This window comes from Megalobrama amblycephala, linkage group LG9 (assembly GCF_018812025.1).
Source record: "Megalobrama amblycephala isolate DHTTF-2021 linkage group LG9, ASM1881202v1, whole genome shotgun sequence".
Classification (NCBI taxonomy): Eukaryota; Metazoa; Chordata; class Actinopteri; order Cypriniformes; family Xenocyprididae; genus Megalobrama; species Megalobrama amblycephala.
Genome location: NC_063052.1, coordinates 16,477,057 through 16,748,913, shown reverse-complemented (window position 1 = coordinate 16,748,913; position 271,857 = coordinate 16,477,057). Strand labels below are relative to the sequence as shown.

The window sequence follows — 271,857 nt, the reverse complement described above, 5'->3', positions numbered from 1 at the left end:
GGGGGTTGGTTTATATTGTCAAGCAGCCATTGGAGTATCATCACTGGTAGCTGCCAAGACACTCCCTAGCAACCAAACAGAGTACCCTAGCAACCGTTTGCAAAATCTATATCTCTGCATCAGAACATCGTAGAGACATGGCGGTTGGCTCTTTTGACTCATGCTAGCAATCTGGACTTCCAACATGCTAGCAGTGAATAGCTACATGCTAATAGTGATTAGCTAAGTGCTAAAGTGGGCTAAGAACATGTTAATAACTCTATAAAAACTCCATACTATCTATCTATCTATCTATCTATCTATCTATCTATCTATCTATCTATCTATCTATCTATCTATCTATCTATCTATCTATCTATCTATTAAACTTAAACTTTCAATCTGAAAACTTTTAAAACTACTTCAAACTTTCTGGACCGGCTTTTTCAAGCCAACTTAAAGTTTGTCTCGACAAACTTTTTTATCTAGTTGCTGTTGCTGCAGAGCAAGTACTGTACTGGGACTTGTACTGCCAATACATACACGACACGCTGCTGTGAGCAAGTAAGACATGCTGCTGCTGTACAATATAGCGTACATGAATTACCCATAGCAGATCTATGCAGGTGGAGCTGGGGAAGGTGGAGGGTTTAGCACGCAAGCTCATTGGTTCCTGCTGTATCAGTAGCCAGTCAGCTGTGCCCTATAGATAACAAAGTGATTACAAGCAGGTTCAGTTAAAGGACCTATTAGCCTGCGCCATCTAGAGTTTCATGACAGAACTTTGTATTTATTTATTATTTCAGATCAGTTATTTTTTTGCTTATTTAAAGCTGCAGTCTGTAACTTTTTTTGGTTAAAAATGATCCAAAATCAATTTTTGAGCAAGTACATAACCAGCCAGTGTTCAAAACTATCTCATTATCTTAGCTCGATTCACATGGTAAGCTTGTAATAATGTTTTATAATAAGAGCGACATGGTGGATTTCCGCGGGAAATTTGAGCATGCAGCCATTCGTCATTGCGTCATTACGTCACGTCTGTAAACAGAAAGGAAGGTGTCCCGTCCAGGCTAGTTGGTTTTATCATGTGAGGATGCTGCTTGTAGCGGATCATTTTTAGCCTTTTCTCACAGCAGCTGAAATAATTAAACTTCTCATTTTGATGACGGATTGTAATCGAGAAAGGTCCAAATGACAATCGTCAGTGACAACTGGAGATTCACCTGTAGTCAAAAATCAAAAGACTTTGGACTGTGGAGTGGCTACACAAATTGAAATCTACAGGTAACGCTAATATACACTAAATACACATAGTCACGTAATGCTGATGTTTTTAACATTAACAGTTTGAGAACAAAGTATAACAGTAATAATAATTTGCACGGTTTGGCATGATCTGAGCTAAGCGATCGTTAGATTTAATCATCATTGGAAGTGCAATTTATTGTAGGCCTAATGCTTTTTTCCTCAGTTGGACAGAACAAAAGTGGCAGACATGTTACTTACTTGTTCAGATGATATTTTCCAGTGAAAATTATTTTATTGGTCATACTTTCAAGATGTAGAATCTGTGATTCTGAAGTACAGTATCCACACCGGTGCGGTGATTGACAGCAAGCATTAGATTCATCCACGCTGACGAGCTGTGCCGAGGCACAACGCACATACAGATAACTATTCCGCATATGACTGCAATTGCAGGTTTCAAACAGAGATGGCGACAAAGAAGAAAAATCGCCGACTGCAGCTTTAAGATCTTAAGATGTTTTTCCGGCCAAACATTATCCATTGTCCATAATGTTTTTCCGGCCAAAAAACGGAAATGTAATTTTCGGACGAAATTTCGGTGCATCCCTAAAATGCTATTTGCAAATTCTATTTGCTTTTGACGTGACGCAATGCTCGCATCCTGTGTAGGCAAATGTCAACCGTTAAGCGACTAAACGCCAGTGGGCGGGGCTTATGGTGCGATGATGTAAAACTATTGTCTCGCTCTGGAGGTAGACATATGCAAATGTATTTGCCCATGTGATGTCACAAAATATCCAGGATGTTTTAATGTTACATAGATGTCTTTTATTTCAAAAGATCAAGTTTTTGATCAAGGATTTGATTTCTCATGTCATAACCCCTTTAAAGTGTTTTCAGTAAGTGAAATAAAGCTGAAATAAAATACAAATATTATATGAAAAACTAAAGTAAAAACTTAAATGAAAATTAGTAATAAAGCAATTAAAATAAAATAAAGTAACATCAATTAAAGCTAAATATACAATAAAAGTATATAACGATAAAACAACAAATTAACATAAAATCTCATTCAAACTATTAATAACACCTACTATAGTTAAAAAATACTGAAATGTCAATGTGATGGAGGGGTACTTGAGCCTTACACATAGGCCTGTAAGAAAAAAGGTTGGGAAACACTGCTATATAGAAACCTAATTCTACCACACAAGGTCATATGCAGATACTTTAATATTGCTGAGCTAGAAATATTCTTTTTGACTCGCAAGCATATTGCTGCATTTAAAAACTCAAGTCAGCTTGCAAAACAGCAACAAGTTTGGTTTATCACTGTCGATTGACTCAAGTGTTGGTGGAACAACTTTACAAACGTACAAACTCCATCTTTTGAGAAATCGCAAGGGTTATAATGTCAATAACACTATCATAAATTCAGTTGGATCAAAACAGACCTTGAATTGTAAATGACTACTTAAATCAAACGTCCTATCAGATGTTTACTTCTGCAGGAACTACAGTCGCTCTCTCCACTGCACGCATGACTCTGGTTAACCCTGAGATCAGCCATTCTTCTGCTGTCTGTGACAAATCCAGGTCTCTAGTGATAGAACATGTGAGGTTTAACATGAATTGGAAGTAAATATTGATACAAATAGTAATGATTTACTGCAAAAGTGCCATTATCTGTTGATGAATACGGTCTTATGTATGATAACCCTTGGGAAAATTTTAGAATCTATACAACCTCTCTGATGCTTTGTCCTTTTGACTAGATAACCATGAAAACTCACTTTACTGTCTGATTGGATTTGGGAAGGAGTTTTGAACAGATGAGTGTATGTATATATATATATATATATATATATATATATATATATAAAATAAATGTTTTATTTATTTTCAAAAGCACAAAGTCTTGTTGTTATTGCACACAAATAAAAGAAGACCCTTTACAGTTTCAAATGTTATCTTATCTTTATGACCAAAAATGAGTATCTTATAGGGGTGTACATATTACGATACTGAACTCACGATACAATATTATTGCGATACTCCAAGACATATGTGACCCTGGACCACAAAACCATACAAGTCACACGGGTATATTTGTAGCAATAGCCAACAATACATTGTATGGGTCAAAATGATACATTTTTCTTTTATGCCAAAAATCATAAGGATATTAAGTAAAGATCTTGTTCCATGAAGATATTTTGTAAATTTCCTACCATAAATATATCAAAAATGTATTTTTGTGAGTGGATTTTCTCAATATTTTCTCAATATTTTGATTTTTTTTTGCACCCTCAGATTCCAGATTTTTAAATAGTTGTATCTCGGCCAAACATTGTCCTGTCTTAACAAACCATACATCAATGGAAAGCTTATTTATTCAGCTTCCAGATGATATCAAATCCATTTCAAATATTGTTAAAGGTTAACAAAAAATGCTAAATTTGGTATTACATTGGGTATTTTCTGGCATAGAACCACATGAATCAGCATTTACTATCTGTCCGTCACAGACTGTGAGACTTCGCCACTTTCTGAGGAATATTTTTTCTGTGACTAACCGACTAATTCGCCTCTTCTCATCGACTAACTAGGGGCACCCCTAATAATGTCACAAACAATTTCAATTAAAGCTGTTCCTCTGAACTTTTTTTTTTATTAAAAAATCCTGAAAAACATGCCACGGTTTCTACAAAAACATTAAAAAGAAGATTTTTTTTTTTTTCTTTTCCCTAGCAATCGGAGTATTAAAATGAATTCTGAAGTATCATGTTGCACTGAAGACTGACATAATGGCTGATGAAAATTTAGCTTTGCCATAACAGGAATAAATTACATTTAAAGTATATTAAAATAGAAAACATTTACTTTAAATTAGATTTTTTCGTTCATTTTGTCACATCGCATTAAAGTAATAGCCTAACTCTCTTCACCAAGCTGCATGATTTGCAATATCATTCTTATCCATAGCCAAATGGCATACACCAAAATACTTTAAGTTATGGGTAAACATCTCAGACAAACATCTCTATCTAGGAGTCACTGTAGGTCAACCAAAGCCAGCCGTCTCCTGTCATTACAACTGAGTCAGCCGCCAACATGCTCACCATTGCTGTGTAACACAACAGACTCTTTAGCTACTGATCTGGTGTCTGTTTTGGGTTGTTTTTTTTTGTAAGTTAAACACTATCTAGTAGACGTCTGATCTGTTATCAGGGTAAAAGGACACATTAAAACCCACAGTGCTTGAAATGTTTGGGTAAAATGCTGAAACTAATCTAGTCTCATAAACACACAAGGGTGGAGGAAGCCATCAGACTTCTTGATCAGAGGTTACTGTAGTTCACCCTGGAGAAAAGAAGTGTACGCAGAGACGTCCTGTAGTAACCTCACAGTACACACAGCAAGCCAAACAATCTGACTAATCTGTCAGCTCACTTTGTGAGTGTGGCACACGTCATGTGTTTAGTCTCCATGGTGCTGTACTACATTATGATGACCCATCTACAAAAATGACAGTTTCAGATCTCTAATCTCATGTCCTGAATGTATAATTTTGGTTTGCCATAAATATGAGACTGAAACTATATTTTTTCATTATTTGGAGTGCTTGGTGCTTGCCTGTGCAAAAGCTCCTCATTTAACTAATAATTCTCTTTCCCTTTCCTTCTGATATTATTCTGTAGTTGCTGCTATTTTACCATGTTACAAGCATCTTTTACAAGCGTAGTAAAGAAGTGCTTTTGAAAACATGCTGTAAATGACCTTTGACGTTCACTTAAGACATAAAGTTTGCATAAAGTTTTCAAATTACTGATTTGATCTAACAATCTATGTTGTTTAATGCTCTCATTCAACCTACATCCTATAGTGAATAAATATTTGCAAGAATTACAAGCGCGGAACCTGCGGGAATTAGTAAAATTCTGCACAATACCCACAATCCAACCCAAAATTCAAGTCCTGCCCTACATAGGATGTTGATTGTCAGTCATTTTTGCAAGAGCTTTCATTTTTATTGCAAAATAAATTGGATTTTGAAAGGTTTCCTTGCAACAAAAACAAGGTGTTGACATGTGTGGGTTGCGGAGAGTTTGACGAGAGTGAGAGGCTGTGTGAAAGAAGCAGTTGCTGTTGATTTATTCCCAAGACTGACCTCAGGGTCACATGCGCGGTTGGATCAAAGTCATCATTTTCAATTCTCTGGAAACCTTTCCATTTCTGCTGACATGAAACGGCATTGCAGCGTTATAAACAAGTACTGGAAGTGGCACAATGTGACAGGATGTGTAGACCTATTTGTTGGAGTGTGTGTGTGTGTGTGTGTGTCTATAGGACATTTTTTCCATCCTTTTCCTTTAGTGCTGTAATGAACTGCCAAACACGTTAGAAACTGCAGACTCACCAGTTAAATTTTGACAGAGTTGAACCTTGTCAGAGTCATGCTCTTATTGATTGAACTGTCACTACTCTTGTATTAGCGCTGAGCAGTTTATTTGCAGTTTCTGTAATACTTGTAGTCTTGAATACTTGGAGAAACTGAAAGCTATCCATTAGCATTGCCATTTTTTAGTTACTTGACTCGTGGACGAACCCCTGGAAAATGCTGTCTTTCCCATACTGTTTTTCAATCAACTGATGCATAAATACCATGTGACTAATCACTTTAGAGCTGCAGGAAAAAGTCATGTTATATGCGTTTGTCATTTTGTATTTAAACGGTCTTTGTACATTTTGGTTAGGGGTGGCTGAAATGCAACTTTACACACAACTGCCAGCCTGCATGAAGAGTTTCTTGAGACTCCAGAGACAACAGCAGCTTCAAATATCTGTTTGCTGCTCAACAGTGACCCTTTTAATACAATTCATTTGTTAGACAGAAACTTCCCTTAATAATCCTTTATCTGACCATTTTCTTCTGTGCTCTAAATCACTCACAAACCTTTTGACAATCTCTATTCAGTTTTTGCAAAATATTAGTTGTTTTATGCCTTTTGCAAGAAATTGCACCATTTCATGCTTTTCATCTTCAGAAAGATCTTTCTTCCTCCCCATATTGCATGAGAACTGTGACTTGCTTAATAATGTGGAACAACCTCTTTAAGTAGGTTTCTCTGTAAGACCTGACAAACTACTTAACCTAAGCCCTGACAAACTACTTAACTAACCTGTCTGAGATTGATATCTATGGAAGCTTGTTTTCGCCACTGAATAAAAATTTATAATTGCAACTTTTTATCTCGCAATTCTGACTTTTTTCTCTGAATTGCGTTATATAAACAAGCTATTGCGAGCTATAAAGTCACAATTGCGAGCTATAAAGTCACAATTGTATAAAATGTATAATTGCGACTTTTTATCTCGCAATTCTGACTTTTTTCTCTGAATTGCGTTATATATACAAGCTATTGCGAGCTATAAAGTCAAAATTGCGAGCTAAAGTCACAATTGCGAGCTATAAAGTCACAATTGCAAACTATAAAGTCACAATTGCAAACTATAAAGTCACAATTGCGAGCCATAAAGTCACAATTGCGTGATATAAAGTCACAATTGCGTGATATAAAGTCACAATTGCGTGATATAAAGTCACAATTGCGAGCTATAAAGTCACAATTGCGAGCTATAAAGTCACAATTGCGAGCTATAAAGTCACAATTGCGAGCTAAAGTCACAATTGCAAGCTATAAAGTCACAATTGCGAGCTATAAAGTCACAATTGCGTGATATAAAGTCACAATTGCGTGATATAAAGTCACAATTGCGAGCTGTAAAGTCACAATTGCGAGCTATAAAGTCACAATTGTATAAAATGTATAATTGCGACTTTTTATCTCGCAATTCTGACTTTTTTCTCTGAATTGCGTTATATAAACAAGCTATTGCGAGCTATAAAGTCACAATTGCGAGCTATAAAGTCACAATTGAGTGATATAAAGTCACAATTGCGAGCTATAAAGTCACAATTGTATAAAATGTATAATTGCGACTTTTTATCTCGCAATTCTGACTTTTTTCTCTGAATTGCGTTATATAAACAAGCTATTGCGAGCTATAAAGTAAAAATTGCGAGCTAAAGTCACAATTGCGAGCTATAAAGTCACAATTGCGAGCTATAAAGTCACAATTGCAAACTATAAAGTCACAATTGCAAACTATAAAGTCACAATTGCGAGCCATAAAGTCACAATTGCGTGATATAAAGTCACAATTGCGTGATATAAAGTCACAATTGCGAGCTATAAAGTCACAATTGCGAGCTATAAAGTCACAATTGCGAGCTAAAGTCACAATTGCAAGCTATAAAGTCACAATTGCTAGCTATAAAGTCACAATTGCGTGATATAAAGTCACAATTGCGTGATATAAAGTCACAATTGCGAGCTGTAAAGTCACAATTGCGAGCTATAAAGTCACAATTGTATAAAATGTATAATTGCGACTTTTTATCTCGCAATTCTGACTTTTTTCTCTGAATTGCGTTATATAAACAAGCTATTGCGAGCTATAAAGTCACAATTGCGAGCTATAAAGTCACAATTGCTAGCTATAAAGTCACAATTGCGAACTATAAAGTCACAATTGCTAGCTATAAAGTCACAATTGCGAACTATAAAGTCACAATTGCGTGATATAAAGTCACAATTGCGAGCTATAAAGTCACAATTGCGAGCTATAAAGTCACAATTGCGAACTATAAAGTCACAATTGCGAGCCATAAAGTCACAATTGCGTGATATAAAGTCACAATTGCGAGCTATAAAGTCACAATTGCGTGATATAAAGTCACAATTGCGAGCTATAAAGTCACAATTGCGTGATTTAAAGTCACAATTGCGAACTATAAAGTCACAATTGCGAGCTATAAAGTCACAATTGCGAGCTATAAAGTCACAATTGCGAGCTATAAAGTCACAATTGCAAGCTATAAAGTCACAATTGCGAGCTATAAAGTCACAATTGCGTGATATAAAGTCACAATTGCGAGCTATAAAGTCACAATTGCGAGCTATAAAGTCACAATTGCGAACTATAAAGTCACAATTGCGAGCCATAAAGTCACAATTGCGTGATATAAAGTCACAATTGCGAGCTATAAAGTCACAATTGCGTGATATAAAGTCACAATTGCGAGCTATAAAGTCACAATTGCGTGATTTAAAGTCACAATTGCGAGCTATAAAGTCACAATTGCGTGATTTAAAGTCACAATTGCGAACTATAAAGTCACAATTGCGAGCTATAAAGTCACAATTGCGAGCTATAAAGTCACAATTGCGAGCTATAAAGTCACAATTGCGAGCTATAAAGTCACAATTGCGAGCTATAAAGTCACAATTGCGTGATATAAAGTCACAATTGCGTGATATAAAGTCACAATTGCGAGCTGTAAAGTCACAATTGCGAGCTATAAAGTCACAATTGTATAAAATGTATAATTGCGACTTTTTATCTCGCAATTCTGACTTTTTTCTCTGAATTGCGTTATATAAACAAGCTATTGCGAGCTATAAAGTCAAAATTGCGAGCTATAAAGTCACAATTGCGTGATATAAAGTCACAATTGCGTGATATAAAGTCACAATTGCGAGCTGTAAAGTCACAATTGCGAGCTATAAAGTCACAATTGTATAAAATGTATAATTGCGACTTTTTATCTCGCAATTCTGACTTTTTTCTCTGAATTGCGTTATATAAACAAGCTATTGCGAGCTATAAAGTCAAAATTGCGAGCTATAAAGTCACAATTGCGTGATATAAAGTCACAATTGCGTGATATAAAGTCACAATTGCGAGCTGTAAAGTCACAATTGCGAGCTATAAAGTCACAATTGTATAAAATGTATAATTGCGACTTTTTATCTCGCAATTCTGACTTTTTTCTCTGAATTGCGTTATATAAACAAGCTATTGCGAGCTATAAAGTCAAAATTGCGAGCTATAAAGTCACAATTGCGTGATATAAAGTCACAATTGCGTGATATAAAGTCACAATTGCGAGCTGTAAAGTCACAATTGCGAGCTATAAAGTCACAATTGTATAAAATGTATAATTGCGACTTTTTATCTCGCAATTCTGACTTTTTTCTCTGAATTGCGTTATATAAACAAGCTATTGCGAGCTATAAAGTCAAAATTGCGAGCTAAAGTCACAATTGCGAGCTATAAAGTCACAATTGCGAGCTATAAAGTCACAATTGCAAACTATAAAGTCACAATTGCAAACTATAAAGTCACAATTGCGAGCCATAAAGTCACAATTGCGTGATATAAAGTCACAATTGCGTGATTTAAAGTCACAATTGCGAACTATAATGTCACAATTGCGAGCCATAAAGTCACAATTGCGAGCCATAAAGTCACAATTGCGTGATATAAAGTCACAATTGCGAGCTATAAAGTCACAATTGCGAGCTATAAAGTCACAATTGCGAGCTATAAAGTCACAATTGCGAGCTATAAAGTCACAATTGCGAGCTAAAGTCACAATTGCAAGCTATAAAGTCACAATTGCGAGCTATAAAGTCATAATTGCGTGATATAAAGTCACAATTGTATAAAATGTATAATTGCGACTTTTTATCTCGCAATTCTGACTTTTTTCTCTGAATTGCGTTATATAAACAAGCTATTGCGAGCTATAAAGTCACAATTGCGAGCTATAAAGTCACAATTGCTAGCTATAAAGTCACAATTGCGAACTATAAAGTCACAATTGCTAGCTATAAAGTCACAATTGCGAACTATAAAGTCACAATTGCGTGATTTAAAGTCACAATTGCGAGCTATAAAGTCACAATTGCGAGCTATAAAGTCACAATTGCGAACTATAAAGTCACAATTGCGAGCCATAAAGTCACAATTGCGTGATATAAAGTCACAATTGCGTGATATAAAGTCACAATTGCGAGCTATAAAGTCACAATTGCGAGCTATAAAGTCACAATTGCGTGATATAAAGTCACAATTGCGAGCTATAAAGTCACAATTGCGTGATGTAAAGTCAAAATTGCGAGCTAAAGTCACAATTGCGTGATATAAAGTCACAACTGCGAGCTATAAAATCACAATTGCGAGCTATAAAGTCACAATTGCGTGATATAAAGTCACAGTTGCGAGCTATAAAGTCACAATTGCGAGCAATAAAGTCAAAATTGCGTGTTATAAAGTCAGAATTGTGAGATAAAAAGTCGCAATTATCTTTTTTTATTTTTTATTTAGTGGCGGAAACAAGCTTCCATAGATACCAGTTTTCTAAAGATATGAGAGAGAGAAAAAAGTTTTTGAAAAACTAAAATCTGAATGTTTATTGTACTAAAATCCTACAGATATGTTGCTTGCATAATAATTTGAAACACAGTGTATTTATATTTTATTTCAATTAACGAAAATGATTTTTAGTTTCATTTAGCAATAATGGCACCGTTCAGAACTGTGACTGCATCTACAATAGAAACTTCTTTTAATTTTTATTTAAATAAGAATCTAAGTAATTTTATTAAAAAAAACAAACAAACAAAAACACACACATCAGCTAAATTGAAGAACAGTGTTTTATTCTGCAAAGACAATTGAGTTTGATGAAATTATGCCGCCAAACCTCTCGTTGGATGTAATCACAATCACATCATGATGTCAAACAGTTTCAGGAGATTTTAGCCAGATAATGGAGAACATTGTGGTGTTGATTGGTGGATGACCTATAGTGTGTTTCACTGCAGAGGTCAAAGACCAGTGATTACTCCTCTGGTTAATTTGGGCTCTATTACTGTATGATAATTTACAGTATATTGTCTTTCTATGCCTGTTGAGTCATATCAAAGACTTTAGATATACAAAGACGGTGCACTCATATTACTATGAAAGGGCAAAAGTGAAGCATGCAATGGCAGTCCCGCCTTCTAAATAAAAGTGCCAATCGCTGATTGGTTAAGTCATTGCGTCACTGCAGCTGCTCTTATAAGCTCCGGTTTGCTTAGAAACAGTCAGTGTTCTGAGACAAACGTTTATAACTGCACATGCGCATTGGCTGGTCTAGCCTGAAAAATGCTTTTTTTTGGTCATGATTTAAGGTGTTTAGAAGATAAATTTATGAAACAGTTGTTTTCAGATTTCATTGCTGATTTCAAATATTAGTGAGGTTAGTGAACATTTTTGGAGAATTTGATGTCACCCTATTCAAAGAGATAGGAGCTATACTCACATGACTGAAATAGCTGCCAGAGAGACGTTTCAAAATGGCCGCCGGGTGAAATGACTTGCCTGTAATTAGGGCTGGGCGATATATCGCATGTGATTGTCACGCGCATTTCGTCAGTAAAGCCGGTTCCCTGATTACCGCTAAATCGCCATCACCTGCTTTCAAATGGAGCGGCATTTAATAGACAGAACCGTAGTTCACTGACAAGCTACGCAATATCGCGTTCATTATTGAAAGCAGGTGATGGCGATTTAGCGGTAATCAGGGAACTGGCTTTACTGACGAAATGCGCGTGACAATCGCATGCGATATATCGCCCAGCCCTACCTGTAATGGACTCGCATAATTCTTCATCTTGTTTGTGGTCTTGTTGCATATTTTGACATAAAATACTTTTCCTATTCAACAAGGAGAGTCAGAATTTCCAGTTTCCTACTTGGAAAAGTGCAATTGAGCACCACTTGGAAAACTTGTGTGGAAATCCATAGCTCCGATTTGAACGTTTATGACATCATGCGGATGCACAGTGGCACAAAAAGCAAGTTATACAGTTAATGGTAAACTATCCCTCTTAAGCAAATAAAATGTATCAATGAGTCGCAGTTCTTATGATAATAAAAGCTGTTTAACAAACATTTGCAGAGATAGATCTGTGTAAAACATTGTAAATGTTCTCTGTTGATATAATTGGTTACCTATAAAACAGAAGAATCCACAATCATTTGAGTTGCATATATTTATTTTTGTAACACTTTACAATAAGGTTCATTAGTTACCATGAACTAATAATGAACTGCACTTCTACAGCATTTATTAATCTTTGTTAATGTTAATCTCAATATTTACTAATACATTATTAAAATCTTGTTAACATTAGTTAATGCACTGTGAACTAACATGAACAAACAATGAACAACCATATTTTCATTAACTAATGTTAACGAAGATTAGTAAATACAGTAACAAATGTATTGCTCATGGTTACTTCATGTTAGTTAATACATTAACTAATGTTTAACTAATGAACCTTATTGTAAAGTGTTACCTTTATTTTTCTTAAATATTCTTCGGAATATCTTGTTTCAAAAGTTATTGGATTTCTGACAATACCTGTTTGCTGGCCAGAGACTTGGCCCATTCAATCAAAGTGAAGTAATAAGGAGGAAATTGGAAGCTCGATAAGCATTGTTCCTCTTTTCACAAATTCACATGCAAAGAAGGTGTTTACATAGAAGGCACAGAAGCAAAACACATTTAATTTAACTCAAAAGGTCAGTGAGCGGGTGGCACATGGTCATGTAAAACTAAATTATGACTGTTTTAGGTGAAAGGAACATTGCCATGTAAAAATTTTGTAATGATGTTCTATACATTATCTTTAGTTAAAGAATTAGTTCACAAGCTTTACTCACCCTCAAGCCATCCTAGGTGTATGATTTTCTTCTTTCTGATGAACACAATCAGAGTTATAATAATAACTATCCTGATGCATTTATAATGGTAGTAAGCGTTACCAAACGAGTAGGGCTGCACAATGATTAATCGTGATTAATCGTTTGCAAAATAAAAGTCTGTGTTTATGTAATATATGTTTTTGTTCTGTGTATAATAATTATGTATATATAAATACACACATACACGTATACATTTAAGAAACATATGCATGTATAAATAAATAAATAAATATATATATATATATATATATATATATATTATATTATATTATATTATATTATTATATTTAAATATAAATATTTTATATGTAAATATAAAATTTTTCTTAAATATATACATGTATGTGTGTGTATTTATATATACATAATTATTATACACAGAACAAACACATATTACATAAACGCAGACTTTTATTTTGCAAATCGCGATTAATCATTGTTCAGCCCTACAAACGAGTATGAGCTGAAGAAAGTGTTTCCATCCACATCTATCCATCATAAACATATTCCACAAGGCTCCGTAGGGTTAATAAAGTCCTTCTGAAGCAAAGCAATGCGTTTGTGTAAAAAAAAAAAAAAAAATCCATATTTAACAAGTTATGAAGTAAAATATCTAGCTTCTGCCAGACCGCCTTCCGTATTCAAATTATGAAAAAAAAAAAAAAAAAAAAGTTGAAAACTTGTAAGCTTTTTGAACTGCTAGAGTTTTACACCTTCTTCATAAGTAGAATATGGAAGGTGGTCTGGCGGAAGTTAGATATTTTACTTCATAACTTGTTAAATATGGATATTTTTTTCCTCTGATTGTGTTCATCAGAAAGAAGAAAGTCATATACACCTTAGATGGTTTAAGGGTGAGTAAATCTTGGGGTCATTTTCATTTAAAAGTGAACTAATCCTTTAATGCAATAGCTAACATCAACTAACAATAAACAATACCTTTACAATACTAATTAATTTTGGTTAATGCGCATTTATACATATGATAATACATTTTTAACATTTCAAGTTGTATAAAATTAAGTAATTTTACTAAATCAAAAATAAAATTAGAAAATAATTGAATGCATACTGTTGGCATTCATTCGCTCCTCAATCAGAGTTGTATAGACAGCAAAAAAAAAAACGTTGAAGCTGTTTATGCCTGTACACATGATGGTTCATGATCTTTGAAAATGTTGTCAAGGTTGGTTGTATAATCATTTTATTGTTTAATGTCCATTAATGTTTATGAGATTTTTTTTATTATTATTATTTTATGAGTGAGCAGCTGTTTGGTTTTCAGTGTTAAAGTTTATTGAGTTTTGATAACTGGTCAAGGTTTGAAAAGATCATAGAGTTTTTATAACACACATACCAAATAATCAAATAAACACACACACACACACCCCATGTGCTCACCTGTGAGGGAACAGGGTGTTGTCTAACTGTTTGTTCTCAAAACAGGATCTGTGTAATCGGCTCTAGCATTGGCCGGAAAATAAAGATGGATTATCTGTTTTTTCTATGTTTCTCTTTTTTGAATACTAGTCACTGCAACTGTACTTACGACCCAAGACCAGGACAATTTTAGGAGAATATTATCAGAGATAAAGTGAAGTGTGTAATTTACAGTGGTGGACAGTAAAGAAGTTTTTTTTGTCTTTGTTACTGTAGTACATTTTTCAAGTATCTGTACTTTATCAAAGTATTTTTATTTTGGAAAACTTTATTTCACTATATTCCAGAGCAATAATATTGTACTTTTTACTCAACTATACATTTTTGTTATTTTGAACTGATGAAATAATCACCCGTTGAGTGACCTGATAGTGATGTCCGCATAGTGAACGAGCTGATTCTTTTCAATCAACCTGTTAGATCGGTTCACAAATCGCACTGAATGAGTCGTTCGTGAATTGCATTGATCCGATTGCATCTGTTCTCGATTCAACAACTCACTGATTCAATGATCCGTTCAGAGCGAGTCTTCAGTTAACAATTCACTGAATTCCCAAGTCTGACTCAAACTGAGCCAAGAACAGGAGATCCTCCTAGCTTGAGTGTGCGCTACTGATGGCGTGAAAAGTAAGTAACTAATGCTGAATTTTAGAATTTATTTGTAAATGAAATTCATATTTAGGTCACAACTGTCAGTTGTTTGTGAACTAAATCTGCTGCAAGAGCGAGGTGGTTAAGCCCACTGTATGAAATGCTTAAATATGCACATTTGTGTATCACCGTCTGAACATGATTTTAGGTAAAACCTAAACATAACATTAGAATAACAAAAATGAATGGCCATGTCTATTTCACTAGATTGGATTATCAGTAATTAACAGTAGTTGTTATCAATGTATGACAAGTTTTGGTTATAAAATAAAACATTTTACCAGCAAAAGTTTGATTCTTACACGTTTTGTGAACACAACTTAATGCAAACTACACCGCAGTTGGATGACTTTAACATCACCATCAATAAACTTCCAACAACTCTTTTGGTCTTTATTTTTTATAAAAAAAAAAACAAAAAAAAACATTTTAAATAGTTTGCAAGCATGCAATTATAAACGGCGGGCTAATGAGTAGATGAGTTTATCTGTTTGTTTGGTGTGATGACGTTTAATGTCCCTGACAACCTCTGTATTCCCGTTTAGACACCTGTTAGCTACTGCCTTTTTAAAGACAAGCAAAAATCACAAGGTAGTATGACTGATGTATTTTATGCCATAGAATAAAATGTGAAAATATTTTAAACTTGTTAACCACAGTCGTTTTTAGGCTTTTAACCTAAAGCCCATTTAAAAAAAAAAAAAAAAAAATTGTGTTAGGGTTTTGGCCTAAAAAATTGTCTATATGCTAATATAGAAATATGTCTTATGCTGACTGCATAAGTTGCGACTGGAACAGTATTTAACATTGAAAAAATGAAACACTTCAGCTTTAGGATGGTATTTTACTATAATGAAGTGCAGTGAATGCAGTGAACTCTGGGGAAGCCTGCAGGAGTGTTCTGTGCCTCCTGACAGTACAGTATAATTGATCTGTGTTTATAGTTGGTCTCTGAGCTCTTCTAGTTCACGTCAACATTGTGGCTCCAATTTGAAGTTCTAAATAGCTCCAGTGTAGATGAACATCCCTGTAGAGACAGGGACCTCAGAAGAGGTCAAAATGAAGTCATACACTTCAGTAGTACCCATTGGAATATACAATGTATTTATGTTTTAAGTAGACAATGAATGTGTATGTCTTATACATTTGACCAGCATGTCATTCATGTTGTGAGTTGCGTGTCAATGGACCTGAATCGTGCGTGCGTGCCCGAATCCTGGGTATTTCCACCATGAGCCGAATTCCAGTCAGTCATGCCATCTGCTCATGAAAATTCATGAGTGGTATGCAAAGCAGTTAAAGTAAATACTGGAGTGGGAAAGATGGTATGGCAGGTCTTTCTAATGACTTCTATGAAGTGTGTCTCAAAATGATGGGAAAACTGCTTATGTTGTGCACCAGTGTGTTGTGGAAAGTGCTCTGTAATCCATATGGCATGAAACAAAAAAAATGTGTCTGGACAGAGACAGTTGGGTTCAGGGGACAGGGAGTTCTTGACTATGTCAAAGGTGTGTCCGGTAATAGAGCTGACCTTCCTGAATGTTTTGTGTTAGCATTGCTATGTGTACAATAACACTTCTGAGGGATGTAATCGCCATAGACATTAAGATCATATTGAGATTAGTGGTCATTCTGTGTGGCATTCGCACAATATTACATTAGGTCCCACCAATATGTCTTCATTTTTTTGTGTCATTTGACAGTCTATTATGCCTTCTTAACTTCCAATTAACTTCGCACAGCTTTGACATTTCTGCTTGAGTGTTTGAGTTTGAGTAATTATTACTGGAATATAGTCACAGAACCATCTGCTTTTTGCTGTATTATATTGTTTGAGCAATAACCAGGAGAATTACTTTTGAAAACAAACAGCTCATCATCAACACTGCTTCCAGAGCTTTTTTTTCCACTGTCATCACCTTGAGTTTGTTATTATGTTTGCAAGATATGTAATTTATGTTGAAGGGATCTGCCACACAGCAAGAGGTAAAAGTGCTGGCAAGCTTATTTAAATGATGCAGTTGAAGACAACAGGGAATGTGTTATTGATCTGTTTGTATGGTATGCACCACACCTTGAATTTATTGTTAATTTGGTTGATTAAATATCCAATTATTTTTATGTACTAGTGGGTATTATGATTTATGTACCACTAGTGGGTATATATATAAGTCTCACATGCCTTGTTTTTCTCTCCCTTTCTCCAGCATTAAGCTGCTAGCGGTTCAAGACTTGGCTGATCGGGAGGCTCTGGACAAGGTAGTGTTACAGTTCAACAGTCAACACACTTCTTTTCATCACAATATTCGGAAGTCAGTTATTCTCCGATAATAACCATTGTCAAAAGCAATGCTGTATTTTGACACTCATCTGGGTATTTAAAGGGGTAGTTCACCCAAAAATTATCCCATGATTTACTCACCCTCAAGCGATCCTAGGTGTATATGACTATCTTCTTTCAGGCAAACACAATCGGTGATATATTTAAACATATCCTTAAGCCGGGCGCACACTGTTCGATTTTGGCCACGATTTGGTCATCTGAGACAAATTTTGAGAATCCTAAAAGATTCCTATAATCCTAGGCTAAAATCTGTAGTCTTTGATCACTAGTTTGACATGTACACCGACAGCCGATTAATGACTGTTGCGATCAAATTTTACCTCCGACGAAATTCTGGCAGCGTCAGAAGATTTGGCACACAGTCCTGCAGTGTGACTTTTACGACAAACGTCAAATTGTCTTCGTTTTTCAAGATAAGCCGTGATCAAAATTAACGCTAGAGATGTCTTTGTTAGCCACCATTTCAGTCCCGCGTGTAATGCAGCTCACTTTCACCGAACGTGTGTGGGCAAAGTAATCCATATGGCTACAGAGGGTTAATAAAGATCTTTTGAAGCGAAGGGATGTGTTTTTGTAAGAAAATATTTAAAACTTTATAAATTCAAATAACTGCCACGCATACTGCGCAAGTCGACTTGCGCCCAATGAGTAATCCATTGACGCGATGTATGACACAGGATGTTGGAGTATTGTAAGCTTAGATGCCTCTCACCATTCAAACAAATAGGGCTGTGCAACAAACTCAAGTTCCTCTTCTCTTATATCTGAATCCTCTGACATTTCTCATTAAAATTTCTCGTTTTAGACTTCTAATTCGTGACTGGTGTTTTGTTTTGCTCTCTCCTCCGTGTTCATCATTGAGATCGGGTCAAAGGTTGCTCTTCTGCCCAAATGGACTTGCGCAGTATGTGTACAGTTGTCCACCGGAAGCTAGTTATTTGAATTTATCTATTTTTAAATATGGATATTTTTCTTACAAAAACACATCCCTTTACTTCAAAAGGCTTTTATTAACCCTCTGGAGCCGAATGGATTACTTTGATTATGGATGGATGCATTTTTTTTGTTTTTTTGTTTTAAAACGTTCACAACCATTATAAACCTTGAAGGACTAAGGCTATTTTAAATATATCTCCGGTTGTGTTCGTCTGAAAGAAGATTGTCATATACACCTAGGATGGCTTGAGGGTGAGTAAATCATGGGATAATTTTCATTTTTGGGTGAACTATCCCTTTAAGGCCGGCACTTGTCTCTCGTACCACACTGCGGACATGCCTTATCTTGTTTCATTCGAATGTAGCTGGGGTATTTTGTGGCCCAGTTATCGAATGGATTTACTGTAAAATATAACTAGAGGTTAACTTGTGTGCACTGTAATGGATTATAAGATAATGAATAGGTACTGTTTCTTCTCGAATCCATATTTTATGTCCCAATCATTATTTATACTTGTTCGTTTGTCTTGGCTCAAAGGTTCTTTGAACTGTTTTTCTTCATGGAATCTTGGCATTTAATGAGCTGATAAAATATTTTAACTTGGATCAATATTTTGTGTCCAATTATTTACTCATGTGGCAAGTAGTCATGTAGTAAGCGGGATAATGTACATCCAGCCGGATGTTATCGCAAAATAAACCCCTTCAGGGGGATTCAAGTACATTGCATAAACAATAGAAGTTCACACAGCTAATATAACTCTCAAAATGGATTTTTACAAAGTGTTCGTGATGCAGCATATCAGATCACGCAAGTATGGTAATTATTTTTATGGATATTTAATCCTAGATGTTTGATCCTGAATGAGTTTGATAGTAGCCTATCCGTGGCTAACGGGACTAATGCTTCACTGTTGGAGAGATTTATAAAGAATGAAGATGCGTTTGTGAATTATAAAAACTGCAAGCATTTAAAAATGAAAATATCGACTTGGCTCTGGTCACCGTGAATACAGTAAAAAACGATGGTAACTTTAACCACATTTAACAGTACATTAGCAACATGCTAACAAAACATTTAGAAAGACAATTTACAAATATCACTAAATATATCATGATATCATGGATCATGTCAGTTATTATGCATCCATCTGCCATTTTTGCTATTGTCATAACTTCTGATGATTCGGCTGTGCAGCTCCAGACGTTAATACTGGCTTGCCTTGAACATGGGCTGATATATGCAAATATTGGGGGCATACATATTAATGGTCCCGACTGTTGCGTCACAGTTGGTGTTATGTTGAGATTCGCATGTTTTTCCGTGGTGTTTTTCATGCACAAGATTTAAATATGAAGGCGGAAACAATGGTGTTTTAGGCTCACGGTATGACATTTCCATGTACAGAACCCTTATTATTCAACTATGCAATGATATTATTTAGCGTCTCTTACAAATGTCTCCATGGTTGCAAGACACACTCCCTGTGCAGACAGGGGGTCACAGGCAGTTCATAATATCATTGTGCCTGCTGCACCCATGGTACGGCAGCAAAGTTCCTTGATTATTACGCCAGAATGAGAGTATAGTTCCTAGCCATATCGGCCTAGAAAATCACAACTTTTGATTTTCCGTCGGTCTTAGTTACACGATGTAACTACAGAAGAGTCAAGTTTTAAATAGGAAAAATATCGAAACTCTTTGGTCATTTTTGAGCGAGATGCTAACGGTCTAATCAGATTCAATGAACTATGCTAAGCTATGCTAAAAGTGGTACCGCCAGACCCGGAGATCGGCTGAATGGATTCTAAAACGTTATAACTCAACTGTTTAACTCTAGGGGAGTTGGAAAATGAGCCTATTTTCAAAAAAAGTGGAGTGTTCCTTTAAAAGATTGCTTGCATAATATGCATATTGCACAATAATATGCACAAAATCCAATGTTTATATTTCTCAATTTGTTTGCTTCGTGAGATTGTAGTTCTTTCTCTCATTAAAGGAGTCAAGTACAGTCCTATACCTTTTATCTTTTTGTTCAATTTTTGAACAGACCAGCACGACCGTGTACACAAATAGCTATGTGTGTGTGTTGTAAGTGTTTTAGGTCTTCCCCACTATGTCTGATGCTGGAAATAGACTAGTAAAGTAGGTTAGCAGGGCAGCAGTTTGTCAGTGAGAGGACAAGGGCAGTCAACTAGGGCTGGACGATTATGGCCTAAAATAAAAACCTCGATTAAGTGAACATTTTACCTTGATTACGATTAATGAACGATTATTTTGTTTCTGTTTTTTTTTTTTTTCGACGAGGTTTGTACTGTAAATATGCTTGACTATTAAAAGTGGGAGATTTTTTTCTTTTTAAAGAGTGATCTGACATAACAGCTCACTTTCAGCAGTTATTTTATCTATGTTTTGTAACGTTTCTTACAGATTTCTGCTCGTTGTAAATCAGATAAAGATAAATGAGTACAGTGCCAGTACGAGTGATTGTGTGTGTGAATTAGTCATACCGTTTATAACAAATACAACTGACAAAGTTAAGTGAAGACGCAAGGCTCACCGTTCACGTGCCATGACTAGTTGAACCGGCGTTCACCTCCGTGTTGTTTTTATGTCACTGACTGGACGGGGCGGACTCACGTGGCTACACACGCGGTAGTATGTTTTTAAGGGGGAAGTATTAACAGGATTAAAAAAACGAATAACCGACATGGGAAAATTACGTCGGTTAGAGGTTCTGAATTTCGGTTTCGATTACTTTTTGATTAATCGTCCAGCCCTAGAGTCAACCAATATTTCTCCTCTCTCTTCTTTCGCTCTCACTCTCTTCCTGTTCTGTCTCTCTCACTACAGACTAGAGAGGTTCTTACTCTCCTACTTGTCTTTCTGGGACACATCATGTTGATTTGGTGTGGCATAATGGTAAAAGCTCTGGGCTGGTGATTGGAAGGTTGCTGGTTCAATCCCAGCTGTGTGCAAGCTATGAACCTGATCACCATTGCGCCCTTGAGGTCCAGGCCAATTATTCCTGTGAAGAGGTGTACACACTGACAGCAATTATCAATGACAAATGTAAACTGAAATCCTTATTTTTCAATAAGAGTGGGTGTTTTGAGATGACATGAGTGACTTTTAGCGATGTCTCAAAGCTGAGTTCAATTGTAAATGCGCAATAATTTAAATGCTGAGTGTGAACGGCCCATAATAAGTGTAAACTGTAAATAATGATCGGAATTTAACAGTAAGAGACTGTAACAATTGGTTAACGGTGAGTTCCTTTACTCTAAATGGAAAAACTGTGATAGATCTAATAGGACATTTCATGTAATTTTACAGTAAATCACTGTTGAATGTACAGTTTTTGAAAAATGAAGAACAAGTCATCTAATAATTTACAGTGACTAAAATGTAAACTGACAGTTCCAGAATTCTGTTACAATACATTTGGTGGTGGTTCTTTTTAATAATTGTTTCTTCTTAGCTTTTAGTTATCAGTTATGTGCATTAGGGTCTTATGTTGTTAAATTAATGTTTATTGCATTATTTTAGTGTTATATGTGTCTATGATAGTTGTTTGTATTTGTGTGCATGACAAAAAAGCTCCTTGTGATGAACTTTGAACTTTGATTTGTCGAGAAAAAAAAAGATTTGATCAAAAAACTGATTTTAGTCAATGGATATTAGCATCATTTTTAATTTTTTTTTTACTGTAAATTAAAGTTAAATATTTCTACCATTTTTAACAGTAAATTTTTGGCAACCTCAACTGATGTTTTTTTTTTTTTTTTTTTTTTCATGAAATTCATGGATTTTTTTTTTATAGTGTACTGTATAATGCTTTGGATAAAAGTGTCTGGTAATTAACTACTTACTTTATCTGTTTGCAGTCTTCGTGTTTGTTCCTTCTCCTTGCATTTCTTCTTGACGGCATTATTGTGTATAGTCATATGGGGCGTGAATGACTGATTTTAACAGCGCTACTGTCTGCTGGTGTTATGCCGCAGTGAACCCGAATTGCCGTTCTTTCCTCCAGACTGCTTTTGCAAGTGCTGACTGGATGGACAGAGATGGAAAGGCATGCTTCTTTGACTTTTGGCCCAGAATGAAATGACATAGTGTTCTGAATGTCTCTCTGGACTTAGTCTTTAGACAGCGTCTGGAATTCCATCATTGCCCAAATAATATCCATAGAATCCTGACACTTCTAATTAATATTATGACTTCAAAGACAGCAAATGATCTTAATTTTAATTGATTTGTCACTTTAAAAAAAAAAATGTTGAGCAGAGCATAAACTAGTAGATTAAAACCCCAATTTCCTGTGTTGACATTTCTTGTTGGAACAGGAAATTGGACTTATTTTAATAGCCAGTAGCTTAGGTTTAGGACACAGCTCAGCGAAACCATCATCTTGCTATGGCTATTGCTAGTCAGTTGTGGGTGGTATTATAGGGAGGGACATTCGCATTTTGAATCGTGTTTTATATGCGCGAGCAGTAAATATTTTTGGTCTGATTTCCTGGGAGGAAAAAACTTTAAAAGTTACAATGTATTGTATAAACTTCTGTATTGTGACGCTCATCTGAGTGTAACATATTATCCAAAAAGAGAAAAATGTAGGGCGTGACTTGGCTTTATTAAAATGATTCAATGACTCGCTCATAATTACTTTACTTGTGTCAATACTGGATGAATCAGTGTTTTTGAAGGAATCTCTTCAATGAATGATTAAATGATAAACACATATTTTTAAGTCACTTGTCCTCACCTAGTGGTGTAAAAATATAATCAATAGTCAAGTCACCTTTATTTGTATAATGTTTTATACAGTACAGATTGTACTAGTGTTGTCAAAAGTACCGACTTCGGTACCTATCGGTACTGAAATTTAAAAAATGTGACGCTTTGAGCACTGTTGAGCGGATTCGTAAACATCTTTGATTGGCCATTGTGTTGACGCGCTCATCGGATATGCCTGTGATTGGCTACAATGATCAACGCATGGGAGCATTTGAAAGCACACGGAAGTGTTTGAATTTGAAAGCGTTTTGAAAGTGGGAGCGCGAGCGATTGAAAGCAGGTGTCTAACAGTGGACCGATCCGCGATAGACGCCTGCTTTCAAACGCTCCCGTGTGTATCTGTGTAAGCGCTTAGTGAAGAGATTAATTGATGACTATTTACAACATTTTTACAGCGTTGATCATTGAAGCCTATCACAGACATATCTGATGAGCCATGAAAACAACGGCCAATCAGAGATGTTTACGAATCCACTCAACAGCGCTCAAGGCATCACATTTTTTAAATTTCAGTACCGACTAGGTACCGAAGTCGGTACTTTTGACAACACTAGATTGTACAATACAATCGTTATTTGAAGCACCAAGTTACTTTCAAACATATTATCCAAAAAGAAAAAAATGTAGGCCGGGACTTGGCTTTATGCATCGGTTGTTGATTGAATGGAGGCAGATCTGAATGCAAGCTTGCAGTCGATTGTAAGAAAAGGGCGGTGTTTAAGCAAACTACATGGTTGCAAAAGTCTGTCATAGATCACAAGAGAGAAGTCTGTCCTTTCATGTTATATTTTATATTTAAGTTTTTATTGCAAAGGTATATAATTCACATCTGTTTACATTTGTCACTTTAACAGCTTTAAGAGTTTACAAAAAAAAAGTCCATATTTGTGGTGGATTAGGTTTATACCATCATCTAGTTATGGCTATTTTGCTTAATGCAAGAATTATTCTAAACATGTATTTGTTCCTCCTTTCCCAGGAAACCATCGGCACAATGCCCAAATAAATTAACTCAAAACTGCAATCAATTAGAGTGCTGGAATATTTCTGTTAGGGCAATCCCAAAGTATGTGGAAGTGGTTGGCATCTTGACAACCAAACTGTCTCCAACAATTAACGCTACCTAAAAATGTATTTTTCTGTTTAGGAGTAATAAAAAAGCAAAATTCTTTCTAGTATAAGGAGAGGGAAGTTGCCCATTGTAGTTAACATATTTTTTCCAAATCTTCAATTGTTATTACCAAACTGGTTTCCTTTTCCCATCTCTCTTTAATTTATAGAGCGGAGTCTCCTTTTAAATCTGTCAATGCTATGGGGTTATATTTTAATTAAAAATTACAATAAAAAAAAAATGTAAAAAATGTCACATTCATAGAGAAATAAGATTAACGGGCCGTTAATAAAAAGTGGAAAACTTTTTATGCTTTTTGGCCATGCATTTACATGATGATGGCGTTTTGGAGGCTGAAAATGCAAACTTTTGAAATCAGGTCTACACAGTGCAAGTTTAAAAAAATAATAATGTTATCGCCTTCCGTCATGCGTATTACATGTTCAGGTTGCAGGCATGTAGTTTTTCTTTACAAAGTTACATCGCCAACTACTGGCCTGGCGTGTATAATACAGCATTTTTAATCGTTTTCATGGATCTGTGTTAGGGGTGCAACGGTTCTCGGTAAAAAATCAAACCGTACGGTTCTCCACTTACGGTTCGGTACGCACTTGTACCGCGGTCCATCTCGAATGACGACGCATCTATTGGTTAATATGGTTTGTTTAAAATAGCAACGTGGAAAACAGACTGACAGAGTTCAGATAATGTATGTTTCAGTCGATGGATGCGCAAAACGTTACAACAACAACGATAATCAAAAAGTGTGGACAAAACAGTCACTCTTTGTAAACTGTTCACTGCGAGTGGCGTATGCTCTGATGTCCAGTCATTTACGCCGTCATCACCCGGGTGTTGATAGCGCGCGAGCACGGGTGAGACCTGAACAGCACACGTTGCTATCTGTGTTTAAACTAAACTCATTTAAACCTTGCTAATTTAAACATTCAAGAGTAAGACGCGAAAGAGAACTCGCACGCGCTGTGAGAAGATTTTTGTGCGCTCATCTGAAGCGCGCACACGCTTATTTCAGTCAACGCGCAAATACTGAATTCTTTTTCAAGTCTTGCGCTTCAGTGGACAAATTCATACAAAAATTATGTCAGCATGCCCGTCTTGGCGAGTATCCTAGCAAACATAGTCGGTTATGTCTTAAGTAAACCTATATTAGTCGAGAAAGACAGCGCATGTGTAACAGTATATGTACTGAATCGTGCATATCTTAAAGGGAAAAAAACTATTCCTGCTGCCTGTTTTTAATGTTAAATCAAACAACAAATAACAAAGAAATCACTCACTGCTCTTGACTGAATAGTTTTTGTAACTTCAATAATGATTAATCTTTATTTATTTTATACAGTAAAGATAATATGCAGTGTTATTCTATATTTGATTACTTTATCCATTTTCTGTACCTGAAAACTACTGTTAGATACCTGAAAAACCTGAAAAGAACTGTTTATTTTATTTGAATATTTGCTTTATTGTACTTATTTGTGATGTTGCTTGTAGTTTGATTGTTTGTTCTTATTTTCTGTATTTTTATTTGACAGTAGTCCTATTTTCCCTAAACATAGCACATACCGAACCGTACCAAAACCGTGATACGAACCGAACCGTGAGCAATTTCAACCGTTGCACCCCTAATCTGTGTGATTGAGGATCATATTGACAGCGTTGTCGTCTATACACGAAAAAAGCAAAGAAAAAACTTTCCCGCTTTTAGTACATTGTTATAGTGTAAACGTGCCCTAATAACATGCATTTAGAAAATAGGGTGAATTTCAAATTTTTTATTGACTTAAAGCAAACATTCACCAGACCTACACATTTAGAGTACACTGGCATATAGATCTCCTCAAAGCTAATAGACATGGACAAAAAGCCATGACGCTTGGACTTAGATTTAAAGAATGCTGAGTGTGTTTTGGGCTGTTTGTTTATAGCTTGTCTTGGTTTCCATGGAGTTTGTGGTTTTGCTGTTGCTCTGCTATAACAGATATTTCCACTGAACTTCTCATAACTCAAGCGACTTCCCTCAGACTGAAGAGCTGTGCGTCACCATTGAGTTTATTAGCGGGCAAGAGAACCCAGACCTATCGTTAAAGAACTTCTCGAAAAGACAACGAAAGCACTCACTCTACAGTCTCTTTCTCCTCATCTTGCTAAATTTCTGTTTCTGTCTCTCTCAGATCACAATAATGCATTGCATGCTCTCATGGAATTTGTCAGTCATTCGCCTAGTGAAACTAACAGTAAAGTCTCTCCGTCAGTGTGAATCTGTTTGTGGTTTTTTGTCAATAATACATGTAGATCTCTCTCTCTCTCTCTCTCTCTCCTTCTCTCTCTCTCATATATATATATATATATATATATATATATATATATATATATATATATATAGACTGTAATTGCATGACCAGTCTCTCTGAGTAGTAGAGTAATTATTAATAAATAAATACATATTTTTAACACCTTGTCATCACTTGGTGACTCAACAATATAATCGATATTAGAAGCGCCAAGTTACTTTCAAAAGGTAATTTGCTCTTTTTTTTTATCGCTTCCGTAGACATGTAGAGTGTTTAAATCTGAAACCTTTATCCCAGTACTTCTTGAACAGAAATAATGATACTGTGTGGTTGAAAAGACTTTGAGAAGCTGTTTAATAACTATATGTGACAACTGCTTTCTCTGGGTCAGCAGCAGCACCAAAGCAGATTTGACAAAATCCGGTGTGATTTTGTCAAAGGTTTAATAGACACAGGCGATTCGTTGTCATTTAGGAATAAGATTGCGTGGATGTTTGAATCGAGAATGCTGTCTTTTAATGATTAATCGTATATAGTATTACAGTATATAGTATAAATAGCTATTACAATTTTTTTAATAGCTAGGACCATTATTTGTGCAGTGGGCAGAGTTGAAGTGTTGCAGATCAATAACTTATGAGGGTTAGGATGCCAGACAGCTGCCAGTGTAGACAGTGATGTCCATAATGGTGCATGTTCAACAGTTTAGTGCTCACCATCATCTCCGTCATCGTGTGGGAATCCCCTGCTCGACTTCCTCAGGTGGTTTGATCTTGTGCTAAATTAGATTGTACATGCCTTCGCGAATTCATTGACAAACACAATGCCAAAGCCCTCTTTGGCGTCATCACCTGTACTTAGTTGCAGTGACTACCGGCCGCCTGTCCCCCATTGTGCTTTCACATATTTAATGGAAAATAAGAACTCCAGCAGGACAAGACAACTACCCACAAGACAAGATGCAAAAGCAGATACATGTTTGGAACCTGGGTCTTGTTTTAGTTCTTAGTTTGTTTTGACGTCAGTGGAGACGGGTGTTGCATTAAATGTCTCCGTCCTGGCCACATTCCTCAAGCGTTCTTTACAGATCAGCTGATTATGGCACTGCTTCTGTTGAACTTCTGGCTCGGTCCCCTGGTACCCTGCAGGAAACTCTCCCCTTCTGCTCCTGGTTAATTATAGGACCTAAGTGGGGGGGGGTCTGAGGTAATGGGAATGTCAGATGTAGTTATCAGATTTCCCAGCACCAGTGAGTGTGCTCAGCACGTACTCTTTGGTAGGATAAGGCCAGGTTGTGTTTGCTAGAAGATTAAGATAAATAATTGCAAACTTACAGAGGCTTTGGTTTCTCTGTTTTGAGGTGATCAAAATGAAAAACGGAAAAACAGCATCAGAAAGTTGCATCTCCATCAAAGGCATTGGGTCTCATTCATGAAATTTTCATGAACATGCGAGTGAATTCGGAGTAATTTGCGCATTAAAATGGACATTGGAAAAAATACATTGGATTTACAAACGCTTCGTATACAATGTGCGTATAAATGAATTCCAAACATTCGTAAATATGGCGCAGGTGTAAATTTCTTTAGTACCAACTAACATTTTGAAAATACGAATATGCTCATGGATCCGAAAATTTACTTCAGAATGGCTTTATGAATGAATTACACACAAATTCATTCTGCTGTTGTTACATGAATGAGGCCCATTGTCTTCCAGTAGGAAAAATACCCTAAACTCTTCAAAAAGCACCCATTTCGTTGCATTTTACTGAGGTGGCAAGCAATAAAAGTACAGATCTAAATCCTACTGAAAGGATTAGTTCACCCAAAAATGAAAATTCTGATATCAATTACTCACCCTCATCTCATTGCTAACTCATAGGACTTTCATTCATCTTTGAAATAATGAACAGATTTAATTTAGACTTTTATTCATATATAAACATTGATCAACGCACATACAAGAAGCACATCAAATATGATGAACAGAAGTTTAAACATGTTTGTGTGACGCGCAAGGATAGACCTCATTTATTCTCACCCGTCAAGAAGGTATGATTGAATTTACATTTACCATATTTGATATGCTCTATGTTATGGTCTACGATAATCTCTGTATGTGCATTGCTTTATATAAGAATAAAAGCCTAAATTAATTCTAGTCATTATTTAAAGCGATCCTGACTTGAATTAAACTACTCGATTCATATGGATTACTTTTACGATTTCTACAACATTTGGTGGAATGGACTTTCAATGGGGGGACAGAAATCTCTCAGGTTTCATTAAAAGTGTCTTCATTTGTGTTTTGAGGATGAACAAAAGTCTTATGGGTTTGGAATGACATGAGCGTGAGGAAATGTTAATGACAATTTTCATCTTGCGTAGCTAGAGGATAATAACCAAAAGTACCTGCACTGGTGTTTGCAGCATATATGGTGTTTCTGGCATATATGAGAATTAGAGCAGTTTGCAAAAGAAGAGTGGGCATAGGAATACAAGTTTAATTTGGGAAAAACACACCCTGATATTATCATCTTCTAATATCTGTCAATTCAGACAGTTAAGCGATATATCATACATTTATAGTAGGAATTTCACTGATGGCTATAGGAAGCACGGAATTACAGTTATCTTTGACAATCTCTATGTTGTCAAATTGTCCATTTTAAGATTTCTGTGTGTACAGTAACTCTTTTACTGTATTAAGGTTTCATTTGTTAACATTAGTTAATACATTATTTAACATTTAACTAACCATTAGCAATATATTTTTTACAGCATTTATTAAACTTTCCTTCATTTTAGTTAATACAAATGCAATTGTTCATTGTTTGTTTGTGTTACAGTGCATTAACTAATGTTAATGGTCTGTCTAAACACTGGATTCTGATTGGCTGGAAGGTGTGCATTAAAACTTGTTTAATGCACAGGTAGTTCCAGTCATTTTAATCACTGTTCTATATTAATGCGCTGCTTTCATTAAAGCACACACACAGAGATCAGAGATCGCACTGCGCATGCACAGAAACATTCAGGAGCACAGAAACTTATAAATGCTGTTATTATAAAATAGCAAAGCTACTGAATTGCTTCATTATATGTCTTGGCCACGAGGGGTTAACATAGCTGTTTTTGAAGGAATTAAACTCACAGAAAGAGAGAGAGACTCTGCACAGATGCAGGTCTTTCACACGCATGTATCATCTCCTCTCTCTTTCTCTCTCTCACGATAAGTCAAATGAATGCTGTAATTCATTCATTTAAATAAATGTAATCTTAAGCACTACTTTATCTCTGTGTCTGATTTAAAGTGGGCAAAAGTGCTAGATCTAATGAGCTATAACCGACAAAAATAACCATCAATTTTATCCATGTTTGCGCTGCAAACATCATTAATGTGTCAATGCTGGCAAATGGCCAAGGTATAATTGGGGTTAATCCACAGCTACCTGTCCATTAAACAATTTAAATGCACTCCACTTCACTTCAGGTGGTTCTTTGCCTCCATGTCATGCATTAAAATAATTTATTCCACAGCTAGCAGTGGATTATCCCTTACTTAAATTTGACGGTAACGTTTCATTGGTTAAAATTAGTTAACTACATTAGTTAATATGAACTTGCAATGAAAAATACTTCTAAAGCATTTATTATTCTTTGTTAATGTTAATTTCAACAATTAGTAATACATATAAAAGTCGAATCTGTTAATATTATTTAATGGACCTCAGCTGAATACTGAACAGCTGTATTTTTCTTAACTAATGTTAACCAAGATTAATAAATACTGTAACAAATGTATTACTCATTGTTAGTTAATGTTAATGCATTAACTAACGTTAAATAATGGGACCTTGTTGTAAATTGTTGCCAATGTATTAGTAAATGTAGATTTACTAAGATTAATGAATGCTGAAGAAGTAATCTAACTAGTGTTAACAAATTAGTGTTACCATGTGTGTAATATTCCATTTTTTAATTGGCCAAAAACTAAAGAGATACATATGTGAATAAACAACAAAAAATTTATTTTCAGTAACATTTTGCAGATATGTTGAATCATGAAAGGGCATCCCCATAAGGGAGTTTAATACTTTTTTTTTTTTTTTTTTTTTTCACACTGCTAATCAACTATCCTTTGTGTTTGTTTGTGTCAGTTTTGTGCAGAGCTGAATCAGCCCACTCTCTGCAGCGTACGCAAGTGGAAGAGTGCCAGAGGCCTGTGGAAATGTGCCGTTTCAGAGAAACCCACTGGACAGTCCAGTAATGTAGGTTCCCTGTAGCACACATACACACACACACATATATATATACACATGATATGGGGTTGAAGGTCCAAAATGTTTATCAACAGCCTTAACTAGAAAATATCTGCTGCTGCAGCAGACAGAAACCTGTCCGCTGATTCAATCTCTTTTAAGGCAAGGCACTAAAGCTGAAATAACTGATGTCACCATACTTTCCCAGTTGATTAATCACAGTACTTTAAGAAAATTGTTTTGTATAACAAGTTTTCTAAAAAGTTATGTTTAGGGTTAGTTCACCTAAAAATGAAAATTAGTAGTAAAGACATCATAAAAGTAATCCATGTGACTCCAGTGGTTTAACCTCAATGTTATGAAGCAACAGGAGTGTTTTGTTTGCGCAAAAAAAAAAAAAAAAAAAAGCACATTTATTTAAAAAATCTTTAATGCAATCACAAGAGCACCACAACATGCTCATGGGTGTTGTGTTGACACAAGCAGTCATTGTGGCGTGCACATTGGAGATTAATATTTTGTAAACATAGTAGCAAATTTGTTTTGCGCAAACTAAGCGCCCGTGTCCCTTTATAAAATTGAGGTTAAAACACTGGAGTCAAATGGATTATTTTAATGATCTTTTTACTACCTTTCTTGGGCTTTAAATGGCTCATTTCCACTGAGCGGTACAGTTCGGTTCAGTACAGTACGGTACGCAATTTTTGCTGTTTCCATTGTCAGAAGCTGTGAATGGTACCGTAATTCTGAACCATACCGTACCACTTTTTTGGGACCCTTCCGTTGGGGTACCAAGCACAACAGTACCAATAGTACCGGTACCAAAATGGTGGAGCTACACTCTGCAGAATGTTGATTGGTTGATAGAGAATCGTCACTTGCGCGTGCTACAAGGGGAATGACAACACGAGGCGCCACACAAATGTGGTCCAGGCAACGCTTGCATTGATTATCTTCACTTCATGTAAGCTATATAACAAAACAAAATATAAAACACAACCCTGCCTCTTTTCGGTTTCATTTAAAAAATATGAAACCTATTAATGTGTGGTTCAGGCAATAGGCTGTCTGTTGTTCAAGAGTGGCTTGACACAAGGAATTCGACAGCTGAAACCCATGTCTTGCATACATCTGTGCGTAGTGGTTCTTGAAGCACTGACTCCAGCTGCAGTCAACTCTTTGTGAATCTCCCCCACATTTTTGAATGGGTTTTGTTTCACAATCCTCTCCAGGGTGCGGTTATACCTATTGCTTGTACACTTTTTTTTCTACCACATCTTTTCCTTCCCTTCGCCTCTCTATTAATGTGCTTGGACACAGAGCTCTGTGAACAGCCAGCCTCTTTTGCAATGACCTTTTGCGTCTTGCCCTCCTTGTGCAAGGTGTCAATGGTCGTCTTTGGACAACTGTCAAGTCAGCAGTCTTCCCCATGATTGTGTAGCCTACAGAACTAGACTGAGAGACCATTTAAAGGCCTTTGCAGGTGTTTTGAGTTAATTAGCTGATTAGAGTGTGGCACCAGGTGTCTTCAATATTGAACCTTTTCACAATATTCTAATTTTCTGAGATACTGAATTTGGGATTTTGCTTAGTTGTCAGTTATAATCATCAAAATTAAAAGAAATAAACATTTGAAATATATCAGTCTGTGTGTAATGAATGAATATAATATACAAGTTTCACTTTTTGAATGGAATTAGTGAAATAATCAACTTTTTGATGATATTCTAATTATATGACCAGCACCTGTAAACCACAGATTTGAGCTTTAAACAACTACATTCTCGCCTGAAAAACTTTTAAAACTAAATTTCATGACACAAAATTAATGTAGTTTTTAAATTATGTGGGTTTAGTCCTCCGTTATTGACGCTTGCTGGTAGTTGCTGCTGCATGGACGTCTGAACTTTGCGTACTTGGTATTGAGAAACAGCTAATATTGGCGTGCAGCAAGCAAAGCTTGTCTTTTTCTTGTGATAGACAGCCTCAAGCCGAGAAGCAAGAACAAGATCTGCTGTATCCAGTGTCGTTTACTGTGTCATTTTCTTCTTCTTTCTGGCTACACCACGCCTATCAAGTAAGGGTACTGTTGGCGGTGGAAACGCAAGCCTGATCAGGGTTTACCGTTCCGAATCGTACCGAACTGTACTGAACTGAACCGAACCGTACCGCTCAGTGGAAACGAGCCAAAAGTGGTAGTTGCATAGGCTGAAAATGGAGGGACAGAAAGCTCTCATATTTCATTAAAAATATCTTCATTTGTGTTCCGAAGATGAACGAAAGTCTTACAGGTTTGGAATGACATGAGGATGAGTAATTAATGACAGATTTTTCATTTTTGGGTGAACTATCCCTTTAAATAATTGAGGCACTAATCAAATATGCATGACTTTGCATATATTTCCTGAACAGAAATCTGAATATTGGATAAAGCCAGGTTTCAAATGTCTTGTTTTGTTTTATTGACATAATAGAGTTAAAGGGGATTTCGAATATCTCTCTTTTTATCACTCTATAAATCAGAAAATACTGTCAGCCAACAAAATCACCATGTTTTTAGAAAAAACATGTAACATAAATCAAGCAAATGTTATATGAACTTTCAGAATATAGATAGGAATAAAAGGGTTTGGTGTTTTTAAATGCTACTGAAGTGGAGATTTTGGACTCAGTGAATGAGAAAAAATCTTTAAATATATGTATTGTAATTGAAATAAAATAAAACTAGTCTGAAAAATTACATTATGGAAGCAAAGGAGCCCAAAATCTTAAAATTGACCATTGCATAAAAAACAATGTTCTTGTCTGTAAGGTCTTGGTTAATCATAAAAAAATAAATAAAAAATCTTGACCATGTCTAGAGGTGTCTGGCCAAACATAAGATGTTCCCTGGATAGCGCTGTTTACCCACACAGGAAACATCTTTGCAGTGACATGTGGCAGATATAAACTCCACAGAGACTGTGCTGTCATGTAGGATAAATGAATGAGATTACGCAGGAGAATGAAAGTTCTTGACTCACAGAGGTCTGCTTTCCATCAAGGAGCATTACTGTAAATTTTAATATTAATCAAGGTGCTCTAGGATGTATTGGACCAGATATTTGCCTGTAGTTGAGCTATGTGTGAAATCTGCAGTGTGTTTTTAGAGAGAGAAAGTGTCTATAAGCCCTCATGTGCTTTTACACGACACAGTAGTTTTCTAATAATTCAGGTTCCTGTTTTTAGAAGTATGTAGGCTGAATCCTGGTTCTCATTTGCACCTCAATAAACACAATCACCACTTTCAATACGAACTCTATTAAAGCCACACCTGAAGACACTTTAAATAGAGATGTGTTGTGATGCACACGAACGGTGTGTACTTTTCCCCTGATCTCTTAGCGGCGCTTTCTCTGTGCACTGCATTTAAATGGGACATCAGGCACAAAGGCTGTTAAACCAACCTGACGCACTCCAGTCATGATGATTCAGTGGCCTTTAGTTAAACACACACAGCTCACATGAACGATCCACAATTCATGCACTCTTTATCTATGCAAATATGGAGTTGCTGTCTTGTTGTGCTGCAAAGAAAGGCTTCACTTGTCCTATGCAGCAGCCATTGTCACGAAGGGTACTGGACCAGTGTTATTTTAGTATTATTATTTAAATTACTATTATAGTATTTATTCACAACTTGAATTGGCTTTATTTTTATATTTTCAGTATTCATTGTAATTTAAGTGTTTATTAGTTTTTTAATATTTTTATCTTGCTTTAATTTTTAGTTTTAATAATTTTAGTACTTATTTGTAATTTTGCTTAATTATTTTTTAAGTTTTTCATCTGTTATTTATATCTTATTTTATTTCACTTAATGAAAACGATTTTTAATAGTTTAACAATAACAATACTGTTTTAATTTAATTCAGAAAAATTAATTTACTTCTAACCTGTCTATTTTTTATTATTCTCTGGAAAACAAAAGAAGATATTTAGCAAAATGTCTTGGCTGTGGTTTTTCATACTTGCGTTCTTAGAGAAGTAATACTTACATTTTAGCTTTTCCTCACTCAAAGCTATCACATGACTTCAGAAAACTTATGAAAATAAAGTGTAGGAGTTGTACAGGCTCCTTATATGGTCATATTTATATATCTAGTTCAGTCATGAAACTCTAGATGGCACAGGCTGATTGGTCCTTTACATGCAATCTGTAAGCAATTGACTTTTCGCAAAGACCTGTCCCCCTTAGTTACTGTTGCTATGTCCGACAAGCTATGGCACTGTCACGCCACACACAGTGAAAAATACATCGCGGAGCAAAGAGGAAACTGACAACACGTCGATAGACAAGACAGAGCAGGTTACTTATGATATTAACCCTTTCGAGCGTGAGTTTAAAATATTCTAACTGTCCCCCCAGAGTGATTTTTTTTAAGGCGACCGTTATTTTAGAACGTTTGCCTTTAATGTTTCCATGGCAACGCGTCTTGCGTGTCACGAGCGCTGAACGCAGCAACAATAACACTGTATGACAGATGGATCGCTATTATTTAGTTTTTCCTTTATATTTAAAATATTCGCAAAATTGCTTACCATGTCATCAACTATATGATATTCCGATTCTCAAATATGTGTAAGTGAGTGTGCTTTGTCGTTTTAAAACCTTTATAAATGATCTTTATCTTGATCTATAATGCGAGATGGGCGCCGCCATCTTAGTTTGCGCTGCAGTTCACAGAGTCCTGTCAGTCGGATTTACAGCAGGTGAATTCATCAATTTCTCCCGAAATATATGCAAGTAAGTGGCTGGTGAACTGGAAGAATAATAGAGTAAACTTTATAGTTCCTTGGCCCATTATGTGCGTCTGATAAAATGTCGGCAAATTATATTTGTTATTGCTGCTTCCACTGATGTCGGACATCAGTGTGTATTTTATAAAACTCTTAATGTATTGTTGTAATGGTGCTTATGCATATTTAAATGTCTGAAACCTTAAAAGAAACATTATGTGGCTGAAAACGCTGCATAGCTGTGATATATGACAAGAGCTGCGCGCGTCCATCTCGCAGCCAGAGCGCGAAAGCACAGTTTGAATCTGGCAGTTATGTGACGTCGCTGAACGTTCGAAATCCCATATGTGGTACCGTACGCCCAGGGGCACAGAAATAAAAATCCCATATGTGGGACCGTACCGCTCAAAGGGTTAAACAAAGTCCCAGCTTTCAAATTGTGTCATTTTTTTAAGATATTAGAACAATAAAAACCGTTTTGTGGCTCTTTAATGTGTTGTGATTGCTGTAGCGCCTCAGCTCAAGCGGTTCGTAAACCGATAATCTCTTCCTACTAGTTAATTTATAGCATCAAATAAACATGAATGAACATCAGAAGGAATGTTGTTTCAAATGCGCAAAGACGTCAGTACACACCATTTTTCAAGTTCAATCCCACCGAGGTTAATCTTCTAACTCCTTTCGGATTCGCCATTATGATTGGTTAGATCGCTTGTCAATCAAACTCCCGGCGAATGGGTCAGTTGGCCTTTGCTAAACCTGCAGCCAATGAGTCTGGTTCATTGTTTGCTGTTAGCTAATCCTGCAGCTCGCTATCAGAGTTCCTCTGAAACCCTCCACCTTCCCCAGCTAAAGGATTTATGTATGTCTATTTAAGCAGCAGCAACAGCATATCTTACATGCTTACTGCAGCGTTTTGTGTATCTATTAGCATATTCAATAACATGCTAAAACTTTTCTGAGAGTTGTCATGATTAAAATGCTTGTTCTCTTTAATAGTAGGTACGTACAGTTGTTGGGTTATGAATGTTATTTGTCAGATCATAATCATTATGGTTTTGCTGTAATCCTGTAGGTTGCTGAGTACTCTGGTTTCCTGTGGGACAGCTCTTCTGGGATTGAAATGAAGGATGCCGCTGTCTTGGAAAGTTCTGCGACTAATGGTAATGGGAAGCATCCTCAGCCATACCTGGGACATTTTTATGTAAGTAAACCTGGAATACAGCTATTTATCTGTTAGTGTTACCAAGCAATTTGTTTTATGCAGATTTTCATGGTATGTATTAAATTGATCAAAATAATTTATAATTAAGGAAAATACATTTTCAAATAAATGCTGTTCTTTTGAACTTGGTATTCATAAAAGAATCCTGAAAAAAAAAAATGTATAATGGTTTCAGCAAAATTATTAAGAAGCACAACTGTTTTCAATGTTGAAAAAAATAAAGAAATGTTTCTTGTGCAAATCAGCATATTAGAATGATTTCTGAAGTATCATGTGATACTGAAGACTGGAGTAATGTAACTTGAAAATGTAACTTTGTCATCACAGGAATAAATTATATTTTAAAATATATTAAAATAGAAAATTTTGAATTGAAATTATATTTCATAATAATGTTTTTACTGTATTTTTGATCAAATAACTCTTTCAAAAACATTAAAAATGAATCTTTCTAACCCCAAATATTTCATCATAAATGTAACTGAACTAAATATGTTGTCTCTTTCATCTCAGCTAATTGTATAACAGATAATATGTACACTTTTGATCATTTCAATGATAAATCCCACCCAATTTTCTCTGTAACCAGATTGGATCGTCTGAGCTCACGCTGATCAATTTGCACCTGACAGCAGCACCATCGCCTGCAGAACATAAAGGAAAAAACACTTGTGACGAACTCAAGGCTTACAGACTGAGCTCTGGTATCCAGGAAACTCTCAAAGGTCTGTTTCAACATGATACTTCGTGCATCATTGCTGGAGTCACTCTTACACGAGCCTCTTATCTGTTCTGTGTCTGTGTCCGCAAGCTCCATGGTGCTATCAGGTGGAATCATAGTCTTTATGGTCGTATGTTTGTGCTGTGTATTGACTATTACTGTGTGTTCTAGTGCAAGGAGAGAAATTAACAAGGGTTGAGGACATAAATGCAACCAAAAATGACGCCAACACCCCCTCAATATTTCTCTGTTGGTGTTACTGTTGTAGGTGAGAGAGAGCTGCTGGTGCTGGGTCACTTTGGCATGGCTCCCGACAGCCCTGAGATGGAGTGCCTGAGGAAAGAAAAACTGTCCGCCCTCCTCGCACCGTCCGTCTTTACAAACATCAGCACTCGCACCCCGCAGGGTTCACACTGTCTGGACAACATCTGGGCCAGTCGCTCCCTCAAAAAGATCTACACAGGTGGGTGGTGTAGAATTTAATATTAGATAATATTTTAATATGATAAAAACAACAGACTCTTTAAACAAGTCAGCTCGGAGAGCATAAGAGACTTTTAAAATCATGTTTGATTCCACACTTTTGACTGTTATGTGTATGTGTTGTGCTGCCCCCTTCAGGTCATTGCTCGGTGGTGCGGGAGGGCCTGACCAATCCCTGGATTCCTGATAACTGGTCGTGGGGTGGGGTGGCATCCGAGCACTGTCCTATAGTGGCAGAGTTCTTCGTGGACATCATCCTGAAGGAGCACCTGTGCAGTGGGAACGGCGTGGCGGTGGTGGAGAGAGGAGACACCATGTCCAAACATGAGCGATGACCTTTTACATAGTCACTGTGGAAAAGGTCACAAACCTCTGGACTGACACAATGACTGACTGAATATAAATGAAAGAACGCGAGAAACGCACCATGATTGCCTTTTTGTTTTGTCTGTTCAATGTACAGTAGAGATTCTATAGCAGCAAACATTTAATTTTAATATAGAGCAATATAATGAGGTATTTAAACACAGATTTATTAAACATGTACATAAAATGAAGTGAAATGAAGAAACAAATGACAAGTGTGCCAAAACTTTTTAAGTGCAAACAATAAATCATTATTTACAACCTGAGTTTGTCTCATGCAGTGATTTAAGCACAGTAACACATAGGCTGTGTTAGAAATGGCATAATAAGTTTCAAAAGTTTGGGGGGTTTATTTATTTATTTATTTATGCTTTGAAAGAAATTAATACTTTTATTCAGAAAGAATGCATTAAATTGATCAAAAGTGACAGTAAAGACATTTATAATGTTACAAAAGATACAAAATATCTAATTCATATTTCAACCCTGCTAATAAGAAATGTTCTTTGAGCACCATATATACACTATATTGCCAAAAGTTTTGGGACGCCTGCCCTTACGTGCACACAAACTTTAATGACATCCCATTCTTAATCCGTAGGGTTTAATATGGAGTTGGCCCACCCTTTGCAGCTTTAACAGCCTAAACTCTTCTAGGAATGCTTTCCACAAGGTTTAGGAGTGTGTTTATGGGAATTTTTGACCATTCTTCTAGAAGCGCATTTGTGAGGTCAGGCACTGATGTTGGACAAGAAGGCCAGGCTCGCAGTCTCCGCTCTAATTCATCCCAAAGGTGTTCCAATCAGGTTGAGGTCAGGACTGTGCAGGCCGTTCAAGTTCCTCCACACCAAACTCGCTCATCCATGTCTTTATTGACCTTGCTTTGTGCACTGGTGCGCAGTCATGTTGGAACAGGAAGGGGCCATCCCCAAACTGTTCACACAAAGTTGGAGGCATGAAATTGTCCAAAATGTCTTGGTATGCTGAAGCATTAAGAGTTCCTTTCACTGGAACTAAGGGGTCAAAAACAACCCCACACCATAATCCCCCCTCCACCAAACTTTACACTTGGCACAATGCAGTCAGGCAAGTACTGTTCTCCTGGCAACTGACAAACACAAACTGATCCATCGGATTGCCAGACAGAGAAGTGTGATTCGTCACTCCAGAGAACATGTCTCCAGTGGTCCAGTGGTGGCGTGCTTTACACCACTGCATCCGACGCTTTGCATTGCACTTGGTGCATTGCTCTCTACGCTCTGTTCTTGAGCTAATCTTAAGGCCACACAAAGTTTGGAGGTCTGTAGCTATTGACTCTGCAGAAAGTTGGCGACTTCTGCACACTGTGCGCTTCAGCATGTGCTGACCCCGCTCTGTGATTTTATGTGGTCTACCACTTCGTGGCTGAGTTGCTGTTGTTCCCAATTGCTTCCACTTTATGATACCACTAACAGTTGACCGTGGAATATTTAGTAGTGAGGAAATTTCAGGAATGGACTTATTGCACAGGTGGCAACCTATCACAGTACCACGCTTGAATTCACTGAGCTCCTGAGAGCGACCCATTCTTTCACAAATGTTTGTAGAAGCAGTCTGCATGCCTAGGTGCTTGATTTATATGCCTGTGGCCATGGAAGTGATTGGAACACATTTAATACAAAACACATTTAATATAAAATAATTCTCTGATACAAAACTTTTTTTCCAGTCCAGTACTCAAGCGACTTCATATAGATTAAAATAGACTAGATAGACACTATTAAGAAAGTGGGAAGTATACATATTTTTGTATGTGTTATGTTTGAAAATTAAAAACATGCCTCTTTTATACGTTTTCACAGCTGTGTAGATGCTTCATGTCAACACTATCAGATATTTATTAAAAATCAGGAAAGTAAGCCACATAGATACTTATAAAAATCAGGCAGTATCAGAGTCAGCCTTCATCCCAAAGGTCCCCTGTTCATATTTCAGCAACAAGGTCACAGGTCTCAGGTGGGTGTTATGTTTTTTGCCATTTTAGTTAGTTGTGCTCATATTTTGTAATTTCCATCACACAAATTATCAACAAACTGTTCAGCATTTGTTATTATCAGCTAGCAGCACCAGACAAATAAAATGGCTTCTGACTTGCAAAACTGTCTGACGGAGACAATAATAGATGGAGCTGACAATCAGTCTGAACCATCTCAATTCATTCTGGCAGCAGTGAATGCTAGATTTGTCTGTATTGTCTAAATGTTTGACATGACAGTACACATTTTTTGCCCCATTACAGAGAACAGACAAAAACATTTCTAATTAGAGCTTGCTGTTTCAGTCTTTTTATTGTGAAATTCCGCTTATGCTCATGTTTTTCATCAGTCCATATGGTTAAAAAGTGCCTCTCTTTGAAAGAGTGTTGGAAAACAGAACACTAAAGGAAATGTAGGGAGAAACTCAACAGTCATCCAGAATAAAAAAGATTTCTTGAGGAAGGAAAGACAAACATGGAAAAAGAGGACAGAAGGAAGGAAAATAATAAGGGAGTTAAAAGAGTAAAAGAAAACGAAGGCAAAAGAAAAAGAACTGTCAGTGTAAGCAGATAGAATCCACAGAGAGAGAAGAAACAAAGGACTACAATCCCTTCTGATGCCGAAAGAGAGATGAAGCAGGACTCTAAATGTGCTGATATGGAAAATATACAGATACTGTAATATCTGGAGACTGGCTGTCAGTTTAAGACAACAACTGGTGGTTAGCAAAGGTGGGTTATTTTAATAAATACTTAACTGTACTTTTTGTGTGTCAGCATTTCAATAGTTTTGCCTGGTTTGAGGTAGTTTTAAATAGGTTTGAGGCTTGATTCAATATCAATTCATTTGAATATGCTGAATATCAGTTACAGTACGTCAATTTTTCTTAAGAGACTGAAATCGCATATTCTCTACTTCACGACCGCTAAGAAAGTACATTCTACTGTATATTGTAAGAGTGTGTGTAGTATGAATGTAATCTGGACATACTACATTCGCCATGTTGTCATTATCATTATCATTACCAGTGTCAGTTGCGTCACTTCACTGCCATTCACAAATCCTCTCCCATGGCTCCCATGGGAAAATAAAGTGTCCATTGTATATGCGTTTCAGAATGCGCATAGAAGTAGTAAGAAGTAGTTGGTCTACATTTTGCCTACTCTTTTATGAGTACTGTAAATGATTTTGTCACATACGGTTTTTCACCTTATCGCGAAACATAACTCCATCCATTAAGTGGAGCTGGAATAGGTCAAGCTCCACCTAATGTTTGGCTCTGCAGTGAGCACCACTTGCTTGCAAGTGATGTGGTTGCCGGTGTTTTGTGGGTGATATAGCTATTAGATTCTATTAGTTGCTATTAGCATTCAAGAGCAAGCTGACTGCCATCTGCAGCCGTAGTTAGACGCATGTATGAATATCTATATCTGCAATAGACTTGTGAGAGAACACTTACCAATGATTACAAGCTTCTGGTCAGTGTATTTGCATCTTGTTGGATAATGGAGTTGTGTAAACTGAATGCTTCCCCTTTTAATAGAATAAGTAACCTACTGGTTGTCATATCTGTTTCCTCTTTAGGGTGGTGAATTCACTCACATTAGTCACATCATAACTCACTTCATTAACTTTGAAGTAATGTATTTTTAGTGAAGATTAAGACACTTAGGCCTGGTTTCACTGACAGGGCTTAGACTAAGCCAGGATTAGGCCTTAGTTCAATTTGGGTATTTAAGTAGCTTTTGTAAACGTACCCTAGAAAAATACATACAGCACTCAGTGTAAATGAAAAGTAACATTTTAAACTATCACAGTGAACACAAAAACAATTTCCAAAATGTTGACAAGACTAAGTTTAATATAATATCTGTTTAACTTATAACATGAAAGTAAGGTTAATAATATAACTTAGATTACACATTTTTCAGTTTTACTCAAATTAGGGTGATGCAAAAATGAGTACACCCCACAACAAAAACTACTACATCTAGTACTTTGTATGGCCTCCATGATTTTTAATGACAGCACCAAGTCTTCTGGGCATGGAATGAACAAGTTGGCGACATTTTGCAACATCTTTCTTTTTCCATTCTTCAAGAATGTCCTCTTTTAGAGATTGGATGCTGGATGGAGAGTGATGCTCAACTTGTCTCTTCAGAATTCCCCTTAGGTGTTTGATTGGGTTCAGATCAGGAGCCAACGAATCACTTTCACCCTGTTCTTCTTCAGAAATCCAACAGTAGCCTTAGATTTGTGTTTAGGATCATTGTCATGTTGGAAAAGTGCACGACGACCAAGGGCACGAAGTGATGGTAGCATCTTCTCTTTCAGTATAGAGCAGTACATCTGTGAATTCATGATACCATCAATGAAACGCAGCTCCCCGACACCAGCAGCACTCATGCAGCCCCACATAAGGACACTGCCACCACCAGGTTTCACTGTAGGCACCATGCATTTTTCTTTGTATTCCTCACCTTTGTGACACCATACAGTTTTGAAGCCATCAGTTCCAAAAACATTTATCTCGGTCTCATCACTCCAGAGTATAGAGTCCCAGTAGTCTTCATCTTTTGTCAGCATGGGCCCTACAAATTCTAGGTGGGCTTTTTTTGTGCCTGGGCTTTAGGAAAGGCTTCTTTCGTGGACGGCATCCATGCACGCCTTTCCTCTGCAGCGTACGCCGTATTGTGTCATGGGAAATGGTCACCTCAGTTTGGCTTTCTACTTCTTTAGATACCTGCAGTGAACTTGCATGCCGATTTTCTTTAACCCTTCTCATCAGAAGACGCTCCTGTCGAGGTGTTAACTTCTGTGGACGACCTGGACATCTCTGTGAGATGGTTGCAGTTCCATCTTTTTAAAATTTTGCTACAGTATTCTGACTGATAAGTAAAGATTTGCTGATCTTCTTGTAACCTTCACCTTTCTGGTATAAAGAAATTATTTTCTTTCTCAGGTCATTTCTCTTCCATGTGGTGCCATTGCTGACAGCATGAAATGGGAAGGGGTTTAAACACCCTTTTATAGTCAACTGTCTGCTGGACACCTGTGTAATGAATAATTAGACTCACCTGTGGATGAATTCTTGTTAAATTAGACATTTGTAGTCTAAAATTTAGCTTTGCTCCAGAGACTTTCAGTGGCATGTTCTCATTTTTGCATCACCCTAATTTGAGTAAAACTGAAAATTTTATTCTTTAAGTTATATTATTAACCTTACTTTCATGTTATAAGTTAAACAGATGTTATATTAAACTTAGTCTTGTCAACATTTTGGAAATTGTTTTTGTGTTAATTGAGAAATTGTTTAAAATGTTACTTTTCAAAGGGGGTGTACTCATTTAAGCTGAGCACTGTAGCTTGGTGTGCATCTTGAGACAAAACAATGGCTCTGACATGTTTTAAGATATGTCAGTACAAGTTGCTTTCAGTTAAAACAGCTTAAACATGCATTTAAAGGCGGGTGCACACTGTGCGATTTTGGCCACGATTTGGTCGTCTGAGACAAATTTTGAGAATCCTAAAAAATTCCTGTAATCCTATGCTAAAATCTGTAGTCTTTGATCGCTAGTTTGACATGTTCAGCGACAGCCGATTAATGACCGTTGCGATCAAATTTTTCCTGCGATGAAATTGTGGCAGTCAGATTTGGCGCACAGTCCTGCAGTGTGACTTCTCCTACGACAAACGTCAAATTGTCTTCGCTTTTCAAGATAAGCCATGATCAAAATTAACGCTCGAGATGTCTTTGTTAGCCACCATTTCAGTCCCGTGTGTAATGCAGCTCACAGTCACCGAACGTGTGTGGGTTGATGATGTAAAACTCCGGACGAGTTTTCATGCGCACGTTCATTTTTAACGCGTCTTGACTGTCGTACAGTCTGACATTAATGACGGCTGAGATCCCACAGTGTGACATGAGGATCATGTTCGTACAGTCTGACAAGCAACAATCGTAAAGGACTGTTATAAATTACACAGAGTGCACCTGGTTTTAGTCTAGGACTAGCTTAAGCCTTGTCTGTGAAACCGGGGGTTAATCTTGAGTTGTAACAATTCTCCCTCTTTTATAAATGTTTTTATTGGTTAAAGTTTGGAATTGTGCAAAGGCAAACTTTTAAAAATAAAACTGGGGTAAGAACTGAGGCCAGGACCTACTGCAGCATGTAGAAGTAGAAAAAATGCCTAAAGATTAAAGTCCTACTTAGAGTCATGCTTCTGTCGATCTACTTTTAGACTTCCGCTATTTATCTAGCAAACATTCACCTGTTTGCTGAACGTCAGGTTCTGACACACATGATCAGTGAACTTTACACACTCAGAAGCAGCACAGTTTATTTTGTCTGTTGTAAAGCATGTAAAATGCAAGCCCATGATGTGTTGATCATATTTGAATTATTAGATAAAGGAAAGTAACAGCAAGTATATGTATTCTTTTTGCTAAATCTTATGAAGTGAGTCATGGTTTGACCAATGTGAGTGCATTCTAAAGAGAAACAGATCCTAAAAGATTCTTGTAATCCTAGGCTAAAATCTGTACACCGACAGCCGATTAATGACCATTGCGATTAAATTTTTCCTCCAACGAAATTCTGGCAGTGTCAGAAGATTTGGCAAACAGTCCTGCAGTGTGACTTCTCCTACGAAAAACATCAAATTGTCATTTTTCAAGGTAAGCCATCCATAAGTATTGGGGCAGTAAAGACAAAATTATTCTGTTTGCTGTGTAGTCAAGAAATCTAAATGATTAAAAGATGAATATGAGGCAAAAGTACAGGATGACGCACTATTATTGGCTGTTTCAACACATACGTTTTACCAATTAAGAAGAACAGCACTTTTAGAGTTTCATCCCTCTATTTAATGTGAGCACAAGTATTGGGACAATTGGCTCACATGTGTTTCTAAGTGGTCAGCTGTGTCCTGTTGAGTTAATTGTTCACATATTAAAAGCAGGGAATGTGTAGTATCAGTTATATCCATTGCTTCTGCATTCTGAGTCTTGTGTTTGGTGCCAATACATATTGTCTAAGCCAGAATGAAAACTAGGGAAATGATGCAATTTGTATGCTAAAACAAAAGGGGAACTCAATTAGAGCCAGAGCACAAACATTGGACATAGCCAAATTAACAGTTTGGAATGTCCTGAAAAAGAAAGAAACCACTGGCGACTTCAGCAACCAGCATCAACCAGGTCGGCAGAGAAAAACATGACAGACAAATAATAAAAGCTGTGAAAAAGAACCCTAAAATAAGTGTCGGTAAAATCACCAACAGCCTCCAGAAGGCTCACAATCTATTGTTCGCAGGAGACTTCGACAGCAGAATTACAGAGGCTGCACAGCAAGATGCAAACCTCTGATCAGCATCAAAAATAGAAAGGCCAGATGAGAGTTGGCAAAAAAGCACAGAGATGAGCCTGTAGAGTTCTAAAACAGAGCTGTTTGGACAGATGAGACAAAGATTAACTATTATCAATGTGATGGGAAAGCAAAAGTGTGGAATTGCAATGATACAAAGCATACAACCTTATTGGTAAAGTATAGTGGAGTTAGTGTCATGGCATGGGCATGCATGACTGCCTCTGGAACAGGCTCACTCCTCTTTATTGATCATTTAATGAACAATGGTGGCAGCAGAAAGAATTGAGAAGTGTACAAAACCATCTTGGCTACCAGTGTTCAAGAAAATGGCACGTAATGTTTTTTTAACACTCATTGAAGTATAAGCGCGAGACATCACTTTCGTTGTCAGAGTATTGGACATAGTGGTGTTTTAAAGGTAAAAAATTATATAAATACTGTTCGGTTTCTTGCACAAACCAATCGTTTCGTGTCTTACGACATCAATGTGTCGTCACGAGCCGCAGGGTTTAATTTGGATTTGCCTAAGCAAGTTTTATTTACTCTTATAGACGAAGTTCCCAATGGGATGCATTATACGGCTGACAGACGGCAACAGTTGGAGTTAAAAATCATCATTTGTGTTCTACTGAAGAAACAAAGTCACCTACATCTTGGATGCGCTGGGGGTAAGCAGATAAACATCAAATTTAAATTTTTGGGTGAACTATCCCTTTAAGGTTTCAGTGTATTCATTTAAATACACATAAGCACCAGTAAAACAGAACATTTAGAGTTTATAAAATACACACTGATGTCAGACATCAGTGGAAGCAGCAATAACAATCCATTCAAATATAATTTGCCGACATTCTTCCATACCAGACACACATAAAGGGCCTAAGTAACTATAAAGTTTACTCTGTTATTCTTCCAGTTCACCAACCACTTATGCCGCGTTCCAGGCAACCCGTAACCCGTGTTTTTCCAAACTTCTACGAGTGAAAATGCACCCGTGACCACTGTTGCCAACTATTTTCAAAGGAAAGTAGCTAAAGCCTGCCCAAAAAGTCGCTAAATGTCGCTAGATGACGTCATGCATAAATTAGCATATTCGTGACGTCATCAACTCGGTTGCATTCTGCCTGCCTAATGTGTTTCCTCTCCTAATCCGTGCTCACATACTGTATTTTAATACAATATAATATAGCCGAATGTCAAATAAAGCTGTTCTAATATATATATATATATATATATATATATATATATATATATATATATATTTTTTTTTTTTTTTTTTTTTTTTTTTTTTGGTCCAGCAACAAAACGCGTGTGATATAATGAACGACATTTTTATACATTTGTAAATTAAATGAATTCAGAGAGTTCGGAAACTGGATGAACTAAAGCTCTGTGATAGTGAGTAATAAAAGTGATAATAAGCACACGAGAAAAATGGAAATCAAAACCACCAAACTAAATTCTTTAAATATAAAACAAAGGAGAATCAGAAATAGTATTTGGTCCGTGGCAACACTGTGTGCTCGTGTGTACTCGCTCATTCACGTCTGTCAGATGCCGTGCACTCAACGGTGCTGCTGCTTCTCTCAGCCACTCAATGAACAGAGTAGACGCTAAGAGAGGTGTGACGGCAGCGGGAAAGCAAGACCTCGCGCTCACAGGACAGTGCTGGTGACATTTGAAAAGGTACTGAGGTTTGTCCAAAAAGTCGCTAGATTTGTCGCTAGGCGCTTTTTTGAAAAATTGTCGCCAAAGGGGTCTGAAAAGTCGCTAAATCTAGCGACAAAGTCGCTAAGTTGGCAACACTGCCCGTGACTTCCCACCTGTGAACTCGTACTTGATCGATGTACTCCCAGTTCCACGCTCTGACGTCACATACCCCGCGAAAAAACAATGGCAGCCCCTATGGATGCAGTGTTTATGCAAATGGACGGTAAAATAATGTAAAATAAAAGGTCTCTTGCCTTATGTGATGTTTTCCTCCTCCGTTTCCCTCAAATAAGTAAGGAGTAAGCACCTTTGGCGATAGAAATAATTGTGGATGAGCATAAGCCCCGTACAGTCCGCCATGCTGGTTTGTTTACACCAGGCAGTTTGGCGTGACTTGCCTGGAATGCTACGAAGTTGTTGTCTGGCTATCACCAGACCAAGCTCAATTTAAAATTGATTCTGACAACAACTGTCTCATAATTTTTTTTTTCCAAACGCTCGAATCATGACAAAAAAAACCTGTATTTTTTAGGCTGGATCAAGCTAATGCGCATGCGCAGACCTAAATGCGCGTCTCTTGTGCCTCATTTCGGAGGCGCGCGTCTGACTGTTTCTATAGAAACCGCTGCAGTGATGCGATGACTTTACCAGTCGGCGATTGGCTCTTATTTTGAAGGCAGGACTTATTCTGCCATATTGCGCGTTACACTTTTTTTTATTTATTTATTTTTTTTTTATTGACATATAAAGACAAAAATTACAGTTCAAAGAATTTAACAACAATAGAATTATAAGCAAACACAAAAACAGTAAGGAAACAAACGAGAAAATAAATAAATATATGAACAATGGAGAAAACAGACAAACAAACAATAAATAAATAAATAAATAAAAAATAATAATAATAAAAAAAAACCCTATGAGCCAGAGGTAATATAACTTAAATTATACTGAAAAAAGAAGAGAAGGGTCCTCTTTTTTTTTTTTTTTTTTTTTTTCCTTTTTTCCTTTCCCTTTCCTTCTTCTTTGAACATCATAAAAAGGCATAAATATTATACTTTGTGCACAACGAATTGGACTTTAGGGCTTTGACATTGCTGGAAGAGGAAATAGTGCCCAAATAACATTTCAAATCTTGACAAAAAATAATAAAAAGTGGTTTAAGAGACAAAAATTTACACTTATGTATAAAAAACTTGGCAAGAAAAATAAATAAATTTATAAGAAAGTACTTGTCGTTTAGATTTTTATCGGAGTTATATAATCCAAATAATACATCCTTAAATGTCAAAGAAAAATTTTCAAAAAAAGAAGCATGTATAAATAAACAAAATTTCTTCCAAAAAATAGCTACATGAACACACTCCCAGAAAAGGTGAGGGATAGACTCATCTTCCGCCCCACAAAAAGAGCATAGAGAATCCTTTTTGGATATAAAGATTGACAGGGTAGAAACGGTATAACAACTTAAATGAAACCTCTTTAACCTTATTAGTGATTAAATATTTGTTGGGTAAAGACCACACTTTCTTCCAAGGAATATTATTAAAACAATTACTCCAATAAGATATTACAGAAGGGACAGTGATGATATCATTCTGAAAGAGTTGTCTAATCCTTCTATTCCTGAGAGAAGGACTGGACAAAAAACAAACCTTCCCTATTGTTGTCTCAAAAGGATGAGCCCAAGAGGTAAAAAAAGGTGAAGAGTCTCCTGAGTTTTTTAAAAGAGCAATAGCTCCACTAGGGATAGCATCCATCGCTATGGCAAAGTCTCGTGGGGTGACAGGAATACAATATTTAGCTAAAAATTCAGAATAAGAAAACAAAAGACCATTTGAATTTAAAAGTTGAGAAACCAAAAGAATATTGTTAGTAAACCAATCTGGAAAAAAAAGAGTTTTATTTTTATATCGGATATCATGGTTATTCCAAATAAAATACCTGTGGGGACTAAAATTATGTTTGTAAATTAAATGCCAAGCCAAAAGCATCTGTTTATGGAAATTTGATAATTTGATGGGCAATTTAGAAATATTGTAGTTACATAGGCCTACTAAGAGAAAGGGAAGACCACCGACTTTAGAAAAGATATAGTTAGGAATAGTGTTCCATATGGAATCAGAATCAGTCAGAAATTGCCTCAACCAATTAATCTTAAACGTATTATTTAAAGAAGCAAAGTCAAGAAAGTTAAGACCTCCCTTATCAAAGCTATTTATGACAACAGATTTTTTTAAGTAATGTCTTTTGTGTTTCCATAAAAAGTCAAAGAGCATTCTATCAACCTTCACACAAATTGACTTATCTACATACAAGGAAAGAGCAGGGTAGGTCAATCGAGAAACACCTTCGGCTTTAGCGAGGACGCGTTACACTTTCTCCCATTCAAAACAATACGAGTGACATGTCTTGTGTTATTCTATAGTCTTTGGTTAAAAGGAATTGGATTGAAGGTCGTGCTTGCCGTCGCTTCTCTATCGTCATCGTGATATACCCGCCAATAGCGAGCAAGGTGGATAAGCCAGTCTGTGATTGGTTCCCGCAAAAGTGTAACAGGAGCAGTAGAAATGAATGTAACGTTACGGGTTTCCAGATTTAGTTGCCAGGCGAAATCAAATCGCTGGCATATCAGGCTGGGTTTACCCAGTCTAACGAAGTTGTGATTCGTGGTTGAAGTTATGACTTACAGGCTCACAAACCTGCCTGGAACGCAGCATTACTTGCATATATTTCGGGTGAAACTGATGAATTCATGTGCTGTAAATCCGACTGACAGGACTGTCTGAACTGTGGCGCAAACTAAGATGGCGGCACCCATCTCGCGTTATAGATCAAGTTAAAGTGGGGAAAAAAAGAAAAACATAATAGCAATCGGTGTGTTACGTGACACGCATGACGTGTCACCATGGAAACGTTCTAAAATAATGGCCGCCTTAAAAAAACTCACTCTGGGGGGTCAGCTCACGCTTGAAAGGCTTAAATACTACTGAACATGCATTTCACCAGCTGAAGAGGAGACTAAAGTCAGAAACTATCCAAAACAAGCAACAGTTGAAAATGGCAGCATTAAAGTCTTGGAAAAGCATTTCAAAGGATGAATGTTTTTATGGACATAAAAACATTTAAAACATGAATTTAAGGGTTTTTGTTTCTTGCAGGGCAGTGACACTGGTGTCCTCTAGTGGCCACCTTTACACTTCACCTTCACTGCCTAAACTTGCATTTCATAACTTAATGGCAAATAGATCAAAAAAAGCAGTTGTCAAAAGAAAAAGGAAGTAATTTATTAGTGTAGTATTGTAATCTTATAACATTTTAAACATTAGGAATTAAATAATTCGTAAAATGCTTAATTTATTCACATTTTTATTTCAAATTAATACATAATTATTTTTGAATTGGTATTCATCCTCCATTCAAGTTGAGTGCTTGTAATTTGCATGTTTATACAATATTAATTAATGCTGATATATCAAGGACAGGATGATTTTATAGTCTTATTATTATGTGATTATGAGGATAACCCATCTGCATGCACATCAGGAGTGGCAGATAAATATAAACCTTGGATTTCCACACACACCATCATTAAGTTCTTTTAAATCACAGTAAAAATATATTCCATTTCAACATTTATAATGGTGTTTATGTTCATATATCATGAGCATCATGAATGATGATTACCCACAATCCCAGTTTAATCCCACAAATTGCAGGAAGTGTGGAAGCTAAAACTTCAGAGAGATTAATGAGCCTTGACACATGTGTGTCGGTCGTGAAGCACAGCTGAAAACAGAAACCCTTTGTCCGTCCTTGTAGGTGTCAATCAGCAGGTGAGCGACAGCAGGCTCTGCTTACAAAGACATGCGAGAACAGACACCTGTGGAAAGAGTTTGCCAAAAGATCACTTACAGTGTGTTTGAGAGGGCATTGTGGGAATAGAGATTGATCATTGCTTACTTGTAAACAATGACCATTCTTTGGCAATATTGCATCCTGTAATTAAAGATCCAGTGTCCTGTGGTCAAATGCAGTATGATGTCACATCAAACTGATGATTTATAAGTAAAGAATGATCATGGACAATCAAGAAGACACAAAGTAAAAAAGAAAAATGATCTTTAACATGCTTAAAAATGAACATTCTGAATGCAAGGAGTACATTTATTTTATTCATTTAAATATAGTAAGATCATATTGAGAGGAAATTGTCATTGGCCATAAAGTGTTTTATAGGCAACTGTTAAAGTGCTTTTTGATCTATGGGAAAATGGCAGGAAAAGAGCAAGGTCGAAGGTCATACACATCAACAGTACAGTCAAATTAGAGCAGCTGTGCTAGTGAGAAGTTATTCATATATATTTGTATATTTAGTATGTGACATATATATAATTGTCTACTTCCATAAAGGACACTTTTAAACTAAGGTTAACATCTTGGCACCCAGATTTGTAATCAACTGTTTAAAATTGGATTATATTGTTAAAGGGGGGGTATAATGCTATTTCATGCATTCTGACTTATTTACACTATTAAAGAGTTGGATTCTCAAGCTAAACATGGCCAAAGTTATTTCTGTGCCAAAAATACTCTTCCAAATCCTCATAGACTTCGCAATCTTTTTTTTGAGTATGGGCCTGTGTGACGTCATAATGGTCGGAATTCCTTGTACGGGCACTTCTCCTGGAAGAGCGCACGCGCACACATCGACCAGAGCGAGAGAGCAAGAGCACGCCCATCAACGCGCTTCGTTCGGCTTTACGGAAGTCGTCGGCAGCGCTGCACAGGATGTGCTTGAGAAAGATTTATCACTTTTTTTTTAGACCACGAAATCAACAATGTCACCAAATAAGTGTTTTTGGTTGTGAGGGAAAGATAACCTTGCTTCCCAAAGAACCCAGCGTTAAGTGGAGCTGGGAGTTTTGTGCTCACGCATTACATTGATGCGCTCTCGATATTTGTCATTAAAATAACCATAGAAATTGATAGTTGCAATCACTTTTTATTGGTTAAAATGAACGGAGAATATCTCGTGTTTTTCCATGGCTGCTCGAGCCCTCCTTGTTTATAAAACCATAAGCGCCGATCGCTTATGGTTTTATAAACAAGGCCCAGTTCTGCGCTGGATTTACAGATAGTTTGAAACTGAAAGATGGAGTGGTCACAGCGATAATGATCCCGGTCATGAGTCGGTACCGCAGATGGTGAGTAAAACTGCTTCAAATGTTTTGTCGGCAATAGGCGCCTAAGTGCATATAATGTAAACAACATGAAAGTAGTGCATTTATAAATTCATTATTCATCATTCACTATACGCTATATTCATTATAGTGATTCAAAAGTTATCCATGGATAATGCAATGATGTATTGCGTGTTTAAATATATTTGTTTAGCTGACTATATGATAGCTTGTAGACGATCTACGCAAAAGCTGTGCGTGCTCGTCACTCTTTAGCTCCGCTCACACGGCACGCCTCATGGTGCTCGGATGTTTTCGGAAAGACTCGGTACAGTGTGTCTTTTATAAATATGATAAAACTAAAGACTTTTTGGAGATATGGAGATACTCTATAGGTACTCAAGATTAACATGAGATTGGCAGAAACTATGTGTGATACCCCCCCCTTTAAATACATGCCATCACAAAGATGTAAACATTTATGTCACACAAGGAGTTTATAACTCATACAAAAAAAAAATAAAAAAAATAGGAAATAGAGAACTTGTATTATATATAAACATATTTGGCATTTTTTAAAATTATGTAATTTGGCCTCTCTTTTCAGTATCCACTCAAAGGACAACACACACATCCTGAGAACCTTCAGAAGGGTCTTAATGCTCCCTAAAAAAAGTTTAACATTTACCAGAGAAAAGCAAATAAAGCTTCACAGGCCCTTATATAGACTGATATCTTTATTTTCCAATCCTCCCCAGGGTGAAACGCATGAAAACATGTCAGGGTCACATGACGCCCTAAAATCAAAATTAGTAAAAAAAAATCATTTTGCATTTAGAGAAAAAGTTAAGTGTACTATTCATATTTTTTTCATTGAAACATTAGTAATTTTGCCAATTATATATATATATGCTGATTTTTTTTTTTTTTTTTTTTTTTATATTTTGTAATATTGTTAATGGTAATTCTAATATAATATAATTAATCTTTACATTACAGTAATCAGAAAGGGCCATAAAAACAACTTAAAAATACAAAAATATTTAATTTGGTCTTTCTTTCTTTAGTTTTTTAAGTGAAATAGGACCTTGACAGGTTTGTGAGATTCACCCATTAACACACCAGCTCTTTCCTATCTAACAACACAGCCTTCCATCAAAGGTCACATGTTCAGGAATAATCGAACACAGCTCTTCATCGGTTAACTGATTGACCTCCATGATTTTATGAAGCTGCTCTGTGTAGCGCACTTGGTCCTGCAGGAAATGAGGAATCCGCACATGATCCATCAGAGCCACACCCTTCAGACGCTCCACATCCTCATAAGACACCTGGACAACCACACACACACACACACAAAAGTCTGACGATTTTATGCGTTCTGAAATACAGTGTGTTTTGGGCGTAACACTTTGTTTATCTTATAAAGGTTAGTTTTGAATGTTGACTTCAAACTAACCTTTCCCAGAGCCATTAGCAGCTGGAAGTCAATCTTGTCTCTGTGTCTGAGGATCTTCAAGATGCCATCTAGATAAACCTGGTCTTTACTGAAACAACCTTAAGAACAAACATTTTATTATTTACATGTATAAACACAATGATAGTTCTGTGAGACGTCATTAAGTCCATATTTCTGACAATCAGGATGTGGTACCTGGAAGTGCCGTGTCCGTCTGTCCTCGTTTGGCTCTGACACAGTAGTCCCAACGTGTATTGGGGTCATGGACGAATCGGCCCAGGTTGTGAAACAGCTGTGAGAAGGACATGCGGCTTGCCTGGTAGACGGTGTAGTAGAGCAGGGCGGCGCGCCACAGGGTGGGGTCCTTGCGGAAGAGCACGCTGTGGATACTTGCCAGACCCTCTTCAGTGGGGTTGATCGGCCGCAGACCATGTTTCTTTCTGCTCCCGCAGCTGCCCCACGGCTGGTGACTGTTGTTGATGCCGCGGAAGTAGTGCGTACCTGAGCCAAAGGTTTACTTTACCAATTAAATACCAGAATAATCTGGAACTTTATCAAAATTAAAGATCAAAAGAAGATCAAAATTAATAGTTTTATAATAAGTATTAATTATTAATAGTTACCAAGATCCTAGATTAAGCTCATTGCGGTCTACCCTTGTGAAAAAGAAGTGTGCTTAAAGGGTTAGTTCACCCAAAAATGAAAATTCTGTCATTTATTTTACCTTTGTTAATCTTCAGAACACAAATTAAGATATTTTAGTTGAAATCCGATTGCTCTGTGAGGCCTCCATAGGGAGCAATGGACACTTCCTCTCTCAAGATCCATAAAGGTACTAAAAACACATTTAAATCGGTTCATGTGAGTACAGTGGTTCAATATTAATATTATAAAGCGACAAAAATATTTATGGAGCACCAAAAAAACAAAATAACGACTTATTTAGTGATGGCCGATTTCAAAACACTGCTTCATGAAGCATCGGAGCAAAGATGAATCAGTGTATCGAATCATGATTCAGATCGCGTGTCAAACTGCCAACGGCTGAAATCACGTGACTTTGGCGCTCTGAACAGCAGATTCGATACACTGATTCATTTGTGCTCCGATGCTTCCTGAAGCATTGTTTTGAAATCGGCCATCACTAAATAAGTCGTTATTTAATTTTTTCTGGCGCTCCAAAAATATTCTCATCGCTTTATAATATTAATATTGAACCACTGTACTCACATGAACCGATTTAAATATGTTTTTAGTACCTTTATGGATCTTGAGAGAGGAAATGTCATTGCTCCCTATGCAGGCCTCACTGAGCCATCGGATTTCAACTAAAATATCTTAATTTGTGTTCTGAAGATTAACGAAGGTTTTATGGGTGTGGAACAGCATGAGGGTAAGTAATAAATGACAGAATTTTCATTTTTGGGTGAACTAACCCTTTAATTGCACTTGTAGTGTACTTCAACTTGTAAAAGTATATTTTTAACAAAGTGTACTTGCAGAAAATAATTAAAAGTCCACTTAAGGGTACTTAAAGAGAATACATTTTCATGACTGTTTCTTAACACGCTTATGTACACTTCGTAATAATTTCAAATTAAAAATATTACTTTAAAGTACTACTTTTACTAATACTACTTAAATTTTTAAATCATTGTGTTTTAAAAATCATTTGTCTTTAAAGAAGTACACTTATTTGGATGTGTCGACTAACATACTAAAGCACATGTAAAGTACTTTACCATTTTAGAGTGCTATTCAAAATTACATTTTGATTATTATTGCATTTGATGTATATTATTACATTCGGCAGTACACTTTAACCATAGTCAATAGAAGTAATGAGATTACAAATGAAAATGTATTTAAGTCCTATTTCAGTGGGTCAAAAAACTCTTCTAAAAACTTTTAGAAAGTTCTAAAAAGTTCAGCTTATTGCATGTACTATAATAATAGCTATAATACATTTTCATTTAATTGCTATTAACATGTAATTAAGAGTCTGAGAACAAAACATTCAGTTCACACTTATATATTGTATATATATTGTATATATTACTTCTGTTGTCTTTGATATATGGTTAAAGTGTACTGCCGAATTTACCGGCAAGCATTTATAGTAAACTGAATTTTGTGCAGAGAAAGTGAAGGAGACAGAGAACACACAGCGTGGGAGAGTAATTACTGTGGTCCTGACACTGAGCTCTGATACGCTCTGGGTGTAATAGTCCCTGACAGCAGGAACACAAGCTGTTGTCAACACGGATGGCTGATTTTCACGGGGTGACCGAGACACGATCCAAAGTACAGAACACAAGAGAGTGGAGCTGGTGGACCATGAAAGTCTTGAATGGGTCTCACTATTCTATTCAGTTATGTAATATGAGCCTCAACTGACTATCAGATGCTCATACAGAAAAACACACACCGATTTCATGCCTCAGCATCCCCTCCAGCCACTGCTCTCTAGCAGTAGAGATGTTAATGGTCAGTGTAGGTCTGCTGTTCACCACAGTCATAGACGCTCTGGACAGGAGGTCATCAGTAAGATGAACCACGATCTACAGAGAGAAATTTCTAGATTTAAACTTCATAATGCTCTCAAGATGAAAAAAAAACTACACCACCATTCAAAATATTAAGGTCAGTAAGATTTGTTTTGAAAGAAATTCATCATTTTATTTAGCAAGGATGCAATAAATTGATCCAAAAGTGACAGTAATGACATTTATAATGTTACAAAAGATTCTTTCAAATAAATGCTGTTCTTTTTTATTCATCAAAGAATCTTATAAAATCCAAAAAAATATAATAGTAACTGTTTTCAACTGTTTTGAGCAGCAAATCAGCATATTAGAATGATTTCTGAAGGATTGTGTGAAATCATGTAAAATAGAAAAGTTATTTTAAATTGTAATATTTGACAATATTACTGTTTTTACTGTATTTTGATCAAATGGTGAGCATAAGAACTTATTTCACAAACATAAAAATCTTATTGACCCCAAGCTTTTGAACGTCAGTGTACATTGTTTTGTATCTTTCTCTAATTTTTGGTTTAAATTAAAGGGTTAGTTCAACCAAAAATAAAATTTCTGTCATTATTTACTCACCCTCATGTTGGTAAGAGCTTCGTTAATGTTCAGAACACAAATTAAGATATTTTGTTTTTTTTTATCCCCCATAGAAAGCAATGTGATTACCATCATTCAAGGTCCAGAAAGGTATTAAAGACATTGGTAAAATAGTATTTTAAAGGTGCCCTAGAATCAAAAATTGAATTTACCTTAGCATAGTTGAATAACAAGAGTTCAGTACATGGAAAAGACATACAGTGAGTCTCAAACACCATTGCTTCCTCCTTCTTAGGTAAATCTCATTTGTTTAAAAACCTCTGAAAAACAGGCGAATCTCAACATAACACAGACTGTTTCGTAACAGTCGGGGTCATTAATATGTACGCCCCCAATATTTGCATATGCCAGCCCATGTTCAAGGCATTACACAAGCCAGTATTAATGTCTGGATGTGCACAGCTGAATCATCAGACTAGGTAAGCAAGCAAGAACAATAGCGAAAAATGGCAGATGGACCAATAATAACTGACATGATGCATGATAACATAATATTTTTAGTGATATTTGTAAATTGTCTTTCTAAATGTTTCGTTAGCATGTTGCTAATGTACTGTTAAATGTGGTTAAAGTTACCATCGTTTCTTACTGTATTCACGGAGACAAGAGAGCCGTCATTATTTTCATTATTAAACACTTGCAGTCTGTATAATTCATAAACACAACTTCATTCTTTATAAATCTCTCAACAGTGTGTAATGTTAGCTTTAGCCATGGAGCACCATCAAACTCATTCAGAATCAAATGTAAACATCCAAATAAATACTGTACTCACATGATCCGAAGCATGAATGCAGCATGCATGACGAACATGTTGTAAAGATCCATTTGAGGGTTATATTAGCTGTGTGAACTTTGATTATGCACTGTATTATAGTCGAGAGCTCGGGGGCGGGGGAGCGCGAGATTTAAAGGGGCCGCAGCCTGAATCGGTGCATAGTTAATGATGCCCCAAAATAGGCAGTTAAAAAAATGAATTAAAAAAAATCTATGGGGTATTTTGAGCTGAAACTTCACAGACACATTCAGGGGACACCTTAGACTTATATTACATCTTGTGAAAGAACGTTCTAGGGCACCTTTAGCAATGATTTTACTACTTTTCTGGACCTTGAATGTGGTAATTTTGTTGCTTTCTATTGAGGATAAAAAAACCTCTGGGATTTCATCAAAAATATCTTAATTTGTGTTCCGAAGATGTACAAAGGTCTTACAGGTGTGGAACGACATGAGGGTGAGTAATAAATGACAGAAATTACATTTTTGGATGAACCAACCCTTTAAAAGGGCAGTTAAAATCTTTGAATATCCATCTAAACATTTCTTTCTAATTATCACACTCTCTCACCTCTCCTATGCATCCTTCCTTCTCCATGTATTTTTTGACGTGGTACCAGATGCGGGTCTTGGTGAGGAGGTTTCCTCCTGTAGCCTGCTCAAACTTCTCATAGGAGCCGTACTTCTGTAGGGCCAACTCCATGATCCTCACAGCCTGAGACATCAGCAAGCACTCAGTGATAGGCAATAGGAGGCAACTTATAGAACATTTTAGAACAAAAATAAATTCAGCAAAGCAAGGGCTCATTGATGGTTTAGATGGTTCCCTGTCTATGCCAGAGGTCATTCTGTTGAAAAACAGGTACCCCCTTGTCAATTTGAGAAGTGATTCTAATGTAAATTTACCTTACAAAACTTTAAATAATTATTTTGGAAAAGTGTTAATATATTTAATTTATAGCTATAATGCTAATTAATGTGTATTTATACGTTAGGATAAAATGCTGCCTTCAGAAAGGTAGCAGGTGCCCACTAGGGAACCCTAGCAAACTTACAAGGGTCCGCAAGATAGTAGTATTTAAATGAATCAATTTTAAATACAACTTTAATCTAAATTAAAATACTAAAAATATAAAAACATAAAATCAAGATGTAAACTCTAAAATAATATTCCTTTTATTTGCCCTCAATAACTATTATTTTCACAGAAAAACATACAGTTCTGGGATACAGAACATAACCTCTGGAATCACAGAAAGAATCCTTGTTAATTTATTATTATTCATTTAATTAACCATTTTATATTAATACAGCATATGTAAAGGGGGCCTTAGAATATTGTGTTTGATAATGGGGGGGCCTTTGAGTCAAAAATGTTGAGAACCAATGAATTAGACACAGGGTTGCCAGGTTTTCACAACAAAACCTGCCCAATTGCTTCTCAAAACTAGCCCAATGGCATTTCAGGTTTTTTTTGGCGGGGCTCCCCTGGTAAAATCCACATTCCAGGGACTAAATAGCACATTATTTTGGGTCGATTCAACCCATGGACATGAAAAACAACCCGCAGCAACAGTGTAAAAGTAGCCCAATTCTGCGGGAAAAACCGCGGACTTGGCAACACTGATTAGACATTACCAGTCATGTGTTAAAAGGTTATGATATTTTTACTAAAATCCATTTTTCAACAAGCATAGTAACAAGGTATTTAAGATCACCTTTTGTAGCCAAAGTAAATAAGGTTGCCTTTTAGAATTTCCTTTTTAGCTTTAGAATTATAGTTGGACTGATATTTGGTACTCTTTGTGTTTGTTGTTGTCTTTGCTGTTTGTGCTTCGGGATGAAACACTGGCTGCACAAGTGAAATAAGACATGCTTGCAGAAGCATGACTCAATATAATGCTGAATTGTTATGTCATAAATGTATAGACCTCAGTAAATAACTAGGCCACAGTTGGGGCTCTGGGGCTGTGTGTGTGGATTTATGAGAACTGATTTGTGATCCATCAGGACATGCCTGAGGGTGATCCACAGTGAACTCAGCACTCTGAGATAATCAATATAATGGTCTGAAATGACTCCATTCATTCTCTGTTCCAGCACACAAAAGTCTAATACAGCCACTATACTTTCTTTTAAACATTATCTATAATCTGTTGGTAAAATATAACTTGCTATGTTGTTGTTATTGGATTTGGCAGCCAGTTGAGCCAGGAAAACTATCGTGGGATCTCTGACACCCTTTACAAAGTGCTCTGCAACCCCTTTCCAAACTCCCCTCCCTGTGTTGGCTATATTAATAGCTAGCGGGAAAATGAATTAAATTTCATTAATTAACTCTTTATCCTTCAAAGTGGTTTATTAGTCTGATTGTGTTGTTGGCAAAACATAGCACATTGCTTTAAGCTGCTGGATCTCGGTCTCATATGCAGCTATAAAGTTAATGCACCTGTTTCTAACTTAATCCAGGTTTATAGTACAGAACTAAAGAATCAGAAAGTTTCTTTTCAGGAGTAATTCAATTTAATTTCATTTAGAAGATGGTGACCTTGCGGGACGTGAATGAATAGCACAAAGCCTTGCAGTAGAGATCAGCATAAAAGGATGACGGGAAATAAACGCAAGTGCTAAATGTGGCAGAACGTGGGAGAGAATGAAATAAAGACCTTGATGGCAGATTTGCTGTGACTGTTGGCACACTACAGCACTTTAACCAAGTTCAGGCCAGGTCAGCTCAGTGATCTCAGACAAACATGGCAGAGTACTTATGTACATCTGCTAACTCTCTTCCAAATACTTCTTAAAGCAAAGCGAGCAATAAAAGACAATAAAGCCACTTGACATAATAGCATTTGTTAATTACTTAAAGGTTGCATCTCAACCTGAATACTAGCCATCTTAAATAGGGTAGCATTAGTGCATACCACAACACAAGAAAAGTATGCTAAAGGCCCTGCTAACTTCAAGTAAAATTGCAAAACAAAATAGTTTGATGTTATTTCAAACTAAATAAGGCCAAAATAAAGTTTATTTAGAGTTTGTTTCAGCAGTTGCCAAAGCAACATTTTCCAGAAAATTTAGCTCTGGCTGGTAAACGCCTTTGAACTACCACTGGTCAGTGGCCATTACGTAATAGGTAGGTGTGCTCTGAGGTACTCTCGTTGTCTTTAAAGTTGTAATTCTCATTGAAAGCGACACTGATACTGTTTTTTTCATGTTTAATACTGTATAAAGTGCAAAATAAACTTGATTTGACCATTCGAGTGCCAAATTGCAGAGTTCATGCAAACATATCCAAATTGCTACGATCAGATGCTTTCTGAACTGCTGTTTTCTTCCACTGTCATTGTCATTGACTCTGAATTGTTGTGTGTTTATTTTGTTATTGAGAGGAAAGTGCACAGCACATGTTTACATATTCATGTAAACGTCGCTCCCAGCAGCATGGGTGGTGTTGGGATGTTCGGTATCAGTATACTGCTGCAAAGGTACTTCAAATTTCTTTTTACCTCTAAGCGAACAACAAAAAACAACGCCCTGAGTATATTAGGGACTTAAAGTTGTCCAGATTAGAGACTGTCCTCCAAAAAAAAACAAAAAAACAAACAACTTATTACGACCTATATTTATGTTTTAAAGTCATGCGCCCTCTAGCTGGCATAAAAATAATGACAGTGTCGTGTTACGTCTGTCGTCATGAAATGACGTATGACTGTCGTTACCAATCAAAATGCAATGTGTGGACTTTTTACACCATTTGTCCTATTTCCATTTAGTAAAACTCTTTTTTTTTTATTAACAACTACACCCACCTCAACCCTAAAATTAACCTTAGTGATTTATAGTGCATTTACATTTTATGAGCACAAGCATTCCCTGGGATCGAACCCACGATCGCATGATTACATGATTGCATATTGTTATATATAGCAAAGCTCTGCCAATTGAGCTACACGAAACCCGAAATATGACGCAGATAAAAGGGAACAATGCATTAAAATGAAAGTGTCTTGTTGTCGATAGGAGCGCAACTTTAGCAAACGCTCCTATGGGTCATATTTCAGGGAAGTAAAAAATGACCTATATAGGCGTACTGGTTGGAGAACATGTTGCCAGATTACTATTTGGCTAGTTTTTGAAGTGTGCAACAGTGCATAATTTTCAATCTACTATTACCAAAGTCCCTTTAAGGGGGAAATACTAGTCATTTCACTCGGCGGCCATCTTTGAAACGCCTCTCGGGCATCCTGGGCATCATGCAATCACTTTGAATGGGGAAACATCAAATTCTCCAAAATCTAACAACAACCGGCTCATAAATTTAGTTTCTAAATGCACAAATCATGACAAAAAAAAAACTATTTTTCAGGCTGGATCAAGCTAATGCGCATGCGCAGACCTAAATTCTCTTTGGAGGCGCGCGTCTGACTGTTTCTATAGAAACCGGTGATTCTAACGGCCGCTGAAGTGACGCGATGACTTTACCAGTCGGCGATTGGCTCTTATTTAGAAGGCGGGACTTGTTCTGCCATATTGCGCGTTACACTTTCTCCCATTCAAAACAATACGAGTGACACGTCTTGTGTTATTCTATAGTCTTTGCTATTACCCATCCCTTGAACAATGGAAGATTATGTGGTTGGGATGGTTCTCCATTGACTTTATCCGTTGTAAAAAGTGGCAAAGAATACGAATCTTAGTCAAGTAATTATGAATTTTAGGGTAATGAAATTAGCTAGATGTTAACGCTTCCATGCAAATGCAAACATGTGCGAAAGTTGAAAATGCAATAAGTACTGTCCTAATAATGGCATGCTAGTGAAGTTTATACCTTTAGTGCATACTAGTATAAGGCCCAAAACATAATCTATGCAAGTTCATGAATGTAATCACTTCTAGTTAGCATGATCTAGTTAGCACGATTTTCACATGAAATATTTCAAAATGCAATCATAATGCAACACAAGTATGATTTACATTCTTGTTGGTCAACACAGAAGGAAAACATTTGAAGGAAATGCTATTGACCCCTAGAGTACTGGGGTTTGTTATCGCCACACAAATGCAGGAACACGTGTGAAGTATGTACAATGGGACTGTGCAATTGCAAGGCATTGGACAAGAATTTGTTTGCACACTTGTGGTGCAGTCACATAAGTGAAAATTAACCAAAATTTGTGGCCAAAAAAAAATCCATTCTGTTGGTCAGAGTGGCAAATTCGTGTGACTTACTTCAACCAGAATCTGCATGGGGAAATCATTCGTCCTCACATTGTGCATAATGCTAGATTATGATGGATACCACAAGTTACAGTAAACAAAAATGTCTTTATTGATATGAAATAAGCTCTTAATATGATATTTATGAGAGTTTGTGCACTTACCTGTGTGAGGAACCGGTCTGAAGCATTGCTGTGCTTTGCTAGTACTTGTGGAGGCAGAGGATTGCTGTATTCAAACTGAGGGTTGTATTTAAAGTCTGATTTGAAAAACCTGGCCTTCTCTTTCTCCACGTTGGATGGCTTTATGGCAGAGAGGATGCACAGCTTCTTGATTGAGTTCTCTCCATCACGTGCAGTAGGGAGCACTTTGGAAAGTTGCGGAAGTTTTGTGCCAGCCGGGCAGCCGTTTTTGGGCCTGGAGATGGGGCAGGGGGACAGACGGATGGCACTGCCCAGCACAGTGATGCTGTTTGTTTGCTTGGAACTGTTGGTGGAGAAACAGGAGAACACAGACTGAGCGTGCCTGGTGTCTCTGCAACCAAAAGCCAGCCCACTCATTGTGAGAGGCGCAAGGGTCGGTAGGGGTCTGTCACGATGCGTTGCCGTGGAGACTCTTTTGGGGCACTTGTAGGAGGAGCTTTTAGGGCTCTCCTGAGCATCTGACTCTTTCTGCAGCAGTGTGTTGTAGCTGCTGGTGGCCGTGTTAAACAAGTCCTTTAGAACACCAGAGGGTATGCGCTCCAGACGCAGCTGACTGGGGCTCACAGGCTTCTCCATGGGGCTCAGGACACAACTCTTAGATGTTTCCAGCCCTGGCCAATGGAGCAGTTCTGGAAGGAAATATCACAAGATGGAATTCTACAGTAGTCTATTCAATTCTCTAGTGGCTCTTTGACAATGAGGCATAACAGGACTATGGCTTGAAGAAAAAAAACTATGTGGGTCATGCTTCTTTGATATTTTTATTTTCTAGAAACCATTAAAAAAACAATATACATATACAATATATGCTCAAGGATGTGCTATAATATATTTCAGTGTTGTAGTTGAGACCAGCTCATTCGAGTCCAGGCAGAGATTAAGTTCGAGTCCATTCGAGTCTAAGTCAGAGCCAAGAGAGCGAGACCAGAAGAGGTCACATCCGAGTCATCACAGAGACCAGAAGAGGGTTGTGTCCAAATGAAGACTGAGACTAAAAGAGGGCTGCATCTGAGTCGAGTCTAAGACCAGAAGAGGGTCATGTCCGAGTCATGGATGAGACCGCAAGAGGGTCATGTCTAAATCAAGATCGAGACACAAATTGTATTTTCCATGTCAAGACCAAGACGAGGGCTACATTCAAGTCAAGTCCATAACCAAAAGAGGGTCATGTCAGAGTAAAGTTCGAGACCAGAAGAGGATCCCATCCGAGTCAAGTCCGAGAACAGAAGAGTGTCACATACGAGTCAAGACCAAATGCTCCAGTGTCCATGACAAGACCAAGAGCATGAAAATTTGGGGCCTCATTTATCAAACGTTTGACACACAGATTTGAACTTAGAGTGTGGGTATGCTAAAATCCACACAAACGTTCAAATTTATAAAAACGGTCTTTGACGTGGAAAAGTACTTAGCGCCATGTCAGGGTCTAAGCAGACGTACACACCTTTCCTTGTGGTAGAGAGTCAAAGCCTCAATTATAAAGCGTACCTACGCACAGATTTGATCTTAGAGCGTGCATACGCTTAAATCCACGCCAACGCTCATATTTATAAAAACGGTCTTTGATGTGGAAAAGTGCGTAGAGCTACGTCAGGGTCTGAGCAGACGTACACACTTTTCCTTGTCAGATTACTGCAGGTTTTTGGAAATCTAAGCTATTCTTGCAGCTGGTCATTCTAAATTAAAGGATTTGGACGATGACTGGTGATCTTTTATATGTAAATGACATTAATTAGGTGTCGTTTACAACGCGGAGAACTGATTTATAGATTTCACATCTGAAAGAGAGGCGTACGCTTGTTTTCTGTGTGTACGTTCATTCTTTGAATCACATGTACGCACATCTGAGAAATTATCGTAAGATCAAATTTAGGACGGTTTCTGCATAACATTTTTATAAATGAGGCCCTTGAAGTAATGCAGGTATTGGGAAATTCTTGCAATTTTTCCCACTCGTGATTCTCAAGTGAAGGATTTAGAGATTGACTGGTGCTTTTTATATGTTAAAGACATTAATTAATAGGCGGGTTTACAAGGTGGAGATCTGAAACCATTCAGCTGCGCACGATTTCAAGATCATTCGCGATTATAAATTTCATATCTGGAAGAGAGGCGTACGCATGTTTTTTGTGCGTACTCTGAATCACACGTACACACATTCGAGAAATGATCGTAAGATCAAATGTAGGATGGTTTCTATGCAACATTTTATAAATGAGGCCCCTGGTCTTGAGCACTATATGGCTTTAATTTGCGAATTAAGAATTAGGAAGGTGGTTGTCTGTGTTTTATGTATGACGAGGCCAATGCGAGACATTTCCGGCCACAGACTACAAGAGAAAGACTGTTTTAAGTTTGGTGCTGCAGTGACACGATTTTTCTTCAAACTCTGTTGTCTTCAAGAATGACTCTAAACAGTTGATAACCGGGTGAATGGTATGTCTCCAGGCTACGTGATCGGAGGCTAACGCAGACCATTGGTGGTGGTCAATTTGACACGTACCAAGGGTTTTCTTCAAAGAGTCTTTAAACCCCTTCATTAGTGCTCATTTGTCACGATGACTAGTAGCAAGTTCACCATAGAGCACGAGATTTGGACGATGATTTCACATATGAAAGAGAGGCGTACGCTCATTTTCTGTGTGTACATTCATTCTATGAATCACATGTACGCAAATCTGAGAAATGATCGTACGATTACGGTATTCACAACAAAATCAAACCAGTGACTGTTAAGGATGATTCGGAGAACGCACTTGTTCTTTTTACTCTTCAGGTGCTTGTTTTTCCGGTATGTTTTATGCGCTGTTGGCCTTTCCCAGCTTATTGTCAATTTCTTTATCGACCATGGCATCCATGGAAATGACGCTTCCCAAGTAGTTGAAGCGATGAACTGTTTTCAGTTCTGTCCCACCAATGGTGATGTGAGGAGGATGGTAGACTTCCTGTGGTGCGGGCTGACAGAGAACTCCAGTCTTTTTCGAGTACTAATACAACAATACTTATTTTGTGAATGTGCCTAGCAATGGTTTAGCTGTTACTATATTCACAGTATCATAGCCACTTGTACTGTGAAATATATTATGAGGGAAGAGCTGAGAGCACCAGGTGGAATTTCAAGTAAAGGAAATACAACTACTCTTAAATTTGAGACCAGTCCCGCCATTGTCAGTTCAGTGTTGCGTCCCCATTTCCCTGGAAACAAAATCTCCTTTGCCCACTTACCCTTGACTTCAACAGAAGACGAGAAACAGATCTGAACAGCATAGTGAAATCAAGCTTGTTGTAAGCAGCTCGTTCACTGTCTAGTCAGTGAGTTGATTTCATGGACCAGGTTAATCCTATTAATACTCAAAACAAATACTATTTCCCATTCAGCATATGTACTTCTGGACAATCATACCCTCCCTACATTCAATGATCCTGCAGGCTTTCATTTGTCGCTTTGGATAAAAGTATCTGCTAAATCATTGAATGTAATTGCTTAAATCTCAGGAGGACAGACTAAGGATACATTCAGTTATGTCAGGCAACTCAATGGCACATGCCTCTGCAAAATGATCCCACGCCTCATCATAGAGAACAGCTCTGACAGGTGCACTGAAGTAGAAGGACCACCGCCTCAGCATCTGAGAGCCAAACTAGTCAAGAAGCACATAAAACTGTCTGTGTAACGTTATGTTAATATCTTTGGGGCTTCATTGGTTGATGTAGCATGCAAAAATGAAATTGAAAATCACATTTGAACACACTAAACTAATGTTTGAATCTCAGTACATTAGACACAAACCTTTAACCCTTTTTCTCAGAACTAATTTTTCTTTTTGGAGCATTTTTTTTGCAATTATTAAGTTACTGGTGTCTCATTCATTTTAGTAAATAGCCTATAGTCTATGAAATCAGTTCCTTTCAAGTTCACACAGGTCTCCACGCAATTAATTCTAAGGAATCACATTTTAATTAAATATGCACTTCAGTTCCCTAAAGCAGTGGGTCATTATGCAATCCACTGAATAACATTGTGTTATCACACATTAGCATATACTGACGGACTCACCTGTAACTTCAATCGATTCAAGCATCATCTCGCTCGCGCTGTGAAGCCTCAACTTTTCACCGTAAAGCAAATGTTTTTATTTAAAATAATAAAGCGCCCAAACGACACGACGAATATCCAGTGATACTGTGATAATATCTTGCATACGTCCAGCACAGAGTAATGCTGTAGGTCGCAAATCTCCGCTTGTAAGGTCTGAGCGCGCGCAATCTCCGACAGAACAGCTGCTTCGGTGTACACTGAGCGAGCGCATAAGAGCGTTGCCATGGTGCGCTGTCAACGTCAGCCCCCAAAACGTCAGTTCCGTTTCGAAGAGGCTTCTGTCGTGATGTAGCCTATAATCTGTGAATTCATATTTTATTGAATTAATACTTTTAAATAAAAGATTAAATAGTATATTTAATAAAACAAGTCACAGTACTGACAACGCTGTAAATACATTAAGTTGAATAATTTTAATTTCAAATAATTAGGCTATACTTAATACAGAAGACAAAATGCCTTCCCTGATAGTTTAGTTTTTTCATACAGTATCTCTTAAATGTCATACATTTTCAAAAACATTTTTTATTACTATTATGACATTGTTTTATGTTTTAATTAATGATTTCTATTTAACACTTTGGTTAAGTTCTGTTCTCATGTTTTTTAAGGCTACAACACTCCTGTGTACTGTATATTGAAACAATATTTAATATAATTTGTGATATTCATAGACCACTGAACAGAATTAGACACTTGGACCAAGTCCTCAATTATTGTGCATGCACGCATCCATACTCCCCAGAAGCTTTAAATTATTAAAATATAAATTATGCTTTGAAAAAAAGTACAATTGGCAGCATTTTACCTCCATCTAGTGGAGATATTGAACATTTGAAAGTTGCAAGACACTTCCATAAAAGGCTCCATTATTTCAAAAAGGGGAGAAAAAAAGAAAAAGGAAATATTACTGATTTGAATATTAGAAAATGTCCAGAAATGTAATGTTGGTAATATTGTTTGGAAAGTCACTTCAAGCACAGATCTCTCATTGGCCAAGATTTATTTGAAGCCAAAAGAAAAGCAAAAAAAAAAAAAAAAAAAAAAAAAAAAAAAAAAAGGTTGTGGGTTACAATATACTTTTAAAACATCTTTTATGACATTGACAAAAAATGACATATCAAGATTGTATACCGAGTAAAAGTTCTACTTTTAAAACAATAAAAATACAATAATAAAAGGTAAATGACATTTGTAGAACATTACTGTAATTAATATCAGTTCATCCATATAAACCATGTTTTACCGCCAGATGATCAAATGTCACTGCTTAGAGTTCACAGTTCCTCATTCATTGCATCATTTTCAGAATTTCGGCCAATCTCAAGTACAATCTCTATTATTATAGTTCAATGGAAAAAAACATTTTTTCCTTCACTTCACGGCCAAAACTTTTCTAAGAGGACCTTTTAGAACCACAACTTGTTGCGAGGCTGTATGACGGTACAGTATTCAGTTTAGGAAATGTGAGTAGCAGTGACTCACAGATGTTTGAACATAACTAGGATGGATACATAACTTTGTACAAACTTCAAGTTTAAGTGTCTCATCAGGGAGTGTCCAAGAGCAACAGCTTCAATGGTTCTGTCTGTTGTCACTCAGTCTATTATCTGCAGATCTTTGGGGAGCTGCCCTCAGCTCAGTTGCAGTTACTCCATGCTCTCAGGGTCTGCCTGGGCCATATATGCATCCAACTCAGCATCCAGATGGCCCTTGGTCTTGGACATGTAAGCATCAAGCTGGTTATCCAACTGCTCACGTGTGACGATGGGACGACCTGCTCCTCGGCCTCTGCCGCGTCCACGACCTCTTCCAGCAAACCCTCCTCGACCTCTCAGACCTCCACGGCCTAAGAGAGAACCATTGAGACAAACATTTAAGCATGCAAGAGCAATACAGAAAACACTAACTGGCAAAAACTTCTATTTAACTTTTCTATGTTTAGGCAATCTAGCAGTATTATACATCAGCGGCGGCATTTCTTACCTCTTCCTCCAGCTGCTCCACGTGCTGCGCCTCGGCCACCCAAAGCTCCTCGTCCTGTAGCTCCTCCGCGCTGACGCATGCCTCGACGGAGACCGATACGTCCAGGACCACCCCTACCTCTCATTTGACCTGCGCCTAAGAAATAAACAATCATTTCACCAAAGGAAAATGAACGGGAAAAATACTTTCAGAATGCACAAGGCATAAGAATACAATCAGTGTTGGTTGGTTGGTGTTATAATGCCATGCCAGCTTCCATGCCTATATTCTTGGTATGTAACAAGTTGAAATACTATAAAAGAGTAATTTTAAAACTGATTTAAGGTATGGCTGCACAATTCATATTTTCAGTATCAACATTGTGATGTACGCATCCATGATGCTGGGCAATGAAATCACCGTTTTTTTCTAGAACAGTTTCGTAGATAAATTGAACTCCTTTCATATTTTATTGAATGGAACTTAACACTGAACTGACCTCCGCTGAACAATCACACTTTCTTTTTAGAGCTGCTTTACAATAGAATTGAACTCCATTTGCATCACTGAATCTTTATTTTCCTGTTTAGTACTGTGTAGCTGCTTTGAAACAATCTGAATTGTATAAAGCGCTATATAAATAAAGGCGACTTGACAGTCACATCGAAGGACCTGCAATGTCAAGTAAGTTGGGATCATAGCTGGCCCACGGTTCGGGACGCATGCAATTTGTGGATTAATTGCAATGTTTAACCATCATAGAGTGTCATGTCTACTACTGGTAACATAGACGCACTTCTCTCAATAGCTAAAAGAGAATTTAGGGGAGACAATGAGTCAAGCGGACAAAATTACAAGTAGATACTATTAATTTCATTATAGCTGAAAAACAATCTCTTAATCATCTACATTGCTTAGGGAAAAAGTAAAGTAGGCTCAGCTGTCTCCTTCTATTACCACCTAGAGGCTGCACAACAGGTGCAGGAACTACAAATCTAGCACCACACCAGGGGTTCTCCCAACAGCTATAAAATGACAGTTTGCCTCAATCAGCATGTCAAAGTTTAGAGGGAGGGTGACTAAACTACTGAAGAACATTACCATTTTAAAGCATCAGCTGTACTGCAATGATTGACAACTCCAAATGAAGAACAAATTTCCTTTGACATGTTAAGAAGCTGACACTACACCTACAGCAAAGGAAGCTTTATAGTGGAGAAAAAAAAAAAAAAAAATCAGTAGTGTCATAAAAAGAATAGGGATGCACTGAAATGAAAATTCTGGGCCGAAACTGAAAATTCTGGATGCACTTGGCCGAAAACAATAATGCTTTTTAAAAATGATTTCTAATTTTAAATCAGCTTGTTGTATAACTATTAATATTAGTCTTATTAATTAAATTCAATCATTTTATTGATACTAAATTTAAAAAAAAATGCAAGCCAATAAAATAAAATACCCACACTTTTATTTAAAGTAACACTAAAATTGGACAGAAAATATGTTAATATTAATATATACTTCTTTATTCGGTTGTATGCAACAGAATCAGATTTATTTTTTGACCAATTATACAAGTAATGTATACTCCTACAAAGCTATTAATATCAGAGCATGTGAGCAAAGAATAGCAGGGTGCAGATCAGTTAAGGAGAGGATAGAGTAATTTTACCAGCGTTGCCCAGCAAAGCTATTCCACACCATGTTACAGAACAGTAAGGCTATTGCAAACAGTAACAAATATACTATTACATAGAAATTATGTCAGCGCATTATTTGAGCAGACTTTGCTTTTCAGGTGAGCATGAGCGGTACACGAGTGTTTTCATGGGCCATGAGCAACTGAGCCAAGCGCACATGCATGAAACAGTGTCACACCACACAGTGATAACGGCTAGAGCGAGAGTGAAGCTTGAGAGCTGAACACTGAGGGGCTGCATATATTTTCAGCTCATATTTTTAGCCGTTTTTCTCTTTTGGCCAAAAACCAGAAATGCCATTTTTGATAACTTTAGGTGGCAGAAAATTTGGTGCATCCCTAGTAGGGCTGCCCCCTAATAATAAACTAATTGTTAAGTCAACTAGAAAAGGATTAGTCGACCAAAAATTTTATTGGTCAGTTAGTCACAGAAAAGAACCTCCTTATGGTAATTACAGTATGTCGAGCAGTAAATCATCACTCAATCTCAAATATGGCTTATTTGAAACATGTTAGCAGCAAATTTACATGGCTGCTTGCTCTAACATTAACATAGATAAATGTGTTAAGTGCATATCCAAGTGTTTGTGTGGACGCTTAAGTATAGCGCGCTTTACTGCACAAGGCGCTGGTGCGATCACTTGCATTTTTTTCCTGATAACAGTGGAAACAACTTTTTTTGGTTTTTGGTCATAAAGATAAGAGTAATACATCTACTTTTATTAACATCAACTACTGCGGAGATGACAAGTCAGCATTGCCGACAATCTCTGCAGCCGAAAACACAAAAAACATTATCAATTTATTCAAATGTTTAGACAGTCTCTCTGCTGTCTTTTCATGACACATTCATAATCATTACTTTTGCTGGTGCGCTGTGACAAGCTTTATGTGTGAGCTTTAGCGGTGGTTAGGCTAGGTGTTATATACAGGCAATTAAAGGCTCATTATTATGATTTAAATGGCTTATTAATATACACATGCGATTAATCATTTAATTAAACGACAACTAGTCGACTAGAAAAATCTTTAGTCGAGGGAAGCCCTAATCCCTAGTAAAGACTGTTTGTCACCTCTAAGAGAGAGTGATCCTCTCATGGGACCGCCTCTCACTCTTCCTCGCAGTCCTCGTCCAGCTCCACGCAATCCTCCGGGAAAACCTCGTCCTCTGCCACCGCCCGGCATCAATGAGCCGATGGGCCGACCCAGTCTGGCCTGGATGTTGCTCTTCCCAAGTCGCTGCTTCAGGCTCTACAGGTGGGTGATATAAAGAATTGTTCCTTTATTAGGAATATCACATTAACACATTTAAAGTCAACATTAAAGGTGCTAAAGAGGATCTTTTCGTCGACTGAGAAACCAAAGACTGTTACTGAGTTTTTGAAATGAGCGAATGCGTAACAATTTCGAGGGAACGCCTCCCAAAACTCGTGCATGAGTATTGGAACACGAGTGTTTACCACCGGCATTCGCTGTGTCGCGTTAGTGGATTCATTATGTCGGACTCACCGCAGGTAACTCATAATCTGCAGTTGTTACTCCTGTCTCCTGACAAAAACATTGCATGCGGCACCTGTGGAGTGTGGAAAGTTACTGGAGCACGCAGCTGCGCTTGTCTCTCACAAGGTACGTCACAGCAGTGATTGACAAGCCAGAGGGCCAATCGTTTACGCAATTGGCTGATGTTTTTAAGGCCCTACCTCGTGCACAGATGATGTATATTAATATTATTCCTTTCAGTGCACCTAATAAATAGTCTTTTATCAGTTAGTAAAGACAGTTTCAAGTAAGACTGCAAAAATGTATAAAGCAAAACATCCTATTTAGCACCTTTAAATGGCTTCCGTAACCTATCTGTATTGTATTAAAGAATACAGAAACATGAGCAAGAAAAAAAAAAAAAAGTGTTTCTACAATGAAGTCTGAACTGAACAAGCCTGCAGTTATGTGATTTCAGATTGTGATGATTAATGATGCAGCCATCAGTTGTTTTGTTCGTCTTTGTGCATTTCATTACTTACCTGTTTGTGTTGCAGGGCAGCCTGCACAGAGGGCCTGTTCTCCATCTGCTGAGCGAGCCGGCGGTTGCGTGCGCTGGCCATGTGCTGCTGCTGCATGGTCGCCCGGATGCTACTCACTGTCGGCTGCTTATTCTTCAGCATGTTTGTGAAGCTTTTGGGATACAACAGAAGAAGGAGGGTAGAGAGAGAGAGAGAAAGAGGGGGGAAAGGGGGATACGAGGAAAGGAGGGTTCCAAATCAAATCATTTCACACAGCATGGACGCAGCTACAGCGGATCGTGTAGCAATCTAGTGAATGCCCTTTTTAGACCACACGCGCTGTTATTTACTCTCTCTCTCCGTTACATATGGAGACACCCCAACAAATCAGTAGTTTGGTTTAAAATGAACGCCTATAATATGGTTTCGAGAACACAGGGATGGCAGAAGAGAAGACAGAGGCTACATCCACATTAATCCAGATACATTTGAGAACATCTTTTCCTTCTATGTTTTGGCCTTCCGTTCACACCGACACAACATCTGTCCCGCGAAAATGGGGCCTTTTGAAAACCAAATGTGTTAAATGTGTGGCCCGTGCTGGCCAAATGAGTCGGAATGCGCACAGGCCAATTTTGAGCTGCAGGCAAAACAATTGAAAAATGTCAATGTTGGTTGAAATTGAGGCCTTCATAAAAACATGTTCATTAAGCATTTGTCTAGAGAGCTTAATGCTCCAAATAGCAATAGAACATCTAAAAGTATCTTTATTTGTACATTTTCTGAAGTAGTACCTTTCCTTTGACCATGAAAAATGCAGTTTTTCTCTGCTCCCTTCTGGACGACTGGTGCTTCCCTCAGCACAAGACTGTATTCGTTGTAAAGCGCAGCATTCCAACTTTGTGAATATTCTCTATGGCATGAATTCTGAACCAATGAACTGATTTTCAAATTCATGCTGATGTAAACAAAACGATCTTACGCTGACTGACAGATCCGCGCGTGCGTACATACAAAGACGCGCGCAATCCCGATCTACGCGTATACAAAATTACAGCATTTCAAAAAATCTGTCTTGGCAAGTATTCACGCAAAAAATGATCTGTTATGTCTTAAGTGAACGTTTAGTTAAGTGTTAGGGAAAAACATCTGACGTGTAACATTATATTAGATATGCGTGATACAGTAGGTCTTAATATATAGGCTGTCCATTTCATTAATGTTAATCACGTGTGTGTGTATATATATATATATATATATATATATATATATATATATATATATATATATATATATATATATATATATATATATATATATATATATAGTTAATTTATGAAAACTTGCTCATTGTGACTCATTTTGCCAGCACGTGTCACTAACATTACTTTGTACAGTCTTCATACTACGTTCTTGTTAAGAAAGAAAATTGCTGTCCTGTGGCAAAAGATGAGGGCAACTGCATTTTAGACCATACACGGAATAGTGATTTTGAGTGCGACCTGAACACACCAGTAAATGTTGAGATATTGTGCTAGTAAAATGATTGTGCCAGAAGAATAGCATCTGAATAGGTTCTGTCGGTATCATCTCATTGAGCTTTTATTGAATTTTATGCAAATGCAATAAGACGATTTTAGCATTTCTCAACGGTTCAGTGTGGACAAGCAACTTTCGAAACACTAGTGTGAGTGGAGAGCATTTTGAAATAAAAACACCATGTATCTGGATTAATGTAGATGTAGCCGGAGACAGAAAAGAGGCAGGTAGATTTCTTTCAGAGTGATTGCCACTTACAGGCCACCATCAACCTACTGTGATGTCATCAGTCCGAGACACCACACGGTGAGTTGGCCCAGGGCTAGAGGGGTGTCCGGCCACCCAGCCACTTACAACCAAGACCGTGACCTGGTACATTGTTCTGTAGGACGCTTCTTCTGAGAAGAAGGGAAGGGGGTTGGGGGACAGGTCACGTCTAAGTATGGACTGGGCACCTTTATTCCATAGACAGAGAGAAATTGAGAAACGCAAAGGAGCAGAAAAAGGTCATCTAAGAGAGAGAGAGTGTGTTTTGTGTGAGAGAGGGCAAGAAATATGGATGGCACACATACCATCCTGCACTATCAACTCATTCCCATGGCCGAGGATGCTCTTCTGCAGTGAACTCGTGCAGTCGGCTTACCTCACCACCATTACCCTCTCACCTCCAGGTGTGCGCTGCTTACGCAAGTGACGCCTCGCCAAACATGGCACATTATTAGATCTTTTACATAGACTCAAGTTAACGCCGTCATGTTGGGTAAGCAGAGCACACCGTGCGGGCAGTCTAGCGTCCATGTCAGATCTGATGTCTCCCCCTCAATGACCTCCATAGTACACGTGTCTTGAGGCTTCATGCCTTAGTTATCTCTGTATGCTTTTCCCCCTGGCCTTGAGATAATGCTGTCAGGATGCGTAGCGCCTCACCGCTCATTCAGGGACACCTTGGTGGTGCTTTTCAGCACAACTTTTTGAGAAGAAGGGGCGCTCATGTTTCTTCAGACTTGCAGGGATCTCTCCTGTAGAGGAAACACAGCTGATGTAACATAACTTAACTGCATGAAACGAAAGTGAAAGTTTCAGACAGACATGAGGAGGTCAGATACAAATTGTAATAAATTGGCTGCATTTTAAAAACAATTTGACTTTCAGATGCCACAAACTCCCAAATGTGAATCCTCATTCTAAAATTTAAATGCCATCTATATAGATTCTTGTATAAAGACTAGTTTTGTAAAGTGAAAATTTATATTATGAATGGGTCTAAGAAGTTAATTGGAAAATATTTAGTTTCTATTAAGTCATTAGATTTATTTTTTTACCCTGTTTTAACAATACTTTTAAAAGAAAGAACTTTTGCAGAGTTTGTAGCATGCTGGAAGGCTGCCAGTACAAATGATGACCAAAAATGTATTTAGCAGAAAGGTTTTATAACACTTTGTTATTCATACCAGGCGTCAACATAATGGAAAAAAAACAACAACGAGTTTTACCGGTTTTATGTACTTGCATAACTGACTGTTCACCACCCTAGTAATATCACCGTAACTCACACAAAACTCTTTCGTGTTTACAAATTAACCAATTCAATACCATATTAATTAATGTTTAAGACATATTTAATATGTATTAATGATTAAAATATATTAACTTACCTTTTCTCTGGACGACTCGTGCAGTTGAGTCAGGGCAGATCTGTTAGCTGTGGAGCTAGCGCGTCGCTGAAGAAGCTGACTGACTCGACAAAATCCCCACTCAAAAATTCCCTATTTGACGCCCAAAAATTGTACAACTATCGTCACACTTCTAAATATATTTAAGAACTAAAAACAAAACTATATCCCACAGAATAGGTTACTTAACACCAATTCACTATAATCTGCAACTCTATCGGCCTACCCTCCCCTCATTCATCACAAAATGGTGCTAACAACTGCGCGAGCTCGGAAAATGGAGCACTACTTACTACGTCAGATATCGCGAGATTTTAGCGTGAAAGGGTGTGTGGCAAATAGCATACTTCCAACTAGTAGGCTAATAGGGTATAAATGTACAAGGAAAACGATATATTTTAGGTACTCTGAGCCTTTTTTAAAGTAAAGTAGAAGTCTTAACCATTTTAAATTACATTTTAGTTTTTCTGAGGTAAGACAATAATTTAAAAAATTTAAAATGACAGATATTGCATGTCGTATAACCCAATTTAAAGCATGTATTATATATATATATAAAGATAAAAACAAGTTTAAGATAGCTATCACATTATACGAGGCCAAGAACCCCCCAAAATAATCACCCTTGTGCATCCTAAAATTTATACTGTGGAAAATTAATATTAAAATATGAGTGTACGTGAGCGTATACAATATACATTTTACTGCTTGAAATTTTATGTCAGTTACCCAACTATTTCTACAGTATACATCACATGTATACTGCGTCAGTACAGCAGTACGCTAGTGTATTTGAACACAGCCATATGCGTGTGACGCAGAATGGACGCACACTTGGAGATTCGCTGATTTACAAATCATCACATAGTTCATGTACAGTCGCTGTTTTAATATATACATCATAATATGTGTAAAAGGCGCAGTGACTGTTGTATCAAATCAAAGCTCAGTAAAGATGGCGGCGTTAGCAGTGGTGGAAACCCCATCTGGGAAAGATGCTCTCGCGGAGGGTTTGCTGGACCTCTTGAGACCCGCGGTACAGCAACTTGACTTACATGTGCACTCAGTCAGGTAGTATATTTTGTGAAACATATGTGTTATTTTTTAAAACCCGAGAAATGTTTAATTTAGAATGGGCAGTTCTGTTTGCTACCATGCTAATTACTGTCAACATGACAGGTCTTGTGACTCAGAGATGCTTGTGACCATTTACTCCATGTAAAACAATGACGTTCAATTATTCGTTTGTTACTTTTAGGACTATCGCACGATTCATGCTTTTAAGATATGATTCACAGTCATGAATTTAGTGTTCAAAATATTGACGGCTATATCGTTTACAATATACTGTAAATTTATCTTCACAGAGAAAGCCAAGTGGAACTTAGGGAACACATTGATAATTTGGCATCTGGTAAGTTGGTATGACCTGATTATACATGGAAAGTTTTTTTATCAATCTCTTTGTTTTAATTCTCAAATTAGATTTTTTTTCCCTCTGAACAATTATTAAATATTAGTTCACAACAGATTTTAATTTCTTATCCGTTTAAGAAATTGCACGTTTTGACAGGTGTGCAAATTTTTCTTTATTTTACAATTTTTATACAATTTACACAATAACTAAATGCGCATGGAGTTCGTTCTCTTTGAAATTGTCATAATCTTAACAACTGCTAAACCTTTTTAGGTGTGTGAGCCATCACATGCAAAATGATCCTTTCCCTTATCAAAACTGGTCAAACATACATGTATGTTCTGTAAATATCTATAATACAGCATGATGTGATGTCTGCTTAATTGACAAATGACCTGCTTTGGTAATGAAATGTTAATCTCAATCTTACCAATGAAGGTTGGAAGCATTGTCTGGATGTCATTTTGTGGCATTTTGTTTTTATTCACTATATGAATTTACATCCAGGAAATGTGTAGAACTGGACATGCAAATCTGAATTTTCTGTTTACATTTAACACAATGCTACAAAAATAAATGTACAGTTACTGTATACATACAAATCTGCATGTTCTTTTTTTTTAAGTGTACTACAATATTGACTTTTCCCAGTAATTCTTTACTGGGAAATTTTATTAAAAGGATAAATAAAATTAACAGGATACATATTTAGCAATCCATCCACATTACAAAATATATACAATACAATTATCCTTCCCATTTCTGCAGAATTCATGAATATTGTGTCATCTCATGTATGCTATGTGTGCACATTTCTTCTGCAGAGTTGTGTAGGATCAACGAACACCAGAAGGTGGCACTAGACTTAGACCCATATGTTAAAAAACTTCTTAATGCCAGGAGAAGAGTGGTGCTTGTCAATAACATACTCCAGAATGCACAGGTAAAAGAGACAGAGTCTTTGAGTCATCATGCACAGTATTGTTTGGTATTTTCTACTTCATCTTCTCAACTCTTTATTCCAGGAACGTTTGCGGAGGTTGAACCATAATGTTGCTAAGGAGACAGCACGCAGAAAGACCATGCTTGAGGCATCTGGAGCATTTACCCCACGCTCTCCTAGCAAACCATGATGTCCTGAATCTCACATTTTGGGAATGCACCATTACACTGTGCTCAATGCCAAGGACCAACGCTGTAGATTTGCAGAATCTTCCTCACATTGTTAAAGGGCACTGGGCTATGCAAAGCACTGCTACAGCAGAATTAATGTCAGTTCATTTAAGAGTAGTCAGGGAGACAGCAGTGTAAATATGCACTCATTTCTTTGTTGAACATATGACTTTTTGAATAAAAGGATTTGTCTGTATGAGTGTAACTGATGCTGAAAAATGCTCTTATATTGCAGTGCTGTGGATTTGCTAATTATTTGCAAATGTATAAAATGATTAATCAGTACTGTCAGAGATAGTATCCAGTTTAATGTACCAGATAAGGAAATCTCCTGCCAGTCTTGATTTAGTCAGTGAGAGCAGATTATTGTAAATTTTTTGATGGAAATTATCCACACTTAGCAGTTTAGTGAATTATTTTATTACCATATTTTTTTTCTTGGTTTTATATGCAAGCTTGTTTCTGTCACATAATAATAATAATAATAATAAAAAATACAAAATGTAATTGTGACTTTTTATCTCAATTCTAACAATTTTTCTCGCAATTGCAAGCTTATATCTCAATTCTGACTATAACTTGCAATTGCGTGTTTATATCTCACAATTTTGACTTTATAACTTGCAATTGCGAGTTTATTTCTCGCAATATGGACTTCTATAACTCGCAATTGCGAGTTTATGTCTCACAATTTGGACAAAAAAGTCATAATTGTGAGATGTAAACACAATTGCAAGACAAAAAAGTCAGAATTGTGAGATAAAATGTCACAAATTGGGTGAACTATCCCTTTAAGAAAACAATGAAAACTTTTTAAACATTTGAAACGTAAAAAAGACTTTCTACAAATAAAATCTTCTGAAGACTGGATAATATTCATTGACATTGATGTTACTGTTCATTTAATTATAAGGTTACACTTTATTTTAAGGTGACGTATTTGCATTGTACTTACTCAAATAAGTACTGAGCAATATTGGGGGTAAGGCATTACAAGTAACTTGGGTTATGTAATCAGATTACTTTTTCAAGTAGCTAGTAAAGTAACATTACTTTTTTAATTTACAACAAAATATATAAGTTACTTTTTCACATTTATTGACTGACAGCTCTCCTGTCCCCATGTTGAGAGAAATAAAGTGCAGAGGTGTTGTGTGATTTAGAAATAATAGTTTTGAACTTCCTTCTCTTATATATCCTATTCTTTAATCCAGAATGGCAGCACAGGTGAAAGGTTTGTTTGAGCTGCGCTTTCTACTGTGCATATGTAAATATGCATTTCCTTCAGCCTGAGGCTTATTCACTTCACTTTTGATGTGAAAGGGCTTTAACATTTGCCAAAAATAGAACTTTTTTTGTTGTTATTAGAGCCCAGCCCAGGTGAGAAAAAGTAACGGTAAAGTAATGTAACACATTACTTTTCATAAAAAGTAACTAAGTAATGCAATTAGTTACTTTTATAAGGGAGTAACGCAATATTGTATTGCATTACTTTTAAAAGTAACTTTCCCCAACGCTGTCTGGTACTGAGTAATATTAATTAACTACTTGTACTTACTATAGACTTACGGTTAGCGTTTGGGTTAGTTACTTGTAATTACGCATACTTTACTGTTATTACTATAGTAAGTACATGTAGTAATGTGTATGTCACCTCAAAATAAAGTTTTACCAATTATAATAATAAATTGGAGTGTCATATATAGATTTAGGTCAGAATTCACAGATCAAGCCAATATAAATGTTTAAATAAAAAACAGGGGAAAATGAACTTCCCCAGAATCATTGCATTGCATTATAATTGAATCAGCAGTAAAATCTTAGGTATGCACATGTCTTATGTAAATAGTGGATGCTTTGTAAGAGGATATGAGAAAGGGCAGATGAAGGTGACCTCTTGTTTTAGCTGAAAGGGAGAGGGTTAGGAAAAGATTTCAGGACAGGTGAAAGGTCAAGGGAGGGAATCTATCAAGGAGGAAGTTGGAATTATATGAGGGGCCTCCTAAAAGTCGCTCTGTTGATGAGAGATTAAACACAGATTGCTGGAAATCACGTGACTACAAAAAGTAAAATGAAAGCCATTTGGAGTCTGTTTATATTTGATGGTGACTGCACATGCAAACTTGACTAAAAGATAATATGCTACTGTATGTTGCTCCTGTAAAACATAGATTTTTTGTGTCCAAAAGTTGTGAAAATGCTAGAACATCTGATCCTTTGTACTAGTGTCCTCACATGCTTAATGTTACAAATTTGTACATACATATTTATAATATTAATTTAGTCTCTATATATGAAAATATATAGCTGCCTTTTAAATGTTAAAGGGGGGGGGGGTCTTGCACAAGGATGATATGGGGGTCTGTGGCATCTAAAAGATTGAAAACCCCCAACTTAAAAGGTTAGTTCACCCAAAAATGAAAATAATGTCATTTATTACTCACCCTCATGTCGTTCTACACCTGTAATACCTTCGTTCATCTTTGGAACACAAATTAAGATTGGAACACAGATTAAGATATTTTTGATTAAATCCGATGGCTCAGTGAGGCCTGCATAGACAGCAATGGTACTTCCTCTCTCAAGATCCATAAAGGTACTAAAAACATATTTAAAACAGTTTATGTGTGTTCTATCATAATATTATAAAGCGAGGAGACTTTTTAACAATATCTAGTGATGGCCGATTTCAAAACACTGCTTCAGAGTGTTATGAATCTTTTGAGTCGAATCAGTGATTCGGATCGCATATCAAACCGCCAAACGGCTGAAATCACATGACTTTGGCGCTCCGAACCACTGATTTGATTCATAAAGCTCCGAAGCTTCAAGAAATTGGCCATCACTAAATAAGTCGTTATTTTGTTTTTTTGGCACACAAAAATATCCTCCTCGCTTTATAATATTAAGATAGAACCACTGTACTCACATGAACTGATTTAAATATGTTTTTAGTACCTTTATAGATCTTGAGAGAGGAAGTACCATTGCTGGCTATGCAGGCCTCACTGAGCCATCGGATTTCATCAAAAATATCTTAATTTGTGTACCGAAGATGAACGAAGGTCTTAGGGGTGTAGAACGACATGAGGGTGAGTAATTAATGACATTATTTTCATTTTTGGGTGAACTAACCCTTTAAGTCTTCTTTTGCATGTTTTTGTTTTATAATCCTACAATGTTTTGTTTATTTCCAGGTTTAAATGAACAAAATCACAGATTTTCAATGTGGTCTCAGACCATATTTTAGTCCTTTATTAAAGCCGTCCGTGGGCTTTTAAAAAGAATATGATACAAGTTTTCTACTGCCTATTGCATGCGGCACTGGGGTGCTAGTCTAAAAGTAGCCATCACTGGCTGTTGTAAATTTCAATCATCGATGGAAACTGAGCAGGGATGAATGGGGCGGGGTGAGTTGATATGGGGCGGAGTAATCTCAGCGGCGCCACCTTAAAAAAACAGTCGCGCCGATATGTCAATCCAGACGCGACCCAGACAGACCTCGGCCCGGGGGCCCAGCCGTGAGAGCCGCGCCGTGATTGGATGAGCGCCGCCGTCCTTTTGATACTCGGCCTCCTATTGGTTGGAGCCGAACGAGACGCTCACGCGCACAATGTCTACCCGCTTTTGTTATTGTAGCGAGCGCGAGGAGAGCGGCAGGATGCGCGGACGGAGACAGCGAGCCTGATAGTCCGGTATCGACTCCGATAGACTCAAATTAGATGTTGGAGGGGGAAGGGGACGCGGATTTCTACCTCTCCGTCCTTGTTCAGAAGACTGCTTTTGCTATTCTCTAACAATACGACCGATGTGTGAGTATTTTTACATGTATATGTTAATTTTATTAATTTTTAAACGCACGTTGCACCATTTGAGACCCTATGAGAAACTGATCAGGACTGTCGATTTGGCGATACATTTCGCTCGTTAAAAACACATTACGTCAAAGGTGTGCCTGCTCTAGTCGTAATAACTCATCTTTGCCCTTGTCTGAGCTTTGAAATATTTCGTAACTGTCTAGCATTTGAATACCGTCTCGAGACACTGACATGTCCACCTTCTCACTGCAAGTTCACGATCAAGAGGCTGTGCCTTCAGCAGTTCACCTTGATTTTACTCATCCGAATCCCGACTAGTTAAACGGAATGCATAAACGTTTTGCATGTCATCTCAACTGTGCTCATATCCAGCGGGAGCTCGTGAAATGTTTAGACGGCGGACTCGATGACGTCATGTGACCAAATATGGCATCTGCGCCGCTGCATTTGTTTGCCCGCAGAGCAGTCAACAGTTTGGCTTTAACTTTGCATGACATTTGTGAATACTAACTGTTATTCTACTGTAAGAGGGGATGTCTTGGGTAAGGTTTTGTATAGTTTAAGCATTAGGGCTCTGTTCATTTCCTGTAGAAGTAGGCCTACTATCATTGCTATTTCACGTAATACAGACATTATTGCATATTAAATCTATTAATCAGGGTCAGTATCTTATGATAGGATCATAAACCTTGGGGTTTCATCATTCTCTAGCTGATATCTAAAGCAGGGACTGGGTCTGAATGTCCTCTAGAATTGAGTACACTATACTATATGATGAAATAACAGAGTAATACACCCAGATAAGAAAAAAAAGGAATAATGCATGACTGTGTCAGTCAAAACTAAGAAGAAGCCCCTTTCTCAAATATTACAGTGTATGAAATCCGTTACTTCATCGAACAGTATTGTACATTCTGTCTTAATGTAAAGTTGTTCCTCTGGCACTCATGCCTCAAGGGCCACTTGCGCAGACATGAAGAGCATCACTGAGTCTGATAATAAGGGTCTCAGAGCAGCTCCCCCCAGATTAGAGTTGATGATGCTCAGAGATCTGAAGTGCCAGGATCCGTCAGCGCTCCACCAGCTCTCAATTACTGCACTTCAGAAATCTTGCACTTTTGCAACATGTTCACAGGGGTTTTTAGCAACTCCATGAAGTTCTGCTTCTTATGTACAAAATACGAATTTAAAGTCGCTTGTAGCATATGCATTTTTTGATATTAAAACACTTTCTCCTATCCCAGCTTAATGTGCAAAGAGAACTATAAGTAAGCTATTTGTTGGTTGGGTGGCTCCCCACTATAAATGGTGTTGCTTTTTGGCTCTTTCAAACATTGCCTGCTATTTTTGGACTTGCATACTAATCTACTACTCGTACTATTTCTGCTGTATACAGTATGTATACTGTGCAAAGTATGCTTTTTTCTGTATACATGGAGCAGATGACCTATTATGTTGTCAAAATGTGCAGTATATGACAAAGCACACTGCATTATGGAATAGTGTATCCAATACACACGACTTGTCCTGCCATAACAAATTATCCCTTTTTTGATCAGACTGCCAAAAGAGAAGGCATTTTTATACAAAATATAATTTAAAATGCAAAATTACAGAGCCCTGCATGACAAGCAGGTGAAAAAATAGGATTTAACTAAAATGAGGGAAAAAATTAGTAGGCCTACATCGTGGCCACAATTTAACAAAATGAAAACGAGGGAACAAATACAGTACAACGTGGCCACGGTTTAACTAAAATAATGTAACAAATTTATACAAGCTGATTTAATTAAAACGAGGGAACGAATCTGTACAAGGTGGCCATGATTTACCTAAAACGAGGGAACAGATTAGTACAACATAACCACGATTTAATTAAAACGAGGGAACAAATTTGTACAAGGTCACAGTTTAACCAAATGAAAAAGCAGGGGGCACAAATTCATAATTTATGGTCATGATATCTATTTTTTACCATCATGTGCTTATCTCCATATAAAATAACCTAATAATCTATTTCCAAGATGAAAACAGGATGCCACTTACATGCAAGGCACTGAATCACGTGACATAAATTATTTTTTTTGTGGTGCAATGCCTACTGTTTCGAAATCTATATTCATCAAATAGTAGGCAGTATAAAGTGTATAACGTAATTAGAAGTACTATATATTATAAAGGATATATTATAAGGTATTCTACCGCTAAAGCATTACTACAGTACTGACTGTGTGTTAGCATTCTACATGCAGTGTGTAAGAGTATTGTGTATTGATGCTGCTGTTCTGTTTTCCCATCTGTCAGAGCAGCAGGATGTCCGTGAACCCTCCCAACAGTAATGACGCCTGCCTCAGTATCGTGCACAGTCTCATGTGCCACAGGCAAGGCGGCGAAAACGAAGGCTTTGCCAAGCGTGCCATCGAGAGCCTGGTCAAGAAACTGAAGGAGAAGAAGGACGAGCTGGACTCCCTCATCACCGCCATCACCACCAACGGAGTCCATCCAAGCAAGTGCGTGACTATCCAGAGGACGCTGGACGGACGCCTACAGGTGAACCGCAGTTACAGTAATTGACGCTGAACCATTAACATTTGCTTTAATGCTCTTAGAAGTGAATTACAGGAATCCCTCCAAATGTTAATGCTGAATGGACTGAATGGATGAGTCATTTCTTCATTTGGAAAACATTTTTCTTGTCTGCATTACTAAGTGTTAGATAGGTTTATCAGACATGGACTTATAGCTGTTTAAGTTGTCATTCTGTCAATGTGTAGGTTTCATTGGATATGACACAGTGGTAAATGTGTTTATAGAGTTTCATGGGATCTGTAAATTGAGCATGTGTCTTTGTCACAAGGCAAAAAAACTAGCAATAGACTGATAGATTGTCCAAGCCGATTATTTGGTATATATTTGGCCATAGGCAGTAACCTTGCCCTCTTCCCTGCTTAAGAGAAGTGGTAGTTTCTGCTTGTGTTCACTTCTACTGAGTGCTGTCAATGAATAATGCACACTTTTGATTTTCAAAAATGTGAGTAAATATAGCATAATAATAATCACACATCCCCTGCACACCGAATGGTTTCAACCTTTCAAGAAATATAATATATATATATATAATATAATAATATTTGAAATTGAATAGCTGAATAAATAAGCTTTCCATTGATGTATGGTTTGTTAGAGTAGGAGAATATTTGGCCGAGATACAGCTATTTGAAAATTTGGAATCTGAGGGTGCAAAGAAATCAAAATATTGAGAAATGAAGTCCTTAGCAACGCATATCCACTCACAAAAATACATTTTTGATATATTTATGGTAGGAAATTTACAAAATATCTTCATGGAACATGATCTTTACTTAATATCTTAATGCGTTTTGGCATAAAAGAAATATGATAATTTTGACCCATACAGTGTATTGTTGGCTATTGCTACAAATATACCCGAGCGACTTATGACTGGTATTGTGGTCCAGGGACACATATAATAATATTTTATGGAAATAGAAATGTTTAGCACCTTTGTTTCATTAATTCTTAACAGTGGTCACATGAATAAATAAATAAATAAATAAATAAAATATTGAATTTCTGGAAATCTGTGGCAAATTGTTTAAAAATTTAATCTAATTTGGTATCAGTAAATTGTAGTGTATATATGCTACTGTTTGCGGTCGACAAGGCTGCATTTATTTGATTAAAAATACAGTAAATATTAAAATTTAAAATACCTGTTTTCTATTTGACTTTATTTTAATATATAATTTATTCCTATGATGGCAAAGCTAAAATGTCTTTGTCACAGTGTCACAAAATTCTTCAGAAATCTTTCTAATATGCTGATTTGCTGCTCAAGAGACATTTCTTATTATTAGCAATGTTGAAACCAATTGTGCTGCTTAATATTTTAGTGGAAACCATAATACATTTTTTTCAGGATTATTTGATTAATAGAAAGTTCAAAAGAACAGTGTTTATTTTAAATAGAAATCTATATTTATAATTGTATATGTATATATGTCTTTACTGTTACTTTTGATCAATATAATACATCACAGTATTAATTTCCTTCAAACAAACAAACAAAAAACAACAACCCACATCTAACCAACCCTGAATATTTGAATGGTAGTGTATGTTGGTATTATATTGGTCATCAGCAGCACACAGAACTTCACAGAACCACACGTAGAACTTATTTTGATAGATGATATGAATCCATACCACAGATTCCCCCTCAAAAAATGGCACAAAAATGCGAGAACGTTTGTAGATTCTGCGTGAGATTCATCGTCCGCCCTGCTCTCTAGATATCGGTTTTGGCATCGGCCGTTTAAAAAACCCATATCGGTCAACAACTGTATAAACTCTCTTCCCCCTGCCTAGAAAAACTTTCAAAGTTTTTCTACATTGTTCACACAATTGTGTTTCCCCTAATCTATTTGTGAATCCTGCGATAAATAAAGCTAGACAATGTAAATAATCAAGGCATTGTCCATTGAATAAACTTGGTGATTGGGTGTTGCTTTAGGGCCCAGCGCTAATCACATCCACACCACCCACATGTGAACATAAGGCTTTCATATGGGAGACGGATGCAGTCGAAGCTTCAGCCAATGCTAATAGCTTTCTGCCTGTAGCGTCGGTGTCCATGGATACTAGATGATTGACAGCAGCTACAAAGAGAGACGTTCATCACAAGGCCTTTTGACTGTAAACCTCAAAGTTAAAGCGGTGGTTTATATGGAGTAGAACGGTCTCTGCGCAGTTTCCCCACCCATTCGTATGGGCAGATTTAGAGGGAGGGGTGGAGGAGAGGTTGTGAAGGTTGTTTTGTCTAAAACACAGGAAAGGGGCCGGGTTAACTTAAGGCCGTCTATTTTTTCCTCTGTGTAGAAAGGCTGCTGGTAGATAGTACACTCTATTCTTTACACACAAGATGTGATGATATCCAGGCAACACAAGTGAAAAAAACATGTATGTACAGTAATGGAGAACCTGGTGCAATAACGTTGAACTACTGAGTGAGTAGTAATGCGTCACCTTTTTTGACCTTGCCAGAGACAGTGGGCCTCATTTATAAACTGCTCTACATTTGATCTTACGATCATTTCTCAAACGTGCGTACGTGTGATTCAGAGAACGTGCGTACGCCTTTCTTCCATATGTGAAATCTATAAATTGCAAATGATCTTAAAATTGTGCGCAGTTGAATGGTTTTAGATCTCCGCCTTGTAAACGCTGACTAATAAATGTCATTAACACCAGTCAACATCCAAATCCTTTACTTGAGAATGGCGAGCGTCAAGAATTGCCAATTACCTCGACTTTCTGCCACAAGGAAAAGTGCATACGTCTGAACCTGATGTGGCGCTAAGCACTTTTCCACGTCAAAGACCATTTTTATAAATATGAAAGCTGGTGTGGATTTTAGCATATGAACACTCTAAGTTCAAATCTGTGCATATGCATGTTTTATAAATGAGGCCCAGTGAGACCATGAGGAAAAAGAGACATTAATTTACAATTGTAAAATAGCTGTGCATGATTAGCGCTGGGCACATGCAAAGTTCTTGATTATAATTTTAACTGCAGTTTGTTATTTGATACTACATTTAAAGTTACTATATTTTAAATGTACTAAATTGCGACTTAATCTTTAAAAAAATGTGTAATTACAAATATATTTAAATCCATGACATACAAGTTTCATTAGAAATGACATTGAAGTATATTTTACTTTACCATAAATGCTTGTCATTACATTCGGCAGTACACTTTAACCATGTTTCAAAGACAATAAAAGTAATTATAAAATTACATATAAAGATGTACTTAATTCCTTCTTAAAGGGTTAGTTCACTCAAAAATAAAATTTCTTTCATTAATTACTCATGTTGTTCCACACCCGTAAGACCTTCGTTCATCTTCGGAACACAAATTAAGATATTTTTTTATGAAATCCAAGAGGTTTTTTTATCCTCAGTAGAAAGCAACGAAATGACCACATTCAAGGTCCAAAAAAAGTAAAATAGTACACGTGACTACAGTGGTTCAACTTTAATGTTATGAAGTGACAAGGATACTTTTTGTGCGTAAAAACAAAACAAAAATAATGACTTTATTCAACAAATTCGTCCCTCCCCTGTTATTCTCATACACTATTTACGTTCAGCGCTTCCGTGTTTACGTCAGAACGCTGGCTATCAGGTTATCTGGCTATTTAACTTTACTGTAAACTTAGATGTAGATTTTTCCCCCATACATATCAATGTCATTTTATCACCCAGTCCTATGTTAAGGGGATTTTAGGTACTCTGTAAAGCATCATGCCTAACAACAGCCCATAACCGCAGTAAAATCACTAACACAAAAACATGTTCACCAATGTTTGTCAGATGTGTTTTAATATGCAGGTTTTAAAAACACAAATAAGTTGTCTTTTATCATTTTTTAGTAATTAATAACTTCTGAAATTCTGTTGTGTAAAGGAGATATCCACCTGGTGTGACTGTAGTGTCTTGCTCAAGGTCACACCAGTGGGAACTCAGCAGCTTTGATGTCCACTCTGGGGTTTGAACCCTGGCTCTTTTGGTTACCAGCCCCACCACATTTCTGTCTTTGTTTCAGTCCGTCTTCAGTCCTAAATGGCACTGACAGCTGGATTTATCCCTCTGCTCAGCTCTAGTATCATGCTGCTAGTGCACAACTGCAGCGTCATGCCACTAGTGTTAATCTACAACGGATTATCATATCACACACACGTCCTCCCTGCTGTTCTACTACACTAAACAAGCACAGGCAGCTGTGATACGAACTCAAAACTCAACACATGACCTTACGCTCAGTGTGTTTTCAGGATCATGTGATGCTCTTTTGTCATTCTACTGCATACCTGTCAAATAGCTGCTGTGTTAAAACGTTTTGGTCATGTTGCTGTGTCTTTAGCAGAACTTGTGTTTGTCAGAGCAGTGGCATAGCAATAGTTCACGTCATCCAATGTCCAGTTCCTGATCTTGGTTCCCGTCTCTCTGACATACTGGCTAAAAATAAAATTTAAAACAATGCTTATGCTGATGAGTATGAGGAATCAATATTTAGCCAAAACTGCATTATATAAATCACATGTAGTTCACACAGTTCAAATATACACAGATTATACTGTTTTCTCTGAGTATTATTACACTATGTTTTACTCCTCATGAACATTTCTTTTACCCTTCTCTCTTTTTTTCTTATTTTTTCTTTTTGTAGGTTGCCGGTCGTAAAGGTTTTCCTCATGTAATCTACGCACGGTTGTGGCGCTGGCCTGACCTTCACAAGAATGAGCTCAAGCATGTGAAATTCTGCCAGTACGCATTTGACCTCAAATACGATAATGTCTGTGTCAACCCTTACCATTATGAGAGAGTGGTGTCACCAGGAATCGGTGAGTCTGCTATCTTTTTATTCATTACCATGAACAAAGACATTACTGAGCTGTGCGCAGCACATTCTGTGTCTCGAAAATACAGTGTTATGCATTTTTTAATCATTGCAGGAAAACTTTGTTTGGTCAGTTTATAAAATGATTTTCTTTTTTTCTTTTCTTTTGCTCTTCTCTAGTTGGGCTCAGTCTTCAAAACACGGGTAAGTTACACACATTTGTATGCATCTGTATGTCTCTATTTTGTTTGATTTTTTTTGTTGTTGTTGTAACAATATAAATGTCTTTTGAATGTTAGTATATATATAATACTTTTATAATAAACATTAAAAAATCTTTCCGACCCCAAACATTTAAACAGTAGTGTATGTAATATGATTTAATTTCGATTTTAATTTATTTTTAAAATAATTTGAAAATCTTAATTTGAATGAAAACATTAAAAGTGGGGTATGTATTTTTTCAGCAACACTGTTTAGAAGTTAGTTCACCAACAACAAAAGTCTAACCAATCAGCATTGATTGGCGGTTGTGGAGACAGAACGAGTATGCGGGAGATTTGAAAGAAAAAGAAAAAAACGCAGAAAGAGAGATGATGAGACACAATACAAAACAGCTCAAAAGAATATCACTGGAATGAAGGTTTATGACTGGGCAAGCACTTTAGGATCAGCGTTAATATTAGAAAAGCTTTCCAGCACTGGAGAGAGCTAAGTGGGAAGGCCTGAAAACAGACGCAGAGGCTGCTTTGATTCCGCTTCACGTGTGAGTAACACTGGGTTTGAGTGTCATTGATTGTCTGGAGCTCCTGTGCTGTTGCCGACTAACAATGAACACTTGTTTGTATTTACTTTTGTGTACTGTATGATAATTTTTTGTGCTTCCTTGTCGTGCGTTCATCATTTGCGCTTTATTTTTCGTGAAGCATTTTGTTGCGCGTCAGCTGTGATAAACAGACATCCACTCTCGCATTGCGTGTGTAACAGTGTCCAGACAGTGAGGATATTTTTTAATATAACTCCAATTGTGTTTGACTGAAAGAAAAAAGTCATATACATCTAGGATGGCTTGAGCGTGAGTAAACTATGGGATAATTTTCATTTTAGGGTGAACTAACCCTTTAAGTCCCAAATGAATCAGTAAATGATTCAGAAAAATGAACATAATTTGTCCCCTGGCTGGTATCTAGGTCCCACTGGCAGACTGATAAAGGAAGAGTACAGCCACGACTGCATTCAGATGGACGTTCCCCCAGGCCTTCCTCCCCAGCAGGACCACCAGGGGGCGATGAAACTCCCTCCTCCAGACCACTACGGCCAGCCACTGCCTCCTCTACAGTTGCCTTCAGAACCCACCCGCGCACCCCCACCGGTCACCCTTTACTCCAATATGCCCCTCTCCCCCACCGGTAAGTGCCGACCTTTGGCTATATTAGAGAACTCTAGGAGGTTAAATTGTGCAGTTGTAATAGTGTCGTTGTGTCATCTTCCAAAGTCTCATGTCTTTCAGCTTCAGGCTCTATGATGCCGATGCAGGGAGGTCATGGTGAAGGCTTACTACAGATTGCATCTCCTCAGGGTCAAGTCATGACCCCTACACCTCCCCCCTCCACCCCCACACATGGACCCCACAGACCCCTGTCCCACCCCAGCCTCCACCAAACCAGAATGGCTACAATAGCTCCAAACACTCCCAGACACAAGGCTCCTTTCACAGTAAGTATTACACTTTGTCCTCATAACCAGTCACAACGCGTCAAGTGATAAATCCTGTTTATGTTCATTTGAGTTTTTGACCAGTGTTATTTATATACTATTATAGCTTTTTTTTTTTTTTTTTCATTTTTCATTTTAATTTTAGTAGTTATGTGCTTTTGTCATTTGTATTAGTTTTTTAAATATTTTTATTTAATTTTTATTTTAGTTAGTAATTTCAACTTGAACTTACTAATTTCAGTTATTTGTCAAGGCAACACTTATAATTTTCGTTTAAAGGGGTCATGAACTGCATTGTTTTATTGTTTTATAATGTTTCCTGGGGTGCAATTATAAAGTTAGTATGTTTTTTAGATCAAGAATTGTCATAATTTAGAAATAAAAGGCATTTTTTCCTACCCTGATTTTAGCCCTCTTATTTGTTTTAAGTGGTGTGTCTGCTCTGAGACTTTAGTGTAAATGCCCACTGCTGTGATTGGCTAACATCTTTACATATGAAATAGCTAAGTATTACTCTCTCAAAAACGTTTAGCACATTATTACTATTACTACTACAGCTCTCAAGGTTAACTAATAAAAAAAATGTGTTAATTATAGCAATACATTTAGATCTGTTGCGTTATATTTAGATCATGGCATCAAAGGTTGCAGTGATAAACATTGTAGCCGATCACAGACCTGTTGTTGAGCGCATACAAGCAGTGATCTCATCATTGCAACTCAATTTCTGCACACTAATGAATGCTTTCATCATAACTAAAAGTTCAAACGTGACGTAACTAAGAGATTTGTTGAATAAAATGGGAGTTTTGGCGCAAGTCCAGAACTCCGTCACTGATAAACTCGCACTGTTTGATTGACAGCTCCAGTGAATATAAAGGGAGCGTTCTTTGATCGCTTTCTATATATAATTTAATCACCATTTAAATAGCAGATTATTTTCATCCTACTAAGAGAAACAATGTGAAGTTGACTGTTTAGTCACTGGTTTGATTTACTGACACATAGACAAAGAACATCTGACTGTACATGAATCATTCGGTTACATATCAGATCAGGCATTAGAATTAACACAGTTACTTACATGTTGTTGCATTACTGGCAAGTCTATATCCTAAAAGTCTGTTTGCAAAGTCTGCGTCAAAATGCGATTGATTTACCAAAGAATCCACAGTGAAATGTACCAAATACAAATAAATAATGCTCAATTGAGACATTCACATTGTTGAAAATAAATAGCCATATTCCTAGCATTAGGATCCTTTGAAAGGTAATGTTATTTTTAGTCCTGTATCGCTCTTCTCTTGTCATCTCACTAATATGCCAGTGGGCGGGGCTAACGTTGCAATGACGGAGTAGGTTTTGACTTCTTCTGCGGAGGTGGTGTTTCATCTGTGTCATAGATAGGCACATTCCGGGACAAGACGTTCGCTGGGCCTGGTGTCAATAAAAGCTTTTATTGGACTAACAAGGAAGTTTTCAGTTCTGAAACGTACAGGATATTCTTATTGTATGATGACCTCTTCAAAAGCTCAAGGAAAAGTTGATTTCTCAATTCATGACCCCTTTAAATTTAAATGTATTTTTCATTTAAATATAGATTTTCACCTAACATTTATATTTTATGTAAAATATTTATCTCAGCTTTATTTTAATTAAGGAAAATGTTTTAATAGTTTTAGTATTAGTTGATATCTGTTGATATTTGCTTTTGTAGCCATGCCCACAGTGAAATCTCATTGATCCAAATTCCACTCCACAAAGCTGTATATTAACCTTCAAATATATTACTAAGTTACTGTGGTTTTGGAATGTTGTATGGTGTTTTCTCTTTCGGTGAAGACGGATAAAATACTTGTCACTGGAAACTTGTCGTATCATGCCTGTTTGGCTGTTATGATCTCATTACTACCCATCAAGGGCCATTTTTACTGCTTCATATACTAAACATTTTTAATCTCTAAATTGCTGCAGCAACCTGGACAGGCAGCAGCACAGCCTCTTACACTCCTGTAGGACCCCAGCAAAATGGGCGTGGCCACCAACCTCCTCTCCACCACCCACACTTCTGTACGTTTGCCTTAAACATTACTACAAATGCTTTACTTAAAAGTGCATGTATACAAATATACCATTATTTTATATATAACTAATTTAATCCATTATAATATCTTCCTCTATCAGGGTCTCAACATCACAGTTCAGCGTCTTTCCCTCCTCCAGTCTCCAACCATCCAGGTTTCTACTTTATATAATCTCCACTTTATGTAAACACACACTGTTTAAAAGTTTGAGGTCAGTAAGAGTTTGCTTGAAAGAAATTAATACATCTATTCAGCAAGGATGCATTAAATTGATCAAAAGTAACAGTAAAGACATTTATAATGTTACAAAAGATTTCTGTTTTAAATAAATGAATTCCCTTTCGATACTTTACTTGTACTGCTTCACTAGTCGCGGCGGGGAAAACTACTTTTCTCCGATTACTGAAGCCTTTTTCCAATCACAGCTGCGCAAGCCTATGGCGAAGCAGCGCATCAGAGCCTGCCAAATTGGGCGGGGCATCTGGCTATAAAGCACATTCTGAATTACCTCGATGACTGGCTTGTGTTAGCCCAGTCAGAGGCCGAGCTAATATCCCACAGATTCTTCCTCCTCAGCCACTTAGAGTGCTTGGGGCTCATGGTCAATTATAACAAAAGCTCGATGATTCCCAGCCAACGAATCTCATTTTTGGGGGCTGTCTTCGACTCAACCCAAATTAGAGCTGTAGCCTTGCCAGAACGTGTCCTGGCTATACAGCAGCTGACGACCGCCTTCACAATTGGTGCGTCCCTTCCTCTCAGAATGTTTCAGAGGATGCTGGGCCTTATGGCCTCAGCATCGCCAGTATTGCAGTTAGGCCTCCTTCGCATCCGGCCCCTTCAGCACTGGCTGAAACCCCTGGTTCCATCCTGAGCTTGGCGTCACGGGCGCCTTCGCAGCAAGGTGGATCAAGCCTGCGTCGCAGCCCTTGCCCCTTGGAAGGACCCTTCGTGGTTCTAACAGGGTCTACCCCTGGGGCTGATACACAAAAGGAAGGTCATCTTCACAGATGCGCTAAACACGGGCTGGGGAGCCCTGTGTGACGGCAGGCCAGCCTTTGGCATGTGGTCGAGCAAAGAGACAAAACTGCACATCAACTGCCTGGAAATGCTGGCAGTATGGCAGGCCTTACAGTCCAACATGACGGAGGTATCCTACATAAATCGCCAGGGCGACCTTTCCTCCCCACACTTCTTCATGATGGCAAAGAGCCTTCTGGAGTGGGCACAATGTCACCTGCGCTCTCTGAAAGCAGCGCATGTGCCGGGCAAACTGAACTGGGGATCAGACATGCTATCTCAGAGCAACGTCCCCTCTGGCGAGTGGATGCTCCACTCCCAGATGGTTCGGAGAATATGGGAGATCTTTGGGGAGGCAGAGGTCAACCTCTTTGCCCCAGAAGACAACTCTCACTGCCCAATCTATTTTTCAAAGGAAAAGGATGCGCTGGCCCACAATTGGCCGAGCCTTCTCCTTTATGCTTTCCCCCCGATCGCCCTGATTCCTCAGGTTATCAGGCGAATCAGGGAACAGAAACACAAGGTTCTTCTAGTGGCCCCGCTCTGGAGAAACCAACTCACGGCAGCTCCGTGGCCCATTCCCCTGAGACGGGGCCTCCTCTGTCAGACGAACATGACAATATGGCACCCACAGCCCGAGCTGTGGGCCCTACACTTATGGCCTCTCGATGGTAGCCTATGAACCTCCCAGAGGGTGTCTTAAAACCATTTCTCAGAAATTTGTGCGGCAGCCGGCTGGTCTTCGCCATCCACTTTTTTCAGGTTTTACAACCTGGATGTTCCTGCTCTGCAGGCTCAGGTCCTTTCTGCTTAACTGTCTCTCTGAGCTCAAAGCTCCGGGAACCATATTCCCACCTTAAGGCTGGATTTAATTCTTGCTGGGTCTGACTCAAATCCGCTGAAATTCCCACGTCTGGGCTTAGCTTCCTGCACGCTCTCGGCCCTATCTAGTTCCGAGGCTGTGCGAAGCTCTAGAACGATTATATGCGGCTGATTATATAACGATTTTTTTTGCCTTCTCTTGACCCCGATAAAATCTGGGTTTCTTGACCTACGGGGCCCCCTTCTGGGTTCCCCGGACAATTACTTACAAGTCGTTCATCTATCATAGCACGGGGTGATTGAATAGGTTCCACGTCTAGCGATGCAGTACAAGTAAAGTATCGAAAGGGAACATACTCGGTTACTAACGTAACCTCAGTTCCCTGAGATACGGGAACGAGTACTGTGTAGCTAACCGTGCTATGACGCTGCACGATGCTGTTGTCGCTTCAGTCGATATGAACCAGTGATCCTATGCCGAGCTCCTGCTTATATAGCCAGATGCCCTTCTCAATTTGGCGGGCTCTGACGCACTGCTTACACACTGCTTCGCCATAGGCTCGCGCAGCTCTGCTGCGCCATCATTGGTTCATTTCTGTACATTTTTTGAACCAATGGCAGTGCAGATGCACTGCTGTGATTTAAAAAGGCTTCAGTAATCAGAGAAAAAGAGTTTTCCCTGCTGCGTCTAGTGACGCAGTACTCGTTCCCGTATCTTAGGGAACCGAGGTTACATTAGTAACCAAGTACGTTCTTTTGAATGTTCTATTCATGAAAGATTCCTGAAAAGAAATGTGTCATGGTTTCCACAAAAATATTAAGCAGCACAACTGTTTTCAACATCATTAATAATAAGAAGAAATGTTTGTTGAGCAGCAAATCAGTATATTAGAATGATTTCTGAAGGATCATGTGACACTGAAGACTGGAGTGATTTCTGCTGAAAATTCAGCTTTGTCATCACAGGAATAAATTACATTTTAAAATATATTCAAATAGAAAACTGTTCTTTTAAATTGTAATAATATTTCACAATTTTACTGTTTTCCTATATTTCGATCAAATAAATGCAGCCTTTTAGCATAAGTGTTTCAAAAGCATAAAAACATCTCTCTGACCCCAGAGTTTTGAACGGTTTTATACACTTTAAATTCAATTTATGCTCTCGGACTCACAGTTCAACATGCAATATATCAACAGGTCCTGAGTTTTGGTGTTCCATTTCGTACTTTGAGATGGACGTGCAGGTGGGGGAGATGTTTAAAGTCCTGTCCAGCTGTCCGGTGGTGACGATTGACGGATATGTGGACCCCTCAGGAGGTGACCGTTTCTGCCTGGGTCAGCTTAGTAATGTGCACCGCACAGACGCCAGTGAGCGGGCCAGGTATGCATGCCGTAATCCAACAAATGTTCCAGCCAGTGCTGTGAAAAAATATCTTGAATATTTATGATTCATTTGTGACCCTGGACCAGAAAACCAGTCATAAGGGTTAATTTTTGGAAATTGAGAGTTATACGTCATCTGAAAACTGAATAAATAAGTAGGAAATGTACAAAATATCTTCATGGAACATGTTCTTTAATTAATATGCTAATGATTTTTGGCATAAAAGAAAAATCGATAATTTTTACCCATACAATGTATTGTTGGCTATTGCTATAAATATACCCGTGCGACTTATGACTGGTTTTGTGGTCCAGGGTCACATTTATGATTATTTTGCTGTAGCATTGTGAATATCACAATGAGTTTTATGTACTTTTTATTTAGCTATTAAGTTTTCTAAGGCTACTAAGACCAGTGCCAGTATTAGTTTAGTTCCATATTTCTTCTTTTATCACAACTTGGGAGTGTGAATGTGCCAAAAATAGAGTTTTAATGGCATCAAAAAAAGGTAATTCTTGGTGTTATATTATACAGACAGTTTTCAGCTAGTAAAGAAAGACAGTTTTGGAGCAAGGAGGAGACATGTGCTGTGTCCGAAATAGCATACTGTTTGAGTTGGTACTAGAGGGCTGCATTGGGATTTGGGATCATATGGTTCCCGCGGGACCCAATGCAAATCTCACAGGAGTGGGCCGTTTTAACTTTGCTGCGGGCGGGAGTGGATGGTCAAAAAATACAGCGTGGGTCCAAGAAAGGATGCAGCGTAACAAGAAAGGATTCAACAAATGAAGTTCATCGCAGTCAATCAGTAACATTCAATACAATTACATATTGTGCCTTGTTAGGTTACCAGAGTTTAACTGTTATGGTTAGGTGTGTGTGTTGTTGTTACGCATACCTTTAAATATGTTTTTAGGCTCCACTAGTTGTGACCACTTTTGTTTTAGCAGTTGATAGAGTTTTGAAAAGCTAATAAAATGCTGGCTGAATGTGTTTGTCATTTGTGGTGCTAGCATTATCTTATGGTCAGTTTAATTAAATGCAATGTTTATCTCTGTTATTCTGAACGTTTAGCATAGCCCTAATGTTGGTTTAATTTTTTCACAATTTCTACAAGCTGTAACACAATGTTTGCGGGTGCGGGTAAGAGTGGAAATTCAGTGGGAGTGGGATTAAGAAAACAGTCCTGTGCAGGGCTCTAGTAGGTACTACATTTGAATTTGCGACCATTAAGAAAGTAAGTTCTATATAGTATGAATGCAGGTACTAGTATGAATGAAATTACTGTCATGTGACCTTCCAGCATCATGCGTCGCTTCACTGCCATTCATAAATTCTCTCCCGTGGCCCCATGGGATAGTAAAGTGTCCATTAAATGTGCACTTCAGAATCTCACAGGAAGTAGTAAGTTATCCGGGGACTTTTTGTCTACTGTTTTTTGAATACGATTCATTCTGACATACTACTCTGTTGGCGTACTGTTTTTCACATAGTAGGGAAGTGTTTGATTTCGGACACAGCGTCAAAAAAATCCCAAAAACAAAAAAAACATTTTACACACATTAAAATTGACTACATTTTGTAATTAATCATGCTCTGGTGTGTTGTTGTTAGATATAAATTCAGTGTTATTTTAGTATTATTTATTTACTTTAATAGTATTTATTCATATTTTGAATTATATATTTTATTTTCATATTTTCTATTTAGTTTTAGTTTTTGTTTTAGTAATTTTTTTAGTACTTATTCATTCACGTTATTTAAGGCAATATTTCTAAACATTTCATTTTCATCTAATATTTATATTTAATTTGATTTCAGCTTTATTTCAATTAATGATTTTAATAGTTTCAGTTTTATTTAATGACAAAACTGAATGCACAGTGGTGTTATTGTTTTCCAAAACTGTTAAAAATCATTTTCGTTAATTGAAATAAAGCTGAAATATAAACATTAGATGAAAAGGTAAAAAAAAATGTAAATGTAAATTAGAATTGTTGCTTTGGCAACTAACTGAAATTAGTTATTGAAATAAGTTATTTTATAATTGAAGTTCAATCCTCACAGTTTTACAGACAAAGCTAGTCCTAGACTAAAATGCAGGTTTGAGCTGTTTTAATTGAAAGCAACTTGTACTGACATATCTTAAAATATGTCACTGCCATTGTTTTGTCTCAAGATGCACACCGGTAATGTTTTTTTTTTTTCTAGTGTGTGTTTATAAAAGCTACTTAAATATCCTAATTGAACTAAGGCCTAATATTACTAAAACTAATAAAAATGATAAAAGCACACAGCAAAAATACTAAAGCTTAAAAAGCTTCAAAAAGCTTTTTCAAAATAAAAGTCTAAACTGGATATGAACCTTATTTAGAAAATGATGTGCATTTAAATATGGTATTGTCTTGGCAGCAATGGGCAAGGCTGAAATTTTGGTTCCTCTGTGGGAAAAGCATTATTATATATATATATATATATAAAATGCTTTTCCCACAGAGGAAACAAAATTTCAGCCTTGCCCATTGCTGCCAAGACAATACCATATTTAAATACCATATTATATATATATATATATATATATATATATATATATATATATATATATATATATATATATATATATATGTGTGTGTGTGTGTGAGTCTTTGTTTTGTGTATAGATGAATTTCACAGGTTTCGTGTTTGCCTTAACACACACGCTGCAAAAACTGCTTACTGTGCCAGAATGACACTGATGAACAATAATAAACAAACAGATTATGCAAGGATAAAAACTGGGAAATAACTGGTTTTAAAAACCTGAGAAAATGGAATGCAAGCATGTCGACAAAGGCGCATCTGGTTTTGGTTATGAAACTCGGTGGCATGTGTTCAGTTGTGTTATGTAAGTCTCTGATGGAACCAAAAATATTGGAAAGGCAATGGTTGTAGTCATTCATTCTGCTGCTGTCTTTTCATCCTGTCTGTAGGTTGCACATAGGTAAAGGCGTGCAGCTAGAGTGTCGTGGAGAGGGTGACGTATGGATGCGCTGCATGAGCGATCACGCCGTTTTTGTGCAGAGTTACTACCTGGACAGAGAAGCAGGCCGAGCACCAGGAGATGCAGTGCACAAAATCTACCCAGGGGCCTACATAAAGGTAAAAGCTCGTAAAATTTTCATCATCATATTTTATTAATTATTTATGGACAGAAATAGTGTGGTAGGTGAATAGAATTGACTTTTGTAGAAAATTAGATTGCGGGCAGTTAGGAATTTTTTAGATTTGTTTATAGCCCTGAAATGATTTAAAAAATGCTTATTTTATTGTTACATGTAACTACATTTTACATTTTAATTAAAAAAAGGGTAACACGTTATTTTACAGTGTCATTGTTCCTTATGTTACATGTAGGTACTGTAATAATAACTATAAATTATGACCAGTTACATGCTATTTACCCTAAACCAAACCAAACCAAACCCTAATCCTAACCCTATAGTAAGTACATGTAGTTACTTAATATTACTCAGTACTTAAAAGTATAATTACAGTGTAACAAAGACACCTTAAAATAAAGTGTAACCAAAATGTATAATAATTCAAAATGTAAATAAATCACTTTTCAAATTCAACTACAAAGAACCCCACTATATTTTAAATATTAAATAAGCAACTCTCTCTCTCTCTCTCTCTCTCTCTCTCTCTCTCTTTCCCTCTTTCTCTCTATATATGTGAATATTGAATAAATAAGATCCATTTTTATATTTTTTTTTTACATTTAAAAATGCTTGTTTTTTTTGTTACATATAACTATATTTTACATATTTACTACAAAAACAATTATTCAAAAATATATAAAAAATATTGATAAATAAATATATATTTATCTATTTTGCTTATTTATTTTTTTATTAAATAAAAAACAAGCAACTTGACTAAATACTGTACATGTGTCTACATATCAGTTTGACAAGTTTATTTTATTGTTACACTTGTTACATTTTATATACACAAAAACAATATTTCAAAAATTAAATAAGTAACTTGTCTAAATATATCTATTTGTCAGTTTGAAAAGTGATTTATTTACATTTTTGAATTATGTTTTTGTAGTTAAAATGTAAAATGTAGTTACATGTAACAAAATAAAAGCATTTTTAAATGTAAAAAAAAACAATAATTAAAATGTGAAAAAAATCATTTTTCAAATGGACAAATAAATGGATAAATTTAGTTGCTTTAATTTTTGAAATACCTCTTTTGTGCTGCAGTGTTTAATGAATTCATCCCAGTATGTTTTCATAATATATCAATTTATTAAAATATTATTATTATTATTATTATTATTAAATTAAAGATCAAGGAAAAGTCCTCATAATATGACCCCCTTAATGTCAGACTCGATGGGTTGTAAATACATTTGTACACTTGAGAGCTCTGTGTGTATTTTTGCTTCCTGTCACATTAGATTTGCTTGATCCAGAGCTTGACTTTTTTTAAGCCTGTCCAAATGACTTCTCATCAGCCATTGTTTTAGGACACGGCAGCAAGGTCTGTGTGCCTCAGTGCTGTGCTGAAAGCAGAAAGAGTTAGTGTGTTGTTTTGTTCCTGCAGGTCTTTGACCTCAGGCAGTGCCACAGGCAGATGCAGCAACAGGCAGCCACGGCGCAGGCGGCAGCTGCAGCGCAGGCCGCAGCAGTGGCAGGGAATATTCCAGGACCAGGAAGTGTTGGCGGAATCGCACCTGCAGTCAGTGAGTGTCTGCCTCATTCACAACAAACCCATGAAATCAAAATGAGGTGTTTGTTAGCTCTGAGGTCATTAATTAAGGGATAATGTCCATCCAGCAAAATAAACCCTAACAGGGTGATCAGGTCCCTGACGTAACCCTAAAGGGGTTTCATTTGCGATAACAACTGAGTGAATGTACATTATCCTTCTTATTACACGGACACTTGCCACATAAGTAAATAATCATGCACGGAATATTGATTTGACATTTGAGTTTAAATATTTTATTAGCTCATTAAACACAAAGCTTCCGCTAAGAAAAAACTTTCAAACTAGATGGATTTTAAGGGATAATATACAGTTGTATTACTTATTACACAGCTTTTCACCACATAAATAATGACTGGGACATGAAATATTGATTTGAGAAGAAGCCATTTTAAAATCTTACCTCTTTATTATATTATAATAGTAGGCCTACTATTAATACTGAAATCCTCCGGGTATATATTACAGAAAATACAGTTGATAACTGAGGCGCAAGATGCAGCAGCTGCATTTGAATGAAGTGAGAGAGAGCTCGAGAGCATGTGATACGAGAGACATGAAAGAAGCTCCCGCCTCAAATAACTGGATGACCGCCATTATACAGCGTTGCTTTTGATCATGGTCATTATCGGGCAATAACTGACCTCAGAATGTTGTGACTGACCAGTTAGAATCAAGCATTTCGGCGAGCCATGTAATAAACAAAGCCGCTTTAAGCCAAGCCTCCAAGGTTAGGACAAAAACCCAAACAAACAAAAAAACAACAACAACGTAACGCAGCGGTACACAGGCAAGCAGACCAGAGGCCGTTTTTTTTTAATGGATGTCAATGGAGGAGAGGATTCAGAACACTTAATAAACTGCTTTTGTGAGGAAAAAGCTTATCACTTAAAGGTGCCCTAGATTCAAAATTTGAATTTACCTTGGCATAGTTGAATAACAAGAGTTCAGTACATGGAAAAGACATACATTGAGTTTCAAACTCCATTGCTTTCTCTTTCTTATGTAAATCTCATTTGTTTAAAAGACTTCCGGAAAACACACGGATCTCAACATAACACCGACTGTTACGTAACAGTCGGGGTGTACGCCCCAATATTTGCATATGCCAGCCCATGTTCCCAACATTATGAAAGGCATTAGACAAGGGTAGCCAGTAACATCTGGATCTGCACAGGTGAATCAACAGACTAGGTAAGCAAGAACAACAGCGAAAATGGCAGATGGAGCAATAATAACGGACATGATCCATGATATCATGATATTTTTAGTGATATTTGTGAATTTTCTTTCTAAATGTTTCGTTAGCATGTTGCTAATGTACTGTTAAATGAGGTTAAAGTTACCATCGTTTCTTACTGTATTCGCGGAGACAAGAGAGCCGTCGCTATTTTCATTATTAAACACTTGCAGTCTGTATAATGTATAAACACAACTTCATTCTTTATAAATCTCTCCAACAGTGTAGCATTAGCCCGTTAGCCACGGAGCACAGCCTCAAACTCATAGAGAATCAAATATAAACATCAAAATAAATACTTTACTCACATAATTCGAAGCATGCATACAGCATGCATGACGAACATCTTGTAAAGATCCATTTGAGGGTTATATTAGCTGTGTGAACTTTGTAAATGTGCTGTAATATAATCGAGAGCTCGTGTGGCAGGGAGCACGCGAATTAAAGGGGCGGCGCGCTGATAAAATCAGTGCATAGTTAATGATGCCCCAAAATAGGCAGTTAAAAAAATTAATAAAAAAAAATCTATGGGGTATTTTGAGCTGAAACTTCACAGACACATTCAGGGGACACCTTAGACTTATATTACATCTTGTGAAAAAGCATTCTTGGGCACCTTTAATGAATTGACAGCATGTCTGCTAATCTTTAAAGGGATAGTTCACCCAAAAATGAAAATTACTCCATGATTTACTCACCCTTAAGCCATCCTAGGTGTATATGACTTTCTTCTTTCAGGCGAATACAATCGGAGTTATATTAGTCCTGGCTCTCCCAAGCTTTATAATGGCAGTGAATTGCTGTTCTAACAAATAGGGCTGGGCAACAAACTCAAGCTCCTCTTCTCTTTTATCGAAATCCTCTGACATTTCTCTTTAAAAATTCTAGTTTTAGACTTCTAATTCGTGACCGGTGTTTTGTTTTGCTCTCTCCTCTGCGCTTCCGCATTCGTCAATACGTCATGTGTCGGGTCAGAAGTTACTCTATATGGCTGTCTGTCGGAAGCTAATTATTTTAGTTTAGTTTTAAGTTTTAAATATGGATTATATGGATTTTCTTACACAAACGCCCACTGGAGCCATGTGGTTATCTTTTATGATGGATGGTTACGCTGTTTTGGGCTTCAAAATCTCATCCTCTATTTACTGCCATTATAAAGCTTGGGAGAGCCAGGACATTTTGTAATATATCTCCAATTGTATTCATCTGAAAGAAGAAAGTCATATACACCTGGGATGGCTTGAGGGTGAGTAAATCATGGGGTAATATTCATTTTTGGGTAAACCATTTCTAAATGCATCTAACGTACTGTTTCAACAGGAAATAAGTCATAGGATAGAAAAGTACTTTTGTCAATCAATTTTATTGAGGTATTATCAGATTACCTAATTCCTTTATAGAAAAAGATTTTGTAGAATCAGTGCAAATTCAAAAACTGAGTGGTTGGTGAATTTAAGAATGTTTTTTTTCCAGGCCTCTCAGCAGCAGCAGGGATTGGTGTGGATGACCTCCGGAGGCTGTGCATCCTGCGCCTGAGCTTCGTGAAGGGCTGGGGACCTGATTACCCCCGGCAGAGCATCAAGCACACCCCCTGCTGGGTGGAGGTGCATTTGCACCGGGCACTGCAGCTGCTAGATGAGGTGCTGCACACTATGCCACTGGCAGACCCTGGACCAGCTAACTGAGAGGGAACAATACACAGAAAACACTCACAACACAGATACTGGACTCACTACAGTAAGCGTGCGAACCACATTACAAGCTACAGTGTGGTTTGCGCTTTTATCAGTCATTAGAATCCCAATGGAAACCACAGAAATTCACTACTCTAAAATTCATGTTTTTGAAAGGTATTTCAGCGCATTTTATTGTTCTATAGTGTTGCATTTCTTTTTGGGTGAATCTCACAAAAACATATCTAGGTCATATTTCACTCCAATATTTTTTTAATTGTGACATTGTTTTTAATTAATTTCCCCACAAATTTACATTATTAAAATGTTTCCAAATGTATTATTTTTAAGTTTATGCAATGGTGATTCTGATGAGAGTACTGCATATTTTTATTTAAAAATACAGTGATTTTGTTTTATTAAAATCAGTGTAAATTAAATGCAGTCCAACAAATATGACAATGTAACTTGTTACAATGTAACTACAATGTACAAATACTTAATTTAAATAATACAAATAAATAAATATATATAAAATCATATATTATATATCATGATTTGTTTTATATATATATTTTTAATGATAATTAGAAGGGATATGCTTGATTATTATGAAAATAATGTCGTAATGAAGAAATCTAAAGTAGGTTTCACTTTAAACAAAATATCTGTTTCTATTTCTTTCTATTGATTTTATGGTGAAATATGATCTGGACGTGTTCTTGATGGGATTCGTGAGATTCATCCATTCAAATTAGATGTATATACCTTAGCGCTACAGGTCTACTAATGAATGCAAGTTTACACAGGGTTGATTGCAGATTAAGTTCAGGGAAATAGCTTTATTGTTCATATGCCTTTCTAGCTTTGCACATCATGCAGTTATACTAAGAATATTAGAGCCTAATAGTTTTGCAATACTGGTATAAAATGCTTACAATCTGTCTTTGCAAGAAATTAATTTATGGGTCAGGTTCTGAACATAAAACAAAGCACGAAAAACTGCCGTTTTTGCAATGGCCTTGGTTCCGAAAGTATTTTTGCCATTCACTTGCTCCAAGAGTTCTGAGCCTTGAACCAAACCAAATAGCTACAAAAAAGATGCATTGTGAATTTAAATCAGCTTGCATACTATATATTTGAAGTTTATTGCAAAATATTTGTTCAATATGTTCAAGTATTACTAGCTTGAGAGTGTAGCGAGATTGACTCGAATCTTTGTGGAGAAAATGAATGGTGATTTTACTTGCGGAACCATTGTGTTGTGCTCTATTAGACTCTGGTATCACACACATACACACAACATGATACAAGTGAGGAAGAGACTGTTCAACCTCCAACCATAAAAACTCAGAATATCTTGAGATCCACGGGTTTGGTAGCACTAAATGCCTCAGAGCAAATGTATATCGCTATGTTGGCGCTGGTCACTTCAGGAACCGTTCGAAAGGACCAGCTGATGTAGATGCAAACCTGCCTCTGAGAGACAAACTGTACCAGACAGATAACAGGACAAACTGTCAAAACAAAATGCTCATCATCTCTGTGCTTGTGCTGTGTTCCTCTACATGTGGACCTCAACTCAGCTATTACGCGGCTTACTATCCAGGCATCTTATTAGTTAGACTTGCAATAGCCTTCCAGCTCCTTTATTTTCATACCAAAAAAAAAAAAAGAAGAAGAAGAAAAAAAAAACAAGCCTGAATTGTTCAGCTTTAAAATGGTGGTATTAGTATTGTGACGCAGTTCGGTGTTTGTAACCAAATCATTTGCCATGTGGTGTAACTCACCAAAGCCAGAATACCTCATGATAATCAAGCATGAACCCAGTGGATTTTTCTTTATGCCAAAATGTGTCTGGAATCTTCTACTTTCCGGACGTCATGCTCACCTCATACTTTAACCAAATCAAAACAGGGCGTGTCTTGAACCGAATGTAGAGCCTTGATGCACCGACTGACCGATTTCAAACAACGGGTTTTTGCCAACACCAGTTACTCAGCTTTATCATTTATCTCGCCCAACAACTTTTGTCTGGATTGTGAGCAAAATTCAGTCAGTCAGCCCCATACTACTATAAACTTTTGCAAACGGGTAGAACATCTAAACTTCAAACTTTGAACATTAAACATTATTGTTTTGCTGGCTTCCCAAATTGAAATGTCTATATTTTACTGTACACTTACAGGAAATTATGCATTTATTGAAAGACCCTTTGTATTGGTTTATTTAGTATGAACATCCAATACAAATGCAAATCTAATAATAAAAGTGGAACCTCATTATAGTATGTTAAAGTCAACATGAAATCAACATTCATCCTGTTTACTTTTTCCTGAACTTTCCTTCTGTTCATCGAAGTATCCTGAAAATATGTGTTGATATTTTAAATTACAATATTTCACAAATGTTCTGTTTTTTTACGAAGCCCCAATGGGGACCTGGTGATGTAAAAAATATATATATATATTTCAATGCTTTTGCATTTGCTTGTAAATCTTTTGCACTTTTTTCATGAAAATATTGTTTCTCTGAGAAACTTTGTTCACTCACAAAAGCACTGAAGTATACACTGTAAAAAAATCCCTGTAAAATTTACAGTAAAAAAATGGCAGCTGTGGAACTTTACCGTAAAAAATACGGTAGCAACATTTTAGGTTTTACAGGACAGCGACAGCACTTAGTTTACTGTCTATTTTACAGTTAAAAAACGTATAATTTAAAGGTTTATACTGTAATAATTATGGTTCATAACTGTTTATTTTACACACTGTAAAAAAATGCTGTTAAATTTATGCTTAAAAACCCGGCAGCTGTGGTTGTTAGAAATTTACCATAAAAAATTATGGTAGCAACATTTTAGGTTTTACAGATTTAACTTAAATTTACAGTAAAAAAAAAACGCATTTCATTAACTGATATAATGTTAATTTACCAAACTATTGAAGTACTAATATCTGTTTTGTACTTTTGCAATACACTGACAACCACCAAACACAGTGGTGATGAAAGTCACATGATGAATCAAAGTTCATCTCAAGCATCTTTTCCAAAAGCTGAGAAGGACAATACTAATATATAGAAGGTGCACACAGTGTCATTCACACAAACACTAAACACCATTATGGTAATACACATAATATTTTAAAAATGCAATAAACATTAATTTAACAACAATTTAAAACCCTAATGTACATAACTGATTAGAAAAAACTAAGAAGAAACTACACAAATACATACATCAAATGTGAAGTGTCACGCAAGGAATTGTGGAAATGACAATTTACAGTTTTTCACTGTAAATTATACAATGACTTGTTATTTTTCACCTCCAAAAGCTGTAAATTTAACAGTATTTTACTGTAAAATTACATTAAATATACGGTTAGCTCTATTACAGTTATTCACTGTATATAGTATGTAAACTTTCTGTTAATCAATTTACTGTTTTTCACCGTAGCATTTTTACAGTCTTTTACCGTTAAAATCACAATCATTTTTTACGGTGTAGTTTTTCCTCTGACATATTATTTCCATCACAAAAGTTTTGCAAATGAATGCAGAGTTTCTCGGGGAAACCCAAAAGTTTTGCGAGAGAATGCCAAAGCATTTAAAATAATAAATCTTTCTTTATTTTTACCATCAAAGAAAGTTGTTGCGCTCTCAGTTGAAAAATTCTTTTTTCCTTCAGGTGCGTAGAACCAAAAAAGATAAACTTGAGCAAAACAGAAAAAAGTGGCTGGCCGCACACTGAATCCAAAAAAAAGACTGAAGTCTAGAAAAATACAAAATTTATTATATCAATTGCATGGTGCAATAAAGTGCAAGTGAGTTAAAAACAGAGGAACAGATATTTCAGCAGATTGCTATCCTCAGTGCTCCTTTTTTACCATCACCATGTCCCTTTAGGGGCTCTGTAGTTTTTACTGTATTTTTGATCGACTAAATGCATCCTTGGTGAGCATTTTTTTAACAAGACTTTAGTAACGCCCACTTTTTACAGTATTACAGTATTTGGCTGTGAAATATGTTATGTTACAGAAGTAAATGGGTTGCGAATGCCATTTTATGTTGACTTTAATCAGATCCTCACTATTTTTAGCGCTTGACAAGTGTTAGCTGTGTTTAGTCACAACTTAAAAGAAAATATTTATTAGAGGATTGTATGATATTCTGCGTTCCCAGTATAGTTTCCACAGTGATAATCTTTGTGCCTTTCCCTTTGTGCTCCTTTTGTTCATAGATTTTGAAATGACTAAAAAGCCCTTCCCAGTTATTCTCACGTCGATTATAAACTTAGCAAACCTTCTATTGGTCTGAAATATTCCAGTAGTTTTAAGCAATGAAATACGTCAGGGATGTTTTAGTCGTCTTACAGTCATAGAGTGTTTTCGGGTTTCAAACATGACGTTTGTAAATTGGGCGATGCAAAAGATGCAAATTCTTCATCTTCAGGGTTGTTCACATCGGCTCAGGTCACGTTAAGAATTATGAGCCTTTCGGGAAATTTATTGTAAAGCATAATGCCTTGTTTTCTTTCTTTTTCTTGAACGTCAGATGCTATAAAACATTGAATTTAGATGTCAGGTACACTCATTGTTTTGATGAGTGCCTTTGTGCTGTATTTCATTGGATATGTGTTACATATACATAAACTGCAAATTAAAGGCTGATTACAGTAAAGCTGTAGTTTTAATACAAATTTCAAAGGCACTTTGCAATGTACGCAATCAGTGTTGAGTTATCTTTAAACCGGTATGCTATCTTGAGGTCATTTTGGGTGAAATAGATTTAAGCTCTCGCATTACACATCCGATACACGTAATAACATATTTGTTGTATTTAAAGATAGAAACATTTATAATAATAGACTTAGACAGGTATCTAAATGTCATTAGCAACTTCAGTGCATAGATTGATTAGAATTACAGGTATGATTCGAAACATTTTGTTGGTTTAAAGAGTTTGCCAAAAATATCACCAGTGTTGGGTAAGTTACTCTAAAAAAGTAATTAATTACTAGCTACTAATTACATCTTTAACAGTGTAATTGGATTACTGTACTAATTACTCTCTCCCAAAAAGTATTGCGTTACTTATTATTAATTACTTTTTACTAATTACTTTCTAAATCACATATCAACCTTGACCAGTTGAACAATACAAGGATAGGCATGAAACTGCTTTTTTAATTCTTTTTAAATAAAGGGAGAAGGTTACATTAAAAACATACATTTTAAATCCACTATAGTTTTATATAGAATTGTTCTATAGTTTATACTGTATTTAATGCAATTACATCAGAAGTAATAAAAAATAAGAGTAATCCCTAATACTTTTTAAAGGGAAAAGTAATTAAATTACAGTAATTAATTACTTTGTAATGCATTACACCCAACACTGAATATCACATGGTCCTCAGTCATTGTATGGTTTATTTTGCCTTAAAAACAGAAAATATGTTACAGTCAACCCCAAATGTCGTTGTTACTATTTTCACTGAAGAGTAACTTCACTTTACTTCTCCTTCATTAGCTACTGTGTTCTGTACTGTAATTTAGACTTTCTTTCATTGTATCAAAGGTTTAGAAAATATTTTTGCTCAAGTCCTGCTTTTTTTTTTTCTCCTCAAAAATATGTGGCCTAGCCCCTTGTAACACTTTAACTTCTAGAATTTGTGTGTTTCCACTGATGGGCATACTGTATTGTGTAAGGTTACTACATGATGAAAGCCAACATGTATGTCAGTAACATGACAATCACCCAACTGGAAGTCAAATCAACAGCATTCCATATATGAAACCTATTTCTTACAAGTATTTATCAGTATGTTATCCAGTGTGAATATATTTGAATTGACTATTTTATTGATATTGTCATTTCAATTCTTGTTGTTATTATAATTATTCTATTGTTAAAGGACATTCTGCTCCTGTATGTTGACTGTACACCAAAGTAAAAAAAAATCATTTTGATACAGATATGTTTTGAGTTGTATTTCTTTGTGACATGTGGTCAAATTATGCTTATACAGAGTCTGCAGTTATATCATTTTAAATACATGGTTATAAAGTCATGGAAAATCTGGAAATATCGCTTTCACTTTATTTTGATGGTCCGTTTAACACATGACTGTAAGTAACATTGCACCTACATGTCTACTAACTCTCATTAGTGTGTTAGTAGGGTGTCAGTAGACTGGTAGGGTCATAAGTTGACATGTAGTTGCATAGTTACTTATAGTCAGTAGAAAGTCTGTTGAGGGACCATCACGATAAAGAGTTAGCAGATACTGAGCAGACAGTCTACTTATAGACTAATGAGAGTTAGTTGACATGTAGTTACAAAGTTAGTCAACTGAATGTTCAAAAGGGACCATCAAAATAAAGTGTTACCGAAATATCAGACGATTTTAAAATAGTGCTTTACGGGACTTGAATTAATAGAATCTTGAGTCATGTAATTCTATGCAAAATCCATAAAATGATTTTTAAAAATACTTATCCAGTAATCACAAACAGCTGAAAAAGACATGAAAATTCATTAATTAGTGAAAAAGTTAGTATTTTTATTTTTTACAATAAAATAATTAATTTTAATTATTAATATAAAAACAAATATTATATAATTCATATTTATTTTTAAAATTAAATATAATTGTGTACTGTAGTCTCTCACTTCCGTTAAAATGAATCACAGATTTTCCTGACATCACATCACACATCACACACACAGCTGCTCATCAAATCTTCTGTCCAATCAAATGCTCTCCAGAATCTGAAGTCCCGCCTCCTCCTACACTCGAAATCGGTCATTTGCTCACACATTTACTAGTTTCTACATGGTGAATGGCACATAGTGCACTATATAGAGAATAGGGAATGTGTGTATAGTGTGTCGTTTGGGACGCAACTTTTATAATAATAGGCTATAATGTAAGAAAGAAATGGGCAGTGCAACACTTCAGGTTCATAGTGTTGTCTGTTTTTTCCCCAGTATGTACTGTAGGGGACGCTGAAGGGCTTGTGTATAAATAAAAGTTGAGTCGGCGCTGCATCTCTCGCTCACACTCGCATCTGGAGCGGAGGAGGAGGAGGAGGAGGCGGGAGCGCGGGCGCGTCACCGAGCGCATCTTTGAGGAGCGCGCAGGCACAGAAGAAAACATCCTACAGCTCGGCCACCCATTCAGCTGGAGGATCGGCCTGAAGAAATTCATGGAAATAAAATAGAAATTAATTCCCTTTGCTTTTTATTTTTTGTTTTCTGATCACAGCCAAGCCATTGGACTTCAAAATGGCCGAGATTACTAATTTAAAACCAACCTATGGTAAGTGAATCTATCTATATTTACGTAATGATGAGCTTTTAGTGAATATGTATAGATACGCTATAGAAACGACGATGGTATTACTTGGCTAAATGATTCGACATAAGTATTATTTGGTTCTTAATTAATTTCGGAGTTAGATTTTAGATTTTTGTTTTATTTTTTAATACATATTCTGAGCAATGTTTTCTGGGCAGTATGTTTATTTACAGTAGCCTAGTATACACTGTTTTTATCTCTTTCTATTATATTGTATTATAGTCAGTTAGGGCAGGTTATTTTTAATAATAATAAATTATAATAAAATAGACACTGTAAATATTAATATTCACCAATCGACTGTAAAGCGTAAAGTGTAAAGTGCAGGACCGGAAATACGCACATGAAGACTACATGATTCACCTGAGACTCATGAAGAGTGTTTATGTCACACATGCTGTGTTATGTGATGGTTTATTTCATTTAAATCAGTCTCAAAGTAGAAATAAATTTAAGCCTCGTTATTTAAGGAAAGGCGCGTTTAGATAAACTAAAATTCTCGCATCCCTGATGACACTGCGTGCATGACGTCATGTCTGTTCACTGCGCGAGGCGTCAGCTGGATCAGTTTGTGCTCTGCTGCTTTATTCCTAATTTGCACACGGGTTACACTTTACTCGAAACCTCTATACATCATGTATTATAACAATATTTTATTAATAATCTGTATGATTGCGATTAGGCCTACATGTTTTCAGAAGGGATGGTGGTAACCACAGTCAAATTACACATTAGCCTACTAGCCTATTCTTGTTATGAATGTATAATAAACACATGATATTATCATATATTACTATTTAAAAGTATGTATATAAGTACTGAATAATACATATTTTCATAAGCTTTAAGTATACCAATAGTGTACATGCTATTCCCATTATTAATATAAAATTTTTGATATGCCACAAAGAAGTTATGACCACATTTTATTTGTCATCACTGTATATATGATATGAGCATATATGATTTTAACATGATTGAATAGATATTATGTGAGTCTTCTTAACTGTCAAAAACACCACTAATGTTTGAATAGCAAAAATGAATATTAAAAATTTCTGTATATTTTATATTGTTGTTATTGCCCTGGTAGCCCAACTTACTATACAATATAATATAAAAATAGTCAATGAACATACTGCCCAGAAAATAGCTCCTGCTCAGAATATTAATGAAAAATAAACATGATCCCAATCTAATATCTGAGTTCAAAATTAAATTTTAAGTTGTTCAATGGTTTTAAAATCGTTAAGGGTCAGATTCAGTTTTCTGTTAGTCTTTAGAGGATCATATCATACGCTTGGGGGAGGTGGACAGTTTTGACGCGTTTCCTGGTGAATGCGTGTGATGTAGTTTGGGTCAAGTATTTTAGGAACACGTCTGAGGCATCTTGGATCACAATCCACCACGTGGGAGTTGCTTGGAGACAGAATCAGCAGCAAGATGTGTGCTCGAAAAGAAAATAATCAGGACCAGTCCAACCAGATAAACAGAGATTTAGGATTTCTGAAGCCATGTAGGAATATAAATACAGGAATATACATATAGGAATATACTCTTTCAGTATTACAAGTTTCCAGTGATTTGTCTGTCTACTCTTAAAGAGAAAATTCTATATAATATGACAGAACAATAGAAAATCAGAACATGTTGGATGTATTCATGCATGGTTGTGAAGTGGGATTTTGGACAGATTAGACGGTGGGTGGGGCTATCCAGCACCACGCCACAGAAATAGAAACAAAGCAACTAAAAAATATCTTATTGTTTGGAAATCCTGATGATTACCTTTGTGGAAAAGAAATGTGCTTAATTGTATTGACTGTACACTTGTAATGTACTTTAAATCTTAAAAGTATATTCTTGTAGATAATATAGGCCTATATCAATAAAATAAAAGGCCACTTAAGTGTACTTAAAGAGTTCACTTTCATGACTCTTTCTTAAGACACTTAAAAAATTTTGATGTGTTGACTAACATACTTAAACCACATGTAAAATCTTTGATTATAATTTTAACTCTGTAATTCAATATTATATTGAAATGTAATATAATTTAAATGTATAAAATTGCAACTTCATTAGAAATGTGTAATTACAAATATAGTACATGACATACAATTAATATGCAATTAAGTGTCAAAAACATTACATTCAATTCACACTTAAAGGTAGAGTAGGCAATTTTCTAAAACACTTTTGTTATAGGCTACTGGTTGAAACTTTCTTTACATCCTAATAGCAATCAATAATAAAAGTGCTCTAAATATTAAAACATGCATATATCTTCTGTGGAAGTCACAGGACCAAAAAATGTAGTCTAATCTTTGAATTCGGTCCGAATGTAATGATACATGTCCGAGCTCTGTGAGTTGTTTACGTTCATTATTATTGTAATGTTACGTACTTTGAGACATGAGGCAATGTAACACCGTCTCTTGTGACACTTATTAGACTCTGCTGTGCGCGTTCATGTGTTTTGGAGAAGGCGTGGCTCTGGAGAGCGCTCTGAAGGGAGGTTGGGATCTTGTGCTTTCAAAGCTAGCTTGCAATTGCTAGCCTCTCTGAAATTGCCTAACTTACCTTTAATTATATTCTTTAAAAATATATTAATTCCGTAATGAGTACTTTTAAAAGTATGTATAAGTGTACTTTTCACAAGGATTGATATCTTTATAGAGATTGCTGATATATGACATCAAACAAGTTTGTATATCACTGTGTCTTATTCAGGTCTGACATGATAAATTGATAAGCAATAACAGATATTGACGACACAAACTACCAGATATATTGTCGGTGCTTGCCATCTATTTACACTGAGTAGCTTCACCCACATTGGAATATCATTGATCCAAAATCCCATTCCACATAACTGTTTATTAGAAACTGTTTATTAAAAACTATATTCTGATTTTGTTGCTTCATATAGCATTGTTTCTTTAAGTGTGAAAAGACAAATCACACCTGGTTAACAGGGTGTAAATGATTGAAAATGCTGAAACAAGAAACTGGTTTCTGAATTCAAACTGAATTCTGTCAGAATAAGGCTGTATCAATATTAATCAAATGTCAAGTCCTCTCAGATAATAACATTGCCTTCATTGATTAGGCAGAGAGTCGAATGACCTTGCAGGACATCATTTTCATGGGCAAAATAGGATCAAGAAAATGCTGGAAGGTGACCTGGTCAAGTCTCAAACGTCAATAGCATCTCTCTTTTGCTTTTTTTTTTTTGGAGATTCACAGTATAATTTGGATTATTAATATGGGCAGCAGAAGTAGATAGAGTGACGTCATGTTATTTGAATAAGTCTGATTAAAAATGATTTAATTTACTGGTAACATTCAGAAATGATTATCTGCGTAATATAGTATGTATTAATGTACACTGTAACCTACACTGGCATCCTGCAATTGTTACCTATAGTTTAAGTTTTTTTGGTCTATCCTAATGGCTTTAGATTTATTCTGTGATAATATTTTTGCCTTGAATTAAATTATTAAATATATTATTAAATTGTTTAATAATTAGAACATTATTAAATATAGAAATAATAATTTTGACATTATCACATAAACACATTTTAGGTTAACATTTTTTGTAGACAGGTTTCAGTAGTTTAGAGTTGCAGAATTTCTTATGTGCCCTTATTTTTTATTTTATTTTATTTTGTACTGTTATATAGCAATTAAATGGATCATGTTCCAACTCTTTTTACTCCAAAGTAAAAATCATTAATAATTCAATTCAAGAGTTGTTTTTGAAGACTAAGAGGCTTTGAAGTGATGTTCTAGCCTTGACTATATTTGATCACACATATCTGCAAAGTGTATATGTCTTGTTCTCTCTTTCTCTCTCTTGTGTGTGTAGAGGGTGTGTGAAGCTGCAGTGATTGAACAATGGGTTGATTTATGCATGTGACTGGTGTCAGAGTGACAAGTCTTCTCTGTCCCTGCTGAAATCCAGCACACAGTGTCTCTCTACAACACGACTGCTGGCGATACTCATTTTCACCCTGCTGGTACTGACATATTATCACTGACAGCAGATATAGAGAGGGAACCATCTTGACATGGCAGCTAACTAAACCTCTTTGTGATCCTGTTGAACAGAGAGCAAAACTGTGGGTGGCGCATGAGCGAAAACAAAAGAAAGGGTGAAAACTGAGAGTCTAGCAGTGCTGAGCATCATTATTCACACCTGTCTACTCCGTGACCAGCACATCCTCTTTTCTTAACCTCATCATTTTCCTATCCTGCTTTCTCTTAATTTCTGCTCATCACGAATCCCACCCTGCTGTACAGCTCAGTAGTGACTACAGACAATGGGATAATTTCTCATTTGTGGGCAGTTTTGTCCAGCTTATTAATTATGTGGGCCCACACGCATACACACTCATATTCAGCACACACTGTTGTGTGTACTTGTGCAACTCTGGCACATTGTAGAGTGTATCATAATCAGAGTTATGTGTTTGGCGCAGATAATGTATTGGTTTTTTGAAAAAAGATCTGTGCTGACGTACATTAATATCTGTTGAGATAAGTGCCGCACATTCTGGAGCATTTAAAAAATGTCTGATTTAAAATTCTAATTAATGCAAAAAACAAACAAATAAACAAAAAAAAACAAAATTCACCTTTTACATTTTTTTTTTTTTGAAAAAGTGATGTTTGCCTGTGAAAATGTTGCCATCACTATGTTATGTCATTGATAAGGTGTTCTGAGTTCTTTTATCATGTAGTTGCTAGGGTGTTCTGGGCATTGCCAGGGCATTATGTTTAGAGTTATATTAATGTTTTACTAAGTGGTTGTCTCTCCAGGAACCATCACCTTATTGTAGTGGAGAGGTTTGGGTGTCCCTATGAACCTGAAGGCTGAGTTGTCTGGAGCCAGGTGCTCCTGGTAGGGCCTCCCATGGCAAAGTGGTCTCAGGTGAGGGGCCAAACTAAAAATGGTTCATGGAACATCAAAGAAGAGGAGGAGTTACCCTGCCCGGAAGAAGCCCGGGGCCCCCGTCTGGAGCCAGCCCCATAGTTATCTCAACTGTTTAGGTTCACTTAAGACTTTATAACCAACTGCATACATAAATACTTGTCGAGACAAGGATTTTGAGATTATTTTGTGTGTATGTGTCCATTCAAGCTTAAGGAGTCGCAAAATAGAATGTGAGTGTTTTAAATTGTTCAGACTTTCAAACACATGCAAATAATAAACTTTTACTATATAATGGCTAAATGCAATTAATCCACGAATCCCATGCATTCTGAACCGTGAGGCCTAGTTCGTACAGATCAAGGATCAACTAAGATCCGTTGCACCCCTAGTGCCGAGTCCAGATGGAAAGGGACGCTACAGAGGCCACATCCTGCCCATAGGGAGGTAACATGTGGAAATACACATATGGACTGACCCGTTGGGCAGTGCTATATATGGAAGATCTCTGCGGTAGGTCCTACCTAGACAGGAATGGAACCATTACCGGCACAGAGATGGGGCAGAGTGGAATAAACTCAGGGAAAGACACAAGTTTGCCAACAGGGAGACTGTACTGTCGAAGAATACACATATGGGATTACCAAAGGGAATCACAACATATGGGCACCTAGCCCAGTACAGGGGCTGACCGACTGGGCATGCATCTCGAGTACTGGGCCTAGTGTCAGATGCCACCACCGCAACTGACTGCTGAAGGGTGCTTGGAGAAAACTCCATCCAGGGTTCGCCAAGTGGGGAACTCACCTAGAGAGTGAGAAGGTGCACATATCCCCTTCCTAGAGGGGAATGGTGCTGCAAGCGAAACACTGAGCCAGTCTTCCCACATATTACCTGTTTGTACCCAACACACAGGCAGAAACTGGCTCAACCTAGAGATTGTAGAACTTTGCAAAGGTTTTAGGTATCGCCCAGCCCGCAGCTCTGCAGATGTCTGCCAGAGAGGCGCCGTGGGCCAACGACTAGGAGAACGGAACACTCCAAGTGGCCCAAATTCCAGGTATGATTCACTGACCTCAAATGCCTGCAGGTCCCCCACCCTCTTGATAGAGGTGAGCACAGTCAGGAGACTGTCTTGAGAGACAGGATCTTAAGCTCGACTGATTGCAGTGGCTCAAAGGGTGCTCTCTGTAGGGCTATAAGTACCATAAAGAGGTCCCAAGAGGGAATGAGCCATGGCCGAGGAGGGTTTAGCGTCCTGACGCCTCTCAGGAATCTGATGACCTGGTTGTGTTTTCCCACAGACCTACCGTCTACTGCACCATGATGTGCTGAAATCACAGATTCACCTGCAGAGGAGCCAAAACTGGGAGATGTAGCGTCCCGGAGTAGAGGTAGTGAGTGTGGTGTGACTTACCTGGCTCTATGGTTCTCGCAAGGGAGTGGCTGGAGGTGCGTGAGGAGGCATTATATCCTTGAACCGCAAACTCCTGCACTGCGGCGAAAGAAGAGGAGGATGAGAGTGAGAAAGTGTAGCGTCACATTTGTAGCGACACGTATCGCACACAGTTTCTGCCTATCTCGTGTTAATCTTGAGTATATCTAGAATAACAATGCATCCTTCATATCTCAGAAAAGTCTTTAGTTTTATCATATTTATAAAAGATAGATACGCTAAACCGAGTCTTTCCAAAAAAAGCAGAGCTCCTGGAGGTGTGCCTGCCGTCAGTGCCGTGGGCGGAGCTAAAGAGTCACGAGCTTTTGCGTAGAGATCGTCTGCTAGCTGTGACATCATTATAAATACAAAGGGAACAAAAATGTTCACGGTGTTTACATTTTATGCACTTGCGTGCCAAATGCCAACTTTGGAGATCGCATTTGAAGGCTGAATACTTAATCAAGAATGTCATATTTAAGAAAAGTAACCATAGTAAAATTGACTGATATTCATTGTGAGGTGTAAAATATTGTAATTTTATTCTTACGTTGCAATCTAACACTTATTTTTCTTAAATGAGACTGCCTCGATGATGTATGCAGCCTTCAAAGGGTGTAGCCCCTGAATTGGGGGACAACCATTGTTGAAAAATCTCTCGGCTTCCGTATCCCGAACGAAATGCGTTGATGGGCGTGGGTGTGCTCTTGCTCTGGGTGATGTGTGTGTGCACACACACATCACCCAGTAATGAGTATAGGAGAAGTGCCTATACAAAGAATTCCGCTCTCTTTTGACGTCATACAGGCCATACTTGAAAAAACTCTCCGAAACCTGGTCCGAAACCGGAAGTAGTGTGTTTGGCACAGAAATACTCAGTCATACATCCAACTTGTGTTTTGAAACTTTGGCCATGTTTAGCATGAGAATGCAACTCTTTAACAGTGTAAATAAGTCAGAATGCATGAAATAGCATTACACCCACCTTTAACTGAAGATTCTCCACCTGGTCCTTCTCTGGTGGAAGGAGCAGTGCACTCACCACCTCCTAGGCAAGATCAGCTACCTCCGTCTCTGGTTCACCCATCACAGGGATGTTGTTTGGCCATCCGCTTGGAGGGTTTAGCAGCAGCTGACACTGGCTGTGTCACCTTCCTGCAGGTGGCTCAACGGTGCAGCCTGGATGGTATCTGCTGCTCAGCCCGCACTGTAGTGGATGTAGATGCCGCAGGGGGATGCCCTCGGTGACGGGCAGGCAGAACTGCTGGGCAAAGTCCTTGACAGTGTTGCCGAAGAGGCCAGCCTGGGAGGTGGGGGAGTCGAGAAAGCGAACTTTGTTGGCTTCCATCATCTCAGCCAGATTCAGCCAGAAATGGCATTCCTGGACCACCAAGGTGGACATCATCTGGCCGAATAATAAATGGACCGCAATTACAGGCTCCACCTGAAGAATGTCTGCGTATCCCTTGGCTGCCCCACCATTGAGGGTATTAAAGGCAGAGGAGGCAGCGAAGCAGCTTCTGGCAGTGAAAGTTGCCTTCCACAAATTCATGACCTCCTCATGCAATTTTGGGAAGAAAAGAAGCAGGGCTGGACAATGATGTGCAGCACGCCCCACTCTGAGAAACCAGTCGTCCAACCACAAGAGTCTGGGACAGGGTGGAGGGTTCCACTCGAGCCTGACGCTCAACTCAGGCAATCAAATGACAATCAACTCAGGGTCTGACTCGACCTGCGCTTCTCTCCCCGAAGGGGGCAGCGCTGCCGAGTTATAATCACGGAGGACTCAAGTCCATCTTCTGATGCAGCGATAGACATCTGGTCATCCGCGGGAGCTCCAAATGAGACGCTGGGTCTCCCATAAGAAGGACCTGCAGGCTCATTAGGAAACTCCACAGCTTGTGACAGAATGGGGAATAGCAGAAAGAAGGAATTTTAACGTCGTGATAGTCATAAACGAACGCTGCCTCAGCATGCTTTTGGCCAAGACACGTGAGGCAGTGAAATCCGGAAATGACCGCATCCAGAAACACAGAGGTGGAATACCATCCTTAAAAAGATGCAACATCTCCCGTGCTTGCTCTTTTGAGGAAATAGCTCTTTTAGCTGTTGAAGCGCCCAGGGGTGTGATCACTGCACTTATCCGTGCAAGGTTTGTTCTTGTATGGTGAAACACAGAACAACTCTCCGTTATATCCAACACAGGACAACTCTCTTTTCTAGTGAAGGCAGATAGTGGAAGCAGAAACAATCGTTTGGCTCCAAAGCAAAAAGCTGAATGAGTGAGTTGCCGGCAAGCTTATATACCCTTATGTCCTGGGGAGTGGCTTGCAATGCAGATCTCACTCACCAATATCCATCGGCTTGTTTTGTTACCACTCGAAGGTTATTGGGCTCTCAAGTGAGATCCCACAACATCAGTCAAATGTGGAAACCAGTGCTCGAATTGAGGGTGGGCTGGGGGGATCCGAGACCCCCTATAAGAACTGATTCAATTTGAGCACTGTAGGGAACCGTTAAAGTGACATTATTACAAGTAGTGTACTGAAGTGTGTTAAGAAACATAGTAATGAAAGTGTACTCTGTTTAAGTACACTTAATTGGCTTTTTATTTCATTAATATTATATTATGTGCGAGTACAGTTTTGAAAAATATACTTTTAAGATTTGAAGTACACTACAAAAGCCATTCAGTACAATTAAAGGTGCCCTAGAATTTAAAATTGAATTTACCTTGGCATAGTTGAAATGGAAATGACATACAGTGAGTCTCAAAACACCATTGTTTCCTCCTTCATATGTAAATCTCATGCGTGAAAAACACCACGGAAAAACAGGCAAATCTCAACATAACACCAACTGTGATGTAACAGTCAGGATCATAAATATGTACGCCCCCAGCTTTTGCATATACCAGCCAATGTTTTAAGCATTAGACAAGCCAGTATTAACGTCTGGAGCTGCACAGCCGAAATCATCAGAAGTTATGCAGGTATTGTGAAGCATGCAAGCAATGACAATAGCAAAAATGGCAGATGGATCGATAATAACTGTTCATGATACATGATATCATGATATATTTAGTGATATTTGTAAATTGTCTTTCTAAATGTTTTGTTAGCATGTTGCTAATGTACTGTTAAATGTGGTTAAAGTTCCCATTGTTTCTTACTTTATTTACGGAGATCAGAGCCATGTTGTTATTTTCATTTTTAACTCGCTTGTAGTCTGTATAATTCATAAACGCATCTGCATTCTTTATAAATCTTTCCAACAGTGTAGCTTTAGCCACGCAGCATTATCAAACTCATTCAGAATCAAATGTAAACATCCACAATATGGCATACTTACGTGATCTGATATGCTGCATCATGAACAGTTTGTAAAGATCAGTTTTGAGAGTTATATTGTGAACTTCAGTATTGTTTATGCAATGTTTAATGCAGTCGCAAGCTTGGGGGCGGGGAGCTCGAGCATTTAAAGGTGTACACACACCAAATCATAGCATTTTTAATCCCACCCCAAAATAGGCAGTTAAAACATGGAATAATAAAAAATCGATGGCGTATTTTGAGCTGAAACTTCACAGACACATTCTGGGGACACCAGAGACTTATATTACATCTTGTGAAATAGTGTTCTAGGGCACCTTTAAGTTTTTCACAAGGGATTATGGCTTGAGTCTCTCGTTTATTTTTGCAAACATTTTTTCATCTACCTGACAAATAATATAAGTTTGACGACATTACTATTAGTGAAAAGTAACAGCACACTTCTCAAAAATCTGCATGATTTGAGGTCTCATTCATGTCTGTAGCAGAAACGGTTTGGTGTTATACTTATGGTTAGGTGTTCGTTCAATCCATAACTAAAATATGAACAACAGTAATAGTATTAGCTTGGGCATCCACTGCTAATAGTTATTTAAGTCATTTAGATACTTATTACCTAGTATGTCAGATTTCAGCTAGAATAGTGACACTAATTTATCATTTATAAAGCAATTACCAGAGTGTATCAGCTGGCGAAATGAATATTTCCCTGTGCTTCTTCTCTCAGAGGGGTAGTTTCTAAGCAACAGAAGCAGCTGGCTTTTAAACATGCAGCCAAAAGTGACATCATCTGACTCTGAATCCCTCTGGGGGTGGTAGTGTCTAGCTGAAGCGATGAGGGGTACAGCCTTTGTGTGGACAGAAAAAGGGAGGGGTCGACTGAGGCTGGGGGTTGGTGGAAAAAAGACATAAAAGAGGGAAAGAGAAAGCAAGAATAATTTAGGTAAAATGTCAGGAAATATAAAGCCTGCAGGATAACATTACATAAAAATGACAGATAAAGTTTTGTATCAGAGATGCTGTTTTTAATCAGGAATTTCAAACACATACAGTGTTGGACAGTGGGAGACAGACCCTGTTTGTTTTACTCTAACTTACTCTCTTGCTCTTTCTTCTCTGTCTGTCTAACAGTATATTCATATAATGCTTTCCCTGAGGGCCTATGCAATTAAGAATCAGAAATCATTACATTCAGTCAGTACTTAAATATATTCTTTTAAAGTATATTATTTTGTATAATAATTAATATTCTTTTTAAAAGTATGCTAAAGTGTATTTCTTTTCCACAAGGCTATCTAGAGACCAGAATATAGAAACTTGAGGGTGGGCTTTTTTGACCCGGCCCAGTAAGTAAGTACCCAGAATACCTTAGCAACCTCCTTACAATACGCAATAGTGCCTGTCCCCTTTTTCAGCGGCACTGGTTCCTGTAGTATTTTTTCCATTCAGTTTTAGGGATTTTAAAATAGTATTCCTTAAAGAGGTATAAGCCATGAACCAAGCCCATCAGCTACAAGGTGAATCACAACACTACAAGCATTGATTTGAGGCAAAAAAAAGTGTTGTGTTTGTTCGAATAAAACAAATAAAAGTCAGGACAATGATGGGCAGTTCTTCTTTTAGTTTTTACTGTGGAATCATTGAATCACGAACTCCATTAACACAGGTGTCTCTTTGAACAATTCACTGGCCAACCAATATCTAACCCAGAGTGGCCAACAGTGCTTATTCCTGGGTTTATGTATTTAACTCAGTACACTACACTTCCTCCCACCCTAGATAAGAAAATCCAAAAAAAAAAAAAAAACAGTTTCACCTTTAACAAAACATTCCACATACAAAAGAAATAAACTTACTTTATGACTATAATGTCCCATTTAAGGTTTAAGGTTTAAGGTTAAGGTTAAGCTTCTTTTTTTTTTTTTTTTTTTCACTCTCTCTCTTTTATAAATCAAGACGGGTTGGCGGCTTCCGTATACGGGTAGGGTAACATTTCTCTTCACAGGTTGGAATTGGTGTTTGTGGTGTTTCACTGGAAGATACAGTGCCATCTTGAGGTGTTGTTGTGTCACTTCCACTGGTAACAGTATCAGCAGAGCTAAATGGAACACTGACAGAACCACTTTCCAGAGAAACATTTGATCTTCTCAACTGATCAATGTGCCATCTCCAGATGGTATCTGGTGCAATCTCAACTGTATATGAGAGCGGTCCTGTTCGTTCCTTGACCTTTGCAGGTGTCCATTTGTGATCTCCTCTGTAGTTTCTAGCGAGCACACTCTCTCCAACTTCTAACTCTCTCGTTTCTCCTCCCCCTTGTGATTGTTTCATCTGTCTGTCATGTACGGTTCTCCTCAAATTGGGTTTCAGCAAGTCCAGCCTTGAACGTAAGGGTCTACCAAGGAACAGCATGGCAGGTGTTCGATTTGTGGTGACATGAGTTGCATTTCGATATGCAAACAAGAAATTGTGAAGCTTCTGGCTTAGTGTGAGCTTCTCATGTGTCATGGCTCGCAGTGCATTCTTCAAGCTTTGCACAAATCTCTCAGCTAAGCCATTAGTAGATGGGTGGTAGGGCGCTGAGGTCACATGCCTGATTCCATTGTTCCTTAGGAAGATCTGGAACTCCTCAGATATAAACTGAGGACCATTGTCACTCACCATCTGTTCTGGTTCACCAGTCCTTGCGAAAAGTTCTCTCAGAACCATCACAGTTTGGGTGGCGGTTGTGGAGGTCATGCTGAACACTTCTGGCCACTTTGAACATGCATCAACAACAACCAGAAATGTAGTGCCCATGAAAGGACCCACAAAGTCAACATGGATCCTTTGCCACGGTAATGCAGGCCATTCCCAGGGATGTAGCGGTGCAGGTTTTGGCATCTTTTGCACATATTGACATCCTGAGCAGTGCATGGCGAGTTGCTCAATCTGCTGATCTATACCGGGCCACCATACAAAACTTCTTGCAAGTGACTTCATCTTTACCACTCCAAGATGTCCAACGTGGAGCTCCTCCAAGACTCGAGTTCGCAACTTAGGTGATACAACAACCCTTATACCCCACATGATGCAACTACCATCTAGAGTGAGCTCATCATGGTGCTGATAGAATTGTGTGAATCGAAGCTTCTGCTCTGCATTCCAGCCAGACTGTATAGCTGAATATACCTGGGACAATGCAGGATCTCTCCTGGTTTCTCTCCTAATCATTTCGTCTGTAACAGGAGAACTCTCAAGCTGAGCAATTGTGAAAACATCCAAAGGTGTGCTTACATTTGTGCATTCTTTTGAATTCAATCTGGTATCTATGTCCTCCCAGAAACAATGCCCACCTTTGCATCCGTGCTGCTGCTGTCAGTGGAACTCCTGAGGACTGAAGATGGAAACCAACGACTGATGGTCTGTAACCAAGGTGAATTTGTTTCCATACAGATACTGATTGAATCGTTTCACACCCCATACCAGGCTCAAAGCTTCCCTGTCGATCTGTGCGTAGTTCTTCTCTGCAGCAGTAAGGGAGCGTGATGCGAAAGCTATGGGGCGCTCCGTTCCATCAGCCATCACATGCGACAACACCGCTCCGATTCCGTATGGTGACGCGTCACATGCTAACCTTAATGGTTTGTGAGGGTCAAAATGAGTCAGAACTGTATCTGACATCACCAGTTTTTTTTGCTTCCTGAAAAGCTTGCATGCATTGCTTTGACCACATCCATTTCTTTCCTGCTTGCAACAAGGCATTTAAAGGATGGAGAACAGTGGCTAGATTTGGCAAAAATCTGTTGTAGTAATTGATAAATCCAAGGAAGGACCTTAATTGCGAGACATCTTTCGGCTGTGGAGCCTCTGCAACAGCTTTTAGCTTGTCATGACACTTGTGCAGACCATTTGCGTCGATTTTGTGCCCACAATATGTGATTGTTTCCTTGAAGAACTCACACTTATCGCGTCTTGGACGCAGTCCATACTCTTCCAATCTCTTTAAGACTCGTGCTAAGTTCTCCAAGTGACTACTGTCACTGTCACCTGTGACAATGATGTCATCAAGGTAGCATTGGGTACCAGGGCAACCCTGAAGTACCTGATCCATAGCCTTTTGCCATAAGGCCGGTGCTGAGGCGACACCGAAAACAAGCCTGTTATAGCGGTACAAGCCCTTGTGAGTATTGATAGTCAAGAACACTTTTGAGTCCTCCTCCATTTCCATTTGTAAATATGCTTCCGCCAAGTCTATTTTGCTAAAAAGCTGTCCTCCTGAAAGTGTAGCAAAAACATCCTCTATTCTTGGTAGTGGATATTGTTCTGCCTGCAATACATCGTTGACCAAGACTTTAAAATCCCTGCATAGTCGTACAGTTCCATCTTTATTCCTTCAGCTTCTAACCGATCCAGTTCAGTTTCCAATTTCTGGCGGAAGCATAGGGAACGGGCCTTGCTTTGTGAAACTTTGGAACAGCGTTTTCATCCAAAGTTATCTTCCCCTTGATATGTTTCAGACAGGGGCGCAGGAGACATTTTCAAAGTGGGGGTGACCAGACTGTGTTTGGGGTGGGAGAAATGGGAACGCAGGGCACCGCGATGTGACCACAAAGCAAAGGGCACTTTCACTTTCGATCAAAGTGCACACCACTGATAAGCATTGTAAATGCAGCATTACACTACATATACCAATTAAACGCACAGGTCTCCTCTCATGCGTCCTCCCCACTGCGTCGCTGGTCGAGGCAATAATCACTTTTGTTTCGCTTTCAGATATCTCTTTTATAGATGCCATCAATGCTTTTACCTTTCTAGATGTAATTACCGAAATCAAAACAGTCCATAAACTATAAATCCACACGAAAACTTCAGTCAAGCCAACTCACCCGTCAACCTGAGAGATCAGCCTCCTTACCTTAAAGTGTCAAATTTCTCGTTTCTGAATGGACGGTTTGGCTTGATTGACAAACGCTAATGTTCGGGCATGATTTATATACCATCCACCTGTCCTAAAACGTTAGCATGGTTTGATAGATGATTTGGTGACTGCGTGTTTCTCCATTTGAGAGCGCATTTCCTGTTCACATCCGCGACAAAACAGTTGATTATTTACGAACGAAAGCTCACAGAAATGTGAAAATGGTCTCATTTGAAAGAAAATATCCTAAGCTAAAAGATGATTAAGTGTGACTGATTGAAGCAGCCCTTATCAAAAGTGTGGAGGTCGATTTCTGTCTTTTCAAAACTGCGGGGGTCCTGACCCCCCTGTCCCCCGTGTCAACGGCGCGCCTGGTTTCAGAGTTCCTATTCCCAATTGAAACACTGCTGAAGCCCCATCCAGCACTTTTTCCAGTTTCTTTTGCGTGCTAGGTGATGCAGGAACTGTGATTTGCAGACTTTTTAAGGATTTCCAGTCCAACTGCAGCTTTCTCAACCAGTCACGTCCCCAAAGTGCTGGTCCCTCTTGGTTTGTACTATGTACAGATCCAATTCACTCTGTTGATTATTGTACTTTACAGTCACGGGTATCACTCCTAGAGGAATTATGGGCTCACCAGTATATGTTTTCAGTTTGACAGGCGATGGCTTTAACTTAGCCATCTTGAAATGTTTTTCAAACTCGCTCTGTGACATCACTGGAACGGCGGAACCTGTGTCCAATTCCATTCTAATTGGCTGTCCATTCACTTGAGGTGTAAGCCAGATTGCTTGTTTCAAGTCACTTTTCAGGCTGTAGATTTCTAAATTCGCCAAACCCTTATCAATTTTTTTCTTCTGAACAACATGCACATTCCTACTTTTCTTTTTCTGAACCTTGTACTGTCTCTCCTTTTCACTATATTGTACATCAGATCGACATGCTCTTTGTATGTGTCCAATTTTATTGCACTTTCTGCATATTTCGGTTTTGAATCTGCACTGATTTGCTCTGTGTCCACCCCGGTCACAACGGTAACACAGTTCAACTTTCTGCATTGTCTTCTTAGGTTTACCTGCAGTGGCCAGCTTATTTACAGACACTTTTACTCCTGATCGCAGTTCAACTGCGTCTCTGGCAGCCGTTTCCATGGCGACAGCAATTTCAACAGCACGTTTGAATGTTAGATCTGCCTCAGAGAGCAATCTCTTCTGTATACTCTCTTGTGAAATGCCACAGACTAGACGATCTCTCAGTGCGTCATTCAGTCCATTCCCAAACTGACAATGTTCTGACAACTTCATTAATTCGGCGACATAAACTGCGATTGACTCTCCGTCATTCTGATTCCGTTTATGAAATCTTAATCGTTCTGCAATTAGCAGCAGTTTTGGCGCTAGATGCTCTTGCATTACTTTCACAATGTTGTCAAAACTAAGATCGGCAGGCATTGTGGGAGCAGTGTGGCTTCTTAGCGGTGCATAAGCTTTCCCTCCTATCGCACTCAACAACACTGACACCTTCTTGTCATTATCAATGTCATTAGCTTTGAAATACTGCTCGGTTCCTTCACAGTACAAAGTCCAGTCGTCCGTAGCATTGTCAAATGCATCTATCTTTCCGATATATCCTGCCATCTTCTGTTTTCACTTACTATTTCACGCTGAATCTACCCCTCAGTCTTCGTGAGTAGTCAGTGCTTATTCCTGGGTTTATGTATTTAACTCAATATACTACAAAAAGATTCTGCAAAAAGAAAAAAAAAAAAGAAGAAGAAGAAAAAAAAACGTTTTAGTGAGGGAAAGAACTACAATACCATGAAGCACTGAAAACAGCATAATCGAAATTAAAAACGATGAAGAAATAAAAAAATATTATTTGACAAAATGTTGATTATAAAAACAATATATTTTAAGTTTACTGCAAGATATGCATATATATACAATATATATGCAAACATTTCAGAATTTTGAGAGCATAGGGAGATCGTCTCGATTACGTCATTCACAGTGCTTCATGGGAGTGGGCGGAGCTAAAGAGCTATTTTGGAGCATGTTGCTTATTTCAACTCTCTGATTGGTGTAATTTTCTGTACAGCATCATGGGTAATGCAGTTTTTAAAAAGGAATTCCACTGTTAAACACTGTTATTTTAAAAATAAGCTAAAATAATGCATGCTGACGGCTTCAGCAGAAGCAAATACCACAGATTCACAACCTTGTAGTAGATCACAGTAGGTCTGTTTTTAAGGGTTTATAAGTTATCATTCAAAATCAATTTCTTAATGGAGAAAATTAATAATTTTACTTCCAGAACCCAACTGTTGCACTATGCTTAGCAATGCCTTGGCAACCATGATGACAAGTTTTCATTCATTAACTAGAACAACCTAGATTTAATCTTTTATCACATTATTTTAATAGAGGTCTCAGGATTTCATCCCTCATTTTCAGGAAACCTGTAGAGTCTTGGATGAGTCACTCTTGAGTAGTCTGTGAGCTGCAGTAAAAGGCGAGTTCTTTAGGTGAGGTAATGCAGCACACCATCTTCCTCTCAGATTGAGGCCAGCAGAGCATTAGTGATGTTTTACATTAAAGCAACAAACTATGCTGTCTGTAATACTGTCAGAAATGTGGTGAATACTCTGTGGGTGAAGGAGTGTGTGAGTGTGTTTGTATATGTGTTTGCTATAGTTTATAAATGAGACTAGTGAGACATAATAAACTTTCTATTGTGATAAACAGACAAAAGTCTTGGTTATGGTGAAAAGAATATGAAAAGATATTTTGCTGAAATTGAGACAAATACAACTGAGGTCATTTGTGTTTGCATAAGTCTTAGGCCGTGTGTCCACCAAACCATTTTTTTTTTCTTGAGGCTAGCAGATTTTCCAGTTGTTTTCAATGAGAGTGCTGCTTTTATTAAAATGCCAGCAGCGTGACAAGGAGCTGAGCACTCTGCGTTTTTTTTTTTCTTTTTTCTGGTCACAGAGAGTTGAAGAATGTTCAACTTTGGGTAAAACGCAGAGCTCATCCCTCTCAAGTTGTTTCAAACTTGTATGAATTTATTTCTTCTGCTGAACACAAAAGAAGATATTTTGAAGATTGAGTAACCAAACAGTTGATGGGCCCCATTGACTTCCATAGTATGGATAAAAAAATACTTTGAAAGTCAATGGGGCCTATCAACTGTTTGGTTATCGACATTCTTCAAAATATCTTCTTTTGTGTTCAGCAGAAGAAAGAAATTCTTACAGGTTTGGAACAACTTGAGGGTGAGTAAATGACAGAATTTTTATTTTTGGGTGAACTATCCCTTTAAGGTTCAGTTACATTTACATCTGTTCAGTGAAATTTCAATAGGAAACCATGTGATCTGGAAGTATGCAAAAATTGCACAAGTTGGTCATACAAATTGGCCGTGTAGACTAACAGAAATCTGATTGGTTTGAAAGCGACTTCTGTGTGAGCTGTGCTTCATACATCGCTAAACTTTTGGCAAAAGGCAATGGACCTTTTTTGTTTGCAAAATTTCCCCAAAATTTTGATAAATTTTAGAATCTATCAGCCAACAGCAATTTTGTTTAAACTTCTAAAACAAGAATGGTAATTTAATTATTACTTTTTGTAATTTTGTCGTTTATTTTATCATTATTTTAAATTACAAACGACACATTTGACTGTGATATTTCATGACATACAGTATCTCACAAAAGTGAGTACATCCCTCACATTTCAGCAACCATTTTAATATATCTTCTCAAGGAACAATACTATAGAAATTAAACTTGGAAATATTTTACACTAGTCAGTGTGCTGCTGAAATGTGAGGGGTGTATTCACTTTTGTGAGATACTGTACACTTATAAAAATAAAGGTTCTAAAAGGGTTTTCAAAGCAATGCCACAGAAGAACCATTTTGGGTGAAGAACTGAAAGAACCTTTCAGTGAAGAGTTCTTAAAATAAACACTTTTTTCTTAGTGTGAAGAACATTTTAATAATCTAAAGAATGTTTTTTCACTATAAAGAACCTTTTTTTTTTTTTTACAATGGAAGTTCTATAGATGTTCTCCTTAGAACAAGTGATGCAAATAAAGAAACTTTATTATTTTATTTTTTTTGTGAAAATGACATTTTCAGCAGGTGGCTTGTCTCCCTAGACTTTATTGTTGTATTTTGTTGCTCGGGCATGTGGTTAGTTTCTGTGTTCCCATTGGCTGGCATTTTCTTAAGGAGGTTGTTGTGTGGGGCAGGAGAGCACATCCTGTTCTCATCAGCTCACTGAACTCGGGCCCAACTCAGAATTCCAATCAGCTCTGACTGGCATGACGAAAGAAAGGGACCTGTTGTTGCCACGGTGACCTGAACACTTCACCACCCAGGCCTTTGGAGTTTGGCAAGAGGAAAGATGAGATGAGAGAAGTGGAAGGGAGGAGAGAGGGGCAAAGAAAGAGTGGTGGAAGGCTGTGAAAGGAATATAACAAAAAGAGAATAGGGAAGAGTGTCAAGTAAGTAAATGGAGAAATGAAAGAGAATGAGACAGAGACAGAAAAAGCAGAGAATGGCAAAGAAAATGGAGCTTGTGGCAGCAAATCTATCAAAGAATGCGCCCTTAAAACTGACTGTGCTACACACAAAACGAACAAGTTTGTTTCCATAAGTTAACATGAAATGCTCCATCTCTAAAACAGCTTCAGTTTTCTGCTGATATCTGTGCAAGCTAATTGGTTTACAAGTGGCCAAATAGCTATTTTGGCATTGTTCTATTCTTTGGCAATAGTTCATGCAATAATTTAATAGTAGTTAATAGTGGTCAACTTTTATTTTGGCAGCATTGAGAACTCGGTGCCTGAGTGCAGACGCACATTAGCACCCATTATCCGTCTTCATTCAGTTACTGTCTTTGTTGAACAGTTCCGTCTTATAACAGAAAGACAAATGCTGTATTACTTTTTCATATGCTGTCGGCATTCAGCAAATATGCATTTCTATCGTATGAACAAGCCTTTGAAACTTCTGTGAATCCATCTATTATATCTTCAAATTTGCATCTATATTACAGATTCTTCAGATTATTGTTTTTTGAAATTGATTCACCTGCAAATCATTTACTTCTATTATTTCAGTAAGCATTATGTAAAATAAATATGAATTTAAAGGTGCAGAATGCGATTTCTGACAAACACACCCCTACCCCAAAAAACCCACACCCCTCCCTTCATTGCTCCGCCCCGAAAATAATGACCAAGCTTTGAAACACAGGCAACAACACTGGCGCAAGTATGGTTGAATCAGCTGTGATTCAACGACAGCAACAGCAGCATATCTTAGTTCTGTGAAACATAAGCAAAAAGCAATGTTATTCATCAAGCAGAAACAAAGCAACCTCGGCATCTGTTTTCAGGCCTTCCCACTCTCTAACGTCTCTCCAACGCTGTAAAGCTTTTTCAGTATTTACGCAGGTCCAAGCTCTTGTCTGATCGTAACCCTTTTTTTCCATTTATATTCCTTGGATCTTTTCCTCTTTGGTAGTGGCTCAGCCATCTCTTATTCTCAGTTTTTCTACAAATGTCCCGCTTGCTCACTTTCTCTCCTCCCCCATCATGAGTAGACACGCCCCCTATCGCTGATTGGCTACAAGAGTGTTTTGGTGCTCCATGGATTGGTCTGATCCACTGTTTACACACTCAGGACTATGTAAAAACACAATATTTTTTTCTGCACACACACAGAGCAGACATCTAGCAAATATTTACAAAATTGTTTGTTTGGGTATTGATTTCAATTTTCAACAGCATTTCTCAGAAATTACTTACTGCAAGAAATGTACAAGAAATGTACACAGCAAAATCAACTTCGGAGGACATATGGTCCCTCTCTAAATAGTGTTAAGGTAACACTGAAGCAAAGTTTAAGTTAATGAGATAATTAAGTAATTTAATTAAGTAATGAATGAGCATTAGTGATGAACACCTGCTGCTAACAAGGATCAGGAAAAGGTAATTCATAAATTAAATTAACCCTTTCACACATAAGTTTAAAATATTCTGGCTGACCTCCCAGAAAGGCCACCATTAGAATATTTCCTTTACTGTTTCCATGACGACCCGTCATGATTGTCACGTGACACACCGCAGCCACACTATATGACAGATGTATCGCTTTTCTCACCATGTCATCAACTATCTGATATTCTGATTCTCATTAATTTGCAAGTGATCTTAATCTATAACGCAAGATGGGCGCCGTCTTGTTTGTTTGCACTTTAGTTCAGAGAGTTCTGTCAGTTGGTTTTTTAGGCTACAGCATGTGAATTCATCAATTTGTACCGAAATACATGTGGCCGGTGTATATCTGATATGAATAAACGTCGGCAAATTATAGGCTATTTGAATGGACTGTTATTGCTGCTTCCATAGACATCAGTGTATATTTCATTAGCTGTTACACGACACGTGACACCACAGGATATCGAGTTGGCTGACAGCTCCAGATATTTTGCATGCTAGATATTTGTCTGGCATCAGTGAGGCGTCGGCGACGCGGCAGCGAGCCTCTTTGATGCGTCGTTGAGTAGTTCTTAAAATCTGGCTTAAAATCCTGTAGTGTAAACTTGGCATAAGACTGTGGCTGAAGTCAGTTGTAGTTCTTGTGTTTCTCTTTTCTTCATTGATTCTGCTTGTTAACAGCAGGTGTTCATCACTAATGCTTAATCATCACTTAATTAACTGCTTAATTATCTCATTAACATTAACTCTGCTTCAGTGTTACTTTAACATTATTTTGAGAGGGACCAAATGTACTCCAAGCAGAGTTGATTTAACTCTGGAGATTTTGCTGCATAATAATTTTACGTATCTGTATTTTATCTTAAATCTTGTTATTTCAAAGAAAAAACAATGTCCAAAACAATCAACCTACTAACAAGACACTGCACCAATACTGCAGTAATGACTGAAGTCTGTGCGTTAAAGTCCTGAGAAGTTCATATGTATGAGTTGGGAATTCGTAATTATAACGTCAGGCACATTCAAACAAATTTGGTTGAAGCAAAATGCCGATGTTTCTTTTCTGCATAAAATTAAAAAAATTTAATCTACAAAATTGTAAATAAAGTGTCTGCTCTATGTTTTTATTCAATTTAAAAAAAGGTGCTGTAAATTGACATTCTATATTCTATTGAGCTTTTACAATGCTCTGAAACTCTAGATGACAGACGACAGCGTAATATTTGACCTCTGAATGCCACGATTGACCTGACAGAATCAGAGTCGGCATTCGCAGGCCATGCCCCCACAAAATGAGATATTGCGAAACACAAACTTTTGTGGAACTAACCATTTCCCAATTACGGGTGGTAATTGTTTAATTTTGCCCTAAAGCCATGTGTAGAGCCCTCCGGACAATGGCGTGTTACCATGTCTGTTATGAAAGGTGTTTGGGCAGAGGGAACCCACTGTGTGATGTTTCCTAATTGAATGCCCTGCAGCTTGGGGCAAAAGTAGCACCTGCCAGCTCTGGTTAAGCTTGTTATAGTCTGTTTCTGACATTTGAAAGTTTCAGGGGAATTGTTTTAATGAGCCAGATATGACAGCCATATAAATGACCAGTTTCTATCAGCAGTGTCAATTTTGTCACCTTTAATGAAACAGAAGAGATGTCTGTGTGTTGAGATTAGGTCTGTGTGAATAACAGTAAATGCTCCAGCCAGGTGAATGTTACTGCTGGATCTTCTCATGGACTGTAATAAAGAATCCATGATCATAAATATAACTGCTGTGCTCAGCATCAGCCCCATTAGGTAGCAAATGGCTGTGAAACAAGCAAGAAACAAACAGTCATGAATTAAACAGGAAAGAATCTAAGCTGCAGCCAAGAGCAAGAATTATCCTGCAATATACCCAGAAAATAGTTTTTCATTACCATGGATAATTTCAATACCTAGAAAGCTATTTTTTTCTCTCTCTCACACAAATGTTTTTTTTTTAATGTTTAATGTTTTTTTTTTATTTTTTTTATTTCCATATTCATGTTTTTGCAATTGCCTAGACTGACCTGAAGCACTGCTGCTGTTTTTCTGAGTTCTCTTCCCTGTTACTCTCTGTTCTACATCTAACTGGGTCAGTCTCTTACCTCAATTTGAGGCCATCGGTGGCCATGTTTGTTGTTCTGTTTAATTCACTTTCAGACCAGATGTTTTTCTCTTGAAACACAATCCAAACTAGACTATTATGAGTTATGAAGAAAATGATTTGTGCACAGTATTTAGTTAGATGTAGTTACAGTCCTGCAGCAGTAATTATGCTTTTTGTATCCAAATTTTGAAGTTAATGTGTGATTTTGAAAAAATAATATGCAAAGATTTGTTGGTGATTTCTGCATGAAATGTTATTCTGCGTTTTGGTAATGTTATTCATTCTTGTTAAAATTGTTGATGTTCTCTGCACACTTAAAGGGTTAGTTCACTTAAGTACAGTTAAGTACTCACCCTCATGTCCAAGACCTTTGTTCATCTTTGGAACACAAATTAAGATATTTTTGATGTTTTTTCCTTTTTGTGTGCAAAACAAATTCCCCTGTCATTCTCCTATTCTATTTACGTCCAGCGCTTCTGTGTTCTACGTCAGAACGCCAGCTCAGTATTGGCCGGCTCCTGCATCAGCATCACACACTTGCATTGTGCTGCTCACGTGAACAGCTTCGGCCAATACCGAGCCGGCGTTCAGATGTAAACACAGAAGTGCTGAACGTAAATAGCATAGGCGAAAGACAGGGGAGAGACGAATTTGTTGAATAAGTCGTTATTTATTTTTTATTTATTTGCAGACAAAAAGATCCTTGTTGCTTCATAATATTAAGGTTGAACCACTGTAGTCACTCTTGACTATTTTAACAATGTTTTTACTACTTTTCTGGACCTTGAATGTTGTAATTTCATTGCTTTCAATGGAGGATAAAACAACCTCTCGGATTTCATCAAAATATCTTAATTTGTGTTCCAAAGATGAACGAAGGTCTTATGGATGAGGGTGAGTAACAACATGACAGTAATGACAGAAATTTCATTTTTGTGTGAACTAACCCTTTAATTTGTATATAAAGATTTATGAATAGACAAAAGACAACATTAGAAACAGTGGCTATAAATAATAACAAATTCACAATCATTTGTATATAACTGCATGTCTAAAATATGTATTAAAAGTACAAGCAACACATTACAGTATGCAAAGACAAAAAATAAAATGATGACCTTTTCAGTTCGAGTATATTTATTTAGTATGTCACTTGCTGTATGAATGTTTGCTTTGCTCTGTTTCTGAAATATTCTGGCATCTTAAATCTGCAGTCTGAGGGTAGAAACTGCCGTTTTTAAATGAGCAAGTGCCTGCAAACTGTGAAATGTTTCTGTGGTTTGCTTTTAAATCTAAACTTTATTTATTTATTCAAACTCACAGAAGATAGTTTGCTGTAGTATGGTGTAGAAGTATTTTTTATTACCGTGAATGTTCATAGCTCTCTGATATAGACTCCAAGTCTAGTCTCAAATTCCCTGTGGTAATAGTTTTATAAACCTTTTCACTGGACATTTTAGTAATTTCCTTGTTTCTGACATATATATTCCATCATTTATATTTAAAAGAAGGCATATAATGTTAAAAGATAATTTTATTTATTATCTAGGTGGAAAGTAAGGGACCATTCCCTTGAAAAAAGGAACAATGAACTTGTAGATGTTTTTTTATTCTATAAATCCTACTCAATAGGAGTTATATCAATAGGAAAGTTATCTTTTTTAAAAAAAAAATAGAGGCCGCATGCTTGTTGTGTGCTATTCTTGTCCAATCCTTCATCCTCCTTGACAGAGAGTATCAAGTGACTCTTTTGTTCTTGTTTGGTCTTTCTCACAAGTCTCCCAAAAACATTACATTCAGTTTGCGCTTAAGTATATATAAATATATATATAATTATACTTAGACATATTATATAAGTAAAAAAATATACCCTTTTTAAAAGTATGCAGAAGTGTACTTCTTTTCCACAAGGGGTGATCTAATTCTCAGTCTTTGTCTCTTTCAGATGTGTCCCCAGTGCTTGCAGGTTTTCTGGGTGCAGGGGTCTTGGTTGTCTCCGTGACAGTGGCCGTTTTCCTCTGGACGTGCTGTCAGCGGCGATATCGTCAAATGACAGGTGCGTACAAGCTGACCAGCGGCCCCTACGACCCACCCGTTGACCCCCCCTACAAGTTCATCCACATGCTCAAAGGCATCAGCATCTACCCTGAGACCCTCAGCAACAACAAGAAGATTGTACGGGTGGGTCAGCGCTCAGGATCGAGTTCCTTGTTAAGAGAATGGAGTCGTGGATCCCGAAACGGCGATGTGCTCCTTGTGGATGCAGATCCCGAAGGTGGTACTGCGCACCTACAGATGAACCACCTGGTCCCCCCTGTGGGTCCTCCCAGACTGGAGAGGGCGCTGCCCATCCGGGCGGACTACTGCTGTATGGAGAGCAGCTCAGGAAGCAGCAGTGAAGCACCCAGTAAAACCGCATCACCCTACAGTCTCAACTCACCCTCTCTGGGAACGCTCAGTCTGGCCATTGACTACAACTTCCCCAAGAAGGCCCTCGTTGTCACTATCGTAGGAGCACAGGGGCTCCCCGCAGTGGACGAACAGGCGGGCAGTTCTGACCCCTACGTGAAGATGACCATCCTACCCGAGAAGAAGCACCGAGTGAAGACACGTGTACTGAGGAAGACTCTGGAGCCTGTGTTTGACGAGACGTTCACCTTCTACGGCATCCCGTACAGCTCGCTGCCTGAGCTTACCCTGCACTTCCTGGTGCTCAGCTTTGATCGCTTTGCACGGGATGATGTCATTGGGGAGGCAGTCGTGCCATTGGCGGGCGTGGACCCAAGCACGGGACGGGCGCACATCACCCAGCAAATCAGCAAGAGGAACACACAGGTGAGTGTTTCTTGACCTTGCACAGGGATATCTTAGGCCACATACACACTGTAAAGTTCAACCGCTTTTAAATACAGAAGTGAATCACCTAAATTATTGTTCTGTGTGTGTACAGAACATGACTCGCTCCTTAAATTGCGATAATTGACCTTGTGGTATCCACAGCAAAGTTCTGGTGTCTTGTGTATTTGGTATCAGCTATTTTTGACGAAATTTAATATTCCAGCCACTAAAGACTGCAATTTTCGACAGAGACAATGTGTTTTGTTTATGCTTAAAAAGCTGCTTCACCAAGCACTCTCTTAAAGTGTTACCACGTCCATTTATTCTAAGAATTTTTAGAATTGTTGTTTTGGTTTTAATCATAAAGTGATAAAATTTATGGAGTTATTAAAGCGAGCAGGTGCAAGGTGCGATATTTTGGTCTTGTTTTCAATATAAAACATTTGGATATATTTCGGTTTATTTTGGGCTTCTTATTATTTGTTGTTTTTTCTAGCATAATCTCGGAATGAAAATGAGTCAAGTCTGTGCCTGTGCCCTGTGATTTTTATGCAGATTTTTTGTAGAATTCAATTGTCACTCCTGTAAATTACCAAACTTTGTGTGTTCAGAACAAACGAATTTAGCTGTATGTATTGGGTGCTGCTGGCCCTGCAAAAGGCATCATATTCCTCCGATGTTATTCGACGCAGCGATCGTTAAACTTAATCATTCCCATGAGATGGCTGCTCGAACCTTTTATGGATCTCCCAAGATGTTTTACGGTTAGCGGCAGTCATTGTGGGTGAAAGGCTTTCTCCAGCTTCTCGAGACATAAACCTGATATAGGAAATAGGGTAAAAGAAAAGATTTTGAGCTTTTTGCCCCAGGTTAAGCGTCTCTGTGATTGATACAAGCAGTTTCAGAGTGACAGCACTTCCATCAATTCCAGTTCATTGAAGCTATTATCCCACAGTTTTTTCTTGAGACCAAGTCACAGAGCTGCTGATTTTATTGTGTTGACATTTTGAACTTTATTTATTTATTTATTTTTGTATTTTAGATGATATATGAGCTTTCGACTTGTGATTTTTGTGACCTTTGCAGCTGCATTTGTAACCGTGAGAATACAAAGTAATTTTATTTATATATATATATATATATATATATATATATATATATATATATATATATATACAGTACAGTCCAAAAGTTTGGAACCACTAAGATTTTTAATGTTTTTAAAAGAAGTTTCGTCTGCTCACCAAGGCTACATTTATTTAATTAAAAATACAGTAAAAAACAGTAATATTGTGAAATATTACTACAATTTAAAATAACTGTGTACTATTTAAATATATTTGACAAAGTAATTTATTCCTGTGATGCAAAGCTGAATTTTCAGCATCATTACTCCAGTCTTCAGTGTCACATGATCCATCAGAAATCATTCTAATATGCTGATTTGCTGCTCAATAAACATTTATGATTATTTTCAATGTTGAAAAAAGTTGTGTACTTTTTTTTTTTCAGGATTCCTTGATGAATAGAAAGTTCAAAAGAACAGCATTTATCTGAAATACAAAGCTTCTGTAGCATTATACATACCGTTCAAAAGTTTGGGGTCAGTAAGAATTTTTATTTTTATTTTTTTGAAAAGAAATTAAAGAAATGAATACTTTTATTCAGCAAGGATGCATTAAATCAATCAAAAGTGGCAGTAAAGACATTTATAATGTTACAAAAGATTAGATTTCAGATAAACACTGTTCTTTTGAACTTTCTATTCATCAAATAATCCTGAAAAAAAATATTGTACACAAATATTTTGTACAATTGTACACATTAAATGTTTCTTGAGCAGCAGATCAGAATTTTAGAATGATTTCTGAAGGATCATGTGACACTGAAGACATGTGAAAATTCAGCTTTGCCATCACAGGAATAAATTACTTTGTGAAATATATTCAAATAGAAAACAGTTATTTTAAATTGTAATAATATTTCACAATATTACTGTTTTTTACTGTATTTTTAATTAAATAAATGTAGCCTTGGTGAGCAGACGAAACTTCTTTTAAAAACATTAAAAATCTTAGTGGTTCCAAACTTTTGGACTGTACTGTATATATATATACACACACACACACACACAATTTGTTGAAACTTGTGTCAGGTATTTGTCATCTCATGTTTTTTATTTATTTGTCACATTTATTTGACATATATTTGTAATTACATATTTGTAAAGATGAAGTTACAGTTTAGTTCATTTAAAATATATTAACTTGTATTATCGAATAACCCAGGGAAAATTATAATCAAGTACTTTACATATGCTATGGTATGTTAGTCAGCATATCAAAATAAGTGTACTTTAAAGAATGACACAATAGTATTAAAACATTTAAAGTGTACTTTAAAATAAGTTTTAATTTAACATTATTATAAAAATGCAAGAGTTACGAAGCAGTTTATATTAAGAAACAAGTTTATTATCTTTATGTACACTTATTTCATTGATATATTATCTACAAGTACAATATTTACAAATATATTTTTAAGATTTAAAGTACACTAAGTATAAATTCAGTACATTTCACACTTTTTTACAAGGTTTGTTAAGGAAATGTTCCGATTACTTTTTGTAAGTGATGATGGGAAGTTACCTGAGCCACATCTAGAGACCAGAATATCATAGAGATTCAGGGGTGGGGAATTAGAAACCACTTAAAAATCACTTAGAACACCTTAGCAACCACATAGCATTGCCCTTTTAACCACTTAGAACTTCTTAGCATTTTGGCAAAGAGTTTTGCATGGACAAACATCAATCATATTTTCTACTGAAATCATCCTGTGTTTCATACTATAGATGTTATATTATGTAGCTCTATACCATTTTGCTCCTTATGCATATGGGCTGGGCTTTATGGGTGGTGAGAGTGTCTATTGATCCATGGCCCATTAAAGTGGCATTATTGCAGACAGAGAGTGTAGCCATAAAGGTTACAGACTGCAAGGGGGGGCATCCATCAGTACAACCATGTGGAAACTATAGCGCTAATACTCACATCATTAGCAATGATACCCATACACAAAACAACTAGCATATTTACTTCATAAAAATTATTGATACTTTCTATGCTTCTGTAGTTTCTTATGCCTGTTTACAGATGGTATTGATGCCTGTTATTGATGGAAAATGTGTTTCCTGTAACCACTTGTGATTTTGTTTTGAAGGGAGGGTCTCTGGTGTTTTAACTATACTGTATATACACTACTAAGTTTGGGGTCGGTAAGATTACAAAAACTGTTAAAATAACTTAAAATGTAAAATAAATAACAGTAATAAATTAAAATTTATTACTGTTATGGCAAAACTGAGTTTTCAGCAGCCATTATGCCAGTCTTCATTGTCACATGATCCTTCAGAAACCATTCTAATATGCTGATTTGCTGCTCAAGAAACATTTAAATATCATCAACTTCAAAAGAACAGCATATATTTGAAATGGAAATATTTATGTTTTAATAATGGATGATTGAGAGGTGTCTAGGCAGTTAAAGGGATATTTAACCAAAAAATGAAAATTCTGTCATCATTTACTCCCCCTCAAGTTGTTCCAAACCTTTATACATTTCTTTGTTCTGCTGAACACAAAGGAAGATATTAGGAAGAATATTTGTAACCAAGCAGATATCTCCCCCCATTGACTACCATAGTAGGAAAAAAATACTATGGGGCGTGAGAGCTGCTTGGTTACAAAAATTCTTCCAAATATCTTCCTTTGCGTACAGCAGAACAAAGAAATTTATACAGAATTTTCATTTTTGGGTGAACTATCCCTTTAATTTCTGAGAGACATTAGAACAGATGAGTGTCTACACTCCACTGTGATCACTTGCATTTTTGACTACCTTGTAATGTACTATAGTTTGTGATCACAAAATGTTTTGAACCTCTTTTACACCTATATTTAGAACATCGATTGTCTGCTTATGAACGGGTCACACAAGACAGATAGCAGGTGTAAAAGAGACCTAAATGAACACCCATTGAAATAAAGAGAGAAAGCACGATTGAGTCATGATGAAGGCTTTGCATCCATTTTCACTCAAACACAAGCAGAACACTGTTAAAAGTTGTTGCATAACAAGTAATCATAGTCTAATACGCTGCTGTATTTCCATCAAAACAGGAACAATAGCATTATAAGCGATGTTCATAATCTCATTCTCTCTGGCGGCAGGAAATCTTTAGTGCTTGGTGGCAAATAAGTATTTGAGCTTGTGTTCCCGCTATGCAGAGTAAGCTTGTTCAAATCAGAGAACTTCCTGTCTGCTTTCTACTCTTCTATCCTTAAATTGAATCAGTGCCTATGGCTCCACAAGACAGGAGCATTAGGGTGTTGGCTGGGAGTGGTGGACAATCGATTCCGCCAAGAGAAAGACAGAGAGAGAGAGAGAGTGAGAGCGAGAGAGAGAGGATTATGGGAGAGAAGGAAGGAGAAAAAGCTCAGGAAACAGATGGGGTGCAGTTTGTGCAGTGAGAGAGAGTGGTGGAAAGAGAGATGGGTGATTATAAAGAGTGCGTGACATACTGCGGCAGCGCCATGCTCGTTACCCTCGCTTATAGTTTCATGGAAGATAAAGAAAATGAATGTGTGCAGAATAAGAGTAGCCTAATGACATTTAGCTGAGGTCAAACTAGGTTGACCTCAATCAAATCTGTAGGTATCTGTTTTAAAGTGTTCATGTATATAGTTGTATTTGAATAGACACTTAAATGTATCTAAAGTGTAATCCCTTTTATACAACTTTAGAGACATACAACAGATCCTGAAATTTACAGAAACCACCAAGTTCTCCTTAATTATTTGTCCAGTAATGTTTACGTCTAAGTTTATTTGGTTATGTTACAAGTTCATCTCCTGAGTGTTCTGTTTAAAATAATATCATAGATTAAAGATTCTTAATATTAAATTAATATTATTTTTTGTTCTTACTCTGTCATTGTGCGCTTCTCTACAGCCACCAACCGTGACAAAGACTTTTTAATAGCTAATATATGTACAAATTAAGTCCAGTTATTTGGACTCTTTGCATGGATAAATTGGATTATCATAAAAGTATGGCATATAAGTGAAACATGGTGTAACATTAACATGGGCACACTGTTAAATATCTCCACCCCCATTTAAGCATTTAACAAGCACAGTCACCCATAGAGACTGTGTCTCATTTTACAGCTAAAGAAAATCACAAACACTTACAGGCATTACACATTAAAATGAAGGCTGTTTTAAGTCCATGTTTAGCTCCAGGATGCCACCTAATGCAAGTTGCCATGGTGATAACCAGGAGCAGGACTGGAATCTTTACTCTAAAAGAAGAGAAAAACAAAGACAGGGATGGCAAGAGAAAAGCAAGCGAAAAGGCAATGTTTATATGTCTAGTTATAGAAGCAAAGTCTTTGCATATGATGTGGATGAAGGTTTTTGTCACAGAAAAAAAAAATGTAGCAGATGCTTGGGTACAAAGTGACTGAGGAAAGAAGCCAAAAATATTAGCAGTCACAATATCCTATTTAAAGAATAAAACAGAACAGGAATTTAAATCTGCATCATTTTCTTTTTCAGTCTAAATTTTTTTCTTGTTGTACAGTAAAAATATCTAAACATATATTTAGATATTATATTATAAACAACTTAAAAAAAAATAGCTTGAATTAAGTTAATTTTTCTTATCCCATTTAAACAGTTTAAAATCAATTTAAAATTGTTTTTATTTCTTGTTTTGAGCATAAATCTAACAGTAGGCACCAACTTATTGCTCGTCAACAATGTTGCTCATATTAATTTCGATATTTTTCCTGGAAAATAAGGCAACAATTATTTGTGTAGACCAGAAATTAATTTGAAGAACAGTTTAGAAAAGGATGTCCTTTTAAATGGTATTGAGTGGCTTTATTTATATCTTAAGCTGTTATCTTCCTTTGCTTCTTCTTCTTCTTCTTTTTTTTTTTTTTTTTTGTGGTCTCAGCAACCGAGTTGAGGCTGGATGCTTGTTCTGCCATTGAGGGGCAGTGAAAGTTCAGCACTGAAACTACACTCAGAAACTGTAAAAAGTACATGAACATTTAATGAGGAAAATATTAAGACAGTTTATATTTGGTTGCTTATTGCTAAACAACTTGCCAACTTGCTGTTTTACATTTAGAACTTGTTGTATACCTGTGTCATCACAATTTGCTGTTAACACTGCTTTTATGAGGCAGAGCTTCATAACTCATAATAATTAAAAAAAGAGTTAAAAGAGTTGGGTTAAAAGTCACCTTAAAGGTGCCCTAGATTCAAAAATTGAATTTACCTCGGCATAGTTAAATAACAAGAGTTCAGTACATGGAAAAGACATACAGTGAGTCTCAAACTCCATTGTTTCCTCCTTCTTATATAAATCTCATTTGTTTAAAAGACCTCCGAAGAACAGGCGAATCTCAACATAACACCGACTGTTACGTAACAGTTGGGGTGTACGCCCCCAATATTTGCATATGCCAGCCCATGTTCCCAACATTATGAAAGGCATTAGACAAGGGCAGAACGTCTGGATGTGCACAGCTGAATCAACAGACAGATGGAGCAATAATAACTGACATGATTCATGATAACATGATATTTTAGTGATATTTGTAAACTGTCTTTCTAAATGTTTCGTTAGCATTTTGCTAATGTACTGTTAAATGTCGTTAAAGTTACCATCGTTTCTTACTGTATTCACGGAGACAAGAGCCGTCGTTATTTTCATTTTTAAACACTTGCAGTCTGTATAATGCATAAACACAACTTCATTCTTTATAAATCTCTCCATCAGTGTAGCATTAGCCGTTAGCCACAGAGCACAGCCTCAAACTCATTCAGAATCAATGTAAACATCAAAATAAACACTGTACTTATGCGATTAGACATGCTACATGACGAACACTTTGTAAAGATCCATTTTGAGGGTTGTATTAGCTGATTGAACTTTTTTTATGTTGTTTAAGGCAAGCGCGAGCTCTTGGGGCGTGGAGCACGAGATTTAAAGGGCCACACACCCTGAATCGGCTCATTTCTAATTATGCCACAAAACAGGCAGTTAAAAAAATGAATTAAAAAAAAATCTATGGGGTATTTTGAGCTGAAAATTCACAAACACACTCAGGGGACACCTTAGACTTATATTACATCTTTTAAAAAAAGTTCTAGGGCACCTTTAAGATGTTTGTTGCTGGAGGTTTCAGTGCTCATAAGTGTCAGGTTGCGAGACTGTATTCGTAGAGATGGGGTTAGAAATGAATGTCCTGTGGGAGTTGAAGCATGGTTTGCAGAGACACCAATGTTCTTTTTGTCGTCTTCTCTTATGATAATGGACAGGTGCCTTTGATTATTTCACCTTGGTTACCCACCTGAACATATGATCACCATTGCCCAGGGAGAACTGACAGCTGCACAGATGGCTCACCATTGCAGTTCTCCCTCACACTTGTCCATCTAGAAAATAAGTGGCAATTTAATGAATCATGTGAGCAGGACATGCTCTGGTGAAATTGCAGCAAATGCCCTCTCCTCCTCTATGGTCCATTTCACTGTCCAGAAGATGAAGTAGTTTTTCCTTGTAGAACCCCAGGTGGATAATGACGTCATCTAGGTTGTCAGAGATATATCATATGGGACAGGTAGGGACCCCATGCATACTGAAAGGAAAGCCCCTATACCTCTCAATGCTCCTGGAGTGTTGAAGGGCCCTGACTTTGCTAATTGGCAGAAGGTACTTGTCAGTATTTCTGAAGACTTGACACCAGCAGTCCATCTTGCAGTCATCCTTTTGGCCAGTTGTATCCAAATCCTGTCCTAAGCAGCACAAAGATCCTGAAGAGTGTAGCTACAGTTTTTCCCAACGTACCTTCCTGGGAATTTCTAGTAAACGTTGATTACCTTGATTCAGGTGTGTTTAATTGTGGCTAAAGTCTGCAGGACAGTGGTCCTCTGTGAGCAAGATTTGAAACCCCTGCTGTTGGCAAGGGGACCCTCCAAAGACAATTTCCAAAAAACATCTTACTTTTAGTCTGGTTTTGTCCCAGAGGTCAGGAGTGCCAGGAGAACACAGTGTTCCTATATTGCAACACTTCCTTAGCTCTTAATCTTATAACTTTCAAACTCTACCTTGTCCCAGAATCAGGGGTACCAGGTCTCTCAACACTGACCTGGCTATGATGGCCATGGGCATTGCAAGCACTTGGACAAGGTTGATGGTCATGTTGTAGTACCCCAAAATGGCCTCTGTCTGAAGCCTGAGCTCCAAGACCAATCCAAGAGCATTTGACTCATTGCGGATTTGCACATATGATGCACTATATGATGTAACACTGATGCAAAACCAGGCTTTATTCACCCCAAACTTATTAACACTGCCTGAATCATTCACACCCTCTTCAGGTCTCTGTCTTGTCTCTGACTCAACCCTCTTCTAGTCTTGAGGCCAGAATTACTAAACAGGGCAAATTAGCGTGAGAGCGTACTTAAAAAAAAAAAGCGCAGATGGGAGTGGAAAGTTCTGTACGTGATCTACTGACGATGCACAAATTAAAGAACACAGACGCAGCCAGATCATTTCCATAATGACCAATGCAATCTACCAAGAGCAGCGCAAATTAGCATCTGGTTTGAGACATGCTTTTTTGGACGTTAAATAATGGTGCAAATACCAGTAAATTGACTAGCGCAAACCTTAGTAAATCACCTTGCATGATTAATTTAAATACTCTCCTCCCATAAATTTTGTGTCTGAAAGGGAAACTCCTACAAATGCATATGCAATAAGGTCAGCTGCAAAAATAATCCTGTCCACGCCCTTTCTGTGCTCATTTTTCACTGCGTGTCTTTAGTAAATCCTGACAGTAGTTTTTTATGCCAAAAGAGGGTTTGTGCTGATGGAATCTGTTAGTAAATCTGGCCCTTGGTCTTGGCATGGACTTGGACTCCAAAGAGCTGGTCTCGACTACAACACTGGGTGTTGGGCATTGTTCCCCTTGTTGGCACTGCTCTGGGAAGTATGGATAATTGCACCAGGCTTACCTTACTTTGGGACAGAGTCTGAAAGGGCTGAGTATCATGAGCCGTTGGGGCAATCCTTCTACTTCAGTGCTGTGATCACTGACAGGTCATCTAATAAACAATTGTTCAATTTCTTTTCTGTTTCTCCATAGTGTGAAAGTCGTGGAGAATTGCTGGTCTCACTGTCCTACCAGCCTGTTACTCACAGGCTAAATGTGGTGGTCCTCAAGGCCAAACACCTGCCAACCATGGACATCAGTGGTCTGTCAGGCAGTAAGTACACAGCATACATGTACACAACAATATATACTCTTAAAAATAAAGGTTTCAAAAGGTGGGTTTTGCAGCGATGCCATAGAAAACCAATTTTTTTTTTTCTTAGTATGAAGAACATTTTAATAATCTGAAGAACCTTTTTCCGCTATAAAGAAAAGATTGAATGGAAAGGTCCATGCATTTTAAAGGTTCTTCATAATCCTGTTTATGATGGCAAAAGCTTATCAGTATCTAACCTCTCACATCATTATTTCACTTCTCTTCCTACAGACCCTTATGTTAAAGTGAACGTCTTCTATGGCCGCAAGCGCATAGCCAAGAAGAAGACGCATGTCAAGAAATGCACACTCAATCCTGTTTTCAACGAATCATTTATCTACGATGTTCCCGCTGAGCTAATGCCGGACATCTCTGTGGAGTTTCTGGTCATCGATTTTGACCGCACCACGAAGAATGAGGTTGTGGGTCGCCTGGTTCTGGGTGGTCAGAGCCCCATTCCATCGGGGGTGACTCACTGGAGGGAAGTCTGTGACAACCCAAGGCGGCAGATTGCCAAGTGGCATAACCTTACAGAGTACTAGTATCTGGCTTAAACATGGGGAAAGCAAAGTGTATTATACCACTTTCTTCTTGTCAGGCCCTCTATAGAAAAAGCCCATTTAAAATCTCTCATTTTCCCTATACAGATAGGTGTATGAGTGAATGAGTACAAAGGACCAGGAGCAGTCTAACGGAACCACTTATAAAGTTCTCTAAGGAACTAATAGCAAAAAAGTCTTATTCGCCATAGCAAAAAAAAAAAAAAAGAAAAAAAAGAAAAGTTACTTATGGCTCTGAATTATACCTGTATGAGTACCACAGTATCCACAGAGCCTTTCACCAGTATACCGGCATATTCACAATATACATACACTACTTTCAGTTAGCCGCATGCTAATAATGAGATAATGAGACACTTTTATATTTAGGATAAAGGAGGGCTGTAAGAAAAAGTGAGCTTCAAGCCCACTTTTTAGTAAAATAATAGACTGAATTTTTCATAGTAAATACGGATGAATGGTGATATAAACTGGATGCCATCATGAACATTTTTGCTAACATGCTAATATTTACCACAGAAAGCAAGGTAGAAATATGGCTATTATTCATATCTAAAAAGTTTTTATTAATGCTTAGCCTGATGATGCTGAAATTGAGATGTAAATTCTCTGGAGGTTGCGAAAATAAATAAAACTCTAAATATCTGTTAAACAATACCTGGTTTTAAGGCCGAGTTTTCAGCCAACCACCAAATGAAAATTAGATCGTCAGCTCAGGATTAAAAAAGTATGAAAACACTCTAATGTTCCATACAGTGAAGCCAGTCTACACTGTCTCCATACTGTAGCTGCTTTATTTATTTGTAGCTGTACTTATACTTCATTGTTAATTTCTCCATCTTGATTTCTTAGCACTTCTATGACATATTGTCGCATATCTTAACATATCCACTATTCATTGACTGATTTTTTTTTTTTTTCCTTTAGGCATATCTATGCACATTTCCATTTAACTGCAAAGGAATTTTTGACCCAGTTGCTGTGCTACTGTAACACAGAGATCAGGGAAGGTTCGGTCAAAAAAGTTGGAGGGAAACAGAGAATAACAGTCAAAGCCAAATGTGACAGATATTAGCATATTTGCGTGTTGTCTGCAAATTTGTACATTTTAAGTGTACCTAACATCACAGTTTCTGTTACCATCAAACGTGTTTTTAAGGCCACACTTAATTCTTAAGGCCATGCAACTAATTCTTAATGTCTCAAGATGTACATAATGTATCATAGGGCGTAACACTAGTACTCTTCAATTTCTTTTTCTTTACAATTAAATTGAATATCGCCAAATATACATTCAAACTTTTGACACATAAATGGTGTCATGAAATAACAGAAACAAAATTTAGCCAGATCTCTAACCACCCCAACTTATGAAATCTTGATTACTTTAGTGACCTATTAAGCTAGTCTATTCTCTAGTCTATGAATTATAGCAGATATATGCAGATTCAAACCAATTTTTGCACTTTCGTAGAGTACTGTATTTATTTTTATGATTTGTTTTCAAAAGAAAGAATATATATATATATATGTATATGGTATATCAAAAACCTAACAATTATGATAGGACTAATAACTTACCATATCAAAGTTAGGATTTTGGCATGAGCCAGTAACCATTAGTCAGCGGCAGCTGTCGAAAACTAACCAAAGTAGATGGGCCACCATTTTGTGGTGTGGAAATCGCACCCCCTGAGATAATTGAGTGTTGGTGACCGCGATGAAACAGCTCACACTGCAGTCTCACACAGGCCCAGAGTCTATGTTTGAAGGCATGCGATGCGTGTGTGGATGTGTTCCTAATTATGTCATTCGGTGCCCACAGCCCCTGAGGCAGATTTAAATCACATATTCCCAGTGCGAATGAGCGCATATTAAGTTAGTAAAGCAGAAAGTGGGAGGGTGAGAGGAGGAAAAAGATATCAACTGGCTCATTAGAGATATTTCGTATTTAACATGTGAAATTAACATAGCAGTAAATTAGGCCCAAGCATTCTCTGCAGTCAAGCTCACTGTGAGTTTTAAAGACCACATAATGAGATTAGCCATTGTTTATTAGGAAACATGAATCACATTCCAATCACATTTTCATGAAGATCAAGAAACCATGTGCCCATCATCCTTGTCCAGACTTGCTATTACACTTCCAGGCTATACATTTACAATAGAAGAATGAACTCTTCCACCTTCTATGGTGTTTTTTTTTTAAACCCTGCATGCATTCACTATTCAAATTTCTGCTTCAAAACTGGTGTATATATTACAGTTTTTAGTGGTTTATATATGACAGCAAGACCCACTTTTGTAAAAACTGCAACCCAAATTACACAATGCAACCTAAGTGAAACGATACATGCGTGTTTTTCTTTATTTTAACCCTCAGCTCATTGTGTTACTTGGAACTTTTTTGATCTTTTGGGCATAAAAAGCTTGTTTTATATCAATAACTACATAAAGAAGAATATAACCAATTGTAAATGAGTGTTTGTTCCAATGCACTGGTGGGCAGTAGCACTTTCTGCTCTTCTTGTATCTAACTGTTTTACTTGGAATGGAAATGGTTTCTTTTTTGTGTAAACCAATCTTTTGAAGTACTATCTGCCCCTCGTTCTCTCTCTGCCACTCGTCCCTAAAAATCCCTCGATTTTTTTGCTGTTGTGTGTTGTACAAATACATCGAAAGCTGAACAAATATGAAAATGAACTGAGAAGAAAATTATTGTAATAAATATATTAGTCCATTTGGATAATGCAATGTCGATATGTGAAGGTGGAGTGAAGTTAGTGATTCAGCTTTATTTTAGGTGTCCCTAAAACGACCTAGATGATAAACAGTGTTAGTTCACCACAACTGTAGTGTGATTCATGTTGTTACCTGGCCTTTTCAATATTTGTAAGTACAAGCAAGTTGTCTATGTATAATGTAAGTACAGTGTAATAACATGTACTTTACATATCTAGCTTAATACTGCTCATTTCACTACATGAACTTCAGGGACATCTAACATAAAGTGTAAAGTGTAATGCTTTTGAGGGCAAATTTTCTGCATACTGCTGTGAGTTTATGCTAAATACAGTATGTTACACTAATGCTGACTTGTACTGTATGTTGAAGTTGTTAACACAATGGACGTGCAAATAAAATAAAAACTGATACACTAAATCAGATCTCCCTCAGATCTTTCTCTGCTCTAAAGATAAATTGTCAAAATCATTTCAAGTTGTAACCTGAGTTGTAATCTGTCTCCTAATCGCCCCTCAATATACAACTGCAAAGTTTCCATTATAAGCGGGTGGATCAAAAAAAATAGGTTTTTTTTTTTTTTTTTTTTTAAATTAGCAGCTACACTTGACAAAGAACTGTGGCTGGTTGCATAAACTGCTTTGACTAGTCTTACAAGTTAGTCAACTACGTCATAACCTCAGTTACATAAAAACATAGAGTAGTCTAATTTGAATCTAAAAAGTAAAACTGATTTCCCTTTGGTTAACTGCTAGTTGGTCAGACTAGTTTTGACAGTTCTACAGTCATCATGAAATCAAAATTGACCATTCTTTTTTTCTTTTTTCTTTTTTTTATTGAAAATTGCGGTATTTATTATAAACTTTTTATCCGTGCACATCATTTTTTTTTTTTTTAAATTAATGTACCCTCATAATCTTCAATCAAAATAACTTCCCCTCCCACTTGCACCATCATCTCTTCTCTGATGATGTATTTACTGGTGTGAGGGCGGGGCAACCTGTCAATCACATGAGATCACAACAATAGCAAACCACAACCATCCAATCAATTCCCGACTAATAAAAATTCAAGATCTGGCCAACATTTTTGTCTTGTTTGAGAACTGTTTAACTCAGATATACGTCACAATAAGGAAAAAAATGACTATCACAACTTTTGTTACAAGAAAACTGTTCACTACCAAGGTTTTTTGGACATGGTATTTATGAAATACATTTGAGCACCAATTAAATATAGGTACTTGAATACATGTGCTACATTACTGTACCATGGTACCAACACAGTATTTTTGCCACCGTTGTCATCCAAAACAATTTATACGCTTAAAAAAGATTCAGAAAGCACATATGTCTAAGTATGGAGATTATATACCATTCTTCTATATTTGTATCTTTACTTATACACTTTATTATAGTTTTAAACAGTAGCTAACAATAACGGTACTAGCTATATAGGGTTTAATTGATTAATCTACATGTACATTTATTTATGATATTTATATTTCATTCTATAACATTTTATGTTACACTTTGTCAATAGCCTGAATGTAATGATGCGGGCTTTAGGACCCATCCGCGCGCTGCTCCAGTCGTCCATGGCTTTGTATGTTTACAGTGAGAATTGTATGGCAGGAATTTTCTAACATCAAATATTTAAACATAATTTGCATCGATACAAAAGTCCCAATGGAGACAGAGATCCTGTGACACAGGTAAGCCACCAAGTAACTCATTCGGCTTCTTACGATAGTTTTATCATGTACAGAATCACACTTTTTGAAAGCAAAATGACTGTAACGGCGGCGGCTACTATGTTTCATTAGTTTATTTTATTTTAACGACTCAAGTGTTTGTTTTAATGCAATTCTGCCGCTGTAGTAAAGAAGCTTACATCGATGACTTGTGGGCTGTTCTTCACCAACTTCAAAAGAGTGTTAAAACTTTCGCTGCGTTTTTGATAAACACTAAAAGTTTATAAAATAAACGTTGTAAATATAACTAATGAAGTTATTTATATACACATATGATGCATTGAGGTTAACTCACTGAATTTTGGCGTTCTGTCTATTAATATCACAAACTATGATTTCATTGCAGTTAATCCAGTCTGTCGTGCTGTTCATTTCAAACTCGGTCATGAAATCATTACCAGCTATTCATTTTTTGATAGTTTAATACTTTTTTTTTCGTGGTCGTGTAAGTTTTCCTCTTAACATGGACATATTTAACGCGTTGGATTCAAGGTGCATTTGTGCCACTCAACGACAAAGGCCTTAATATTAAAGTTCCCTTTCAAACGTACTATAGTAACTGCCAACATAACACAGTTACTTCTACAGTAATTAAGTAGCTACAATAAAACTGTCAGCATATATAGACTAAACAATAAATAATGTCACAAACATTATGAAGGCTTCGGTCATTGAAAGGTCAGTAAAAGATTAGCCTGTTTGAAGCTCAAGAGGCCAAACTAAGTATTATATGCTTGATTTTCTGTTAATTTTCTGTTATGTTTATAATTTTTCAAGGTTGTTACCAAAATTTGCATCATGTGCAACAGTTTTTGTGTTTTTGCAATTTTCTAACAGCAAACATTAGATATACTATAATATAAATCAAGTTCAACATACGTGGTACTCCAAATGGTTACCATGGTAAATGAGAGGCGACAGAATGTCCAAAATTTGGACACAATTAGTTGAATTTATGATTCTCATGTCTTAGGAAAGTGACAATAATAGGGGCTGTAGAATAATGATTGTGTCAATTTAAATAATTTAAGCCGTTTTTAGTATTTATTTGATAATAAATTGCTGAGCCATTTATTACCAACTTACAATTTTCAATCCATTTAGTGGATAACACAAAACTTTTTTTTTTTTTTCATGAATAACATTTTCTATTGCTTTCCCATAAACAATGACAATTACAACAGCAACACAAATACTCAAACAAAATAATAACATTATATGGATATATAAAATGAGAGTGAGGGGAGCTGCATGTTGCTCAAAACTTTCTACTCAGGTCTAGTATTATTTCCATTGTTGGAAATCACATAGATGGGCTGTTAAACTAAAGTAACTAATGCAGCATCACAGTCAATGACAATGGAAAATGCATCAGACAGGGGTACACTGGCAGATAATCTATTATTGACCGTGGTTAATGTAACACCCACCCTGTGGATGCTTCGCTTTTGTCACATGAATAGCTCGACAGAATGACTCACTTCCTCTTCTCCATCAAACAGAAGCTCTGGTGTCAAATACAGCCTCGACAAGTGCTTTTTTTTCTGGGTGGTTTTTCTATGTTCTGCTATGGGCCCACATTCATGCGACAGTGCAGCTGTGGAATTACTGTGCTGAGTGTTTCATTGTTTATGATGATGGCTTGACAAATCACCAATGAGTATCTATGTATCCATCCAACCATCCATCCAATTAGATTTGAAGCTGAGAAACTGACCACTGATAATGCTCTCTCCAGATATTATGGACCACTTTGGTCAGACTGATTGAAATGCTCAAACAAATAGCAATTTTGAAAGTGCTGCAAAACCACAATTTTCACACCGTTTGGGGAAATCAGCCATTGAGTTGCTTGCTTATACATACTATATTACAATACTGACAATTTAACATGATCATAATTTATAATAATAGAAATTATGAAAAAAATTCAACATTTTGAATTTGACGTGAAATGATTTTGTGCGATTGACCCTTATGCCTAATTTCTTCTAATTGTTTATTATGATGAACTATTTTATGATAAAACTATTTTAAAGGTGCCCTAGAACTTCTTTTTAAAAGATGTAATATAAGTCTAAGGTGTCCCCTGAATGTGTCTATGAAGTTTCAGCTCAAAATACCCCATAGATTTTTTATTATTCATTTTTTAACTGCCTATTTTGGGGCATCATTAACTATGCACCGATATATAGGTTGCGGCCCCTTTAAATCTTGTGCTCCCCCACTCGCTCGCGTTTGCCTTAAACAGCAAACACAAAGTTCACACAGCTAATATAACCCTCAAAATGGATCTTTACAAGATGTTCATCATGCATGCTGCGTGCATGGATCGGATCATGTGAGTATAGTATTTATTTGGATGTTTACATTTGATTCTGAATGAGGCTGTTTGAGGCTATGCTCTGTGGCTAAAGCTAACACTACACACTGTTTGAGAGATTTATAAAGAATGAAGTTGTGTTTATGCATTATACAGACTGCAAGTGTTTAAAAATGAAAATAGCGACGGCTCTCTTGTCTCTGTGAATACAGTAAGAAACGATGGTAACTTTAACCACATTTAACAGTACATTAGCAACATGCTAACGAAACATTTAGAAAGACAATTCACAAATATCACTAAAAATATCATGATATCATGGATCATGTCAGTTATTATTGCTCCATCTGCCATTTTTCGCTATTGTTCTTGCTTGCTTACCTAGTCTGATGATTCTGCTGTGCACATCTAGACGTTCTGCCCTTGTGTAATGCCTCGATCATGGGCTGGCATATGCAAATATTGGGGGCGTACACCCCGACTGTTAGGTAACAGTCGGTGTTATGTTGAGATTCGCCTGTTCTTCGGAGGTCTTTTAAACAAATGAGATTTATATAAGAAGGAGGAAACAATGGAGTTTGAAACTCAGTGTATGTCTTTTCCATGTACTGAACTCTTGTTATTCAACTATGCCAATATAAATTCAATATTTAATTCTAGGGCACCTTTAAACAAGATTTTAGTTTGTTTTGTGTGGTGTGTGTTTCAGTTATTTGGATGGAGTCCTCGCGGAGCACAGGGGGTCACTCCCGCGAGTACAAATTGGTGATGTTAGGAGAGGGTGGTGTGGGAAAAAGTGGTAAGTAACGTAGTTCTCTCTCCATCTCTCTCTCACTTTTGTCTCTCTATTGTTTGTTACTTCTTTCTTTTTTTCAAATTCAAAGTGATATTTATCTCTACAGTGCTTTTCACACCACACAATACATGTTTATAAGCAGCTTTTTAGAAATTTATACTGTCATGTCTATGTTAATGCGTTAATGCTTAAACATTTTTAAATGATGATGTTGAGAAATATAAATAATGGTGTTAAAGGGTTTATGAATTGAGAAATCAAATTTCCCTTGATCTTTTGATACATAAGAGGTCATTGTACTATAAAAATATCCTGTAAGTTTCAGAACTCAGAACTTCCTCATTAGTCCAAAAACAGCTTTTATTGAAACTAAGCTCAGAAAACGACTCGTTTCGGATTTTGTCACATCAAAAGACCGCCTCTTCAGAAGAAGATCAACGCCTACTTCTACATCATTGTCTCTTTAGCCCCGTATGATTTGCGTATGTCATGTAGTAGTAAATACAAGACAGATGCAACACAGGATTACTCCAGCAACAAAACGATAGAGATGCCTCTGAGGATTACAAGACGTTTTGAAGAGCAATGTTGTGGAAAAACACAGTCTTTGCATTACATTCTTTGTGATCCTAACATTAAAGGTGGGGTAAGCGATATTTCAAAAATGCTGTTGGACATTGTTGATATTTGAAATAAACCCAAACAAAACACACCACTCTTATTGCTCCACCTCCAAAACTCACCCTCCAATCCCTGTACCCAGTCTCAAACCCCTTTCACCGAGTGCACTAACAATGATCCTAAACACCGCATTCTCTAGCGGTCATCAGTGCACCTCTAATATTCAGTTAGTCATAGCGCCACCTGCTGGCAACAGGAAATGGCATGCATTAAACTGTAATTCATTCCCAGAAACACATTTCAATATGCCACGAAGTACCAAACATACTAGAAACATGTTAAATCATGCAACATTTGGCTGAGTGCTAATATATGTGATTAACGCCACGAAACAGGAAGTTTTTGTAACTCAGGCATACAATGTCTGATCTGCTCCAAACTTCACGTTTGATAATAGTCCTGGCCTAAAGACATCTACATGGCAATATTCAGTTATAGTCAAAAGCGCCACCTGTTGGCAGCAGGAAGTGTGGCTTGTTGAAATGACTTTGCAATATTTCTCCTGTATTTACTCGCTTACATGCATGTCACCCACTATTCACTGTTTTCCTAAGGCCACTGGGTGGCGGTGAGCCCGGGTGCGAGGGCCCTTTCATCTCTGCTTGCAGCTTTAATCCGCTTGTTAAGTCGTGACGTAAAGAACGCTGTTTCCGGGTTCAAGCCTCGACTCGTTTCACTTGAGAATGCCATCGACGGCCGCTTATGAGCGCTATTTATTCATATTAAACATCAATCATTTTAAAAAGTTAAACATTTTAAATACAGACATTACTATTTTAATGATTTAAAAAAGATGAATCATTGTCTGGCCATCTGGAATTTTGGTATGGAGATAAAGGTTATGATTATAATTTTTTGTAGTATTAAACCACATCGTGTATGTATATTAGCACCATTTGTTGTTTTCTTGTGGTATGAGATAGAGCGTTAAGACCCGGAAGCGCTGCCGCGTGACGTCAGACTTAACAACCGAATAGGGTTTGGGACTGTATGTGTTCTTGTGGTGCCATCATCCAGTGTTTCCCATAAGCAAAGATGGCAGATTTGAAGCTGAGCAACTGACCATTGATAATGCTAATGCATAACTTTCTCCAGATATTATGGACCTCTTTGGTCAGACTGATTAAAATAGTAGTTGAAAGCGCTGCAAAACCACAATTTTTTTATACTTTTTGAGTGACTTGTTTATAATTGTCTATACATACTTTTGTTACAGTATTGACTGTTTAACATGATCTTACTTCAAAATAATGGAAATGATGAAAAAAATTCAACATTTTCTTCATTTGAATTTGACGTGAAATGTTTTTGTGCACATAATTTCTTCATGCTCTTTCATTGGGTTATTTTTGTGCATTCTCTTTCACTGCAGCCCATTATTGTGGTCAGACTGTGGGTTGGTTTACAGTTGTAGACATACAGTCCCAGGCAGGCAGACAATAAAAGTGTGGGTGTTGGCTCAGTGCTTCAGTCTGGTCGTTATGAAGGAGCAGGTGCCTAGCAACTTCCTTCCCCTCCAGGAGTCTGTTGCCTAGGAGATGAGAGGAGGTCACCTGGTGAGGATGCATGAGCTTTGCTCTCATTGTTTGAGAGTGCACTGCAGAAGGTTCTTTAGGGTGACTGATATTCTCTCTTTATATCGCTGTCTCCATGGGAACAGAGCAGAGATCGCATACAGAGCAAATACATGCCGACAGCAGGGTGTGTTTGCTCCGCATGAGGGAGAAGGGGGAGATGTTTACACTCCTCTTGTTAAATTTCATGATACCACAATTATGTAAGAACTCTGCTTGTCTTTTTCTCTTTGTCTCGTAGCCATCATCATGCAGTTTATAAGTCACAGATTTCCAGAGGATCATGACCCTACTATTGGTGAGGAAATAACTAACATGCCTTCTTAACTTAACGATTAATTATTTTACAATTCATATTGATATCTGTCTTAACTGAAAGCAGCTTGCACTGACATATCTTAAAATATGTCAGTGGCTTTGTTTTGTCTCAAGAATGTTTTTTTATAAGGCACGTTTATAAAAGCTATTTAAATGTACTAAATTAACTAAGGCCTACTCCAGGCTCAATCTAAGCCCTGTCTGTGAAACCAGGCCATAGTGTAACATTTTTGTGGCCCCACTGGTATAGATGACCAAAACATTTTCATAAAGAATTAGGATGAATTCATGATAACTGTCAAAAAGTGGCCAAGTGAATCTTAGTCTAGATGGACGACATATTTAATTTTATGTTGTAATACATTCTGCTATCCAAGTTGAATGTGCAACCTGTTTGAAAACATTTTTTTTGTAGTCACAGAAATTACACTTTTTATGTTTGAGTTGATGTCTAATTTATTTTTACAATGTAAATTGGGTTATTTTTACAAGCCATGTTTTTTATGTTTTTTGCTATGTTTAATCTGTTTTCAAATTCATTCATTTTTCTTAAGCCTGTTAGCTGCTGTTTCTGTCTCATACACCGTTCAAAAGTTTGGGGTTGGTAAGATTTTGTAACATTTTAGAAAGAAGTCTCTAATGTTCACCAAGGTTATTTGATCAAAACTACAATAAAATCAGTAATATTGTGAAATATTATTACAGTCTTTATAAAAACAGTTTTATATATATATATATATATTAATTTATTCCTGTGATGGCAAAACTAAATTTTCAGTGTCACATGATCCTTCAGAAATACCTATAATGCTTTTACAAGATGTAATATAAGTCTCTAGTGTCCCCAGAATGTGTCTGTGAAGTTTCAGCTCAAAATACCCCACAGATCATTTATTATAGCTTGTCAAATTTGCCCCTATTTGGGTGTGAGCAAAAACACGCTGTTTTTGTGTGTGTCCCTTTAAATACAAATGAGCTGCTTCTCCTGGCCCGCTCTCCAAAAGAGGGCGGAGCTTTAACAGCTCACGATTCCATTGCTCAACAACAGCAAAGCTAGATAATCTCACACAGCCAAAATGACGATTGTCAGTAACGGTGTTCAGCCTTAGGAGTCAGGCGCTGATGGAGAGACTCAGGAAGAAGTTACAACTTTTAGAATGCAACTGGACATTTCTGAATGGTTAGTAGATAAATTTATGTAGTTGCTGTGGAGTCGATTCAACTCATCGACTAGCATGTGCCGTCATGTTAATCTTTTGTGCAAATCCAGCATTGAATTGACCCTCGTTTGTGAAGCAGTTCGGCAAAAAAATGACGGCATGGCAGCAACACTCTACTACAATAACTCTTCCTTTTCTCTAAAGCAGCCCAACATTGCCACGCCCCCTTTGTTGTGTGTTCTTTGGGGTTTATGTAAATTTTAGGGTTAGTGATGTCACTAACCCAGGAAGAAGCTTGTTGTAATCCCTGCCAGCATCTGTTGTAGTCCTTAAACAGCGAATTCTTTAAAAGAAAATATCTCCCTTTGCATTGAACTTTGAGCGTCATAACTTTGCAGATGTTGTTAATGCTCAGATGTTGTTTATGCTCACATGAACTAAAATTAAAAAAGTGAAATCATAATTAACCACCCCTTTAATGCATCCTTGCTGAATAAAAGTGTTAAATTCTTTATATATAATTACTGACCCCAAACTTTTGAACAGCAGTGAATCTTCTGTCTTTACTAAATATACCCATTACAAATGTCCCTTCCCATTTGAGGGTTTTTCAGTTGAGCTGAAATGTTAATGTTGTTGTGATCTCTCATCAACCATTGCATTATGTTCATGCATGTGTTTTTACTGTTCTCAGAGGATGCCTATAAAACACAGATCCGCATTGATGATGAGCCAGCAAACCTGGACATCTTGGACACAGCGGGACAGGTAGGCGGGAGGGGTGTTGTGATAAAGATGAACACATGGAAATCAAAACAAGAATCAGACAGACACTGAAGTGCAAAATCCATCCTCTGTTGTAAGGTGTAGTGAAATCAAGTCAACTTAACACTCTATTTTGCAGACTATAAGAAGGTCATTTTCCTTTAACAATATTTCTCACTTCCCTCTTTCTGTCTTCGTCTTTGCGGTTGTCACTTCACACGACACAAACACTCCTGCACATGTTTCTCCCTCTGAGTCAGCCTTTTTTCCTCATTGGATAACTCAGCACTGTTATAAAATACATTAGTCATCTCATCACGAGTTAAATGAAAATTTGCCTACATAATAATTGAATGTTTATGGTTCAATTGGTAACATTGTTGAAACATTCAAGGAATGTTTCATAATGCATCTGTGGCATAATGTTGATTACGACAGAAATCTTAAACCTATACTTATAACTTGGTTTACGAAACAAGATGTTCATCTGCCTATAATAGTAGTTCCTGTTCAAGTAGCTGCTCTAATAATTAATATTTTTGTAAAGAAGAATTTACCCTATAAAGCCTACTCTATCAAATTAATTGTAAAAATGTCCACCTTTACATGTGAAATCTTTACTGATTTTATTTTAAGTAAGTAACATAAGAATGACTTTTATATTCTTAGTAATATTCCAAGATAAACATTTACTGGACTGAAGCAACTTAGTTTACTTGATCCATACATCATTTTTTAGACTAATCATGCTAAAATGAGAGTATCAAATATGATACATCAGACTTTTGAGGAGCATTGTTCATCTTTCAGTCATCATTGTATTGCATTTCACTATATGTTTTGCCCCCCACAATAACAACTACAGAGATCTGAGTATAAAACTAAGACACATTATTGGCAACTTGACAACTGATAATTGTATGTATTTTATGAAAGTAGTCTGTTATAACAATCTCACTGATTTAAATTACAAGCTCTCAGAATTTCATCTTACTTTTTGGCCATATAAATATCAGCAACTGCTGCAAATTTCATGTTAAAACCTCTAAATAAAATTGAGGTGTTTATTTTTCCTGAGCTCCATATTCTCACTATATATTTAAATATGATACTCAACAAAAAAACAATATGACCAAACTTTTCTTTTAAGATTTTTTTTTTTATATTATATTATTTGTCTAAAGGTTCAATAAACTGTCCCTTTTACATTTTTTTTTTTTTTTACTATTATTTCATATGTTAGTTTTACAGGGTTAATATGGGATTCATAAGCTCTAGAATGTCTTTGCCCAAAAGACTTCCATTATAATTGAATTACTGTACACATGATTTTTATTGGTTTACAAACTGCGGGAAGTGTTGAAACTGTCTGTGGTAAATGACAACATGCCATATATGCTCTTGACTGAGCTGCATTCAACTGTTTGGAATATTTCTATAATTTATCAACTGATATTGTCACATACATGGGTAGGTGAATGAACAAGACCTCATGTATTTGTCTTAAACCAGGCGGAGTTCACAGCAATGCGTGATCAGTACATGCGAGCAGGAGAAGGTTTCATCATCTCGTACTCCATCACGGATCGCCGCAGTTTCCAGGAGGCACGGCACTTTAAGCAGCTGATCTACCGTGTGCGACGCACCGTGGACACCCCCGTCGTACTGGTGGGAAACAAGTCTGACCTGGTCCATCTCAGACAGGTGAGAAACCTTACCTGAAACCCCTGTACCTATAGAAATAAAGTGTTTATACTGTATAAATATTCACCCCCTTCAGATTCTTATGTTACGGAACCATGATGTATCCCATCGACACAAAATATGATAGACTATAAAATGATAGATATGTTTGCCAGCAGTTACAGAGCACTGCAGTGATGACATATTTTTGTAGGCCAACCGAGTTTTTCAAGACAACTAAAATCACAAGGTGTCACAAAGGTATTTTATATTGTAGAATAAAACACGAAAATATCTTGCGCTTGTGTTATCCACAGACCTTATTTCAAGCATTTAACTAAAAACCCATTTTAAAAACCCATTGACTTTAGTTCAATGGAACTGGAAGTGCTCAAATGCAACCAATTTATGAGTTTTGGCCTACAACAAAACAAAACAAAACAAATGGGACTCATTTCTTTTCTTATCAAGCTGGAAGGGTACCGTTTATGAGGAGCAATTTAAACCGTTCCACCAGTGCCTGGTATTAGATTATTTTATTTTGACTAGGACTTTAATCTTTTTTAATTTTAAGTCATCTTTCTGAGTCATTGCCCTGAAGGTCATTTTTCTTTTCTCAGCTCCATCCATGTTCCTTCTGTCTTTATGATGTCTCCATTCCCTGCCAGAGGGAAGAATCCCTAATGCACAGTGCTGCCACCTCCATGCTTCACTGTAGGGATGATGTGTCATTGTGGTGTGCTCTGTTTGATATGCGCCAAACATAGTCTAACATTGTGCTGTCTGAGAAGAACACAGACTCTTCCTGGTCTTCACTTGCCTTTGGGCAAACTCAAGCCAAGATACCATGAGTTCTTCACTCTTTCATACAAGCCAGACAGTTTCTGTCTTGGAAGACTGTAACTCCTAAAGAGTTGCTGTATTCTTGATGGCCTCTCTTACTAAAGTTCTTATTGAATGTATACAGGATGTTTCAGTCTTTTCACATTCACAGTTACAAAGTTACTACATTTTCTCAGTTTTTTACAATAGGCTGCATTGTGCATTGGGATATATAAAGCCCTGGAAATATTCTTACATTCTTACTGTACCTTAACTGGTATTTCACCAATTCTAGAATCACCACAATTCTAGAGTGTTCTGAGTGGTTGTGAGGGCGTTGCTGTGTGGTTGCTAGATAGTGGTTGTGAAAATTAAATTAACCAAGATTAAAACATGCTGTGAAAGTATTTTATAGTACTCATATTATATATATATATATATATATATATATAATTTTTTTTTTTTTTTACTTTTGTATACAGTATATATACACACTGTATACTACCTTTCAAAATTTTAGGTCAGTGAGATTTTTTTAAATAAATAAAAACTTTTATTCAGCAAGGATGCAGTAAATTGATCAAAAGTGACAGTAAAGACATTTATAATGGTATAAAAGATTTCTGTTTTCAATTAAAGGGGTCATGAATTCAGAAATCAAATTTTCCTTGATCTTTTGACATGTAAGAGGTCACTGTACTATTAAAACATAACCTGTAAGTTTCAAAACTCAAAACTTTCTTGTTAGTCCAAAAACAGCTTTTATCGAATCCAAGCTCAGAAAATGACTCGTTTCTGATTTTGTCACATTATGACGTAAAAAGTGCAACAAAAGACCACAACAAAAGATCACCGCGTCTTAGTGAGATGAGAAAGAGACGAGGGGCCCTATTTTAATGATCTAAGTGCATGGTCTAAAGCGCATGGCGCAAATGCGGTTAGGGTGTGTGCGAAAAATGTTTGGCGCGCCCGGCGCATGGTCTAAAAAGGTTGTCCCTATTCTCTTAATGAGTAATGGGTATGTTTTGGGTGTAACGTGCAATAAACCAATCAGAGTCTCATCTCCCATTCCCTTTAAAAGGCAGTTGCGCACGCGCCAGGGCGGATTCGCTATTTACATGCCGGAATTTGCAAGCGGAAAAACTGAACGCTTCTCTAGTGAGGAAACGGATCTGCTCATGCACGAGGTTAAAGTGCGCGGGCAGACCATCTACGGGACAAGCCGCATTCCACTAAAGCATTTTTATCTTTATGCACACAATAATAATCCTTTACATTGTAATCCTTTTATTTTTAATATTTGGCATGTTTGTGTGCTCCTGCGTATGTAATAAGCAGAGTGTAATAGCGTTGTGCACCCTCCTATAGGCGCATATTTAAAGAGCGCGTAAGTAATAACAAAACAAATATTGCGTCAATGTTGGTCAATAGCGCAGTCTATTTCAGTTGCCTCAAAATAGTAACGTGCCAACAATGCGCCTGAACACACCTCGTTTTAAAACCAGAAAGCCCACTGGTGCACAAATGGGTGCAAATGCATTTGCTATTTGAACAACATGGCGCAAAACGTGAAAATGATAACTGCGTCGGGCTGAAACTAGCAAAAAACACGTGCGTCTGGCGCCGCATTGCTCCGGGTGTATGATAATCTGTGATCAGTGATTTCTGATATGTAATGGTTCATGTACAGTCAGACGTTCTTTGTCTCAAAATCATTTATTGCTGTTTATGTGTTAGAAATCAAGCCAGGGACTAAACTATCAACTTCACATTGTTTCTTTTAGTAGCATGAAAATCTAATGAAAATTAATCTGTTATTTAAATTGTGATTAAATCATATACAGAAAGCGATCGAAGAATGCTCCCTGTATAATCGCTGGAGCTGTCAATCACACTGATACAAGTTTATCAGTGACAGAGTTCTGGACTCTTGTTAAAACTCCCGTTATAATCAATGACGCTGTCTACACTGCACAATGAATTTCTTATTTACATCATGTTTGAACAGTTAGTTATGATGAAAGCATTCATGAGCAATGTTGTGGGTAACGCATTACAAGTAACTTGAGTTATGTAATCAGATTACTTTTTTCAAGTAACTAGTAAAGGAACATTACTTTTTTCAATTTACAACAAAATATCTAAGTTACTTTTTCAAATAAGTAACGCAAGTTACTTTTTCACATTTATTGACTGACAGGCATTCTTTCCCCATGTTGAGAGAAATAGGGTAACTACAGAGGCGTTGTTTGTAAACTTGATGGATATTGTAGTTCTAAATGTGAACATGCGTTTACTCGTCTCACTTGCACGAAAACATTCAGTATACCTCAAAATGAAAAAAAAAAAAAACAGTGAAATGCAATCATAGAATTTTAGGCAAACCTGTAATAATTAAATATATAAAATTACACAAATATACTTTATGTATTTAATCTCACTTTATTAACCAGTGCTGCTAAACTTCAATGATCTAATTCAAACATACTAATGAGCAAAAATGACTTTAGATTAGATTTAGAAATAAGAGCTTTGAACTTCTTTCTCCTGTATCCTATTCTTCTTTAATCCAGAGTGGCAGCACAGCTGAAAGGTTTGTTTGAACGGCGCCCTCTACTGTACAGGCATAAATATGCATTTCCTTCAACCTGAGGCTTATTCATTTCACTTTTGGTGTGAAAGGGCCTTAACATTTGCCAAAAATAGAACATTTTTTTGTTGTTATTAAAAAACAAACAAGCAAGCCCAGCCCAGGTGAGAAAAAGTAATGCACTTTTTTTTTTAAAGTAACTAAGTAATGCAATTAGTTACCTTTTTAGGGAGTAATGCAATATTGAAATACATTACTTTTAAAGGGATAGTTCACCCAAAAACAAAAATTTGATGTTTATCTGCTTACCCTCAGGGCATCCAAGATGTTGGTGACTTTGTTTCTTCAGTAGAACACAAATGATGATTTTTAACTCCAACCATTGCCGTCTGTCAGTCATATAATGCATTGAAACGTTAACACCATCTATGAGAATAAAAAAAAACATGCACAGACAAATCCAAATTAAACCCTGCGGCTCGTGACGACACATTGATGTCCTAAGACACGAAATGATCTGTTTGTGCGAAAAACCGAACAGTATTTATATCATTTTTTACCTCTAATACACCACTATGTCCAACTGCCTTGAGCATCCGGTTGGTGAGGTCTGAAAACGTGTTCTGATGCCGGAAATGATCTCTCGCGTGTATATGTCAATGAGTGCGAGACATCACTTCCGGCATCAGAGTGCATTCAGACCTCACACACCAGATGCTTGGACCCCAAACTTGTCTTCAAACTTCTTCAAACTTGTCTTCACACTTTTAGGTGTCTGTCGAGGAGGGCAAACAGTTGGCGAGAGAGTTCCAGTGCCCATTTTTTGAGACCTCCGCAGCATTCCGTTATTACATCGACGAGGTGTTTGCCGCACTGGTGCGTCAGATCCGTCAGCATGAGGCCGAGATGGTGCGGGGAAGCGAGAGGAAAACCCGACGCAGCCATTCTTTCTGGAGTCGCCTTAAAGCCCCCTTCCATAAGAAACAGCAGTCCGAGCACTGAGAGAGAAGGGTGTGTTGGGATACCCTGGCCTTCCAGATGATGGTTCTCTCACCTACAGCTGTATTAGTCCCAGCTCTCTCAGATGGTTTGAGAACTGTATTTATAGTTCCTATTTGATTGTTTGCAATGATGCACTCCTAATCATTTCAGTTAGACAACAACCCTCACTGTGCAGGACACACGCACTCGTCATATGGGACGTGGGCTGATTTACTGATATTAGAGATTAAGAAAGAAATATTAAACTTGACAGTAGTTATTATTTTTTCTTTTTTGGACAGCATTATACTTTGTGAAAGTGAATGTCAGGGGGAATGTTGTACCTCATTTTAACTGATGGGAATGTAGTAAACAGGGCATGGAAGGATTTGTTACATGTGTTTTGGAAAGAATGAAGCGAAGAGAGGAAAGGTCATGTCAGGCACTTGTCAGAGATTTGCTTGTGGGAAAATATGAAGGTCAGTTGAGTTTAAGAGAGCATGTTGTGCAGAGTAGAAGGAAAGAGCGAAGTGTGTGCGGAGGTGGGTAAATAGGCAAGGGTTTATGGTAGAAATATTAATCTACCAGTATAAAGAGTACTGTAAATCATTCCTTTAACATGGCTGTAGTTTTGTTAGATGCATTTAAAAACCATGCTGTAGTTTTAAAATGAAAATGAGCGTTTGATTTGCAACTCTTCTTTAATAAACTACGTGTCACAATAACATGTCCGGGTCATGAAAATAACGTCACAATGCAAAAATGCTCCTAAAAAGCCATAATCTTCTTGAATCAAAATATAATTTATTATATTTTGATCTGAAATATGACTTGGACATGTTCTTGAAGGTTTCGTGAGATTCAGTCAATCGGGGTGCGTTTGATGGAAACAGCTGTATGAAGTAGCTGCAAAATACACTGTATGAATGACTATGTGAAATCTTGCTGAGCAATATTCAGGTCCACCTTTAAGCATTTAAACACACTTACCAACTTGATTACGATGGAAAGCAAAATTGTTTCCTTTTTACACAAGGTAATTTTTATTCCAATGGTTTCTGTAGCCAATGTCGCTTAGGAAGGCGAGTCCTTATGTGGATTTCCTCGTACACATGCTGTGCACTTACTACGCATCAAATTTGAATGGTATGTCTGTTCATTTTGGCATTTCATGCAAATTCATGTCATTATTTTTCATGTGATTATTAGATTTTATTTTTTATTTTTAACCAGAATGGTTTTACTATATTTCCTTTATTTATTGTCATCTGAGATTGTCAAATAAAATTCACTTTACCAATCTATTGAATGGTCTGATTATTCTAATTAATATGAATATTTATTGTAGTTATAGTTATGAACTGTAATACTAAATCTATTCCTTTTCATGTTTGGCGACTCCTGGTGGATATTTTTTTATTGTTGGTCGCTAGATAAAGCTTTTGTTGCCGTTACATATTAAAGTTATCTAGTTTCATACAAAATAAACAGACAATTTCCCAGTTATCTTCTTGCCATCTCTGACATCTCAAACACATTTGTCAAAATATGACTCACCGTGTTATTCAAGGACAAGTGCATAATGCGATTTCGGTTTATCCAAACGCGAACGGCGTGTCCCTCTTCAGCTGCCGTTCACGGATGAACTGTCAAAGCGACAAAAACATCAAGTGCAACAGAGCAAGTATGCTACATAATTCCAGCACCAGACGACACGCAAGAGTACGTACTGTCTGAATAAATCAAGGGTCTTCACGGTCAGCTTGTTTAACCTGTATCTGGCGGCGTGAATATCAGTGGATAGGCGCGTGAAGGACGCACAGGCCCAGTGTGTGTATGATGGAGTCGTGGGTGAGATTCAGCGCGCAGAGTCAAGCCAAAGAACGCGTGTTCAGGTACATAAACACTCACTGCATGCATGTTTACAGCACTACTACTATAGGCACCACATGAAAGTGCTGCACTGAAAGTTAGAGCCATTATAGAAATAATACAGTTTTTTTCTCCCCTAATGTTAACTACCTCACAATTAGTAATACTAATAACAAAGCACAGTGATAATCGCATGCTTTTGGTGATGGTATTTATTGAAGTGCCTCTGAGTACTATGTAAATATGGTGTATGGATATAAAACTCATTCAGTATCATGTCAAAATTACCACTTTATATACTTTCATGTATATAATTATACTATAAAAGCAATGTTGACAAAGAACGAAAATATCACCAAGCATTTGAACGCAGATTCTACTTTTATGTTATCTAATGTTGTAAAAAAAACCTTACTAATAATAAAACCAAGCTATATTTTATTTTAGGTGTCCTTACAGTGTAATTATACATGTAAGTAGTGAGTAATATTTGTCAACATGTACTTATTATTGGGTTTGGTTTAGGGTTAGTTGCATGCAATTATGCAAAAGTGTGCAGGGTTCCCAGGGGTCATGGAATTTCTGGAATAGGTTGTTTGCACATGACGTCACAGCAGCAGCGCGAATGAGTCTGGAGGGCAGGGGGTGATTTTTCTATATAGGAATCCTATCAAAAACTCGAAATTCGTATGTTTTGCGTCGTTTATGGTTGCTCAAATCGATAAAATCGAGAACCCAGAAGGTGTTTATATCGTTTACATAACTTATACCGTTTTTTATAACTTATATCGTTTTTTTTAACTTTAAAAGTTGTCACCTTTAATAGCGTTTTGCGTCTGCTGATACTGAAATGAATATGGATACCTGCTTACCTTATTTGTTTTTGACTTGGTTAAATATTCACATTCTTCATGGTATCGTTTGCAGGGAAGAGAAGCTATTTTAAACCACTGAATGATAATTTGATGTTTTCACTTAAGTTTTGTAGTATTCCGTTCACAATGTTGATCTGGTTACCATGAGAACAGTGTCGCGCGCTGCGGCTTCAGCCATCTTATGGTAGAAATATCCAAATAAATAAATGTTTAACAAGCTGACAGAAGTCGATTCAACAACAAAGACAACACTTTCAAAAACACTCAACTATGTAATTATTTTGAGAAATAGGGAGTGGGTTAAATCAGTGACGTTATTAGATTTGATATACGGCGTCTCCCCGTCACCTCCTCAACCTGCTTCCCTTAGTGTGTTTTACACATATAAAAGGCAATGATGTGAGCTCCTGTTGCAATTCTCGATTCAGCATAAATGACCTACAATGGCGACATTTTTCACAATCACGACAGAAAATCAAAATACTGCCCTAACTTCACTAGTAGAAAGGCAGCGCGATATAAACAAACCCAGACTAGAACTGAACGCGGCGTGACGGCAGCTTCACATTCTCTATATCTACCTCCTCGATGGCAATCAAGTCTTTCAGTTCAGTGGAAAAGTAGCTCATCTTCATAACATAAAGATCACGTCCAACATATGTTGTGATTTTCTGTTTATACCTTTCTAAACCAGCACAGAAAGGACTCTTCTCCATCTCTTTCATTCTAATTTTCACGGCTTGCCCTCCACCGGTATTTCGCGCGTCACCAGAACCACGTGATTGCAAACAACATATATAATGGAATTTTAAATGGCCTATTCCAGACATTGAAAGTCAGGGAATTTTATTTATTTATACCATTTTTTTTAATCGCGTTGTTTCACGTGTTTTGTTATAGTTAGGCTATTTATTTTTTCACCGTGGTAGAATTAATAAATAAATTAAAATATGCACATTGGATAAACTACCAACATTACTTCTGAAGGTAAAATATTATGGGTTTTCCAGGACTTAAATAATTAATAATTATTAAATAATTATTTCAGACTTAAATAACCATTTTACAGAAATAGCCTAATGTCAAACAATCTAAGACGGTCTGCAAAAAAATAAATGTGAAGAAATAAAAAGACTGAATGATGAACTTGATGACAAACAGAAAATCCTGTTTACCCCTGAAAGAATAAAAACTATATATTAATTTCTGTAGAAATAGTACAGAATAATATCAAAGTGCATTTAACAGGGTGAAAGCGCAAAATAAATAAATAAAATTTAAAAAAGTAGTGTTTATGAGTGTTTAACTTAGCTTTGTACTAAAAACGTCTGTGAACAAGTAAATAAAGCTTGCAAATGGATGGATTGAAAAAAAAATACTGTCTGTGGCTGATTTTGTCTACTCTGTGTTTTTCTGTTCATTATAGGTCATGGAAATTCAGCTTTTTAGTTAGTGAAAGTCAGGAACAAATCAGGGAATTTGACATTCTGAGTGTGTGTAACATATGTAACAAGGAAGGACACTGTAAAGTAAAGTCTTACCTAAAACCAAATAATTATTACAAAATAAACAAATTACAGAATGTGACATTATTGCAGGTTTATTCAGATTTCCAATGACTGGTTCTACTCATAAGTTTAAATACCCCTTACTCCTTGGAGGTTGTAAACTTGAATTGGATGATCGGGATAAATATTGTAGGCATACTTATTTTGTCTTTGGGGTAACATCTTAGGTAGATTCTGAAGGGTAGACCTAAATGGAAAAAAAAAGATATTTAAATAAAATAAGAAAAATCTAAATCATACATTCAGTCCCTGTTGGGAAAGGGTCAAAATATGCAGAAGATGCTAGAAAGCCAATGAATGTGCAAGACCTGGAGGATTTTTCTGAAGAACAGTTCTCAGTTTAAAGGGTTAGTTCACCCAAAAATGAAAATTCTGTCATTAATTACTCTTCCTCATGTCGTTCCATGGCCGTAAGACTTTCGTTCATCTTCGGAATGCAAATTAAGTTATTTTTTAGGGCTGCACGATTAATCGCATGCTATTCTCACGCGCATTTCGTCAGTAAAGCCGGTTCCCTGATTACCGCTAAATCGCCATCACCTGTTTTTAAACGCAGCGCCTTTTAATAGACGGAGCCGTAGTTCACGGACAAGCCACGCAATATCGCGTTCATTATCGCAGGCGATTCATCTGCGATATGAACGCGATATTGCGTGGCTTTTCAGTGACCTACGGCTCTGTCTATTAAATGCCGCTTCATTTGAAAGCAGGTGATGGCGATTTAGCGGTAATCAGGGAACCGGCTTTACTGACGAAATGCGCGTGAGAATAGCATGCGATTAATCGTGCAGCCCTATTATTTTTGATGAAATCCGAGAGGTATATGACTCCTCCGTGATTGCAGTGGTTCAATCTTAATTTTATGAAGCGATGAAAATACTTTTTGTGTGCAATAACAAAACAAAAATAATGACTTTATTCAACAATATTTTCTCTTCTGTCATTCTTTTACGTCCAGCGCTTCGCCGGCTCAGTATTGGCAGACGCTGATAACGTGTGCAACACGACACATGCATATGAGTCGGCGTTCTGATGTAGAACCTGGAAGCGCTGATTGTAAGCAGCGTATGAGAATGACAGAAGAGAAGATATTGTTAAATAAAGTCGTTATTTTTGTTTTGTTTTTGCGCACAAAAAGTATTCTCATTGCTTCATAACATTAAGGTTAAACCACTGCAGTCACGTGGACAATTTTAATGATGTTTTTAATACTTTTCTGGACCTTGAATGACCAAAATATCTTAATTTGTGATCTGAAGATGAACAAAGGTCTTACAGGTGTGGAACGACATGAGAGCGAGTAATTAATGACAGAATTTTCATTTTAGGGTGAACACTTTAACTGCTCAGGACAAAAAAAAACCATGGATCATCCAGGTAACAACTAACAGTAATAAGATTCAAGGATATGTAAACTTGAACGGGATAATTTGTGTAAATTTAGCTAGTATTTTGTCTTGTGGACAACATCTGTTATGTAAAACAGCTTATTCAGAAAAGTACAAATAATAGAACATGCAATTTTTAATGATCTCTCTGCTTCTCTTTTTTTTTTTTTTTTTTTTTTTTTTTTTTAAGTATTATTAGCATCTTGGGGTGTGGAAACGTATGAGCAGAATTGTAAATTAATAGTTAATAATATGGTCCCTTGCAAAGGGAACATCATATTTAGGGGTCCATGGCATCATAAAGTTTGAAAACCCCTGATCTAATGCTAAAATATTCATGCATTTGTAAGGATGTAACTGTCCAAATACATGTTGGTGCAGTGTACATGCTCATTTTCAATAATTAATTGTGTCTGAACAGGGCTGCCCAGTACGCCTGCACACTGCTGGGTTACACGCTGCAGAGAGGAGGAGCGAGAGCAGAGCTGCTGAGCACCATTAAACAGCTGGAAGCTCACATGAGCCTGACCAGAAAATGTACGTTTAAGCTCTTCTGCCAAAGGCAATGGTCAGAAGACTCGAGGTTGGGCACAACTGGCTGTCTTTTGACTTATGGCTTTTGATAAGAGAATTTGAATTGGCAGGATGCGGATTGGAATGGCAGTATTAAAAATTTAAACTCAATCACATATTTTCATAAGAGAAAGTCCAATGCAAGTTTGCAGCAACATATAAATAATGACATAGTTAACCCTCAGAGTTGCAGCATAGCATTAAAGGGATAGTTCACCCAAAAATGAAAATTCTGTCATCATTTACTCACTCTAAAGTTGTTCCAAACCTGTATAAATTTCTTTGTTTTGTTGAACACAAAGGAAGATATTTTGAAGAACGTTTGTAACCAGGCTGCTTTGGGGCACTGTTGACTTCCATAGTAGAACAATACTATGGAAGTCAATGGTGCCCCAGAACTGTTCAGTTTCCCACATTCTTCAAAATATCTTCCTTTGTGTTCAACAGATCAAAGACATTTATACAGGTTTGGAACAACCTGAGGGTGAGTAAATGATGACAGAATTATCATTTTTGTGTGAACTATCCCTTTAAATTGTAAAAAAACAATAACAACAACGTGATAATCATTGCTTGGGTCTCTAAGGGTTAATTTAGACTGATTACGACTATTAATACTGATATTAATAAAGTGGTTCCATAAAGTGGCCCCTTTTGGCTAATCTCTTTTTACTCACAGAATCTATTTATGTTAATATGGCTCATTGTGTGATTGATACAGTCTGTCTGTGTGTTTGTCTCAGTGATGCGGTTAGGGAACTCAGCTGAAGCTCTGGAAGCAGCGAAACGCACTGTGCATCTGTCTGACTGTGTGCTGCGTCTCTGCATCACGGTGGCCCATTTGAACAAAGCAATGTATTTTGCCTGTGATAATGTACTCTGGGCCGGCAAAACGGGACTGCTGCCCGAACTGGACCAAAATAAATGGAGCCAGAGGTCATTTAGGTGAGTGCTAGTTTCGTTAGTTTTCTTTGCAAAATTAACTTTTTAAACAATTTCCAATTATGTGAATAAAATAAAAGTAAAAGTAAAAAAAAATGAAATCAGTCACTATAACTATAACATTATCTATACTAAAGTAACATTTATATATAACACTATATATATATTTTATTATATATATATATATATATATATATATATATATATATATATATATATATATATATACAAACCCGATTCCAAAAAAGTTGGGACACTGTACAAATTGTGAATAAAAAAGGAATGCAATAATTTACAAATCTCATAAACGTATAGTTTGTTCACAGTAGAATATAGATATTAGGGCTGCACGATTAATCGCATGAGATTGTCATGCGTGTCTCGTCAGTAAAGCCGGTTCTGTGATTAGTGGTAAATGTCCATCACCTGCTTTCAAATGGAGCGGCACTTAATATACAGAGCCGTAGTTCGCGGACAAGCTACGCAATATCGCGTTCATAATCGAAGGCGATTCATCTGCGATTATGAACGCGATATTGCGTAGCTTGTCCGCGAACTACGGCTCTGTATATTAAGTGCCGCTCCATTTGAAAGCAGGTGATGGACATTTACCACTAATCACAGAACCGGCTTTACTGACGAGACACGCATGACAATCTCATGCGATTAATCGTGCAGCCCTAATAGATATCATATCAAATGTTGAAAGTGAGACATTTTGAAATGTCATGCCAAATATTGGCTCATTTTGGATTTCATGAGAGCTACACATTCCAAAAAAGTTGGGACATGTAGCAATAAGAGACCGGAAAAGTTAAATGTACATATAAGGAACAGCTGGAGGATCAATTTGCAACTTATTAGGTCAATTGGCAACATGATTGGGTATAAAAAGAGCCTCTCAGAGTGGCAGTGTCTCTCAGAAGTCAAGATGGGCAGAGGATCACCAATTCCCCCAATGCTGTGGCGAAAAATAGTGGAGCAATATCAGAAAAGAGTTTCTCAGAGAAAAATTGCAAAGAGTTTGAAGTTATCATCATCTACAGTGCATAATATCATCCAAAGATTCAGAGAATCTGGAACAATCTCTGTGCGTAAGGGTCAAGGCCGGAAAACCATACTGGATGCCCGTGATCTTCGGGCCCTTAGACGGCACTGCATCACATACAGGAATGCTACTGTAATGGAAATCACAACATGGGCTCAGGAATACTTCCAGAAAACATTGTCGCCGTTGCCAGCTAAAACTCTATAGGTCAAAAAAGAAGCCATATCTAAACATGATCCAGAAGCGCAGGCATTTTCTCTGGGCCAAAGCTCATTTAAAATGGACTGTGGCAAAGTGGAAAACTGTTCTGTGGTCAGACGAATCAAAATTTGAAGTTCTTTTTGGAAAACTGGGACGCCATGTCATCCGGACTAAAGAGGACAAGGACAACTCAAGTTGTTATCAGCGCTCAGTTCAGAAGCCTGCATCTCTGATGGTATGGGGTTGCATGAGTGCGTGTGGCATGGGCAGCTTACACATCTGGAAAGGCACCATCAGTGCTGAAAGGTATATCCAAGTTCTAGAACAACATATGTTCCCATCCAGACATCGTCTCTTTCAGGGAAGACCTTGCATTTTCCAACATGACAATGCCAGACCACATACTGCATCAATTACAACATCATGGCTGCGTAGAAGGAGGATCCGGGTACTGAAATGGCCAGCCTGCAGTCCAGATCTTTCACCCATAGAAAACATTTGGCGCATCATAAAGAGGAAGATGCGACAAAGAAGACCTAAGACAGTTGAGCAACTAGAAGCCTGTATTAGACAAGAATGGGACAACATTCCTATTCCTAAACTTGAGCAACTTGTCTCCTCAGTCCCCAGATGTTTGCAGACTGTTATAAAAAGAAGAGGGGATGCCACACAGTGGTAAACATGGCCTTGTCCCAACTTTTTTGAGATGTGTTGATGCCATGAAATTTCACATCATTGCATTCTGTTTTTATTCACAATTTGTACAGTGTCCCAACTTTTTTGGAATCGGGTTTGTGTGTATATATATATATATATATATATATATATATATATATATATATATATATATATATATATATATATATATATATATATATATATATATATATCAAACACAGTCAAACCAAAAATTATTCAGACATTTTTGGATATTTTTGTTATATTTTTACTAGTGGGTGCAGGACACTATAGTTCATTTACATAAGTGAGGATAGCAAAATAAAGTAAACTATGACAAATTATACCCAAAAATTCTTCATACAGTTTACTACCAGTCAAACTGATAAAAGTTTGGAACCTAAAATTATTCAGACACTTTGACCTGACCATGTTTTGCTTAAGTGTTATCTGACATAATTAAGATTACTTTTTTCTGACATGGTTTAACTCTGAAATCTTGTCATATTTTAATTACCAATTTTTTTAAACTATAGCGAATAAACTGTATTAATGAATGAAATGTTCAAGGTGTCCGAATAAATTTTGGTTTGGCTGTGTGTGTGTGTGTGTATATAATATATATATATATATATATATATATATATATATATATATATATATATATATATATATATATATATATATATATATATATATATATATATATACACACAGACACACACACACAGCCAAACCAAAATTTATTCGGACACCTTGAACATTTCATTCATTTATATATATATATATATATATATATATATATATATATATATATATATATATATATATACACAGGCACATGCAAACTCACATTAAATATGATTTTACAGGTGAAAATTTGATTAACTTCTGTGAATGATTTTGCATCACCCATCAATTTATGTACTAAAATGTTTTACCAACAATATATGGAGATGGTTGCATATATTTTATTATTTTGAGCATAGTGTGAAAAGTACAATGTAATAATCTGACTTTCTCCCACTTCCTATAAACAGATACTATTTGTTTGCTCTCATCCTCAATTTAACCCGAGACGCGTATGAAATCCGTCTTCTGATGGAGAGAGAGTCCCGCAGCAGTTCAGCTAAAAGCTTTAACTCCAGTCCGTCCCCACTTACGCCGACCTCAGAGAACGGAGAGTTCCCTTTAACCCCGTCTCCTTCCTCAGCGATGTCTCCACTGCCGCCCCTCCCGATGCTCTCGGCCAAGCTCAACAAGCAGTTCCGTCTCTTGATCACGGTGCTGCGCAACAACCCTCCGCTGCTCCTGGACCTTCTGAAGAACCTGTGCGACGTGTTCATACCGCTGGACCGGCTGGGTCTGTACCCCACTGGGTCGGGCTTTGTGGGGGCCTGCGGCCTCACGTCCTCTATCCTGTCCATTCTCACTATAGTTCACCCCTGGCTCAAACTCAAGCCCTGAGTGACATATCAGAACAACATATCCTGTTGCTTTGTTTCTAAAGAGAACTTCTCTTGAGGTTTTGTAGATAGTGGAAAGAAGAATGTTTGCTCCTTCATTCCAGTTTAATTGCACATTCAAATTTTTCTATGTGTGGAAAGACTTAAAACAAGATCTGGCCTAATCTGATTAAAACAAGCAAAAAAACCTTGTTTAACAGTTATTCAAGTCTGTTTAAATTAATGTAAGTCTAAAAATGTCCTAGGCTGTCACTGTATAGTGGTGTAGTTTTCAGTATGGGATGTTCTAGTGAACAGCACAGAACTACAAATGGTACACTTACTATACTTACTCAGAATTATACCTTTCTCTTGAGATTGAACCACATAAAGAAATGTCATGTTTCATCCCAAAATTAATGAAAAATCTGCATAAATTAACTGTAGTACAATAAATACTACCATGAATTTTATAAATTTATAAAGCGCAAAAGAAACCTTGAGTAAGACCTTTAGGTTTCATTCTGTTTAAGCCATATATGTTTTTTTTTCTTTAGATTTTGGGGTTAAAAATCACACGCAGTTTTCATGAGATTCATCCTAAATTACATTTTGTGTCATAAACTGTGCTTATCAAACACTATTGTACAATGATACTTTTCAGTTCAGAAACAGTTACTGTTAAAAATTCAATTTTTGATTTATTATTTCTAAATTTATATCTCTGTTTGAAGCCGTTTCTTCCTGCAGTTGTGAACCTCTGCAATTTGTTACTAAACTCATTTCAAAACTAGGAGTTTACTTTTTTTTTTTTTTTTTCTCAGTGATTAATGAAATATCAACCAAAAATGTTTTGGGAAATTATCTAATAATTTAGGTTATTGCATAATTTATCTCATAACTGAATGAAAACTACATCACTGACACTTTTTTTTAATGTATGTATATGTGACCTATAGAGTTTTATGGTACTTAACCATATTTTGAAACTTCCTAAATGTTAATGCTATGCATCACTGGGATTACTGAATGTTGACATGATGGAGCTGTGAATCTAACTTTTGAAATAAATAATGCCTTTAATTTTATATTTGTGTGCTCTGATTTGTCCTTGTGAGATCCTTAGGATCTCAACCATTTTATACAACGTCAGTAAAAGATGAGTCGAATCAAAGTTCCTTGAACTTTCTGGCAAGAGTCAAGGCTGCCGTTTGAAGTTCATCAATGATTAATCTGTGCTTGTGTTGTGCAGCATTGCCATTTCTTGCCATGTTGCATCTGAACACTAGAGGGAAACAAAACTCAACATTTACTACCGGAAACATGAAATCCTTTCATTAAGGCAGCAGCTTTCTGTCAAGAAATTTAGATAAATACACAAAATAGCGGCAACCAAAGAGTTTAAATTCTCAAATACTTAGTTTAAGATGAGTGACTTATACGGTTTTGTTGATCAAATGATTAAGATAAACATTGCTAAGTGCGAAAATGTAGATTTTATGAAAACTGCTTCAAGTGTTTAATGTTGATCACATGCTTATGCATTGTCCTTATAGTAGTTTGTAATGTAGGCTATGTGTTTAATGGCACGGACTGAAAGTACATTCCCTCCTGCTGTGAAAGAGCTGCGGTGGGGGTCTGTTCTCTCCTCCTACTCTCTCATTAGCTACATCACACTGATTCAGATGCTCTGTGTCACTCCCACATGGCTGCATTTGTTTGCATTACCCCCCAGCCCTCTCGTTCTCTCTATCAGGATCAAAATCACTTTTAATTATCCAGTAGTCTACATATTTGCTATAGCGGACAGCATGCAGATTCTCAAGAGAGGGCGTTGGTGGATCAGTTCTATGAAATGCTAGGTACACGTGTCTGTTGGTTTTTGTATTGATTTTGAGTGTTTTCAGTAGGAAGCTTATGACATAAATGATGACCAGAATGGGAAGGGGGTAAGAGTGGTCATCAAAACCACCCACAGTCACCCACAGGCAGCAGATGCTTTCTCAACTCTTTCTCGCTCTTTAGGTTTCTGTTTATATCTCATACGACATCCTTTCTGATCAGAATATACTCTTTATAGTTTGTTTTTTTCTATTTTTACTGGTACATAAACAGACCCTCTTTATTTTAGGTGTCTTGACTATATATTAACATTTGAGTTAATCATATGATACAGTGAACTTATTGTCACTACAAACATGTCACTAACCTTCTCTTCTGAGGCCTCTCACCTCAAAAGCGGTAAAAGTGTTTTGCAATACAATTCCATACAGTACATAAAGTTAAAGACACCTAACATAAAGTGGGATCAAATAAACTATTATCTTGTTAGGCTCCCAAAATGTGGTAGTCATGGAGACACTTAATGTGATTAAGATCAGCAAAAAGACATCCAGTGAGGGTCATGTCTGAGTCAGACATTTGCACCCCACCAACAAAGATCTGGACACACACAGTGCCCCAGACAGTAACATTAAACCAGGACCCATACTACCTTTGATAAAGATAGAGAGAGGATGAGTAATGTTTGGCTCATGCCAACAGTGCATGTCTTTTCATGAATCTGTGCCAAGAGTCTAATACAGTGTTAATAGACAACCGATTGTCTCTGAACACCTTACATAAGCTCAAGTTTGACCTCTAAAACCAATCACATTATTGCCAAACAAGGTGGTCTACCAAAAAAAAAAAAAAAAAAAAAACTGTTTGTTTCAAATGGACATTAAAAAGATGTGTTTGACAGTGATTAGAAATGCAATAGCATGGACTTAAGGCTACAAAACTGCAGAGAAAACTTAGAAATTGCACTTTATCAGTGCTAAGTCTATAAAATAATATTTATTTACTTCAATACATACATACATACATACATACATACACATTTTACAAATCATAAATGACTACAATCATGGATAAGTCATGGAAATAACTAAGTCTAATGTTAAGATTCTAAGTTAAAAAGTTATGGAAATCAAATACGTTAGAGCTATATATATATTCAAGTTATGCTCAGTCTATCTATCTATCTACAAAACCCCTAGAGTTAGATCTACTCTGCATAGAGTACATTTGGTTCCACTCTATAAAAGTAACACTGAAGCAAAGTTAATGAGATAATTAAGAGATTAATTAAGTGATGATTGAGCATTAGTGATGAACACCTGCTGTTAACAAGCAGAATCACAGAAAAAATGAGAAACACAATAACTACAACTGACTTTAGCCATAACTGTCTGTCAATAATGAAAGACTAAAATCATGGAAATGTCTTAGTCAAAAAGAAAAGACAATATTATTTAACTTTTCTGGAAAGAATTTCAGAGTCACTGTCCTTCCCATGAGTATTCCCTACCAAAGATCATTTTATGATACAATTCTTTGACTGGACTTCCCCACAACGCACTGTATATTGTGCTATAAGGTCATATTATCTATCCCTCCTGAACAATAATCAGCCATGAGGTCTGTGGTTTATCTTTTGTCGAGAGTTGATTCATACAGAAAGTGTTTCAGTGTACGGATCATGTGTCTTTATTATGCACACAATCCTATCAGATGTGTGAGGTGATTAAGATCAACCCTCATGTCCTGCTTGTATATGAACCGGATACGTGCTGCAGGGGTGAGTGGGATATGGGGGGAGAGGGGAGGGCACGGGTTGTGCTTGACATTCTGTCATCTCAATGCAGAAGATAAACAGAGCACTGTGGCATTATCAGGACGGCATTGTGCAAAACTCTGTATGACAAAGGGGACATGAGGTGAAGCGATACCTGCCACATTCAGCTGATCTAGATATATCAACAGTATCACCATCCTGGAAATGTCAACATGTCATGTTTATGGTTTATATAATATAGTTTGTGCATAGGGTATATCTTGTTTATATACATTATATTCCATTATAAGTCATTCATTATATACTTAAGATTATAGTGTACAAGTTACACTATAGTTCAAAAGTTTGGGGTCAGTAGAAATTAATGCTTTTATTCAGCAAGGACACATTACATTGTTTAAAAGTGGCAATAAGTAACTGTCACAGTAAACATACATGTTTGTCAGGGGGTTTTCCGTTTTTTCTTTTTTATTCCTCTCCTTTCTGGTCTGTCTTTTTTTATAAAGCAGCATCAGTTGCCAGCTTCATCTCCATAGCAACACATTTTGGCCAGAAAAAGGGCATCAAGAAAGGGCATCTGTGCATGTGAAGGTACTGTATTTTTTGCGGACCAGAGTTCAGAATCACATCCAGATTCCACAGAGATTACAAGTACAGTATTTACACACTTTAAATGTGCAGTATGCATTTCAGTGCATGAGAAAAACTGGTGTAGGATTTACTTTGAAACAATTTACACTCAAACATCACTAGAAAATTTCACATATAATTACAAAGAAATGGCAAGTATTTAAAGGTGCCCTCAAATGAAAAATTTAATTTATCTTGGCATAGTCAAATAACAAGAGTTCAGTACATGGAAATGACATACAGTGAGTCTCAAACTCCATTGTTTCCTCCTTCTTATATAAATCTCATTTGTTTAAAAGACCTCCGAAGAACAGGCGAATCTCAACATAACTTGTTAAGTAACAGTCGGGGTGTACGCCCCAATATTTGCATATGCCAGCCCATGTTCCCAACATTATGAAAGGCATTAGACAAGGGCAGGACGTCTGGATCTGTGCAGAGCTGAATCAACAGACTAGGTAAGCAAGCAAGGACAATAGCAAAAAATGGCAGATGGAACAATAATAACTGACGTGATCCATGATATCATGATATTTTTAGTGATATTTGTAAACTGTCTTTCTAAATGTTTCGTTAGCATGTTGCTAATGTACTGTTAAATGTGGTTAAAGTTACCATCGTTTCTTACTGTATTCAGGGAGACAAGAGCCGTCGTTATTTTCATTATTAAACACTTGCAGTCTGTATAATGCATAAACACAACTTCATTCTTTATAAATCTCTCCAACAGTGTAGCATTAGCCGTTAGCCACGGAGCACAGCCTCAAACTCATTCAGAATCAAATGTAAACAATATAACAGTATACAATACTCACATAATCCGACGCATGCATGGCGCATGCATGATGAACACTTTGTAAAGATCCATTTGAGGGTTATATTAGCTGTGTAAACTTTGTTTATGCGCTGTTTAAGGCAAGCGCGAGCTCTGTGGGCGTGGAGCACGAGAATTAAAGGGCCAGTAGCCCTGAATCAGCTCATTTATAATGATGCCCCAAAATAGGCAGTTAAAAAAATGAATTTAAAAAAATCTATGGGGTATTTTGAGCTGAAACTTCACAGACACATTCAGGGGACACCTTAGACTTATATTACATCTTTTTTTAAAAAGTTCTAGGGCACCTTTAAACACATTTAATTAAATGTGAGATTTTGAATTACTGTAGAAAGACTGAAATAGTATTTTCTTGTAAAACATACTCAAGTAATCTTTGTTTTATTATAACTATGAAAAAGTGTAAGTACAATATGAAACCAAGTTGCATCTGCAAACAAAACATGCTACATGTTCCAAAGAAATTTGGGGTCACATTTGAATTGCATAACATGCAGGGTGACATGTTTAGACTGAAACGAGATGAACTTCTCAAGTTGTTTCCTATTTGAATGGATTCAACTACTAATGGTGTAAACCACTGCTTTTATCACCATAACAAGTGTCTCACTTCATTTCCTGTACTGAGTCACTATGCTGAATATTTTCATTTCTTTATTTCCCACGTAAAATGAACTGCAGCTGAAACATTCAAATACTAACAGTGATGTTGTGGGCTGTGGGTTTACGTGGGCAGCAGTTTATGAGACGTACGTAATAGCCTCAGGTCCCTGTGAAGGCCTGGCCAGTAGAAATCCCTCTGGGACTGAAGAAGGGGAGTGAAGACCAAATATGCCCAACCCTGCTTGTCCTTCTGTCACAGAGGAATAAAAATACTGCAGCTACGTGCCGCCCGCCAAGCCTCATTCTCCAATGCAGCGTGTCCCAGAATCCTCTGGGAGAGTCTGTGTATGGCTGGACACAGTGCCTGCACTTCATAGGGCAGAATATGGGGCATAAACAGTCATGGAAATCGACAAAGCAAAATAATTCGATAAAACGACAAAGCGATGCAATTACATGAAAAACGTATTCAAGAAAGTGTTTTTATTGTTTTATTTCAATTAATTTCAATTTCAATTAAAATTCATTTCAATTCAGTTTTTATTGTTTATTTTAATGGATTTAATTAATTTAATTAAATAAATTTTTGATACATAATAGTTTGGTATGAAAGACCCCAGATCCGGCCCACATCTGGTATATGTGGATTACATGCGGACCAGATGTGTGCCGGATCTGGGCTGACACTATGCTGCTGTCAGGACCATAATACAAAATATAAATACCTTATTTTTCATGTGCTTCACTGCAGATTTTAATAAAGACTTTATTTTTCAATGGATGTATTTTTCATGGTGTTCTGTGCATCCAGCTGGCCTTTGTCACTAATCTTGATAAACAACATAGCCTTCTTTGAGGTCTGTGTAGGGTGAAGAATGATCTACTGCTTGATATGAAAGCCTGGCTTTGCCTACGTGAGGTCTGAGGCTCAGCACTGTCGAACAGAGACTCAGAGATAAAGCAGAAGAGGAGAGATGTGGAGATAACAGACAGACTGCCAATGACACTCTGACTGCTGTTGCCAATAGTGCCACTGAGCTGAAACATTGTTTTGCTGATTAACTGTTGATTTATCAAAATATCAGCTTAGAGCTACTGTTCATATTCATTTTACATGTACACATTTGTGAACCTTAAACCTCACAACTCTCTGGATCATACTAGGAAAATACACATATAGTGTTTAGAGATGTCCACAGTAGAGCAAAGACAACTAAATAATGTACAGTCTCAAATAATGAGGATGTGGCCTAGAATACATTGTACATTTCCACAACATTTCTGTCTTCTCATTAGTGCACTTATAAATAAAAGTGGCCAAAACATAAAATGAAAGAGGTCAGATAATGAAAAATAAAACTTTCCTTGTGTTTGAGGCTATAAAACAAAACAACCTGTGTGAAAAAGAAGTTCACTTTAGAGTATAGAAAAAAGAATTTGTAAAGAATATGCTGATAAGTGCAAACTGAATTTAATGTTTTCAGACACTCATTTGCATGTTAATTTCAGTCTAATTAAAAATGTATAGTTTTAATTTGTATTGAATGCAATTAAAGAACTTTTGAGTGTCTTTTTTGACTCACTTAAAGGTGCAATATGTAAGAATTTTGCAGTAAAATATCCAAAAACCACAAGACCAATGTTATATATTTTGTTCACTAGAGTACTTACAATATCCCAAATGTTTACAACTATTTGTAAATCGTAACCAAGGCTCCGGGACGTGTGAGGGAGTCGTCTGTCAATTGCGTCATACCCGCTTTAATATTTACATGTTTTAATAGACAAGGGAACAACTGTTTGGTTATGTTTATAGACAGAAAACTAATTATTGTTATATAGCTCAACACGTTTAGTCTTATTGTTTAAATCTAATTTTCTTGATTTTTTGCGAGTACCATGCTTTACCATGCTTCAAAGAAAAACACTATAAGTAGCTAACATAGCATAATCAGATGCAACTTTATTTTTAGTAACAGTAATACAGAATTTTCTCCATCATACAATACATTTTAAAATTAATTGCATTCCATTTATCAACACAAGCCATCCAGCATTTAACATCATATTCTAAAATCGATCTATCTTACTGCAGTGTGCAACAAGTGTCTCACAGCAGCTGCCGAGCGAACGCAGAGTAAAGTTATAAACAGAGCTGTGTTACCTCATACTTATAACCGGAAAAGCGGAAGCAGCGCCGGCGACTGTGGCATAATAAAAGTCCCGCTGCTCTGCTCTGCTTCATACTACAATAATGTTAATAGTCGCATCCATGAACATGATTTCTGCCCGAGTCCTATTCCAGTTGTTTTCCACCGGCTGTGAGGTGAAGACCACATGTCCCAAGATTCAAACTTGGTGTCATCAAGCTACGCCTTTATTTTGAATAGGCCTCTAGCGACCTCTAGCGGACAGAAAATATTACATATTGCACCTTTAAAGGTGCCCTAGATTCAAAATTTTAATTTACCTTGGCAGTGGAATAACAAGAGTTCAGTACATGGAAAAGACATACATTGAGTTTCAAACTCCATTGCTTTCTCTTTCTTATATAAATCTCATTTGTTTAAAAGAATTCGAGAAAACACGCGATCTCAACATAACACCGACTGTTACGTAACAGTCGGGGTGTACGCCCCCAATATTTGCATATGCCAGCCCATGTTCCCAACATTATGAAAGGCATTAGACAAGGGCAGCCAGTAACCTCTGGATCTGCACAGGTGAATCAACAGACTAGGTAAGCAAGAACAACAGCGAAAATGGCAGATGGCGCAATAATAACGGACATGATCCATGATAGCATGATATTTTTAGTGATATTTGTAAATTGTCTTTCTAAATGTTTTGTTAGCATGTTGCTAATGTACTGTTAAATGTGTTTAAAGTTACCATCGTTTCTTACTGTATTCACGGAGACAAGAGCCGTCGCTATTTTCATTTTTAAACACTTGCAGTATGTATAATTCATAAACACAACTTCATTCTTTATAAATCTCTCCAACAGTGTAGCATTAGCCGTTAGCCACGGAGCACAGCCTCAAACTCATAGAGAATCAAATATAAACATCAAAATAAATACTTTACTCACATAATTCGAAGCATGCATACAGCATGCATGACGAACATCTTGTAAAGATCCATTTGAGGGTTATATTAGCTGTGTGATCTTTGTAAATGTGCTGAAATATAATCGAGAGTTTGTGTGGCAGGGAGCACGCGAATTAAAGGGGCGGCGCACTGAAAAAATCAGTAGGCAGTTCAAAATCAAAAATATCAAAATAGGCAGTTAAAAAAATTAATTTAAAAAGAATCTATGGGGTATTTTGAGCTGAAACTTCACAGACACATTCAGGGGACATCTTAGACTTATATTACATCTTGTGAAAAAGCATTCTTGGGCACCTTTAAGTAGGACATAAGTACATCTTTATTTGTAATTTAATAATTGCTTCTATTGAAATTTGGTTTACATTATTACAAAGTGCACTTTTTAAAAGTGTCCTTAAGTGTGTTAAAAACCAAAGTCATGAAAGTGTATTATCATGAAGTACAAAATGGCCTTTTATTTCATTAATATTACCTGCAAATACAGTTTAATAAAATATAATTTTAAGATTTGGAGGGCACTACAAGTGCACATTTAGTACAATTAAGTGCACTTCTTTTTCTCAAAGGGAGAACTCATGAGTAAGACTTGTTATTCATTTCACATGTGTAGAGAGTGTTTACACAAAAGTGTGAGGGCATAACAGGAAAAACTGGCTCATTTTAACCTCAGGGTCAAAGAGTGGGTGGAAAATCGTCATGCAAAACAAAATTATTACTGTTGTTGTTAAAAAAAAACATTGACTAACAATATCAGTGAAGCTTAAGGACAAAAAAGAAATGATTTAAAAACAGACAGTCCTGAAAAAAACATGAGATTTGATGATTTTAATTTTATTTGTCCATTTATTGAATTGATGTAAAGCTGCATGAGGCAGTGGAATTTCATTTTCTGTTCCTCATCCCTTGTTTCATAGCCGTTTTTTCTTGTCTGCTTAACTCAGCTCCACATGGTTCAGCCTCACCACCCCTGAATGCACAGATACTTTGGCATGGCTGGGCAGAATGCCCTAAAAGGACCAACAGCAAAGAAGTCTGGATCTCAACACACACACACACACACACACACACACACACACACACACACACACACACACACACACACACACACACACACACACACACACACACAGAGGTTTGTTTTTGTGAATTGTGGGGACATTCCATAGGCGTAATGGTTTATACTCTACAAACCGTATTTTTTATCACCCTACACTACCCCTACTCCTAAACCTACCCATCACAGGAAACTGTGCACATTTTTACTTTCTCACAAAAACTCATTATGTATGATTTATAAGCCTTTATAAGTCACCCTCTCCTTTATAAGTCTTTATAAGTCACCCTCTCCTTGTAATACCTATGTCATTATACAAATTTGTGTCCTGATATGTCACAAACACACACACACACACACACACACACACACACACACACACACACACACACACACACACACACACACACACATTCATATGTTATGAATTGTGGGGACATTCCATAGGCGTAATGGTTTATACTCTACAAACCGTATTTTCTATCACCCTACACTACCCCTACTCCTAAACCTACCCATCACAGGAAACTGTGCACATTTTTACTTTCTCACAAAAACTCATTCTGTATGATTTATAAGCCTTTATAAGTCACCCTCTCCTTGTAATACCTATGTCATTATACAAATTTGTGTCCTGATATGTCACAAAAACACACACACACACACACACACACACACACACACACACACACACACACACACACACACACACACACACACACACACACAGTATTGTACAAATCAAAGATCTCATGCAATCTGAGATTGTGCTGTTGTCTGCTGTTCTCCATGTTACACAGGGACACAGAAAAAGCCATTATTGTCTCGTTTTCCAGAGCTCAGCTCATAGAAAACAAGGACGGCAGCCACTGGACACCTGGGAGCAGTAATGAAAACTATGAAAAGCAGCCAAGAGATGCAGGTCAGGAGGCTGGTGGCTCTAATGAGTAACAGTGATTACATTATACAGGACTGCTCAGCTGAGGGTGGTCCAGCTATGGTGGTCATTCAAACTCTGTCTTAAAGGGACAGTTCATCCAAAAATGAAAGTTCTGTCATCATTTATTCATCCTCATGCATATCTTCATTTCTTTCTTCTGCAGAGCACAACAGAAGAATGTTTCAATTGGTTTTGCCCATGCAATTCGTTTGACGTTGTATGGACAAGACATTTTTCAAAACATCTTTTTTCAACATTCTTTCTAATAACAGCTCACTTCTGCAGGCAGCACAGTGGCAGCGTGCACGTACTTCATTCATAGTACACAAACAACACGCACATCTCCATTATATTTAGTAAGGAAACATTTCTCTTTCCTGGGAATGAGATGCCTTTTTTCCACTGTTCCAGACCGGGTTTCATTAACTCAAACCTAAACCCGTGTATATTTTAAGAGCTAGCATAAACCTAGTCTCTGATCACACTAAAGGGTGACCTCACACAAACTGTTCCTTTCCCATGATCCAGCCAACCTCAGCTGATGTACCAGTCCCCATTTCTATGTCAATACAATGCCAGATTATCCTGGAAAGTTTATTTGGGTGGTTTTGTACTCTAAGAGCTGTTTTTCTGTCTGTTTCTAGAGAGAGAGATTGGACAGTGGGATATACTGTATAATATGGTCATGTGCCGAGACTAAGGTGATTAGAATTCTTATTTTGAAATCCCTTTGAAATGTTTGTGAAATGACATCAAGAAGCTGGTGTTAATGTAGAGGTTATGCATATCTTTAGAAAGATTTGTATGCATTAATAACATAGCATTAGAATGCTGGTGCAGAAATGCTTTAGTGTACATTAAATTCCCATTTGTTTTTAAATGGAAAATTTTGAAAATAATGGAAAATACTGAAATGTATTAAAATCCAGGTACTGTTTTCAAGAAATAGCAACACTAATGTTTATGACTGCTATAATTTAATGATTTTGTTTATCATATAATTTTGATACTACGTCATAATGATGACACAAAAGTCTATATTATGACATAAAGGTCATAATTATTAGATTAAAAAGTGAAAAATAATGACATACTAAGTTTTAATTGTGAAATAAAAAGTCATAATTATGAAAACAAATGTTTTTTTTTGTAATTATATCTATTTGTGTGTGAATTTTAACCTTTTATCTCATAATTTTGACTTTTAATTTCATAATTATGATGTAGTGTATCATGATTTTGATTTTTGTATCTCATTATGACTTTTTAATCTCATAATTATGGGTTTTTTATCTCATAATTTTGACCTTTTCTCATAATTTAGATTTATTTTATTTCACAATAGACTTTTCTCATAAGTTTGTCTTTTTATGCCACAAGTTTTATCTCATAATTATGACAGATCACATAATTGACTATTTTATCTCATAATTATGACTTTTATCTCATAATTTTGTATTTTATATGATAAATGCTACTTTTATCTCATAATTTAGATTTTTTTGTCTTAATTTTAATTTATCTCAATCTTGACTTAAAGGTGCTACAGAGGATGTTTTGTTTTATACATTTTTGCAATATTACTTGAAACTGTCTTTACTAACTGATAAAAGAATAATTAATAAATTAATTGAAAATTAATTATATTAATATACATCATCTGTGCACGAGGTAGGGCCTTAAAAACATCAGCCAATCGTTTACGCGATCATCATGTGCCATCAACACATGTTGATGGCACATGAAAAAAAAATATTCCATATAATTTTTTGGTTAATTTGGGAACATTTTATTGATTAAAAAAAAAAATTTCCCCCCACCCTCCCCCAATCCCAAAATATTTTTTCGACAATGGTACAGAGTCATAGAGAAAATTATCATCAAAATCAATTAAAAAAAAAAAAAAAATCAAGAAATCATTAAGTAAAAAGGGAAAAACACTTGAAAGACATTGATATATTGAATTTGATACATGCATAGGTCTGTATCATGTAGTGTGCTATGCAATATAATGTACTTCATGTAATAAGATTTCACTCCGTACGAAACTTCAAAAAGCAGTTCTTCTCTGCTGTGACATAGTGGTGTATGTTACAATTTTTGCACATCACTTTGGGTGTTCCTGCACACCCAGGAATCTTGCATCTTCCCTTCTTATAATACATTGTTGCCAATGAGAGGTACTCTCTAAAACCTCCTCGAAAAGTACCCCTTATCGCACAACGTTGCCCTGAGGCAACGAAAAGAAAAACTGAATTTCTGAGCATGCAAAATAAAAAAAAAACTTCATAAAACCTGACAAAAGGCTTCTCTACACCTTCATACACACACATATTTTTTATGTACAGTTCATGTCGTTTTAAATATGATTACTAAAGCAAATAATATTGACTTCTTCTCACACCATGTGCTCCTGTGACCATGTGTCAGAACAGGACGTCCCACCTTTAAATGGTGCTTGATATTGACTCCAACACCTTACTGAACTGTTCTTTGGTACTTTCTCGACCTTTCTAATTGGTTGTTATCATTTAAAGAAAAATTTACTAAACATAGGGCTTAAGAAAACTTTCCGTTGCCTGAGGGCAACGCTGTGCTGTAGAGGGTTAAACATTTGAACTCATAATTTTGACTTTTTAATATTCATAATAATAATAATTTACCAAAATATTGTTTTTTCCTCCCTTATATGGCGGAAATTGGCTTTCATGATACGGAGAACAAATTATGGCTTTTGCTGAAGCCTTTTGCTTTTCCAATTTATTTTTCCTATGGGCGGCTTTGCAACATTCCCAATAATTCTCAATAAAATGTTTAGATCAGAGTCACGTTTCTCTCCTCAGCAGGCAGAGTTATTAATTCGGTTTAATATCTGAAACACTTAACCATCTAAGAGGATTACAAAAACTACTGCTTTATCCCTTTCTTTTCCCCTTTAACTTTTGCTGGGTTTTACAGCAGCAGGAATGTCTTTAATCTGGTTCCTACTTTAATATTTACTTATGGCTACTAATTCCTGCCATAAACTTTTTTTATTTTTATAGCAGCACGTGAGTGGCCACGTCAACACTAAGTTACCCCTCATTTGAGTTAAGTCAGAAGGGTCTGGGATCATATGGAAACAGATTTAGCATAAACTGGTTGACATTAGTCCCATGTTCAAGTTCAACATTAAAGCCCTGCTTTAGAAGCTTTCGTTCTGTAGACTCAACACTCTCTAGTCTTAGCCATGTCAGTTTTAGTTCACCACAGAATGAAGGCAAGGTAAACAATTGCGAGGAGCTTGATAATCACTGAATATATCTGTACCACTAATTAGGATGATGGATTAGAGGGCTCAGATTTAAGGAAAAGGTTTTGAAAGGTATTAAACATCAGGGTGGGTTATGATTCTGATGAAATAAGAAGTTATTTACAATTAAATGAAAACATGTAGTTTAAATGTACTGTATATGCAATCAGTTGAAAGGATTATGCAAAGGATTAGTTCAACCAAAAATGACATTTCTGTCATTAAATACTCACTCTCATGTTGTTCCAAACCCGTAAGACCTTTGTTCATCTTTGAAACAAAAATTAAGATATTTTAATGAAATCCAAGAGGTTTCTGAACCACAGCAACACCATTGCACCTTTCAAGGCTCAGAAAGGTAGTAAAGACAATGTTAAAATAGTCTGTGTGATTCGGAAATGCTGCACTGTGTTTACTATGTCAACAGCCCCCCTTTAGTTACTGTTGCTTTGTCTGACAAGCCATGGCGCTGTCACGCCACACACAGTGAAAAATACATTGCGGAGCAAAGAGGACACTGACAACACATCGACAGACATGACAGGTTACTTATATATATTAAACAAAATCCCAGCTTTCAAACTGTGTCATTTTTTAAGAAATTGGAACAATAAAAATCGTTTTGTGGCTCTTTAATGTGTCGTGACAAATTGCTGTAGCACCTCAGCCCAAGAGGTTCGTAAACCGATCATCTCTTCCTACTGGTTAATTTATAGCATCAAATAAACATGAATGAACATCAGAAGGAATGTTGTTTAAAACGTGGAAAGACGTCAATACACACCATTTTTCAAGTTCAAGTCCACCGAGGTTAATCTTCTAACTCCTGACTGCTTTGTCGGACAAAATGGCTGATTCGGCGTTATGATTGGTTAGATCGCTTGTCAATCAAACTCCTGGCGATGGGTCAATTAATTACAGAAATTTCATTTTTGGGTGAACTAACCCTTTAAAGTCCCCCTGAAATCAAAATTTAAGTTTTTTTAGCTTTTAGTATGAATATGTTAGCCTTAAAGTTATGAATAAGCTGGTGTGTTCCAAAACAATGACAAAATTCGCATTTAGGAGACATAAGCATTCAAATCTTACGGTCCGCTAAAATGGATCACGGATTTTCATGACATGACATCACATCGCATCACATCAGTTTCTCGTCAAATCTTCGGTCCAATCAAATGCTGTCTAGAATCTTAAGTCCCGCCTCCTCCTACACTCTTACAGACGCTGAAGCTGCGGCTGACATCGGTCATTTGCTCACACATTTACTAGTTTCTACATGGTGAATGGCACATAGTGCACTATATAGAGAATAGGGAACGATTCAGACGGTGTAAATATGCTTTCCTTTAATGCGAATGAAGTTCGTTTTCGCATTAGTGTCACATGAACCGCTGCAACGCGAGCAGTCTGCTCTGGTTCAGAGACACGAGAGCACAGTGCGGATCATATCCACGAGTTGGCACAGACCACAAAAAGTATCGGACCCATTTGAATTCTGCACCGAATGCTGTGTATTAAAGCGATTTAAAGGACATTAACATGGAGAAACGGTGAGATTAGAAGGAAACTGAGGTTTTACAGAGTCTAACGGCTCTGGCCGAGCTGTAACATAAATGAAACGCTATTGGCTATTTTTAAAAAGGGGCGGGGCTGTTCGATATATTGCCCTGTCTTCCTGTTTCAGTTGAAATTATGTCAACACATTGAATAATGCCAAAGACTATAGACCTTATGTAGCCCCGCCCCTTTTCTGCGCTGTCTTTTGACTTCCGGCTTGTATTTCCACAGCGATCTTATGTATTTATGAATGAACTGCTCATTTTAAAATCTTCCCGTTCTACTGACATTTGTTAAGACACCTGCTTTAAACATTACAATGCTCATGATAACTTTTGTTAACTCTACAACACGTAAATCCACTTCACCAGCTAATTATTCTTCAACAGCGATGCCATAGAAATATACAGGGCTACCGCGAAAACGGAAGTTCAAAGACAATATTCTAAAGATGGCGGCGCGCATGTTTCTCTGGAAAATAAGGTCTATAGAATAACACAAGACGTGTCACTCGTATTGTTTTGAATGGGAGAAAGTGTAACGCGCAATATGGCGGAATAAGTCCTGCCTTCTAAAGCCAAGAACCAATCGCCGACTGGTAAAGTCATCGCGTCACTTCAGCGGCCGTTAGAATCACCGGTTTCTATAGAAACAGTCAGACGCGCGCCTCCGAAGAGACGCGCATTAGGTCTGCGCATGCGCATTAGCTTGATCCAGCCTGAAAAAATAGTTTTTTTGTCATGATTCGAGCGTTTAGAGCAGGGGTCTCAAACTCAAATTGGCGGGGGGCGTTTCTGTGATTGACACCTCATAGGAGGGCCATATTAACATTCAAGCGCAAGAAAGCGCAACATTTCAGAAAATTTACTTTGTGTTATTTCTCATTTACATCAAATTTGCCTACTAAAATATCTTTATACCTATACTATAAATATTCTATTTACTATACTAAATGTAAACAGCAGTGTCTCTCTCATTGTTACAGAGTGTAATATAATCATATAATACTATTACTAATATAATACCACTAGGCCTAATATACTATTAATTGCAATAGTCTGGTGCAACTTCTCACATCCAACAAGGTACATGGAATAAAAAAAAAAACTATAGTAATTTAGGAACAAAACCATCAACACTTGTGGTGTGGAGGGGTCAGAAATAAACAAAAAACTGGAGCTATATATATATATATATCAACTTTATTTAGCCAAAAAATAAAAATCTCTCATTGTTACATACATTATTAGTTTTTAATATTTAGTGGAAGTATTTTCCCTTACTTTATGTTAGCTTAAATAACATTAAAATTTTGCACTGACCAACACTGTACTGAACAAATACAATCCCTGAATACATTTGTACACTCTTCTGTTTCTTGACAGACACCTGGCAGCGCATTTGTTCAAGATGCAGTTTGAGCATCGGTAACGTTTAATGGCTGCATCGGACGCGTTTCGGTGGTTTAAATCGACGTTCGTGACTTAAAGTCGAGTGCTTTTACTGTAATTTGGGCAAGAGCGCTCATAATAGAAGCGATGCGGTTGAGAGCGCGGCTCATGGTTGCATAGCAACGACAGACGTCACTGGAGCGAAAGCGCTTTGGAAAGAAGGAGAATGCGACGCAATATGTGAATGCCCCCATAGAACGGCGACTTTTTCTTTGCATATCAGACAGGTAGCAACTGGAGAATAATAATAATAATAATTTAGCGGGCCGGATTATGTTTTATTTTTGAGATCAGTTGCGGCCGGGTAGAGGGGGAGGGCGGGCCGTAAATGGCCCGCAGGCCGGCAGTTTGAGACCACTGGTTTAGAGACAAAATTTATGAGTCGGTTGTTGTTAGATTTCATTGGTGATTTCAAATATGAAATTTAATCGTAAGGTTGGCGAACAGTTTTGGAGAATCTGATGTTTCCCCATTCAAAGAGATAGGAGCTGCATGATGCCCAGGATGCCCGAGAGGCGTTTCAAAGATGGCCGCCGAGTGAAATGACTTGTCTTAAAGGGACTTTCATAATACTGCGCATTCCAAGACACATCAGCGGGCCTTTAAGGGATTTTTTATTATTATTTAATTTTTTTTTTTACTTTATTTGTGCTAAAGCTAAAGCAGTGTGAATGATGTCACCAACTGTAGCTGACCACTAGACTGCATTTGGCCAGATGTGTCTCTACATACAGAGATAGAAGAATCGATAAAGCAATGGCTGCCAGTTTTAACATTGCATTCTCACTCCAGATTGCCACCATTGGTTTTCTCAGCACGTCTTACACGTGCACTACGTTCAGTGCCTGGCAACATCAGAGCATTTTTCTCAGTCTGAAGAGCATTTCTTTTTAGTTCCTGCCTCTCTAGAGTGAAGTGTCATGATGTACAAAATGTGCTTGTTTTGTTCACCTAAGATCATTCAGAAAGTTTCTCAGCTGAACTCTCAGAGAAACATCAGATGTGATTCCAGCCAATTTGTGTTCCCCATCCATCTGAAATAAAACAATTTTATGTGCATTTTATGTAAACATCTTTCCTGTGGAAAATAAATAAATAAATTGTAATTCAAACAACATACACATGCAGAATGGTAATGGTTTAGTTCCCATGCTTGTGAAGGCAGAAAACATGCAGTTACAGTAGGTGTCTAAAAACATTACATTCTTCATTTTCACAAGGGTAGGCTCCATTCAAAGACAATTTGCTTGTTGCTCTGCCATGTACAAGCAGGCCTACAACATGCTGGACATTATGCTGCCTCAGTGTTCTATTAATATGCCGAATCAGTGAAGCATATGAACGTTTAGCTTCACTTGTCAACCTCTCCACGGGGCTGATATTGGCCTACTGCTTATGAATTACTACAGACTGAACTGTTACAGGTCACTCTCTATCAAATTAAATCAGACAGCAGGAGGACATCTCGCACGTGAGTTTAATTTAGCAATCAGCGGCAGCGATCAGCAGCACAGGTGCACTGAGGAGTGAGTCGTTGTGTTGAACAGGTGCACAGGCTGGTGAGAAGCCAGCTCTGTGCTGTGCTGCCTCACCCTGTATAGCATTTGGGCTAAAATGAATGGAATTCTACATCGGAGGGGGATAAGGTGCCCGCTGGAATGCCAGGAATGCCCGTCTCAAATACCATCTCGGCACACACGACACCTGCCTACAGTGCCTCAATGTGTGCACACTTACTATAGGCCTCGGGTGTGTTTTTATCTGCAATAAAATTACATCTCGGTTTCGGCGGACGCTGTGGAGGTCACAGCCTAGAGGAGAATGCTCTTTAATAGCTCAGGAGATGTAATCGGCTTACTACTAAAAGCTATGTTAAGAAAAATAAAATAAAGTTTCAATCCCAGATATAAGTGTATTTTTTCTGCTATTTTTTATATGACCCTGTAGTCTCTAATGCCCCCCAAAAAACATGACAGTTAAGGAAAATGTTTCCATTTAGACTTTGAGAGCCAATTTAGATAATGAGATACCATTTTATTTATTTTATTTTATTTGTTTTGTCGAATGGGAGCTCTTGTGAAAAATAAGTACACTTGAGGACATTTTTAAAAAGAGCTCTTATTATGGAAATAATATATTTTAAAATAAACTTTTGTGTGAACTGAATGTATCAGTTTCAGACACCTAATGCCATGTGAATAAATGCTTAAATACAATTAGCTTTAACTTTAGAGTGGGTTTTTTGGTACTTAGGACTTAAAGCTGCAGTCAGCAAGTACATAACCAGCCAGTGTTCAAAACTATCTCCTTACTTTAGCCCGATTCACAACGGTAACCTTGTAATAACGTTTTCTAATTCAAGTGGTTCTGGTAGGTTTCCGCTGGAAATTTGAGCATGCCGCCGTTCGTCTTGGCGTCATTACATCACTTCTGTTTACATAAAGAAGGAGTCCCAGCTAGTAGGCTATATAGCATGTAAGGATGCTGCAGGTGGTGGATCATTTATAGCCTTTTCTTATAGCAGCTGGAATAATTAAACTTCATTTTGATGGCAGATTGTATGGTATGACAAATTAAGAGACTGTACAGAAATTGAAATCTACAGGTAACGCTACTACACGCTAAATACACATAGTCACGCAATACTAATGTTGTTCACATTAACAATTTGAGAACAAAGTATAACAATAATAATATTTTGCAGGGTTTGATGTGATATGAGCTAAGTGATCATTAGATTTAATCACCATGGGTAGCTCGACAAGACTACAATCTGTGATTCCGATGTACAGTATCCACCGGTGCGGTGACTGACAGCCAAACATTCTTCTCAAAACATTAGATTCATCCATGCTGAGGAGCCATGCCGATGCACAACCCATGTAAAGATGACAGATCCGCAAATAACTGCAATTGTAGGATTTAAACAGAGATGACGACAAAGAGGCAAAACTCACAGACTGCAGCTTTAAAGGGTTAGTTCACCCAAAAATAATGTAATTTATTACTCACCCTCATGTCGTTCTACACCCGTAAGTCCTTCATTCATCTTCGGAACACAAATTAAGATATTTTTGATGAAATCTGATGGCCCAGTGAGGCCTCTATTACCCGCAATGTCACCAAACTTCTCAAGATCCAGAAAGGTACTAAACATTTCAAACAGTTCATGTTAGTACAGTGTTTCTACCTTAATATTATAAAGTGACAAGAATACTTTTTATGCTCCAAAAAACCCCCCAAAAAACGACTTTTCAACAATATCTAGTAATGGCCGTTTTCAAAACACTCAAATCGTTTTCAAATCTTTTGTTTCGAATCAGTGGTTCAGATCACATATCAAACTACCAAACTGCTGAAATCACATGACTTTGGTGCTCCGAATCATTGATTTGAAACAAAAGATTTGAAGCAGTGTTTTGAAATCGGCCATCACTAGATATTGTTGAAAATTTGTCATTTTCTCTCTTTTTTTGAAGAAACAAAACCACTGTACTCGCATGAACTGTTTTAAATATGTTTTGAGTACCTTTCTGGATCTTGAGAAATTCGGTGGCATTGCTGGCAATTGAGGCCTCACTGAGCCATTGGATTTCATCAAAAATATCTTAAAGGTGCCCTAGAACTTTTTTTAAAAAGATGTAATATAAGTCTAAGGTGTCCCCTGAATGTGTCTGTGAAGTTTCAGCTCAAAATACCCCACAGATTTTTTTAATTAATTTTTTTAACTGCCTATTTTGGGGCATAATTAGAGATGTGGCGATTCAGGGTGTGTGGCCGTTTAATTCTCGTGTTCCACGCCCCAAGAGCTCGCGCTTGCCTTGAACAACATAAAAACATTTCAAACAGCTAATATAACCCTCAAAATGGATCTTTACAAAGTGTTCGTCATGCAGCATGTCTAATCGCGTAAGTACAGTGTTTATTTTGATGTTTACATTGATTCTGAATGAGTTTGAGGCTGTGCTCCGTGGCTAACGGCTAATGCTACACTGTTGGAGAGATTGTGTTTATGCATTATACAGACTGCAAGTGTTTAAAAATGAAAATAGCGACGGCTCTTGTCTCCGTGAATACAGTAAGAAACGATGGTAACTTTAACCACATTTAACAGTACATTAGCAACATGCTAACGAAACATTTAGAAAGACAGTTTACAAATATCACTAAAAATATTATGTTATCATGGATCATGTCAGTTGTTATTGCTCCATCTGCCATTTTTTGCTTTTGTCCTTGTTTGCTTACCTAGTCTGTTGATTCAGCTCTACACATCCAGACGTTAAAGGATTAGTTCACTTTTAAATACACTTTTCCTGATAAATTTACTCACCCCCATGTCATCCAAGATGTTCATGTCTTTCTTTCGTCAGTCGAAAAGAAATTAAGGTTTTTGATGAAAACATTCCAGGATTTTTCTCCATATAGTGCATTTCAATGGCTACCAACAGATTGAAGGTCCAAACTGCAGTTTCAGTGCAGCTTCAAGGGCTTTAAACGATCCCAGATGAGGAATAAGGGTCTTATCTAGCGAAACGATCGGTCATTTTCGACAAAAATACAACCGTTTATGCTTTATAAACAAAATATCGCCTTGAACGTACTTTCCGCTTCCGCATTCTTCATAACGCTTACGCTGTATGTCCTACGCCTTCCCTATTCTACTTACGGAACGAACGTGGCGCCAGTTTCATTTTTTTCCGTAACTTGAATAGGGAAGACGTAGGATATTCAGCGTAAGCGTTATGAAGAATGTAGAAGCGGAAAGTACGTTCAAGGCGATATTTTGTTTATAAAGCATAAACGGTTGTATTTTTGTCGAAAATGACCGATCGATTCACTAGATAAGACCCTTATTCCTCATCTGGGATCGTTTAAAGCCTTTGAAGCTGCACTGAAACTGCAGTTTGGACCTTCAATCTGTTGGTAGCCATTGAAATCCACTATAAGGAGAATAATCCTGGAATGTTTTCATTAAAAACCTTAATTTCTTTTCAACTGACGAAAGAAAGACATGAACATCTTGGATGACATGGGGGTGAGTAAATTTATCAGGAAAGGTGTATTTAAAAGTGGACTAATCCTTTAATACTGGCTGCCCTTGTGTAATGCCTCAATCATGGGCTGGCATATGCAAATATTGGGGGCGTACACCCCGACTGTTACGTAACAGTCGGTGTTATGTTGAGATTCGCCTGTTCTTTTAAACAAATGAGATTTATATAAGAAGGAGGAAACAATGGAGTTTGAGACTCACTGTATGTCTTTTCCATGTACTGAACTCTTGTTATTTAACTATGCCGAGGTAAATTCAATTTTTGAATCTAGGGCACCTTTAATTTGTGTTCCGAAGATGAGCGAAGGTCTTACGTGTGTAGAACTACATTAAATGATATTTTCATTTTTGGGTGAACTAATCCTTTAAGTACATCTTTATACAGTATGTAATTTCAGAATTAATTCTATCCAGGAAATATGGTTAAAGTGCACTGCTAAATGTACTGACTGTATTTGTGATATAAAATGTACTTTAAAGTAAAACACTATTACAAATTGCACTTTTAAAAGTATACTTAATGTGTTAAAAATAGTCAGGAAACTGTACTCTCTTCAAGTACACTTGGGTTGCCTTTTATTTCGTTAAGATTATTTTATCTGCCAGTCGTTTTTTTTTTTTTAAATATACTTTTTTAAGATTTGAAGTAAACTACAAGTGCACATTCAGTACAATTCAGCACACTTCTTTTTCACAACAGAGCCTCTTGAATTTGTCGCAGTTCATGTTTTTCATGATTTCTTTGTTTTTCAGCAAGGAAATGTAGTTGAGGTTTGGTTTGTGGACTTTGATTTCATTGTGCAGGCTCAAGTTAATAATGTGGAGGTATCTGTAGTTTTAACTGTTTTATTTCTTGTTAGAGGGCTGTTGAGTTAAACCTTGACTGAGAGTCTGTTTTCGGTTGGTTAATTTCTTGGTCAAACTCTAAACATGAAATGTTTGGATCCCCTGCGTAGTTTGACAGGGGGCAAAGTGCAATAGTTCCGGCCAGTATGAATCTGCTTTAAAGGAAAGATAAAGGAATTTTGTCAGAATTGCAGCAGAGCATGGAATGAATGGAATGTTTTCTATTTTAAGTCAAATCATTATGACCTCACTGACGCCAAAAAAGTCACTCCTTTACAAAACACTTAAACACTTAAACAGTCAGCTGGAGCTTATCTACAACATAGACAACAAATGCCATCTTTAGGTGTTATTGGGAAGAAAATGACACTATTTGGTTCAACTTATAAGGGGGCACCAATGAATAAGCTAAATACGGACAGACATAGACATAATAAATGAAAATACACAACCCCCCTCTCAAAACGAGTTCAACTCAAGTTCATAGAAGTCTTCACATGCTGAGAATTGTTTAAAGGAATGGTTCACCCAAAAATGAAAAGAAGATTTTAAAGAATATGGGTAACCAAACAGTTGATGGGCCCCACTGACTTCCATAGTATGGAAAAAAAAAAAAAATACTATGGGAGTCAATGAGGCCCATCAACTGTTTGGTTACTGACATTCTTCAAAATATCTTCTTTTGTGTTCAGCAGAAGAAAGAAATTCATACAGGTATGGAACAAATTGAGTAAATGATGACAGAATTTCTTGGGTGAACTATCCCTTTAAGAGATCTCAGTAAACCAGCTCTTTCATGAAGTCTGCAGTTTGACATTATGAGTGATATTTACAAAGTCTGTATTTGAAATATATCAGACTTATAATATTGCTGTGCACAGTATGCATATTTTCTATATGCACAGAAAACCTAGATGACCTTCTTAATTTTAGTCATTTTGAACAGTAGAGCACAGTATCCCAGGATGCAATGTCCTATGATGAATGCCATGCCGTGGTTTGTAATATCTCATTCTTAACTGATTATGTGATCAGACTGCCAAAATAATAAAAGATTTTACACAAACTTAAATTAAAAAACTGTTTTTTTTTTATTATTATTTTATTATTGAAATAATAACTGGATGCCACATAGCAAATTGAAAATGTAGAATATGTGATGATTCTCAGTGAATATTGCGTTGGCAGAGGCAGTAGATCCCTATGCTGGTGAGAAGATGTGAGGGTATATTTAGTATTAAAAGATAAAGAAACCAAATCCCTCTTTTCATTCAGGCCTACCTCATTTCTCAGTGGAGTCCTGAAGAAAGGACACCACACTGATACAGACGATGGGTAAAATAGAAACCTTGAGACTTATGAGGACACCCGTAAATATTTCCTGGGTGACCCTGTGACAAGGAGACTGCGGCTTTAGCAATGCTGTATTTTCTTTCTGCACAGCCAGATTTGTTCAAATATGAATTTGCAAATAAATTTGGATGGCAAGGTTTAATTGCCTTTCTCCTTTTTACAACTAATGAATTTAGACCTTAAAAATGTTCCAGGTTCAATACATGTTAAGCTCCGTCAATAGCATTAATGTAAATGCAATTTAATTTTTTTTTATAAACCAAAGGATGAGTCAAAATAATTGTAGGTGATATTTAACAGCATGTTATATTGTTCTATATATTTTCTTTCCTTTTTTGTCTGATTTGTTTCTTGTTATTGTGCTGTATTTGCGTATTGACTGCTACATTCCTAAGGATTTAGCATGGAGTTTAATCATTAGTTCACGCTGCTTGAGGTCCATTACACTCTCGGGAGGGCAAGATTTATAGCTGAATCAACATTAACACAATGGGTTTCAGTGATTTACTATGGCTTTGAGTAGAATACTTCCTACTGTACATTCAGAAGCTTTATTATAGGACCTTAAATATATATATTTCCTGATCACCTCAGTCATGTTTTAAATGAACTTCAGTGATCTACATAGCAAACTTGAACAAGTTAATGCAGCCTCGATAACTGTAAATATTACTATATAACTCATAAAGCTCTGTATTCAAGAATCAATGTACTTTTTTTTTTTTTTTTAGCTTGCTTTACCAAGTTTTTCTTTTCCTCCAAAATTGATTCCAATGGTTCCTGAGCAATACCAGTCCATTGCACACTACCCTGGTGGATGTTAATGAGTTACACAGAAGTGTTTTGAGTAATTTTCCACTACAAAGCAAACACCCAAGCCCAAGTACATCCTGCTAATGGCACTCCAATGACGTGACTCATTACAGGAGCAACCTTTGATTTGGTCAGCTTTTGTCAAAATTCCTTTCACATTCCTGTGAGTCAATGTATGTAGGGGATAGGATGGCCATCAGGCTAAGGTGAAAAAGGTTTAAATGTATGCCTCCCACTTGGGGTCAAAGGTCAGGGCTAAATTCTCATAGCATCTTACAGAACTAGGATCAGGTTTCCACTCCACAAACATTATTTTGATAACATACATGAGTTCTAAATATCACTAATTTAGAAAAGGTGCTAATAAATGCGATCTGCAGTCTCCATTTTTTGTGAGTAAATATGATTGCCTTGAATATGGGAATAGAATCTTGAAATCACTACTAAAGCTTATTAAAGCACAAAGTTAAACCCAGCATCATAAAGCTATGTGTTTGTCAAAGGTTATAGGTCTACATCAGGGCAATGACCCTAAATACTTAAAAAAACACTCAGGAATGGTAGAAAACAAACACTTGACTCTGGCCAGCAATGAGTATCGGTCTAATTCCCATTGAATACCAGGGGCACTATGGAGTTATGGGTTATGTGTTTTACCCCCCTAATTAAAGCTTATTCTTGTGAAAAAAGGTATAGCATACTTTTAAGTAGCACTTAAGTGTGAACTGTTTTTCAGACACTGAATTCTATGTCAATTGCAATTGCAATTTTTTAAACTTTAAATTGCACTTAAGGACTTAAGTACATTTTTATCAGAATTACTTGAAATTTGAAATATGGTTAAAGTGTACTGCCATATGTACTGACAAGCATTTATGGATATTTTTTGTCTTGTTTGTCACATATTTAAATATATTTTTAATTACACATTATTAAAGTTGCAATTTAACACATTTAAAATACATTAACTTTAAATGTAATATTAAATTATACACTAGAGCTAAAATATATAGAGTATAATATATAGAGTTCATATATATATATATATATATATATATATATATATATATATATATTTAAACACATTAAAAAATATTAAGTACATTTTTTCACAAAAATGATGTATACCAAAAGATATGCTTAATTTCAGTTACATGTAAAACTTTTTTTTTTAATGCAAGGATGCCACTGTCTACATAAGAGCCAGTGGCAAATTCCAAAAGGACTGGCTGAGATGAAGCTGTTCTCTGCGGGTACATGAGTACTGAATGGCTGCTGGTGACCTGGAGCTCACATCAGCGAAAGCATCTAAAATTGCTAAATAGGTGCTATGTTGATATATGAGTCACATATTTCAGGTCTAAATAACTATATTCTAGCATAAAAAACTCTTAAAACTACATTCCGTGACACAACAAAAGTAGTATTTGTAAAAAATATGGTGGATTTGCTCAACAGCCATATCAGATTTGAATATATATATATATATATATATATATATATATATATATATATATATATATAAAGTTTTACAGATTTGCTCTCTCAATATATATATATATATATATATATATATATATATATATATATATATATTGAGAGAGCAAATCTGTAAAACTTTTTTTCTTAGAAGCACCCAAAAAGCAAAATGAATGTCACCCCCTCAGGCACCTCCAGGCAAGTTGACATTTAAAACACATCCTAATTTGCTTATTCATTAGCCTTTAAAGGAAATTATGCACACATTATTTCTAAATGTAGACGTAGACTAGACTTTCTCTCTTCAGCTCTTATGGACACAAACCACAATGAAGGATAATGTTGGGGCCCAACTGTGGGAGGCTTTATTGCAGACGTTCACAGGCCGAGGAACAAATACAGCAGAACAGTTTAAGATAAGGGAAAACCAATACTTAAATGGATGCAAAGACACAACGGAAGATGCAGATGAACAGAGGAGCACACAGGTGAGATCCAAGGTAGGTTATCCACAGGTTATACAGCACACAAAGTAGGATATACTTCCAACAGGATGAAGGTAAACAATATAAGGGAGCAGTGTAGTCACACTAGGCACTGGTCTTGTTTATAGCTGCGTTCGAAAGCTTAGACTTCGCAGGCAGCGTATGAGCATGAAGAAACCTTACTTAACTGATTTCGGACAGACTTCTGAGAAGGCGTAACAGTTTAATGATCTACAACAAAATAGAGCGATTTTTGCTGTCGTACGAGCTCGCAGGCCATTGTTTTCAGGTTAGTTCACCAAAAAATGAAATTTCTGTCATTAAGTACTTTCCCTCATGTCATTCCAAACCGATAAGACTTTCATTCATCTTTGGAAAAAAAGAAAGATATTTTTGATGAAATCCAATAGGTTTGTTTTATCCTTAAAGGTACTCTAAGCGATCCTGGGTGGATGTAACTTCCTGTTGACGTTCAAAGTGTTGTCAAACAAAACAGAGGCTAGCTAGATCCTCCCTCCTCCCCCTCCCCTCCATGCTTCCTGAAACAGTCATGAACGCTCATTTAAAATCATTCTTGTCGGTTATTGGCTGGAGCATGTTTATTATGTTTCGTGGTCCAGGCTGCACCAGGTAGTTTTTGTTGCCGTTTTTGGCGACTACAGAGACCACTTTTTTTTTTTACAGTGTGTTCAGGGGACAGGCAGCTAGCGGATAGTGAGGAGATGTTTGCTGTATGTGACAAAAAATGTTTTGGCCTAAAAACGCATGACATCACTTAGAGCACCTTTAATAGAAAGCAATGAAATTACAACATTCAAGTTCCAGAAAAGTAATAAAAACATTGTTAAAATAGGCAGTGTGACTACAGGCTCTACGTCAGAATGCCGACTCAGTATTGGCCGATGCCTCCTTCATGTGAGCAGCACGACGCATGCGTGTCATTTTTGTCCTGTGTTGGCCACCGTAGCTTCTCTATATTGCAAGTCGCAACCTTACCGCTAGATGCCGCTAAAATTTACACACCTTTAAGCAAATATTTGATTCAAGCCAAAGGTGAGAGCGGCAAGGAACCCAAACTCCAACAGGTGACATCAGGTGGCAAACCGGTGTTAAAAATGGAGAAAAAAACCTTGGGAGAAACCAGGCTTATAGTCGGGGGCCAGTTCTCTGGCGAACAGTGCTTTGTTATGATTCAGGTTGCTATCATAAGTCTGATGGGATCGCAACATTCAAAGTATTTATTCCAGTTCCATCGAGTTGAGAATCGTAAACACAGAAGCGCTGTACTGTGTTCACTACATGGTCAGTGTAGGAGACTGACAGGGAAGAGAAAAAGTTGTTCAATAAAAAAATGTTTGTTTTGTTTTTGCACACAAAAGTATTCTCGTCTGTTTTGAGCCAGTGTAGTCACGTAGACTATTTTAATAATGTCTTTAATACCTTCCTGGACCTGAGAAGGTTCAATGATGTTTCTGCCTTTGTGTGGTTCAGATAACTTTCGGATTTCATCAAAAATATCTTAATTTGTGTTCTGAAGATGAATGAAGATCTTTCGGTTTTGGGACGACATGAAGGTGAATAATTAATGACAGAAATATCATTTTTGGGTGAACTAACCCTTTAAGCTTTCGGAAGAAGCCAGAATCTAGTAGTCCATAATGAGCTGAAATGGGTTGCAGGTGTGTCTGATTAGATGGAAGAAGAGCAGGAGTGAAGAGTGGAATAAGATGGAGAGCCTGATGGAGCTCTGACATCAGCGTTAGTTAAGACATTTTATTGTGAAGCACAATATCCGGTAATCAGGCCTCATTCTAATGCAGTGGCTGGTCAAGAGCCATTGCCCAAATTACTCTCCCATCTCATCCCTCTTATTTAATCAAACCTTTCAAATCAAATATATGCACTGCACACATCTTTCTGCATCCTTCTGTTGTAGCTATATGAGCGTGACTATTTCTTCAGCCCATCTTCCCTGAAATCACTAAAAATTATAATCTTAATATAATCTCTGCTCATTGTGTCAGTGATATTCTAGGACAAGTTTGATGCAATTTATACAAACTATTCTACTATTCTACATTGTGTATTGAGTATTTGTTAATTTTTTTGTTAATGTTTTTTGTTAATTTAGCATTTTAGATGTTCATGCAATGATGTTTATTCAGATCGTACCATGATGAAGATCAGAGTGAGGGTGTGTTCGCACTTGACAGGTTTGGTTTGATTAAAGCATTTGTGCATATCTGATTCAAATCTGTTCAGATTTAGCAAGTGTGAATGGCAAAAAAAAAAAAAAAAAAAAAAAAAATCACATGCAGTTGCAATGGGCAGTTTGGCCTAATGGTTAGAGAGTTGGACTTGAGACGCATACCAGTATCACAAACCCGATTCCAAAAAAGTTGGGACACTGTACAAATTGTGAATAAAAACAGAATGCAATGATGTGGAAGTTTCAAATTTCAATATTTTATTCAAAATACAACATAGATGACATATCAAATGTTTAAACTGAGAAAATGTATCATTTTAAGGGAAAAATAAGTTGATTTTAAATTTCATGGCATCAACACATCTCAAAAAAGTTGGGACAAGGCCATGTTTACCACTGTGTGCCATCCCCTCTTCTTTTTATAACAGTCTGCAAACGTCTGGGGACTGAGGAGACAAGTTGCTCAAGTTTAGGAATAGGAATGTTGTCCCATTCTTGTCTAATACAGGCTTCTAGTTGCTCAACTGTCTTAGGTCTTCTTTGTCACATCTTCTTCTTTATGATGCGCCAAATGTTTTCTATGGGTGAAAGATCTAGACTGCAGGCTGGCCATTTCAGTACCCGGATCCTCCTTCTACGCAGCCATGATGTTCTAATTGATGCACTATGTGGTCTGGCATTGATGCACTTGATGCAATTGATGCACTATGTGGTCTGTTGGAAAATGTAAGGTCTTCTCTTAAAAAGACGACGTCTGGATGGGAGCATATGTTGTTCTAGAACTTGGATATACCTTTCAGCATTGATGGTGCCTTTCCAGATGTGTAAGCTGCCCATGCCACATGCACTCATGCAACCCCATACCATCAGAGATGCAGGCTTCTGAACTGAGCGCTGATAACAACTTGGGTTGTCCTTCCTTGTCCTCTTTAGTCCGGATGACATGGCGTCCCAGTTTTCCAAAAAGAACTTCAAATTTTGATTCGTCTGACCACAGGACAGTTTTCCACTTTGCCACAGTCCATTTTAAATGAGCCTTGTCCCAGAGAAAACACCTGCGCTTCTGTATCATGTTTAGATATGGCTTCTTGTTGTGATTTCCATTACAGTAGCATTCCTGTATGTGATGCAGTGCCATCTAAGGGCCTGAAGATCACGGGCATCCAGTATGGTTTTCCGGCCTTGACCCTTACACACACAGATTGTTCCAGATTCTCTGAATCTTTGGATGATATTATGCACTGTAGATGATGATAACTTCAAACTCTTTACAATTTTTCTCTGAGAAACTCCTTTCTGATTTTGCTCCACTATTTTTTGCTGCAGCATTGGGGGAATTGGTTCTGAGAGACACTGCCGCACTGAGAGGCTCTTTTTATACCAAATCATGTTGCCAGTTGACCTATAAGTTGCAGATTGGTCCTCCAGCTGTTCCTTATATGTACATTTAACTTTTCTTATTGCTACCTGTCCCAACTTTTTCGGAATGTGTAGCTCTCATGAAATCCAAAATGAGCCAATATTTGGCATGACATTTCAAAATGTCTCACTTTCAACATTTGATATGATATCTATATTCTATTGTGAATAAAATATAAGTTTATGAGATTTGTAACTTATTGCATTCCTTTTTTGTTCACAATTTGTACAGTGTCCCAACTTTTTTGGAATCGGGTTTGTATATACAATACTTTTTTGGTCCTGGCCAAAAGAACTTAGAGAACCAAACTACAAGTGTGAACACACTCTGAATCTTCTTCAAATACATGGTGAACAGTGTTGGGCACGTTACTTTAAAAAAGTAATTAGTTATAGTTACTAGTTACTTCTCACAAATAGTAACGGAGTTAGTAACTGAGATACATCATTATAAAATTAACTAATTACCAGGGAAAGTAACTATTGCGTTACTTTAAATAAAAATAAAAATATGCCAAATAAATTGAATGCCCCCAATATTACATATAAGTCTGAGAATAAATTATTCTTGATGCGACTCCTGACTCATGATCCGCTCTTGCTCACGACATGAAATTTCTCTGTACTGTGTTGGTAGCCATTAAAGAAAACGTAGTTTCATATTTATGTTTAAATAGTCCTATGTTATGTTTTAAATCCATTTATTCGATTATGAAAAGTGAACAGCATGAGTAAGATGCATCATAAGATGCGCAAATATATCGGGAGACATGGAGTGGGTCAGATATGATTTTGACCACTTCATTAAGTTTTGCTTTGTAGAAAGCCTTTCTTTAAAGTGAATTTCGTTTTGTAAAAATTGTATCTTAATTTTAATCAATGTTTCATCAACCAATTGCTTGGATTTAATATATAACAAGCAAATATAGCAGACAATAAAATCATGACATGGAGGTGCGGGCGCGATCACTGGCGCATGAACTGGAGCGCGTGTTATAGGCTAAATGAACCGAAACTCAGAGGCTGCTTGCCTCGCAGACATGAGAAATATATCTATAGAATGCTTGAAATATCTACTTTAATGAAAATGAAGTAATTAAAAACACCCTTGAGTGCTATATAGCCTATATTATGTAAACGCTCCTTATTATGGTTTATTCTCTCCAGTATTTAAGAAATTAAATTAATATAAATGTGATTAGTCAATTAATAGCTTAAATGAACAACTACTAGTCGACTAGAAAAAAAACTCATTTCACATATATTCGATCAAGCATCAAAAAGGGTATTCTGGTTCTAGCTCGCGCTTCGCGCGCATGCTCTGACAGACACACAAGCAGCACATCGTACATTATTATGAGTTTAAAATTATATTTGTGTATGACTAACCGCAGCACACACCAGAGAAAAAAACTTTGCAGGTCCTATGGCTGAGAGAGAGCTTACTCGGATGAAAACCGCTTCAGTGAGCTCAATTATAGTAACATTTACTATAATTGAGGCATTTTTTTTTGTCAGTAACGGTAACGGCGTTGTAACGGGAGAAAAAGTAATTCATTTGATTACTCGTTACTGAAAAAAGTAACGGCGTTAGTAACTCCATCACTGATGGTGAAAAACTCTAACTACACAGTACTCTACATACACAGTAGCAGTTGTGCTTGATTGAAGCACTCTTCCTTCCTGAAGAGCACTTGACTCAGTGTTCTACATCCGTACGTGCAGGATCCCATATGTACGCAGTGTTCAGAGCCTGTCTGTTCTCACAATCCCTCTTATCCCTGACTCACCTCACACAGAAGCCAGAAGGCACTCTTTATCTCTTAAAATGAAATTAGGAAGAGCAGCAAAAGGACAAAGAGAGCGAGAGACAGACAGATAGAGTTAAAGAGACGTCTTCATTGTTCCACTGCCTCCATGGTCGGGAACCTTGAGATGTTATCTTACATAAGTTCAAATAAGGATGCAGACATGGGCTTGATATCTGGGCTTTTCTACGTTAGAGAGAGATTTTCTTTTATCAGTTTAAAGGACAAAACATGAACATAGGCTGAAAGTGCACTAACAAAATACACAAAAGAGTAAATTAACTTTAAAACCATTTGAGCAATTCCATTTTATATTGTTGGTCATTCTTAGTAAACTGCAATAATAATTTGTTTTTCATTAGATTATCAGTCAATTTGTATAGTTCCATTTAAATGGGTTATTAATTAAAAAGTTTTAGATATTTCTCTTACAGTCTTTATTAGTTTTTCATCATTTTTACACTTAAAGTGGTTAGTTCACCCAAAAATGAAAATTCTGTCATTAATTACTGACCCTCATGTCGTTCCAAACCTGTAAGACCTTAGATTTATACATTTATACATTTATACATTTATACATTCATACATAGATAACCTGTAACCCTTCATTCCAAACCTGTAAGACCTTAGATTTATACATTTATACATTTATACATTCATACATAGATTTATACACTCACCCTATTGCCAGCAAGACAATTAACACTTTCAGGGCCCAGAAAGCTATTAAAGACGTATTTAAAATAGTTCATGTGAATACAGTGGTTCCACCTTAATGTTATGAAGCGACGAGAATACTTTTAAAAACAAATAACGACTTTATTCAACAATATCTAGTGATGGCCAATTTCAAATCACTGCTTCATGAAGCTTCGAAGCTTTACGAATCTTTTGTTTCGAATCAGTGGTTCGGAGCATGAATCAGACTGCCAAAGTCACACCCCCCAGTGGTGAACCATTGAAATTTCGAAACACTTATGATGTAACGAAGCCTTTTTTACTGAAATCACGTGACTTTGGCAGTTTGATACCTGTTTGATACACGCTCCGAAACACTGATTCGAAACAAAAGATTCATAAAGCTTTGAAGCTTCATGAAGCAGTGTTTTGAAATCGCCCATCACTAGATATTGTTGAATAAAGTCGTTATTTGTTTTTTTTTGGCGCACAAAAAGTATTCTCTTCGCTTTATAACATTAAGGTTGAATCACTGCAGGCACATGAACTATTTTAAATACATTTAGCTTTCTGGGCATTGAAAATGTTAATTGTCTTGCTGGCAATGCAGGCTTCACTGAGCCATCAGATTTCATCAAAAATATCTTAATTTATGTTCCGAAGATGAACGAAGGTCTTACGAGTGTAGAATGACATGAGGGTGAGTAATTAATGACAGATTTTTCATTTTTGGGTGAACTAGCGCTTTAAATTTGTCTTATCAAGCTCAAAAATAACTTATGAAAAGACTATATATACAGGTGCTGGTCATATAATTAGAATATCGTGAAAAAGTTTTTTTCATTTTTTTATTGTAAATTATTTTGAAAAATGAAACTTTCATTTATACTAGATTCCCTACTTGTAAAGTAAAACATTTCAAAAGTTTTTTTAAATTTGTTGATTAGAGCGTACAGCTCATGAAAGTCCAAAATCCAGTATCTCAAAATATTAGAATATTTACATTTGAGTTTCATTAAATGACCATCCCTACAGTATAAATTCCAGGTATCTCTTGTTCTTTGAAACCACACTAATGGGGAAGACTGCTGACATGACAATGGTCCAGGAGACAATCATTGACAGCCTCCACAAAGAGAGTAAGTCACAGATGGTCATTACTGAATGTGGTGGCTGTTTACAGAGTGATGTATCAAAGCATATTAAATGCAAAGAAATTGGGTAGGCAAAGGCAAAGGTGCACAAGCAACAGGGATGACCACAAGCTTGAGAATACTGTCAAGTAAAGCCGATTCAGACACTTGGGAGAGCTTCACAATGAGTCAAATGAAGCCGGAGTCAGCGCATCAAGAGTCACCACACTCAGACATCTTCAGGAAAAGGACTACCAAGCCACTTCTGAAACAGAAACAACATCAGAAGCATCTTACCTGGGCTAAGGAGAAAAAGAACTGGACAGTGAACAGTGGTCGAAAGTCCTCTTTTCAGATAAAAGTAAATTTTGCATTTCATGTTGAAATCATGGTCCCAGAGTCTGAAAGAAGACTGGAGAGGCACAGAATCCAAGATGCTTGAAGTCTAGTATGAAGTTTCTGATGTTAGTAATGATTTGGGGGGCCGTGACGTCTGCTGGTGTTGGTCCATTGTGTTTTATCAAGTGCAAAGTCAAGGCAGCCATCTTCCAGGAGATTTTGGAGCACTTTATGCTTCCATCTGCTGACAAGCTTTATGGAGATGCTGATTTCCTTTTCCAGCAGGACTTTAGCACCTGCCCACAATGCAAAAACCACTTCCAAGTGGTTTGCTGACCATGATATTACTGTGCTTTATTGGCCAGCCAACATGCCTGACCCCTGAATCTATGGGATATTTTCAAGAGAAAGATGAGAAACAGTCGATCCAACAATATACAGATGATCTGAAGGCTCAATAGTGCCTCAGCAGTGCCACAGGCTGATCACTTCCATGCCACACTTCACTGATGCTGTAATTTGTGCTAGGAGCAAGTCATTTGCTGTAATATGTGCTGCTGACCAAGTATTGAGTGTACAAATGAACATACTTTAAAGAACTTGAACTTTTCTGTTTTGAAAATCCATTTTTTGATTGATCTTAGGAAATATTCTAATATTTTGAGATACTGGATTTTGGACTTTCATGAGCTGTACGCTCTAATCATCAAAATTAAACAAAAAAAAAAAAAACTTTTGTGAAATGTTTTACTTTACATGTAGGGAATCTAGAATATATGAAAGTTTCATTTTTAAAAATAATTTACAAAAAAAATGAACTTTTTCACGATATTCTAATTATATGACAAGCACCTGTATAGTGAACTTTGTATTTTCAAATAAATATTGTTCTTGGAATAAAGCACAGCAATAGTGACTGTCAATATATGATTTGTGAGATGATATTTGCTGGATATACTTGTAAGTGTGTTATTAGATCGTCAACCCCATTACTTTCAACTCCAAAACATTTTAAATGTAAGATGATCGATGAAAAAAAATTGTCATGGGTTACAAACATTTTTGTCAGTTACAATGTGTGATTTAGTATAAGGCTAATACTATCAGTTAAATAGTCTAATTCTAAGCATGTGAATTCCATACTGGGATGGGGCTCAAATAATGGTGTTCTTTAAGGTTAGATAAAGATTTTAAAATTGCAATGAAATGGGAGTTTTCATGTGTTTTCTTCTTTTCTTTTGTATTGTGATGTACAACTGAGTGCAACAGATTACTGAAAATAATGTTGATGATTGAAATTATTTGTGGAGGGTTTAAGTGGACTAAATAACCACATATGTCACCAGAGAGAAGTCCATCGTTTCACCAGAAGATTGAGTAATAACATTTTGATTAAACATTAATTAAAAAATAATCAAAGGTTATTTGTTTTTAAAGGAAACATATGCATGGATGAATTATTAACAATAACATCTATAACATGCATTTAAAGATAATGTGAATTTTCATTTCTTGCCACATATTTTGGATCAGATATAGGCTAATAAGAATGCTGATGGGAAAAGATTCCCCAGATGTAGACTCCCAGTGTTTATGATGCTTATATCCCTGGCACTTTGTGCTTGAGATGGGAAAATATGATTTCCTGAAAGCTCAGAGGTAACCTTTTGAAATGAAATGATGAAATATCAAAAATGGCACCATTTCCTGAGAAAGACCCCCTTATTATTGCCTCTGCTGTGAAAGAGTGATAAAATATGCCAGAAAATGATACCCCATGGCACACTGTGAATATTCATGCGTAATGTTGTGTGTAAACGTTAGCGTACACATGGTTGTAGGAGGAATTCAGGCTGGTGTGTCACTGAGGCGTTCTCTGGATGGAGACACGTCTGCGTCAATGATGTCATTACACACTGACGAGGGTTATTGTGGTGCGCATAGCAACAGCTTTTACAGTCTCAGTCAGCTCCCCCGCAAAGCGCCCACTTGGCTGGAGGGGGGCACTGTCAGAAAGACCCAGCTGCCCCTTACTCTTTCTCAATCTTTTTATTTTCCCTTTTCTTTCTTTTCTGTACTGAAGAATAAGACAATTGTTGTACTCTCATTCACTTCTAAGAATTGTTTTTCTAAAGAGTGGACAAGCAAATTGGTTCTTTTTTACCTCCTTGAAACTTTTGAAATGTGGAAAACCTGTGTGAGTACTGTTTGCTTTAGGTTTCATATACGTCAATATGTTGGCCACAGTCTGGTATATATGATACACATTTTCATTGCACTAATTTTTGGTGTCATCAATGTGTATCACAATATATGTGATGATTAGTCTTTTTTTTTGTAGGAACAGTAAAGTCATGTACAGAAATCCCACATAGATCCCACTTAACTGGCAATGGGCCCTACATGTGATCTGATCCGCTCTGAGCTTGCTTATATGTGAATGAATGAACATGTGATGCTCAGGTGTCTGGACTTGGGACACAACAGCTTTACTTCCATTATAAGACCAGGAAGATTACCACTTTATTTACACATGGGAAAAATGGGTTGCTTTACAAAAGTGCTCAGTTGACAAGAGGAAGTGACTTTACACTAAGATTAAAGGGTTAGTTCACACAAAAATGAAATTTCTGTCATCAAGTACTCACCCTCATGTCGTCCCAAACCCGTAAGGTGTTTTTCTTCGGAACACAAATTAAGATATTTTCGATGAAATCCGAAGGTATGTGATCCACACATAGGCAGCAACGACATTGCACCTTTTGAGGTCCAGAAAGGTACTAAAGACACTGTAAAAACTGTCAACATGACTACAGTGGTTCAACCTTAAAGGGTTAGTTCACCCAAAAATGAAAATTCTGTCATTTATTACTTACCCTCATGCTGTTCCACACCCTTAAGACCTTCGTTAATCTTCGAAACACAAATTAAGATATTTTAGTTGAAATCTGATGGCTACGTGAGGCCTTCATAGGAGCAATGACATTTCCTCTCTCAAGATCCATTAATGCACTAAAAACATATTTAAATCGGTTCATGTGAGTACAGTGGTTCAATATTAATAAGCGACAAGAATATTTTTGGTGCGCCAAAAAAACCAAAATAACGACTTATTTAGTGACGGCCGATTTCAAAACACTGCTTCAGGAAGCATCGGAGCATAATGAATAAGCGTGTCGAATCTGCTGTTCAGAGCGCCAAAGTCATGTGATTTCAGCCGTTGGCAGTTTGACACCCGATCCGAATCATGATTCGATACACTGATTCATTATGCTTCGAAGCTTCCTGAAGCAGTGTTTTGAAATTGACCATCACTAAATAAGTCACTATTTTGTTTTTTTGGCGCACCAAAAATATTCTTGTTGCTTTATAATATTAATATTGAATCACTGTACTCACATGAACTGATTTAAAAATGTTTTAGTACCTTTATGGATCTTGAGAGAGGAAATGTCATTGCTCCCTATGCAGGCCTCACGGAGCCATCGGATTTTAACCAAAATATCTTAATTTGTGTTCCGAAGATGAACGAAGGTATGTGAATGGGTTAAATGACATAATTTTCATTTTTGGGTGAACTAACCCTTTAATATTATGAAGCGAGGAGAATACATTTGTGCACAAAAATAAAACAAAAATAATAATTCATCTGTCCCGTCGTACTGCTAAGCTATTTTCGTTGCAGAGCTTCAGTGTTTACGTCCGAACGACAGCTCATTATTGGCCAGCTCTGGTCACGTGAGTAGTACGACGCATGCGTGTGATGCTGACGCAGGAGTCGGGCAATACTGAGCCCGCATTCAGACATAAACACTGAAGCTCTACAATGAAAATAGCCTACCGTTATGACAGGGGACAGACGAATTAGTTCAATATAGTTGTTATTTTTGGTTTGTTTTTGCGCACAAAAAGTATTCTCGTCGCTTCATAATTTTAATGTTGAACCACTGCAGTCATGTCGCAATGACGATGTCTTTTTTACCTTTCTGGACCTCTGTGTGGATCAGATACCCTCGGATTTCATCAAAAATATCTTAATTTGTGTTCTGAAGATGAATGAAGGTTTGGGACGACATGAGGGTGAGTACTTAATGACAGAAATTTCATTTTTGGGTGATCTAACCCTTTAAGATTGACTGAGCTTTGTAATTTACTCATATTTAGGGATTAAGACTGAAGGGGTGCAAGGAAACAAAGGTAATAAATCGTTCAATTTAGGCTTTCAGTGTAATTGAATTTTTGTAGTTTCATTTCTTTAATCCGTTATACCCTAATGTCATACACATAATGTGTGATTATCTTGATCTTACAGGGACAAAAGGTCATTTTTCTGCTTAATGCTGAAATAGTGGTCTGGTCTTTCAAAATGTGTTAAAAACAAACAAAAAAACTCAATTTAACAGGTGAGAAAAATACAGTACACACAGGTCAGTAGTAAGTGTAAATATTAATATGAATAAAACAATAGGGTGTGGTCTTTGCAAGTAGATTGAGTGCCAGTCCTTAATTTTTTCTCTCTGTTAACAATTCAATTCTAAACACATTTCAATCAGAAGGTCAGTTTTCCAGGATTTTTCCTTGCCAACTTTGATACCAATGAATTCAGTAGCGTCTGAAATGTGCACACTGTTGGTGATCTTGAGTACAGACATTGCCCAGCACCACAATCTTGAATTCATAAATTAAGGATGTCATTGTCAGCAGTCTGAATAGTGATTAGAGTCAGAGCTATTAGGAAGCAAGGAGGCCAATCACCATTTTAAGACAAGCTGCAGATTATAAAGGATGCATTACTGCTATTAGTATTACATTTATGCATTTGGCTAGATATGGTCACATGATTATTTAATGGAACAGCACATTGTGCTGTAACTATACCTAAAAAAAGCAACAGAGAAATTTAAATCTTTAACATGTTTTATTATAAAACAATATTAACATATAGTTTTGCACTTGCAATATATACAAACATCTGTGTTTAACAGTTAGCAACACTAATGCATTGAATGAAACAGTTAGGACTTTAAAAATACATTATACTGAACAAAGTTAAGGATCAACCATGGTAAAAATGGGCATAATTTTGAAATAATGTCAATTTACATGACTGTAAAAAGAAAGTCTTCCACTTTTAGCACTTTATATGACCATTATGCATGGACTTCTTAGGAGCAAAACAAATAATCTGAATATTTTCACTGAAAAATGCTACATTGTCACAATATTCATGTATCATGTGTTGGAGGCCACATTTAGAACCTGTGTCATTTAATTGCATAGGGGCTAAGAAGCATTGACACAACAATTGCACTTATTAGCTACAGTAAAACTGGTAGAAGTACAAAGAGAGAACTGACAGTTTACAACATACAGTATATTAAAAAAAACCAGAGTGAGCAATGAGACAGTACTATTCTTAAACTTAAATCTAAATTGAACATTCTTAGAACATTCAGGAATATGGGGCCTTTCACACAGGACACATTTCTTTATTCAAAAACAGAACAAAGCAATAAAACAGAAGGGGGTCTAGAGACATTTTTAACTTGACAGACACCTTAAGTGATGCTCATGGTGTAAGGTGGCAAAAAACAGCGACATAATGGCCAAAGATGTCTGTCCATACATAGACCAACTAAAAATAGCACAGATGGAACACAGTGTGAACGGCCCCTAAGATTGTCAACTTGCAAAAATCCAGTTGAGATCAATAATCAGTCTTTTTTCCAATATGGATTTCATAAAGGGCTTATCCCCGATTCTTCCACCGCTTTAAAGGGGAAATGTAAAACTATTCAGTCCGCTTCCTTCCAAATACGGCCGACATGCTCCTCACGATACCTTTGAAGCCTGCGGTGCCCTTCTTGAGTGCCCTCGCCTCTCGGATGAGCTCAAACAGTTCATGAAACACCATCAGCACTCCGTGGTACGTCTCAGCAGCGGAGACCTCAAAAAACCCACAGTCCGCCGAGAGCGCCAGCAGCCGGCCCTCCTCACTTGACACTGTACGTCGGTGCTGGAGGTCTCTCTTATTCCCCACGATTATGATCTGAGCTGTGCTGGCCAGTTTTTGCTTGGCTTGTCGTATGCACTGCACTTGTTGCCGCACCACATTGAAGCTGGCGCGGTCACAGATGCTGTAAACAAGGATATAGCCGTCCGCCCACTGCAGCTGTCTGTCGCTGATGTATCCTGACTCCTCTCCGTTCTGAAACAAGATATTTATCCATTACTTCTATTCACTTATTTAGGCCTACTCCAATTTTTGCTGGTACTTATTACCAGAAACTATTCAATAGGTACTACTAGTTTATTAGTCGCTCACAACCATCCCAAAAGTTAGTATTAGTCATTTATTTGTAATTTTTTTAGATGTTAGTTCACATATCCCAACTGCTAGTTGTAACTGATTTATTTAATAAAACTAGTAGATCGTTTTAAGAAATATATTTATGTTAAATGTTAAAATGGCTTGCCATACTACTGCCATGCAAAACACTTCCAAGCATTCTTTTATCGTGGAATTTGCAAAACGATGCTTACCTGAGGGCAAAGCGAATCCCAGATGTTGAAGCAAATATCACGCCCGTCGATCTTGTCGGTGTGACTGTATATTGATTCTGTGAATTAAAAAAACAAAACAAATATTAAGCAAAACGAAGGTTATTTTACTGCAAATCACAATGGGCATCAAGACAAGCAAGTGATAATCAGTAGGCTAATCTGTTTACCTATATCTCCATATTCTCCAATGAATCGCCTCGTTAGAAAGCGCACGGTTAGGGCTGTGAAGAATAAAAATAGAGGTCGTTAGAGCTGTAATTCAGACTGTAAATTAAGATACAGGCAAGGTTGCTGCAGAACTTACCAGACTTTCCAACGTTCTCAGCTCCAAGTAACAAAATGTTGGCCTCCACTTTCTGCTGGTTGCCTTCCATGGTTTTGCTGCTGTAGCGAATGCGTGGTTTCACTTGAACAACCATTGGTGGGAATGCTGGAACAGGGTGTTGGTAGAGTCCCACAATGTGCAGGTGTTGAACATAGCGAAGCGCACTAGAATGCGTGTTTAAATAGTCTCAATATGCCTGGGCGGGGCTTCCTCCAGAGTGACCAATCAGAACGAAGAGCGTCTTGTTTTTTTGAGGTATAATTTATTACAATATTTTTCTCTACGCACAGAAAAATATTATTTTTGGAAATTCAGTATATAATATAAATAAACAGCAAAATATACATTTTTTTTTTTTTTAATTATCGAATGTGCCATTGTGAAGTAGGTCTATGAAATTTGGATGAAGTGGACAGCTAGTTATTTATTTTTTTATTTTTTAAAACGTCAACAATGTAATGTACATTGATTCGTGGATAACATAACTTTATTATTATTATTATTAGTATAACTCAAGGTTTATCACATTTCAGTAACGGCTCTTGTCAAGGCATGACACCCATCCAGCGATGGGCTATGAATTGCAAATGCTTCTAAATGAGATGTTGTCTTTAGCAACTAATTACGACTACATTAAATTAGCAAAACAACACAGGCATATAGCCCTTCTTGATCTGCCATGGCAAACGCTTTTAAAATCATGACAATACGCAATTCTCCAGCTTGCATTGAGGAGGGGGTCCTTACAGCTGCCACGGTCTTCATTAACCGTTAAATGACAATTTTCTTTAAATTACATTGTTCAGATTCTGCTCTAAATCTCATTGCTGTGAGCATATGATTGCTCTTATCGTTTATCTGCAATCTCTGAGTCCATTTTTTGACATCAACATACTCTGCTAATTATTAAAGAGCGACACCAAGTGGCATATGCGACAATTTCTACTTCCAAAAGAGTTAGAAGCAGCCAAGGCTCCGAGAGGTTTGAGACAACAGAGAATGAATGAATGAATGAATGAATGAATGAATTATCCAAAAACAACATTTCTCCTCTAAATGACAAGGTAGGCCTATAGATCAACATAGACCATAGACTAATTTACCTATTGTGCTCAGACAAATTTGGAAAATGAAACATCAGCCATTAATCGTCAGTATTTACACCTTTTTCATGGATTCCTGGATTTCTTTGTGATATATTTATTTTTTAAAGTTTTAAATTAACCAATTTATCCATATTTTAAGAATAAAAGTTGCGTCTCAAACGACGCACTATACACTATGCACTTATACACTCTGTGGAATGAAATCTTTCTCAACACTCGCGCTGCTCCTCCTGGTGGTCACATTAAGAAATGACGGGGAATCAAGAGATTTTATAACTAGCTGCAACAGAACAAATGGATAAATAAAAAAGCATACTAAATCTAAATTAGTCTAAAATACATGGTAAATAAACACTGCAAGGGAGTTTTTGAGATTTAATGAGAGGAAATTCACATTATGGTAATGGCGCCGTTATGGTAATATTGTCCATTGTTACCTTCAAATAGACCTTACGGTCACTTGTAGGTCCTACGTGCATTATGCGCTGTCAGTGATATGTACATGTTTTATCTCGTTTATTCAACAACTGCGGAAGAACACGATTCACAGAACTCTGCAGAAAACAGAAATAAACTAAAAAAAAAAAAGACTATCTGCATCAGATTGTTGGACCACGGTAATATGCCATGCATTGTTGCCTGTGTTATACAATAATAAAGTGTTTAAACTTTAAAGCAGCTTTACTGAAGATGTTGACCTGGGCAGAAAGAGAAGATAGTGGATGTTTTTATTATAATTTGAGGTAATTTGGAAATGCTCAATATCTGAGTGAGAAAGTAACAAACATGTTGCATCAGTCAATTGCTTTGTGAACTGAAGAACAAAATTAAGTAGGCTATATCATTTAAAGGGATAGTTCACCCAAAAATGAAAATATGATGTTTATCTGCTTACCCCCAGCACATCCAAGATGTAAGTGACTTTGTTTCTTCAGTAGAACACAAATGATGATTTTTAACTCCAACCGTTGCTGTCTGTCAGTCAAATAATGCGAGTGAATGGGAACTCTATCAATAAGAGTTGAAAAAACATGCATAGACAAATCCAAATTAAACCCTGCGGCTCGTGACGACACATTGATGTCCTTAGACACGAAACGATCAGTTTGTGTGAGAAACCGAACAGTATTTATATCATTTTTTACCTCTAAAAAATTAAAGGCAAAAAATGCACTAGTATAGTATAAGCACGAGACATCACTGCCGTTGTCAGAGCACGATCAGACCTTACTAAGCGAGTGCTGAATGCAGTTGGACATTGTGGTGTTTTAGAGGTAAAAAATGATATAAATATCATTGTTATATAAATGTCTTAGGACATCAATGTGTCGTCACGAGCTGCAGGGTTTAATTTGGATTTGTCTATGCAAGTTTTTTCGACTCTTATTGATAGAGTTCCCATTTACTCTCATTATTTGACTGATAGAAGGCAACGGTTGCAGTTAAAAATCATCATTTGTGTTCTACTTAAGAAACAAAGTCACCTACATCTTGGATGCGCTGGGGGTAAGCAGATAAACATCAAATTTTCATTTTTGGGTGAACTATCCCTGTAAGCCCTCATCTGAAAATTAAGTCGGCTTTATAGGCCAAAGATGACAGTGGCAATGAAAAATATTCCCTATAAGATGTTCACATTACCATTCAAAGTTTGGGGTTGCTAAGATGAATGTTTTTGAAATAAGTCTCTTGCTCACCAATACAGAATTTATTTGATCAAAACAGTAAAAACATTAATATTGTGAAATATCATTCTGATTTGGTGCTTAAGAAACATTTCTTAATTATTATCAATAAAAATAGTTGTATTATCAACAACATGATAATTGAATATTATCATATGAAAATAGTTGTGCTGCTTAATACTTTTGTAGATAAACAAAAAGTAAATAAATTGAAAAAAATAATAATAAAAGCATTTATTTTAAAAAATCTTTTGTAACAATGTAAAAGTACTTTTACTTTTGATCACCATTTAATGGGGAAAAAAAAAAAAAAAAAAAGTACTGACCCCAAACTACTGACAATGAATGCAAGTAGATGGGATAAAGAAGAGCTCAGCAGGGGGAGCCCATCAGTCTCTGGTCTGGGACATATTTAAATTAAATCAATGCCCATATGTAAAATATTAACTAGTTATAATTTCTGTAATACTAGTTAATTTTTATTTAATGAGTGTTATTGTTATTCTTCTATTAAGATAAATGAAAAGTATGATTAAAATCTTTGGAAGCCAACAACAGAAGGGATGTATCATGTATACTTAATTTTGGCCCATTCTTTGTTCATGGGTATGAAAGTATACAGTATAGACAGGGAAGAATAATGGAGTTGGATTTAAACGTGAATTCAAATTAGGCCTACTTCCCAAGTTCGTGTCAGTTCTTTTAGCTTTTAACTCTGTAATTTGGGCCTTTTTGTACACAGTCTAACTGCAATGCCACGAAGAAATTATTTGATCTGTATTAATGCATCCATTTACTAAACATTGCCCAGCACACACATTTTAGTAACCAAAGAGTTTTATTGAATTACGGCTTTCCAATTAAAATACCAATGTATTAAATTTCTATTAAACAATATTCTGTCAAAATATGAAAATGATGCTGATGTCTTCCATGTAGAATAAATAAGAGAATAAAACCATTAGATAATAATATAACAACAGAGACGTATCATGTTGAGCAGTTCAGTCAATAAACTCGCTGCTAAGCTGAAGCTGAAACCCCTCTAAATGTTCCTTCAGTCTCTCTCTGACATCTCCCCCCACTGCTGTGGGCCTCATGTCCGTCTGGTGTGTGAGCTGACCGTTTTCCCACCCCGTAGACGCCAGTGTCATGGAATCACACTTCACAGTCAGTCCATCCCTTTCTTCAGCGGCCTTTGACTGAAATCTATCCAATATTGCGTGAGGCTGCACTGTCTCAATCACAGTCTCAACATCGACTCTGTTCCTTTCCCCCGTTTCGGTAGCAACTGGCATCAGTAGGACATGATCATCAGCTTTGTCCTGTATCCAGTAGAACTGCTGTCCCTCTCCCTGCTCAATTTCCGTTTCACTCTTTTCCTTTGTGGTGAGGTCAGGGAGAAGAAGTTGTTGATGCGGCTGAAGCACCTGGATTTGCTGCAGATGGAATGGCGTAGACGTTTCCTGTAATGTTGCTGAGCATTGAATAGATCCAGACGCAGCGTGCATGTCAGTCTGTGGATGGAGTAGAGCGAGTTGCTGGATTGCTTCTGTATTATTGTGGAGCTCAAGAGATCCATCCTCCTCTGTGTTCAATTGGTGCGGTTGCAATTCCATGGTGACCACCTGCATTGTGTCCTCATTCTCTGTGCTCTCACAGTAATACAAGTAGTAGCTTTGTTGCTCGACATGTGCCACATCAGTCCTAGAGCTCTCTGGCTTTTGTTCTTTCAGCACCTTGGCTTTCCTTTTGACTTCCTGGATTCTCTTAGGTTTATGTCTTGCTTGGGATCCTTGAATCTCATCAGGTCCTACAGATGGCTCTTTGTACACACTTATTTTGTTTCCTTCATTGTCCCTTCCGCAATAAAAACAGCATCCTTCTTCTTCTTCCGCTGTGACTTTTCCCCTTTTCTGTCCCTGTCCGTTCCATCCCTCAGCGAGAAGATCTATTTCATCAGTTGTGCCTTCATTTGCACTCTCCTCCAATCCCTCAAGATTGCAACCTCTCTCCCCTTTCGTTCCCTGTCCCTTTTGAGCAGCCCAGCTTGAAAACCTACCTATCCGGGCCTCCTTTCCTTTCACCCCGTCTCGCGTGCGAGATAGGGTACTCCTAAGTCGGTTCTCTCTGAGGCGCAGCAGTGCATGGCGTAGCCGGTTCTCCCGCCGTCGGGCGGCACTCAGAAGACGCAGTGCTTTCTCCAAGCTGTCGATGGCTTTGTCGTAGCGCTTTCGCCACACTAGAGGGCACAGCTGAGCGTAGTTGTGTTCTTTCGGCAAGTAAAAGCCAGGAGGTGGGGGAAGGCGTTTCATATAGCAGGATGGAGAGGGTGGACGTGGAGAAGGTTGAGGAGAAGAGGGGTCAGGTGGTTGGTCATCTAATAATGTCTCTTCAGAGGTTTGAGGAGCCTGAGAAGAAGGCTGAGGCTGATCATGCTTATCCTCCCCTTCGCCTTTTTCACACTCATTATCTGCTACTTTTTGCACCACAGTCTCATTGTTGAAGATCTCTTGGCTTTCTGACTCTTCATTATTACTGGAGTTCTTGACACTGGAAAAAAAATAAGTACAGCTTTATATGTAATTTGATAATTACTTCTACTGTATTGTCTTTGAAATATGGTTACTGTCCAATAGTGTACTGCCGACTGTACTGATAAGCATTTATGGTACACATAAACAATGCAAATATTAGAAAATGTGACAATAAATAGAGTACAAGTCACTCGTTTTTCTGAAGGAACACTGTCCAACAGTGACAACCGCAGGTGAAGCAACAGCTGGAGTCTGAGTCTCTTGTGCCTCCCTTGAGCTCATAGAGAATGAATGGCCCCCTAAAGCAGGGCTCATCAACTGGCGGCCTGCCGGCCAAATCTGGCCCGCCAATCATCACCCCAATGTCCCTCCTCCTCTTTTCTTGGTGGTGTGGCTAAATTTGTTTAGATACGTGGCTGCAGTGGCGCCTGCAGCTGTACGGTTATATACGCACTGTTTGTACCATGCACGCTCCTCCGACTGACCTGAGAGACGTTTTCTGTGCGAATATTTCATCAGTTTTTATGTGTGTTCCGTATTTCTGTCAACAACCAGCGATACCTATCGTTCATGAATTTATCATTCTTTTGTCTCGATTCTTTCTTTCCGTGAATTGGCCAAACGCACTTGCATAACGATCTGAAAAGATTTGGATTAATTCAGGACTGCTCTGTCACTGAATCATCTGTAGATGTTTCTCGTCAGTAACAACAAATACAGAACACATAGCGCTGTTTTCAGGCGTTTCACTAGTTTACTTTGAACTACGCAGCACGGCCCAGTGGATAATGGAACGAAAGCTTAAAGGAGCCGCGCGTTCATTCCCAGTCACCATTATTAAACAGTGTTGCGGCATCTTGTGAGAAGCAAATCATTCAATGATTAAACTAGTTTTAAATCGGATGAAACAGCCTCAACATTCCCAACAAGACTGATGAGGAGAACAGGAGAAACATGTCATGAATGAAGATAGAAGACTTTTAAATCCCAAAATCACCACCCTTACAGATTTACCATTTACCATGAATGAACTGTAGTAAATTACTATGGTTTGTGGAAATGTGGAATGTTTATATTGAAAACAATGTTATAGTCATGTATATGTTTAGGCGTTTTTATAGGCCTATATAACATATCATAATATAATATCATTTGACAGTGGTAGTGAGTAGCCATGTATGGTTTTACCTGTGGTTACCATAGTCTCACTGTGAGAATATTTTCATTTAAGCCTAATAATTAATAAAATAATTTTTACCAATAAGACCCATCCCCCACCTCAACTTTTTTATTTTTTTTTATTTGATAATCCGGCCCTCGAATGAAACTACTTGAGCCCTGCTCAAGTCACGTGAGAGGAGGCAATGCCTCCATCGCGCTATGATTGGATATGATCGGTTATGATTGGATGTGATATGATAAATCCCAACTCTTGTTTACGTGAGCGTTCCGCGTGTCAGTCTGACTCTGCATGAACAAAATGATGACGTCAATGGGAAGACTAATTAAAAAGGAAGTAAACAGCTCACCCACTTTAGATATTACCACATTTTGTCACGTCATAAACTTAAAAAGTCCTAAAAACATCATGACATCATGGGGTTTTAGTGAGAAGTCAGCTTGGTGAAATTAAAGATACATCTTTGTGTCTGTGACAGAGTGTTTACCGAGCATGACTGATGATCCAAAATAAGTTGACTATTAAGAAGAACAGCTGAAAATCAATACACAATTAAAATATATTGTTTAAATTGTTACTACCTTTAGTTATTATTTTGGAATAAATGTAAAAATGCTTAAAACACTGACTTGATGAGATTGACTTGGTTTTAATAAATAGAACATTAATTACATTGTTAATGTAAACATACAAAATAGAATTGCATTTGGTTTCTTTTTTGATGTAATACAACGTAATGTTCATTTAACAAAGAAAATGTGACAACGTTAAAAGTAACAGACATTAATCATTTACATTAAACTTATAAAAATAAAAAATAAATAAAAACTGAGGTCATCGTTGGCCGCCTCATTTCAGAACACCACTGCACACAACTGATTATATATATATATATATATATATATATATATATATATACATACACAGGGCTTGACATTAACACCCGCCAACCCGCCAAATGCGGGTAGATTTCAGCTGTGGCGGGTAAGACAGCCACTCCCACTAGCCACTTTGGCGGGTTGAATATAATTTCAGCCTACAGCCAAATGAAAAATAGCCAAGATCGTCGTATCACAAAATTACAATTCAGTCACAATTCTTTATTGATTAACTTGCGGTTAGTGAAGGCGGGATAGGCGGAATCGCGCTGAATGACACAACAGAAGCGCTCGCGTGCGCGCTTTCTCTGTCGCGCGCGATCAGTTCTCCTTGCGCCTGAATACACGCACACACGGATGTCAAAATGCATCGTGTGGAGTATCTCGCGTGAGTACAGTCGGCTATGGCTTACGGCTAAGTGGGTAAAAACTGGATATGTGTCAGTTTATGACGTCCATGCATTCAGCAGCCCCCAAATAAATACCTGTCTGTCATTAATGTTAATCAAACATCAAAAATGTTAAATAAATGTATACATGTATGCTAAATAAACATATGTATCTGAAAGAAAAAATATATTTTTTAAATTACTATTTGTAATTTGCTTCTAAAATAACTATACATACCTGATAGGGGTGTGACGAGATCTCGTGGCACGAGATCTCGCGAGACTAAACTGTGACGAGATTTCTCGTCGAGGCGAAAAGTAGTCTCGTGATGTTGCCATGACAGAGTGTTAGGATGATTAGGAAAGAATATGCCACCGCTACGTTTACATTATGCCTCCACTGTCGTTTTGCTTTGTATTTAAATAAAAAAAAAACATTTAATTCAGTTGGATAACGGTCGCCGCCGCTCCATATTTACAGAGTACGCGCGACCGTTGAAAGTGAAAGTAAACGCGCGCGCGCATTCAAACGTGATTTCAATACCCCGCATTTGAAAGCGGCTCCCTGATGAATGCAAATATCTCTCAATATGAAACCTATTTTAGGCTGGGCAGTGTAGTTGTAACCATCTCCTAGCTCTGTATCAAAGAAAAATTTGGTCTTATTTGATCTTTGAATATTGAGAGAGTGCGATTATGGTTGCACTTATTGTAAAGTGTTACCATAAAAATGAATAACAGTTTTCTCTTCTTATTATTTACTAGTACAAACAATAAGGTTTCATTTGTTAACATTAGTTAATGCACTGTGAACTATCACGAACTAACAATGAATGACTATTTTTATCAACTAACAAACAAAGATTAATAAATACTGTAGCAAATATATTGCTCGTTGTTAGTTGATGTCGGTTAATACATTAATGTTAATAAATGAGACCTTATTGTAAAGTGTTACCATTTTTATTTATACTGTTTTTATTTCTGTGATCAGTTTGTGGAGAGGAGTTCAGTTAGGAGGTCAAAAGTTGTAGAAGTTCATAATTCATGTACAGTAAGATCTGAAGAGAAGCCAGTCAGTTGAGTTAGTGGCAAAACCTTTTACAGTGCTTGAGTATTGTTGTCTTTTACTGCATATGATAATTCAGTCTCAGAAAGTAGAACTGAAATGACATTGATTACAAAATGATTAGTTAAAACATTTCAAATACACCTGCAGAATATTTTTTCTAGTCATGTATTTCGCCATCTTGTCTCGTCTCGTGAACTCAATCTCGAGTCTCGTCTCGTCTCGTGAGATACTGGTCTCGTCACACCCCTAATACCTGATATATACAATGTATATAGTCTTGATTTGGGTGGTCAATCTGCATTTGTAAGTTTGAAAGGGTTTTAAATCTTGTAAATCAAGTAAAATGACTCAAAATCAAGTAATTTAAGCATGCCAGAGTCAACTTTAATCATATAAAATGTAATTTCCCAACAGCAAAATTGTGGCCAGTGAAAATGCTGAGTGGCTAGTAACTTTGGAAAACCACTAGCCACATTGGCTGGTGAGCAAAAAAGTTAATGTCAAGCCCTGTATATATATATATATATATATATATACACACACACACACACACACACATACTTAATTACACATTTGTAATGATGAAGTTGCAATTTAGTACATTTTAAATATATAAACTTTACATGTAATATCGAATAACACCTTACAGTTAAAATCAAGTACCTGTATTTTAGTATGTTAGTCAACAAATTAAAATGTGTATTTCTTTAAAGCATTACAAAGTTTTTTAAAACAATAATTTAAAATGTACAAACTAATGTAAAACTGTTAATTTGACAATATCACAAAGTGTACATTTTAAAAGTGTACTTAAGTGTGATAAGAAAGTCATGAAACTGTAATCTCTTCTTATATACAATAAAGTGGCCGTTTATTTCATTAATATTACATAACCTGCAAGTACAGTTAGAAGATTTAAAGTACATGTTCAATACAATTAAGTGCAATTCTTTTTTTCACATGAGAAAGCACAATAGATATAGGTGAATTTTTTCAGATACCTGATAAGTTTTTCCACATTTCGAGGTCTGCCTCTCCGTTTTGTTGCACATTTCCCAGCAGTGCCTCTTTCATGAGGCTGAATTTCGAATATAGTGGGAATTGCATCCTCCTTTAGTCTGCGATAGCCACTAAAAAAAAAAAAGTAGGTATCAACATTATTTATTTATTTGTACCTTCTAGGCCTGGTTTCACAGAAAGGGCTTAGATTAAGCCAGGATTAGGCTTTAGTTCAATTAGGACATTTAAGTATTTGAGACAAAACAATGGCACTGACATTTTATGTCAGTGCAGGTTGCTTTCAGTTAAAAAAAAGCTCAAACATGCATTTTCGTCTGGGACTAGGCTTAAGACATGTCTGTGACACCAGGTGCTAATATATATTGTATTTTAACAGCAGAATTAATTGTAAACTTTATTTTGGTAATTGCTTCTATGAAAAGTTAAGAGTCTAATAAGCAGCAGACCTGACTCCAGAGAGTTCAAAGCTATCAGGGGTGAAGTGTTTAGAACAGAAATAGATGAAACCACTCTGGGGGTCCCACTGGCCTTTTCCCTCAGGGCCTTTGCGATGAGAGTTGATAATCCAAGTTGTGCGACGAGGGTTTCCCTTTTTTGGCAACCTGTAACATGATAAACAATATTAACAAGTTAAGATCATTTAATTACCCTTGAGCAACTACTGCTGAGACATATTATATTCATTAACACTCTTTTTCAAAACACAAAACAAGAATATTGACAATAAAGTTGACAATTATTAGTAATCTCATGTAGTTCAGTGAATTGATCACTAGGAGGCAGATATGAATCGTTATAGTTTGTCTTGAGCTGACCAAAATTTTGGCCATATTTTGATTCATAGGGCATGGCAGTCTTCAAACTATTAGACTGTAAATCACAAATCCTTTCTATTGTAATTGTTCATTGCATTATTTTTAAATCAAGCTTTTTAATGCTTAATCAAAATGAAACCACCTGTGTCTGTGGAAATATAAACATGTTAGAGAGCAGCGGTTCTCCAGTTGTTGGCCATAGGTCTGTTCTCTGATAGGGTCATGGACAGAAGGAAGAAAAAGGCTGAATGCAAATATTAAAATATTAAGTCGGTTTCAACATGGCCACTACTGATTTGGAAACATATTTGTGCACCTGTGAAAAGTGATTCCAGATTTCCTAACGTCTTTTGTGTCTCGTGACTTGCAACCTACAGCAGAGCAGTGTCTGGGCATCTAGGAAAAAACAAAACAAAAGACAAATGTTAAATCAGATTTGTAATACAATAATAATAATAATAATAATAGAAAAACTAATGGCTTTTAATGATTTAATTAAATGAGATCAGACCTAACTTTTCATGTTACCTACTATTACCTGCCAATAAGATGCAGTTAAATGGAAATTGTAAAAATAAAAATAACAAAATAAGAACATAATAAGTTAAAAAATAATATACATAATAAATGAACATAATTATAATAAATAGAACATCAATAATAATAACAATAAATGAATAAATAAAAACTAAATAAATGTAATTTTATTATTTATTTTAGATTTTCAGAATTAACATATTTTCCTGTTTTAATTTGCTTCAAACTGCATGCCAGTTCTTTGCTGGCAGTTCATATGGTGATAAAAGGCCCTACATCGTAAATCTTTCTGTTTTAGCAGTTTTTCAAGCAGCCGACTATCGGCGATCGATCGCCCGTATCGATGCGACTTGCTGTCAGCTCATGTATGTGATGTGTTTGAGGCTGCAGTTTCGTCTTTAACTACATAGCAGGCTGCTAAAACAGACGATACTTAAGGCGGAAGCTAATATGTTGCTCATCTGGAAACAATATAAACCCAGACTACTGAATATAAATGCTGGCTGCTTTTCTGGTAAAGAACATTCTCATCAATTTCTGTCTTTAAGATCATCCTTTAAACTCACCACAAAGGCCTGCGACCTCACGAAAATGGCCGTCTTCTTCTTCCTAGGCGCTGTGGATTAGACCCGCCTTTCTGCAGCAGCCAATCGCAGCTATGCATTACTGTGACGTTGCGAATGGACGTAACTTTGCAATTTGAAGGGACAGCGCCTATGGACAGCGCACTGATGATGTTTTTATAACATCGCAGTCACTAAACAAACCCATGTATGTGATATGCTTAATGTCATGTTCATTTGGAATTGTTTTTAAATGTTCTTTAGGAACTTCAGACATAAGCTTATGCTTGCATTACCACAAGAAACCACCTGCCATGAAAAATAATTCCCTGTGGAACTTCTGTCATAATTTTGAAACAAAAGTCATTTGAGTTTATACTGATTTATTACATTTTAGATAAAAACTTTTACATGGAGAGAGTTGTAACGCCACCGATTCGACCAATCAGGGTTAAGCTAGGAGTCCTATGATGCGAGGCCATAAACAGAGGGGCGTTTGAATGGTTGTCAAGGCTGTACATGCAGATTTTATAAAGAAAAAACAGATATTTAGGTAAGAATTATTATTATTATTTTTTTTTGAATAAAACTATATTTTGTTTAGTACTTAAACTTTTGCAGATAAAATCATATAACTTATATTAGATTAAATTGTAGTTTCTCTGGCAAAACATGATGCAATTTTAACCTGCTAATTTCAAACCATTATGCTAATACAGCTAGCTAAACACTGGCTGAAAGGGTTAAATTGGGTTAAAACATCTTTAAAAAGTGTTACAACCATCTCCTTAAATACAACTAAGAACAGTTACTTTTTAATAATCTTACAGAATGCCTAGACAGTGGAAAAGAAAGACAGATAAGATAGGTTAAGTTGTATGCCGGCCAGGCGACCCCCCGCCCTTTTTTTAAAAGACCAAATTTTGTATTTTATAAAGAACATTTTTATAAAATAATTTTTTTTTGAAAATATGTCACACTCGTTTTACGCGTATTTGGCGCCACCTATTGTGGGTGTATTATTGACACGTAAAAGTCTAGACAAAGGTTGGCGAACGTCGGTCCTGGAGAGCTACAGTCCTGCAGAGTTTATCTCCAACCCAAACATTGTCTTGTATTCAAGTTTGCCAACCAAGCCTGCACTTCAGGGTTAAAAATACAGAATTTTGAAAATACTTAGACATTAACACATTAAGACATTATATTTAGACATTAACACACTAATTTGCACTATGTTTCTGTTTGTTAGATATACATGTTCTTTACACAGGTATGGTACTTTTTGCATCTGAAGTCTTCATATGTACTCTGACCTACATTGTGCTCCATGAATTACTAAATATACTGTAGCTTCATCACATTTCTTATTCATCAACAATACAAGAAAAACCAAATCACTATGCAATTAATATTATTGCTTATATGCTCATGTATTAAAACTACAGTATTTCCTGAGCATTTCCAAGTATGTATATTGACGTGAAGTGTTTGTGGTTTGTAACAAGGACATGCTTCTGAGCTTTAGCATTTCACACATCAGCTGAGCTGAGCTGAAATGCATGTAGCAATCTCATGCACAGCACTTTGAGACTTTTATATTTTTTTGCTACAGTGCATGTCACAATATCTGAAGACCAGGGTGTGCAGGCTGTGGGACAAACAGTGACATCTACAATATCTGCAACGTTAAAGTGCTGGCAATTGCAGATACATCAGAGACCAAAGGTATTTCACTGCAAATGTCCACGTTTATCCCCTGAACTACCATACATGTTTATCAATTACTCAAAGAGTTGTCTCTTTGAGGATGATAGTGGTGGTCACCCTAGTTGTACCCGAGTTTTTAATTTAACTGCTTACACAATGTGTTGGTTAAATATGTTTCAATTTGTTTTCATTACCTTTTTAAGCAAACTATTCTATTGTGGTACACAAGAAAACTAGATTGAAAAATGACTAAAATTGGTTAAAGTACTGGAATTTTGTATTCATAGTGTTAGGCTATTAAGTGTCAGGACTCTATGAAGTGCACTGTAACTGAAAAAGCCCAACAAAGAACAGAGTGCAAGAGATAAGGGGCCCTATTTTAACGATCTAAATGCAAAGTGTAAAGCGCACGGCGCTTTAATTAATTAGCCAATTGTTCAATTAATTAGCCAATTTCGTTCATCATTATAAGTAGTAATAGGCTGAATTGAAAATAGGTAGCCTAATTTTTATACACGCAATAACTATTCATCATTACATTTTTATATTTATGTAGCCTACACAATAATATTCTTTTACACTGTAATCCTTTTGTTTTTAATATTTGGCATGTTTGTGTGATGCGCATCCCTGTGTGTAATAAACACGCACTGTCAACAAGTCAACGCGTTGCGCCGGGTGTATTATAGGGCCCAAGGTGTTCCTTGCATATTGTGTATATAGTTTTGTGAATTGTGTAGAGTTTTGAATAATGCAACTGAGTTTTGAACATTGTTGCATTTTAGATTTGGAATTGTGGAAAACATTGAGCCGGAAGGTGTATGCCTCCAGAACCGTAGACCTGACCATGCTCAAGACGGGAAGACTTGAAAGTGCCTCAAAAAGAAAAGGCAAGTTTGATTTCAGGAATAAAAATGAACTATTATGAAGTAGAGGCCTGCCTTACCCCAGTGTGAGACCATATAAATAGCACTCATTATAAGTTGTCTGCATCATCACAGCTGTAGACTTAAGGCAGACTTTGCATGACGTTTTAGGCCTATTGCTATTTCTGCATGATTACACTGGTATTTTGAACCAATAATAGGAACAACTCTCTCATAACTTGAACTCTAACTCTACTAAAGTTATTATTATATAACACTTTAGTTGTTTAAAGGTAAAAGTATTTGTTAGAACTGATAAGAAAACATAAGATTTAACCTGAACGTTCAGATAACGTTGTGTTAAAGGTGCCCTAGAACTTTTTTTTAAAAGATGTAATATAAGTCTAAGGTGTCCCCTGAATGTGTCTGTGAAGTTTCAGCTCAAAATACCCCATAGATTTTTTTTAATTCATTTTTTTATCTGCCTATTTTGGGACATCATTATAAATGAGCAGATTCAGGGTGTGTGGCCCTTTAAATGCTGACGCTCCCCGCCCAATGAGCTCGCGCTTGCCTTAAACAACATAAAAAAAGTTCAAACAGCTAATATAACCCTCAAAATGGATCTTTACAAAGTGTTCGTCATGCAGCATGTCTAATCGCGTAAGTACAGTGTTTATTTGGAGGTTTACATTGGGTTATGAATGAGTTTGATAGTGCTCCGTGGCTAACGGCTAATGCTACACTGTTGGAGAGATTTATAAAGAATGAAGTTGTGTTTATGCATTATACAGACTGCAAGTGTTTAATAATGAAAATAACGACGGCTCTTGTCTCTGTGAATACAGTAAGAAACGATGGTAACTTTAACCACATTTAACAGTACATTAGCAACATGCTAACGAAACATTTAGAAAGACAATTTACAAATATCACTAAAAATATCATGTTATCATGGATCATGTCAGTTATTATTGCTTCATCTGCCATTTTTCGCTATTGTTCTTGCTTGCTTACCTAGTCTGATGATTCGGCTGTGCAGAGATCCAGACGTGTAATCCCTTTCATAATGTTGGGAACATGGGCTGGCATATGCAAATATTGGGGGCGTACACCCCGACTGTTACGTAACAGTCAGTGTTATGAGATTCGCCTGTTCTTCGGAGGTCTTTTAAACAAATGAGATTTATATAAGAAGGAGGAAACAATGGAGTTTGAGACTCACTGTATGTCTTTTCCATGTACTGAACTCTTGTTATTCAACTATGCCAAGATAAATTAAATTTTTGAATCTAGGGCACCTTTAAATAGAGAGCCAGAGCCTCTGTGACTTACCAGGCAGAGGATGACATTGGTTTTAACTCACTAATACAGTGATCAGTAATACAGTCGTGCAACAATACACTGTATAGTAAAACTAGTGTATAATGATTACCTGTATGTCTGTAACAGTAATGCACTAATGTGATCTCCCTGATCAGCAGTTACCACCTTTCCTTCTTAAACATAAACCCTAAGCAAAGCAATGTTAAATGTTTAGAATTCAAACACCAAAATAGGGTTGTGTCAATTGTTACGACCGTCTAGGCAAAACTGAAGGCAAAAGCAATAATGAAGATTATAACTCGAACTGAACAAAAGCAAATTTTACAAAGCACACACAAACACAGGAGAAATCAAGACAGAGCAACAAACAAAATGGCACAAAGTCGGCCTCCATAGGGTGTTTGGGGTGGTCCTTATCATCGCAGCAGGAATCAGCCAATCGGGGCCAGACCAATCAGGATCTCTGCGCAGGCCACACCCTCTCCTGCACAGATACACTCAAAACAACATATACTCCTAAAGACATTGGATGTAACACAATTCACAATAGTATTGTGAATTTACGATAGTTGGAAATATTGCCAATAGCTGATATGTTTGTCGATAGTCAAGACGATATTAGAGTTGTTTTCATATTAATATACTGTATCTCACAGAAGTGAGTACAGCCCTCACATTTTTGTAAATATTTTATTATATCTTTTCATGTGACAACATGACGCTTTGCTACAATGTAAAGTAGTGAGTGTACAGCTTGTATAATTTGATGCAGATGTGGTATTGGTCCATCCTGTGTGACCCTTGTGTGCAAAGCAGTCTTGACTTGCACTGGTATATGAAGTTATTTGGACACATTCCCTTCATAAATAAAATTACACCACTGTGTCCTTAGTGGCTTAAATGCAAGGAGTTTATGGAGATATCTCTTATGTTTACTATTATAACCATTAACAGATCGTGATAATGTTTACATAGCTGTGACATATCACAAGCTCAGGGACAGACGTTCTTGAGTGCTGCTGTCATGCAGAGTTTTGTTCCGACCCCACTCACCTTCCTTCATGTAGCTTTAGCAATCCTGAAGAAGTGTGTTTGATCAGGGTTGTACAGCTAAACTGTACAGGACAGCTGCATTCCAGGACCAGTGTTACTGGTACACTGTTGTTGTTTGTGAAAACAAAATGGCTGAGCTGTGGGTAGAAACTTACAGATTAAGGGGCAGTAATATTATAATAAGATCCCCTCCCTACGACAGGAGGGGAGTGAAATCTGATCGACTCATTTTTTCACATGCTTGCAGGGAAAGGCTTACCAAAACAGTTACTGTTTTGTCCTTTAGCATGTTTTCTGGTTTGTTAGATACACTGGGGACCCAATTATAGCACTTAAACACGGAAAAAGTCTGATTTTCATGATGTGTCCCCTTTAAAGGCCTTAAAGCGCTTGAACCCTGATAATTGCTGCTCGCAGCTATGTATTTTTATTATTTTTTGGGGCCGTTCACATATCGCGTCTATAAAACGCGTGGAAAGCGTGGCCGCGCCGCTTTCTCCTTCTTTCCAAAGCACTTACGCTCCCGTGGCGTCTGTCGTTGCTATATGCAACCATGAACTGCACTTTCCACAAGGAGTAGGAAGTTTCAGCAAAGATAAATTTCTAGCCCTTGCATTAGCTTTACTACTAGATATACCTGTACAGTTATGATCAGAGCTTTTGATGTTTTGTTACGGAAATGTGAACGGCCCCTTTTTCTGCCCTAAAAGTGTCTGGCCAGCCAAAACCATAAGTCCTAGAAACACCAAATTTGGCAGGATGCCAATTTTGACATTTATATATCCTAATAACGTTGAAAATATGTCATGTAAACAGACATTATCAATTTTATTGCTGTATATCCATTTTATTTGTTATATACATTGATCCATTCATCTATTCTTCAAACTTAATAACAAACGTTATTAGGATATTCAAGGATTATTATTAGGATTATTATTTCAACGTTATTAGGATATTCAAACCTAATATCCTAATAACGTTGAAAATATGTCATGTAAACAGACATTATTAATTTTATTGCTGTATATCCATTTTATTTGTTATATCCATTGATCCATTCATCTATTCTTCAAACGATTTATCCTCTGTAGTATCAAGTCCATCCCAACATCTCGGGCCACAGACAGAAATATATTAAAATATTAAAATATTTTTTGTAGGCTGAAATAAGTGATTTACTTTGTTCCTTTTGACACCAGCATGTATTGCTAACTTGCTTCATCAAACCCAAAATATCATCCACATGGGCCATTTATTCTTGGACCCCAATGATTGCCCCTTGTGGCTATATTTACATCCAAAATAATAATAATAATAATAATAATAATAATAAAAAGTTAACTTTTGTTTGATCCAACTGATTGGTCCCTCTGTCACGGAATGAAGGGAGGATGCAGATGCAAGTTAATCTCTTTATTAGAGCTTCACACACAAGGTTGTCAGTCACAAACACACAAAAACACATAACAGTCAGCAGGAGAGCGGTAACACAGGGACTTCGATGGGCGGTGAAGATCCGTGGTGAATGGTGATCGGAGAGCAGTGTCCGTGAGTCCGTGAAGTAATCCGTGAGTGAATCCAGAGAGTAATCCAACGAGAAACACGAGAACCAGGAAACAGCGACGAGAAGTCCAATCCAGGGAACCACACAAACACGAGCAACACGGGACACTAATACCAGGACTCCACACAACGGTCTGACAAACATGAGACGAAAGACAAGGCGTTAAATAGGCAGATGGTAAGTGCCCACAGCTGCCGCTGATCAACAATCAGCGGCGTCGCCCACACAAAACAATCAGGTGACACACCCACACCATCACACAGACACCAGAATGAGACAGCGGATTCATGAACCGTGACAGTACCCCCCTCCTAGGAACGCCTCACGGCGTTCCCAGAACTCCTTACCTGTCGATTGTAATCATCGATAAGGGAGTGATCCAGAATGTCCCTGGCAGGAACCCAACTTCTCTCCTCTGGACCGTAACCTTCCCAGTCCACCAAGTACTGGAATCCGCGTCCCCTCCGCCTAAAGTCCAGAATGCGATTAACCGAATAGGTCGGTTCCCCGTCTACGAGCCGCGGCGGTGGGGGAACCGGAGAGGGCGGATTAAGATGTGAGTGAAAAACAGGTTTCATTTTGGAAACATGGAAGGCGGGATGAATCCTCCTGTACGCCGGAGGCAATTTGAGTCGGACTGCCAATGGGCTAATAATTTTAGTGACAGGAAACGGGCCGATGAATTTGGGAGCTAACTTATTGGCAACGGAACGGAGCGGAATGTTCTTGGTAAAAAGCCACACTTTTTGACCCACGACGTATACGGGAGGCTTCGACCGGTGGCGATCAGTCTTAGCCTTGGTGCGCGCCCTCACTTGCAACAGAGTCTCACGGGCTCTGTTCCAAGTGCGGTGGCACCTCTGGACAAAGGCGTGAGCAGAGGGGACCGCGACTTCGGATTCCAGACTGGGAAACACAGGTGGCTGGTAACCTAAACTGCATTTGAACGGAGAGAGGCCCGTAGAAGACACTGGTAACGAATTGTGTGCGTACTCAATCATAGAGAGTTGTTGGCTCCAGGAGGAAGGATTCTTGGACGCCAAACATCGCAACATACGCTCTAAGTCTTGGTTGGCTCTCTCGGTCTGCCCATTGGTCTGGGGATGGAACCCAGAGGAAAGACTAACCGTCGCGCCCAGCAGTCTACAAAACTCTTGCCAAAATTTGGACACAAATTGGGGACCCCTGTCGGACACCACATCTACCGGGAGGCCATGTAACCGAAAGATGTGGTCTACGACAGTAACCGCTGTCTCCTTGGCAGAAGGCAATTTAGTCAAGGGAATGAAATGGGTCGCCTTCGAGAACCGGTCCACTACGGTCAAAACGACCGTGTACCCCTGGGAGGGTGGGAGGGCGGTGACAAAATCTAGAGCGATGTGGGACCAGGGTCTCGAAGGGACAGACAGCGGTTGGAGTAACCCATCTGGAGGGCGGTTGGAAGTCTTACCAGTGGCACAAACCGAGCAAGCCAAAACAAAACTGCGGATGTCCCGAGCAATAGCAGGCCACCAGAATCGTTGCTTTACCAAAAATCTGGTTCGATTAACCCCTGGATGACAAGCCACGTTGGAACAATGACCCCACTTGATGACGCAGGACCTTAACCCCTCCGGCACAAACAAACGGTTCGGTGGGCACCCGGGCGGAGGCGTTACCCCTTCTAAGGCTGCCAGGACCTTCGATTCGACCTCCCATGTAAGAGTGGAGACTACTAATGTCTCAGGAAGAATACACTCAGGAGTAGACGGGCGCTCGGACGGATCAAAAATACGAGATAATGAATCGGGCTTGATGTTCTTGGAGCCCGGGCAGTACGATAGTGAAAAATCTAAACGTCCGAAAAAAAGTGCCCACCGAGCCTGCCTGGAGTTGAGTCTTTTAGCCGATCGAATATATTCTAGGTTCTTGTGATCAGTCCAAACGATAAAGGGTACCCCCGACCCCTCCAACCAATGACGGCATTCTTCCAACGCTAATTTGACTGCCAACAACTCTCTGTTACCAATGTCATAATTGCGTTCAGCGGGAGACAAACGATGAGAAAAGTACGCGCAGGGATGCATCTTATCGTCTGAGGGTGCCCGCTGGGATAGAACTGCGCCTACCCCCACCTCTGAGGCATCGACCTCCACCACGAACTGACGCGAAGGATCAGGGGCAATGAGAATGGGGGCCGAAACGAAGCGGCCCTTCAGTTTGGCAAATGCAGCCTCAGCTGCATCTGACCACCTGAAGGTCGTTCTGGGGGAGGTCAAGGCGGTCAGAGACGCGGCTAGTTGGCTGAAATTGCGAATAAAACGCCGGTAAAAATTGGCGAACCCCAGAAACCGCTGTAGGGCCTTACGGGAATCTGGACTTGGCCAATCCACCACAGCCTTAACCTTGTCAGGATCCATGCGAATTCCCTCAGACGAGACGATGTACCCTAGGAAGGAAACAGACTGTGCATGAAATTCGCATTTCTCCGCCTTGACAAAAAGCCCATTCTCTAACAGACACTGGAGCACTCGTCTGATGTGTTGAACATGTTCCTGGAGAGACGCCGAAAATATCAATATGTCATCCAGGTAGACATAAATGAACTGATCAACCATGTCTCTCAACACGTCATTGACGAGTGCCTGGAAAACCGCAGGCGAGTTGGACAGCCCGAAGGGCATGACCAAGTATTCAAAGTGCCCTCTGGGAGTGTTAAAAGCGGTCTTCCATTCATCCCCCTTCCTAATGCGGACCACATGATAAGCGTTCCTCAAGTCCAATTTAGTGAAAACGGATGCTCCCTGCAACCTCTCAAAGGCTGAAGACATCAACGGCAAAGGATAAGTATTCTTTACCGTGATGTTGTTCAGCCCTCGGTAATCAATACAAGGTCGCAGAGATCCGTCCTTCCCCACAAAAAAGAACCCCGCCCCCGCTGGAGAAGAGGAAGGGCGGATGAACTTCGCTGCCAGAGAATCAGAAATGTATTTCTCCATGGCCTCCCTCTCGGGAACAGACAGAGAGTATAATTTGCCCTTAGGCGGAGACTTACCCGGAACTAAGTCTATGGCAGAGTCATAGGGACGTGTGGAGGGAGAGAAGCAGCGCGGGACTTACTGAACACTTCCCTCAGATCCAGATACTCCTTGGGCACGTTAGACAAATCCGCTGCCTTTTCCTGTAACACAGAAGCAGACACCGTGGGACAAGCAGACAAAAGACAAGACCTGTGACACAGAGTGCTCCATTCGGTGATGGTGTTGAGCTGCCAGTCGATCCGGGGATTGTGCTTGGTGAGCCAGGGGTGTCCGAGAACTACAGGTGCGTGCGGTGAGTCCATGAGCATAAACTGTATCCTTTCGTTATGGTTGCCGGAGGTGATGAGGGTGATGAAATCCGTGGATCCGAGAGATGTTAGGGAGACGTTGACCATTGAGTGCGTTGACTGTAATCAGGTGAGTGAGCGAAGAGGTGGGTAGTCCGTGCTGTCGTGCGAAGATGGTGTCCATAAAGTTTCCCTCAGCCCCGGAGTCGATGAGTGCATCGCAGGTGACGTTGTAAGCCGCCCATCTCAGTCTTACCGGGAGAAGGGTGGATGGTGAGGACTTCTCAGCGGAGATCCCACCCGATAGTAGCCTCAGATTTACTATCGGGCTTGGTCTTTTACTGGGCAAGACCTGAGGAAGTGTCCCGATGCACCGCAGTAAAGGCATAAGCCCAGGGATCTCCGCCTTTCTCTCTCCTCCCGGGAAATCCGGGCTCTCCCTACCTGCATGGGCTCAGGATCTGACGCGGGACTGACCGTATCTGCAGCACTGGCCGTCCGGCCCTCCGCTCCCTGGGATCTGGTGCTGGGAGCCTCCAGGAGCTCCAGCCTCTGGAGGCGGGAATCCACCCGTAAGGCGAGGTCAACCAGCCCGTTGAAGGTCTGGGGAAGATCCAGGGCATAAATCTCGCGATGGATACGGTCGGCCAGCCCATGCAGGAACACATCCCACTGCGCCTCCTCGTTCCATCGGCACTCCGCCGCGAGGGTGCGGAACTGGATGGCGTAGTCCGCGACCGTGCAGCTGCCCTGCTTGAGTTCGGTGAGCTGACGAGCGGCCTCCTTGCCCGCAACCGCACGGTCGAACACCCTCTTCATCTCGGCGGAGAGTGCCAGGAACGAGGTGCAGCATGGGTCTTGATTCTCCCACACCGCCGTTCCCCATAAGGCCGCCTTCCCGGTCAGTAGGGTAAGAACGAACGGCACCTTGGATTCCTCATGCTCGAAGGTGCGAGGCTGCAGTGAAAAATGCAAGGAACATTTATTCAAAAAGGCTCTGCAAAACTCAGGCTCACCGGCACAGGAAGGCGGGGCTCCGGCAGATCGCGTCGCTCCAGCAACGTGGCGGTGGGGGTGGCGCAGTGGGAGCGCGAAGCTGTTGTAGTTGCTGGGAGAGCTCGGACACCTGTGTTACCAGCGCTTGGACAGCGCGTCCGGTGGAAGTGATGCTCTCCTGCTGCTGGTCCATGCGGGAGATGCTGTGATTGATGAACTCCGTTAAAGCTGCTGAACTTGCTGCATCCATGATTGGTCAGACCGTTCTGTCACGGAATGAAGGGAGGATGCAGATGCAAGTTAATCTCTTTATTAGAGCTTCACACACAAGGTTGTCAGTCACAAACACACAAAAACACATAACAGTCAGCAGGAGAGCGGTAACACAGGGACTTCGATGGGCGGTGAAGATCCGTGGTGAATGGTGATCGGAGAGCAGTGTCCGTGAGTCCGTGAAGTAATCCGTGAGTGAATCCAGAGAGTAATCCAACGAGAAACACGAGAACCAGGAAACAGCAACGAGAAGTCCAATCCAGGGAACCACACAAACACGAGCAACACGGGACACTAACACCGGGACTCCACACAACGGTCTGACAAACATGAGACGAAAGACAAGGCGTTAAATAGGCAGATGGTAAGTGCCCACAGCAACGCCCACACAAAACAATCAGGTGACACACCCACACCATCACACAGACACCAGAATGAGACGGCGGATTCATGAACCGTGACACCCAATTTCTAACAAATATTCTGTTAGAATTCTTTTTGGATTTGTTAGACAAAACCTCTAAGAAACATTATCTCAAATTACTTGATTGACACTGATAGTAGGGACTGTAAGGCCACGATCATGAACAGGCCAGACTTTTGTAGTCTTACCCCACCATAATCTTTAACATGTTTGATCCCTGTCCAGTCATTTGTTGGTGGCATTGTAACTTTTGCCATCAAACTCAGTCATGGTGAATCTTTTGTTCTTATTGTTATTTTCATATGCTAACAGTCTAATAAATATGTGTGTGGCTATTGATTCTCACATATATTTGCTTTTTTGCATTTCTAGTAGAATGCAAGTAGTAGAACCCCTCCAACCCCCAAAAACAAAAACAAACAAACAAACAAAAAAAACATGTTCTAACTTAGCCAATGTCTCAAAGTGGCATGCAAAGGTTGCTAAATGCATTTTAGCTCAGCTCAGCTGATGTGTGAAACGCTAAAGCTTAGAAACATACTTACAAACCACAGACACTTGAATATATCACATTAACAGGCCTACTTCGAAATGTTCAGGAAATCCTGTAGTGTTAATACATGAGCATATAAGCAATAATATGAATTACATGGTTGTTCAGTATTGATAAATAAGAGATGTGATGGATGACGCTAAAGTAATAAAGTAAGTTTAGTGATTCATGGAGCACAACTACATAGCCTCTATGGAGCATAGAGTACATAGTCTACATACACTACAGTAACTAATGAGACCTAAGCTTCATTACCTAGCATCATTTATTAATTACACTTCTATTAATTTAATGATTTCTATGATTATTGTTAACCAAAATGAATATTATAAAGCACATGCATCCAAAAGATTATGTGCTTGAAGGTAAGGCATATATAAAAAGCCCTACCACATAACTGTCCAGCCCACATAACTGTCCTTGATTGATTTAAATATAATATTCTGCAAATAATTAAAAATTATAAATAAAGGTATGATTTTGTAGTTTAGTTCAGCTGGCTACATAAAATATGTGGAAAGAGCTATCTGTTAGAATTCCAATTACATATCAATAATAGTTTGCAATAGACATACACAAGCTAGAAGTTGCCATCTTTTTATATGGCACAAATATTGAGCACTTCTGTTCAAAATTGTACTTTTTTATTTTTACTCAAGTATATTTTTGGCCAGATACTTGTACTTATAATTGAGTAAAATTTTCACCCAAGATCTATACTTTTGGTTAAGTATAATCTTAAGTATAATTTGAGTATTTTTACACCCCTGGACAATAGTGTCATTCAGCTCAAGTCAGTTCAATGTTTATTCAATTCAGTTTAATACATAATCGTTGTTGCAAACTGTGTCAATTCAACTATAAAGCAGCTTTTTCTGTCTGCTTTTTCTCCTTTGGGCAGTTTCTGTCACCTCGCATCTTTACGAAAGTTGTGGAAGCTGCCCTTGCCCCATTAAGGGAAGTGGGCGTCCACATTCTCAACTATCTCAACGTCTGGCTCATTCTAGCTCACTCTCGAGATCTATTATGTGCACACAGGGACCTGGTGCTCAGATACCTCAGCCCCTGGATGCAGAAGACTTAAGTGGGCTAACACCAGTGGTGACAGACACTATCACTCAGGCTATAGAGCTATAGAGTGGCATGCCTATGACTTGAAGTGCAGTCTGTTCGCTAACTGGTGAACTTACAAGTTCTGCCTCGAGATGAAGAAGCTCCAGAAGCTCTGAGCAGTTCTTTGTCTGTTTTAGAAGGCAGCAGAAGGGAAGGCTGTCTCTAAACCGAGGTTGGCCCACTGGATTGTGGATGAGATAGCCTTGGCATTTTAGACACAGGGAGTGCCCTGTCCCTTTGGAGTATGAGCACACTCCACTAGGAGTGCATCTTCATGGGCTTTAGCCAACAACGCCTCTTTAGCAGACATCTGTAAAGCTGAGGGCTGGGCAACACCTAGGCTAATACCTTTGTGAGGATTTACAGTCTCAGGGTTGAGCCAGTTTAGTCCCTTGTGTTCATAAGGTACGAACAGGTAAAACTGCAGGCAATTGGCCGGGCATACAACTTGCATACAGTGCTTTTCCCATCCCTGAGTTGATAACGTGTACATCTGTCTATGCAAGTTCCCTAGAACGGTGAAACCTGGATATATATTTTGGTTAGCACCCTGCGACTAAATAAAACCCTGATAACTAAATAAAAAACTTTTATTTAGTTTTGAATGACAAAAACTATGACGCAAATCTACTGACATTTTCGTCAAGAAATAAAAACGAGACAAAAATCCAGTCAGAACTGATGTCTTGTATGGTAGATGCACATTTGAATTGTAACATGCTGATCTTTCTGGCAGGACACAAACTGGCATACACTTGACATACACTATGTTTGGGCCATGGCCAGTCATTTAAATTCCACATGCCAATTTCATTGGCTTTTTCTGAATTATCTTTGGTATTTGGGGCTCCCAAGAGTGACCCCTAGTGTTGTCACTCAACACCACATTTTGTTCCCTCTATCAGGGAATGTTGGTTACATAACCGAGACGTTCTTACCTGCATTAGTTTGTGTTCCTGCTGCTTCAAAATAAATCTTACTTGCATTTGAATCTCTGTCTCACCCTCACCTAACAAATTATTATGATTTTTGCTTTCAAAATGTAAATAGATTTTGGCTAGTGGTAGTAGGCCTATTCAAGTAAAAATTATCCAGCATAATGAAGTTTAGTAACAAAGTACAGTTGCTCAAGTACTCTACACGCCTGGGGCCTATGAAGCTAGATTAGAAGGATAGCTAGGTATGTTTCAGTTTAGTTTGTGCCAACCTTGGGTTTTAAGGCACCATAAAAGTGTATTGGATTTTAGCAGGTTCATCGCCTTCGTAACTTGTGTTCCATAGCTATGTTCTAGGTAAGAGATCTAAACCGAAATTCGACTAATCAGCTGTGAGCAAAGTGACACATATCTGATGAAATAAAGTCACTCCCCCAGCTTCACTTGCTCCAAATTAAAGGTCACTACGTAGTAAAGAATTTTAAAGACAAAATTGTCTGGCTTTTAGTGATGATCATTTATTATAATTATTTTATATGATTTATATATTATTTATATAATTATTATACCTCTAATCCATTACACCTGAGCAATTTTAGTTTATCAATTATTATTAAGCATTGTTTAAATAATTATAAATATATACCAATAATATGTAATCTAAATTTGATTTGGAATTGACATACATACATACATACTATACATGTGAGCAAGTCTCCTTATACCTGTATATTATCAACAGTCACATCATCTAAATTGTTTTAGTTTTAGTCTTTTAAAATCTTAAATCTAATGGCTTTAAAATGGATTAAATTATAATGCATTAATTTATAATTTATCTAAAAAATTCCAAACCCATTATATAGGTTACTCCTGGAGAAAACATCTATTAACCTGTTAATGATATTAAAATTTTGAACATGTAATACAGACAGATTTAACTACTGTGGCATATAACATTATCTTAAAATTAAAGGGGACCAAATAAGCCTCTTTTTACATGATGTGAAATAAGTCTCTGATGTCCCCAGAGTGCGTATTAAAGTTTTAGCTCAAAATACCCCACAGATCATTTTTAATAGCATGTTAAAATTGCCACTGTTTGGGCGTGAGCAAAAATGAGCCGTTTTTGTGTGTGTCCCTTTAAATGCAAATGAGCTGGTGCTCTCGGCCCCCTTTCAAGAAGAGGGCGGAGCTTTAAGAGCTTACGCTCCAGCATACCGGCAAAAACAAAACAGGACAATCTAATGCATTGAAAATGTCAGAAACTGTCAGTAGCGGTGTTCAACCTTATATTTCAGAATCAACCTTTTTGAAAATCCAGCATTGAAAAGACCCTCGTCTGTGATTGGTGCAAACGTATAATACTTTACCGATTTTCTTTGGGGCATTTCCTTTGAAAATGAAATTTAAAGGGGACCTATTATGCTCCATTTTACAAGATGTAAAATAAGTCTCTGATGTCCCCAGAGTGTGTATGTGAAGTTTTAGCTCAAAATACCCCACAGATATTTTTTTATAGCATGTTGCCACTTTAGTGGTTGAGCAAAAACGCGCCGTTTCAGTGTGGGCCTTTTAAATGCGAATGAGCTGCTGCTCTCGGCCTAAGAGGGCGGAGCTTCACGAGCTGATTCTCCGGTGTCAGGAGTCAGTCAGGACGCACTATAATGTCAGAAACTGCGAATATATGCTGCATGGAGATAGAACAAGTATAGTTTAGTTTAATTACGGTTATAACTTATATTGTCGTCTTGTTTTTATCCACTATATTACTGCAAGCCTGTTGTACTATACAGATGAGTTTTATGACGTTTATTGTACTTCATACAAAAGATGAAGTGTCCATTTTCACTCTAAAATCACTGTAAGAGCTTAATAAAACACTGCAAGTGTGCATTAAAATATTATCCATAAACTCTCTCTCTTTCCCTTGAATTATCACCAACATACATAGCGAAGAACACAAAAACATTCGTTACAACTAACAGTAAACAAATATATAAAGACCTTATGCCTTTTCGGGTGGTGCTTAATAAACTGGTAATCTTTATAATCTTCACCTTTAATACTGCTGTATCCAGTATCACTCTGGAGGCTGTAAGCTGGATCACGAACAGTTTGTACTTGTATATCCTTGAGTAACACATTTTTAGCACAGTCTCTGTTTTGTATTGTCCCTTTGTATTGATATTTGTTCACTAAGCAGTCTGGTGTGAAATAATTCGGACAGACATAAACGAATTTCGGCAGAACTGAGGGAGCATTTTCCTGGAAAACCAAGTTAATCCAACTCGTTTTCAGCAGCTCAGATTTAGGGAGTAAATGGAGAGAGTTATGTGGATTAATCCATCCAGCTACAGAACACCTAAAGCGCTTGGGAGACATTCTCGTCAATGCAGCAATGTCGGACTGTGTAAACTCGCTCAGAGCGGTTCTATGTTAAAATGACAGTGTCTGTCAACATTCGTGGGCAGGGCCTGTGGCTTTTGTGACGTCACACTGCCAGGGATCCGGAAACGGCTTGTTCTGAGACACTGCTTATGATTTATGGGGATTAAAAAAAAGAGGAGTGGGTGAATTTTTATCATTATAGGGTGGTTGTGTACACACACTGCCAACACACATTTATGTCCAAACACCATGCAAAAGTGAATTTTGCATAATAGGTCCCCTTTAAACACGATTTCCAAATTAACACTGAATTAAAGACATCTAATATAAAGTGGGAATATCAACTATATATACAGTACTAACTTAACAATTTTCTCTTGCTCTGAAAGAGCAAGATATTTTCTTCTGTAAATGCATTTCATATTCTGCAATCTCTTAATCTTCGGCAGAAGACTAAACTGAATCATGCACACAGTAAAAACAGAAGTGTTAATTTAACTCCTAAAGAGTTGAATTTGACTCTGTTTCAGATAACATTTGGTCCCACTCGAAATCAGTGTAAAATTTACTCTTTAGTCAGTGTCAAGTTTTTAGAGTTAATTCTACTCAATATTGTGTAAAAAATAACAATGAAATGTGTAAAAGAATTTAACAATCTAGTTTAATCACACTGTTAAGAGTAATATAATTACACAGTATAGAGTTAATTTATCTACAATTTTAATTGTAAAAAATGACACTTTAAGTGTAATATTTACTTTTCATTTCTCTACAGTGTTTTAAAAATATATAAATCATAAGATGCAGTGTTACTGAATTATAGAACTATCAACTGCTATCCAAATAAAAACAAGCACAATAACATCATATCACAGAACTCACAATTTATTGTAAAAAAAATAAAGCATTTCAATTTCATTGAATTTACATTGCCATTTGTCTCTGACCGAAACATAACATCATAAAAATGTTTACCAGAGAAAGCAATATGGCACAACAAGGAGAGTTGTGTCATTCCCATCCTGCTTTGCTCTGATCACCTCATATGCATGGAAATGTTCTTGAAAAGTTACTGTACCTAAAGGCATTGTGAGTACAGACTCTCATGAGAAGTAAATCGCAGTTTCTCTAAGTTTCAAGGCATGTGATTGACTGTTTGCTACTGATGTCACATTTACATGTGTGTGCACTCCATGAATACTGGATCAAAGCCTCAGTTGACAGAGCAAGTTGATGATTAGCATCATGGTAGCAACAAAACTGGATTGGATTGATTTGGTTTTATCAACTCAAAACTAATCTCTTAACCCTGGGTTTGCTCATGTTACAGGCCCCTGATAGCTCTGATTTAACTTGACACAAAGCATTTGACTGAACCTGCTTCAATTACTATTTTCCAAAAGGTGTCTCATTAAGTTTATATGATTTTATATTCAAATTAATCATTCTGATCAAATAATTTCAAACAATGATATAGTATGCCTCTAGAAGAAGGTTTTAGTTACATATCTTTTAAGAGCAGCTGTCAGTTTTAGCAGTTTTATACATTTTTCTTCACAAAAAGTCAACAAATAACACAGATCAGGTTTTGTGAATGCTTTAATAAAACAACATACAAAGACAAGTAATTGTAATGAAAATAATCGAGCAAAGTTTATATTTAAGCATATTAAGCATGTGATTATTAGCGAGCTTTGCAAGATTGTGGCTTTAATGCATAAGGCCTGATTTGAGATCCTACTAAAATCCTACAGCTTTATCCGTTTTCCATAAGTGCTACTGAATTTATTTGAGAAATTGTGAAATGATTCAAGTCTGGGCATGTCTTTAACCAGAACACCATTTCTTGAGCTGAAAATGTCAGCCAGAGGGGCAGCCATTGGAGAAGGTTTGTGTTCATTACACCGTGGGCCGTTTAGACTGGGAGCACATTTCACTTCATACTTAAAAAAGAAGGTACCATATTTAAAAACACAAGTGTCACGCACAATTCCACTTCTAAGATCAAAAGAGCATGAACCGAGGAGATCGCTGTTCCAGTAGCTGTCTGCATCATAAACTTTAAAAGTTAGTTTATTGGCCATGCTGATCTTAATAGGACCAAACTCAAATGTTTCTGGCCAACGTGGATTGTCATTATCATTAATAGTCTCAGTGCGCTTAATTTGTGTGTCATATGTAACTGATACAGTACCATCTGTTTGAGTATGTACATCTCCATACAGACCTTTAGCTCTGAGACCATAGACTTTCAGCGTGGCAAGTCCTTTTTCAGCTGGACAACAGTTAGACTTTATAATTTCACTACCTTCACAAACACAAGCACATCTGTCTCTTGCACTGCACTTCTTGCCAATGTTGCAAGACTCAGAGCAAACCTTCATGAGGGCATTTTCAATTATATATTTTTCAACAGCTCTCTTCAGTCCTTTCCTGGCAGGGTGTTTAGTACTCAGTAAGAAATGGAGGGGTTTCAGAGAGTAACGCACAATGTCAGGGAGGCTCTTCAAAGACTCAAGCCAGTTTTTAAGGGAATTTGGGTGTGATGAACCAGAAAAAAGAAGATCTTCACCATTTATTTTTCCTCCGATAATCTCTGTCTGGCGCTCACTGAACATGGTGCTGAACTTTTGATTTGTGCCCATCTTCTTCTTTTTTTCTTTACAAAAATGTGACTCTACCTTCACAGTTGCTACGTTGTATGAACCAGAGGCTTCTACATCCAAACAGTCTTTTACCGCAGTATCTGTAAGCCCACTCACCGTTGCCTGACAGGTTTTGATGGCTGTTATGGCTTTCATTTGCCCCCCTAATTTGACACCTTTGATATAGTGAGTGCCATATGTGGTGATCAGGTTGCGGTAGGCGTCTGGATCATAGGATTCAGGGAGTGATTTGATTGCTTCAAGAAACTCTGAATGAAGGGGAGGCTTTCCAGCTACAAAATAACTGTAAAGAAAGTTAATACCTTTGAATTCAGTGAGGTCAAAGAGGGAGCAATTTACAATTACAGTTTTCATTTCTTTTCATTGTCATTATATGAGGAAAAACAAGCCAGCTCTCTCACCTGTAAAAGCTGCATGCAACTTCATGTTTGGTGAAACTGTATTTGTCTTCTTTGGATTTTGTCATTGCAAATTTTGCTTCCCTGGAATGAGTGCTTCCGACCGCAGCTCCAGCAGCCTTCACATCTAAACCAACTTTCCAGCTGACGGAGAGTGCTGATGAGGAATCATTGACCAGTGCTTCACTTGATTCAAAGATCTGACTGGAGACTTTCATTGAACACTTTGGCAAAGTTCTCCAGAACACAACTGCTGCTGGTAGCTTCTGTTTTATTCCATTCATGTAACTGTTCTTGCGCAATTTACAAGTGCTGTTTCCTAAATCCCATTTCTCCATGTTAATCACATAAGATCCTTTTCGCTCCATGGTCACAACATCAAATCCCTCTCCAGCAAGATTGTACCCTGGAACAAATGGAGCATCTTCACACTCTTTTGATGCACCTGTGTCATCTTCTGCAGAAATGGTCATGAGAAGCAATGCCAAGAAAACAAGATAAATCTGGAACTGCCCCATGATCTGTAATGAGATAAGAAATTTTCAATATATCTGTCAAATCATTACTGGTGTGAAAATTAACATCACTGAACAAGAATGATTTGTAACAATAACCTTCATAAAGTTTGCTATTTTTAAAACAAATAACATTTTAAAAAAAAAAATCAAAAAGCATATTAAAATTGAATTTTCTCTTTAAAATCATAATATGATTAATTGAATGATTTTCAGTTACCTACTATTAAATGTACAGCTGAGATCATCAAAAATGAGTCTATGGAATAAGTTGTCTCTCTAACCTGTATTTTATATGCCGGCTGTGTTGCTGTGGGTGTGAAAGGTTTTAAGTGCGAATGATATTCAGTCACGTGGCTATGACAAATCTTCTAATATTAGTTGAACACATTGCATGGGCCTAAGATGAGCAATGCTATAAATATGTTCTGTGAACATAGAAGAACATTTTAAGTACAAGTTATCAGATATGTCAATAACCTCTGCAAATGGATGGCAGTGTTACAAAGAAGATGAACATCTATACCTTAGAGTTGCTTTTTAAAAGATGCTCTGGTTTCATTCTGGGAAGTCCCAATGAATAAGAGAAGATACAAATTATCTGTATATCTACTATTCTTGTATATTGCAATTTTAATTATTAATTTAATGCTAATTCATGAACAAACAGGTATGACACTGGCTAAGATTATTTGAAAACAATAAAAGAAACTGCTGGCAGTGACAGAGAGGCTAATAAAATAAAAGTCAATGATATTCTTAGCTTGACCCATCCCACTAAACAAAGACACGTCCAAAAGACGTCAATTTAATGTCTTTTTTAGACATTTTTTCACCGTTCAGTATTGACATCCAAGTGACATACATATTGAACGTCCAAAATACGTCCACTGAGGAGCCAGAATGAAAGTTTTTGCGCCGTCCTTTCTAGACGTCTTTTCACTGTTCAGTATTGAAATACATACTGAACGTCCAAAAGACGCCCACTGAGGAGCCAGAAACAAAGTTTTTCCGATATAGACGTTCATGGAACCTCCGTATTAGGTTAAAACCTAGTTTAAATGTGGTCATTGTGGATGTATTTTCAACATCTTATAAGGTCTCATTTAGACTCAATTTACACTGTTTCTGGACAAAATAAACACTCTCAGGATGCATTAAATTAAAACACGTTTATTACAATGTATTTTCAAATACAACTAAAAGAGATAATAATAAGTATAAGTATATAAATTAAAGAACATTAATTTACCTGAGACAGTATGGGACCGCCTTACTTGCAAAATAACCAACACGGAATTATAAAATTACAAAAAGGGTCAATCAAAAACTTCATAATACATAACAATATAAATCTTTAGTAAAATTAAACATTTGTCTGGCAAAACAATGAATAAAAATACATTTATAATGCTTAACTTTTCCTTTGCACCCGTCCACGTCTGGCAGATGAAAGAGATTTGAAGTGTGGGTTGAATTTGAAATGGCTGCGTCGAAGGCTGTTCCCATCCTATGTAGGCTTTTCCAAATGTCCTCAACGTACAGCAGAATTAAATAAATTACATAGAGGATCTGTCACTGTCTTGGTATCTTCAGTCTTTGGTAATGGAATTAATGCTGCCTTCACGTACTCTCGGAATTATCGTAAATATGAAATTTTCCTAAGTAAAAATTTGCCCATGAATGCCCTTCTATTTCTAAACTTGAGTGCTCGTAATCAGTTTTCGTAAAACCAGTTTAGCACATCCACAGACGTCCAAACGGGGTCCTTGTCAGATGTTCAGGTTGAACCTGTTTTGCACGTCCACGGATTTCCAAAAGGGGTCTCCGTCAGACGTTTAAATATTGAACCTGTTTTGGTGGTCCACAGACATCCAAAAGGGGTCCTACTCTGACGTTCAGATATTGAACCTGTTTTGCGCGTCCACAAATGTCCAAAAGGGGTCCTAGTCAGACGTTCAGATATTGAACCTGAATTGCACATCCAGCAGATGTACAAAAATGGGTCTAAACTTAAGGATGTTATAAAGACACGATCTGAACGTCTCCCTGAAGTTGTGTGTTTGCTGGGATAGTCTGGGATAGTTTACCAGTAACATCAGGGGTCCCAAAGGTTTGACGATGTGATGTCACAAGCAACTGGGAACAAGCATGATTCTAAGATGATTGCAGCCGGCAGAGATGAAACTTGCCACACTGTCAAGTTTGTCAGCTCAATATAAGGAACACCACTCCTAACATTGCTTGATGAGTGATGAGGAAGTCACCAGGGGCCAAATAAAAATAGCAAGCGCTTCCTGAAATGATTGGTTTCAATTGACTGGCACTACAGATTTGGGTGCTGCACCAGTTTACCAGGAAGTGAAGTTGATACAATAGCTGTGAAGGCCAATTGCATCACAGCAGCGTGACAAAGGCTGTCCCACTTTCAAGGCTCCTTCAAATGCGGCATCCAAATGCGTCCTTTGTTTCCCTTCAGTTTGTGAACCCTGTTTTGTTTCCAGACAGTTTAATAAAACTTTAAATAAAGTCCAGTACAAAAATTATGCCACTCATCAACGGCAGCTGTCACATTTGCTAGGTGACAAGAGCAATCCTCCTTAGGCTAGACCTTCTCATTTAACAACGCTTGTTCTGAACTTCGTGACTGTCGAAGGCATTGCCTTTGAAGTCTGCATCTTTCAAAGGATGCAGCCTCTGATTTGGGAAGCAGCTAAAGAGTAATTTTAGGAAAAATCTAATTGCAGGATTTCCCCAAAAGATACACTCTTCATGTTTTGCTTTAGGTGGAGTGTGCCTTTCCTTTGATACCTGGCTATAGAATGAAACAATGAGGGTGTGGCTGCTAGTTATTCCCTCCTTAGATCCCTGACAGCCCATGCTGAAAAATTCAGCATTGCTGATCACCAGCATAAGGTATGTTAAGCACATGATGCTGGTTACTGGTCATAGGAAGCAGTTGAGCTGGTGGACCAGCATATGTTTTATTTTGGTTGCTGGTAAGATCCCAGTAAGACCATAACAAAATTCACACATGTGAAACATATCACATTTCTTATTTGTGTTCAAAGACCAAGACATAAAATATAAAAATACATAATAATATAATAAAATACATTCACTCTACAAGTGATTATTGACCATGAGTGATGACACCTGCAGTTAACAAGCACCAAAAGAAAGAGGAACAACAAGAAAAGGAAAAAAAAATAAATAAATTGAAGAGACAAGCAGACAGCACAACAACCACCTTAGATGAAATCAACTGCAAACAAAATCAATGATAACTCGCCAGAATATGCTCAGACAATTCCAAAATCAGCATTACCATATAACTTATTATAAACCAGTTTGGCTTTATTTCCTTCAGACGGTACACGAAAAAAAAGTTGTTGCTACTAGTTGATCCAAAGTGCTGTACAATACAGGTAGAATAAAATGAATAAAAGACAACAAAACAATGAAACACAACATAACAATACGATTTACATGGCTAGATAAAAGCTATTGACATAAGATGATTTTTAAGCCGGCATTTAAATACAGGCAAAGAAGGCGCAGCTCTAATAGAAGCTGGTAAATTGTTCCATAGACTAGGACCAGCAACAGCGAAGGCTCGATCACCTCTGCAATGGAACCTAGATCTGGGAACAGTGAGAAGACCAAGATTACTGGATCTCAGGGACCTATTTGGTTTATAAATAGAGTTTGCCTCGGAGAGATATGGTGGGGCTTGATTGTTCAAGGATTTGTAAACAAAAGTTAAAATTTTAAAACTAATTCTAAATTTAACTGGTAACCAGTTTAGTGAAATAAGAATGGGCAAGATGTGGTCGAACTTTCGTCTGCCTGAAATTCGTCCCACATCTGAATAGCAGAACTACAGAAATGTGAGTTAGCCGGTTAGCAGGAGACATTCGGACTAGGGTGTACGTTACACAACATAACATACAAAACTATGAATTTTGAACGATCACTAGAAAATATAAACATCAGTTATTAATCATACTTACAGGTTGAGATTCAGAGGAGCAAGCTGGTCCAAATAAACTGGGCATTGATCCATATTTTAAGACCAAGCGTTTTGTGAATCCCACGTTAAACTCTCCAAGGTTTGAGAAACAGTCATCAGTAAAATGACGGGAACAAAACAAAAGATTGTACTGCTGTGGTATTGTTGAAAAAAATGAATTTTCCCTGGTGTCTGTGCACGCAATAAGTGGGCAGGCAATATGCTAATGTTTTGTCTTGACTTCACAACGAAATGGCTTGGGATTCGTTTTACAAACGACTTGTTTAATTGACTCAGAGTCGACTCGTACATTCGAGAGACAATAACTTTATATACGGTGCACTTTCAGATTTAAAACTTTGCAGGATGTTTTCATTCACTTAGAGCTATGTTACACACAACAGTACATAAAAAGGTAATTTTCGAAAATCCATAATAGGGGCACTTTAATATATTGTTTGTATACTAGGATACGCAAGAACAATACATTCAGTAGGTTCTACACTACCTATCAAGTCAACCCCCTGAATATTTGTTTTATTTCAAATAATTTTAGCTAACCATATTCATTAATATTAATTTAGAATATTGTAATAAGGATGCTGAAGCCGTGTTAGAATCCATGTGCCAAAGTTTAATAAGAACAGTCCAAAATAGGATTGTGAAGCCAGGCAAAAGGCCAAAACCTCAGTAAAAACCACAGTCCAATAGGCAAACAGGCAAAGGGATAATCCAAGGGCAGAAGTCAAGTAGGCAAGATGATCAAACACAATAAACAATCCAAACAGGCAACCAAGTCAAAAGGGTAATACAACAAACACTAATTAAAGTAATCAGGCATACACAAGGTAAACAGACAACAGATACAGAACATTCGGTAGTGGGCAGTGGAGCTGGCAATACTTCGCAAGGCCTGTATGGTCATGCCATGCTTAAAATGTAGAGGGAGCAGCACACAGTCAGAATTCAGGTGAGGACTCCCTCTGCTGGCGTGGCATTACAAATATAGAAAAACCTTATAGTAATTGTCTAGATTGGGAGTATGTTTAATCTGTCCTATATTAAACCATTCCTTTTTTGTTTTCTATTAAAAAAATAACAACACATGAATCTATCAATTTGCCATGTCTATAATTCAAAGTGACATCAAAAAACACAAAAAATACCTTTACTCTAGGGCTATAAATGTCACAATCAGCTGCTTGGTCATTATTTAGTAGAACGAAATAACTCCACATGGTGTTTCTTTACTTACTTATCTTACTTACTTTACTTACTAAGTTCAGCCAACAAATTATGTTTACAGTGTGATTGTGTTTTTGATAATTTCTATCTTTCAGTCTATGTCATTGTCATATTCATGTCAATCTAATGCCACACTCACAATAATAAGTTTTAATTAAAAATGTAAATCTTCAAATGAAAATAACATTTTCTAAAGTATGTCTTCTCGTTCCATTTTCACTGGAGAAAAACAACTGTTCTGTATGCTTGTTTCCGTAATAAAAAAAAAAAAGAAAAGGTAATTGCGGCTTTTTATCTAACAATTCTGACTTTTCCTCGCAATTATGACTTTACATCTCACAATTCTGCCTTTTTTCTCAAAATTGCGTGATATAAAGTTGCAATTCTGATGTTTTTCTTGCAATTACATGTTTTTATCACTCATTTATGAGAAAAGGTCAGAATTGCGAGATAAAAATTGCAATTATAATTTATTATTTTTTTTTATTTCAAAGGCAGAAGTTTTCCATAGTAGTATGGAGGGGGGAGAATGCAGCACTTTACAGTGGATGGGAAACCATGTTGTATTGCTCCCGCATCACATAATGCACATATCTCTGCTTCTGATGCTACGCTGCTACGGACTGCTAAATTAAGCAGAAAAGACGAGGAGGATCCAACGCCTGTCGCCGTTTTCATATTAGTTTTAAAGGGGAACGAGGTGATCACAAATTTGTGCTGGAGCCCCCTAAAAAGGGCATAGCGACGCCCCTGGTGGCAACAGACCTGAAGGACACATACTTCCATGTCTTGATTCTACCTGGACACAGACCTTTCCTTCAGTTTGCTTTGGAGGGTCAGGCATATCAGTACCAGGTCCTCTCTTCGGGCAATCCCTGTCCTGGGAATTTTAATGACCACAGAGAGTCAGGACCTTGGTTTAACGTCTCATCCGAAGGACGGTGCTTTTTGACAGTATAGTATAGTGTCCCCATCACTATACTGGGGTGTTAGGACCCATACAGACCACAGGGTGAGCACCCCCTGCTGGCTTTACTAACACCTCTTCCAGCAGCAACCTAGTTTTCCCAGGAGGTCTCCCATCCAGGTACTAACCAGGCTCAACCCTGCTTAGCTTCAGTGGGCAACCAGTCTTGGTCTACAGGGTGATATGGCTGTACCGCTTGCACACAGTGTCTTTCCCCTTCCTGAGGTGATAATGTGCTTCTGTCTACGTGAGTTCCCTAGAATGGTGAACCCTGAATATACACTGATCAGGCATAACATTATGACCACTGACAGGTGAAGTCACAGGTGAATAACACTGATTATCTCTTCATCACCACCACATTAGTGGGTGGGATATATTAGGCAGCAAGTGACCATTTTGTCATGAAAGTTGATGTTTTAGAAGCAGGAAAAATGGGCAAGTGTAAGGATTTGAGCAAGTTTGACAAGGGCAAATTGTGATGGTTAGATGACTGGGTCAGATCATCTCCAAGACTGCAGCTCTTGTGGGGTGTTCTCGGTCTGCAGTGGTCAGTATCTATCAAAAGTTGTCCAAGGAAGGAGCAGTGGTGAACCAGCGACAGGGTCATGGTCGGCCAAGGCTCATTGATGCACGTGGGAAGGGAAGGCGGGCCCATGTGGTCCAATCCAACAGACGAGCTACTGTAGCTCAAACTGCTCAAGAAGTAAATGCTGGTTCTGATAGAAAGGTGTCAGAATACACAGTGCATTGCAGTTTGTTGCAAACTTGGCACGGACGACCACAAGTACTGGGTCCTATCGCTTCTGTGTTTGTCTGCTGAGCTCGTTTGATCCTTCGTCTCTGAAGCCGACTGCAGAGCGTTGCCTGGCACGGACAGAGAGCTGCCGGTTTCTGTCGCTTCCGTGAGTGTTTGCTGAGTTCGCTTGATCCTGATGTCGTCTGAGGAGCGTTGCCTGAACTTCGCGCTGGCCTTTTACCTCAGGTCTTCAGTTCATCGAATAAAGAGGAATTAATTGCTGCACTGTCATATCGCCCCCTCCGATGTTGACTGCCGAACGTGTTGGTTCTTAAAACGGCCGAGTCCCGCCTCAACTAAACTCAAGTATTTCCTACCAATAACGCACTTTAAAACGTCCAAAAGCTTCCCCGACATCATTCGCCTCAGTACAACACGCGCACACGCGCACGCACACACACACACACACACACACACACACACACACACACACACACACACACACACATATATACAGGTGCTGGTCATATAATTAGAATATCGTGAAAAAGTTCATTTTTTTTATTGTAAATTATTTTTAAAAATGAAACGTTCATATAGTCTAGATTCCCTACATGTAAAGTAAAACATTTCAAAAGGTTTTTTTTTTTAATTTTGATGATTAGAGCGTACAGCTCATGAAAGTCCAAAATCCAGTATCTCAAAATATTAGAATATTTCCTAAGATCAATCAAAAAATGGATTTTCAAAACAGAAAAGTTCAAGTTCTTTAAAGTATGTTCATTTGTACACTCAATACTTGGTCGGCAGCACATATTACAGCAAATGACTTGCTCCTAGCACAAATTACAGCATCAGTGAAGTGTGGCATGGAAGTGATCAGCCTGTGGCACTGCTGAGGCACTATTGAGCCTTCAGATCATCTGTATATTGTTAGATCGACTGTTTCTCATCTTTCTCTTGAAAATATCCCATAGATTCAGGGGTCAGGCATGTTGGCTGGCCAATAAAGCACAGTAATATCATGGTCAGCAAACCACTTGGAAGTGGTTTTTGCACTGTGGGCAGGTGCTAAAGTTCTGCTGGAAAAGGAAATCAGCATCTCCATAAAGCTTGTCAGCAGATGGAAGCATAAAGTGCTCCAAAATCTCCTGGAAGATGACTGCATTGACTTTGCACTTGATAAAACACAATGGACCAACACCAGCAGATGTCACGGCCCCCCAAATCATTACTAACTTCGGAAACTTCCCACTAGACTTCAAGCAGCTTGGATCCTGTGCCTCTCCAGTCTTCCTTCAGACTCTGGGACCATGATTTCAACATGAAATGCAAAATTTACTTTTATTTGAAGAGAGGACTTTCGACCACTGTTCACTGTCCAGTTCTTTTTCTCCTTAGCCCAGGTAAGATGCTTCTGACGTTGTTTCTGTTTCAGAAGTGGCTTGGTAGTCCCTTTCCTGAAGATGTCTGAGTGTGGTGACTCTTGATGCACTGACTCCGGCTTCATTCTACTCATTGTGAAGCTCTTCCAAGTGTTTGAATTGGCTTTACTTGACAGTATTCTCAAGCTTGTGGTCATCCCTGTTGCTTGTGCACCTTTGCCTACCCAATTTCTTCCTTCTAGTCAACTTTGCATTTAATATGCTTTGATACATCACTCTGTAAACAGCCACCACATTCAGTAATGACCTTCTGTGACTTACTCTCTTTGTGGAGGGTGTCAATGATTGTCTCCTGGACCATTGCCAAGTCAGCAGTCTTCCCCATTAGTGTGGTTTCAAAGAACAAGAGATACCTGGAATTTATACTGTAGGGATGGTCATTTAATGAAACTCAAATGTAAATATTCTAATATTTTGAGATACTGGATTTTGGACTTTCATTAGCTGTACGCTCTAATCAACAAATTTTTTAAAAAAACTTTTGAAATGTTTTACTTTACATGTAGGGAATCTAGTATAAATGAAAGTTTCATTTTTTAAAATAATTTACAATAAAAAAAATGAACTTTTTCACGATATTCTAATTATATGACCAGCACCTGTATATATGTGTGTGTGTGTGTGTATATATATATATATATATATATATATATATATATTTTTTTTTTCTTTATCTTTAAAGCTTTACTTGTTTTTGTTTTCTTTTTGGGGTAAACGTTTGATTTTGAACTGTTGTTTTTCTGAATATTTTGATTATTGAAACTTTGTTGGTTGTTTGATTATTGAAGTGTTTTGCTTACCTTTTTTTATTTTATTATTTCATTGTGAGAAACAAACTCTTACCCCCATGGACTAATAAATACACAACATACCACATCAAAGGACTTTTTTGTATTTGTGTGTTTGCCGTGATCCTCTCTGCGAAAGTGTTTTCCAATTCTGATATTGCACATTACAATTTGATAAGATTTTATCTTTTGTGTGGGTTGTTTTTTGTTGTGAATTCCATTATATTCTGACATCTAATTGTGTGTAATTGGTGGTTTGAGTTATCCTGGGTTAAATGGTTAATTTAATTTGGTAGATTTTAAGTCTGCCTGGCGCCCGAATTTGTAAAGATTATTTTGGGGAATTGATTTAATTAAATTCCAATAGTTTAGGGTACCACCGTTACACTTACCTGGGGAACACATGGCACCAGGATATACTATGGGAAGAAGGCAGCAAAAGAGAGACCAATACAATAATATGAAGGTGGTCATAATGTTATGCCCAATTGGTGTATTTGGTCAGCACCCTGCAGCAGTCATATTCAGTGGAGGAATTCGATGCCAGGCTCAGTACTCGTGATGCATGCTCATCGGGTCAGCCCATATACTGAGCTAGGTGCTCCTCGTATGAAGTATTTTCCACAATACGGTTTCCCTAACGATAAACCTGTGTCTTCCCCTAGGCAGAGCTCAGTCTCTGCCACCAGTTGCCATGTTTGTAATAGCTTCCCCTCTCAGGTTGGACCTACTGCACGGACTTCTTTCCATGTGTGCTACTTCCCGAGAGGTAAATCCACCCGAGTTGCTTCCATATATTAACCTCCAAAAGAGTAGTGTTCTTTCCCCCAGTTGGGAGGAAGAGTACTTCCTCAGCAATCTGGTCTGAGGAAGAACAGAAAGAGTCAAAAGGAAATCCAGCTGAAGTGACCTATTTCCATTGTAAGCTCATCTTGATCACTGTTTGCTATGAATTATTATAAGCTTACGAGGGATGCTGTAGGTTACGTTGTCTCAAGTGCACCTGTTACCCGGCACACAGTACTTTGCCAACATCTGCGTTACTAAGACTTCATAACAGTCCAGCAATGTGGCGACCCCTAGTGTTATCACTCAACAACCCGTTGAGATGAACAACAGATAGGGAAGGTCTCGGTTAGTATAGTAGTGTACAACGGGGCTAAAGGCACTGCGGGGCAAAAGGCGCCTTTGATTTTATTTTCCTCTAAAACACTAGATGGCACAAGAACTTGCTGCAGCACCTAAACATCTGATATCACCACATTTTGTCATGTCATAAACTTAAAAAGTCCTAAAAACATCATGACATCATGGGGTTTTAGTGAGCAGTCAGCTTGGTGAAATTAAAGATACATCTTTGTGTCTGTGACAGAGTGTTTACCGAGCATGACTGATGATCCAAAATAAGTTGACTATTAAAAAGAACAGCTGAAAATCAATACACAAATAAAATATATTGTTTAAATTGTTACTACCTTTAGTTATTATTTTGGAATAAATGTAAAAATGCTTAAAACACTGACTTGATGAGATTGACTTGGTTTTAATAAATAGAACATTAATACAAAATAGAATTGCATTTGGTTTCTTTTTTGATGTAATACAACGTAATGTTCATTTAACAAAGAAAATGTGACAACGTTAAAAGTAACAGACATTAATAATTTACATTAAACTTATAAAAATAAAAAATAAATAAAAACTGAGGTCATCGTTTGCCGCCTCATTTCAGAACACCACTGCACGCAACTGATTGATATATATATATATATATATACACACACACACACATATATACTTAATTACACATTTGTAATGATGAAGTTGCAATTTAGTACATTTTTTGAATATATTAACTTTACATATAATATCGAATAACACATTACAGTTAAAATCAAGTACCTGTATTTTAGTATGTTAGTCAACAAATTAAAATGTGTATTTCTTTAAAGCATTACAAAGTTTTTTAAAACAATAATTTAAAATGTACATTAAAGTAAAATTGTTAATTTGACAATATCACAAAGTGTACGTTTTAAAAGTGTACTTAAGTGTGTTAAGAAACAGTCATGAAACTGTAATCTCTTCTTATATACAATAAAGTGGCCATTTATTTCATTAATATTACATAACCTGCAAGTACAGTTAGAAGATTTAAAGTACATGTTCAATACAATTAAGTGCAATTCTTTTTTTCACATGAGAAAGCACAATAGATATAGGTGAATTTTTTCAGATACCTGATAAGTTTTTCCACATTTCGAGGTCTGCCTCTCCGTTTGGTTGCACATTTCCCAGCAGTGCCTCTTTCATGAGGCTGAATTTCGAATATAGTGGGAATTGCATCCTCCTTTAGTCTGCGATAGCCACTAAAAAAACAAAAAAGGAGGTATCAACATTATTTATTTATTTGTACCTTCTAGGCCTGGTTTCACAGAAAGGGCTTAGATTAAGCCAGGATTAGGCTTTAGTTCAATTAGGACATTTAAGTATTTGAGACAAAACAATGGCACTGACATTTTATGTCAGTGCAAGTTGCTTTCAGTTAAAAAAAAGCTCAAACATGCATTTTCGTCTGGGACTAGGCTTAAGCCATGTCTGTGACACCAGGTGCTAATATATATTGTATTTTAACAGCAGAATTAATTGTAAACTTTTTTTTGGTAATTGCTTCTATGAAAAGTTAAGAGTCTAATAAGCAGCAGACCTGACTCCAGAGAGTTCAAAGCTATCAGGGGTGAAGTGTTTAGAACAGAAATAGATGAAACCACTCTGGGGGTCCCACTGGCCTTTTCCCTCAGGGCCTTTGCGATGAGAGTTGATAATCCAAGTTGTTCGACGAGGGTTTCCCTTTTTTGGCAACCTGTAACATGATAAACAATATTAACAAGTTAAGATCATTTAATTACCCTTGAGCAACTACTGCTGAGACATATTATATTCATTAACACTCTTTTTCAAAACACAAAACAAGAATATTGACAATAAAGTTGACAATTATTAGTAATCTCATGTAGTTCAGTGAATTGATCACTAGGAGGCAGATATGAATCGTTATAGTTTGTCTTGAGCTGACCAAAATTTTGGCCATATTTTGATTCATAGGGCATGGCAGTCTTCAAACTATTAGACTGTAAATCACAAATCCTTTCTATTGTAATTGTTCATTGCATTATTTTTAAATCAAGCTTTTTAATGCTTAATCAAAATGAAACCACCTGTGTCTGTGGAAATATAAACATGTTAGAGAGCAGCGGTTCTCCAATTGTTGGCCATAGGTCTGTTCTCTGATAGGGTCATGGACAGAAGGAAGAAAAAGGCTGAATGCAAATATTAAAATATTAAGTCGGTTTCAACATGGCCACTACTGATTTGGAAACATATTTGTGCACCTGTGAAAAGTGATTCCAGATTTCCTAACGTCTTTTGTGTCTCGTGACTTGCAACCTACAGCAGAGCAGTGTCTGGGCATCTAAGAAAAAACAAAACAAAAGACAAATGTTAAATCAGATTTGTAATACAATAATAATAATAATAATAATTGAAAAACTAATGGCTTTTAATGATTTAATTAAATGAGATCAGATCTAACTTTTCATGTTACCTACTATCACCTGCCAATAAGATGCAGTTAAATGGAAATTGTAAAAATAAAAATAACACACAAAAATAAGAACACAATAAGTAAAAAAAAAATATACATAATAAATGAACATAATTATAATAAATAGAACATCAATAATAATAATAATAATAATAATAATAAATGAATAAGTAAAAACTAAATAAATGTAATTTTATTATTTATTTTAGATTTTCAGGATTAACACATTTTCCTGTTTTAATTTGCTTCAAACTGCATGCCAGTTCTTTGCTGGCAGTTCATATGGTGGTAAAAGGCCCTACATCGTAAATCTTTCTGTTTTAGCAGATCTTCAAGCAGCCGACTATCGGCGATCGATCGCCCGTATCGATGCGACTTGCTGTCAGCTCATGTATGTGATGTGTTTGAGGCTGCAGTTTCGTCTTTAACTACATAGCAGGCTGCTAAAACAGACGATACTTAAGGCGGAAGCTAACATGTTGCTCATCTGGAAACAATATAAACCCAGACTACTGAATATAAATGCTGGCTGCTTTTCTGGTAAAGAATATTCTCATCAATTTCTGTTTTTAAGATCATCCTTTAAACTCACCACAAAGGCCTGCGACCTCACGAAAATGGCCGTCTTCTTCTTCCTAGGCGCTGTGGATTAGACCCGCCTTTCTGCAGCAGCCAATCGCAGCTATGCATTACTGTGACGTTGCGAATGGACGTAACTTTGCCATTTGAAGGGACAGCGCCTATGGACAGCGCACTGATGATGTTTTTATAACATCGCAGTCACTAAACAAACCCATGTATGTGATATGCTTAATGTCATGTTAATTTGGAATTGTTTTTAAATGTTCTTTAGGAACTTCAGACATAAGCTTATGCTTGCATTACCACAAGAAACCACCTGCCATGAAAAATAATTCCCTGTGGAACTTCTGTCATAATTTTGAAACAAAAGTCATTTGAGTTTATACTGATTTATTACATTTTAGATAAAAACTTTTACATGGAGAGAGTTGTAACGCCACCGATTCGACCAATCAGGGTTAAGCTAGGAGTCCTATGATGCGAGGCCATAAACAGAGGGGCGTTTGAATGGTTGTCAAGGCTGTACATGCAGATTTTATAAAGAAAAAACAGATATTTAGGTAAGAATTATTATTATTTTTTTTTTTTGAATAAAACTATATTTTGTTTAGTACTTAAACTTTTGCAGATAAAATCATATGACTTATATTAGATTAAATTGTATTTTCTCTGGCAAAACGTGATGCAATTTTAACCTGCTAATTTCAAACCATTAAGCTAAACACAGGCTGAAAGGGTTAAGTTGGGTTAAAACATTTTTAAAAAGTGTTACAACCATCTCCTTAAATACAACTAAGAACAGTTTCTTTTTAATAATCTTACAGAATGCCTAGACAGTGGAAAAGAAAGACAGATAAGATAGGCTAAGTTGTGTGGCGGCCAGGCGACCGTATTTTATAAAGAACATTTTTATAAAGTTTCATTTTTATAAAATAATTTTCATATTGCATATTTTTCATATTTTAATTGTTGTATTGAAAATATGGCACACTCGTTTTACGCGTATTTGGCGCCACCTATTGTTGTGGGTGTATTATTGACATGTGAAAATCTAGACAAGAGTTGGCGAACGTCGGTCCTGGAGAGCTACAACCCTGCAGAGTGTATCTCCAACCCAAACATTGTCTTGTATTCAGAACAATACGGTATGTTGTCTGTATGGAGCCATTTGGCAACTCAAAGCCAAAGGAAGTGTGAGTAAAATGTGCCCTATTTAGTTTGCCAACCAAGCCTGCACTTCAGGGTTAAAAATACTGAATTTTGAAAATACTGATTGAGAATATTCAGACGTTAACACAATAATTCACACTATGTTTCTGTTTGTTAGATATACATGTTTTTTACAACAGGTAACCTATGGTAGTTTTTGCATCTGAAGTCTTTATATGTACTCTGACCTACGTTGTGCTCCATGAAATACTAAATATACTGTAGCTTTTATCACATTTCTTATTCATCAACAATACAAGAAAAAACAAATCACTAATCAGTTAATATTATTGCTTATATGCTCATGTATTAAAACTACAGTATTTCCTGAGCATTTCCAAGTATGTCTATTGACGTGAAGTGTTTGTGGTTTGTAACAAGGACATGCTTCTGAGCTTTAGCATTTCACACATCAGCTGAGCTGAGCTGAAATGCATGTAGCAATCTCATGCACAGCACTTTGAGACTTTTATATTTTTTTGGAAAACCGTTCTAAGTACTAAGAAATACAAAGAAACGAATATATGTGTGAATCAATAGCCACACACTTGTGCACGTTTATTAAACTAGCATATGAGAACACGGGGAGACCGGGTATGGTTGTAACAGTTTTTGCTTCAGCATCTGTAACTCAGTAAATTTTTTAGCTAGAGTGCTCAAACGTTTCTTCAAAATACCCATATTTGTTTAATACAGAAGTCACCAATTCAAAACTCTTAGAATATCACAGCCTTTATGAGTTGATGTCACTTCCATGGTGTGTCATTGTTGCACGTCCTTATATTGCTGAGTTAGATGCGTTCCTGGGTCAACATATTTTGTTGATCCTGGAACAACATTCTAATCTGAAGATTTAGTCTTAACCCTATTCCTACCCCTAAACCTAACCCTACCCATAAATTATCCCAAAAATCAGAGGGAAATGATAGATGAATAACACTGATGTAGAAGCACCAATTCATGATTTTAAGCCTAAACTTGACATAATCTGTAAACTTATCCCTCAAATCTGATTGGTTGATTTGAATGTTGTTCCAGGATCAACAAAAATGTTGACCCAGGTACATGTTGAACTCAGAAATATCAGGTTATGCGTCATGGTTAGAATTTACCCCACTGCCGGGATAGGTTGTAACACATGCTGGGGTAAGTTGTAACATTTAGTCAAAAGAAGCAAATCAGTAGCCACACAAGCAATATGCTTCAAAAACAGGTTTATTGAAATAATCCAAAAGAACAATACAAAACAATGACTCTTTTCGTGATTGACCACAGCTCAGATACACTTGCTGTTTGACTCAGGAGTTTGTGCATGTGTCTGTAAATTAGTCTACTAGAACAAACATCCTTAGATGAACACTCGACTGCAGTGTAAAAACTCCAAGACCTCAGATGGGTTTGTCAGAGAGACATAAAAAATGTGCAGTATTGGGGGTTCTCCAGGACTAGGGTTGGGAACCGGATTAACTGGATTATGATTTTTTTTTTATTATCACAGCTACAGTGCATGTCACAATATCTGAAGACCAGGGTGTGCAGGCTGTGGGACAAACAGTGACATCTACAATATCTGCAACGTTAAAGTGCTGGCAATTGCAGATACATCAGAGACCAAAGGTATTTCACTACAAATGTCCACATGTTTATCCCCTGAACTACCATACATGTTTATCAATTACCCAAAGAGTTGTCTCTTTGAGGATGATAGTGGTGGTCACCCTAGTTGTACCTGAGTTTTTAATTTAACTGCTTACACAATGTGTTGGTTAAATATGTTTCTGTTTGTTTTCATTACCTTTCTAAGCAAAGTATTCTATTGTGGTACACAAGAAAACTAGATTGAAAAATGACTAAAATTGGTTAAAGTACTGGAATTTTGTATTCATAGTGTTAGGCTATTAAGTGTCAGGACTCTATGAAGTGCACTGTAACTGAAAAAGCCCAACAAAGAACAGAGTGCAAGAGATAAGGTGTTCCTTGCATATTGTGTGTATAGTTTTGTGAATTGTGTAGAGTTTTGAATAATGCAACTGAGTTTTGAACATTGTTGCATTTTAGATTTGGAATTTTGGAAAACATTGAGCCGGAAGGTGTATGCCTCCAGAACCGTAGACCTGGCCATGCTCAAGACGGGAAGACTTGAAAGTGCCTCAAAAAGAAAAGGCAAGTTTGATTTCAGGAATCAAAATGAACTATTATGAAGTAGAGGCCTGCCTTACCCCAGTGTGAGACCATATAAATAGCACTCATTATAAGTTGTCTGCATCATCACAGCTGTAGACTTAAGGCAGACTTTGCATGACGTTTTAGGCCTGTTGCTATTTCTGCATGATTACACTGGTATTTTGAACCAATGATAGGAACAACTCTCTCATAACTTTAACTCTAACTCTAATAAAGTTGTTATTATATAACACCTTAGTTGTTTAAAAGTATTTGTTAGAACTGATAAGAAAACATAAGATTTAACCTGAACGTTCAGATAACGTTGTGTTAAATAGAGAGCCAGAGCCTCTGTGACTTACCAGGCAGAGGATGACATTGGTTTTAACTCACTAATACAGTGATCAGTAATACAGTCGTGCAACAATACACTGTATAGTAAAACTAGTGTATAATGATAACCTGTATGTCTGTAACAGTAATATACTAATGTGATCTCCCTGATCAAGTTACCACCTTTCCTTCTTAAACTTAAACCCTAAGCAAAGCAATGTTAAATGTTTAGAATTCAAGCACCAAAATAGGGTTGTGTCAATTGTTACGGCCGTCTAGGCAAAACATAAGGCAAAAGCAATACTGAAAATTATAACTCGAACTGAACAAAAGCAAATTTTACAAAGCACACACAAACACAGGAGAAATCAAGACAGAGCAACAAACAAAATGGCACAAAGTCTGCCTCCATAGGGTGTTTGGGGTGGTCCTTATCATCGCAGCAGGAATCAGCCAATCGGGGCCAGACCAATCAGGATCTCTGTGCAGGCCACACCCTCTCCTGCACAGAAACACTCAAAACAACATACATATACTCCTAAAGACATCGGATGTAACACAATTCACAATAGTTGGAAATATTGCCAATAGCTGATATGTTTGTCGATAGTCAAAACGATATTAGAGTTGTTTTCCTATTAATATACTGTATCTCACAGAAGTGAGTACAGCCCTCACATTTTTGTAAATATTTTATTATATCCTGTAGCTCAGTGGTTAGAGCATGGCACTAGCAATGCCAAGGTCATGGGTTCAATCCCAGGGATTGCACATACTCAGACACAAATGTATAGTATAATGCATTGTAAGTCGATTTGGATAAAAGCGTCTGCCAAATGCATAAATGTAAATGTAAATGTGTGTCCCCTGAATGTGTCTGTGAAGTTTCAGCTCAAAATACCCCATAGATTTTTTTTAATAAATTTTTTTAACTGCCTATTTTGGGGCATCATTAAGTATGCACAGATATATAGGTTGCGGCCCCTTTAAATCTCGTGCTCCCCCACCCCTGAGCTCGCGCTTGCCTTGAACAGCATAAAAACAGTTCACACAGCTAATATAACCCTCAAAATGGATCTTCACAAGATGTTCGTCATGCATGCTGCATGCATGCGTCAGATTATGTGAGCATTGTATTTATTTGGATGTATTACATTTGATTCTGAATGAGTTTGAGGCTATGCTGCATGGCTAAAGCTAACATTACACACTGAGAGATTTATAAAGAATGAAGTTGTGTTTATGCATTATACAGACTGCAAGTGTTTAAAAATAAAAATAGCGACGGCTCTCTTGTCTCCGTGAATACAGTAATAAACGATGGTAACTTTAACCACATTTAACAGTACATTAGCAACATGCTAATGAAACATTTAGAAAGACAATTCACAGATATCTAAAAATATCATGTTATCATGGATCATGTCAGTTATTATTGCTCCATCTGCCATTTTTCGCTATTGTTCTTGCTTGCTTACCTAGTCTGATGATTCAGCTGTGCACATCCAGACGTTAATACTTGCTGCCCTTGTCTAATGCCTTGATCATGGGCTGGCATATGCAAATATTGGGGGCGTACACCCCGACTGTTACGTAACAGTTGGTGTTATGTTGAGATTCGCCTGTTCTTTGGAGGTCTTTTAAACAAATGAGATTTATATAAGGAGGAGGAAACAATGGAGTTTGAAACTTAGTGTATGGCCTTTCCATGTACTGAACTCTTGTTATTCAACTATGCCAATATAAATTCAATATTTAATTCTAGGGCACCTTTAAACACGGAAAAAGTTTCATGATGTGTCCCCTTTAAAGGCCTTGAAGCACTTGAACCCTGATAATTGCTGCTCGCAGCTACATATTTTTTTTATATTTTTTGGGGCCGTTCACATATCGCGTCTAAAAACGCTGGGAAAGCGTGGCCGCGCCACTTTCTCCTTTCCAAAGCACTTGCGCTCCCGTGCCGTCTGTCGTTGCTATATGCAACCATGAACTGCACTCTCCACAAGGAGTAGGAAGTTTCAGCAAAGATAAATTTCTAGCCCTTGCATTAGCTTTACTACTAGATATACCTGTACAGCTATGATCAGCTGCTCGGCAGAGCTTTTGATGTTTTGTTACGGAAATGTGAACGGCCCCTTTTTCTGCCCTAAAAGTGTCTGGCCAGCTAAAACCATAAGTCCTAGAAACACCAAATTTGGCAGGATGGTCCCAAATTACTCCCATTACTGCATGCACCCATTCTGAATGGGCCATAGGTGGCGCTATAATACGTACTTTTACGTTTTTGCTCATATTTATGCTCATATTCTCTGATTCTCTGAGTCAAGCTGAACAAAATGTATATCTCCGTTTTACGTACATCTCAAAACATATATCTCCGTAAATTATATATTCTGACATTTTGAGCTTTTTGATAAACATATTTTTTCAAACTCCTCCTAGACCATTTGCCAAATTAACACCAACCCTGGTGACAAAAAGTTGTCAAAAGAATTTGGATTCATCAAATGGTTTAGATTAGAAGATATAGTTTAATATGTGTATGGAGCCATGGCTACAAAATGAATGGGCTTGTATCTTCTAAGCGGTTTGAATAATTACAATTCTTTTGATAACTTTTTATCATAAGTGTCTATAGATGATACATGCCAAATTTCGTGTTAATCAGTCAAATGGTTTAGGAGGAGTTAGAAAAATACATTTTTGCCAACTCAAAATGGCCGACAGACTACAGCATGTTGTAATAATGTCGTCCACTAGAGGGAACCACAGGATAAGACATCTATTTTTTCATCAATTTGAATGTATGAATCCAAATCTCACAGAACTTCATACACATGGACGACAAGACATTCTGAGTAAACATGCAATTTGATGAGTTTCATGAACTTCTGATGCTCAGGGCGCTAACAGCAATTTTTTAAATATTAGCCATTTATATCAATGAGATTCAGAGATGAAGGCCATAACAGTAATATTGTCCACCAGAGGGAGCCACAGGATAACAAATCCTTTTAGATCTTAATGTTTAAAGTCGGCATGAAATCAAAATTGACCCTATTTACTTTGTTAGTGCATATTACTAGTCTTGAGGTGAACAATTAATCCGTGCAAGTTAATACACCGAAAAAAATGGTTTGTCGCGGCAATCTGTGTAAATGGTTCGATAGATTGACTTGTATAACCAGCTTGCAAAAAACTGTGTAATGCTTATAGATCATTCAGTGTTAAAATAACTTTTATTGTCAAGATTCATCTTTGTATTTGTTCCTACTTTATCCTGTGTGACGTTCATGTTTACTTGATTCTCATAGTTTCTGAGTATGCCCTTGTTTGTCAACATGGTTTTTGATTAGTTTCACCTGTGTCTAGTTTAGTGCCTTATTTTGTATTTATACCCAGTTTAGTTCAGTTCTTTGGTGTTACCTATTGAATGGTTGGTGTGTAGTGCTCCTGTGGTTTTTCCCGGGCCTTCCTGTGCCAGAGATTTTTTTTTTGAGTAAAATAAGGACTGCTGCATTGTTATCTAAGCATCATGTTTTCCTCTCTTCTGTCACTGACCCGTGACATTTATATATCCTAATAACATTGAAAATATGTCATGTAAACAGACATTATTAATTTGATTGCTGTATATCCATTTTATTTGTTATATCCATTGATCCATTCATCTATTCTTCAAACGATTTATCCTCTGTAGTATCAAGTCCATCCCAACATCTCGGGCCACAGACAGAAATATATTAAATTATTAAAATATTTTTTGTAGGCTGAAATAAGTGATTTACTTTGTTCCTTTTGACACCAGCATGTATTGCTAACTTGCTTCATCAAACCCAAAATATCATCCACATGGGCCATTTATTCTTGGACCCCAATGATTGCCCCTTGTGGCTATATTTACATCCAAAATAATAATAATAATAATAATAATAAAAAGTCAACTTTTGTTTGATCCAACTGATTGGTCCCAATTTCTAACAAAAATTCTGTTAGAATTCTTTTTGGATTTGTTAGACAAAACCTCTAAGAAACATTATCTCAAATTACTTGATTGACACTGATAGTAGGGACTGTAAGGCCACGATCATGAACAGGCCAGACTTTTGTAGTCTTACCCCACCATAATCTTTAACATGTTTGATCCCTGTCCAGTCATTTGTTGGTGGCATTGTAACTTTTGCCATCAAACTCAGTCATGGTGAATCTTTTGTTCTTATTGTTATTTTCATATGCTAACAGTCTAATAAATATGTGTGTGGCTATTGATTCTCACATATATTTGCTTTTTTGCATTTCTAGTAGAATGCAAGTAGTAGAACCCCTCCAACCCCCAAAAACAAAAACAAACAAACAAACAAAAAAAACATGTTCTAACTTAGCCAATGTCTCAAAGTGGCATGCAAAGGTTGCTAAATGCATTTTAGCTCAGCTCAGCTGATGTGTGAAACGCTAAAGCTTAGAAACATACTTACAAACCACAGACACTTGAATATATCACATTAACAGGCCTACTTCGAAATGTTCAGGAAATCCTGTAGTGTTAATACATGAGCATAAGCAATAATATGAATTACATGGTTGTTCAGTATTGATAAATAAGAGATGTGATGGATGACGCTAAAGTAATAAAGTAAGTTTAGTGATTCATGGAGCACAACTACATAGCCTCTATGGAGCATAGAGTACATAGCCTACATACACTAC

At 37.3% G+C, this 271,857-nt stretch overlaps 11 protein-coding genes and 2 long non-coding RNA genes across 19 annotated transcripts in view; 8 read left to right on the top strand and 5 right to left on the bottom strand.

Annotated features, from left to right (window-relative positions):
* eepd1 (endonuclease/exonuclease/phosphatase family domain containing 1) overlaps window positions 1–38,599 on the top strand; it is a 42,517-nt gene extending 3,918 nt beyond the window's left edge. The window contains exons 2-7 of one of the 2 annotated variants that reach the window (XM_048201874.1): window positions 17,199–17,250; window positions 30,658–30,768; window positions 36,614–36,742; window positions 37,353–37,488; window positions 37,753–37,947; window positions 38,106–38,599. In XM_048201874.1, coding sequence (XP_048057831.1) covers window positions 17,199–17,250; window positions 30,658–30,768; window positions 36,614–36,742; window positions 37,353–37,488; window positions 37,753–37,947; window positions 38,106–38,302 — 820 coding nt within the window. In that variant the 3' untranslated portion in view covers window positions 38,303–38,599. The remainder of the gene's footprint in view (window positions 1–17,198; window positions 17,251–30,657; window positions 30,769–36,613; window positions 36,743–37,352; window positions 37,489–37,752; window positions 37,948–38,105) is intronic. The other variant, XM_048201875.1, reaches the window with a different exon arrangement.
* Window positions 38,600–53,334: 14,735 nt separating this feature from the next.
* Window positions 53,335–67,700, bottom strand: kiaa0895 (KIAA0895 ortholog). Of its 2 annotated transcripts, XM_048201869.1 has the most exons (7): window positions 67,461–67,700; window positions 63,365–64,032; window positions 58,552–58,695; window positions 56,498–56,630; window positions 54,265–54,570; window positions 54,070–54,167; window positions 53,335–53,941 (listed from the first exon to the last, which is right to left on the bottom strand). In XM_048201869.1, the coding sequence occupies exons 1-7, from the start codon at window positions 67,486–67,488 to the stop codon at window positions 53,747–53,749; spliced, it is 1,572 nt and encodes a 523-aa protein (XP_048057826.1). In that variant the 5' UTR covers window positions 67,489–67,700; the 3' UTR covers window positions 53,335–53,746. The 2 variants fall into 2 exon arrangements, with proteins under 2 accessions (XP_048057826.1, XP_048057827.1); XM_048201870.1 differs by lacking the exon at window positions 63,365–64,032.
* Window positions 67,701–68,665: 965 nt separating this feature from the next.
* chtopa (chromatin target of PRMT1a) lies at window positions 68,666–76,652 on the bottom strand. 2 transcript variants are annotated; one of them, XM_048201872.1, is made up of 6 exons: window positions 76,361–76,652; window positions 75,278–75,724; window positions 73,188–73,338; window positions 72,240–72,417; window positions 69,489–69,623; window positions 68,666–69,351 (listed from the first exon to the last, which is right to left on the bottom strand). In XM_048201872.1, exons 3-6 carry the CDS (start codon window positions 73,326–73,328, stop codon window positions 69,152–69,154), a joined length of 654 nt encoding a protein of 217 aa, XP_048057829.1. In that variant the 5' UTR covers window positions 73,329–73,338; window positions 75,278–75,724; window positions 76,361–76,652; the 3' UTR covers window positions 68,666–69,151. The 2 variants fall into 2 exon arrangements, with proteins under 2 accessions (XP_048057829.1, XP_048057828.1); XM_048201871.1 differs by having other exon boundaries at window positions 75,633–75,724.
* A 527-nt stretch (window positions 76,653–77,179) lies between these two features.
* snapin (SNAP associated protein) lies at window positions 77,180–79,475 on the top strand. The gene is made up of 4 exons (XM_048201873.1): window positions 77,180–77,449; window positions 77,746–77,792; window positions 78,620–78,738; window positions 78,821–79,475. Exons 1-4 carry the CDS (start codon window positions 77,250–77,252, stop codon window positions 78,926–78,928), a joined length of 474 nt encoding a protein of 157 aa, XP_048057830.1. The 5' UTR covers window positions 77,180–77,249; the 3' UTR covers window positions 78,929–79,475.
* A 2,948-nt stretch (window positions 79,476–82,423) lies between these two features.
* On the top strand, window positions 82,424–107,735 carry smad10a (SMAD family member 10a). Its single transcript, XM_048201868.1, is given in 13 exon segments — window positions 82,424–82,780; window positions 85,091–85,336; window positions 90,044–90,218; window positions 90,395–90,418; window positions 91,405–91,623; window positions 91,725–91,838; window positions 91,841–91,930; window positions 93,905–94,000; window positions 94,115–94,168; window positions 97,057–97,240; window positions 100,213–100,381; window positions 101,840–101,978; window positions 104,718–107,735. Coding segments are annotated over 12 exon segments (1,713 nt in total). The 5' UTR covers window positions 82,424–82,780; window positions 85,091–85,099; the 3' UTR covers window positions 104,930–107,735.
* A 4,252-nt stretch (window positions 107,736–111,987) lies between these two features.
* On the top strand, window positions 111,988–150,976 carry syt11a (synaptotagmin XIa). The gene is made up of 4 exons (XM_048201867.1): window positions 111,988–112,244; window positions 136,970–137,859; window positions 147,092–147,212; window positions 147,486–150,976. Exons 1-4 carry the CDS (start codon window positions 112,211–112,213, stop codon window positions 147,794–147,796), a joined length of 1,356 nt encoding a protein of 451 aa, XP_048057824.1. The 5' UTR covers window positions 111,988–112,210; the 3' UTR covers window positions 147,797–150,976.
* A 1,139-nt stretch (window positions 150,977–152,115) lies between these two features.
* Window positions 152,116–167,306, top strand: rit1 (Ras-like without CAAX 1). 3 transcript variants are annotated; one of them, XM_048201865.1, is made up of 6 exons: window positions 152,116–152,270; window positions 155,342–155,431; window positions 157,925–157,981; window positions 159,856–159,929; window positions 161,439–161,630; window positions 165,793–167,306. In XM_048201865.1, the coding sequence occupies exons 2-6, from the start codon at window positions 155,350–155,352 to the stop codon at window positions 166,021–166,023; spliced, it is 636 nt and encodes a 211-aa protein (XP_048057822.1). In that variant the 5' UTR covers window positions 152,116–152,270; window positions 155,342–155,349; the 3' UTR covers window positions 166,024–167,306. The 3 variants fall into 3 exon arrangements, with proteins under 3 accessions (XP_048057822.1, XP_048057821.1, XP_048057823.1); XM_048201864.1 differs by lacking the exons at window positions 152,116–152,270; window positions 155,342–155,431 and adding an exon at window positions 157,633–157,810; XM_048201866.1 differs by lacking the exons at window positions 152,116–152,270; window positions 155,342–155,431; window positions 165,793–167,306 and adding exons at window positions 157,633–157,810; window positions 162,230–162,876.
* A 299-nt stretch (window positions 167,307–167,605) lies between these two features.
* On the top strand, window positions 167,606–177,680 carry pex11b (peroxisomal biogenesis factor 11 beta). Its single transcript, XM_048201862.1, has 4 exons — window positions 167,606–167,897; window positions 172,127–172,242; window positions 173,022–173,223; window positions 176,188–177,680. Exons 1-4 carry the CDS (start codon window positions 167,839–167,841, stop codon window positions 176,612–176,614), a joined length of 804 nt encoding a protein of 267 aa, XP_048057819.1. The 5' UTR covers window positions 167,606–167,838; the 3' UTR covers window positions 176,615–177,680.
* Window positions 177,681–216,775: 39,095 nt separating this feature from the next.
* Window positions 216,776–218,569, bottom strand: zgc:64022 (Ras-related and estrogen-regulated growth inhibitor-like protein). Its single transcript, XM_048201861.1, has 4 exons — window positions 218,171–218,569; window positions 218,034–218,087; window positions 217,846–217,922; window positions 216,776–217,510 (listed from the first exon to the last, which is right to left on the bottom strand). The coding sequence occupies exons 1-4, from the start codon at window positions 218,283–218,285 to the stop codon at window positions 217,094–217,096; spliced, it is 663 nt and encodes a 220-aa protein (XP_048057818.1). The 5' UTR covers window positions 218,286–218,569; the 3' UTR covers window positions 216,776–217,093.
* Window positions 218,570–221,801: 3,232 nt separating this feature from the next.
* On the bottom strand, window positions 221,802–230,113 carry thap7 (THAP domain containing 7). Of its 2 annotated transcripts, XM_048201859.1 has the most exons (6): window positions 229,977–230,113; window positions 229,190–229,269; window positions 229,016–229,117; window positions 228,505–228,660; window positions 228,040–228,168; window positions 221,802–223,535 (listed from the first exon to the last, which is right to left on the bottom strand). In XM_048201859.1, the coding sequence occupies exons 2-6, from the start codon at window positions 229,267–229,269 to the stop codon at window positions 221,987–221,989; spliced, it is 2,016 nt and encodes a 671-aa protein (XP_048057816.1). In that variant the 5' UTR covers window positions 229,977–230,113; the 3' UTR covers window positions 221,802–221,986. The 2 variants fall into 2 exon arrangements, with proteins under 2 accessions (XP_048057816.1, XP_048057817.1); XM_048201860.1 differs by lacking the exon at window positions 229,016–229,117.
* A 43-nt stretch (window positions 230,114–230,156) lies between these two features.
* On the top strand, window positions 230,157–232,991 carry LOC125275160. Its single transcript, XR_007186393.1, has 3 exons — window positions 230,157–230,526; window positions 231,586–231,698; window positions 232,466–232,991. It is a non-coding gene; the product is annotated as an uncharacterized LOC125275160 (long non-coding RNA).
* A 14,362-nt stretch (window positions 232,992–247,353) lies between these two features.
* On the bottom strand, window positions 247,354–263,607 carry LOC125275155 (perforin-1-like). Its single transcript, XM_048201854.1, has 6 exons — window positions 263,456–263,607; window positions 262,652–262,731; window positions 261,967–262,122; window positions 261,500–261,628; window positions 249,552–250,069; window positions 247,354–249,433 (listed from the first exon to the last, which is right to left on the bottom strand). Exons 4-6 carry the CDS (start codon window positions 261,548–261,550, stop codon window positions 248,233–248,235), a joined length of 1,770 nt encoding a protein of 589 aa, XP_048057811.1. The 5' UTR covers window positions 261,551–261,628; window positions 261,967–262,122; window positions 262,652–262,731; window positions 263,456–263,607; the 3' UTR covers window positions 247,354–248,232.
* A 77-nt stretch (window positions 263,608–263,684) lies between these two features.
* On the top strand, window positions 263,685–266,817 carry LOC125275157. The gene is made up of 3 exons (XR_007186392.1): window positions 263,685–264,005; window positions 266,159–266,271; window positions 266,713–266,817. It is a non-coding gene; the product is annotated as an uncharacterized LOC125275157 (long non-coding RNA).
* The last annotated feature ends 5,040 nt before the right edge of the window (window positions 266,818–271,857 follow it).

Bases quoted from the DNA above. Each gene is read 5' to 3' on its own strand.
- rit1 (XM_048201864.1), top strand. From the start codon at position 157,648: ATGAGAGGAGGTCACCTGGTGAGGATGCATGAGCTTTGCTCTCATTGT. The intron at 157,811-157,924 runs GTGTGTTTGCTC...TTTGTCTCGTAG, and splicing joins AAATACATGCCGACAGCAGG to CCATCATCATGCAGTTTATA. The intron at 159,930-161,438 runs GTAGGCGGGAGG...GTCTTAAACCAG, and splicing joins TCTTGGACACAGCGGGACAG to GCGGAGTTCACAGCAATGCG.
- kiaa0895 (XM_048201869.1), bottom strand. From the start codon at position 67,488: ATGATGCTTGAATCGATTGAAGTTACAG. The intron at 56,631-58,551 runs GTGAGAGAGTGT...TTCTCTCTGTAG, and splicing joins AGGAAGGATGCATAGGAGAG to ATCGTGGTTCATCTTACTGA. The intron at 54,168-54,264 runs GTACCACATCCT...TTTGTTCTTAAG, and splicing joins GACGGACACGGCACTTCCAG to GTTGTTTCAGTAAAGACCAG.
- thap7 (XM_048201859.1), bottom strand. From the start codon at position 229,269: ATGCCCAGACACTGCTCTGCTGTAGGTTGCAAGTCACGAGACACAAAA. The intron at 228,169-228,504 runs GTCTGCTGCTTA...TTTTTTTTTTAG, and splicing joins TTTGAACTCTCTGGAGTCAG to TGGCTATCGCAGACTAAAGG. The intron at 223,536-228,039 runs GTATCTGAAAAA...TTTTTTTTCCAG, and splicing joins AATGTGGAAAAACTTATCAG to TGTCAAGAACTCCAGTAATA.
- zgc:64022 (XM_048201861.1), bottom strand. From the start codon at position 218,285: ATGGTTGTTCAAGTGAAACCACGCATTCGCTACAGCAGCAAAACCATG. The intron at 218,088-218,170 runs GTAAGTTCTGCA...TATTCTTCACAG, and splicing joins TGAGAACGTTGGAAAGTCTG to CCCTAACCGTGCGCTTTCTA. The intron at 217,511-217,845 runs GTAAGCATCGTT...ATCTTGTTTCAG, and splicing joins GGGATTCGCTTTGCCCTCAG to AACGGAGAGGAGTCAGGATA.
- syt11a (XM_048201867.1), top strand. From the start codon at position 112,211: ATGGCCGAGATTACTAATTTAAAACCAACCTATG. The intron at 112,245-136,969 runs GTAAGTGAATCT...TGTCTCTTTCAG, and splicing joins TAATTTAAAACCAACCTATG to ATGTGTCCCCAGTGCTTGCA. The intron at 137,860-147,091 runs GTGAGTGTTTCT...GTTTCTCCATAG, and splicing joins TCAGCAAGAGGAACACACAG to TGTGAAAGTCGTGGAGAATT.
- pex11b (XM_048201862.1), top strand. From the start codon at position 167,839: ATGATGGAGTCGTGGGTGAGATTCAGCGCGCAGAGTCAAGCCAAAGAA. The intron at 172,243-173,021 runs GTACGTTTAAGC...TGTTTGTCTCAG, and splicing joins CATGAGCCTGACCAGAAAAT to TGATGCGGTTAGGGAACTCA. The intron at 173,224-176,187 runs GTGAGTGCTAGT...TCCTATAAACAG, and splicing joins TGGAGCCAGAGGTCATTTAG to ATACTATTTGTTTGCTCTCA.
- snapin (XM_048201873.1), top strand. From the start codon at position 77,250: ATGTACAGTCGCTGTTTTAATATATACATCATAATATGTGTAAAAGGC. The intron at 77,793-78,619 runs GTAAGTTGGTAT...TTTCTTCTGCAG, and splicing joins CATTGATAATTTGGCATCTG to AGTTGTGTAGGATCAACGAA. The intron at 78,739-78,820 runs GTAAAAGAGACA...TCTTTATTCCAG, and splicing joins ACATACTCCAGAATGCACAG to GAACGTTTGCGGAGGTTGAA.
- LOC125275155 (XM_048201854.1), bottom strand. From the start codon at position 261,550: ATGTGCAACCAAACGGAGAGGCAGACCTCGAAATGTGGAAAAACTTAT. The intron at 250,070-261,499 runs GTATCTGAAAAA...ATCTCATTACAG, and splicing joins AATGTGGAAAAACTTATCAG to ATCATGGGGCAGTTCCAGAT. The intron at 249,434-249,551 runs GTGAGAGAGCTG...CTTTCTTTACAG, and splicing joins GTTGCATGCAGCTTTTACAG to TTATTTTGTAGCTGGAAAGC.
- chtopa (XM_048201871.1), bottom strand. From the start codon at position 75,697: ATGAGCGCCCCTTCTTCTCAAAAAGTTGTGCTGAAAAGCACCACCAAG. The intron at 73,339-75,632 runs GTGAGGCGCTAC...GTATCCCAAAAG, and splicing joins AAGGTGTCCCTGAATGAGCG to CTTCACAAACATGCTGAAGA. The intron at 72,418-73,187 runs GTAAGTAATGAA...ACCCACCTGTAG, and splicing joins CTGCCCTGCAACACAAACAG to AGCCTGAAGCAGCGACTTGG.